Source organism: Trichosurus vulpecula, chromosome 5, assembly GCF_011100635.1.
Source record: "Trichosurus vulpecula isolate mTriVul1 chromosome 5, mTriVul1.pri, whole genome shotgun sequence".
In the NCBI taxonomy this organism is placed as follows: Eukaryota; Metazoa; Chordata; class Mammalia; order Diprotodontia; family Phalangeridae; genus Trichosurus; species Trichosurus vulpecula.
The window spans coordinates 108,432,259-108,720,616 of record NC_050577.1 but is presented as its reverse complement, the minus strand read 5'-3'; the positions used below and the strand labels follow the sequence as shown (position 1 = coordinate 108,720,616).

General features: G+C 39.3%; 3 protein-coding genes across 5 annotated transcripts; 1 reads left to right on the top strand and 2 right to left on the bottom strand.

Moving 5' to 3' along the window:
- Positions 1-18,056: 18,056 nt before the first annotated feature.
- Positions 18,057-83,412, bottom strand: ATP6V0A4 (ATPase H+ transporting V0 subunit a4). Of its 3 annotated transcripts, none has more exons than XM_036760227.1 (21): positions 83,237-83,412; positions 75,535-75,668; positions 69,480-69,558; positions 65,627-65,721; positions 62,770-62,895; positions 60,067-60,161; positions 57,601-57,727; positions 48,619-48,701; positions 47,359-47,452; positions 44,568-44,780; positions 41,508-41,658; positions 40,101-40,240; positions 38,127-38,284; positions 37,250-37,343; positions 31,022-31,140; positions 29,652-29,868; positions 25,140-25,241; positions 23,222-23,338; positions 21,352-21,469; positions 20,236-20,407; positions 18,057-18,734 (listed from the first exon to the last, which is right to left on the bottom strand). In XM_036760227.1, exons 2-21 carry the CDS (start codon positions 75,649-75,651, stop codon positions 18,635-18,637), a joined length of 2,517 nt encoding a protein of 838 aa, XP_036616122.1. In that variant the 5' UTR covers positions 75,652-75,668; positions 83,237-83,412; the 3' UTR covers positions 18,057-18,634. The 3 variants fall into 3 exon arrangements, with proteins under 3 accessions (XP_036616122.1, XP_036616123.1, XP_036616124.1); XM_036760228.1 differs by lacking the exon at positions 83,237-83,412 and adding an exon at positions 77,676-77,731; XM_036760229.1 differs by lacking the exon at positions 83,237-83,412 and adding an exon at positions 76,701-76,739.
- A 10,518-nt stretch (positions 83,413-93,930) lies between these two features.
- On the top strand, positions 93,931-103,581 carry TMEM213 (transmembrane protein 213). Its single transcript, XM_036760226.1, has 3 exons — positions 93,931-94,012; positions 100,880-100,945; positions 103,412-103,581. The coding sequence occupies exons 1-3, from the start codon at positions 93,931-93,933 to the stop codon at positions 103,579-103,581; spliced, it is 318 nt and encodes a 105-aa protein (XP_036616121.1).
- Positions 103,582-122,385: 18,804 nt separating this feature from the next.
- Positions 122,386-279,465, bottom strand: KIAA1549 (KIAA1549 ortholog). Its single transcript, XM_036760330.1, has 20 exons — positions 279,343-279,465; positions 219,997-222,747; positions 210,807-210,895; positions 207,789-207,966; positions 205,970-206,097; positions 200,835-201,018; positions 198,004-198,063; positions 194,567-194,712; positions 188,718-188,895; positions 184,496-184,680; positions 168,725-168,921; positions 166,159-166,274; positions 163,630-163,835; positions 160,839-161,062; positions 159,546-159,690; positions 155,060-155,380; positions 143,946-143,998; positions 135,671-135,828; positions 132,019-132,167; positions 122,386-124,460 (listed from the first exon to the last, which is right to left on the bottom strand). Exons 1-20 carry the CDS (start codon positions 279,380-279,382, stop codon positions 124,203-124,205), a joined length of 5,766 nt encoding a protein of 1,921 aa, XP_036616225.1. The 5' UTR covers positions 279,383-279,465; the 3' UTR covers positions 122,386-124,202.
- Between the last annotated feature and the right edge of the window lie 8,893 nt (positions 279,466-288,358).

Sequence of the window (288,358 nt, the reverse complement as noted above, 5' to 3'; positions counted from 1 at the left end):
CATTGTGTCCCGAAACACCACTAAATGCTATGGGAATCAAGTGAAAAAAGCAATTGGGAAATATTTGACTAAATAAATAAAAAATAAAACACAGATAACATTACATTTTAAAACTGGCTCAATATGCAGTCACAGATCCTTATATACAGATTAGTGGCCCCTGTTTCTGTTAGAATTTGACACTACTTCCTTAGAACCCTTCAGGTCCTCCTCATAGTAACCCAAGGCAACACAAAAGATATTGCCCTGGCCATTCACACAGGAGAAACAAAATGGATGAGGAATACACATTGCCCAGATTATGACATTGAAGACCAGGACAAGCTCTGGTTTTTCAGGTCTAATCTTTCTCCAATCAGTTTCCCAGCCATGCCTCCTTCTCCTCCTCCTGAGTGGCACTCCCTTCCCTCCTACAGGATCTGATAAGAATTCTTCGATTCTAGAAACATCTCCCATGCAACTTCACCAATTTTCCTGTGACATGAGAGGTGGAAAGCCAATCAGACGTGCCTAAGTGAGATCCTGTCCCTCCCTATAAAAATATCTGGCCTTTGTCAGTTTCCTGAGCTTCCCTTAAGTGAGGCATGAAGACAGATCCAGGAGCCCCACCCATAAAATGGATAAGAGCTTGCCATAAACCTGTTCCAGGAGGTAGGAGCAGGTCTTGCAGAACCACCATAGGCTCCATCGTTCTTCCTTAGTCAAGGACCATCATGCCTGGGACTCTTTGGAGGCATCCCAGGCTGGAACCTTTCTCTGTCTTGCTTTGGTGGTGTTGTTTGCTGCTCCAATTCGGGAGTGAATATTGCCCTTTTATCATTCCCTTGTTATGCCTGCCTTCCTCTCTGTGTTCCTTTGGGTGTTCCCAGTTAAGCCAGGTGGCCTTCCTATTAGAACAGCCAAATAAAAAGGCTGGCTGCTTTCAACATCGACAAGTTCACTGAATTCCTCCGAAAAGCCTCTCTGAGTCCCAGCAACAGACCACTTTGAACATGTAATAGGTGGGGAGCAGCAACTTCGTCAGTACCTATGTCCTGACCAGGCACCACAGATGGACCATAAAATGTGCCCAATTGTGAATAAGGGGAAATCAGGCCAGATCACATTTAGGAATTGCAAATAGCATTTTCTCCATCTGTGTCTAATAGGATGACTGGGCAATGGGAACCCTATCCCCAGAGCATTCCAACAGCCTGTGTGAAAGCCAGAGGGCCTGCTTCCTGAAAGGCATAATGGTGTGTGATGGAAGGGCCCCTTTCACATGAAATATGAGAAAGCTAGATTATAAGATTAAGGTCCCATTTAACACTCTCTAGTGAACGTTTTGAGGTTTTTAAAACATCTACGAAGTTTTCACAAGTTTTACGCCTCTCAAAGAAACATATTGAGAAGACTTATATTTCACTAGAAAACATTGACTCTTCTGAAAAATTAATCTCCAAACAAAACTTCATTTTTGTCTAATAGCATATAAACACTTTACCATCAGGAATACTTAAGTGACAATTCCCACATTTTCTATGGGCACCAGAGCAAATCTGACCTTGTCACCTCTCCAACCAGACATTCAAACATTGACTGATTCTTACTTGTGCCCTATGGAGTTCTACTGGTTTGTTTATACAGCAATTGAAAAACCACTGAGCTATTACAGAATGCAGTGGGCCTTTGAACCATCCAAGATCACCACATCCTGGCATGGCTTAGTGGACAAGCACTGAACCTGGCATTAGGAACCCTGCATTTGAACCCTGTTTCAGATCCTTGGTATATGCCTGGGGGGTGGGGGGGGGGAATCACTTAACCTCAGTTTCACCATTTATAAATGATGAGGCAGCCAGGTGGCCCAATGGATAGACTGTTGGAATTAGGAACACCAGCATTCACATCCTTCCTCAAACTCTTACTAGCTGTAAGACGGGGAAAGCACTTCACTTTTTCTGGCCTCAGTTTCCTTATCTATAAAATAAGGATGATACTACCACCTACCTCATCTCACAGGGTTATTGTGAGGCTCAAATGAAATAAAGTGCAAAGGGCTATGTAAATGCTAGCTGAGTACGGCAACTGAGCCTGAGCTGAAGCTTGGGGTGTGGGGAGGTCATAACTGGCCACTAGACTGAATGAGTCCAGGCTGAAGCTGGACTTGAGAAGGAACCTCTCCTGATGAGAGGTTTAAAAGATTCACAGAAAGGGAGAAGGCAAGCTGGGGGAAGGCCAGATGGCAGAGCAGAAGCTGGGGGAGAGACAAAGACAAGAAATGGTCCGGGACTCTGGGATTGAGATTTTATGGGCCAGTTGGACACAAGCAATAGTGTTGGGACAGATTCTGAGTTGCTGAAACCTTTCCTCAATGCAGAGCCCAAGGCTGTAAAGTTATCTCTCCTCTCTCCCCTTGGGCTCCCTTATAAAAGCCTGAAGCACTTCCCTCTGGGCACCCAGAAAGTCTGTTTGCTATGCTTGGTTTTAAACATTTGCTTTGTCTTTATAAACAGTGTCAACCATGGATTGTCCACAGTCTCACAAGCCGCAGTACCGATTGCTCGATTATTAAAAGAAGCCCTCTCAAACCCAAACTCGCAGTAAAAAGTCACGGCAAGCAATGTGCTAATTTTCAGCTGTTCAGCTATATAACATTGATTCCCATTTCATGGTTTGGGGAGGGGATTTGCAAGTATAGGGAGGCAGCTGGCGGCATAATGGAGTCAGAAAGACCCGATTTCAAATCTACCCATCAGACACTTCACTAGCTACATGACCCTGGGCAAGTCATTTAACCTCTGTTGGCCTCAGTTTCCTCAATGGTAAAATGAAAATAGTAATAATACCTATTTATCAGGATTGTAGCGAGGACCAAATGAGATATTTGTAAAAATTGCTTACCACAGTGCCTGGCATATAATAGGCTCCATATGACTGCTTATTTCTTTCCCTTCCCCCTCTGGGTCAAGCAGTTTGTGCTAAAAATTCCTAAAGGTGCCTTAAGCAGTAAATAACTGTACTACATGTAGTATACTAAATCTTACTAGGGGCTCACACATTTTTTTGTTGTTGAAAATTCTTTAATAGTGCCTCAAGCAGTAAATAATTGAGAAGAATTTTTATGTACAGTATATTATCATGCTGGGGACTCAAAATACATTTCTTTTTGTCATTCATGAAAGGGATTCATGGGACAAAAAATGTGGGGAACCATTGAACTAGTCTTCACTGGGTGGGGCGGGGGGAGGCACAAGAAAAAAATGGTCATGGTCACTGGTACGGGAAACAAGATTACTAAAGGAGCCTGCTTGGGAATCTCAATTCTGGACCCAGAGGTTGTAAGAATTTCACTGCAATTTCTTCATCCTTGTAATGACTGCCTCATCACTCTGTACCTCAGTTTCCCTCACTTGTACAATAAGGAAAAGACCCCTGGCTTACCTAATAATTGCAGACACTCACACAGTGCTATAATTTTTACAAAGTGCTTTACGTATATTATCTCTTTCAATCCCTGGTACAGCCCTACATACAGGTAAGGAAATTGAGACAGAGTTAAAGCCATTTTTGCCAAATGTTACACACCTAAGTATCAGAGGCAAGTTTTGAACCCAGATCAGCTCCTAACTACAAGTTCAGCACTTTTGCTCACTACACCCTCCCCCTCCCCCCCATCTGCCTCTCAAAACCAATAACCACACTTCACATTTTAGGTCACACTTTAAAGTTTCATAAAACAACTCTGCCATTTCCATGCGACAGTACTGCAGTGCAAGTATTGTCCTTATTTTGCAAATGAGGACCCACGATTACAGAGAGGGGGTGATTGCCCATGGTCACAAATCTCTCCAGGATGTGGCATACTGATCCAAGGTCCCTGACTCAGTTTCAGACCTTTTCCACTTCACCTTGTGTGGGACGAGTGAAGACCTCTCATAAAAGGGAACAAATTAAATAAATAGAAATAAGTAGGATAGTGAGTCCCATTTCTCTACTTAGATATTTTCCCCTCCACAAGTTTAGCTAGTGACCGTAGGCCCCCGAGATTAAGAACAGGTCCTGTGTATTTACCTAATGGCAAGAGGCCTGGAAGAAAGAAGGGTTGAGGTGAATAAGTCAGCAACCATAAAATTCTCTGAGGATAAGCATAAGACACAGGACACTCACCCCCTGTACATTGACCCCAAGATAAGAGAACCTCTGTTTGGGGAAGAATGGATGGAAAGCCGAAAAGCCAGGTGCAATATAGATGTGCAGGATTAGGTAACTAACAACTAATTCCTGCCTGTCACCGATAACCGAACTGTTTGTTTAATCGTCATTGTCATTTAAGACAGATTTACTACCTTGAAATTGATAGTAGAATGAAGTAAGGATGGTGGGAGGTTTATGACTGTGGCCTGCTTGTAAAAATAACTATACTGTTTGCCCCTGGGTAGATTTATCGCGTCTAGATTGTACCCTCAAGGCTTACGTCTGCAAGCTGAGAGGAAGGAGGTGGGGAGGGGGAATTGCGATTAGGGACCTATATAAACACCCCAATTTTCTGTGTCCAGTGCGCTCTGACACTGAGAGGACCCCCAAGTCCTCTCGATGTCCGGGTGGCCCTTTCCTGCAGGATCGTAATAAATTTTCCTTTCTACTTTCACCTTGAGCCTCTGTTGTTAATTTTTGGATTCGTAAAATCCATCCCACACAGTTGGAGGTCCCACCGAGATTTAGTCCTCGCCTGGGAGAAAGCTGTCCCGCTGCGACCCCTGGGGACAGGGTACCCACTCCGTTTTTCCGGAGGCCCTGGGGTTTCGCTGGGGGAGAGCTCTTCCTGGCAGGACAAAAGATCTCGAAGAGAGGAACTCGGAGAAAGTAGAGACGAAATAGAACGGAGCTCCTGATTGTGCTAGCGAAGATTGCAGAGACTGCAGAGACAGCTGAGGAAGCTGGGTTGCTGATCGGTCCGTAAGTGGTGTGCACACGGCCCAGGGCAATGGGGCCTTGGGTGACCGGGAGGGGACGAGAGAGGGAGAGACTAGACAATTGGTGTCTGTAGAGTTCCCTGTCCCCTGGAGTGGGGTGGAAAAGAGAGGGAGAAACTAGACAGTTGGTGTCTATAGGGTCCCTGTCCCCCCGGATAAGACTTTGGGAAGTCTTGAGAAAGGAACAGTGTAAGACAGCTAATATCCCTGAAGGTAGCTCTCTGGGAGTAGGCTTAGAGATGCTGGGATAGAAAAAGAGAAAAGAAAGGAATCTGGGGATGTCTGGCAATCCCCCCTGAGCTTTTGGATTCTTTCTGTGGATTTCTCTCTGTATCTGTCTGTGTTTCTGTGTGAAGAGAGTGTGTTATCTCTAAGAGTGCAGCCCTTTCTTTCCCCTTCCTCTCTGACTGTGGCAGCAGGCAGCATCAGAGAGCGGGAGGGGGAGAAAGAGAGAGAAAAGTATTTTTAGGTGGAAAAAGGGAAGTTGAAAAGGAAGTAATTAACAAAAGAAAGGTCCCTGGAAGGCTGGGGAGAAAAGGAAACAGGTTGAGAGACTGAACAGTCACTCATTAAAGAGAGTAAGAGAAGTGTCAGGAAGATATAACCTATTTGCATGGACAGTGTGAATAGAGGTTTTGAGAGTAAAAGTTTTGGAAACTTTTGGGAAGTTGTAGGAGAAGTGCTCTTTCTTTTTCCCTCCATTCCAAGTTCTGGCCAAATTTGGGGTGGAGAGAAATAAGAAAGAGAGTGGGAAACTTTTCCCTCAGATTTAAGGGAAATGTGTTATTCCTGATTGGATAAAGAAAGTTTTTAAGGAGTGAACACAGGAGTGAAATTCACCCAGGTGAAAGTTAGTTGTCCTGTCTCTGACCGAGCCAGGGCTGCGATAAAAGTTAGAGCAGCTAAAACCTTTTAGCAGATTCCCATCCTGGATCAGATAAGGGAAGAAAGTAATGGTAAGGAATTTGAGATTATCCTCCTCTGATTGGGAAAATGGGGGAGGCAAGCAGAGGAACCTCTCCTCTCAAGCCCCCAAGTTCTTGCCGCCACACAAAGGGACGTGGCCACACCTCTCTCAAATTCATGGGGCATTTTAATTTGGCTAAAGCTAATATTTAAGGTATTGATGTATTAATGTATGTATTTATATATATTAATGTATTAATATATATAAATACCAGAAGTAATTGGATTAATAATTTCTATATGTGATAATCTGAAAACGTAATTGAAGTCATCTTATTTCTAAATTGTATTTTTATAGTTCTCTTAAGCTGTAAATTTGAGAAACCCTTGTGAGGTCTAAATTTTGTCATGCATATGAATTGGTCTTTAAAAAGGGTATGATAAAAATGTGATAGTTTGAAACTGTTATATCTGGTTATGAGCAAGTAATATTACTTTTAAATCTCCATGTGTTGGTAATGAGATTGATGTTTCTATAATCTGAAATTTGTTAGAATTGTATTAGGTTAAGAAGCTGGACAATTGCTATAACCTAAGAAATCCAAGTTTTGTCTTTATCTAAAAGGAAGTTCAGCTAAAATTGTTTTTGCTATAGATCAAGTATTTATACAGGCCCTGTTTAAACAAGAATCTCCTCTTGCAATTTCAGTCAATTCAGGATAGTATAAACTGTTAAGAAATGTGATTTTATAATCTTTACAATGCTAAGAGTATTGGGCCTTAGAAATTAAAATGTTAACACTAGTGATTATGACTCCAGATTTGATTTGACCTATGTTGTTAGAAAAAAAAACAATTCCTCTTATAATCTGGATGTTGTTATATTAAGAATTGAAATTGAGGTTTAACTGAAACAAAGATAAGGCTAATTTAATTGGGTATGTTCTTAACTTAAGAAACTAAGTGTCCTCCACACTGCAACATCTTTTTAACTAAGGAACTTTATAATATCTAGGAATTCTGTATAAATATTTGAGAATGAGGACATCTTCCACCAACTTAGTTAATGAATTCTAATGTTTAAGGGTTAATTTGCTTTAAGGAAAGAAAAAAAGAGATGTTATCATTTTAAAACTTTCCAAATAATTTTCTTCAGAAAAGTTTAGTGAGTATTCTTTTTAACATCAGGATGAAAAGTATTTTTGTGATCTTAAGCAAGTTAGAGCTTACCAGTGTGTATAAGATTTAATTCCTAAAAGTGTCCCTTTCCTCCAGAATGAGTAAGCAGGGACATAAATCCATCAGCCTGTGAGGTTGGTCATTAACCTCTTTGTTTTGTTTAGGAAGCTGGAATGGGATTCCAGTATAGACAGTTATGTCAGTAAGAAGTACTAATTTATGAGCTATTTTGTCTTATGGTTGAAACATAAAGGAAAGCTGAATAATGGGTTTGAGAGATTTGGAAAAGATAAATAAAGGTTTGATTGGAAATACAAAAGGCATATAAGAAGGTCTGGGGACAAATGGGAGTTACTCAAGCCCTTCCTGTCCCCTACATAGTTGTTATGTTGAGAAAATATGAGGAAGTATTTTAGAAGACAGAAAAGATATGTACATTGATTTGATAATTATTAGCTCAATGAAATTTGGGACAGTACTATCTGAAGGACATTCATTTGCTATTTAAGATTCTATGGGACTTCGATTTACTATTATTTTAAGCTCTGGTTACAGGGATAGGTGCCATAAAGCCAATAGTAGAATGACATGCACTACAGGTTGAGAACTACTCCTAAGCCCTGCTTTCAGCATCTAGTGCCTTCTGTTAAGATATATGACATTGTCCCTCTTTTCTTCCATAGCAAATTTATGTTGTCAAGAAGTTTTGTAAACAATGCTATATCTGTTAGATAATAGATAGATACTGGAATATCTCTGAGTCACTATAATGGGATGCAAGAATGAATAGCTTACAATTTTGACCTATATTTCCCCAAATAAATATCATATAGAGATAACATCCTACAGAAGGAGGAAATGATTAGACAAAGATGTAATGTGATAGATGTCTAATTAAATAGGAAAGCAAAATTTGAGAAAATTAACAGGATCAGATTGATTTCTCTAAGAATTATATACAGATGTATATTATTGGTTTATGCTTTGATAAATAGATTTTAAATTTGGATTTTTGCACAAATTGTATAAGATAATGGTAAAAGCAAGATTATTTCTCCTTTATTAAGGTATTTGTCTGATAGTTTAAAAAGGATAGATGAGCTCATTTTTAAAAGATTCTTATACCAGGTACAAGGTTTAGGTAGGGATAGAAAACAACAGGTGATATATATATATAAACTGAAATTCTCTGAAGTTTCAAAAATGGAAAACCAAATTTGAGTGACTGTACTAAGTTATATTAAGTAAGAATTATCCAGTAATTTCAAATGATTGGGTAAATTGGTGCTCTGGTATAGTCATATGAAAGATAATATTCTTTGAAAATATTAATGGGAATAATTTAGAAGTTTGTAAAATAAAGATACAAATGTAAGGTTGAATCATTATCCCATAGATTAAGGCTGGGATTTAAAGTTACTCTGTATCTATGTGGAGTAAGGCCCTTAAACGTTTTAAGGTCATGTAAGAGCAATTGGGTATTAAGACAAATGGTGTAATTAATTACTGGAATTAAATCAGAGACATTTTCAGTTTGGGAGAAAGAATTTCAATGTGTAAGTCTCTTCAAGAGAGATAAGTTGTAGAATATTTTTGCATTGATGAACAAGTTAAATGTGGTTGTTTGAATTTGAATTCATTCCATGGTCCAAAATGTAAAGATGAAGTTAATATTTGAACCTATCATATTTATATGATTTAGTTCTTGAAGAATATCTCATTCTTTCAGATCAGGCACAGTTAGAGGAGAATAGAAGAGTCTGGGAAACTGATGCAAATGTGTTAGAACAATAACTTATAACCTTAATGGGAAGATTTTAGGAACAAGGGAGAAAATGCATGCAAGCTACTTAAGGCTCACTTTAAAGATGTTCCTTAAGAAACTGATTTTTGAAACTTGCCATTCAGAGACTTAATGGGACTGTTAACTGACTGTTTTTCTGAGTTTAACTCCAGGTGTGAATATCAAGGAAGGCTGTCTGAGCCACTGATCTATGATGCAGCAGCAGCCCTGTGAAGGACAGGCGTGGACTGCAGGTATGATTTCATGGTAAAGTTAAGAGAGCAACTGTTCAGCCTGTGCTGAGGTGGGACCCTCTTGACTTGATCCCTTAGCTGAAGCTTGGCAGACTTTGAGCCTGGCTCAATGCAGCTTGCAGTTTGACATAACTTCTACCTGGAGTTGACAGGAAACTAGACTATAAGTTCCTAATCTCTTGGTGGCAAATTTCTATAATCAGAAAGTTTTGTAAGTACAGTAACAGATTTATTAAAATAATTGATTAAGGAACATCTTAGGTTACTATAGGACTGGGACTAGTGTTCCTGTGTGTGGTCCCATATAAATTAAGGGTAGTTTATAAGGGCCTTGTATAAGGTCTTGTAGAAGTTAGGGTCTTTTAATTCTTGGAAGAAAGAAGGAGTAGATCAAGTGCCTGTGAGAATATTATTTGGTTAACATCAAGCTTGTCTAAAGTTTTGTTACAATTAGTCATGTTAAAGGAATGGTTTGTGGTTTATTTTGTAAATGTCATCAAGGAAACATGGCATGACTAAAAGGTTATAGAAATGATAACTCAAAGTTGTGTTGAGGTAACTTTTGTAGGTGAATGGAAGAAGCTGGTTCCTACAAGAAGACAAGAAGAAGAAGAAGCCTCTGTGCTGGAGATGTCTGGAGCAGATGCCAAGGGCCAGAGGACTTCATTGATGATGCCAGACAGCTGTATAGGAAAAGACTTTTTGAATCTTAAAGGGACAATTGCATCATTATTTTCTTTTGGGTGTCTGTATCTGTATTGATAAAGGGGACTGCCCCTTTGATTTATCAATGTGTCAATCAGTCTTTCCCATACTTACTTAAAGGGGTAATGAGTGAACCCCAGAAAGGATCATTCAAACTTATAGACCAGCTACTTGGGCTCAAGATGGGAGCCGAGGGTGTAGAACCCCAATTTATATCCTCAATAGGCTAATTAGACTCAAGGAGAAAATACATCAAGATTGGCGTGAGAGGTCTTCATTGAGCAAATAAAAGAGGAGGGTCTGTGTGGGACGAGTGAAGACCTCTCATAAAAGGGAACAAATTAAATAAATAGAAATAAGTAGGATAGTGAGTCCCATTTCTCTACTTAGATATTTTCCCCTCCACAAGTTTAGCTAGTGACCGTAGGCCCCCGAGATTAAGAACAGGTCCTGTGTATTTACCTAATGGCAAGAGGCCTGGAAGAAAGAAGGGTTGAGGTGAATAAGTCAGCAACCATAAAATTCTCTGAGGATAAGCATAAGACACAGGACACTCACCCCCTGTACATTGACCCCAAGATAAGAGAACCTCTGTTTGGGGAAGAATGGATGGAAAGCCGAAAAGCCAGGTGCAATATAGATGTGCAGGATTAGGTAACTAACAACTAATTCCTGCCTGTCACCGATAACCGAACTGTTTGTTTAATCGTCATTGTCATTTAAGACAGATTTACTACCTTGAAATTGATAGTAGAATGAAGTAAGGATGGTGGGAGGTTTATGACTGTGGCCTGCTTGTAAAAATAACTATACTGTTTGCCCCTGGGTAGATTTATCGCGTCTAGATTGTACCCTCAAGGCTTACGTCTGCAAGCTGAGAGGAAGGAGGTGGGGAGGGGGAATTGCGATTAGGGACCTATATAAACACCCCAATTTTCTGTGTCCAGTGCGCTCTGACACTGAGAGGACCCCCAAGTCCTCTCGATGTCCGGGTGGCCCTTTCCTGCAGGATCGTAATAAATTTTCCTTTCTACTTTCACCTTGAGCCTCTGTTGTTAATTTTTGGATTCGTAAAATCCATCCCACACAACCTCCCATAGAATCCTTTAGCATCAGGGATGTACAGATAGACAGAGCCTGACAAGTCATGTTGTCCAACCCCCTCCTTTTACAGGTAAGGAAATAGGGACTCAGAGAGAGTTAAGTAATTTGCCCAAGGTTGCACAAGTAAGTAAATGGTGGAACCAGGATTTAAACCCAGGTCATTTGGCTCCAGGGCAGCTAGGTGGTGCCATAGTGCATAGAGTGGTAGGCCATGGAATCAGAGTTCAAGTCTGGCCTCAGACACTTACTAGCTGTGTGACCCTGGGCAAGTCACTTAACCCGATTTGCCTCAGTTTCTTCATCTGTAAAATGAACTGGAGAAGGAAATGGCAAACTGCTCCAGGATCTCTGCCAAGAAAACCCCAAATGGGTCACAAGGAGTCAGACAGGACTGAAGTGACTGAATAACAACCTCTGACCACACTCAGCATATTTTCCACTGAACCACACTGCCTTCCTCGATGAGGGCTGTTATTATAAAATTGCTCTGAAGTTCAAATACACAGCTTATTACCTAAATTTCATTACATGAATTCCAAGCATTTCCCATGCTTTTGTTGGATGGGATTTTTCTACATTTAATTTTATAGAAAATAAATGGTGCACCAACTAGTGAGCCTGGGGATCTTTCAACTAAAGAACCAAGTTTTTTATTGTAATGAGATTTATTGTTGCCACTTTTGATGAATGAGGCATTTAAATGCTTATTATGTGCAAAGTAGTTTTAAGTGTTGGGGATACCAATAGAAAAGTAAGATGGTGCCGGCTCTCAAAAAGCTCGAATTCTAAAGCAGGAGACAGCGCATATGGAAAGTTTGGGCTTGGAGTCATGGAAAGGCTCCATGGACATTAGGCTGTAGCAGCAACATAAACAATAATACCTTTCATACATAGGAAAATACACCTCTGGTAAATAAAGGAAATGGGGCACCCTATTAGTTAAGTCTCTTCTCCTCTCTGAGGAGCTTCGGGTCCTCCATTATTAATGGGGAGTCCACAGAGAAGATTTCTAAGATTCCCCCCCCCAACCTGACATCTTGGAATTCATGGGCCAATTTTCATTATACCTACACTTTCTAATACCCCCAACAGCGACCAGAAAGACAAGCCCAGATACACATCATCTATTTGAAAGAAACCTTCTTACCTTGAGGGTGTCACAAACCTTGGGAAACTCGTGGACTTTTATTTCTTCAGTAGTCTGTTGTTGTTAGTTCACAGCCCTGCAGTGGGTTTTCACTCAGAATTAGGTTGCTCATTTATGGTTTCTCCCCAACCCAAGAACTTATCCCTCCTCTGGAACCCCAAGGCTAAGTAAGGCTTTCTCCTCCTCCTTCTCCTCCTTCTCCTCCTCCTCCCAGCTCAGCTTACGGGATTCTTTAAGGCAAAACCTGACAAGTGGGCTGGGGAATTAGTTACACCTGGGTCACGCCCCCTCCGCAAAACTCCACCTGACCAGGCACTATGGAAATTCTGATTCTATTTCCTACTGAAATGGGGGGCCACGAGAGGGGGGAACTGAGAGAGGAATTCGGTCATAAGAAAAGTTATGGAAGAGATTTCAAGGAGAATAACCAGTGAGCAGAAGGAGGGCAGCCCGGTGTAGTTTCAGTGGCTTTTCTGGCTAGCCTAGTGAGCGCAGCTATCTTGAGTGTGGGGCGTGGGATGAGCAACGGGTAATAAAGGACTACAATTGTTTTAATTGACGGAATTTTGTTTTACCCAAATAGAGACTTCTCATCAAACACTCAGATCTCCCAAACAGTTCAGCAAACTAGCCTAACATAGTGGTTAATATATTGCCATCACTACTATAGTGATTGCATCTATTGTTACATGCTGTTTCACACGTGCAGCTTATCATTGCCCAATGAAAAGACAGATTCTTTAATGATTTAGTACATCGTATTTGACCTGAGTTTTGTTGTCTTCTTTGCATTGTCTGTATCCCTTCAAAAAAGTCTTCCCGTATTTGTCTCTACTCTTCATACCTGTTTTCTCTCATGGTAGGGCTGACATTTGAATATTAAAACACTAATCATTGGCCATAACTACAGCTAGACGAGCAAGGAAGGGGCATAGGTGGGAAAAGTCAGCAAATGGGAATTTGTTGGTTTGAGTTGTTTGTAGTTTGATAAAAGAGAATGGATGGAAGGCAACAGAGGTAGCTGTTACGTAGTACAAACTCTGCCCAGTGGCCAGACAGCCAGAGGGTTTAATGGGGCATTTGCCCTATGAAGCTTGTCCAAAATAAGAAACATGTTTCTTCACTTAAAACAAGCAGGGGATATGGTCTTTAAAAAGAAAAAAAGTATGAGGCCAAATGAGGGGCTGCCCCAAATGAAGGGAATCAAGGGTACATCAGACCAAAGGGAAAACCTTAGGCAAGTAAACCCAACTCACTGCTGGACTTGATATGATGCATACTTAAAAAAAAAAAGCCATACATGATACATGCACAGTTTCATTCCCAATCCTCCCTTTCCATCCTTCTTTATACTCAATCAGTTCACCTAGGGGTGCAGTGGATAAAGTGCTTCACCTAGAGTTAGGAACACCTGAGTTCAAATCTGGTCTCCAACATCACCTAGCTATGTGACCCTAGGCAAGTCATCTGAGGGACCAGAACTTAGGCTCCTACTATTGGCTCTAGTCTTAGCAACTTCCCTTAGGATCCTGATGGCTTCATGCCCGCATAGGCTTAGCACCTAGTATAGGGGTTTGGGCCTGGGGCTTTGCATCTAGTAAGGCTTGATCAAAGACACTTAATTAATTTCTCATTCTAAAACAGTAAAAAAGTCCCAACTTAATTGATATTACACTGACTCAAGATGCAGAATAAGACAAGCCTAATTTATTTTGCCTGATTATGCAGATTTGTCACAAGGGTTTTGTTTCTCTCTTTTTTCTTAATGAGGTGGAGAATGGTTTGGGAGGGAAAGCAAGGGTAGAGAAGGAGTGTCCAAAAAGAAATTTTTTTAAAAAGTAAAAGTGGGTCACTGAAGAATAATTTTTTAAAATGCTCATAAGTGAAATTCAGAAGGAATCACAGACAAGCAAGACCAGTTAAAAGAAAGGTAAGTGGGGCAGCTAGGTGGTACAGTGAGTAGAGCACCTGCCCTGGAGTCAGGAGGATCTGAGTTCAAATCCAGCCTCAGACACTTGACACTTACTAGTTGTGTGACCTTGGGCAAGTCACTTAGCCCCAATTGCCCTGCCTTCCCCCACTCCAAAAAAATTATAAAAAATAAAAGAAAGGTAAGCTGTCCATAATTAGAGTTTGTACCTTTATATACAAGCCTATTTCAGCTGTACTTCTTACTTATAAGAAAGTGATTACTTATCCCATGTTTGTTAAGTTCAGAATTTTTTAAAAAATTCTAAAATAATTTAAAAATCTTGAATATTGTATGAAGACAAGGACCAAAAAGCTTGACAATAGAGAAAAGTTGAGAAAATATAACTTCCTCCTTTCGCTGAAGAGATAGGGGACTGTGGTTTTGATTGTACTGTCAGTCACAGTTAATGTATTGATTGGTTTTGCTGAAAAAATAATTGTTTTGTCATTTGGTTTGGTTTGGAGCTTATCTTTGTTACAAGGGAAGTATCCCCAGATAGGGGCCAGAGGGAGAATGGGAGTGATATATTCAGAAATGAAAGTGATGAAAAACCAAAAGGCATCAGCCCAGTTATAACCCTGGCTTTGAGCACCCTCCTCCTCACCTTCCTCACTTATCTCCAAGTCTTCCCTCTGGAAAGCTGCTGAATAAAGTCAAGACTCAAGTTAACGAGGTCTTCAGATAAGCCAGATTTAACCTGGATGAAGAGTCACACCTGAGACCTGTATCTGATTTGGGACTTATTGCTCATTTTCATTAGGTTTCTACATGAGTTGAGGCACTCAGATCTTTGCCTGAGGACAAAAAATTTAGAGGCTTCTAGCAGCATCATTCTGGTTTCATCCCTTGCCCATTCCCTACCCTTCAATTTCCTGGGTGGCATTACAAATGTCCTCCTCCTGAAGCATGATTCCTCCTGGCTCAGCTCCATTTCTGGTACTTGGGCAATTCATGAGCAAGAGGGTTTGAACAAAGCTAATGTACAGCATAGCCTCTTCCAACACTCTTTTTATCGACCAACCATAAAGGGAGATATACAGAAAAATCCCTTGTTCCAGACCCCGCTAATTTAGACGTTGTGGTAATATGAGTCTGCCTTTCCATCACTATGGAAAAAGGATTTACTAAGCAAAGCAATAGGGTAAATGGATTTATAGGAGGCAGGTTTAGCCTATTTAAGAAAGCTCTTGGTAGCACCAATGTAAATATAATTAATATTCCAATTTCAAAAGAGTTTACTTGGCTCATTAAATCAAATGCAATAAGATCTATGGGGGAAAGAAACATGGTCAGCTCATGGTTTGAGTTACTGTATGAATTCATTTGGAAACAGTAAAACTTCATTTCTTCAAAAAATATTCTATAATGCAGATGTGACCATGTTCAGGGGAAATTTGACAAGCTAGAGTGTGTCCATGAGGGTATAGTCAGGATTGGGGGCAGGGGTATGAACTAGTTGAAAAAATTCAGGTTAGATTAGAGAAGAGATGAGGGAGTGGAGGCCATGAGATTTTTTAAAATATATTTTTATTGTATTAAATATTTTCCAATTATATGTAAAACATTTTAGCAATCATTTTTTAAAATGTTGAATTCCAAATTCTGTCCCACCTTGTGCTTCCCCACTCCTTGAGAAGACAAGCAATTTGATATCAATTATACATGTTAAGTCATGAAAAACATTTCCATATTAGCCATGTTGCAAAAGAAAATATGGAGAAAAAAAACAAGAAAAATAAACTTAAAAAAGGCATGCTTCAATCTGTTTTCAGAGTTCCATCAGTTCTCTTTCTCTGGAAATGGATAGCCTTTTTCATCATGGGTCCTTTGGAATTTCCTTGGGTCATTTTCTTGATCAGAATAGCTAAATCTTTCACAGTTGAACATTGTTATAATATTGATCTTTCTCTGTACAATGATCTCCTGGTTCTGCTCACTTCATTTTGCATCAGTTCATATAAGTCTTCCCAGGTTTAGCACCATAGTATTCCATCACAATCATATGCCACAACTTGTTCAGCCATTCCACAATTGATGGGCCACATGATGACTGTTTTGAAGTGTTTGAAAGGCTGTTTACTGAAAGACTGATTACACTTGTATTGCTTTGCCCCAGAGGAGACAAATAGGAAAAAGGCATAAAAGTTGCAGGGACAGATTTCAGTTTGGTTTAAGGAAAACTTTAGTTAGATCTAAAAGGGGAATGAGCTCTCATAGGAGATAACAGCCTCTTCCTACTGGAGTAGAGGCTAGATTATAACTTAACAGGGATAATCAGATGGGATTCCTGTTCAGATATGGGTTGTATTAGTTGGACTCTAAGGTTCCTTCTGACACTCAGATTCTATACAACTTTGCATCAGGAGATGGGTGTCCTAGGCAAGTTGACAGTGAGTCCAAAACTGGGAACTGTATCTAATAATCTAGTATCCTTCCGAAGACTATGTTTTAAGAGGAATGTCAAGGTAATGGGTGGGCGGTGGGGGGACTGAGAACAATGTCTGAGGCCTCTTTCCACTCAAAGTCTATGATCCCTCTATAGTCAGCCATGAATGGACAGAGAGATCTTATACAATCTAATTCAAACCTATCTTTCCAGTCTTATTACACATTATATGTATTCCCCATGGTCAAATGAGATAATAGTGCTTGGCAAACCTTGGCCAGTGACTTGGTTCAGTCATTTCAGTTGTATCTGACTTTTCATGACCCATTCGGTATTTTCTTGACAAAGATACCGGAGTGGTTTGCCATTTCCTTCTCCAGTTCATTTTACAGATGTGGAAACAGAGGTAAACAGGGTTAAGTGACTTGCCCAGGGTCACAGAGCTGGTAAGTGTCTGAGGCCAGATTTGAACTCAAGAAGATGCTCCACCCAGCTACCCTTTCAAACCTTTGAAGGCTATATTATATTAGCTACTATTATCAGCTATTCCTCTAAACACACACACACATACACACAGACCCTTGATGTGTTTTATGCAAACCAAACCAGCCTCCCAGTTTTTCTTACACAGATTTCATTACTTCACCTTTGTACCCCATGGCTGGGATGCACTCCCTCCTCAACTCCATCTCTTAGAATTCTAATTCCCTCAATACTCAGCTCCAGTGCCACTGTCTCCATGGGGGTCTATCTAATTCTCCCTTTTGTTACTCCCTTCACATACTATTTTGCAAATATTTCATATTTATTTGTCTCTGCACATGTTTTTCATGCATTCCTCTCACGCAGGAGTTGTTTGGTTTTTGTCTCTGTATCAGCCCATAGTAGGCACTTAAAGAGAAGGTTCTAGAGCAGAGATGGGGAACCTGCAGCCCGGAGACCACATGAGGCCCTCTAGGTCCTCAAGTGCAGACCTTTGACTGAACCCAAACTTTAAAAGAACAAATCTCCTTAATAAAAAGATTTATTCTGTAAAACTTAGATTCAGTCAAAAGGCCATACCTGAGGACCTAGATGTGGCCTTGAGGCTGGAGGTTCCCCACCCCTGTTCTAGAGGCAATGGAGATATGGTGGAAAGACCAGGGTTTGAGGGAGGGATTTATCAATCTCACAAAAGCTGAATTCAGGGCCTTCATCTAGTTTGGAGGGTCCTGGGAGGCTGCTGTCTGAAATCTTGCTGAGGGTAACTTGTTCTTTCTCTCTAGAATCCCATTTTCCAAATCTTGAAGCCTGGACCAAATTGGCAACCGTCTTCAGTTACTCCAGCAGAACAAAACAACTGATGATTTCACACTTCATTCCAAAGGATTTAGCAGGCCAGAGACACACAGAGAAAGAGACTGACCAGCCCACCAAAAAGAGAACATTATACCTTCTTCCTCATCTCTGGAGAAGAAATTCGTGAGAAAGCTCCTAATCTTGTAATGTTAAACCCTAGATAAGTGAGAGGAAAAAGTTCTGGGAAGATAATCTGTTAAATAAACATAATCCCTTTATGGGATTAGCCAAGGACCCCTCTACATCCCATAGGTTGGCTATGAAGTCACTACAACTTTTCTTTGGAGCTTTAGAAGAAAAAAAAAACATTTCTGATAAGATGAGTAATTCAATGGTGATTTATCCTCTTTAATATGCCAAAATCACAACCCAAAAGTCCTTCCTTGACAGACCATGAGAAATAGTGTGGTAGAATAGACATAGCCCTGGCTAGGTACTCAGGATATATAGGTTCTATAGTCCTGGCTCCGCCACTAGCAAAAGTATTTTCCCTTTGCTTCTCCTAGTTTCTAAATCTGTAGAATGAGAGGAGAGCAGTGTCAGCCTTAGTGATCCCTAACGCCCCATTTCTGCTCTAAATATTCTATTAAGGAGCTTCTGTTTCCTTGTTTCCCTAGCATCCTGTATATCCGATTTACTATCAGGACCTCAGTTTAGGTCCAAAGACCTTTTTTCTTTTCCTCTCCATTTGGCCCATGAGCAGAAATCTTTTTCTCTAGGGTGTTGGTTAAGTCCTAACATACCTTAAGGCTTAGAATCAAATAAAGCAAGGCTTTATGTGTCAGATTAGTCCAGAACAATAACTCTATTGAGCTCCCTGACCAGGACCGATTTTTAAAGAGACTCTGTTAGTTGAATTGAAAGAGAGACTTGATCCAGGACACTGGGGAACTACCACCAGCATTTTAGTTCTGCTCCTCAGCTGTCCCATCCAGGATCTCTTTAAAAGAGAAGGGAGTAAACTTGTAGCCGCACCCAGCGTAGAATTTGTTCTGGAACTCAACCCTAGTATCAGAGATTAGAAAAGGCAAGTTAGACACATGTTGGCTGAAGGTTAGAAGCTTTAAGACAGTTAAGAACATTTGTAAAAGTTGGGCACATGGTCCTAAAAAATGTACCAGATGTGGGCAACTGATAGCCAAAAACACTGTCCACAATAGGCACCTGAACTAAGTGTTGGTTTTCTGTCTAGCCATTCTACTACTCTGCATCTCTTTCATACCTCCGTCTCCTCTAGCTTTCCTTGATCTCTCCCTCTCTCCCTCTTTTCTCTTTTGCTTTGGTGGTTGCTTCCATAGGTGACATATTTTATGGGAAAGTTTGCTGAAGAAACAAAACATGTCAATACAAAAAAAAAAAAAAATAGAGAGATGGCCATCACTGGTCTCTTGTTGGGGTGGCCAGGAGTTGGCGGAGGTAGGAGAAGGATTTCTAACAACTGAGGACGTTGCTAATTTCTAAGAGGTGTATACATGATTCCTTCTTTAAGGGAGAATGTGGTTGTTCGGGAACTGCCTATAGTTAACAAAAAACAGAAACAATGAGGAAAATTTGAATGGGGGCTGATCCTCAGCTGAAGCAGCAGGCTGTATCCTATAGTCGAATAGCACAGACCCTGATAGGCTAAGAGATTTGTTCTCAGGTAATGGGATAAAGTAACACAGTGGCTAGCTAGAGCTCTGGATTCAAATTTAGAAAATCTGTGTTCAAATCCTGCCTTGGACACTCAGTGGCTTGTGAGACCTTGGACAAGTTACCTTAACCTCTTGATTCACCCATCTGTGAAAAGGGTATGATCATAGCCTCTACTTCACAAGGCTGTTGCTAGGACCCAATGAGATAGCATACGTACAGTGTTTTGTATATAAAGTGACATGAACAGTAGCTATCACAACAATCCCTTCTTCCCTAAGCGCCCCTCCTTGAAACATTTTGTTCCTCTCCCTTTCTCACCCTAGGAATGAGTTGTGCATACTAAGTCAGCGCATTTAGCTTTTTTCTTTTCCTGTTTATCAGAGTTTCATTGGATTCTTTGGCTTGGTGGCCTTCCCTCCTCTGGCCACAGCGCTCATTTTTTAGGATCCCCCAGTCCTATCGCTTCTTTTGATCCACCACTGCATAATCAGGGGAGCAAACGTGGAGAACTTGGCCATACCACCAATGTGGATGATGATCCAGAGTGCAGACATATACTTGCAAGGAAATCTGTAGTGTTATTTATTTTTATAGTCATTATTATTATTATTATTATTATTATTGTGGTAGATGCTCTGAGGTAGGTGCTATTATTATCCCCAATTAACAGATGAGGAAACTGAGGCAGACATAGGTTAAATGAGTTGTCCAGGGTCACTCAGCTGTGTTTGAGACCAGATTATAACTTGGGTCTTCCTGACTCCAGATCAAAAGCTCTATCCATCATGCTACCTAACTGGACCAAAGGGAATTATAGATGCAGATATTAACATGTTACCATAAGAGATTTTAAGGCATGGGTAACACCTACCAGTGAAGTCGAAGTGCGTGCAGGAAGGCTGAGAGACCCTCCATGACCAGAAGGATGGCTACAGTCAGAACTGCAAAGAAGGCAAAAATGATGAAGACTCCAATGAGGCCTGCCCAACTTCTCTGGCGGAGGCCACTGCTCATCACCATGGTCCAGAGCACTTCTGACAATTCTGTGAGGCAAGACAGGGACAAGTTTAACCAAGGAATGTCTCTCCTGATAAACACGTGAGGCCATATGATTGTGCTACCTCCCTTCCCCTACACAGGAGGATAGATGCATGGATGAAAATCAGATAGACTGACTTGAGTCCCTAGGTAAAAGCCTTGAAAATCTTCAAAGGAATTTTACCAGCCCCTATGTTCATCTGATTATGGATGTGTTCAAAGGCACCTGGGCCATTACCCTAGATCGTTTAGGTCTGTTTCTTTGTTCTCCTGGATGTAAAAGAACATGGGCCCAAAGCACCAGGGGCCCATGATTCCTTGTGCCCTTCTGTGTCCTTACACATGTCAGCATATTTAGACTTCCTTCTTTTTCTTTCTTTCTTTCTTTCCTTCTCTCTCTCTCTTTCTCTGTCTCTCTGTCTCTCTCTCTCTCCCCCTCCCTCCATCCCCCCTTTCTGCCTCTCTTCCTCTCTCCTTTCTTCCCTCCCTCTCTCCTCTTTACCCTCTACCAATGCAGATCTAAAATTGTCTTGGAACTTATAGACTAAGACTGTGGCTTGAGGGACAGGGGCATAGGTTAAGTCACTTGCCCAGGGTCACATACTCAGCATGTCAGAACCTTTCAGTTAAGAACCATTCTGTTCATCCTCTTTAGTCCTAGACTTTTCCTTTCCTGTTTTGGGGGCAGTACCAGTCCAGCCCTCCTAAAGCCTGAACTCTTCCCAAACCCCACCCCACGCTCCAGAATCATTGACATCTCCCCTGAAACTTATGAAAAGCGAAAGCCATCTCACTTTAGATGTATGTGATACTTTTATAAAGGACCTTTCCCTCTTGGAGAGTGGGTACGAATGGAACAGAAAAGACAAATTTTACTTTGATATACCAGACAGGCACCCTGACTTAACAATACAGAAGTGATTGAGATGATCAGGCAGTAATCACTCACGTGAATGAGCCAGGCTGAGAGCCCAGAGCCGAAGATAAGATGCCGTGTTGGAAATGCAACCCAGGCAGTATTCAATGGTGTGGATAGCTTGGTGGACAAAGACATCTCCAAAATCGAACTGAAATGAACAAGGAAGTAACTATTCTGGGACCACTTCACTCCTTTCCCCCTTCCTATGTTGATTCCAAGGGAAAATGCATAAGAATATAAGCTGACCAACAAGAAAACCGAAGTGTTGGTTGAGTACATATAAGACACACACAGCGGAGAAGTGTTAGCATGAGAACAAGGATATTCCAGTGAAACCAAGACCAGAGAGAATTTCAAGAAAGAGAGGCTGGTCAGCAAGGTCATGAATGCAGAGGTTAAGTACAGTGAGAACCAGGAAAAGGCCATTGGATTCAGTGACTAGTTACTGGTAACCTTTGAGAATGTAGTTTCACCCAGCTAGAGCTACCATTACTGAGCCTAAATCCTAAAGAAATTAAAGAAAGGGGAAAAGGAGCAATATGTACAAAAATATTCATAGCAGTTCTTTTTGTGATAGCAAAAATTGGAAACTAAAGGGCTGTTCTCTGATTGGGGAACTAAATACATTATGGCATATGAATGTCATAGAATATTGTTATGCCATAAGAAACGATGAAATGGACAATTTTAGAGAAAACCGGGAAGATCTCTGTGGACTAATGCAAAACTAGGAAGATGATCTGTACTACAATGATCAATGCAATGATAATGATAAACCCAAAAGAACGAGGAGAAAATGTGTCACTCTCCTTTCTTTCCGAAAGAAAAATGATGAACTTAAAATGTTGAAAGAGATATATATTTTCAGACGTGACTAATGTGGGATTTTTTTTTCCAACAGACTATGCAGAAGTATTGATGAATGTATATTGAGGGCTGCCTTTTTTTTTTTTTTTTTGCTTTTTAATTTGCCCCATGAGGGGAGGGTAAAGGGAAGGTCAAATTATAGCAAGCACATCTGTAAATAAGTACATACAAGTTTATATAAAGGAAATAAATACAATGTATTTAAAGAGAAAGGACACTAACAGTTGGTGGGGGAAGGAATCAGGAAAGGCTTCATGGACTTGAGTTGCATTTTGAAGGACAAGAAGAGAAGCAAAGAATTTTTCAAGATGGGGAAATCTATACGTGTTTTTGGCAAAAAGGGGAAAGCAAGTACAGAAAGAGACTGAAGATGTTAAAGAGGAAAAAGGCTCGAGAGCACAAGTGGATGAATTCACTTTGGCAGAGAGGACAGATATGAAACAGTGATAATAGAAGATGACAGGAGGAAGATTGCACTCGATGGCCTCGATCTTGGTTTGAAAGAAGATTGTGTTTGTATGTGTGTTAATTAAAAGGTGAATTGGGATTCTTATAAAGCAAAATGGTCTAGAACAGTATTCTTATTCTTTTTGTGTGATGGAGCCCTTTGGCAGGAGGGTGTAGCCCATGGACTCTTTTTGGAATAATGTTTTTATTTTGTAAAAGCATCTTAAATGCATAAATAAATACACAAGAATATAAGGAAACTAATTACATTGAAATATAGCTATCAATTTTTTTAGTTCACATATCCCCAGTTAAGAATCCCTTGTCTAGACCTTGACAATACTGCCAGCCATTAGTTATTTTTCAGTACCTAAAATTAACAAAACTGTACTACTTAAAAGAGCTCATAATTCAATTTTTTTTTACTAATTATGATTGTGGTCTTCCATAAGTTTAATTGGATTTGACATTTTACTGTAAAGGCTATAAAATCACCAGTCAGATGATTTTAAAACTTTCATGATACTTGTTAGATTTTGCTTTCTAGCTTGATCACATATAATACCCTTTCCATTCCCCAAAGTACCTCTCCTTCATGGTTGTCATGTTCCCCATGGGCACCAGCAGAATTCTCCTTGCTGACACTCTTAGGCTGACCGTCCGCCTCGATTTCTATTGTGGCGTCCTGATTGGTAATAAGGGCCTGCAAACATCAGAGAACCAACAAACATGAAAATAGCAACTTAGGTTTTCCTTTCATTAAACTAAATTTACCCTTACAACCTATATAAGAGGAATGTGTCACGCGCATAACTACTACACAATCTAGGTAATTCCCACAAATACTGTAATTCTATCATCAAAAATAGAATGGAGTTCTTTTATCATAACAAATATTTATTCAACATTTCCAAAATGATGTGGTGATACGTTAGGTTTAACCAAACAATATAAAAATTTTATCAATGTAAGGAAGAGGAGTAAAGGGAAGAGGAAAGAGTGAGAGGGGTAAACAAAGGCACACTGGCAGAAATATGGAGGACAATGAATAGAGACAAGTTTGGATGGAAGCTAGAGTCCATGGAGCAAAATAATATGAAATAAGGACAGAGATTGGACCTATGACTTCATCAGCAAAGGGCATGCCCAAGTGAGGAAATTCACTTTACCAACACAGGTCAGCAACTTCTGTGCAATCTACAATTCATTCATATAGCCAGTATATGTTAGAGGCAAGACTTGAATCCTGATAGCCATGGCTCTCTAATCATTAGGCCATGTTTCTGAAATAAAGTTGGCAAACTAGGATCATAGGAGGTCTTGAATGCCAAGCCAAAGGATTTAAACTTTTATTTGGTAGGCAACTGAGAATGACTGAAAAGTTCTGTGTGGAGGAGTGGAATGGAAAAAGTTGTGCCTAAGATTCTTCTGGGAGCAGTGTGAAGAATAAGCTAGACGTGGGAAGACCTCATACAAGATTATTGCAATGGTCCAAGGCTTCTGCTGGTGGCAGTAGAAGAGGGAGGGATACAAGAGATAATACAACGATAGAATCCACAGGACAGTGGAGAGAGGGAGGGACAATGAGAGAAAGTTCTTTATGAAGAGATAAAATAAACATGACAAACTGAATCTAAAAACAATTGCAATAGCCTGGAAAGTATGTTATCCCATTACATGCCACTCAATCATCCATACTTGTAATAGAAAGTACAAGTGGTTTTTATTTGATTTGGGGATACATCATGGGGATTTCTTCTTTTTTTCCTAGAAGGTTAACTTTCCTAATTCAGTTACTAGAGTGAGGCCTCCCCTGAGTACACACATGCAGTTAGCCAAAGGATAGAATAAATAGACAAATGGTTGGAGATACTTGCCTGAAATTAACCTTAGGCCATGGATAATACCCAAGACTAGGAATCAAATGTATTTAACTTTGCTTATGTTAGTTATGTCCCACAGATCTTGTGACATAAGATACCTAAGTAACTTATTTTTCACTTTAGGCTAATAATGAAGAACTCCTTAATATGAATGATATAATATAGCAAAATGCAGCCTTATTACCCCAAATGAATAAAACTGAATGGTATATATTTAAATAAATCATTTAGCACCATTTCTAGATTCCATACACTATCATCAGGTCTAACTTTGAAAAACTGTGCTAATTGGTGCCTCCACTCTTAGACCTCAGGTGGCACGATAGAACCAATCAAAACAGTCCTTATCCTCATGGAACTTACAGGGATTGGAGCAAGAGAAAGTAAAAGTACTATTAATACGAAGCTAAAATGATGAGCTTGTACCATGTCCCTTAATCGGCAGCCTCAGTCATGCCCATTTCTTCAGTATTTATCAATGTAAACCAAAATGTGAATGAAGAAGCTTACAAAAGGTAGGCCAGTCCCCAAGTATTTTCCCTTCAGACCTAAATAGCTACTTCTCTCTGATATGGCCATTCTTGCATCTGAGAAACACAAGATGTATTCAGCGGTCCTTACCTGAGATCTCTGGTGTCTGGCTCTGAGGATAAAAGGCTTAATGAGGAGCATCCAGGGGACAGCAATCAAAGCGAAAATAACCAGGAAGCTCTGGACTTCTTGCTATCACAGACCAAAGAAAGAGATGCTGTTATGTTACTATAGCTACATAGCTATTAATTATGCCACTGTATCATATCAGGTGGCAATGACTATTGTCACATTATCCATCATTCTCCTATTATGCGTACATATAGACACACATATGTATACATATGTATGTGTGTATATTATATCAATACATATATATATATATATATATATATATATATATATATATATATATATATATATATATACACATAAATAAAAATTTTTTAAAAAGAGGCACCAGGCATTTCATGGATACCATTTGTCTCTGCCTCATCTCCGGAATAGGTGGTTCTCCTCCTGTTTCAAGCAGGGAAAGTCCAACTCAATGAGAGAAGAGATCTTAAAAAGCTTGGAGGTAAAGGCAATAGGGAGGTGAAAACTTAAACCTACCTGTCCAAATTTAATATACCCATCAGACTTTGAGAGTGCCATATTTAATTCCCTATCCCCTCCCTTTTGTGTATTACCCTTTCTCTGGGTTTTGTTTTGTTAAAGCAAAAATGTGAGTTCCACCTTACCTTCCACCCCCATCCCATACACACAATTTCTCTCTTGTAAGGTCCTTCTACTGGAAAAAACAACAAGAGGCCTTCTAAAGGCTTAGTCAGAACTGACAAGGAGTGAGTAATACTGTTTTCCACAAGGAACAGAAAGAATCCTTTAGCACTGCTCACACCTCTTCAACTGTTCTCACCAAGCTTTTAGCGGATCAGGCAGGGGAGAATTATTCTCTGGTAGGAGTCTGCAAAGGCCGTCATGTTTGCCAGCAGTGGGAGCCACTTACCCTTATGGTTCCCACCCTCCCCCTAGTTTTAGCTGTAACATACCTGCTCAAAAAAAGGGGTGGGGGCGTGGCGGAGAAGATAAGAGATTACGTGAATGTGTACCTGGGATTTACCGAATCATTACTCAAATCATTCACTTCAGCTCTTCCCTACATGCCCTTTTGTGGAAATGACTTATAGGACAATCATAGTTCAAACTACAGTGGGAAGGACTTAGCTCTCTATTCTAGCTTCATCTATACAAAGTAAAGGATATGGGACATTTCACCAGAACTATACAAAAACCTTTAATCTTATTTATGTTAAGGAGAGGTGACTCTAACTAAGGCCAGCCAATATCTACAGTGGTGGTGGTGGTGGTCGAGAGAACAGAAAATATGCCCATATTGACTAGCCTTCTATGTTCAAGGACTTTTTTGTTTAGTAAAGGCAACTTTGATTAATGCTGTTAGACCTTGAGAGTAGGTGATGAGTTGTGGTTTCTTGATATGAAGCATATGACCTGGGATATCAATCCAATAACAATTCCATTTCTCAAGAGCAAATTTCCTCTCAAAGAGTCTAGAACACGCCTTTCAAATTTCAGGGGCTTAAAAAATGTTTTCTGAATTCCAATTTCATTAATATAAAGCAGTCTCTACAAGCATACCAAAAAGGCACAGGCACTCCCATGGCCAACATACAAGTGAAGAGATATGAAAAGCCAGTGGCAACATCAGTTTCTAATACAAACTCATTTGTGAAAAACTACAGGGAAGAAGAGAGACAAATTACAAGCATTGTTACTTCACAAAACGGTGATAAGCAATGAAAGGGAAACGAACCCCTAGAAAATGTCAGGAAATCAGAACAAGACATTAATAGATTACAGTAGCAGAAAGAACACAACACATAGGCAGAAATGAGACAGATTAGTTAATGATCCATTCTCATCCCCCATGACAGTGGTGCTACCACTTTTAAGTTCATTTCACTATCCAATGTACTAATGAGGACATGGAAATGTAGTTACATAAGAGTGTCTATACCAGAAAACATACAAATACAAGAATATGTTCTCGTTCAGTTTTCAGTTTCTCAGAGTGCAAGACACCAAATGGCTAATTTAAAAAAAAAAGAAAAGCACTGATAGTATCACTACAAAAAAAGAAAAGAAATTGAAAGTACATGGAGAATTGCCTTCTTTCTCATCTCTTTAAAATCGTTATAAGAAACCTAATTTTAACCCCAATACTGCCCTACTGATACTATCTAGCTGCCAACTGAGGTGCCTGTGGGATATTTTTTTTAAATTGGTGCCCGAGAAATCTGTAATGAATTATCTAAACCTTTTTTGAACCCACTTATTTTTTTAACCTGAATCTCCAAAGAACAAAAATTGCCAGTGACCTAAAGGGTAATGGAGAAACTCAGAGCACACCGGATGACAGTTATCAAAGATGACTTGTCCACAAAAACTTGTAGAAGGAAAAGTAGTCAGAAGATGTATGATCAGAAAGGGAGGTGGGCGGTTTTGTGTCAAGATCAAGGGGTAACACAGGGATACCCCAATCTAAGTGCTGCTGCATTGGTACAGCACATACATTGGTCATGAAATGTCAAAAGCCCCTCCCTAAAGTCTTGCTACATGTGAGACCTGCTGTGGAAGATGCATTTAAGAATGGAAACAAGAATCACATAGGGTAAGAGAAATAGGTAGCTTGTGAACAGAACTACTGGAAGGAGAATTCCCACCAGTAAGATTAAATGAACTACTGAAGTATTTAATCAAAATGTAAGTAGTTTAAATAGGAGTGTCTTGTTTGGAAATTTATTCCATATTTGATTTATCAGCATTTGTTATGAATGTTGTTTAGAAAAATAAAAGATCTGTGTCCTGCGGGGGGGAGGGAAAAAGGTATCATGAAAAGGAAAGGTTTTAAAGCTCCACTACAGAAAATCATTTAAACATGTGAAGAAAGTCAACTATTATCTAAAATAGGTCATCATGAAAGTCATATGTTAGACCAAAGATAGAGTGACAACCAAGTGTCCAAGCTTAACTGTGATGTGCACAGGCTGTGGGGTGAGGTCTGACTTTACCCAAAGGAAATAGCAAGATGACTGTGATATATTCCAATTATCAAAAGAATGGAGGAGTATCTTCTACAAATGGAGTTTACAGAGCATCACTGAATCACTTAGTATTGTTTAATCATCCCTGGAACTTGCTCAATGAGAAGGCAGCCTTTGTAAGGGTAACTCTCAATTTAAGAAATCTTGATATACCAAAATCCATTTATAAAAACAGTTCAAATGGTGGGATGAGGGCGAGAAGTATTTCTCATTGGATCGCAGAATGTTGCAGCTGGAAAGGATGGTAAGATCATAGGTTTAGAGTTGAAAGGAACCTTAGAGATCATTTCGAGGCCAGATCTCCCTTGTTTCCAGGTCTAGCACTCTATACATCGGGCCATGTTGCCCCTCTTCCTTAGAGGACATCTAGTCCAGTGATGTCAGACTGAAATCCAAACTCTAGACCACCTAGAAACTCTAGGTCATCATCATCTATGTTGTATTGTGTGCCCCAATTACATTTTAATCTGGTTCTCTGCTTACTAACACATTAAGCCCTGTAGGTGGTGAGTTGTACACTTCTGAGTCTAAACTTGCATTTTAAAGAAGAAACAATTAGTGCCCAGAGATAATGTGACTTGACCAAGGACATGCAGGACAGGATTTTAAAGCCAAGTCTCTCCTAATTCAAAAATGCAAAAAAAAAAAAAAAAAAGTCCATTATTTTTTATTTCCTATAAGCTTCTTTTAGGTATTGACCTCTTCCAGGTCTATTTAAGTACATAATGGATTGTTAACTACTTGATAGAGGTGCTGCGATGGGTACCTCTTATGCAAAGTCTTTCCTGATCCCCCCAATTGCTAGCCTTCTCTCTCTGGAAATTCCTCTGTACAGCCAAGTACTCAAGCACATGTGTTATTGCCCAGTAAACTATAAGGGCACAATGCCTTACACATAGGATGGGCTTAAGGGATGTTTATTGAATTGAGAAACTTGACACTTAAGCATTGGGAGATGGTCCATCAAAAAACAATTAGAGATACAACAGCCTCCATTTGTAGGTGAGGAAACTGAGACCCAGAAGTGAAATGACTTGTCCAAGGTAACATCCAATAAGACATAAACATCTACAGTCATTTCTATTTAATGATCTATGAAACGGATCCCTGGAATGAGTACAGAAGCAATGGAAAATGGAGACTGAACTCAATTCAGTTTCCCTTCTTTGGAGGCAACATTAATACACTGGGCTCGGGAGTCTGAGGAGCTGGATTCAAATCCTATTTGTGATGTTAACTGCCTATGTGTTCTTACATTAACCTCACTGAGAATCCATTAACTCATCTGTAAAATGAAGTGGTTGGACTAGATTGGCCTCTGAGGCCCCTTTCAGTTCTACATCTATGGTCCTATCATCCTAATGCACACAAATACAATTCATATCAACTTTTCAGTAGCCTAGTTGTTTAAATTAAAGAATATTTATCCATAATTTCAAATTAAATTTTCTTTCAAATGTACAAGGACAAAAATGAATACCTGATGGGCATACAAGGGCTTATTGGTTGGGTCACTGTAATTGAACAGGAACATGTTGATGAAATGAATGAGGATGCTTGGCGCACTCCGGGATGTGTAGACATCATACTGGCACCATTTAAAAATGACCATGAAAACAAGGTAGCCAAACAGACAAAGAATAAAGATCATCTCGGGGATGAATTGTAGAACGATATTTATAGTTTTCCTGAAGTATCTGTAAAAAAAAAGAGTAGGGTGGAGAAGAGATTAAAAAAAAAAAAAACCAGAAGAATGTGTTCTCTGTAGGGATCCTGGATGACCTGCTTGGATGAAATCATAAGCAGTTCCTAAGCTAATAAAGTAACTCAGCAGAGACTTGGTATTCAACTCATTTTCCAGACTTCGTATTTCAAATCATGGCAGGTCTCCATGATAACTGTTCTGCTGCCTAGCAAAATCATTCATTATAAGGCTCACCATGGGACTGGAAATCGCTTGAAAGCTTAAAAGAAGTGAAAAAAAAAAGAGCAAAAAGAAAAAAAAAGTGGAGAAGAAAAGGAAAAAGAAAACATAGATGGTGAGATGTGGTAGGGTGGGGAAGAGAAAGTCAATGAGTGGCATTAGTTGCCCTACTACCAATATCTATGTCATAGGTTGGTTACTCTGGCTTCAAAGCAAGGGTTTTTAACCTTTTGCGTGTAATGGTGAAGCCTCAGAATAATGTTTTTCAAATGCATAAAATAAAATTTGTAGGGTTATAAAGGAAACCATGAGGTTATCAAAATCAGGTTCACTGACTCCTGCTTTTAGAAGGGTGACAACCTCAAAAGTAGCTTTGTAAGTTTTCTTCTTTAGGCTCTATGGACCAGGAGTTCAGTATTAACAGAGCAGATATCCTTGAGGCTAGTCAGAAGCCTTCAGACTGGAGCTCCAAGAAGTTTGCCACCTTGGATAATGTGGGCAAGAAAAAGTCTGAGAAAGGTAGTAGAACATCTTATGCCAGTTGTGTTTAGGGGAATTTGCTTAGGATCATAAGGAAGAGAAAGCCTCATGTGAACATCAGCCCCAATCCCCTAAATCCATCATTTACCAGGCCACAGCCTATTCATGGCCTCCTGGACACCCAAATAGTTCAAGCGCTGCCTAGCTAGGAACCACACCTATGATAAGGGGCAAGAGGAAGAACCAATTTAAACTAATTAGTTAATTTTAATTATTAGCTAACATTAAACTAATAACATCCCTATTGCTAGACCAGCCAAGAAACCTGTTTTACTAATCGCTGCCAATTTTTCTTTCACAATGGGCCTCAGTGGGTAAAACATTGACCTGTCAAATAGTTGGATCCAAAAATTCAAATAAACACATGACATAAATGTAGAACTTACATGTGGTTGAAAAGGCTAAGAATAACCCCAAAAACCATGTGGACGATCCCCAAGATGACAGACATCTTCATTTTATACGAGTTCAAAAATGTGAGTTTATTTGAAGCCATATTCCAGACCTAGGTGGGAAAGATAGAAGTAAACATATCAGAAAAGGGCTTAGGAAAGGTTATTTTTTTGTTTTTGTTTTTTAAATTGGGGCAGGGACTAGGCCTTCTATTTCTTCATATTCCCTGGTAAAAAAAAAATCCACTGGGTAACTAATCAAAAATTGTTCTGTTGTATTCAAAATACATTGTAAGGATTCAGAAGAAAAGGAAAGGAAAAACATTCTTTCATATAAGAGTTATATCTTTCCTATTTTCTGGGGTTTTTTTCCCATCTTCTTTTCCATTTTCTAGGTGCTGGCCCTGGAATCAGGAGGACCTGAATTCAAATCTGGCCTTGGATACTTACTAGTTGTATGACCTTGGGAAAGTCACTTAACCCAATTAGCCTCAGTTTCCACATCTGTAAAATAAGCTGGAGAAGGAAATGGCAAACCACTCCAGTATCTTTGCCAGAAAATCCCCCAAAGGGTTTGTGAAGAGGAGGACACAACTACAAAATTTCTGTTAGTAATACCAGTCACTGATTCTTGAAATATGGAACTCATTTTAACCCCTTCCTCTACCACAGGAGCAAAGTAATTCTGTTGTACAGATAATCCAGAAACTCATTTGAAAATGCAACCTCTTTTTCTTCTGAGTACAATTAGCCACAAGTCTTATAATATAAGCTTTGGAAATGCAAAAACGTGAGGAGAATGGATGCCAACCTATTTATTCAGCAAGATTTGGGTGGAGGGAAGGGTCTGCACCTTTGATTTAATTGTCAAAAGGGACTCACAAATATTTTCTCTACCAAAACAGATCAACAGCTACCCCGCAATTCACAGCCTCAGAAATGACTGAGAGGTGTTGTTACATGCTCAGGACGACACATACAGTCAGTTTGTGTCAGAGGCAGGAAGTGAAGCCGGGTCTTCCTGGATGCTCAGGACGTTGGATAGCGGATGACTCCATCCGCTTTATCACTTTGCCTCTCAAGTTTACATGACATGGTAGAAATAAAGCATAGTGTTTAAATGTAGCAGACAATAAATGTCCATCAAATGGATTTTTTTAAAAACCCCTGACAAATGCTTTTTCCCGCTTTACCGAAAGCAGACTCAGAAAAGGCAAATGGCTGGCATTAATTGGAATGGGAGAGAAAAGAGAAGTTGGTTTGGGATTGTTTGAGAGCCTGGTGGCTTTTTTTCCTACTGTAGATAAATAACTGGTCTTACCCTCTTTAAAAACTTGAATTATTATACTACCTAAAGTCCTTATTTATAATGAAAATTATATTTCCTATAGTAATGTAGAGAAAATGGACAAATTAGAGTAGAGAAAATTAGACAAATTAAAATCTTTAAATTAGTATTTTCAAACATCTTTGTTTTCACCATTCGTATGGAATCATAACTGTGAAATGTATTAAAAGGCAGGTAAGGAATCATTCAAAACTCTTAATTATTCAATTTCATTACTTGCTAACAATAAAAATTTCTGGTCACTTTGTATGATTTAATTAATCAGTTTGACTTTTTGTAGCCTTGTATATATCTGCTTAAACTTAAGAAATCTGTTGCTTACCCTATATACCAGAAATAATAAAAGTTTTGTTAGCTAAAAAAATTATTCTAGAGAAGCTTACACCTGCAGGTCAAGGTTATTTAATGACCCCAGGCACGAAAGTATTCATGAATTGTGACACCCAGAAGGAAGTGGAGTAAGACTTCTTTAGCCTAGGGCCAATGCCTTGAAGCAATGGTTTTCTACTCACTTCCAATTGTTATCTCTAACCCCATTCCCTTCTAGGTGCTAGTGCTAGTAAAGAACCCTCTCAGGAGAAACTCACTTTTAATTTCATCACCTGCCTCTAACTCAAGCCTCTGTAGACACCACCTCCTTCAGCCTCCTCTCCCCTGATTGGAGGGCTGGAGGGTAGAGTCTCAAACTCCTCCCCATGCCTTCCTTTACTGGACTACTGGACAACTGGATTCTCAGCTCACTCCACTTTGCTTCTCTGCCTGATTTCAGCTCCCCTGGTATCTCCCTCCCTTTTTTGCTTCTTATGTGTCTTCTTCCCAACCTCCCCCTCCTCCACCTCACCTCTTTAGATTGTAAACTCCTCGAGGGCAGGGATTATCTTTCTTTTTATTAATTGTATCAGCGGCATTTAACATAGACCTTGCACATCTTGTTACCGTTGTTTAGTTATTTGCAGTCCTGTTGACTGTCCATGACGTCATTTGGGATTTTCTTGGCAAAGATACTAGAGTGCTCTGCTATTTCTTTCTCCAGCTCATTTTACAGATGAGGAAACTGAGGCAAAGAACATGAAGTGACTTTCCCAGGGTCATACAACTAGTTAAGTATATGAGGCTGAATTTTAACTCAGATCTTCCTGACTTCAGGCTCTGCCCTCTATCCACTCCACCACCTAGCTGCACCCCTGGCACATTACTAGCCTTTTAATAAAGTATTACCCCTGAAACTACCAGGACAGAAGCTCATCGATAAAAGTCTGGGCTTGGAGACTTGAATTCCTTCCTTCAATAACTATTGGTTGTATCCTAATCTCTTTCAGTCTCCACAACCTCATTTGGAAACTGAGGGTAACAACCACATTGACCTCACAAGGTTGTTGTGAGAATGAAATGAAATAACTTATATAAAGGACTACGAATCTTAAAGCGCTAGCTCTAATTAATTTAAAATTACTACTCTCGCTACTACTCCATTGTCCAACAATGTGACCTCCCCTTCCTGAAGCTGTGAACTCACAAATATGCCGCATGAAAATCAGACAACAGAAATTCTAGTGCACTGGGCAGCAAATAGAGACCACTATTTTGGGGAAGTCTAGGCTCCTTGGACATAGTAGAAAAGATACCTGATTTATAATCAAAGGCCCTTGATTCAAATCCTGGACACAGCTGCTAATCACTCTGCTTCTCTCTGGGCCTTCCACTTCCATGAGGAAGTTAGTGGTTCTTAAGATGTGATCCCAGGATGCCAGGGGCTCCCCAAGACTCTTTCAAGGAGTCCAGGATTAAAAACCATTTTCATGATAATTATAAGATGTTTTAACTTCTAATATTATAAATATCAATAGTTATACTTCTTTGGAAGGGGGATCCCCAAAAAATGTTAAAGAGTTTAAAGGGGTCCTGAGGCCAAAATGTTTGAGATTACTTAAATCTTCTTGAACTTCAAAACCTACCATTTGAAGAACTAGTGAGGGGAAGGGTAGTCTGATTGGAAGGAGACCTGTAGTTAGACATGAAGGCCAGCAGGTCATGGGGCAACAGCTGCAAAAAAGGAGGTGAGACCAGGTTGCCACCTCCAGAGGGTCTCAGGACTAGGCTTCAAGTGACCACAGCCTGAGTAAGCCCTAGATCAGGGAGATATTTAGGGAAAAGATGATCCCAAAGGCTCTGCTCCCATTCAACATTAACACCACTATTGCCAACACACACACACACACACACACACACACACACACACTCACACTCACACACGCCCTAGGATTGGCAAATATATTTTTAGAGGAAATAAGGTCCCACGCTCCCTCCTTCCCCTAACATAGACCAAGCAAGCAAGCAAGCATTTATTAAGTGCCTGCTATGTGTCAGGCACTGTTTTCGGTACTGGAAATACAAATATTAAGAATGAAATTATCTCTTATCCTTAGGATCCAGAACCGTAAGCAACCTAAGAGACCATTTAGTCCAACTCCTGAATCTTACAGACTGCCTGCCCCCCACATCTGCCTGTTGATGCTCAGAATTGCCTTAACAGGAAACAAAGCTTTTTATTTTACAATGAAATGAAAGATTTAAACATAGTTGGGTTGGTGGGAGGGTGTACCCTAAAACTAGAAAGCCTGCAGGGAGAATGGGAAGGCCTGGGGCAAAGGCTTTTTGCCTGTCTCACCTTGCCTGGCTCATCCCATTTACCTCTAAAACTGCAGGACCAAGAGCCATGTTAGGTGAAGGGCAGAATATTTGCTGCCAACATCTCTGGTGATGGCCCCTTAGAAATTATGGAGGTTTTTTTGGAAAGCAAGGCTGCCACCTTGTGGTTGATGCATCGAATAACTATATGGCTTTTGATGGATGGTCTCTCACCAATCCATTTTGATTTAAAGGTAGGGTCAGGAAAAACAAAACAAAACAAAACAGTGTTTCACTAAAATCTAAACATTAACATATATGTCCCATCGTTTCCCAGAAAGTTTTATAAATATACTTTCTACAAGTCACTAAGTCACTCTAGATGAGCCCCAGCCACGGCTAGGGGATCTCAGAAACAAATAGTAAAAACTACCCCTATGCCTGGTTCATTTCCACATATTATCTCTTTCAACAAGGGTAGAAATATTAATTCACCGAAGAGTGCAAGCCCCTTCTCCTTCTTCCTCTTTCAACGCGACTTAAAAGAATACAGTGTGGGTTTCTAATACTAATAAATGATATCTAGAGCTCTTGAGGTTTGCAAGCAAGTGTGCTTTATGACAACCCTTCAATGCAGATGTTAGTAGGCAGCTAGGTGGTACAGTGAATAGAGAGCACTGGCCCTGGAGGCAGGAAGGCCTGAGTTCAAATCTGACCTCAGATACTTACTGGCTGTGTGACCCTGGGCAATTCATTTATCTTCTGTCTGCCTCAGTTTCCTTATCAGTAAAATGGAGATGATAATAATAGCACCTATTTCTCAGGGTTGTCATGAAAATCACTTAGCACAGTGCCTGGCTTATGGTAAATGCTAAATAAATGTTAACCATTACCATTAATTAAAATGAGAGAATATTTGTAAAACACTTTGCAAACCTTAAAGTGCTATGTACATGCTAGCGATTACAGGTCCCATTTTACAGATGACTAAACTGAGATTCAAAAGCCAAGTCACATGATATTTTAATCCACATCTTGCTGATTTACTCCTGAGGCTATCACCGGTTTATCTATAACAGTGATCAACCACATTGGTATAACACTTGAAGGTTTTTAAAGCACATTCCTCACCGCCACCCTATGAGAAAGAATAGAGTACAAGGGTAAATGTTTTATCATTGAGGGTGGTGAGGTGGAGGTAAAGTGACTTGCCTCCGATTTATGAGTCTTGATTCAACCCACTTCTCCAATAGACTACTGGCCTCTCCCTGGCTCGTCTTTCTCCACTCCAATTCATCCTCCATTCAGCCGCCAAAGTGATCTTCCTTAAACACAGGTCTGACCGTGTCACCTCAACTCTAGTGGCTCCCTATTACACCCAGGATCAAATATGAAACCCTGTTTGGCTTTTAAAGCTCTTCACAACCCAGCCCCTTCCTACCTTTCTGGCCATCTTACACATGACTTCCTTCTGCATGCTCTATGATCCAGGGCCACTGGACTTCTTGCTGTTCCTCAGCTACAACACCCCATCTCTCCACTTCCTTCTGTTTCATCGTCCTCCGTGCCTGGAAGGTTCTCTCTCCTCATTTCAGACTCCTACCTTCCCTCAGGACTCAGTTCAAGGTCCACCTTGGGCAGGATGCTTGTCCTGGACTGTCCGTCCTCCTCATCTGCTCACAGTCCCTGAAGGCCCTCTGAAATGCTCTCCCACTGTGCATAGCTTCTTTGTCCATAGTCGCCTACGTGTTGCCTCACAAAAATGTGAGCTCCTTGAGGGCAGGAGCTGTTTTGCTTTTTCTTTGTATCCTCAGCAATTGGCACAGAGTCTGACACAGAATAGGCACTTAATAAATGCTTGTTGATAAGAGTGGATTAGCTCCAGCCAATTCATTGTTACTTTAGTCTGCATGTAAGCATATTTATGAGTGTGTATATAGTAAAATAGATGAATATAAACATTACATTTCTATATATACAATGCATTTGTATAACATTCTAATAATGTGCATATGATAAATATAATGTATATATTCAGTCCATGTTACAGTATGTATACATCACTGCACTGTTCATATTTCACAGACACCTATGTATGTGCCCCACAACTGGCATATTAAGGGTAGGATCAATCTGTCTTCTGGTTTTAGCGTCTTCTGGAAAAACGAAGGACACTCAGCAAACACTCAGTGACCAACCCCAGAGGAACTGCTGCCAGAATTTGGGACCCAAATAGACATCCTTACCGGGTCAATCCCAAACGGGTATGGATTTCCAGAGAATACTCCTGGGACAGCCGGATCCAGCTGCAAAATTGGATTGGTTTCCACCAAGTGACTACTGCAAAGAAACAGAAGGAACAATTATGTGACAGGAAAGGTATCTTCTGGCTAGCAAATACCAAGACAAGCCTGTCTCTGAAGAGATCTAGGTACCCTTACCAGAGAGGTGGACTTAAAAAGTTATGAAGTAATGGAATTTCTGTAGATTCAATAGTATTTGTCTCCTTCTTTCAGAGAAGATTTAGGTTCCCTTTCGATTGACTGGTACTCCTAGACTCTAGATCAAAGGAAGTCAGGGGTGGACCCTATTGTAAGTGAAGACTAATCCAGTCACTTCTAAATTCAAACAGTGGTTTATAATGGCTTCTTCCCATGGAGAGAGGATCTTATAGGAGTCTCTATATTACCAGGAGTTCTTAATCCGGGGTCAGTGAAATTGTTTTCTTGACTAATATATTTCAATATAATTGAGTTCTTTTGTAATACTATATATTTTATTTTATACATTTAAAAAACGTTCTGAGCATGGGTCCATACCAGACCACCAAAGAGAGCCATGTCTAAGTGGCTTGCTTCTCCTACTATAATGCAAGCTCCTTTGTACATAGGAGCTTAATAAATATGTGTTAATTGTTGATTGGTTTGTATTCTAAAATATATCAACACATGCCTTTGTAGATTGATTGAATGAACAGATAACAAACATCTGTTAGTTCTAAGAGGAACTACATTGGCTAATCAAAGCCTCTGGACCTGGATTTCCCCCCTAAAAAACTGAAGATATGCCATAAAGTTGTTTCCAGTGATCAGAGAGCGACCTCAGTAAATTTCAATCACTTACTTCCATGTGCCATTTGTAAACATGGGCCGGACACTCCAGGAGGAGCCAAAGATGTTGAGAGCCTTAGAGAAACAGTCGTTGTATATGAAGCCAGTGTAGATAGAGAAGAAACCCATTAGCAGGATCAAATATCGTCCATTGAAGAAGGTATTCCAGATCTGCTCAAAGAGAAACGGAGGGTTAGAAGGTTATCCTTGGATACCAATCCCTTGGCCTCAATGATGGATCTTTTACACCAAGGCCACCTCCCACCCTATGTATACATGGTACGATGGTTGCCATTGTAGGCCAATGGTCGTTGCTTTTTTAAAATTTCATTTTTCAAAACAAAGGGTAAGAACAAGCTATTGCTGCTTAATTGTTTAATTACCACTAATTATTCAAATCACAAAATAATTCAGTGTAGCTTCTTTAAAAAAGAGCATCACTGCTAGAAGGGATTATTTGCAGAACAATTAACACTAAAAGGACCAGAATTTAGGAATACCTTGAAGGATCAGGCTGTGCCAATTGATTCAGATCATTTATTTTTTATCCATGAGACAAAAAAAATAGAGGTAGTAGATGAAAATGTTTATATCAACGTCTAATTATAATCCTTTTGCATCAACTGATGCATGTGGTCTTTCTAGCATCAACTACACAAAGTCAAGTTCATTTGTATTAGTATATTTCTCAGTATTCCTAAAACATTGGTCAGTTTAGGGCTCTCCACACAGCTTAAAGGGCTTAGAGAGGCCTGGAGAACAATAGAAAATGCTAATGTATCACCAACTAAAGAACCCTCTTTTTATCAGGAACCAGGGATTCATGAAGTGGGGGGGGGGGGGGGCAGGGCCAGAAATGGTGAAGAACATTAATAGGCTACCCACAAGTAAAACATAACCTTTAATTTTGCTTTTTTTAAAAAAACTATAACAAGTACATAAACTTTTCCTCTTTAAAATAAATCTCGAGTGAACAAGCATTTATCTGTTATTGTTGTTCAGTCAGTTCAGTTGTGCTCAACTCTTCATGACCCTCATTTGAGGTTTTCTCGGCAAAGATACTGGAGCAGTTTGCCATTTCCTTCCCCAGCTCAATTTACAGATGACGAAACTGAGGCAAACAGGGTTAAGTGACTTGCCCAGGGTTGCACAGCTAGTAAGTGTCTGAGACCCAGATGTGAACTCAGAAAGATGAGTCTTCCTGACTTGAGGCCAGCATTCTATCCACTGTGCCACCTAGCTGCCCAAGCATTTGTTAAGCACCTACTATATGCCGAGCACTGTGCTAAGCCCCCTGCAAATATTATTTCCTTTGTTCTTCACAACATCCTTGGGAGACAGGTTCTATTACCATCCCCATTACAGTTGAGGAACCTGGAGCAACAGAGGTTAAGTGACTGGCCCAGGGTCACATAGCTAGTAAGTGTCTGATGTCACATTTGAACCCCAGAGCCAGAGTTCTATCTACTGTGTCATCTGGCTTCCTCTTTCTCTGGGAGAGAACAAAATGCTGTTCATGAAAACAGAATTTTAGATCTAACAGGAGTAATCAGTAACCTATAGCTCCATCACTCATTTTAAAATTGAATTTATAGAAGTCCAGAGGAGTTCAGTGACTTAGCAGGCTGCATGGAATAATAGAGTGCTGGACTCAGAATCTGGACAACCCAGGTTCAAATCTTGCTTCAGATACTTCCTAGCTGCGTGATATTGGACAAGTCTCTTAACCTCTCTGAACCTCAATGTCCTCATCTGTAAAAGGAGCGGTTGGGGTGGGCCAAATGACCTCTGAGGTCCCTAGGATAAGCTCTAGGATAATTTAGGATCACATATTCTTCTTTTCCAAGGTCACACAGCTTGTGGGAAAGTATAGATAAAACTTAGATCTCCTAACTGTCCCCCTAGTGTTCATTCCTCTATATAAAACTCCTCTTTGAGCTGACAATTCGGAGAAAATCAGGTCAGATGTTTGGTGTTACATGCTCACCTCATTGGTGTTCTTCTTGGCAAGCAAACTTTTTTCATTCATGACCATCCAAAGGGCCAAAACCAGCATGATCGCTCCATGGCCACAGTCTCCAAACATCACAGCAAACAGGAAGGGGAAAGTAATAATAGTGTAGGGGGCTGTTGGAGAAGAGGCAGAGCAAGCATGGGTTCAATTCAATTAAAACCTAAACGGCTAATGCAAGAGAAACTTCTCAAGTCCCTGAGATAGATTTCTATTTCTATAACTGGTAAGTTATCTAGGGCCGAGTTCCAGAGATTCCAGCCAATTTTAGAACCACAGAGCTAGAAATGGAAGAGACTTTGAATCAATCCATCCATCAGTCAACAAGCATTTATTAAGCTGTCTCAGTGACAGCTGGCAGCAGTTGTGGGCTACTTTAGACAGCCAGCTTTGATGGGGATGATGATCCTTGGGCTGTGCTCTTCTCCATTGCTGGGTGTCCAAGACAGTAAGATGTCATGATGGGAAGGAAGTTATGTTGATGATGAGACCCAGTGCAAGAGAGACATCCTGATTCTGGAGTAATCCAATGAACACGGTTATTGTTACCAACCAGGATGACACAGAGAAAATTTGGCATCCAACCATCTACAATGAGCTGTGGGGAGCCCCTGTTGAATACCCTGTCCTACTTACAGAATCCCTCTTAAACCCCAAAGCCATCAGAGAAAAGATGACACGTCATGTTTGAGACCTTCAGCCCCTCCTCCACATTAAGTAAAAAAAAAAAAAAAAACGCATTTTTTAAACGTTATGTGCCAGGCATTATGCTAAGTGCTGTATCATGCTTTTCAGATTGTGCTTGTCTCTATGCCTCTGGTCCTACCATTGGCATCACATGGACTCTGGTGATGGTTACCACCCAAACCAGGTCTATCTAGACTTGGCTGGGTGTGATCTGACAGGTTATTTCCTGAAGATAATGATGGAAGGGAGGCATAACTTCCCTACCACAGTCTAAAGAGAAGTTGTTTGTGATATCAAGAAGCCATATTGCTCTGGAATCTGAGCATCAAGCTTCAGTGATCACCATTGGTAATGAGAGTTTCAGGTGTCCAGAGGTCCTTTTCCAAGCTTCCTGGGCATGGAATCCCATGACATTCATGAAACTATTCAAGAAAATTAGGTATGACCTTCATTGGATTTAAAGAGACGTTCTGGCACTGTGGTGAAGGGAGCAAAATGTGGATTTGCCTGCCTGAACAAGATGTAAGTTTAAAGTTACAAACAGGGATAACTTCTTACTCAAGGGCACCCTGAACTTCAACACCATCCTATGAACAACATGGTGTCATTGATTTGAGTCTCCATCGATTGAATGCCTGATCTATTCTTTGATGTTGTCATTGACTAAATCTTTAAAAAACACTGAGATCCACTTACTGGGATTCATCTCACGGTAATTCCCCACTCCATAAGCATCCACGATGTTCTGGAAGCCAGCAGTGAATTTATTGCTTCTATTAAAGGTAGGAGGAGTTGATTTAATCTCCATTGCTGTCATAATGGGTGCAATGGGTGAGCCACTTCTGTCCTGAAAAGGGAAAAGAAGTCAATTTTAATTCAGTTAAATTCAAAAAGCATTCTTTAAGCACCATCTATATTTAAAGTCTTTTGCTAGGCACTGAAGATACAAAGAGAAAAAAGTGAAAGAGCCTGCCCTCAAGAAGCTTACATTCTACTGGGAGATACAACACCAAAACGGACCATTTGAAGAGGAAGAGAGAGCGAACAAGTGGATGATCAGAAAAAGCTTCATAATAGAAGTGGCATTTGAGCTGAGCCTGGAAGAAACCTAAGAATTCTAAGGAATGGAGGCTGAGGAAGTCAGGCATCTTGGACGTTGGGTACAGAGGCAGGGATAGAATGCCAATTTCAAGGAACAGCAGTAGGCCAATTTGGATGGAATGAAGAGCGCATGAAAAAGAATAATGTGAAATATTTAGGTAGGCTTTAAATGTCAAAGCGAGGAACTTATATTTTAACCCAAGGGCAGTAATAGGAATTCAACAGAGATGAGGAGAATACAGTGATCTCAAGGGGAAAGTTGTCAGAAGGGAATTCTATTATCACTCACTTGCTGTGAATTGATGGTAAATAACTGCCTCAGATTTCTATAAAACAGTGATAGTAATTCCCTGGCCATACTAGCTCTCAGGGTTGTTGTATGAAGAGAATTAGGAATAAGTCCACTTGTTCTTTTGCTTCTCCAGCACTGTACAGCCCAGATTTTCCTCCCAATTCTCTTGGGCACTTCAGTTTCATTCAATGACCTCACTATCCAACGGCCTTCTCCTTCAATGAGAACATTAGTCTACAATTCTGGTTTTATTTTCTATATTGGATTTTAGATCATCCATCTTTTGGTGGGGGGGGCGGGGTGAGAAGAGGCAATTGGGGTTGAGTGATTTGCCCAGGGTCACATAGCTAGTATGTGCCTGAGGCCAAATTTGAACTCAGATCCTTCTGACTTCGGGGCCAGTGCTCTATCCACTTGGCCACCTACCTGCCCCTAGATCATAGATCTTAACTGTGACTCAAGCCAACTCAAGTCCTTCATCTTTTGCTCCAACCCAAAGTGCTTTTACCCTCCCAGGAGCTGCTGATGTGCCTAGCTGTCATTTACCTTACGTTACCTGGTATTATAACTTATCTTTTAAAGGAAATATCTTCTTAACGAAACTGAACTTCAATCCAGGGGTTTTGTGCTCTTCCTATAACACTCAGCATACCATAGGCACTCAGTGCTCATGAGTGCTGTCACCAGTACTCTTGCTTTCAACTTAACTCCTCACTGGAGAAAATGCTATCTTGACATAAAGGACAAAGGAAATTGCAGAAGTGGTCCAAGAGGTTAAGTACAGACAATAGAATGCCTGGCTCTTCAAAGATTCCGGTAGAACCTTGAGGATAGAGATTCTTCAGTTTGTGTGTGTATGTGTATTTATGTACATAGCTATATACGTATCTATATCTATGTCTAGATACAGAGAGATACAGAGAGATATGTATGTTTGTATATCTTTGTATACTCAGAGCCTAGCACTATCAAACTTTTTGCAGCTTAGCAATCTGCTGCTTCTACCTGAACACATGCAAAAAGATTCATATCACCACAAACAGTTAAGACCTGAGTTTTGAATTTTAATTTCAACAAGGGCATAAATGTGCCCAGAGGTTATTTGCGCAGGATAGCTACCCACAAATTCTCCCAATTGCCACGGTAATATCAATCACAAAGAAAGGAAAGGGAAAATTAAAATTTCCAGTAAAGGCAAACCCAGTTACTGTAACCCCTGGAGGGAGTGGCACCATTTCATGGCTGATCACTAGATAAATTCTTAGGCCCAAAGGTTACTGGAAGTCCACTTAGATGTTTATAAAAGTCAATATTACCCCATAGGCTGCCCCCCACACACATACACACACCTCTCACACCTCACACTGTAAACTCAACCTCCAATGTGCATTCTAGGCAGGTCTCTCCATGTGTAGCAGCTTTTCTGTGTATGCTTCCTCAACACCCATTCAAATTTGAAGTCTAAGTCCTTAGATGATAGCTCTTAACTATTCTCAGGGTTAACCCCAAAGTAACCTTCAGGAGCAATCCTGAAGGACTACGTTTCTACTATATAATCATACACAAAGTCGATCATACACAAAGGCATTTGAAATGCTTTCCAATGATCTGTCAAGATTAATTAGTTTTACAAAATATATTTACTGTGAATGTATAGGGAGGTGGGGAGATAAACCCAAAGACCCCATTAACTTGAGGAAAAACTCACTATTTAATAAAAACTCCTAGGAAAACCAGAAGGCAGTCTGGCAGAAACTAGATTTAAACCAAAACCTCCTACCATCAAGCAAGATAAGCTAGGTGGTAAGATAAGCTAGTGGTTAGAGCTCTAGGATAGAGCATGAGGCCTGAAGTCAGGAAGACCTAAGTTCAAAACCAGCTTCAGACGCTTATTAACTGGGTGACCCTGAGTACAATCTCAGTTTGCCTCAGTTTCCTCATCCATAAAATGGAGATGATAGCATGTATCTCCCAATGTTGTTTCAAGGATCAAATGAAATAATTGCAGAGCACTTTGTACAGTTCCTGGCACATCGTAAGTGCAATGTAAACATTAGCTATCATTAAGAGGCATCTAATTCATGCTTATCAGATTGGAAAATGCAAGAAGATACAATTTTGCTCACCAAATCCAGCATGACTCAAAGGCCCACCATCCCCAAGTGTTCTCCAGTGATCCCATGTAAAGAGCAGAGCCCTGGAGCCATTACTCAGAAAATGGCAGCTTTTCCATTAACACTTTGTGATCTTGGCACCTTGGCCAAAGAGTTGTGGTCAAAGAAGCAAAGGTACTTTATAGGTCAGCAAAAGTCCCCAGACATCTTCAAAACTCCCTTTGTCTGTTGCTCCCTCTAGCTACTTACAACTCCTTGCTGTAATGCCGTTTTGATGGCTACAGTGTCTGCCACCGGGAACCAGATCTCGGCAATGATACATTGCTGGGTGACATCAATGTTGCAGAAATTTAGAACATGGTAGATGGCCTTCATTTTCTGTACTTTGATGCTCCATGAGTACCAGTTGGCAGCCGCTTCCTGTAGCAGTCGCTGACGGTGTGACTCGGTTTGGGTAATGACCTACAAGACCCAAATAAACAGAAAAAGAGAGAATGATTATATACCAGCCAAAAAAGGGAACCAGGAACATGGAAGTGATCTTGACTTCCATTGAGCTCCTAGAGTGAATATGTCAATAGATAGGACCATCCCACTAAAGGATAACCTGGCAGACCCTTTCTGTCTAGTAGATATCCCTGGGGCTCCATGACTCCACCAAGGAATGTCAGTAAGATTATCCCGCTTAATGATAACCTATCAGAATCTTTTGATCAGTCAGGACCTTTTGTTCCTGTTCCCCCCATCCTGTGACCTGGCCTGTAGGTTCCAGGAGATAATTAACCTCTGTACCCCGTATGTCCTATAAAAGCCACACCTTCACCCCAACACAGGGCCATTGATTTGGGTAGCAACCCCAATGGCCGCCGGCTAATAAATTCTCCATTCAAAACTTATACTCTGTGGCGTGTCTCACTCGCTTCTGGTACAACAAATATTGTTTATGTGATTCAGAGGGCATTTATCATATATAGTCAGTCATAATCTGCGTCTATGTCTTAGTCTATCTCCAACCCCAGGATCAGAGAATTGAAAGGAACTTTTGAAGTCATTTAGTCCAAACCCTTCATGGATTCAGATATAAACCTGGAATGGACTCCAAGAGGTCATCTAGCTCAAGCCCCTGATATTGGAAAAGAAACTTGGGGGCAGCTAGGACCTGAGTTCAAATCCAGCCTCAGACACTTGACACACTTACTAGCTGTGGGACCTTGGGTAAGTCACTTAAACTTAACCCCAATTGCCCCGCTTCCCCCTCCCCCCCCCAAAAAAAGAAATGAAGAAACTCAGGGAAGCTAATGATTTGTCCAGTCACACTGGGAGTAAGCATCAGATGGGATTTGGACCCAGGTCCCAGATGAAGAAAACTAAAGCCCAGAGAGATTATGGGACTTGTCCATGACTACATTGCTAGCAGATAGATGCTTCAGTGGATAGAGCATCAGATCTGGAGTGAGGAAGACTCATTTTTATGAGTTCAAATCCAGCCTAGCTGTGTGACCCTGGGCAAGTCACTTAACCCTGTTTGCCTCAGTTTCCTTATCTGTAAAAAGAGCTAGAGAAGGAAATGGCAAAACCACTCCAGTATCTTTGCCAAGAAAATCCCAAATGGGGTCACAAAGAGTCAGATATTGATTGCCGGAGAGCGTATAAGTATTTAATAAGGGAAGTTGATGGCTACCTTTTGAGAGAACTTCAATTCCCAAATGCTATCTGAGCAAATAAGCCAGAGAAGAAATGCCCAAAGTTACCCAGAACCTCTGAATCAGGAGGGAGCCTCAGACACAAAGATTTCACTAGATTTCATCCTCATTATGAGTGGAAAGATGACTGGCCAATGCTTCAGAAAACCTAGGATTCAGTCCCGGGTCTACCCACCACTAACTAGCTGTGCAATATTGGGTGAGTTATTTTACCTCTTGGCCAGTTTACTTTCAATGAAGAAGGAAAATGAACACAGGAAGTCTAACGTATTTCCCGGCCTTCAGATTCTAAAATTCTGAGATCGGCTGTTTTGTTTGAGCTGGAATTTAAGAGGATTAAAGAGTTTCTGTCTTTGGGCTGATATATAGGCCCTCAAATCACTAAGTGATGATGGAATAAATTCCAAGTATGGGCACATGATTGTCCTTTGGTTATATAAGATCCTTGAACACCTCAGCTGAATTTCCAGTGAGGCCCTAAAAATAATCGCTGACATGTTAATAGAGTACTTTACAATTTACAAAGCATGTTCACATACCTTACCTCATCTGCTCCTTATCACTACCCCATGGGCTAAATATTGCCAATCGTAGGGGTGCTAGGTGGCACGGTGAATAGAGCACTGGCCCTGGAGGACCTGAGTTCAAATCTGGCCTCAGATGTTTACTAGCTGTGTGACTTTGGCCAAGTCACTTAACCCCAATTGCCTTGCCTTCTTCCCCCTTCCAAAGACAAAAATTGCAAATCTTATTATTCTCGTTTTAGAGATAGGGAAAATGAGGTTCAGAGTTGTTAACTCAGCCACTAGAAAGAGTCAAGGACTTCAACCCAGGTCTTAAGACTCCAAATAGAACGTGATTTCTAATATACCACAGTGCCTCCCTTTGGATGCTACATACCATCTGGCAATAATAAAAGTGAAACACAGAACCTCAGGACCATGGATTTAGAGCTGGAAGGGACAGTCGAGTCCAACTCTATGACTTTACAGACGAGGAAAATGAGGCATAGAGAGGTTGAGTGTCTTAGCCAGGGTCACACAGCTAATGATAATAGCTCTTTACACTGCATTTTAACATTTGCCAAGTGCTTTACAAATATCTTATCTGAATTTCACAACAGCCCTTGGGCGGAGGGTGACCTGGGTCTTCCTGACTCCCCAGTCCAGTGGTCAATCCCCTGTACCACTGAGCTGCCCAAGGAGTATCTGAAGCAGGATTGGGCTCAGCACTCTGCCCACTATCCCACACTGCCTCTGCTGTGAACCTCACTCAAAAGAGGTTCCTGGGGATCAGCACAATCATTCCCCTTAAGAAAGAAAATAATTCTTACTTACAGTATTTAAATCCTCCAGCCTCACATTGACATTGGCCAACATTTCTCTTCGCTCAGCAGCCGCTTCAGGGCAAGGATAAACAGAGGCCCTAAACCTGTGTGCCAAAAGACATTCCATGTAGCATTACTGAAGATATCCTAGAGAACTTCTACTATATTTTCAAAGTTATCCATTTGTTTTTCAGTCATGTTCCACTCTTTATGACCCCCTCTTAGCAGAGATACTGGAGTGGTTTGCCATTTCCTTATCCAGTTCATTTTAAAGATGAGGAAACTGAGGCAAATAGGGTTAAGTGACTTGACCAAGGTCACATAGCTAGTAAGTGTCTGAGGCCAGATTTCAACTCAGAAAGATGACTCTTCCTGACTCCAGGCCCGGCACTCCATTTACTGAGTCACCATATTTCAAAGCAATTCTTAAGTGGCTACAGAGTTGGGGTATGAATGATTTCCTAGAGCAAAATCAATTCCTTGGTAACTGGGAAACAAGTCCTAGGCCAAGGATTTCCCATTTCACTCATTATAACTGGGAATCACCACTGGAATTCTAGCTCATAAATGGCCTGCTTTCAAACCACAAAACCTCTGAGCAAATTAAGCAGTGAGGCTGTGGGGGAAACTTGCCCCATGTTGGGGTCAGAATTTCATAAACGATCCTTCTAGGTGTTACTTTGTATGACCAGGAATTGAATAGAACCTACTTCTGTAGAGACAGAATCAAAGAGAAAATGCAAATTAGTCCATTTTCCTTCCATTTGGCACAGGGGTTATCAATAGAACTCTTTACCAAGGGATCTATAGGATCTATGATTTCAAGGAGGCCTATGAACTTGGATGGAAAAATAATTGCATCTTTATTTCAATATATCTGAGTTTTCTTTAAAATCACATGAATTCTACACATTTAAAAACATTTTTTCTGAGAAGGGATCTATAGGGCCCAGCAGATGCAAAGGGGATCCTCGACAAAACAGTGGCTTAGCAGCCGGTGATACATTTGGAAGGAGGAAGAAACTGTTTTGAACTCCGTGTGGATTTTATCTGGACCCTCCCTCAGACTGATTTCCACAATTTAATTAAGTAATTAAGAACTGGTTGTATTTTCGGGTGTGCCCTAAGAAGTGGGGTTGCATGGTCACCAGAAAACTCTAGTAGTCCTTAAAATCTCAGCCCCATAAAACATACGCTTTGCCTCCAAATCTCTCCAATTAATGCTGACATAGACTCAGGGTGGAAATAGCCAAGCCCATGCTGTTCTTACCCCTCACAAATCTTGTTGACCTTCTTTTTCAGTTGGTCCCCTTGATAAAATATGACAAATATGTTCTTTTTCAGCTCTTCTTTCTGAAAGATCAGCACAAAATTTTTATCAGTTTTTGTTTTATTTTTATTGAAATCTTTTGTTCTAGCAAACATTGCAATATCTCCCCTCCCAGAGGACTATCCCTTATAAGAGAGGAAAAATAGTTCAGCAAAACTAACCAACAACCAGGTCTAAAACATATGTAGAGAGATACTTTTGCCATTGAAATGTGGTGTTTTACATGAAACTAAGGAAAAAGGAGAAATCCTTTGAGACATCTCTTTGAGGCTAAAATTTGTAATCATAAGTATAATTTATTATAACCTTAATACCATCAAAAAATAAGTCTTCAAATATAAAAACCACACTGGTAGTCTCTGACTCAGTCTTGCAAAAGAGAGACAGCTTGGAATTTTAAAAATCATCTATTCTAATGACGGCAAATGTAAACATATCCAAAATGTTTTCTTCACTGCCCATAAATCACCAACTCTTGCTTGAGTTACATGATACAGTGGATAATAGTAATACATTAATAAGTAAAACATTAATAACCAGCAGTGGGGTAGTTGCAGGAATTGTGCGGATCAGCCTTCGTTATTACTGATTTAGAAGTTGCTGATGATAATTCATGACAGAGGAGAATTTGCTGAATTTGAAAAGGAGAAAATGAATGCAAAATGGGAGACAGGTGAAAATCCAATTTACAAGAGTGCAGTGACAGCTGTGATCAACCCTAATTAGTATATGAAGTCAAATGCACACCCTTATCCAAGTCCACAACATTGTCTGCTGGGGTAGTTTTTATAGTCACAGTAAGATAGCTTTAGGGCACTACTGCAGTAGTTTTACTAAGTCATAACATGTATGTGTTTCCAGCGCAGGTTTGGAAAATGTACAGTATGTATAATTTTTTTTACAAATACAATTATAACCAGCACCAGGGACTGACAAAAAACTTGAGATAGGATCTGGATCCTAGTCAGCTGAGGTCACATTGTACCTTTTTGACCTTTTCCCTCCTGAGCTATGGATATCTAGGTCTTCAGGGAATAGAAAATACTGCTAAGAATACTTTGAGATGGAAATGGTATATCAGTAATTAAGGTGGGACTTTTGGCAGTTCTTCTCTTAAATGCCTTTAATGATTCAGGCCTTTGTTTGAATGGGGCAGAATAAGTGGGATCTGGCCTTGGAATGTTTCTCAGCACTAAGGTAATCAGGAGTCATTGACTTGTAAGTGGTGGTACTAGGGATTAACTTTCCCTCAAGCTAAATGGGATTTTTCTCAGCACTGAGGTAATCAAGTGCCCCAGGGCCCTGAGAGGGGTATATAAGATCCAAGGTTTGGGTTTGACTTCTAGGGTTCTCACTCACTGGAAAAGTGTTGGTATAGAAACTCTGGGTAGCCATTAAGGAGCCCACTGGCTTTGAAGAAACACAGATGTTTGGTTTGGGGGCTCTCATTCACTGGAAGAGTGGAGTGTAACTTGAAGAGACTCTGGGCAGCCCCGGGGCTTGTAACCCAGTTGTTGGTTTGTATTTGGTCTGTTTATAATGTATGTTTGTAATTCGTTTGTGTTTGCTCTGAAGTTCAGGTGGCTGGCTTTTCCTCCTGAACTAAGTGAGTTTATATATGTATGTTTGATTAAAGTGAGATTTTTAACCCTTAAAGTTACTTTCCTTAGTAAAACAGATCAAAAAAACTTGTGTTAGTGGCCTTCTGTATGCTGGTTGCTGTTGGTCTTACACAGCCACAGTAGCTGCTAGCCAAATTATTGTTACAAATGGTTAAAGTAAACAGCATGATGAGGTCTATCCATTAAGTATTAAATGAAATTTTTGCCTTACAAAAATATCAGAGCTTGAGTTTGCAAATACATTGAATCCAAAATAATTGCTTAGCTATTAGCTTAGTTAGAAATATTGCTTTTAAGCTTATCTTACTGGGATTTGTCTGTGAGGCTCTTCTGATTGATTACATTACTGTAACTTAAACAAGTTGAGAATTAAACGCATAAAAAGTTTTTAAAATATTTGATTAGTATTTTGCCATTGTCTACAAGAGGACTAAAAAATGTGGAATTAATTGAAAGTATTAGGCTTGCCCAGGGCGCACAAGTACTAAGTAGCATTGAGTCAAATCCTTTTGTGTTCCACAGGCTGCCTTTCTGGTCCATTTTTGGGGGTGACCAAAGTTGAATGACCAAACAGAGAAAAGAAAGCCTAACTTCTAAGATCAAGATAGTTCTCTATCCCCACTAACTTAATTATATAGGTCCTCACAAAATAGCAAATCTTAGGTTCAGATTTACCCTCTATTCCAAGGCCCAACTCTTTCTAATACGTTCCACAGAGGCAAAGATAGAATCCCATTGTTGAGTTCAACCCACCCATTTGAGCCCCCAGCAGTTAAGGGAGGGGAGAGAGGGAAAGTGGCATAGGAGAGATCTCTTTGTCATTGAAATGTAGCGTGTTTTACATGGATCTAAGGAAAAAAGAGTAAGTCCTTGACACTAAAAATTTTTTGTTATTATAATTTATTACAACCTTGAATACCATCAACAAATAAAATCTTCAAATATAAAAACCACAACTAAAGGCTCATAAATGAAATCATTACCTTCTGTATATTTATATAGTCTGTAGCAGAAAGAGCCCAAGAATTGGAGTTAGAAGAGCTTGGCTTCCTGACTGTGCTATTTACTACGAATGGAACTTTGGTTGAGTCATTTTGTTTCTCTGGGTCTATTTGCTCATCTACAAAATGAGAAGGTTGGGCTAGTTGATTTCTAGGGTCCCTTCCAAATAAAAATCTATGATTCTATATTTAACATAAATACATAATTTATTGACTTTACATAGAACGTTCTATTTATTTTAGGTTCCCACTTTGAATATATCTAGAATATGTTCCAAATTGGGTTAGTCGACATTTAAGTAGTTTCCAGAACCTTCACAGTGTGTCACTTCATAGGTCTTTTCCCATTTCTTTGTTGTCTTCACATTTGTCATTTCCTATGTCACCGTAACATCCCATTACATTATAGACACTTTGACCTTAACCCAACTGTTGGACAGTGGTGTTGTTTTCATATTTTTTTTGTGTCTACTATAAAGGTGCTAAAAATACTTTAAACAAACAGATGTATCTGTTCTCCATTACAGGACTTGGGGCTAAAAGGGACATTAGAGGCAGCTAGGTGACACAGCAGTTAGAGTGCTGGCCCTGGAGCCAACAAGACTTGAGTTCAAATGTAGCCTCAAATACTAGCTGTTGGACCCCAGGCAAGTCATTTAACTTCTTTCTGCCTCAGTTTCTTCACCTGTAAGATGGGGGTAATAATAACACCTACTTCACAGAGTTGTTGTGAAGAACAAATGAGAACCTTTGAAAGCCCTAAAGTGTGACATAAATGCTTGCTATTATCATTAGAGATCACCTGGTCCAACTCCTTCATTTTACATGAGAGGAAACAGAAGCTTCTAAAGTAACACATGCAATAAGTGACTATCAAAAGCATGTTCTGGATCGTCTATTGGAAGACATTTTGTAACTCGTATAATTCCATATTGCTTTGTCAAATTACCATAAAAATTCACAACTGCACCAGCTGTGTAGTATATTTCTTGCTTTTTTTTTTTTTGGAGGGGGAAGAAGGGCAATTGGGGTTAAGTGACTTGCCCAAGGTCACACAGCTAGTAAGTGTGTCAAGTGTCTGAGGCTGGATTTGAACTCGGGCCCTTCTGACTCCAGGGCCAGTGAGCTACTCACTGTGCTATCTAGCCGCCCCTAGAATAGTATATTTCATTGCTGCAGGTAATCTATTTGCTTGTTATGTTCTTATACCCCTGACATAAAAACCAGTCCATATTGCTTTAAAAATCGTGATTTAAGATTTTCTGTTCTGGTAGAGGATAAAAGCTTTTTTCAAAAACCAGCCACTTTCCTCGCTCTTAAATCTCTTGTGAGGGAGTGGCAAAGGCAGATCAAGAAACTAAGGTAACAAATTCCTCCCTCACCCAAGGGAGTTATGAGTAGGATTTCCCCCTCCCTAGGCTCCCTGGACAATTCAACAAACATTAAATAGAAATTAACTTATTACCTACCAATTAAGAGGAGTTTAAAGTTTGTTCAACAGAACTGTTGAATTAATTGGGGCAAAGCACAATGCTTGCAATAAGCAGGTAGGGAGTCTCCAGATTCTCCTGATTGGACTAAGAGTCTCCAGGAGAGGATTACTCTCCCCCCACCCACTCACTAAAATTTTGCTAATTCAATGGCTTTTGCCTTTTCTATTCTCACTCCAAGGCTTGCTATAAGAATGCAAATGATTCCCAAATGTATCTCTAGGTGCTAAAGAACAGTATATCTAGTGGCCTATTGAATTACAATAAGCTTGCAGTAAAATCCTAGATCTTTTTTTTTTCAGATGGCCAAGTATCTCCCCACAATTCTCCATTTCGTAATTTGATTTTTAAATTGATTTTAAAACTTATTTACTTCTCCTGGGACCAGATCTCTGACCCCTATGCTATCCTGCTCTTCAAGTTTATGTTTAGCCATATTAAATTTCTTCTTATAAGATTCTATCTGAAGAACTTTTTGGATCCTGAAACCCAATATACCAAACATTTCTCTTAGTTTTCTGTCATTTGTATTGTTAGAGCAATAACTTATGATCTTAATGGAAAGATTTTACAAACAAGGGAGGAAATGCATGCAAGCTATTTAAAGCTAGCTTTAAGGATGTTCCTTAAGCAATGTGAGAACACAGTGCTATGCTAAACCAATTATTGGAACTTGCTATTCAAAGACTTAATGGGACTGTTAACTGACTGTTTTTCTGAGTCTAACTCCAGGTGTGAATATCAAGGAAGGCTGAACCCAAGATGCCAACAGCCCTGTGGGAGGGCAGGCATGAACTGCAGGTATGAGTTCATGGTAAAGTTGAGAGGGCAACTGTTTTGCATGTGCTAAGGTGGGACCCTCTTGACTTGATCCCCTTAACTGAAACCTGGCAGACTAGGCCTGGCTTAATGCAGCTTCCAGTTTGACACAACTTTTGCCTGGAGTTGATAGGAAGCTGGGGAAAATATGGTCCCCCTACTCTAAGTCCCTACTCTCTTGGTGGCAAATTTCTATAATCAGAAGGGTTTGTAAGTACAGTAACAAATCTATTAAAATAACTGATTATGGAACATCTTAGATTACTATAGGACTGGGACTAGTGTTCCTGTGTGTGGCCCTGTATAAGTGAGGCTAGTTTATATTCTTGGAAATGGTATGGAGACAATTAGCTCAAGGACTTGTAAGAATATTATTTTGTTATTTGGTTAATATCATGCTTGTCTAAAGTTTTGTTACAATTAGTAATGTTAAAAGAAGAATGGCTTGTGTATTATCCTGTAAATGCCATCAAAGAAACATGGCATGACTAAAAGTTTGTGATGTTATATGTACTGTGTTAAGAATTGGTTATCTAATGTGTTTATGTATGTGCTGGAGTCTGCTGTTAATTCCGTAGTGAAATATCATTCTCCTGGTGAGTTAATGTAAAGTATAAGAAACTGGGTTCTGATGTGAATTTCTTAAACATGACAGTTGGCCAAGATTCCAATTCTGAATTTGTAAAAATGATCAGGGTATAAGGATTAGAAATGGTAACTTAAAATTGTGCTAAGGTAACTTTTGTAGGAGAATGGAAAGAAAGCTGTTTCCTACAAGAAGGCAAGAAGAAGATGCTGGAGATGGCTGGAACAAATATCAAGGATCAGAAGACTTCACCAATGTTGTTCCCTGCCAGATAGCCTTATGGGAAGAGACTTTTGAATCTTAAAGGGACAACTGCATTATCAGTTTCTTTTGAGTCTCTGTATTTACAAAGGGGACTGCCCCCTTTGATTTGTCAATGCATCGATCAGTCCTTCCCATATTTACTTAAAGGGGTGATGGTTAAGGGGAAAAATTCAGGTGAAAAAGAGAGTAAGGGAGTATTAAAAATGTGGAAACAAAAATTTGAATAAGAGGGGGGAAATTGTAAGAAACGGGAGGAGTTTTGTTTCCACATAATTGAAGGTGTACTCCCCCCCCCCCCCCAGCTTTAGCAGAAACCAGGCCTCAGGTCACTCGGGTGAAAGGTCAGAGGTTTGTATGCATGCTTAAATGAGCCATTTGAGGAGAGCAGTCAGGGGGTTGTATCTGGCCAATGAAGAGCCTGGCGGGAGATTCGAGGTGAGGGTCTATTAAAGGACTGGCGTCCATCTGAGTCCTTTCTACTTTCTCCTGTACTCTGTTCAGGGGAGGTACCTATTTATTCAGGGGGAATAAATATAAATTATAATTAAAACGTTCCTGACTTCCCAACGAGTCTTGCTTATTCCTAGACAATGTGAGTATATTTCTAACAGTATCCACTGCACTACATGGCACAGTGGATAGGTACTGGACCTGGAAACAGGAAGACCTGAGTGCAAATCCAGCCTCAGACACTTACTAGCTGTGTGACCCTGGGCAAGTCACTTAACTCTTGTTTGCTTCAGTTTCCCTCAAACTATAAAATGGGGGTGATAATGGAGTTGTTGTGAGGATCAAATGAGGTATTTCTAAAGCATTTTGCAAACTTCAAAGTACTACATAAATGCTAGGTATTACTACTAAGTATGCCATCTGTGCCTTTGTCTAAGATGTGGATAAAATGTTAAACAGCATAGAGCCAACATAAATGAAGAGCCAGCATTTATGGTACTTTAAGATTTGCAAAACACTTTTACATCTATAATCAAATTTGATCCTCACGACAACTCTGAGGGGTAAAAACTACAGTTTTTATTAGTATCTTACTTTACACATAATAAAAGTGAAGCCTAGTAGAGTTAATAGTATCGGAGGCAGTATTTGGTCCCAGATTTTACACTTCACATCCAGCCCTCTATTCTCTATGCCTTCACAGATCCAGAGATCTCCTTCCATTGTATGACCATAGAATGAAATCCAACACCCTCATTTTACAGATTAATCAATCAATAAACATTTATTAAGCATGTGCCAGGCACTGTGCTAAGTGCTGGGGATACAAAAAGAGGCAAAAGACCGACCATCCCTGCACTCAAGAATACAATTACAATCTTATGGGGGAGACAACGTGCAAACAAATATATGTAAAGTGAGCAGTCCCAAAATCGTATAAATGGTCAAGTCGGCACTCTTTCCTTACACCCTAACTACCAAGGGATATCCCCATCACTTCGCAATGACCCATCCTCCCCTTGCTGTCTGTCCTACAGCTCTCCATCTTGTCTACAGGAATGACACCCAACTTTGTCAAATGCTTCACCTCAAAGCCAGGTAAACCAAAACTACAGTATTCTCTTGTTAACAGAGTTTAACAATAACAGCACGATAGTGATAGCTGGTATTTATTCATGTAGCACTTTAAGATTTGCAGTGCATTTCACAAATATTCTGTCATTTTTATCCTCAACCCTGGGAGGTAATTGTCATTATTATCCCCATTTTACCAATGAGGAAACTGAGGCAGGCAGATATGCTCAAGACTACATAGCTAGTAAGTGCCCAAAGCCAGATTTGAATTCAGGTCTTCCTAACTCTAGGTCCAGTACTCTACTCACTGAAAAAATTAGTTATAAAGAAATGAGGGGAAGAACTATAATGGGAAATGGGATATAAACAAAAGATACCAATAAAAAAAGTTTAATAGTCACTTTGGGGAAGATAGGAAATCAGTGAGGAAAGAAGAAAACGTAAAATTGTCCAACAGCAGCAAAGACCCATCTGAAGCTATGCACCATAAATTTGTAATGGGTAAAATCCACTTCCTTTCCTCACTGGCTCCAGGAGTGCTAAGCAGTCCTGGAGCAGGAATGGCGAAATCAGATGGTGCAGGTTGCCCAACCATGAGGATTTCAGACTGGGTACAGCACAAAGGTCAGGAAACAAGGAATTTCACGTTGATAAGTGGTGTAACATTTTGGGTTTGGTCTATCAAATCTCGGTAGTGGCTGGTACAATAATCCAGGGGTGGCTACAGGGTCAAGGCTGGGTATGTAATCAAATGTGAGGGGGGGAAATTGAGAATAGGGATGGGTCAAGTAACCAGTTATTATTGCAAAGACGAAGAGTGAATTTAGCATAAGTGAAAGAGAAAATAGGATAGGAGGCCATGCTGAGATGATGGAATTTTCAAAGTTGTCAATCTTGGTAGTGGTCTAACTCTAAAAGATAATTTAGTCTAAGGGGTGGCCGTGGCACTGTGATTGACATAAAAAAAAATAGCAAACACCTAATAATAACAATATTAATTAACACTTATATAGCATTTTAAGGCTTGCAAAGCTTCATGAGTATCTCATTTTCTCCACACAACAGGCCTGGGAGTTAGGTGCTATTTTTACCATCTCCATTTTACAGAGGAGAAGTTACTGAAGTAATTTGTCCAGGCTTGCACCTGTGTCTTATTTCCTATTTATTCTATATAGCGCTTGCTTTGTATATATTCGTTTGCATGTTGTTTCCCTCATTTAATTCCCTTGTGGGCAGGAGCTGTCTTTTGCTTCTCTTTATATCTGCAGTGCTTGGCACAGTGTCTGGCACATAGTAGGTAATTAATAAATGCTCATTGAAGGTTGGATTTGAACTCGAGTCTTCCTGACTCACTAAAACTCATAGATATCATCTCTGCCACCTGATAACAGTTTGTTCAAGTTTTAGGTTTAATATTTATTTTTTAGAAACTTGAGTAAATTTCTTGTAAAGATTGAAGAGATGGTGAATTCACAAGAACAGCATTTACTTTTAGAAAAAAAAATGTTATTAAAGCAAATATTGACTCCCTCGACATATAAACCCAGTGTTTTAGAAAGATAACCCTTCAGTAGAGGAGAGTGAGATGATGGGCCGAAACAGCCCAAGATACCCACCGTGACAGGATCCTCAAGGAGAATGTCCAGTTCAGTGTACTTCAGATAGATGTTTCCTCGGCAAACCCGCCACAGAAGACGCTCAAAGGAAGCCATTCTCTCCCTGTTTATGACACCAGCTGTGAACCTGAGAAATGAGTTAAGAACAAAACTTTCCTAAGTCACTTAAGCTAAGCAAGTATGGGGGAGCCATAGAGAGATGTAATATCTACATGCAGGAAATAGTCTATGAGATGAGAATGTGCATAAAGTTGGGTATGACATCAGGAAAACACTGACACCTAGCTCCCATTTCCTAGCTGTGACCTTCGGCAAAACATTTAGCCTCTCTGAGGCTCAGTTTCCTCATCTATAAAATGGAGACATTTCCACCACCTGCTAAGAGTCTTAATACAGTGGGTTGTTTTGAAAGAAAATATTTTTTAAATTAAAAAGTTCTATATAATGGAAATATTTTACATGATTGCACATATATAACCAATATCTCATCGCTTACTGTCTCAAAGTGGGGAGGGGGAGGGAAGGGAAGGACAGAATTTGGAGCTCAAAACTTTAAAAAAAATGTTAAAAAATAGTTTTAGCATGTAATTGGGGGAGGGAATAAAATATATATTTTAGAAAGTTCTATGCAAGCATTAATTATTATGACATATACATATAAATTTATGTACCTATGTATGTGCATGTGTATATGCACATGTGTGTATATATTCCTGGGTTATTTTGTGACCCAAGGAAGTAAATGAGACTTTAGTAACCCATCTATAAAATGGGAGGTCAATTTTGCAAAATTTCCAGGGAAACATATTCTTGAGATGTTGTCCCATTCTCCAAAACCCAGGCTAATTCTAGTTCCATTCTATTTCTTAGGATTCTTCTCATATTCTGAGAAGATTGGTAAAAAATATATTTACCAGCTTTAGCAACCAAATACTTACTTATAGTAAAAATTATGATCATGGGTCATTATAGTATATGTTTTTGAGACTAATTCACACCTAAAATGACTCCAGTGAGCATGTGTCTATGTCCTACCCTTTGTCTACCTAAACATACCAAATGATCTCCGTTACAAACCTCCACAAAATTTCACTTCACGTTGAAATGATTACACGTGTTCATGGGTCAGTTCTGAATTTGTGCTACTGGTCCTCAATAACTTTTTCCATTTGGCATATGAAAAGTCTATTGTTACCAAAAGTTGAGACACAATGGACCTTTGGAATAATGTTTTTCCACCCTTAAATGCATTGCAAAAAGTGTAATGACACATTTGGCCCCCACAATACCTAGCACATAGTAGGCTCTAAATAAATGCTGACTGACCGATGCCAACAAGTATTCTTGCTGGACAAGCATATAAATGATCACCTGCATCCACAAATCAGCATTCAAAACTGGATGTGCCTTATATGGAAACATTCTATATTTTAGAGACATGGAAAAATAAAGAGTAGAAGCGGGGTCAGATTAAGGTCCTTACAGGCCCTCTGCCTTCCTGTTCTAGAGTCAGCCCTTGGGTATTGGTCTGATCAGCCACAGCTGGACACATCAAAACATGACTCTAGCATGGTGTTATCATTTTGGTCTTCTTCAAGAACGAAGGACAACAACCCACCAATATCCACCACCATTATAACTCATAGAAAAGTTGTCCCCAAAGTCTTAATGAGTTTTTCTCTTATTAAAAGCTTAAAACAATCATAGTTAGCATTTACATATTGCAAAGCAACTTATAAATATTAAATCATTTTATCTTCACAACCCTCATCCACAGATGAGGAAACCGAGGCTGTCGGAAGATAAGCATCTTGTTAGTCAGCTAGTTAGTATCTGAGGTCACACTTAAACTCAAATCTTCATGACTTGAGATGTGCTGCTCTCTAGCCACTGGGCCACCTACCGGCCTTAGTACTAGGACTTTTAGTATATCCGTAAATATACAAGGTCTGGCCTGTGATTTCGATCAGTGCAAAAAATCTCCCTCCCCAGATACAGATCAGCAGCTCTTCGCCCAGGGTACCAAGAAGTTAGCTAAGTGAGTTGTCTGTTGCCAAGCTAGGATGGGTCGGAAGTGGGAGCTGGTTCCAGGCCATCCCAACTCTACAACCAGCCCTCTCTCCAACACTCCAGGCTGCTTCTTATTCTCGCTACACAACTGTGTTGAAGAAGTGACGCGGTCCAGGTTGCACAAGGTGGTAAATAAGCACTGAAACTAAGATTGAGGCCCAGGGCTCCCGACTTCCAAATCCAGCATTTTTACCCCCTCCCTCAACCCGGGAACAGCGTCTTCTGTCACTCATTTCTTCGCTATACGATGGCTTTGTATTGCCCTATCTGATTCTCCCTCTGAGAACACAACATTAAGAACGTGGACATAGAAAGAGAATTTAGTAACCCCGGTTCATACAGCAAAATTAAAGGAGGTGTTGAGGACATGAACATGGGCAGAGGCAATGTACCGACCCCAATTTCCCAGCCACTGCTGAAGGGACGCTCCTGAGCTCCAAGAGGCCAGAGGTGTCTTCAGTGAAGAAATCATCAGTTAAGCTGCTTTCGGTCTGAAAGTCAAAACACAATCTGTTGAATTTACGTATTTTAAAATGACCTTAAAGGCAGCATCTCTTAACTGTTTTAAAGGTAGTGAGACTTAAAGCGTCTGACTGCTCTGTTGTTTGCTGTCTTCCCAATTCTTTCCTAACGAAAACCCTGCTGGGGGGTGGGACTCCAAACCTGGCACCCTTTTACACATGTTGCTTTAACCTGAACATTGTTTTTTTTTCTGCTCCCTCAGATGCCAACACGTTTCAGCTGGGCTAGTTTGACAGCGATAATGTTTTAGTCTCGTAACAACATAAATAATAATAGCTAACACTTATGTAGCACCTACTATGTGCTAGGCACTGTGCTAAGCCTTTCACAATAACCCTGGGAGGCAGGTGCTATTCTTATCCCCATCTTACAGATGAGGAAACTGGAGCAAACAGGTTAAGTATCTTTCCTAGGGTTACATAGCTAGTAAAGTGCCTGAGGTCTGATTTGAACTCGGGTCATCCTAACTCCAGGCCTGGCCCTCTGTCCGCTGCACCTGCTTGCATGAGCCTGCCTCATATAATACGCAGTGCTAGAATTCGGAGTCAGAATAATAGTTAGAACTGCAACATGGTAGATAGATTTGGAGTCAAAGGACATGAATTCAAGTTCAGATCTGCGTGGTCTCGGGCAAATGACTAAAGCTCTCTGGGCCTTGGTTTCCTCATTTGTAAAATGAGGGGGTTGGGCTCTAAAATCTAAGATTTTGTCCTCTACTTGCCATTATGCAAAATCATGTAACCTGAAGTGGGAATAGTCCTCTTTGTCCTACCCAAATCATGGAGATGGATAAAATGAGAGAATATCTACTAGGGGACGCTAAGCTTCTGGAAGGAAAGAGTAAGAATATTGGCTCTAGCTCTAGGTTCAAATCCCACCTAGGATGCCTACTGTTCTGTTAATTGGGCAAGTCACTTAACCCCCTTGGCCTCAGTTCCTTAAAACGAGGGGGTTGGGCTGGGTGGCCTCTGAGCTCCCTTCTTGCTCTAGTATCTAAGATGCTGTAACTAGTTTTTTTTTTTAATTTAATTTTTTTCCCAAACAATACCTTGTATATATTAGCTACTTAATAAACATTTGTCTAACTAAATTTATTGCATCATGTTAGCTTTTTTTTTGTAATGCGAAAGCAACACAAAATGTTAACATTTATCTGTGGTATTTGTTAAGTAATTAAAAAAGTAATTTAAAAGGTGGTCATTTTAAGTCAGGGCAGCTAGATGGCACCATATTGCATAGAGTGCTGGACCAGGAGTCAGAAAGACTCATCTTACTGAGCTCAGATCTCGCCTCAGGCACTTACTTGTTACTTGTGTGACCTTGGGCAAGTCACTTAACCCTGTTTGCCTCAGTTTCCTCATCTGTAAAAGGAGCTGGAGAAGGAAATGACAAACTACTCCAGTATCTTTGTCAAGAAAACCCCAAATGGGATCATGGAGAATCTGAAATGACTTAACAATAACAACAATTTTAAGTCAATTAAAGCATTCATTCCACTTAAAATGAAAGTTTCCCATAGGTAATCCCATATCTATGACAGAAAGTACAAGCAAGTGAAGGGCATAGGATGAGAGCCAGAGGGTCTCTTACAATCCAATCCCTTTGTTTTACAGATGAGGAAAATGAGGTTTCACAGAGTAGTGACTTGCCTGAAGTCACATAGGAAGTAACAAAGGCAGGATTTGAACACAGGTCTTTGGACATCATATATCCAGTGCTTATCCTCACTGTACCATCCAAAATGAATAGAAAGAGATTTAGAAGTGAAATAGAAGGCAGAAGTTTTATGCTGTATTTCTCAGCAATGTCTAGCCTTGCTCGTCCCTTCGTTCCTATCCTCAAATCTATTTTAGTGATTTTTTTTTTCTATTTCTCCCTGGGCTTTATAATCTTGCCATTTCTTCCAGTAAAACATAGATATAAATTCTTGGCCAGCAGGGGGAAATGTAGGTACCACAAATTTTCTCTCTGTGATGTTATTCCATGCTTGGTTTCTTTGTTTTTGGTTTCGTGAGTTGTTTTTGGTTTTGTGGGGGTTTTTTTGAGGAAAATAAAACAACATACCATTCTCTTGTTTTCTTGTCCCCCTGGGTTTTTTCTTCTATTTTTCTCTCTCCTCTCTAGTTTTATTTTCTTTTTAAATTTTATGTTTGACTCTACTATATGTAATTTAAAAAACTGCTTCTTTTGTTACTCCTTTCCACACACACACACACAAAAGACTTTCCACTCTAAGAAATGAGTCCAAGCTTGCGGTCCCAGGGGACCTACCTTGCCCCCAAGGTGTGTTTGTGTGTGTCTAGCACACACAGAGTTCCACTCCATTCAGGCTATCACCTGATAGACTCTCTTCCTTCTACCCCGTTTTCTGGGACACATTCCATCAGGCCAAGAAATGGTAATCCTATCACCATTCAATGCTGCTTCCCCTTTTCCTAATCAACTACCCCTCTCCCTCCTTTGCCCCAGCAATCTGGAGTATAAAAACAGGGAGTGATTTATTCCCCTTCTAAAGCAAATTGACCAGTGTGCCAAATAGACTCTTATCCCTCTGATCACTCCTGCCCAAATCTTCACCTCAAAGAAGTCTTGAGTTTTCTTCAGGAGATATTTGAGTTCTGTTAGTTGCAAGAAGTTGGTTCTCAGAGCCTGCTGGTTCTGGTTGGCTTCCTGAAGCTCCCCCTCCAGCTTTTCCAGAATGATCTTGGGAAGAAAAAGAAAGGGGGAACCACTTTACAAGTGCTCTGGACAATCTTGGTAGAAATAAGTTAAGAACCACAGAGAACTAAAGGACAAAGCCACCTCCCTCAAGCTACTTTCAGTCCATCTTTTTTCAGTTGTGTCCAACTCTTTGTGACCCTGTTTGGGATTTTCTTGGCAAGGATACGGAAGTGGTTTGCCATTTCTTTTCCAAGTCATTTTACAGATGAGGAAACCGAGGCAAAAAGAGTTAAGTGACTTGCCCAAGGTCACAAAGCTAGTATCTGAGGCCAGATATGATTTCAGGAAGAGGAGTCTTCCTGACTCCGGACCTGGTACTCTATCCACTGTGCCACCTAGCTACCCTTAGGGAGGGGCAAATGGCTTTATTTCAAGATTTGAAAAGCAAAGAACAATTTACTCTAGATTTGATTACAACATTTCAAACTGCACTAAGACTTTTAGGAGTGAGTGTGTGTGCATGTGTGAGAGAGAAAGAGAGTGTGTAAGCAAGCAGTTTTTACAAACATTGTAAAAACAGACATGTTTTTATTGGACCTATGATTTCAACAGTGTAGGGTACTATTGAGAAATTCCCTCTTCCTAGGCAGATGGACCCATTCTTCACAATTTATAATCATGACAGTTGTTTGGGGCAGTGAGAGGTTAAGTGACTTGCCAAGGGTCACACCTCCAGCATGTATCAGATTCAGTACTTGACCCCTGCTCTTCCTTTGGAGGAGTTGCTTTCTTGCTCTCTATTCACTAAATTACACTTTTTGATATAAAACTAAAACTAAGGTTTGGGAATAACTCAACATAAAATTGACCAACAATAGAGGTGGAGATTCAAACGTAGAAACACCATGTGCATTTGCATACATGCTGAATTACCCAGAGTAAATTCCATGGAATACTCTTCCACCATTCACGGACCTCATCCTACCCTCACTCCAGTTACGAACCCAAAGATCCATAATAACAGTTCACTATGACACTAGATATAATAGCTCATTTGATTTAAGCATTATCTTCATTTTAAGGAGGAGGAAAGAGAGTTGTGAATCTAGGGTAAGAATTTGATTCTAATTCCTCCTAGCTTTAGGTTCAGAATTCTGACCCCTACCTTACACCACCCAAATTCATTCTCAGAAAACTAGGGGTTGCCTCCTCTGGTACAGCACAGCTAGTGAGTCTATCGATATTTATTAAGGGGCTACTATGACCAGACACTGGGCTAAGTGCTGAGGATACCGCCCCCCCCCCCCAAAAAGGCAAATGATCCTCTCTGCCATCAAGGAGCTCACAATCTAACAGGGAGGAAAACATGTAAACAAATATATACAAACAAGCTATATACAAGATAAATAGGAAATAATTAAAAGGAAGAAGGTGAAATAATTAAAAGAAAGAAGGCACTAGAATTTAGAAGGGTTAGGAAAGGCTTCCTGTAGAAAGTAGGATTTTAGCTGGGATTTAAAGCCAGGGAAACCAATAGGCAGAGGAGGGGGAGTGTTCAGACCTGGGAGACAGCCAGAGAAAATGGCCAGAGTTGAGAGATGGAGCGTCTTATTCATGGAACAGCCTGGAGGCCAACGTCATTGCATAGATGAGTAAGTGTAGGGAAGTAAGATATAAAAAGACTGGAAAGGTAGGAAGGGACTAAGTTATGAAGGGCTTTCATAACACCGACTGAACAGAGGGTTTTGTATTTGATCCTGGAGGCAACAGGAAGAAAGTAGAGTTGATTGAGTGGGATGGGGGCAGGGGACACTAAGGCAACATGATCAGACTTAGGTGTCTGAATGAAGGATGGATTGGAGTAAGGAGACACTTGGCAGGCAGACCCACCACAAGCTTTTGCGATAGTCAAGCTAGATGGCTGAATCTTATTTGGCGTCCTAAGGGGCAATATTTTTACCTAGGGCAAATATTGAGGAGTGTGCCCTGGGAATACAGATTGAGGAAGTACCCTCCAGGAAGGTATGACAACACCAGGGGAGAAAGACCCAGGATCAAACACTGAGGGGACGGTCAGATCTATTATTTGTCCTATTGCCACGTAGTCTTGTCTTAAGCTCACTGTGCATGGAAACTCCACTCTCTTGAATCTAGTCCACTCCATCTCAGTTGGAGCCAAGATTCTTCCTTCCCATTCCCTAGTTCTCTTCCTGATGCCAAGGCCACCAGCTTTGGCAGCAGAAGTCAGAACAATCTCTGGCACACAGCAAAGGGTCTCTACCTCCTGCCTTGAAGCTCTCCCATCCTTCTTAAGAAACAGACTCAGAACTCTCTAGCGGGACACTGTCAAAGGCCACAAGGTCTCCCTTCCCCACCCCTCCCTTACATTGTTTCTCCAACTCATTGCCCTTGTCCTGAACCATACATCAAGTAAATTAATCTGATTTCCTTTCCCATGCTGGGGGGAAGTGAAGGAGAGTTCATCTAATATGGATACAGTCAATATGCGAAATCATACACTGGCTCTAGGGGCAGAGAAGCTGGGTTCAAATCCTACCTTTGATATTTACTACTGACATAGTCTTGGGCAAGTCACAACCTATTTAAGCCTCAGTTTCTTTATCTGCAAAAGGACTAGGTGGCTTCTAAGTTCACTCTACTTTATAGAAGACTGCCAATTTTCCTCGGCTTATTCAGTAAATGAGGCAGTATCAGCCCAGATATCAATGCCCAAGGGGACAGAAGTCTTTTACCTAGAATAGCCTTAATATACCTCAAGGTCAATCATTTCCCTAGGCAGAGGTGTCTGTGGGGATTTCTCAGGTATCTGGATCACAATCTCCTCTTTCATCTCATCTTCTAGAAAACCTAATAAGGAAAAAAAACACATTGCAGAAGTTAGGCTAAATGACCATTTCCGTGGTCCAGAAACCTATCTAGTTTTTTTATACCTGGGAAACTGGTTTAGGGACCTTTCCAAAATGAAAGGTGTCCTCCAGAAATCCCCAGCCTCTTCCATTTCTACCACCACCACCTCCAGGCCATGAAAGTTGTCTGGGCCAGCTGGCCTGGCCTGCTTAGCCCATCACTGCTTCTGAGAAACTTGCCCCTCTCCCCACCACATGCACATAATTCCCCACTTTTCCCGTCCCTAGACCAAGTAGTCTAAGGATGTTGCCAATGAGAACATCTTTGCGGGTTGAGTCCTCATAAACAGCATATTTCATCTCTTTCTGTGGTTCCTGACCTCAAGACTGGCCAACCATAATAGAGAAGATGGTTCAATTAACATTTATTGTTATAGTGCTTACTATGTGCTAGGAACTGTGCTAAGAGAGGAGGATACAGTGAAAGGCAAAAAGCAGTCCCTGACCTCAAGGAGATTACATTCTAACAGAGGAGCCAACATATAAGACATATACAGAGTAAATGGAAGGTAACCTAAGGGGGAAGGCATTAATGACCAAGGAAACTGGAAAAGGTGAACTAAGTTTCAGAGGAAGCCACAGAAACTGTGATCAGACCAATTAAAAACATGTAATTTGCTAAAAAGAAGAATCATCTTAGGAGCATACGAGGTTTCTATTTTATTTCAAGACACCTAGGTGGCACAGTGGATAGAGAACCAGACCTGGAATTAGGAGTTCAAATCTGGCCCTCGACAACAGTTGTGTGACACTGGACAAGCCACTTAACCTTTGTTTGCCTCAGTTTCTTCATCTATAAAATGCAGATAATAATAGCAACTATCTCCCCCCACCCCGAACTATGGTGAGGATCAAATGAGATAATATTTGTAAAGTTACGTAAACTGCTAGTTGTATTATTGTATAGCTAGCTATGTTATTGTTTTATAGTTGGTTGCCATGTGACACAAACAGATGCCAGATGAAGGGTTTCACATCTGTGGTCATGGGTCTCAGATGGGTGGGGGGTTCCTTCATTCTTATTCCCAACCTCTTCTCTATCACCCTCCATTGACTAAGCAAGGTCTTTCACTCCATCATAACAGCCAGGGAAATGCTCCAAAATGGAAATGAAGCCAGAGCTACATCATATTGTTTTAATTAACCAAAGAAATTTAAGATGTCAAATAGTCAACTAGCATTTATCAAGCACCCACTATGTACGAAGCAATTCAAAAAAAGGCAAAAAATAAAATAATCCCCAATTTTGTTGTCTCCCCTATTAGATTGTGAGCTCCTCGAGCTGTCTTTTGCATCTTTTCATATACCCAGAGTTCAGCTTAGCTCCTGGCACATTGTAAGTGCTTAATAGATGTTTATTGATAGATTGAATTTCAGGCCCACAAACTCTTCCTAAGTTTAAAGAAAGAAATAAGATGTCAGGTCAGCTAAGTGGCGAAGTGAGTAGAGCAGGAGCCCTGGAGTCAAGAGGACTTGAGTTAAGGCCTCAGACACTTGACACACTTACTAGCTGTGTGACCTTGGGCAAGTCACTTAACCCCAATTGCCCTGCCTTCCCCCCTCCAAAAAAAAAAACAAAAAACAGACAACAAACAAAAAAAAACAAACAAAAGAAATAAGATGCCCCTGGAGGATAGAACAGAAACTAGTTAGAATTCACTTCTTACTCTCAACTTAAGGATTGAAAGGTGCAAACATTCAATTCAACATACATTTATTGAATATTTATAATGTTCCAGACACTAGATTTAGTACTGGGAACAAAACATTAAAAAATTAAACACTTCCTGCCCTCAAGGAACTTACATTTTTGGTGGAGGGAAAGGTAATATATACATAGGAAATTAAATATAGAACTATATAAAGTAATTTCCAGGATGGGCAATCAGAAGGGATTAATCTACAATAAGGGTTCTTAACCTTTTTTGTTTCATAAGCTGCTTTGGCAACCTGGTTAAACCTATGGACTCCATAATAATATTTGCTATATTTTTTAAAATTTATAATTAAAGGAAATACTAATCTTCTGTTAGACGTTAGTGAAAATAAAGATGTAATTTTGTTCCTATCCAAGGTCACAGACCCCTCCCCCCAAATCTAAGAGGTCCATGCATCCCAGGTTAAGAAACCCCTAAGAAGCAGCACTTGAGTAAGCCTTAAAGGAAGCTAGGGATTCTATGAGGTATGTCCATTGCTGTGGTTTGGTGGGTATTGAACCTTGAAATCTTTTGTCCAATTTTGGTGACTGCATTGCAAAGAAGACATTTTTTAAAAGCTGGAAAATATAGGGTTGTTGTTGTGGAGTTGCTTCACTCATATCTGACTCACCATGACCCTATTTGGGGTTTAAAGACCTAAAATGATGAAAACAATAAAAAGAACTAGGAAAGATGGAGGCTAAGATGGAATAAGATAGAAGGAAGAGTGTAGATTTAAGTAAAACACTGATTTGCTCACCAAAACATATAACCCCCTTTATAACACAACTAATAGTGTCCATTTTTAGAAAAGTGCTTTAAAATACTCTGAGGTGTGTGATGCTATTTCCATTTTACAGATGAAGAAACTGAGCTTGATAGAGGTTAAATTATTTGCTCAGGGCCACTCAAGTTGAACCTAGAACCCTTTACTCCAAAATCCAGTGATTTTCCTTCCTCATACCACCTGTAATCTCATTTGGAAAAGGTGACAATGGCTAAAATTGGAAACAAGTCCAAGAATGATTTTGATAAATTCAGACAAAAATTGATTCAAAATGGGTTCCTTGAGGCAAGTTTGGGTGTTTGTGATTGATCCAGAAACTTGAGAGTAGGGAAGTGCATAATCAGGGTGGGGCTTTTTGCTGTTCTTCCTTCTCTTTAGTGCCTTTAAGGATTCTGGCCTTTGTTTGAATGGGGCAGGTAAAATGGGATCTTTTTGTCTTGGAATGTTTCTCAGCACTAAGACAACTAAGACTAAGTAATGGTAATCAGGACAGGACTTTTTGTAGATTTCTCCTTTGGAATGCAAAGGTAATTAAGTACCTTTGATGAGTCTTGCCTTTCAAATGTAATGGTCAGCAAAATGGGATTTTTCACTGTTCTTTGTTTGAGTGCTTCTTAGCACTGAGGTAATCAAATGCCCCAGGGCCCTGAGAGTGGTATATAAGATCTGAGCTTAGAGTCTGACTTTCGGGGCTCACTCAGGGAAGGAGTGCTGTGACTCTGGGCAAGCCTTTGCACCCCACCCCACCCCACCCCGCTTTGATAACCCAGATATTGGTGCTTCTCTGGTAACTATGAATTGTGATTTGAATCAGACAAGGTCTGTCTGTTGATGTAAATGTTTGCAATTGCCTTGAAGTTCAGGGGGCTGATCTTTTCTCCCTGAACTAAGTGAATGATATATGTATGTTTGATTAAACTTAGATTGTTAACCCCTTAAAGTTGCTTTCCTTTGAAAAACAGATCAAAGAACCTGTGTTGACAGCCCTCTGTGTGCTGATTGTTGTTGGTTTTACACAGCCCCAGTAGCTGCTAGCAAGATTGTTGCTACAAGAAGCTTTACTTATTCTATAAACCGAACAGAGTTAGAGGGCAGCCTGACCACGGGCAACAATTGTGTTGTTTTGTAGTTAGAATTGTCTGAGCTCCCTTTTGTCCCTGTTTCTTGACCACTGACCAAAGAACTCCCTCAGACATTAATAGGACCCTGACTTACGAAGGATTCTCTCCAAAGACTCACACCTTCGGACTTCATTCACAAATTTTCGTTGGAAGCTGTTCACGTTTGCATTTAGCTAGAAGAAGAAAAAAAAAACAAAAGAACACATCAGTAATATCTGCTGAAGTCTAATGCTCTTTTGCTCCTTCTTTTTCTTCCTTTTAAAAAACTCTGAGAAAATTACACAGGACAGGTATGTGGCTGGCACACCCTGACACCTTCCACACTCCTCAAAAGGACTTCTACCTACCCCAAACCCAACAAAGAGGTTTCACTTCCCAGGGTTCTTGATGTGTGGCTCCATTTGCTGACCAACTGAGCCCCTACCATGCTCAGTAAAATGAAAAACTAAGACTCAAATGACCCCTGGTGTGACCTTGATCATAGTGAGAGCGGGGGAAGAGGAAGGAGATTTAATAAACCTACTAAGGGATGACTTAAAATTCCATTACAATGAGTACATGAAGGCCAATAAGTGGCAAGAATACATATTTATAATAGCATACAATAATATGAAGATTTAAGGTTTGCAAAGTGCTTTACATTTATTACCACATTTGAGTCTAACAACAATCCTGTCAGTCAATAAGCATTTATTAAGTACCTACTATGGTACTATCCTAGGCACTGGGGATACAAAGAAAGGCAAAAGAACAGTCACTGTCCTTGGGGAGCTCAGTCTAATGGGGGAGACAACATGAAAAATAACTATGTACAAATAAGCTATACACAGGATAAATAGGAAGTAATCATAGGTACTCTGAAACCCCGTTGTTTCAACTGTAAGAAAAGATAGTATGGTATCTGGTTTTGCTCCCACAGAAGCTATCCATATAGATGAGTTAACACTTATTTGTCAAGTCAATGGCCATCCTGGTGTCAGGGAAACTAGAGGCCAAACTGGTTAAACCAGTTCAAGCTTATCATGTCAGTTCAAGGGTCTAGTCTTGGTCAAGGGTCCAGGCCTACTGATTTCCATAATTTGCATATGTTAAAGAGGGAAGGTAGGGGAAATAAAGTATGTAGTTTAATCCTAACTCAGACAAGGAAGATCTAATTAACTTCACTTCTGCTTCTGTATCCTTATTATCCTACCTATATAAACTGTATAACCTAGGAAAACTATGTAAAAAGCAAAGAATGTAAACTAACCATAACTCAAACTGGAGTAGAGGTGATGGTTACCCCCACCCCTGCTGCTGTATTGGTGTGAGTGTTCCCAGTGAGCACTGCACCCACTCTCTCAAGGAGTGTAATAAATGCCTTCCTCTACCCACTCTGGTCCTGAGTTCTTTGGGTAAGAATGGGCAAATCACATGGATCTTCCTAAGGTTATGCTACCAGGAAAGCAATGAGCTGCGGAAGCACATCTCAGACTAACTTTCTGACCCTGCCTTGGGGAGTCCTGTGATCCCCACTGTGGTGTTAAGAGGGCTACCACTTGGGGTTTCTCTGGGGAACCCTGTGGTCTGCACAGCCTTCTTAAGGGGCCATCACTATGGGTGTTCCAGCCCTGTCTCGGGAGCCTTGTGATCTTACCGCCATTCTAAGGAGCCATCACTTGGGTCCTCCTTAGAGTCTGACCCTAGGAAGCCCTGTGATCCCCACAGATAAAGGGGGGCTACCACTTGGTCTTCCTCTGGGAGTCCTATGGTCTGCACGGCCTTCCTTAGGGATTATCATGGGGTTCTTGCTCAGGACTTTGGCCCTGCCTAGGAAGTCCAGTGATCCCCAAAACTGCGTTTCTCACACAACTGAATCCCAAATATCATCTCCACTTCCGAAAAAGCCTTATTCCTCAATCCTCAGTCTGGATTTCAGTCTTGGGCTTTATCATTGTTGTTGGCTGATATGGAAGTAGTGTGGCATGGTGAATAAAGAAGCTGGTCTACAAGCTAGGATAAACTAGTTTGGAGTACATCCTCTGACACACATCCAATTTGTAGCCATGGGCAGTTCATTTAAACTCTCCTTGCCCCAGTCTGACCATAGTAATATAATGTTTGATAAACCCAAAGATCCAAGCTTTCAGGGCAAGAACTCACTATTTGACAAAAATTGCTGGGGAAACTGAAAAGCAATTTTGACAGAAACTAGGCATAGACTAGTACAGACCACTGTATACCAAAATAAGGTCAAAAAAAAGGGCATATCAAATCAGGGGAGTGTGGAAAGAATTACCTGTCAGATCTATAGATAAAGGAAGAATTTGTGACTGAAAAAAGAGATGAAGATCACAGGAGGTAAGATTGATAATTTTGATACGTTAAATTAAAAGGTTTCTGCACAAACAAAACCAAATGCAATCAAAATTAGAAAGAAAGCACTCTAGCCATACCAGATATTAAACTGTGCTATAGAGCAGCAGTCATCAAAACTACCTGGTACTGGCTAAGAAACAGAGTCATGGATCAATGGAATAGGATAGGTACACAAGATGGAGAAGTCAACAACTATAGCAATCTACTCTTTGATAAACCCAAAGAGGCCAGCTTCTGGGCTAAGAATTCATTATTTCACAAAAACTGCTGGGAAAATTGGAAAATGGTAGGGCAGAAACTGGGCATAGACCAATATCTTACACCATATACCAAAATGAAGTCAAAATGCGTTCATGATTTAGGAATCTGATACTGTAAGCAATTTGGGAGAACAAGGAATAGTTTAGCTATCAGATTTATGGAAAAGAAAAGAATTCATGACCCAACAAGAGATAGAGAGCATTACAAAATGCAAAATGGATAATTTTGATTATGTTAAATTGAAATGTTTTTATACAAAAAAAGCCAATACAGCAAGATAGGAGGGAAGCAGAAAATTGGGATAAAATGTTTACTAGTGTCTCTGATAAAGGACTCATTTCAAAAATATACAGGGAACTGAGCCAAATATATAGGAATACAAGTCATTCCCCAATTGAGAAATGGTCAAAGGATATGAACAGGCAGTTTTCAGAGGAAGAAATTAAAGATATCTATAGGCATATGAAAAAATGTTCTGGATCACTACTGATTAGAGAAATGCAAATCAAAACAACTCTTAGGTACCACATCTCTCTTGTCAGATTGGCTAACATGACAAAACAGGAAAATGATAAATGCTGGAGAGGATGTGGGAAAATTGGAACATTGTTACATTGCTGGTGGAGTTGTGAACTGATCCAGCCATTCTGGAGAGCACTTTGGAACTATGCCCAAAGGGCTATAAAATTGTTCACACCCTTTGACCCAGCAATACTACTTCTAGGGTTGTATCCCAAAGAGATCACACAAGTGGGAAAAGGACCCATATGTACAAAAATATTTATAGCGAATTTTTTTGTAGTAGCTAAGAATTGGAAATCAAGGTGATGCCCATCAATTGGGGAATGGCTGAACAAGCTGTGGTATATGAAGGTAATGGAATATTATTGTTCTGTAAGAAATGGGGATGATATGGACTTTATGACAACCTGGAAAAACCTACATGACATAATGCTGAGTGAGCAGAGCAGAGCCAGGAGAACATTACACACAACCACAGATATATGGATTCCGTGAGGACTAACCCTGACAGACTTCGCTCTTCTCAGCAACACAAGGTGCAAGGACAACTCCAAAGGACTCAACAATGGAGAATACTATCTACATCCAAAGAAAGAACTATGAAGTATGAATGCAGATTGAGGTACATTTTATGCCCACCTTCCCCCCCCCCCTTTTTTTTCCTTCTCTTTTGTTTTTGTTTTGGGGGGGGTTGGTCCTGTTTCTTCTTTCTCATAATTCATTCCATTGGTCATAATTCTTCTCCACAACTTGACTAGTGCGTAAATTAGTTCAATGTGAAGTTATACGTGGAAGATATATCGGATTCCATGCTGTCTTGGGGAGGGAGGGAAGAAAATCTGGAACTCAAAATTATGTAGAACTGAGTGTTGTAAACTAAAAATTAAAATTAAAAAATGGAGACAATAAAAAAATTTTTTAAAAAAAGAAAGCAGGAAGCTGGGGGGAAATTTGTAAAAAAAAAAATTCTCTTATAAAGGCCTCATTTCTCAAGCATATAGGGAACCGAGCCAAAATTACAAAAACTCAAGCCATTTCCCAATAGATAAATGGTCAAATTGATAAATGGAGATATTTATCTCCATTCTACAGATGAGGAATATAAGGCCACTGAACCCAGATGGCTCTGGAGGAGAATGTGAGGCTGGTGACCTTGCACAACCCTCCCTCACTCAAATCAAAGTCAACTGCAAGTCCCTGATGTCATGGTCCCCTTAGAGGACAAACACAACAACAACCTGGGGAAACTGAGGATTGGGAATGTTAAGTGACTTCCTTTGTTCACACAACCAGCAAGAGCTAGCATTTATATGTTTTAAGGTTTGCAAAGCACTTTTACCAATATTATCTCATTTGATCCTCATAGCAACCCTGGGAGGTAGATACTATTATTATCCCCATTTTACAGACGAAGAAACTGAGGCAGCCAGGGATTAAATGACTTGCCCAGGTCACCCAGTTAGTAAAGTGTCAGAGGCAGGATTTGAATTAATGGCCTCCCGATTCCAAGATCAGGTTCAGTGAACCATTACACTATGTATCACATCTAGAGATCAAATTTTAACTGTGTAGGTAAGTAATTAAGATTCAGTGACCTATTATACTAATTATACCTATAGAGATCAAATTATCAAACTGATTCAAAGTTTCCCAAAAATGCAAGTCAAGAAAAAAGAGGATATTGTAACACGGTAACATTGTAGCACTTTTACTTCTGGAGGTATTTCATAAAGGGCTGGACTTGGGTTTAAGACACCAGGGTTTGAACCCTGCTAGCTGTGTGGCTGTGGGCAAGCATTTAGGGTTTTTCCTCATCAATAAAATGGGTTAATAAATATGTGTATACCAGTTGAAAACCTTAAAGTGTGACACAAGTGTGAGTAACTCTTGTTACCTATTATTAGCTCTTAACCTCATTCCTGTGAGAGGAAAAATTCTAGAAGGCCGGAAAATGAGGGTCTGGAAAATAATTTTCAAAATTCCAAATTGTTAGCACTCATAACCAGAACTAGAAACCAAGACCTCTGATTCCCAACTCACTGTTCATTCTACTATATTTCATTTTGCCTTCCCATGCAAGCTATATTGACTGTTTACTTTCAAGAAATTGTCATACAGCCAGGAAACCTAGCTTTCGATCCTAGCTCCATCACATAGGTTTCCTTGTCTCTAAAATGAGGCAGGCAAATATTGGATTTGGTGTCAGCAGTGACCTGGGTTCAAAGTCTGAATAAAACCTACAGTGGGGAAATCACTTACCATTTGTGGGACTCATAAAATGGGAATGAAAATAACTGCATTACAAATCTCATAGGGACTTTTATAAGAATAAAATGAAATAATAAATGTGAAATGATTTGTTGATAAACATTGCTGTCCATGATACTTATCAGAGAGATATCTTAAAACCAGATTAATTACATACTCAGCATCTTAATTAAGTCTAAGTAAAGGACAGAGATTTCCTAAAGCTTACATAATCCCTACTTACAGAGAGGAAAAGAAACAATTTCAGGTTTATAACAGCCAGGGAGGAATTTATAACTGCCAAAAGGAGACAAAGTAAAGATTTACTTTTCAAAGATACACTTGTAAGATTTACAGTAGACTGAGAGGAAGGAGAGTTAGATTTCAAAAGATAATGGAAGAAAAATCACATCAGATTAAGTTGTAAAATTAATAAATATGGGTGGAGTAGTCTGGGATTTATAACCACCAGGTGGCTCTAGCAAAAATTCTTTTACTTCCAACCAGTTTCTTATCTCAATAGAAATCGGAGTCTCAGCTGATTTAGCACACCAAAAGAAAAGCCTCAACCAATTAAAAACAAAAATGGCTGTGCTTGAAGAACCCAAATTTAAAAAAAACAAACAACTTTTACAATATAATTCACAGAATGGCAGGAGGAAACTACTTTGTAAACCTTAAGATACTATAAAGAAACCAAAATGATTAACAGAGAGTAACTGTAATTCTCTGGTGTACCTATATAATAATAGTGTACCTACATCTTTAAATTGAACCAATCCCAGTTCACCAAGTTCTGCTACACAACAGTATGCTGCTTCTGCCTGCAGGAACAGTTGGGACAAGCACATCTCCTCGCTCCGAAATATAGAAGCCATGCTGGCTCAGACTTGATCTGAAAGAGGAGGAGGGAAAGGCATTATTAAAGTGGTGGATGTGTTACCATAAAATCTTTGAAGAGGGCACTGGGATTTCAGATAAATTCAAGCAATAGAAAAAATGTAGATGATATATACAGTCAGAGGCATAAAACTGTCAAATATTAGAGCTAGAAAGGACCCTACAATCTCAGCTTTATGGATGAGAAAAATGAGGCTCCATAGAGATGGCAAAGCTTTCTGCCTTAACTTATGCTGCCTCTTAAAAGGACTTTCTGCCTTAGCTTCTATCTACTCCAAACGTATCCTATGTTGTGTCCCCAACTAGAACATAAGCTCCTTGAGGACTGGCACTGTTTTTGCTCTTCTTTACATCTCCAGCACTTAACCCAGTGCCCAGCACATTTAAAATGCATAATAAATTCCTGTTGCTTGCTTATTTGCTTGCTGGCTGGCTGGCAGGCACTGGACTAGGAGTCACCACCTAGTATGTGACAAGATCAACAAAGTTAATACTTCACTCCGACTCTCTTCCACAAAAATGCTGCTTGAAAGCCATTTGGGGAGGGTAGGTATCTTCTCTGCTCTTAAAAGAAATCCTGAAAAGGAAATTTCACAAGCATCCTTTAATAATACAGTCTCTAATAAAATAATATCTAATAGCACAATCTGTCAACAAACATTTATTAGACACTTAAAATAGATACATTCAAGATCCATGTAGAGTAGATGGAATGGAATGTTAGTGAAGAAGGCTATAGGTAAGCCCTCTAACTGAAGATGATCTTTGAGTAGAATTTGGAATGGAAGTCAAGGAAACAGAGGTGGAGGTGAGGAGGGAAAACATAAAAAAGGAAACAGAGGTGTTTTTGCTTCTTGGGCAGATAAGGCAAGGAATGCTGGGAGGGTACAGGGATGGGATGCCACCTAAATATTTTCACTTTGAAACAAAACCCTTCCTATAGCTCTGCCCTTGTTGTCGCTCTAAGTGAAAGATTCCTAGCAGACAAGGAGAGACTTGTACATTCCTCATTCCCAGAATAGAAAACCTTTGGGAAGCCTTGATCCCCCAGCCTTCGGCCGCTCCCACACCCAGCTGTCCCTAGGTTCCAACATACAAGTCAAATCAACAAGCACTGATTAATCATTTACTTTGCTAAGCTCTGGGAGTATAATAATGACAATGATTCAATAAATGAATGACTGAATAAATAAATAACATTTACATAGAGCTTACTATATATATGCCAGGCACTGTACTAAGGGCTTTACAATCATTATCTAGTTTGATACCCTGGCAGGCAGCTGTTATTATTATCCCCATTTTACCGACAAGGAGACTGAGGCAAACAGAGGTTAAGTGAGTTGTCCAGGATCACACAGCTAGTAAGTGTCTAAAGCCAGACCTGAACTCAGGTCTTTCTGACTCCAGGCCCCTCTGTTCTACCCACCGTGCCACCCAGCTTTAAAAGCAGTCCCTACCCTCAAGGAGCTCACACTCTAATGAGGGAAGCAAGATGCAAACAATTCTGTGCAAACAATCTGTATGTACACAGGATACATTGGAAATAACCTCAAAGGAAAGGTAGCAGCTCTAACGGAAGAAGGGAAAGGTGTCTCGCAGAAGGTGCAATTTCAGCTCCCACTTGAAGGAAGCCGGGGAATCCAGAAGATTGAGATGAGAGAGAACATTGGAGGGCCAGCCAGTGGAAAATATACAGAGTCCTGAGACAGAGAGCAAGGAGATGAATGTCCCTGGAAAGTACAATACGTGAAGAAGAAGAAAGTGTGATAAGTGTAGAATATGGAGTACAAAAGGTAAGGAAGGGGCCAAGTTAGGGAGGGCTTTAAAAACCAAACGTGATTTGTTTTTATTTGATTCTGGAGTGAGTAAGGAGCCACTGTAGTTTGCTGAATGGGGGGTAAGGGTCATATTACCAGACCGGTGCTTTAGAAATAACGTATTAATAGCAGAGTGGAGGATGGGATTGGAGTGGGGAGAAAGTTGAGGCAGGGAGACCAACCAGTCGGCTATGGAAATAGTCAAGGCTTGAGGTGATGATGGTAGGGTGCCAGTTCCTAAAAAGCAAGAAAGTTAAGTTAAAGTTGAGGCTTTCAGCACATCTCATTATCCCAAACTTCTTCTTCACTAGAGGTTTTCCTTTTTCTGCTCAAATTCATCATTTTTTGGGCTGCTATTATCCTCTCTCTCTTCCCATTATCTTGTATATCTTCATCTGTGTTAAGTTCAGATACCGTCTTCTTAAGGATAGGAAACTGTTTTGATTTCTGTTTTCTTATACCATTAGATCAGAAGCTCTTTAAAGGTAGGAACTGTTTTTTGTTCTTTTTGTATCCTCAGGGCTTAGGCAGGTGCCTGAAAAATAGTAAGTGCTTAATAAATGCTTATTGACTGGACTTAGATGTTGGAACTGAAGGACAGGTGGGTATAGGAGTGGCCAAAGGCACTTAATAAATGTTTATTTTTGATTATTAATTGTCCCTAGCACATGGTATACAATGCCTTACAGGTAGCAGACATGAATTCGTATTTTCACCAGAAAAATCTTCCTTATTCATAAATCTAAGTCATTCTACTAAAAACTCCAGTACCTTACATCCTTATTGCTTACAAAGTACATTGCATATAAAGTACAAGCCATTTTGCCTGACCTTCAAAGTCCTCCATAATCTGGCAATGCCAAATTTCCTATTTTCTTTCTTCTCCGTCACACACACACAAGTTTCAATCAAACTGCTCTCTATCTCCTAAACATATCTGGTGGCTTTCTCCCTCAGTGGCTTTTGGCTCACATTATTCCCTTTACAAATGCTCTTCCCTCCTCTTCCCTCTGATAAATTCCTACCCAAGGGGAGTGGGTAAGGGGAGGAAGGATGTTATATTTAGGCATTTTTTGTTATTCAGTCATTTCAAGTGTGTCCACCTCTTAGGACCCCATTTGGGGTTTTCTTGGCAAAGATGCTGGAGTGGTTTGCCATTTCCTTCTCCAGCTTACTTTACAGATGAAGAAATTGAGGCAAACAGTTAAAGTGACTTGCCCAGAGTCACACAACTAGTAAGTGACTGATGCCAGATTTGAGCTCAGGTCTTCCTGACTCCACGCCCTATACACTGCAGACTACTCCAGTATCTTGGCCAAGAAAACTCCACATAGGGTCAGGAAGAGTCAGACATGCCTGAAAGGACTGAACAACAACAGCAAGATTTTAGCATCTATGTCTAAATCCCAAGTCTTTCAGGGAAATCAAAAGCCCCCTTCCTTCTCCCTTTCCCCAAGATTGTGACTAGGGGATCTGTCCCTAATCTCCTGCCCCTTGGTCTTTTTCCCTTGGCAATGTGTGTGTCAAACATAGCTGCCTCTCCCTGGAGGTATTTTGGTATTCCAAACCTTGCTAAACCTGTCTCCGAATGAACTGGGGACAGGAACAGGATACCAGACAGTAGCCAAGCTTGCTCTCAAGGGACTGCTTAGATGAGATTATGAAGAGGTACTCATAGTGGGCTTTGTAAAGGCTGGCCTAGTGACTCTGTATGCTTGGGAAAATATGGTGCAACCAGGATTAAAACCAAGACACACAACTGGGCTGTTTCTGTGTCTGAATTAGGATGGGAACAGCCCCTTACCAGGCACACCACACACCCCCACCTCCACCCCACCAGCCAGAATGGAGTTACCTAGTGGATGGATCAGAAATCCCTTTAATGGCAGGGATTTCCTTTGCCTCTTTTTGTATTCCCAGAGTTGAGCACAGCACAAGGCACACAGTGATCTACTAATAAATGTTTATTGATTAATCTTTCTGCAATTCCTGATTCTGGGAAGGGAAGGGCTATTAATTATCTCTATTTACAGATAAGGAAATTGAGGTAAATGGAGATTGAGTGACTTGCCTAGGCTGAGGTCAAATTTGAACTCATCTTACTGACTCTAGACCCCCTCTCTGTCTATCCACTGTACCATCTAGCTGCCCCTAGCAAAAACTATTAGTTTATCAGTGGGACTTCAGGTCGTGTGCATCCTGCTGTCTCCATTGCACTTCTGTTCACTTGTGGCATAGTAAGTGTCTAAGGTTTCTGGTGTAAAAAGCATTCCTAGACACTGACCATTACGCCCTGCTCAAATAGGATCCCTGCTTTGCCTTCTTAGAAACTGAAAAAATCATGGGGGCAGAAGTGGCCAAGCTCCATACAGAAATCCCCCAACCCTAGAGAGGCTCAAGGACCTTGGGTCTCTGATCAGGTGAAAGCTGGGTCTGGAGGAAGGGCTATAATTGAACCCAGGATATCTCCATATCACTGGAGCTGGTCACCTTCCCAATCCTTCTGCATGAACCCTTGGCAGCAGAGGAGGCTGCCTCCAGCCTTGGCTAGGGAGTCCATTGCACATAATAGAGCCAGGTTTTCCCAACCTATTTTCAGGTCACTTACTTCTAAGCCCAGATCAGCTCAGCAAGTGAGCTTATAGTAATTGTCAAGGCCTCCTGAGAGCCTGAGGAAAAGGACAGAGTTCACATTTTCACTGACTCAGGGTGATGACAAGGTGTTTGAGATTTGAAGCTTTGAAGTTTCCTTTAACACCCAGAGTTAACATCTCAGGTGACAGGGCTTACTTCTAAAGAGAAATTTTTTTAGGAAGGTGCTGGAGGCTGAAGATGAAATTTGATGTTTTTTCTTTTTTAAAAATAAGTGTTTTATCTATGTCTTTTGGGGTTTTTACATTACCAGTAACTCTACCAAAATTCCCTCCCCAGTACCTAGGGAGTCAGCCTAGATAACATGTATGTATATGTATATGTATATGTATGTATATGTGTATTTGTATGTTTATGTGTGTATATACATACACATATATACAGGTATGAAGACACACGCATGTATTTATATATCTGTGTGTAAATATATATGATGAAAAAGGGGGAGAAATCAGCAAAACTGATCCATGCACACTTATGATCCTCCCACTTCTGCAAAGGGGTGGGACAGGGGTATCGCCTCATAACATATTTTGAACTAATATTCTTTGTAATTTTATATCATCCCCTTTTATGATTGTTCTATTCTTTTACATTGTTGCAATCATCATGTGCATTTTTTTCTTGCTTCTGCTCATTTTACTTGGCATCAGTTCATGTATATCTTCCCATGTTTCTGTATACTCAACCTATTTAATATATGACAGCACAGTCAGGCTCTTCCATTACAATCAATACTACAATTCGTTTAGCATTTTTGTTTCCTTCCCCTTGGCCCGCCACTGGGATCCTGCCAAGGGGAGGCAGCTAAATGGGTCAGTGGATAGAGCCCAGGGCCTGCGGTCAGGAAGATCTGAGTTCAAGTACGACATGTACTAGCCGTGACCCAGCAAGTCACTTAACACCATTTACTTTGATCCACCAGAGAAGGAAATGGCAAACCACTGCAGTATCTTTGCCAAGAAAACCCCATGGACAGTATGGTCCACCAGGTCACGAAGAGTTAGACACAAATGAATGATCCTGCCAATCTGTCAGAGTCCTGAGAAGAGTGGGCGATGGGCTTCTAGCAAGCCCTCCATGTACAAAGGTCCATAAGAAGCTAGCTTATGATTGAATTCTCACCCCTAAGCTCAGCCACCTGACCTCCAATTCACTCCCTGATCTGCTAATCTTCCGGCTCCCAAGCAAGGGGCAGGGATGAAGCCTCCCAGAGCTTTCTTTAGGGACTACTACTCCCAACTGCCTTGATAACAAAGCTGACTTAGGAGACAATGAGGTCATGGAGATTTGATCTGTCCTCATAACCAGTGCTATGGGCTGGGGGGGTGGGGAAGGAAGGAAGGGAAGGAGATTTTTTAGTTGTCTTGGGAAAGAAGTTTGCTCACACCAACACAGCTTACTGTAAAAAATGACCAAGAGATATGCCATTGTGCCATTAGCAGGCACACAGTCTTCCAGAAGAATAAGCCAGCCCTCCCCCCACCCCATTAGTGCAACCACCCCAGATATTAGGGAATTCGGCACTGGGGAAAGGAGTAGAGAATTTATTCTCCTGGGTGAGCTCGTAGCCCTTTTAGGTGGGTAGCTCTTTGTAAAAGTGGACTCTTGGATTTTACACCAGCTGCAGGCTTCTCTGGACAAGATCTGGGGGGTCAAGTTTTGTTAGCATGTGAGGATTGTAAAGACCCCAGTAGCCTCCCCACCCAGCTAAATAAAGGAATCCCAAGGAAGCTCAAAAATCTCAAACAGCAACACTGAGTTACCTGGTCCAAATAAGAACCACTACTGTCCCAAATCCCCTTTTCCAGGGTTGGGGAGTTTGAAATTCAACTAGCCACTCATTTGCAAGGTGACTTGCCTCCTGCCATCCTCCCCAGCAGATTCAATATCCTCGCTCTTCCCATAAAGCCAGATCCAGTAGGATCTAGTAAGATCCTCCAAGAGACTCAGAGAAGAACCTTATAAAACAACAACAACCCACCTGACTTTACTGATTTGGGAGAGGGTCTCATTCTCTACAGGGTCCCAATGCAGTGCCAAATGGAGGGGGGACCGGCCAACTTTACTGTGGATTCTCATGAGCTCCTTGTTTCATTGTAAATAGCCTTTGACATTCTGAAGCTTCTCAAGTCTATGCTAAGGCTCGAGGCTCCTGTAAGAATTACATAATAGCTAGCATTTGCTTACATAGTGCTTTAACAGTTTGCAGAGCACCTTACAAGTCTTATATTCCATTTTGTGCTCACAACTGGAGACAGGGTTACCCCCATTTTTCAGATGAGCAAACTAAGACATTCAGAGATTCGCTGATTTACCCAGGCTAGTGAGGTGTTCCTTTCTCCCCCAACACCACCAGGAAAAGTGATTATGCATCAAATGGACAGCAGTAACACCTTCCATCAGGCATTCGGTTAGACTACCCGATGGATCAAGCACCATCTAGGTTAAAGACACTGCACTAGGCTGCCTACTCACAGAACTGAGTTCACTGCCAAGGCATAGTTTCATCTTTTCTCGTGTGTATTTTTAGCACTTGGCTCAGAGACAGGAAAGCTTAGCTAAGCTGACTTTCTAATTCCCGGGTCTCCCTGGTTATCCTGAGTGCCGACATTGCTATGTCAGGGAAGACTTAGCTCCCCTTCTAAAGAATTGTTTTTCTCTTCGTCCTTTCCACGCTTAGACGGGGAGATCCTTGACGGAGTTATGGACTTTTGTTGTGAAGTTATAACCAGCTCTTAGCACTATGCCTGGCACATAGTAGGTACTTAATAAATGCTTGTTAACTGTGTTCCCCAGTGCCTAAAAAAAGATTTCTTTGTTCTTACAGGGGAAAGGGACAGGAATGTTCAATCAATCAACATTTATTAAACACCTACTATGTGCCAGGCACTGTGCTGGGCCCTGGAGAGGCAAAAAGAAGTAAAAAACAGTCCCTGCCTTCATGGAGCTTATAGGGGAGAAAGTACACAAATAAATATACATAAAGTATGTTATGTTTCAAGGAAAGTCAAGTGAAAGAGAAAAAAAGCAAAGAAGGAAAGATATAACCCTATTGGGGATTTCCAGACAGTAGAAGTCTTTCTCTTACCTTGACTTCATCCAATTCTTGAAATTAACTGGGATTTGGAGCAGGGGCCCGGAACCTGGCTGCCTCAGTCAATTTTTCTTTCAGCGGCAAACACAAGCCCCAAGCAGAAAGCTTAATGACCTTTCTTCCAGGTGCTCTTTAGCCTATGGCAAAGGGTAGGAGGGTAGAAGGAAGGAATTTTCTTTTCTTTTCCCCTGCCCTCCCCCTCCCCACCCTCCACCCAGCCTGGGGTGAGCTGGCCACATCTGGCTCATTCTCATTCCTGCATGTCTAAAGTCTAACTAGAGCCAGCTCTATTGTGTCAACACCAGGACTGTTGTGAGTGGTGACAAAGTGGCCGTGCCTGGCCTAGCCACACAGCTCTGACTGCTCATACCAGGGGGACTTTTACCCTTGTCATGCCCTCCACTTTGTCATGGTTTCTCAAGCAGGAGAAATATTTCCCAGGGAATTATAGTCTTAGAAATATAGTAGATAAATGTATCATTTGCCTCGGGAAAAAATTGGGGAAATGCTTCTTGAGGAATTAGAAAGCAGATTTTAAGTTAACCACAATGCTGTGGAAGTGATATGCCTAAGACACAGGTTTATCTGTGTCATTCCTCTGCTCAGAAAGTTCCAATGGCTCCTTACCATCTGACGAAATAAAAATTCTTCTGCTTGGCATTTAATGCATTTTACTGTCTAGCTCCAGTCTGCCTTTCCAAATGGAGGGATGAAGAGGGGCCCCGTGTAGGATCCAGTCCTCCTATCAGCCTAAATGATATCTGACATCCCTTCCAAAGACAAGGCTTGAGATAGAAGAAAGACAGGTACTGAAACGGCTCCCCTCAACAAACATGGACTTTGAGGTTGGATAGCAAGGGAAAGCAACAATTTGGGAATTAAAAATTCACTAAAAATGATTCACAGACAAGGTAAATTCTATGTGAATAATCCAGTGAAGCTGGGCTCTGGTCTCTAAACATTGCTGAGAGCTAGGAAGAAAACAAGCATTTATTAAGCACCTACTATGTTCCAGAGACTATGCTAAGTGCTACACGTATTATCCCATTTGATTCCCACGACCATCCTGGGAGATAGGGGCTATTATGATCCTCATTTTATAGTTGAAGAAAATGAGACAGACAAGTTTAATGATTTACCCAGGCCCACTCAGCTAGAAAGTATCTGGGGCTGGATTTGAACTCAGGTCTTCCTCTCTTCGGGCCCAGCATTCTATCCACTGAGCCACCTAATTGCTTCACTTTTACTTCCAATTCTGAAATCCAATAATTGTTTTGTTGGTGGTGGTCAATCACTTCAGTCCCATCTGACTCTTTGTGACCCCATTTGGGGTTTTCTTGGCAGAGATACTGGAGTGGTTTACCATTTCCTACTCCAGATCCTTTTTTTTTTTAACAGATGTGGAAATTGAGGTGAACAGGTTTAAGTGACTTACCCAGGGTCACATGGCTAAGTAAGTATCTGAGACCAGATTTGAACTCGGGTCTTCCTGACTCTAGGCTCAGGCATGATTCTACTCTCCTGGAATTTATACATGGGAGAACCATTGTGTTAAGTCTCTCCTAACCTGGACCCCTCTCACCTTTCCAATCTTCTCATACTTTTTATTCTCCTAAGTACTCTGCAATCTAGTGACAAGGACTCTCCATCTGACAGTTCCCTATGCCTGGAATTATCTCCCTCTTCATATCCAACTCCTGGCTTTCTTCAAGTCCAAGCTAAAATGCCATCTTTTTTTTTTTGGAGGGGGAAAGGCTGGATAATTGGGGTTAAATGACTTGCCCAAGGTCACACAGCTAGTAAGCCTGTCAAGTGTCTGAGGGTGGATTTGAACTCAGGTCCTCCTGACTCCAGGGCTGGTGCTCTACTCACTGTGCCACCTAGCTGCCCCAAAAATGCCACCTTCTACAAGAAGCCCTTCCCAATCTCCTTTAGTTCTAGTGCCTTCCTTCTGATGACTAATTACAATTTATCCTGTGTGTGACTTATTTGTTCAGTATTTTCTGTATGCTCTCTCTCCCATTAGTCAGACTGAGCTTCTGGAGAATGGGGAATGGGTTTTTTTTACTTTCTTTGCCCCACTCCCCATTGCTTAGCATTGCTCCTGGCAGTTAGTAGATGCTTAAAAAATACTTATTGACTCGAGTTATTTGGGCCATAAATTCTAAATTCACCTAAACATCCTTTTTCACCTCATAACTGTTGTCTCTAAGCACCATCTTTATTGCTTTAATCGTTTTCATCACTGGAACATTGCTATAGCCTCCTAATTTGCCTCCCTACCTCCAGTCTTTCCCCTCTCTATTCTCCACCCAGCAGCCAAATGGATGGTCCTGAAATACCCATCAGAGTATTATCACTATCGTACTCAAAAATTTTGGAGTGTCTTCCTCTTAAAATATAGAACCCACAGCCTGGTATTATTTAAATTTCCACAGGATGGCTCCCTACCTTTCCAGTCATTGTTACTTGGCTCTCCCCTTCACAGACACCATTCCAAGTCAAACTAGCCTTCCAGCTCTTTCTCATTCAAGACATTCCGCCTCCATGGTCCACATGTCATACAGGAACTTGGGTTCACTCTCCCTACCCAAACTGGTAGGTCTGGTCCCAAGAGAATAGCTGCCTATTTCTCTCCCTCAGGATTCTAGGGAGTTACTCTGAGGAGCTGGAGGGAGTTTTCTTATTCCAGTAGTCTTTCATGTCTAGAATGTACTTCTTCCTTACTTCTATTCTCGTAATCCTTAAATTCCTTCACAACACAATTCAGATGGCCCCTCCTACATATGACCTTTTCTAATTAGTTGTTAGTTCTTTCTCCATCTTGAAATTATGAAGTATACACAAAGTGATTAAAGTATTAATGGATAGTACACCAGTCTAGGAATCAGGAATAACTAGTCTTAAGTCTGGCTTCTGGCACATACTAGCTGTGTGACCCTGGACTAGTCACTTGAACCTCTTAGTAGCTCCAGGCAACATGGAGATGTAAGATTGCAAAATCTGCATTTGTAGAGAGTTTCCTCACCTGGAATACCCTACTCCAATGAAATTGCTTGTGTAATCCAAAAATAATACAAAACATTTACTGTACACATGTTGTAGAGCATGGAATAGGGCACTGGGCCTGGAGTCAGGAAGATCTGAGGTCAAATCTGGCCTCAGACACTTAGTAGCTGTGGGACCCTGGGCAAGTGACTTAGCCCTGTTTGCCTCAGTTTCTTCATCTGTCAAATGAGCTGGAGAATGGCAAACCACTCCAGTATCTCTGCCAAGAAAACACCAAATGGGGTCACGAAGAGGCAGACGGGACTGAAATGACTAAATAACAACAACATATGTTGTATCCCTTCAGTCAATCAATAAATATTATTGAGTGCCTCTTAGGAGCCAGGAAAATAGGAATTCCTTGAGGGTGAAGACTGCTTCATTTTTGTCTTTGTATGCCCAGTACCCATCACAGTGCCTCTGCTGCACATAGAAGACCTTTAACAAATTCTAGTTGAATTGTGTAGAACCATTAGCCAGCTCTGCGGCTAACTATCCACCTGCCACCATTTTGGAAACTGGCTTTGTTGATTTGATCAGAGAGTTGTGGGGTTTGACTAGTTCCCACAAACATTGAGAGAACTGAGTGAAAACAACCAAAGCAATGCTTTTTTTTTAAGCAAAGGAGCACTTTATTTGAAACTGAAGTGAATGTTCACAGCCCTTTCATTTGTTCCAGAGCCAAACCAATGTCCACACCAATGGACCATATTTAGTTTAATACTATATATACTGCCACTGATGAAAAAAAAAATAGCTTATTTGATGTCTCATTGGAGTACCTTGGGATAAAAAAAATATTTAAAAGCTACAATTAGGTATGAAATATGGTATTTTGCTATAGATGAGAAATATAATGAAGGCAATTAGAATAGAAGGTATAATTGAAAGAGGACTGGGTTCGGATCCTAGTTCAGCTATTTATTACTTGTGTGCCTTTGGGCAATTCATTTAACTTCCCTAGAACTCAGTTTCTTCATCTGTAAAATAGGAGGGTGGAACAAAATGATCTCGAAGTTCCTTTATACGTCTGAAATTCCTTGATTTATAATAATAAATTAACAGGTAGCATTTACGTGGCCCTTTGAGGTTTGCAAAGTGACAATCAAATGAACTATTTGTTAAAGGCACTTAGCACCTAGTACTTTGTAGGAACTATATAAATGCTTATTCCCAGTAAACAAGATTTTATTAAGCACCTACTAATTTACCAGGCACTGGATTTAGCACTAGAAATACAAAGAAATGCAAAAGACTTCTGCTCAAGGAAGTGCAAGTCTATTGGGGGAGACAAAATGCAAACAACTATGAACAAACAAGCTATGTACAGGATAAATTGTAGTTTATCAACAGAGGGAAGTCACTAGCATGGGGGGTAGGGAGGAGGAGATTAGGAAGGGCTTCTTGTAGAAGGTGGGGATTTAGCTGGGACTCCAGAGAAATCAAGGAACTTAGGATAAGGCGGGAAAGAATTCCTTACTACCACCATCGAATTCCTTAGTACTATATCTCTTTTTCTAAGAGAGAATTGATTTCCAATTCCATGGAGAAATCTAAGGCAAACTGCCAATTGTGGTTAATTAAGCGCTTGTCTTATTAAGAATTTTAGTGTGCCAGGGAATTTCTCCAGACTGGCACTTATTTTCGTGGAAGGATGAGAGTTGTAGTTATCTCCTGGCTCTTGGAAAATGGAAATTAACTAAAAACGGAGAGCTTCCTTTGTACGCTGTCCTTGTACCTGGGATTAGGAAGAGATTTTGCATAAGCACATGCCTCAGCTGTGCTGGATCATTTTACAGAATGTCATCAGAAGCACATGCCCCTTCAAAAAATAAAGCTTGTAGGGAATAAAATAGAGTCTGTTTCTCCCTGAAAACGTTTGCAAGGAGTTTAGTCAAAAGTAATAACATAAATGTAATGAAAAATCAAAACCTAACCTTAAACTAAGCTACTGACCTTAGAAGTGAAACAGTGAAGGAAAAAGCTGGGATGGAAAGGGATTCCAACTTCAAGTGCAGGAGGCTGGACTGGAAAGCCCCGGAGCTCTTAATTCAAGGAGTTAGGAGAGGGGGGTTGGAAAAGTTAATATATGCACACTCCCACCCTACTCCTGGGCAGAGAAGGGAGATCCAGGGTGTGGCACATCGCACACAGTTTAAGACTTTTTCTTATCAATTGATCCGTTTTGTTAATTTGTCTTTTTTTCCTTAAAAAAACCCAACACAATTATTCGGCATAGACTCTCAAGAAGGGGATGGGGTGGGCTGCTGGGAGATATTTGGGTCATGTAAAAATACAAAAGGAACAATAAAATTATTTTTAAAAAAAGACAATTGCTAAGACTTGGCATTTTTGCATGAGAATGCAAATTTAAAAATTTTAATGATTTAGAAAATGTATTCATTCAACAAACCCTTATTGAGAACCTCTCTGTTGCCTGAGGTACAGTGTAGATAAAGAAGGAAAAAGAGCACATGGTCCCTTAACTCTGCCTTCATAAGCAGTTTGTAATCTAATTGAGGGGTGAACAATTGTAGATAGACTTGAATAATCAATCTTGATTCCAACTGGTCCAATGCATAGCAGTGGGGGATAAATTCTACATTGAGAAAACATTACTAGGAAGTGAACAAAATGGGCTTAATCAGGAAAGGCTTCTTGGAGAAGGGGAATCTTAAGATCTTTTTAGAAGAAAAATTTCATCTAGATAAGGGGAGAGGGCATAAAAGACAAACATGAGCAAAAGTACTGAAGGAGTAATGAGCCCAGTACAGATGACTCTAATGGCAATGTGAAAGGAGAGTTTGTTGGAAGGGACAATGGCCCTCCATGATATCTACCTCAAAAACTTAGGGGTGTCACCTACATATTCTTAAATATCTTAATTTTCAGATTTTTAAAAAATATGGCTGATCTTACAACTGATAGATTATTATTAATAGAAACCTACTATACCCCTTCTTGCTTAATGAATCTTTGGCATTCACTACCCATTTTCACAGACTCAGGAATTTAGAAGGATCTTGTAGATCTCAACCTCTTTATCTAACAGATGAGAAAGCTGAGGCTCCAAAGAGTTTAAGTCAATCTTCTTATTGTTCAGTCCTATCCAACTCTTCTGACTCCACTTGGGGTTTTCTTGGTAAAGATGTTGGAGTGGTTGGCTACCTCCCCCTTCAGCTCATTTTACAGATGAAGAAACTGAGGCCAAACGACTTTGACCCAAAACAACTCCTTGGCCACACTGACTTTCCTTTCCAAGTATGTGGACCAAATTGAAAAACAAAAATAGCTAATTGGTTTTCTAGAATGTATTGGTTTTTGCCATAACACCTTATCTTAAAATTACTTTCTGGGAACTCAAAGTTGTGCTTACTAAACAGACCAATCTGACCACAAACATGACGGTGCCAATAGAAATATCTCCCACAAGGGATAAAACAGAAATATGTGTAGTTCTGGGGTGTGGGAATTTAACCATCATAGTCACGGGCCCAGAGGGGGCTTCCACTCTCATTGTTTACTTGTTTTTGAGTCACCTCTTTCGACTCTCATGACCCCGTTTGAATTTTCTTGGCAAAAATACGGGAGTGGTTTGCCATTTCCTTCTCCAGTACATTAAGGCAAACAGGGGTTAAGCAACTTGCCCAGGGTCACACAGCTAGTAAGTGTCTGAGGAAAGATTTGAACTCAGGAAGAGTGGTCTTTCTGACCCCAGGCCTGTCACTTTATCCATTGAGCCATACAGAGGACATTTTAGGGTCAGAGTAAGGATACAATGGAGGCAGTGAGATGGCTCAGTAAATAGAGCACAGGACCTCTAGTCAGGAAGATCTGAGTTAAAATTTGGCCTCAGATACTGATTAGCTGTGTGACCCTGGACAAGTCACTTAACCCTGTTTGCCTCAGTTTTCTCATCTGACAAATGAGCTGGAGAAAGAAATGGCAAACTGCTCCAGTATCTTTGCCAAGAAAACCTCCAATGGGGTCACAAAGTGTTGGATAACTCAAGTTAATAACTCAGGAATATTGACCAGCATAAGAACAAAGAGCAGCCAAAAGACTCATGATGGAAAAAGCTATCCACATCCAGAGAAAGAATTATGGAGTCTGAATGCAGATTGAGGCAAATTATTTGCTCTCTCCCGTTTTGTTTCTTCTTTCTCATGGTTCATTCCATTGGTTATAATTCTTCTTTACAACTTGACTATTGTGAAAATAAGTTTAATGTGAAACCTATCTCAGATTATATGCTGTCTTGGGGGGTTGAGGGGAAAGGAAAGGGAAGGGGAGAAAATTTGGAATTCAAAAACTTGTGAAACTGAGTGATGTAAACTAAAAATAAAAAATAAATTTAAAAAAAGAACAAAGAACAGGAAAGAGCCTTCTAGGACAGCTAATCAAACCTCTTCATTTCACTGAGAAGGGAATTGAGGCCCATAGAGATTAAACGACAAGCCTGTGGTCACACAACCAGTAAACAGCAGGGCTAGCATTTGAATAAAAATCCTCCCAATTCAGTATTTCTGCTTTCTGATGACCAGATTAGCTGAATTCAGAAAGGTTCAGCACCAGGATAAATAAGCCAGCCCAAAACAACTCCTAAGAACAATCTCTGGAATCTAGAGGCTAGTGATCTTTGTCAGCGGAGGGAGTGCCCACATTGTTGAGATCTCAGCTCACTGCAGGGTTCTTATCTCACTCCGTGAGTTTCCCCTCTCAGTCCCCTCCTCCCTGCTACTAAGGGCATTTTCCCCTTCTTTTATCAGTGTTTAACTTAGTGTCATTTGCTATTTTAGACACTGAATGCTTAAAGATGGTGTTGAAAATTCCAAAAGATTGAGGTAACCTCTCCAGATAATCAGACAGGTACCTCAACCAGGGGGATTGTGGGACCAGCTGGTACCAGCTCTAAAGCTGCTTGTTAAATTTTCAGCATGAGCATTTATACCTCAGAAAATGGCAAATGCTACAAATCAGGGCCTAATTTACTATCTTATTGATCTTAAAATCAATCTAGATCTTAAAAAGTGATTGGGGGGTGGGGGGAGAGGGAAGCAGCTAGGTGGCACAGTGGATAAAGCATCAGCCCTAGAGTTAGGAGGACCTGAGTTCAAATCCAATCTCAGACACTTGCTAGCTATGTGACCCTGGGCAAGTCATTTAACCATATTGCCTAAAAGCAAAACAAAAAGTGATGAGGAAATATGTTAATAATGTAAATTAGATTTAAAAGGCTATCATGCATTCCTTTCTCCACCCCGGGTGGGGAAAGATCTTAAGTACAACCCTGCCTCAAACCTTGGCCTCTTTGGGTCAAAACTGAACTATGGGTCCACATTGTGATAATAAAATATTGTTGTGTCATGCTTGACAGTTACAAAGCACTTTCACATACATGGTCTCACTGGACCTTTACAGCAATTTCTTGAAGTAGGGAAGGAAAGTGCTATTGAAGTAGTAGAGGTCCAGAAGGAAAGATGCTTTTTGGCATCGCAGAACCCAGGTCTTCCTACATCATATCTACAACTCTTCTCAGGACATCATGCAGCTTTTTGGGGAAATTTGTTTATGAGAGGAGGTAAGGCAATATGGTATGGCAGAAAAGGTCCTGTATTTGGACCAGAAATTCCTGAGTTTAAATCCTAGTTCAGCTACTTACTATCTTCCCCCCTCTTTACAATGAGGAGGGGGAGGTAAAGCATACGATCTCTCAAGTCACGGCCAAGCTCTCAGTTCTTTGTTTCTGTTCATTAGAAAGATTATTGCCACAATGTGGATCAGTTGAAAAAACTCAGGATTATTGGATTGGAGAAGAAAGCACTTAGGGGATATGTGATAGCTGCTCAAATAGAGCTGTCTAAGAGTGGAATGAGCTTTCTTAGGACAGAGTCAGAGGTTGAATGGTCCCTTGTTGGTGTGCGTTGGACTAGGTGACCTCTGAGGTCCTATCCTATTCTACTTATATGAAATTGATGAGGACTATGGACTGTTGGGACAATGTGGGCCTTAGGCATGTCTAACAAAGGGATATAAACACATAGCCAAAACAAAGTGTTCTAGAGAGGCACAAAACAAAAAGATGGTGAAGTCCAAGAGAGAACAAATTTCTGAGTATGGGGTGAGAGGGAGGGTATCTCGTTATTAGCTTATTCCTTTGTTGTCTTCAGTTCCAACTCCTTCCAGCCTTCACAAAAACAAGGGCCATTGTCACAAGGGGACTCAAATGAAAATATGATGAAATCAGAGCACAGCAGTCCCCCAGTCTTAGAAAAAAAACATTCAGTGTACAAGTTCTACTGATGCTATGAGAAGTCAACACCACTTTTATCACCCTAAACTCATACCGAGGGACAAAGGATCTTCATCTCTATTTTATAACTGTCCACACTCATCCTAGGGTCATAGACTTAAGAGCTGGAAAGAACCTTAGAGATCATTAGGTCCTAACTTCTAATTTTTATAGATAAGGAAAGTAGCGCTCATGGGAGTTAGGGAAGTTTCCTAAGGCCCCGTGGCTTGTAAGTAGTTTGAATTAAGAATCTCCAAGTCCTGCACTCTTTCCAAGAAAGAATGGAAATTTACCAATTACCATAATGGCTCACATTGTGTTTATAATTGGAAACCTGCTGCTGAAAATTTTTGCAACCTCTTGTACGTAGTGCTGGATTTGGAATCAGAGACTTGGGTTCAAAACCTGGCTCTGAAACTGTATGACCTTGGAAAAATTATTCAACATCTTTAGGTCTCACTTTCCCTCACTTCTTAATTGAGAGGGTTGGGCTAGATAATTTCTTAGGTCCCTTTCAGCTCTAAAGTTCTATTATTGAATAGAACAGGTTTGTGGCTAAGTAAACAATAGTTTCTTGCAGTACCAAGCCATCTAACCCTAGACTATTAATACTGTGAGAGATCTTAGAGATCACCATGCCCCACCCACTTCTTTTATAGATGAGGAAACTGAGGACCAGAGAGGGTAAGGGATTTGTGTAGGAAGTTAAAGGTAGAGGTTAGGGCTGGAACTCTTTGTCTCCTGAGTTATCACACTCTCTTCCTCTTGAAACTACTCGGCATGCTTTTTGTATTTCCTTACTATGCATATTTTGTTTCTTCCCCCTCCCCAGAAGTAATAAGTTAACATTTATATAGTGATTTTTCTGTTATATCACTTGATCCTCATAACAACCCTGGGAATCAGGTGGCATTATGATCCCCATTTTACAGCTAAGGAAACTGAGACAGAGAGATTAAGTGATTTACCTAGGACCACACAGCTAGAAAGTATCTGAAAATTAAGCTGACATGGCCAACTCATCTGTTCTTCTGTCCCCTATTCAACAAATTGGTTTTAAAAAAAAATCTCCTCCCCTCCCTTTTTTTTTAAATAGGGACTTTAGAAATTGTCCCCAGTTCTCCTCAAACTCCAGAGTTTGAAGGTGGGAGGAGGGAATTCTTTCTCTTTTCCAGAAGCAAGAGCAACGCAAAGGTGTGACAGATGCAAGTTCACTTTGCTCCACCCCTTCTCTTTTCTCCTAAACAAGAGAGCAGAGGTTTCCCCGTGGTCTGCCAGAGTCATTTTCAAGGTTTCCAGAGGACAAGCAGTACGAGGGCAGTCTGGACAGGTGCCTCCCATCTCCACCATGAAGCAGCTTTCCTCTGTAATCTATGTTCCCATCAGCCTCGTCCTCCTGTCTGCGTCCTTCTACACAACTTGTTTAGCAGGTAGAATTGTGGAATTTATTCTCCAGAAAGGAGGGAGGGAGAGGGAAGAAGTGGAAAAAAGAAGAGAGAAAAGGGGGGAAGCTATTTGGCCCAAGGAAAAAGGAAACAGGACTTTCTGGTCAAGATGGAGCTAGGAACTGGGGAGGGGAATTTTTTTTTTTTTGGTTTAATTGTTGACAAAGATCAAATTCTTAGATTTCACCTGGAGCATACTGATAGATGTACTGACATTTCTCTTCTGAAATGTATTGAGCTTTTGTTTGCCATTGCTAAGAGCAAAACATAAAAAAAAGTTTCCCCAAGTCTAACAATTTAATTAACCCAAAAGGATTTTTATTTTCTTACTTACCAGTAGTTTCTCTTTCCTTCCTCTGGGGGAGAGGGGGGTCAGTGAAATCCCTCTTTTTGTCAGCCCCTACCTCCAATGTGTCACTGACCCTGAGTCTTCCAGAGACTGTGCCAGTAGAGGGCTGGGAAGGCTTCTTTCTGCTCTGTTTGGAATGGATTGTGTCTGTCATCTGAGGGGCAGTTCAGTTTAATTCTGAGAGGCTTATTATCTCTGGGCTGGCCACCAGGTAATGAGTTTGTTGGTTTTTGGGTTTTGTTTTTTTTTTGCTGCAACAACTGGCCAATAGTAGACTGACTATTATATTGTCTACTAAGGCATGGAGGGTTTGGGATCTGGATCTTAGTTGGAGGGAGCACTCTCACCAATGAAATTATGGATCTTTTGAAAGTATATTTATTTAATCACCTCTCCCCCTTCCTCGCTACTTGAAGTGCTTCCTTCTTACAATATTCTAAGCTTCCTTTTATTTCTCCTTTTCCTTCAAAATTAATAATCCTTTGAATAGTACATAGCTCCAAGTACTTTCTCTATTAGACTATCTGATTTATTCTCTATCTCTCTAAGACAGATAAAGTGAGATAATAACCTCATTTGACAAGTGGAAAAAACTAACGTACACAGAGGTTAAGAAATTTGTCTAGGATTGATTACATTGGTCATAACATCAGAGGAAGATAAGGGGAAGGAATGAACATTTGTATCCTGCTTTCTGGGCGCCATGCACTTTTTAGAATATAGGTCTCAGAGGTGAAAGGGAACTTAGAGATTATTTATACTCATTTTACAGATGAAGAAACTGAGGCATCCAATTTCCTTGTTTTCCAGGATAGTATTCCACACCAGCTACTGTTACAGTATAGTTTGAGGAATCTTGGGAGTGAGAGGTTCTAACCTATTTTCATAATAATAATGACATTACCATTTCTAACACGGTAAATATCCACAGATATAACGCACATAAGACAAAACCTCTTTGGAGGGGGCGGTCTTCAATGATTGAGAGTGTAAAGGGGACCTGAGCCCCAACTGTTTGAGAACCACTCTCTACACTGCTGTTTCCCAATTGCCAGTCTGGACCAGCATTAGCAGCGATTTTTGATGGTCCACAAAACTATTACTAATAAAAATCCTTACTTCTTCCTTATAAATTAATTAATACATTATGCGCAGAACTTCAAACAACAATTAAACTGAAATTTCACTACTTCCATTTTGAAAATCAATTCCAAAATAGAAAATGCTTATTACAGCCTATCAGCTACTCCCTCTGTCTTCCCTTTCATTCTGTCTATTCACCCCTGTACATGTATTTGTGTATATACTTTTCCATATATATAGTCATTACTGTTTTGATGGCTTTTTTATTTACTTTTCAATATTTCATCTTTTTTATTCTATAACACTCACAGCGTGTCAGATCATTCTCCAAAAAAAATTGTGCTATTACAAAGAACTTATCCAGGCCTTTTCTACTGAATCAGGAATAGGAAAGCACTTGGTTCCCAAACTGTTCTTGGGAAAGCAGGATGTAGTTGCACTTGTTCAGGCAAATGTGATCATACTATCTCCTTTTACTTACAATTTTTGACCATTCTGTTTAAAAGTTTTACTGTTAATGTAAAAGATGTTTGATTATGCACCCCAGTAGTAAAAAAAATTTCAAGTATTTAGCACCTAATGTGTACTATTTACTCATATTACATACATCTACTACTGGGTTTTTGCTAGGTTCAGTCATGTCTGGTCCCTTTTGAAGTTTTCTTGGCAAAGGTGCTGGAGTGGTTTGCCATTTCCTTCTCCAGCTCCTTTTACATATGAGGAACTAAAGAAAATAGGGCTAAGTGACTTGTCCAGGGTCATGCAGCTAGCAAGTGTCTGAGGCTGTATTGGAACTCAAAAAATGAGTCTTTCTGATTCCAAGCTCAGCATTCTATCCATTATGTATTTTGTAAAAGAATCACAAAAATATAAATTTTAAAAATATGATACAGTTGAAAGAAAAGATTCCACTCCTTTTAATTCAGTCAGCAGCGGACCTAACTCCTTGTTTCTCCCAGACTCTTTCAGGATTGACTTTTCACTTTTACTTATTTTTGCCAATTTAATAGGAGTGAAGCGGTATCTCAAAATTTTTTAAATGGCATTTCTTTATGAAAAAGGTTTAACGATGATTTGCTATACATTTTTCCACCCTTCTAAATTTTCTGTTCACATTTGTTGACCATGCCTTAATCAATGGGAAATGGATGTTTCTTTCCCCTGATTTAGAGCAAATTCCTTATAAATTTCAGGTCAAATGTAGATATGTATATGTGTGTATATATACATACACACACACATATATATTTTTAAGGGAAACCTTCCTGTGTCTTTTGACCCCTGACTTTCTCCAGGTCCTCTCCTACTAGTCTTCCCGCCTCAGCTGCTGGGGTTGGGGGTGGGTTACCACACTCAATCTAGAGAGGACAACTGGTCCACAGTGTAGTTTTGCTGGGAAATACACTGCACTTTTCATTATTCTTCCTCCAAACATTGCATCTTTGCCTCTTGCTCTTTTCTCGCTACCTGTCCTCCCTTGTGCTGCCTTTTCTCTTTCTGTGAGTCGCTGCAAATCCAGGGGTTCCCAGATTTCTTCAAGTAGAGGAAAGCATAGTCAGAAAGGTGAGGATTAGTTTGGCTTCATTACAAAGTAGACAGGAAATAACTGCCAGGAATGTTTATTGTGGCAAGTGGTTGAGAGAGCCATGACGTATGATTCAAAAGGTAACATGACTGATTTGTAACAAACATGCCAGAATCTTAATGTGTTTTGTCCTGAAAAGCAATCATTGCGGAAGACGACTTACTAGTGCTAATGATGCCACTCATGCTTAAAACTGTTTTTGAAATTTCCCCATTGGAATTGCCTTTACAATTTGTGACACATTTCTTTTAAAAATAAGCCCCGGTGGTGGCAAATCTTAACAGTAATTGTAATGACAAAATAATAGCAATAATCCTAATATTTGACCTCATGCTTAAGGTTTGCCAAGTGCTTTACATGCATCATTTCACATCTGTTCAAGATGGAATTGATTTTTGAAAACAACAAACAAACATTTGCAATTAATCATGAATAAGGGGGGTGAACAAGCTAGGTCCTTGGTTCAGAACCGGGTCTCACTATAAAGCAATGAGATACTTCATTTTACGGTTTGTAAAATGACTCTCAGGCCATTCTAAGACAGAAGTCCTAAAATGTTTAGATCATCAGAGATGAATGAAACTATGTAAGGGAAGCATTTTGTAACCATAAAGCAGCCCAATTGCCACCAGTAAACATATAGATACCTGGAGAAGGAAATGGCAAACCACTCCAGTATCTGCCAAGAAAACCCCACATGGGGTCATAAAGAGTTGGACACAACTGAAACAACTGAACAACAAATGTACAGGTACACAAGGTGACTTTGAAATGGACAACGCCTATTTGGATGTAGAAATTTTGTTGTCTTTTAATCAGCCAATTTACTTGATAACTGTTTCCAGTGTCAGAGTGGTTGGTCGTTGCGTTGATCATAGCTTTTAAGGCTTTCAAAGTTGTTTTATCTTTATAATTTTATTAATGCATAAATTGTTCTCCCGACTCTGCCCCTTTCATTCTGTATCAATTCATAAGTCTTCTTAGGTTTCTCTAAAACCATCCCTGAGTTTTTTTATGGCACAATAATATTCTATCACATTCATATATCATAATTTGTTTACTTTTCTCCTAATTGATGGACATCCATTTAGGGTCCAGTTTTTTACCAGCACAAAAAGAGCTGCTATAAAATTTTTTATACATATGGGTCATTTTACTCTCATTGATTTCTCTAAGGTAAATGAATAGCAGTGGTGGGCAGCTAGGGTGGCACAGTGGATAGAGTGACAGGCCTGAAGTCAGAAAGACTCATCTTCCTGACCTCAAACCTTGCCTCAGACACTTACTAGCTGTGTGACCCTGGGCAAGTTGCTTAACCCCGTTTGCCTCAGTTTCCTCATCTGTAAAATGAGAAAGAAATTGCAAACCATTCCAGTATCTTTGCCAAGAAATCCCCAAATGGGTTATGAAGAGTCAGACACAACTGAAACAACAACAACCACCACAAAATGATAGTGGTATCAAACCCATATCACTGGAGCAGAGAATCTGGGTTCAAACTCCTGTTCTGACACATATCAGTGACTTCAGCCACGTCAACTGGGTCTCAGTTTCTTATCTGTAAAATAAGAAGGTTAAACTAGATGGCTTTTAAGGTTCCTTCCAGTTCTAAATCTAGGACCCTATAAAACCACCACCACCTCCCCTCTTTAGCTGACCCCTCCCCTTCTAACCGACCCATCCCTGCCCTTTTCTAGGATCTATTTCCCTGGAATCCTTTGCCTGAGAAACTATAGTGAGTGCAGCTAGGCCCCCTAGCAGCTACCATGCTATCCCAGACCTGCCCCTAAGGATGGAGCATCTGAGGATCAACAGTGTTACAGCCTTAACTTTTTTTTTTTTTTGGAGAAGGGGAAGGCACGACAATTGGGGTTAAGTGACTTGCCCAAGGTCAAATGTCTGAGGCTGGATTTAAACTCCCGTCCTCCTGACTCCAGGGCCAGTGCTCTACTCACTGCGCCACCTAGCTGCCCCAGATCCTTAACTCTTATACTGGGAATGCAAGGTTTCTTTTGCTTCGTAGTGCTTAGCAAGTTCCCAAATTCCATTCGTAATTCTGGAATAATCAGGGTTTGCCTTTCTGTAGGAAACATAATATCACCAACTGGCTTTGGCTTCACATAGGTAGGAAACTTATTTTCACTTTCCTTGGCAAAGGAGACAGGACCAGTCAAGAAAACAATATTTATTATATAGGTGAAAAGAGTTGGGAAATCAATTTCTCCTACCCAAATATTCCCCCATCCTCATGCCTTTCAGGTGTAAAAAATGTATGTCAGATTACATCAACTAATTACAGTACTTGAGTTAGACATTTGAAAGGCTTGGGGTGGAGTAGCTTGCCTTTGGCTAAATAACAGGTCCCTTTTCAAACTAGTATTCCACTGCTTACAAAAACCAATGTCCCTGAAGGACACAGTGTCCTAAGATGGGAACTTGGGAGCTTTCTACAGCTTTCAGCCATGCCAAGAAAACAGGATGAAGAGCATTAGAATGTCCTGGAAGGGATACCTTCAGAATTTATTCCTAGGACTAAATCTACTGGGAGAAAACCAAATAATATATTTATCTTCTTCCCATCATGTATGCAAAAAGCTTAAATTGGTAAGGTGGGACATGTCCTCCTTTCTCTAAAGCTGCTTAAGGGTTTCTACCCTTAAGTGCCTGCACTAACCCTGAGAAAATGTTAGGGATTCCTTAATAAATAGGTACATTCCATTAAAATCCATTTAATAGTGACTCTAATTTGTATAGTGAGTTCTAGTCACAAAAAACTTTCATCTACTTTATATCAATGTCCTGAAGTCACTGACTACAAGCAAAGGGCCTATAATCTCAGACCCCAGGGCATGTCCTACAGGATAAGGAACAGCCTAAAAGATAATGTCTGGATGAAGGACTAGTCTGATAACCTAAAGTCCTCATTGTTCAGCCTTGGATAAATCGAGTCTAAAACTTTAAGCAGTTTGTAATACAGGCTGACTTGAAAACAAGTGGCAAAGCTGATGAAAACACTCCGGGCTGTTGTTTTAGTTTTAGTATCAATCTGTGAGAGGCAATATTGAGTAGGGAATAGATAGCTGGAGATGGAGTATGGAAGATCTGGGTTCAAATGCCATTTGAATCCATAAGATATTTGCTAGGTGCACAATCCTGGCCAAGTCATCTAATTTCTATGTATCTTGGGTACATAGAGTATATATTATTGGGTACATTGCATACATGTTATGTATTCATAAACTAAGTTATAGACATTGATTTGCATTGTTGGAGAAACTTTCTGCACCTGGAGTGCCTCCAGCTAATGAAAATCTCAAATGCTCATTAATCTGCAACAGCTGTTTAATAATCTGCAAAACATTGGGGAAGGACTGAATGACCTCTAGGGTTCCTCCCAATTCTAGGATTAGAGTTAATAGGATTAGATTGGATTAGAATATAGGTACTACAAATATTCTACCCACTTTACAATGAAGAAACAAGCCCTGGAGGTTGATTTGCTTCTGGTGCTGGAACTAGCAAGGGGCAGAGCTAGGTGGTGAAACCAAGTCTACAGGCTCCAAGTCCAAGGCTCTTTCCTCTACCTGACTGACAGGTCTGAAACGGGCTTTGAATGAAGCCAAAAGGAACTTGACATTGGCTGTTGAGCCCAAGAATTCAATTTCCTTACAACTGGCACGCCTTTTACAAAGTCAACGCAAACCTGGAATAGTAACAACTGTGATCCACCCCACCTTGAGTCTAATAGTCTCTGATTTCCAGGAAGGATTAGCAAACCTTCATCTGAGTGCAATTCGTTGTACTGATTCTGCATCTTTTGTTCTTATTCTTTCAGAAACATACAACTCCTCATCAGTTCCTTCTCCTGTGTCAGACCCGGCATTCATAGAACAGTGCTCTAGTAAGCTTTCTACAACTGCTGGAACTCCATGGACTGGTGTTTAAACCCCTCTATTGTTTAAGTCTCTTTTATTGATTGAGATGATTAGTAGGTGTCCCCACTCCTGGGTGGGAACAACTTAGTATCTTGTGGCCCTTTCTGCTCTTCTTGTGCATGAATCTAATTTCTCACTGTTTTCCAAAAGAAGCCTAATGGATTGCTGAGTCTTTCTTCTAATCTATCTTCAGGGTCCTTGAGTATAAGAATCCATGGAGAACCTAATAATCCAGTCATCTCATGTAATTTGGGACAAAATGGAGGGTGGTTAAAATGCACCTTAGAGAGGATTTCTGAATGCTAGAATCTCAGGGCTGAAAGGCCTGGTAGCCCAATCTACCCAATGCAAGAGCTTCATTTCTACTATTTTTGACATGGTCATTAAGCCTCTATTTAAAGAATTTCAGTGGAAGGAAATTTACTACCTCACAAGGCTGCTAGGAACCTATAGCATCATAGAACTGGAAGGGACCATAGATGTCATCTAAAGTCATTTTACAGATAGGGAAAATGAGGCAAAGCAGAGTTAAATAGCTTGCCTAAGTTCACTAAAGTCATGAGTGACAGAGCCAGGACTCCAGCTCCATTGTTCTTTCTACTATAGCATGTGGCTATTCCCTCTATGTTGGCCCAAAATCTGTCTCCCTTACACTTCTACCCATTGGATGCTAAAATATTGCTACCTTAGACACTCATATAGGTGATCGTGTATCTGAAAAGTAAGCTTTCTCATAAACATTGCTTGTAATTTGCTGGAATCTAGAGGCTTAAAATTTTTTTAAAATTTATTTAGTATTTTATTTTGCCCTAGCTACATGTAAAACAATTTTTAACATTCATTTTTAAAACTTCGAGTTCCAAATTCTCTCCCTTCTTTTCTCTCCCCCCACCCCCATTAAGAAGGCAAGTAATTTGATATAGGTTACATATGTGTAGTTATGCAAAACATTTCCATAATAGCCACATTGTGAAAGAAAAATAAAGTAAAAAAGTATGCTTCAATCTGTATTCAAACACCATCAATTCTCTCTCTGGGGATGGATAGCATTTTTCATCATAAGTCCTTCAGAGTTGTTTTGGATCATTGTCTTACTGAGAATAGCTAAGTCATTCATAGCTGGTCATCTTAGAACATTGCTGTTACTTTGTACACGATACATTTCACTTTGCATCAGCTCATGGAAGTCTTTCCAGTCTTTTCTGAGAGCAGCCTGCTCATCATTTCTTATAGCACAATAGTATTCCATTATAATTAAAAACCACAATTTGTTCAGCCATTCTCCAATTGATGAGCATCCCCTCAATTTCCTATTTTTTATTTTTTTTGGGATACAGACTTAGTAGTGGTATTGCTAGGTCAAAGGGTATGGATGGTTTTATAGCCCTTTGGGTATGGTTCCAAATTGCTTTATAGAATAACTGAATCTGGAATCTAGAGGCTTTTACTGAATATGTAATATCATACCTGTCATGGCATTGGGGAGGGGAAAGAGATGGCATGGAGCTGGACACACTAAATATGGAGTACTAGAAAGAACCATAGAGTTGGAATAAGAGGAACTACTTTGAATTCTAGCTTTATAATTTAAAACTTACGTGACCTTGTGTAAGTCACTTAAATTCTTTGAGACTGGGGTTCCTCCTCTATAGACAAGGGAATTGGACATCTAAGATACCCTCTAGATCCATCTCCATGCTCCTGTAATTAAAACATTAGAACTTTATTAGTAGTCAGTTATAAAGTAGTATATTTATTCCTGTTCTGACAATTTTTTCTTCAACCTTATGTTTAACTTATTTTGTTATTTTTTTAGGAGATAGTCTCACCCTAAAATGATATTTAAAAACCTAATTAGCCTTAGGAACAAGGGAAACAAACATACTTTATTATTTACAGATATTTAAAAACAAACTTGGGAACATCTCCCAAGGAACCCAGAAACTACTATATAATTAAATTACTAGATGGAAAATAGAAGTGTTAATTTATACACATTCTACTGTGCTGCTATAATTGATGGGTCTTACCTTAGTGATGGAGTTGAATAAGATGTGTTATTGTGGGCTCAAATAGCAATTTTTTGCCTATTTATAAATAGGTGGAAGATGAGAGAAGAGAATAATACAATTTTCAATAGTTCAATCATAATCTGGTTTTTGGGTTCAGATTAGATACACACAGACATTTATTGTTTTCTATAATGCACAGCAAAATGAAGAACTTGTTCCAGGGATCAGGCAAATTCACCCCCAACTCTTAGGATAACCCATAGTCCACATGCTTCTAATCCTTGTTCAGTAATAGCACTTCGGTTCATAAAGGGAAACTCTCCATCTCCCATGGATAGTGACCATTGAAATTAAATGATATTTAGGCAGGGAGGAGGAAAAGGAAGGAGGATCATGAAATGTGTCTCTCTTCTTCAATAGATGTAGATTTCTGCTCTAAGGCTGCCCAGTGCTGTAAGCATGGAATGGATGAAGATGGTTGGATTGCAGCAGCTATTGGCTGGAGTCTCTGGTTTCTGACACTCATTTTGCTCTGTGTGGGTAAACTGAGAAAGATCACACCTGATGAATCCAAGTACACACAAGCATGAGGTTTGGGACTCCATAGACAAGACTATCAAACTCCACCAGTTTCCTAAATGGAGGGACGTGAACAGTCTTGAAATAAGATTCAACTTCCAATTTCAGCAAGGAAAATAGTACTTTCACATCTAGCTTCAAAGGGTCAATATTTGGCCCTGATAGTTTTCCTCTCTCTATAGTTTAATATCAGAATTATTTTCATAAACATTTGCTGAATTGAATCAACAGGAAGAATTTATGAAATATCAGTAATGTTTCCAGCACTATCTTGACACTCAAGGACACAAAAAAGGAATAACCAAGAGCCATTCCTCAAAGATAAGCGGTCAAAAGATAGGAACAGTTTTTGAGAGAACTGCAAGTTATAAATTACATTAATTGCCATTTGGAAACTTGCTCCAAATCAATAATAATAAGAGAAATGCAAATTAAAACAACTCTGAGTCTTCACCTGTCACCCTGAAAATTGACCAAGAAAAAAAAAATGAGGACAGTCAGTGCTGGAGAAGTTCTGGGAAGAAAGGAATACTCATACACTGTTGGTAGAGCTGAATGATCCATCCATCCATTTTGGCTGTCCATTTGGAATTATACAAATATGTGACATCACTGTTTATACCTTTTGACCCAATAAATCCCTCTACTAGATGTATACCCCAGGAAGTTCAAAGATGAAAACAAAATCTTTTCAGCAGGACTCTTTGTAGTAAAGTAATAATTCCTGTTATGATAGAAAGGAGAAAAATTGCAAGAAGGAACCTGAGCTCTGAGGCACTGAGAAAACAAAAAAGAAATGGTGCTAGAGAACAGATAAGGGAACATAGTAGTTTCTCTTTGTCAGAAGTGAGGGGGAGATGTACAAAAGGAGAATGTCAGAGCGATTATCAGGTAGTTCTGTTCACTCGTTTTTTTTGTTACAAAAAATAGTTCAGTAGGGGAGAGGGCGGGACAGTGGTGTAGACCTAGAAATAACTGTGATGTAAAAATAAAAGGCACCAATAAAACACTCTTTTAAAAGTACAAGACTTAACTGGGTACACTATAAGCATCCCAAGTTATTATTTTCCTTCCCAATTCAACTTTTCCTTCTAGGATAATACTTTTTGTTGATCATATTATCACTCTTCTAGTCATTCAAGCTTGAAATTTGAGAGGTACCTTTGACCCCTGCCCTTCCCCCCCACAATTTCTAAGTCCAATTGTCAAGTCCTGTCCATATCTTCCTGCAAAGTTGACTCTGCTATCTCTACATTGTCTTCTCATTATCACTATCCCTCTTGGTCAATGAATTCCCTGTTATCTACTGATTGAATTCAGTAGCCTCTCCTGGATCCTTTTCTACAATCTGCCCCACCCCAAACTCATCCTACTCACTAACACAAAATTAATCTTAACTGAAAGAACTTTGTCTCCCAGGAGTGGGTGTGGGATAGTTAGACAAGGCAGAGGGTCTGCTGAGCAGCTCACCTGTGGCACTTGATAGCTGTGCGACTTTGGGCAAGTCACACAAATCTCTATGAACCCCAGTTTCCTCATCTGTAAAAAGAGGGAGTACTACTAAAGATTCCTCCTAGTAAGTCTATGATCCTATGGTCCTCATTGCCTATTTAGTCATTTTCAGTCATGTCTGAGTCTTTGTGACTCCATTTGGGGTTTTTCTTGTCAAAGATAATGGAATGGTTTGTCGTTTCCTTCTCCAGCTCAATTTACGGATGAAGAAAGTGAGGCAAACAGGGTTACATGACTTGCCCAAAGTCACATCGCTAGTAAATGTCTAAGGCCAGATTTGAACTTCAGAAAATAAGTTTTTCTGACTCCAGGCCTGGCACTCATATCCGCTGTGCCACCTAGCTGCCCTACTGAAAGAATTAACATTCCCCATTCAAGACATTTCCTAATCTGGCTCCAAACTCATTTCCGATCTTATCTTTTACTCCTCTACATGTAGTTGGACTATGCCATAGTATCATTCCCTAAACATATTTTGTTTTCAAATATCTATGCCTTTCTTCAGCTGTTTCCTCTCCTACCTCTCTGCCTATCTCAATATACTGCTAAAGCTCAGCTCAAATACCACCCCCAGGAAGTTTTTCCTGATTCTCACATCTTTAGTGATCTCCCTCTGAAATCTAATGTCTCTGCACAGTTTGAATTGAACATGTCATGGGCCTCTTGAACCCAACATATCCCAAACAACTCATTATCCTTTCTACCAAACTCACTCCTCTTCTAAACTATCTATTACTGTTGATGGCCCCACCATTCTTCCAATCACCTAGCTTCACCACCTGGGTGTCATCCTCAATTCCTCCCTCTCACCCCACAGATCTAACCAATGGTCAATACTTGTCATTTCTATCACCATGACATCTCTCCCACCTGTCACCTCTTCACTTACACAGCTAACACCCTGGCTTAAGCTCTTATCACCCCTCACCTGGACTACTATTTGTTGTTGAGTTGCTTTCAGCCATGTCTGACTCTTTGTGACTCCATTTGGGGTTTTCTTGGCAAAGATACTAGAGGTTTGCCATTTCCCTCTCCAGCAGGGACTATTATAATAGCCTTCTAATAATTGATCTTCCTGTCTCAAATCTCTCCCCAATCTATCCTTCCCACAAGCATCAAAGTAATTTTCCTAAAGTGTACATCTGACAATGTTCCCAGTCATTGAACCCCTCTACCTCAGTTTCCCCTTGTGTAAAATGCAAAAGTTGAATCAGGTCCCTTCCAGCTCTAAATCTATGACCCTCTGAACTCCAGTGGCTCCCTCTAGGATCAAATATGAACTGTTTTGCCTTTAAAGCTCTTCACAAGATGGTCCTTTCTCACCTTCCCATTGCTTTCTTTCACTCACTCTGTGATCCAGACACACTGGCTATTCCTCACACAGGGTACTTCAGCTCTTTTCTTGGTTCCTTCACATTGGCCATCCTTCATGCTTCCTCTTAGAAGCCTCAGTTTTCTTTATCATTCAACTCAAGCATCACCTTCTGCAAAAGGCCTTTCCTAGTTACTGGCGCCTTTCCTCTAGGCTGACATCGTATCTACTTTGGATGTATTTTGGATACACCAAGAACATTTGTCAAGCATTTACCATGAGCTAAAACACTGGAGACACAAAGACAAGATCCCTGCTCTTTGTTCATTGACATAAACTTTTTCAGAAAAGCACTTGCTACAGATTTGGGGGGGGAAGGATTGTTTGTTGGGAAGTGAGAAGAGTTTTTAACCTTATCTCCTCCTGAACCAGGTTACCATGCCACTTTCTGTTCACCTCCAAACCATGCTTTGACCACAACCCTATCGCTTTCCTTCTGGCTCCTATTCCCATATTCCCCCATTATAATGTGAGTTCCATGAGGGCAGGGACTTTTTTGCTTATTTGTATTTCTATCCCCTGCACTTAGCAAAGTTCCAGGTATACAATAAGCATTTTATAAATGTTCTTTTATTCATTCATCCAGGTTTTCTTCCCTAATAAAATGTATCAATTATTTTCAACAATGAAGAAACACTAGATTAAATAGTTTTTTTTTAAAGTTCACAAAGTTAAAACTCAAGTTTGTATGGGTGCACGGAGCAAGGATGGAAGCCTGAGGTACATAAATTTTGGCCTAGATTCATTCAGCGAGTGGGAAAGGAGTTCCAATAAATAACCACCAATTTTTTTTTAACTTCCTTTTGGGAAAAGACAGTAACTGCCAGAAGGCAGAACACAGAAATTATACTTTGGATATGCTGAAACCAAATGTCCCTTTGAAAATTGATATCCAAACAGGTAGGAGAGTCTTAATAATCCTAAGAAGGCTGACATTTTAAGTTCCAAAGGAAATCCTTCAGGGTTTTCAGACTTCAACAATGGGAGTATTTAGAAAGACAGAAAGGGAGTTCATGTCTCTACATCTGTGGCAAATACTAATAATAATGACCGTCCCCAACTAAAATACTAAATTCTTTCATCCTGCTTACAATTAGTCACTGAACACCTCCCTATTGCTAGTGGGCAAAGTTTACTCTAAAGATTATTAATTTACCCTGGAAAAATATGATATATCCCCTCAAAGCCTTGACTGATGCCTTAATGTGGCACAAAGGTGATGCTGGATTCTGGAAGGTGATATAAGTGGTAAGCACACTCTGACAGGTGCTACGAAGCTGGAAAGGCTTTGAGGACAGACTTGGAGACAGACAGTGCATCTGTCATCTGAGGACTAGCTTAGGTAACATGTGGAGGGGTCATCACCAGAAAGCTGGCTGGCCTCTAGGGGATGGATATCTTTGGTGATAACAACACATAAAGACTAGTGAGAGGGGTGGATTGGGTAAAGAGTGGATCAAAAGAGAAAATAACATCAGGAAAATTAGGGATCTGAAAATATTGAATAATGATAAAATAGTATTCGATAATAATCAACCTTATAGTAACAATGGTCATCAAAAGCTTGAAATGCCAAAAAAAGGAGTTTGCATTTTATTTTAGGGGCAAGAGAAAGTCACTGAAGTTTCTTGAGGAGAGAAGCAGCATGGTCTTACCTGTACTTTAGGAAGATCACTTCGGCAGCTTCATGGAGGGTGAATTAGGAAGGGGACAGACTTGAAGCAGGTAGACCAGTTAGCTATTGTCAAGGTCCAGGGGAGAGATGAGGACTCATATTAGACATGGCAACGATTCAAGAAGTGTTGTAGAAGGTGTTGACGAGTCTTGGCAACTGACTGCACATGTGGGGTCAGAGAGAGTGAAGAAAAAAAGATGACTCTAAAATTGTGAACCTGGGCTACTGGAAAGTTGGTGGGTTGCCCTAGATAGAAATAGGGAAGTTAGGAAGAAGAGAGAGTTGGGGTGGGAAAAAGAGATGAGTTCTGTTTTGTAAATGTTGAGCTTGAGGTGTCTCTGGGACATCCCGTCAGCAATGTCCAGTTTGTGATGTGGGACTGGAATTCAGGAGAGAGACCACCTAGGGCTGGACATATCATAGAGAAGACAATCAAACCCCAGGGAGCTGATAAGATTGTTTAGAGAAAGAATTTTGGGGAGAGCGATTGTTTGTTGGAAAGTGGGAAGATGAGTTTTTACCTTATCTCGTCCTGAACCAGGTCACAGAGGGAGAAGAGGCCAAGGTCTGAGTTTGGGGCAATATTGGAAAAGCTAACGACTTATTCCACTGGTTACATAATCATTTATTTCTTTATCCAGGGAAGTTTTTTTTTTTTAAGGTATAATGTTGTTTACATAACTACAGTTTTCTTCTTTGTCTTTTGAGTTAAATAAAATAAACTTTTGGAAGTCATCTAGTCCAATTATGTTACGTTACAAATGAGAAACATGAGACTCAAAGGAATCATGTAACTGGTTTAATGTCATAAAACTACTAAGTGCCAGGACTGGAACCCAAGTTTCCTAAGCCCACTCAAGATGCTCTTTCCTGAACACTACACTGTGGTCAGTCATGACATCATATGATTTGTCCAGAGTCCCAACCTGAGCAGTTCAAACAGGATGAAAAATCCAGGGCTCTCTTGATTTGACCACCTCTGCTGTAAAGTTTCACCAGCATAATCTCTGCAAGCTCAGGGAAAATGAGGCATAAGGTTGTCTGGGGGTAATGAAGAGTAGGACTATCACAGATAAATGAATCTGCAGATACATAATACACATCCCCCTTCAAAAAAAATGCAAAAGTCATCGTTAAAGCCCAAATACTCAGCTGCTTCTCCCAAACTTTTGCTTCGCCTAATTTTAACATTTAATACTTAATAAACATAAACTTTATCATAAACTTAGCAAACTTGATTCTGAATTTTAATTGTGAAATTACTTGAATTGTAAAAATCAAATAATCAGACAAAAAAAGGGACAAATTTATATTTAAAACCTCCAACATATTCTACAGTTTGACAAAGTAGAACCGAAAGAATCAATAGATGAAAAACAAAACATATTTGCTCCACGTCTCTCTTTTGAATTACTCTGTAGGTCTATCACTGGTGGCTTTGTCAAGTACTTTCTAAACTACCAGCAGAGAAGATTTTTATTTTTGTTCTCTCTGCCAGGGAGAATGAGTTCTTTTGTGGGAAAGGATGGACCAAAAATCACTCATGAGGGTTGATGGCCAAAACAAAATAGGAAGACAAGAACAAGGCAGCTAGGTGGCTCAATGGATAGAGTGCTGGGCTTGGAGTCGGGAAGACTCATCTTCCTGAGTTCAAATCTGGCCTCAGACACTTACTAGTCCTGCTAATGGTCAACAGGGCCACAAAGGGTCGGGTCGGACAAGATCAAACAATAACAAAGAAAGGCAGCACTTAGCTGTCATTGCTGAATTCAAGTAGGCAGACCCAGATGATAGACTTTCTAGGACATAGGTCCCTAGAAGGAACCACAAAAGTCAATCCCTTCATTTTATGGATCAGGAAAATTAGTCTCAGGGAAGTGAAGTGACCTTCCCAAGGTCACACAATCAACAAGCAGCAGAGCCAGGATCTGAATGCAGGTCCTTGGTAAGGTCAAAAGGTCATACATAGGACCATAGATCTAGAAGAGGCCATCTAATCTAACTGATGAGGTTTAGGGGTGCTCAAGACCCCAAAATACTGATGCACTGTGTCCTGCTCAAATGAATTCCAGCCAAGCCTTCTCACAGCCATAGAGAAAAATAAAGTTTATTAAAGATTCACCATATTGGGTCACCATTTGTGAAAACAGGCGGGCCAGATTCAATTGAATCTATTGAGCTAGATTGAATGGGAGCACCTTCACGGAGGCAAGATGACACTTATACACAGAAAGATTGTGGGAAGGATCTAGGATGGCCCTGGGGTGATGGGAGGAGTCTAAGGAGGATCTTAATGGGATTGGGGTGAGGTCAGACTCCTGGAACCAAGAGAATGGGATTAAGGTTAAGGGTGGGAAGTAGCTGAAGGCTACCTGGAGATAACAGATGGTTGGGCTAGGCTAGTTTAAGGGCAACAGATTTGGGCCTAGACATTTTGATAGGATCAAGGGTGGGAAGTAGCTAGACCAGAAAGGGCTAGGCTAGGTTAAGGGTAACCTAGAGATTTGGGCCTAGCCATAATGAAAGGCTTATAGTCTCAGGCAAACACCTCATCAAGTGGGAAGATTCAAGGAGAGTTCAAGGGGACTCCCACAGTCTAAACCCCATCACAACCACCTCATTTTACCAGAAAGGCTCCTCATAGCTGCAAAGCTGCCATCAATAGTCTGGAGAGAGTTATTTCCAGACTAAAGAAAAGCAAATGATAAGAGAATGGAGTCTGCAAACTATAGTCATTCAACCAATAAGCATTTATTAAGCATTTGCTGTGCGCCAGGCACTGAGTTAAGTGCTAGGGATATAAAAAGAAGCAAAACCAGTTACTGCCCTCAGTGAGCTAATATTCTAATGCTAGAAGTAATCATGCAATTAATGGGCACATATAAGAAATATCTAGAGTGGATAGAATGTAATCTGAGAGCAGTAGGCACTGGTATCTGGGATACTGGGAAAGGCATCCTGAAGGAGGTAAAATTTTAACTGGGTCTTGAAGGAAGCTAAGGAAAGAATAGGCATAGGTGAATGAAGCTTTCTAGACATGGAAATGGTCAGTGCAAAGGAACACAGACCAGAGTCAGAATGTTGTAGGCTGGTGTAGTTGGAGTGAAGAGTGAATGGAGAGGAATCAAGAATAAGAAGATGGGGTGAAAATATGTTTAATAGGAATGTATAAATAGAGCCTATATCAGATTGCATGCCATCTTGGGGAGGGGGGAGAAAGTGGAGGGGGAGAAAATTTAAAACTCAAAATCTTATAGAAATGAATGTTCAAAACTAAAAATAAATTATTTTTTAAAAAAAGAATAAGAAGATGGGAAAGGTAGAAAGGGGCCAGGTTATGAAGAGTTTATTTGCTGAATAGAGTATTTGTATTTGAGTTTGGAGTAATAAGGTACCACTGGAGCTCATTAAACAGAGGGGTGATATGGTCAGACTTAGGCATTAGAAAAAATTGCCTTGGCAGATGAGTAGAAAATGGATTGGAGTGAGAATGGACTGGAAGGAGGAAGATTGGTTAAAATACTACAATGGTAGCCAATCAAGAGGAGGTAAGAGTCTATACTAGGGTACTAGCCATAAGGGCGAAGAAAAGGTGACATATTCAATAGAGGTTTGGATGCTTGCAATGACAAGATTTGACCATAGATTAGATATACATGGGGTGAATGAGAGGGAAGAGTCCAAGATAACACTGCATTGTCTAGGAAAATGATGGTATCCTTGATAGTAACAAGAAAGTTGGGAAAGAGGAACAGTTTATGAGGAAGAGAATAAATTCTGTTTTCAACATTTTGAGTTTAAGATGCTATCCAATTTAAGATGTCCTGAAGGTGATCCAGGACTGAAATTCAGGAAAGAAACTAGGGTTAGATATATAAATTTGGGAATCATCTGCATAGAGATGACAAGTGTCAGTCATTTATTTTGAACTTAATAAATACTAAATAAAATGGGCATTTCCATATAACTAGTAAAAGACACAAAGAAGATTGTCCATGCAACTGCAGACCTCTAATGTGAATAGCTTGCTTTTCTTTTTAAGCATTTCATACGTTCAGCCTGTAGCTTTCAAAGCTGTCCTGCTTGACTTTTGTTCTGTTCTCTTTTCAGCATTGTTTTATTTTTCTTCTCAGCATTAAAAAAAAAAATGTCTCAATGACTCTTCCTTTCTCAACTTTTTCAAACTTTAGTTGTAACATGGATTTGATTTTGCATCCTATCCAAGATCTCCATGACTTGACAACTTTGTTTATAATCTGTCTCACCCTTCTTTCCAGAGCAAAGTACTAATTTTTAAAATCTGCCCCAAACCCTTGATTATTTTGGTTACTCTTTTTGGATGTTCAAAATTTGTCCCATATTTCTTGAGGTGAAGGAAAATGCCTTGTGTTTTGTCTCAAATGTTCTTCTAATGATGCCTATAATTTTGCTGGTCTGTTTTGGCTCTGCCTGTATTGGGCTGATGTCTTCAGAAAATAGCCTTTGGTGATTCTCATGATATTTTCCTAGGGTGTTAACAGGTTTCCACCCCATTAGTGTAGTTTATAATCCTCTTCCCTTATATTTGCCCACAATGAAACTTGCCAACTTTTCTGCTTACTCACCCAGCCTCATGAGATCTTTTTGCACTTTTCTCCCAATGGCTTGGCCTCTTGTGACTCCCAAAGAGTATCATGTCACCTGAAAATTTAGAGATGACTTTGCACATGCCCTCTTCAAGATAATTTATTAAAATGTTGACAAAGATGGGAGTGTGAAATGCTCCCTTTTCTAAGAGTATAAAGGGCTTTGTTTGCCTAGAGAAGAAATAAATTAATCAGTCTCCTCTCAACATAATTGGGAGTTGACTGTATAATAATAATAATGATGGGTTTTGAGCCCAGAGAAGTTGGGGCACTTACCCTCTCCTTCTCCACTAAGTACCTGTCTCAGCTCTGGACCAGTAATATCACATTTGGACATGAACTTGGTGAGACCAGTGCTAGGAAGAAACTTTGTTAAGTCTGAGCTCACTCTTCCCAGGAACTAGCATAGGGAGGAGCGTACTCCAAGGTATTGAGGGAAAATGTTTATACTTCTGTTTTTGCTGTATCTTTGGGGGTTACTTTATTTTTATGTTCAATTCCAAATTCTTTCCCTCCCTCTATCCCCTCCTCTACTCATTAAGGCAAAAGATATAATATTCATTATACATATGAAGTCACGTAAAACATCTTCCCATATTTTTACTATATCTTTGTAGTAAATATCTTTTTGTAAAAGCTAATTGATAGTAATTAGTTAAATGGAACTAGAGTGCTTTTCATTGGCAGCTGACAGTGACAAAGAACCACACCAGATCTGTTAACTTTAGAGAAGTGATTTTTTAGAACCTCAAGGGGGAGATATATCCTCTGTTGCTCTGAAAGTGAGGTTAGAGTATTCACTATGCTGTTAATTAAGCTGTCCAAATGAGAAAGGGGTACTAACTTGTGTGTATATTATTCTTCTGGTTTTGCTTACAGAATGAAATTGCATTTCATTCTGCATCAGTTCATACAAGTCTTCTCATCTTTCTCTGAATTCTTTGTATTCATCATTAATTTCTATACAATCTTATTTCATTACGTTCATATTGGTGCTAATCTGCACTTATTGGAGGAGTTTGCTCACTGCAAGTTAACCTATTATGATAAAATCACAAGTCTGGACAAACAAGCTCCATTGATTCTCAAGTCAGTTTGTTCAGTCATTCCCTATTTGATGGGCACCCATTTGGTATCTATGGTTTTTTAGTCTAGAGATAGATACTAGACTTATGATATCATTGGTGTAGAGAACTCCAACAGAAGGAAGTTCCTTCAATCTACGCAGGTTGGTACCTTCTCTGCAAGTTACAGTCTTAGAGAATTGTCTAGAACACTGAGATGTTAAGTGATTTGTCCAGGATCACAGTCAATATGTCAAAGGTGGTACTTGAACTCAGGTCTTCCTGGCTTTGTGGCTGCCTCTCTATATCCATTATACCACAATATTTCTCATTCTAGTTCTTGATTGACACAAGAAGTGCTGCAATGAATATTTTGTTATATTCTGGTTTTTACCTCCTTGGAGTATATGACCAGGGAGTCAGAAGAAATAAGTAATAAAAATAGCTAACATATGTACATGGCACCTACTATGTGCCAGTCACTGTATTAAGTGCTTTATAATTATGATGTCACTTGCTCCTCACAAGAATGCTGGGAAGTAGGTGCTATTATTAACCCTACTTTACAGATATAGAGACTGAGGCAAATGGTGGTTAAGTGACTTGTGCAGGGTCACACAACTAGTAAGTGTTGGAGGCCATATTTGAACTCAGATCTTCCTGATTTCAGGCCAGGTGCTGTATCCACTGTGCCATAGAACTGCCTCAATTACAAGTACATACAATTCCTATTTATTCAGCTTACTAGAACAAATGCTTAGCATGGAATGGACAGGAAATACTTTGCAAGAGAAAGGGTGGCATTTAATAAAGACAATAACTGTGAAAATAAGCACTGGAATGTGAACTCTAATAGTCAAAACTGTACCTGATGGGGGGAAAGAGAGAATTCCATCACAAGATAGTTCCGTCACAGGAAAGTTACAGGTTTACCACCACTTTCTTTACTCAATTCAGTCATTCTTTCATCCAACTGACATTTATTAAGTATTTATTACGTGAAGTCACAACAATAGCTAAGAAATTATTCCTGCCCTCAAGGTGCTTATAGTCTAAAATAAATTATAAGATGTTCTAAGATAAATATAAAACAAAGTAAATATGCTAAGTCCATGAGAGGAGTATGAAGTTCTATGAGATCAGATAAGCAAGAAGTCACTTCCAAATGATGTAATCAAGGAAGGTTTTCATGGCGGTATTTGGGTTGGAACTTGAAGGATGGGTAGGGTAGGATACAAATAGGTGGAGATGGGGATTGAAGCATTCCAGGCATAGAATGTAACAAGCAAAATTGAAAGGTAAGAGAGATATATTTAGGGGAATGATTTCATCACTTTGACTGGAGAACAGATGTAAGAGGGAGTATAGAATATGGGAAATTAGGATGGCAAACCAGGTTAGAGGCTGATTGTGTAGTGCCTTAAATACTAGGCTATTTGTCTTTATTCATTAGGCCAAAGAGTGCCATTAAGTTAGTGACATGATGTGATCCTACCTGGGCACTAGGAAAAACAATTTAGCAGCGGTATACAAATATTGGATTGGAGGCGGAATGTAATATCTCCCCAAGTCTAACAATGATCTAGGCAAAAGCTTGTGAGAATCTCAACAAGGATATTAATAGTGGAAGTGGAAAAAAGGGGATGAATGCAAGGTAATATGAATAGGGATAGTGATTGACTGGATAGATATGTTAGATGAAAGAGTCCCATGTGAATATTCTGAAGTTATATGCATGGAGGACAGAGGACAGATGGTGGTGCTCTTGACAGATAAAGCAAGAAGAACATAATTTAGGGGAAAATATTCAGTTCTGGACTTACTGAGCTTGAGGTATCAGTAAAAAATTAATAAATTAATGAGTTGCCTAAACCTTTTAAAATTATTTCTTAGAGAATCAAGATTATGATTGATATAAAGAGAATGTAGTGGACAAAAGTAGGCCATAGATGTTTCCAAAGAGGACTTGTGCCTAAGAAATGATCTAGAAGATATTGTAAAGGAAATCTATAATTTGAAAAGAGAGTGGGCCAATCACTGAGAGAAAACATATGGTCAGCCTACATGCTACATTGGTACCCATGTAATGGACTTGCTGCAACTCCTAAAGAGTCTCTGGATAAATTTCAAATAGATTTGTGAATTTGGATGGTATAAAAAAATCACAACTTTATTTTTACTAATCTCTAACTGAAATTCAGAATTTCCTTCAATTTTTAAAAAAATTTTAATATTTTTTTTCAATTACATGTAAAAAAGTTTTAACCTTCATTTTTCACAATTTTGAGTTCCCACCTTCAATTATTAAAAAATGAAAACAAAACACTGTTCTGAGAAAGGATTCAAAGGCTTTACCATGCCAAAGGGTTCATGACACAAATGTTAAGGCACTCTGGCCTAGCGGAATGTAAATCAGATTGACTCACTAAACATGGTTTACGGGAGGTCATGGACAGGAGTCACACAAGAAGTATGGATGGACTGTCTTATACACCACTGAGAAGAGAACCTACAGAGATGAGATCTCAGATCCACTAAAGAAATAAAGTATGTATCGAGAAAAATAAAATCCAAAAGTTTGGTATCCAGTATTTATAACATCTCCTTCTACAGCTTTCACAATTTAGAAGGACATACTCTAACCCTCCCACTCTTGCCCACAGTTCTAGTATTTTCGGACTTAGCAAATAAATCTAGCTTTATCTTATCCAACCATTACTCTTTATGGATTTAGAGATTTTGATATCCCAGTTGTCTTTCCAAAATGAAGAATCCTTTCTTTAAATTATCAACCAACTAGGCTCATGATAGATTCCATTTGGCTACCTTTGTCCTGTGGAAGGTACAGAGGTTCACAGAACTAGAAGGGACCTTATTTCTACCTCATTTTTGTTGAAGATAAAATGAGATATTTGTAAAGTGTGGTGCAAACCTTAAGTTCCTATGGAAACATTAGATAGCCATTGGACTGTGACAACTCCTTGAGATCAGGGGCTTTTCTCTTTTCTTTTGGCTTTTCTTCCCCTTTTATTTTATCCCCAGTGCTTAGCACAATGTCTCGCACATAGTTGGCAGATAATAAATGCCAGGTGACTGACAGCTGACTAATCACCACCATACTTAACAAAAAAAGGAAAATTAACCCAGTGTAAAGAAAATCAAGAAAAAAATATAAATTTGACACCAATTCTTAGTATTTATTGACATTTCCATTTAAACTGCTAGGAAAGCTGTATAAATTGTAAACATGGAAACCAAACACTTGCATAAATTATTTCAAAAAAACCTACAGCAATGAGAAAATTGCAGCTACGCAAGGATAAAAACATAAATGACTAACAGGAGGGGAAAGTTCAATTTCTCAACCATGTATGCATAACTGAGACTTAAAAGCCCCTTCCCTAGAAAAGGCAGGAAAATCATGGTGTCTAGTTCAAGTTGCAGTGTGGATTTTAGGCTTTCCGTGCATTTACACACACACAAACATATATATACATAAACAGTTATAACCTAGGGGTGGGGGAATAGGAAAAATCAGGAGAAAGGTCCTTGAATATCCAGGGAGAGAAATGACAGAACCCAAAACAGCTTAACTAAAAGCACTGAAAGTAGAACCATCCTTCCCATAATCTGTGCTCCATACATGCTTGAGCTCACCTCCACATCGGAAAGGAAAATCAGAGGGACCTTTTATCACCTAAAGCAAGTCCCCAGTGGTCTGAAGCGTTCGTTTTAGTTGACCTTTAGCTTCTCCTGTGTTCCACAAGCCTTTAGCTAGCCACACCTGTAAGACCAAAGTGCTATCCTAGAAGCCAGACTTGAATTTGACATTTCAGTTTTCCTGCCTCTTAGAGATATAAGGCAAATCCCAGTAATGCATACCAGCTGTTTGGTGGCCATGAGAAAAGACTGTTCTCATTGTTCTAAACTGTCCGAAAAAATGAACAAACAGTTCCATGTGGTGATGTTGACTAATACGAGACTCCAAAATGAAGGTATTCAACTGTCATCCCTTTTCCTTCCACTTGCTCATGCTTGGGTAAAGGTGCCAAAAATTGATGGAAAGACTCCAAAACCAGGCAAACCAGGAGAGATGGAAAAGCAAAAAGTCCGAGTAGTTGCCAAGTTGGATCATCCTCCTCCTGAAAAATTCTTGAGCTGGTTGAATGTGCATCACATTAAGACATTTGGTTTTTCCACTGTTCGTACCAAGACATGCTCATTCCCAAGGCTGCTGCATTTAGGTTTTAATTGCCATTTTCTGCAGTGTAGTATTGTCATGTGAACTTGTGATATGGTACACATTAGCAGATGTAAACACAGATTCAGGATTTTCCTCTAGGATTTAGCAAGGAGCGTGAGTCCTTGTTTATACATCACCTTCCCCACCGCAACCCCTCAGATCCCCCCCAAAATGATCACTTTCAGAACCATAAAGGAGAAAATAAACAGTATATTCACCTTGAATTAATAATGTTTTAAGTACTGATTGGACAGCTCTTTATCAATTCCAGGTGTAGGTACTGGACAACTTTGCACATGGAACTTTCTCACCTTTACAACTATTCCCTACTTAACATTGGTTGAAATTTTAAAAGCACACTTCAATTCACCATTTTGAGTTTAAAATTACAAAATTCAGTGGTTTTTTTTTCGATTAGGAAATATTTGTCCACATTGAAAGTCTACAGGAAAAGATGACCTCTGAAGTCCTTCCTCATTCTAAATCTATGTTTCAATATGATACCTGATTTGTCTTTCTTTGGAAATGTGAACAAAAGAATGGTCTTTGAGAACTGCCCTGGAGGTAGCAATGAAAAGGGTAAACTTTTAAGAAAACTAATGTCAATGCTACAGTCAAGCCTGAGTATCCTTAAACAAATCCCAATGAAGCTTCTAACAAGCTAGGACACCCCAACTTGAGCTAGCAGGGCTGCTGGGAGAAAAGAGCTCCCATGAGGTGAGGTTAATTTCTTTGCTCTTTGACATTTAATGAGTAACTTGTAAATTTGCAAATGCAAATTGGCATGAAAGTTAATAGCGTGACGATCCCTGGAGCAATCACTCAAGTGGCTCTGCAACTGATCTGTAAACGGGAAACTAGAAAGCTTTTAAAAAAAAAAGAGACAGAATTAACTTTACTCAAACTGGTCTCAAGTAGGAGGCTCCATCATCTGTGCTTTGCACCATTTGTCTCACACAGATGGACAGATATGGGTGGGCAGGGAAGCCTCCCCCTCTGCTTTTCAGTACCACATGCACTAAAATCAAAACACACAGTGAGTTTCAATATAAATTGAACAGAACAAAACAAAGAAGGCTTTAGGTATTTGTACCATAGATGAACATTCAGAAAGCACATTGCCTTCTCTTTGCGGCCCCCATAGTCATTCATGCACTCAATTTACATGCTATTTTTTCCCCCTTCATGACTGAATTCTTAGGTAACTTATTGACTGTAGAAAGCAGGGGTTGTTATTTTCCTTCTGCAACATTTATCCTGTTTTTGCTTTTCCATCACCTTGGATCAACCCACCACATCACTTCTAAACAATAAACCTGAGTTATATTCATCTTATCATCTTCATGCCTTACATGTACCCCGTTGTCAATTCCTGTTGCTTTTGCCTTCAAACCATTTCAAGGATCTGACTCTTTTCTTTATGGACCTGCAGTCACCTTGGTTGCATCTGTGATTATTTCTTGGGTGGAATACTACAACTTTCTTCTAAAAAAAGATTCCCATCTCCAGGGTCTCCTCTCTTCTATTGATCCTTAATATTGTTGTGCACCTTATCTTTTTCTATCACTCTGAACGATGTCACCTTCCTCCTCAGAGATCTTTCATGTTTTCCCCCACTCTATTTTGGGACCAAGTTACTCAACCTGTATCAAAGCCCAGTCTTGCTTCATCTCATTTCTGGCAATCTCATCATCTCCTTTATCCACTCCCTGCATTAGTTTGCTAACCCATTCCCACCATCTTGTAAACTGCTTATGAAATCTCTCTTCTATGATAGTTTCTGTTTCTAACTGGAGAGATACATAGCCATCTCCCCATGGACCCAACTAGAAATGTCAATATCTTAGATTTCTCATTAATGATTGCCTAACAATGTACACTTCCTGCTTGTAAATTATTTTGATATGCCACTTAATGCTTATGTTTTAACAAGGCTTATTTAGTTGTTTTCCCCATCTTTTGATCTGCAATGTCAGCATGGTCTGTATCACATGCAGAGAGACACTTAATATGGAAGAGGGGCAAACGAAGTGATATTAAAGCATATTAAGAGAAAATGATCGAATATACTTGAACCTACAATCAAGTGGCTTCATTCACATATAGGTCAACGTTCATCTGATTATCCATTCCTGTACAATACTCCCTATTTGAATAACACTTCATACTTTTCCAGAGCCTTTTAAAATACTTTATAAGCCCTATTTGACTAATGGAAATATTGAGGTTCAGAGACTAGAAGTGACTTGCCCAGGGCACACACTTTGAGCTGACACAGCCAGGACCAGAATCAGATGTCTTGACTCCTGTCGCAATGTTGAGTATCTGGGGAGACGGAGATGCAATCATTTCCCCAAAAGAAATTCCTCTCAAATTTTCCTCTAAATTGACAATTTGGATCACCAGGTAACTGATAATACAATTTGATATTTTAAAATATCAAATGGGAATTGGAGTATCCTGTTGACTTCAATTTTAGAGCCAGCAAAGGGAAAAATAGGATCTCAAAGTCCCAAATTAACTACTATCAACATGAATTGCCTTCCATGAAAGCCACAATTGAGTAAGAGGAGAGCACCGTTGATGCTTCCTGACAGTTTGTTTAGTCAATGACAGATCTGCGCCTACTGACGTCTTTGCTTTAATTTTGGTGACCCACAAGAGGCTCTGTTGCTGGAGGGTTTTTATTGGAAATGAATGCAAGCAGGTTCCATATTATAATAACCAGGAAACTACAAAAGGTAACTGTTTATCTGGCTGGCTTATTGTATCAGATCACAAACAGACACATATTTTCTTTGGTCTTGAATTTAAAAAAAAGTTTCAAGAATGGATGCAGAGAGAATATTATTTTGACAAGAATGAAGGTCATTCAAATTGCTAAGCTGCATTTCTTTAAAATGGAAGCCGTGTACAGGACAGACATATGTCTGGAGGGCAAGGAGCAAGGTGAAGAACTTCAGGGTTATGACATTTGAGGGGCAGCTGAAGGAATGAAGGATGTTTAGGGCTGTTCTCAAGGACGTGAAGAGCTGTCATGGAAAAGAAGGTTTAGACTTGTGTTATTTGGCCCCAAAGAGTAGAACTAGAAGCAATAAGTGAAGTTGCAAATAGGTTAACTTTGGCTTCATGTAATGAAAACTTCCTAACAATTGGTGCTATCCACAAGGAAAATGGGTTGCTTTGGGAGGCGGTGGGTTCCCCCTTCACTGAAGGTCTTTGAGTGGAAGCTGGATATAGAAGAGACTCTTGAACAGGTGTGAACTGGACCAACTGTCACTGAAATTCTAAGTCTGATTGATTTTTCTATTGTTTGTTCAAATGAGCAAATGCACACACTAAAGAGGTAAGCCCACATGTATCCCTTCTGCTGTCACACCGCAATACTCTTAACGAAACTCAACAATAAATTCTACAAAACAAACTCTCCTGCTAATGAATTTTCTTTTCTTTTCCAGGAAGCAGTTGTTTCTAAGCTGTTTACACCTCTGGGTTGCCATCAAGTACCTATTAGCCTTCGACTCCACATAATGCTTCAACCAAACCACCTTAATTTCTAACAGCATTTTGAAATGATTACTAGATCATTTAGAATTCTCACCTAGAAATTCCTGAAGGCCTAGGGTAACAGGTATACTTTGTTTTAAGGGACAACCCCCCCCATCCCCGACCCCCGCTAGCTAAAAACCTCACCTTCTAAGGACAAGGTTAAGCAAGACATAGTAAGCAGAGAAACCTCTTTCCCATCTTTCTCATAGTAAGTGGGAATAAGCTGGGAAGAATCATATAATTGGGAGATGTAAGGAATCTTTAAGATCACCTAGTCCAGGATTTCTTAATCTTTTTTGTGACACAGACCTCTGGCAAAGTTTATGGGTAATATCTCAGAATGATGTTTGTAAATAATTGAAGGAAATGCTAAATTTTATGTAGTGAAAATAAAGATGTAATTTTTTTTCCCCATCCAGATTCACAGACCCTCTGAAATCTAGCTACAGGCCCTTGGGAATAAGGGAAGGAGGAGGGAATAAGCATTTATTAAGCACCTACTATGTGCTAGGCACTGTGCTAAGCATTTTACAAATATTATGTCATTTGCTTCTCACAACAACCCTGGGAGGTAGGTGCTTTTATGATCCCCGTTTTACAAATGAGGGAACTGAGGCAAACATAGTTTAAATGACTTGTCCAGGGTTTCATATCTAGTATATGTCTGAGACTAGATTTGAACTCAGGTCTTCCTGACTCAAGGCACTGTGTTACCTAAGTGGGAACCCATGAATCCTACATTAAGAACTCCTGATCTAGTCTGACCCCTTTATTTTATAGTTAAGAAAAATGAAATGTGATCAATTCACAAAAGAAGTAAACTTCTAATGAGAACTTATTTTTATCATTTTTGGTGTTCTTAGAAACTGACCTGAATTATTAATCTCCAAAATCTGCTTTACACATAGTAGGTACTTTAATAAAACCTTGTTGAATTTAATCTGTAACTTTGTTCCTTTGTCTGTGTGGTCAAACATCTAAGTAGGCCATAGACGCTACCTTTTGTTTTTCAAATATGCTCAACTGGAAGAATCTCTGCTATCACAGCAAGCTGCCTGATGGTCCTAACAGGGATGCTTGGGCCATAAATTCCTTGTCCTTAGGTTCAAGTATCAGCCCCAAGCTGTATAGGAAATTTCTCAATTTTTCCCTGACCAGAACAACACACATCAAGAAGCCAGGAGATAGGTCAAATTTTCTGGGTCCCAAGGAGCTCTTCTCCTTGTCCAATTTAGTACAGAGAAGCCGGGCTGACTTTGGGTCATTTTCCTAGCCCTGTCATGCTGTGAACATGATTTTTAGCAATGTACGCATTTCAACAAAATTATATTTAAAAAAAAAAACCCAACCACAACAATTTGGGATGTCTTGGGTTTCACTGTCTCTCAAACAAAACACAACTTTACTTAGGTGGAATCATAGGATTTAGATCTAGAAAGAACATCAGAGATCACAAACGGTCCAAGCCCTTATTATAAAGAGGAAGAAAATGACACAGTGACTTGCTCTAGTTCACAAAAAGAGTAATCTCTAACAAAGTAGGGATTCAAACCCAGGGCCTCTGACTCCCAAGCTTAAGAATCTGTGAATTCTAAATCAACAGTGAGATGGAGGACGACAGTGAGGTACCAACTGAGTTAAACTGCTTCACTGTATAGAAATTGATTTTGCAATGAATGGAATTAACATGGGATTCTATTGATAACTGAAAACACCTGATTCAGAAAAAAAATGAAGTATACGTAAATATGAATTTAAAACTAGTCCATGACAGATTTTCACTAACCAAATAAATATTAAGCCTTTTTTTTAAGAGGTTTTCATTTCCTGAAGAGAATGAGTCTTTTAATATGTCCTTGCAATAAATGGCCATGATTTCATTTCACAGAAAGGTCAAGGAACGCTTAGAGCAGCAGCACCAAAAGACAAAGTGGAGGCATGCAGAGGACAGTTTTGTTTGGAATCATCGGGCACTTAGAGCTTCCGTGTTTTGGTTTCTTACTAGTCAGTCACTTCTTTCCTCTCTTCTCTGGACAATATTATTATTCTTGCTGTTAGTACTACTATTACAATGAGTTTCTATGGAGGAGGGGAAAAAAAATCAAGCTTTTAACAAAATGTCCTTGAATTCTTTTTTCCCCTGAAAAAACAAAGCAGCAACATGAATCATACTTATCTGAACTACAAAGCCTTATAATGAAAAATGCTTGATTCCTTTACTCCCTTAATCCATCTACAAATTTTATCTTTTTTCCTTAAATAGTCTAATTTGGGAATTTGATCATCTCGGTTTGTTGTTGTTTTTTGATGGAGTGTTGCTTTTGACCTAAAACGTAGCAGTTGGCTGAGTCCAAGCAGTCATGAAATGGCCAACAGATTAAACAGGTTTACAAACTGTAAAGTGGTAACTTGTGGCATCTTCCATCTTTAAAACTTGCCGTTTTTCCCTCCCTCCCCCCACACAGACACACGCATTGGTATCTTGTACAGTACAGGTTCACCCCTATTATAAAACAACAACTCGGTTGGCTTCCTTTCAGTCTTACTTCCATAGGAAGCAGATACTTGGCAAATTTGCAAGGGAAGGATGGATCAGCTATGGAAGTTCTGCACTGTGGCCTGTTTCTGGGAGAGTCGAAGGAGCTCCTCTCGAATGGCTTTGATGAGAGAAGCAGAAGAATGCCCTGGCTGGAGGTCTTCTGTAGAACTGGTGTTGTTGTAGCACAGCCCTGGTCCTTGGAGGCTCCTGTGGGGGAGGTGAGTAGGTGGTGCGGAGGGCTCTCTACCCGAAGTCCTTGGCACCTGAAACAATGGTGAAGAAGAATACTCTTGGTGTCCAAGCCCATGAGTCTGAAAAAACATAGCAAGAATTACTGTACTTCTTGAAGAACAATGATTAGAAAACAAAATAAAACAGCTAAAGGTAGTAACAAACTTTCTTTCCGTAACGTTCCCCCCATTCCCCAATCTCCAACTTGGATTCGGCCAGGTCAAATTTCATTCCTATCTCCCCTCACCCCTTTACCTGAAGCTGGAGGGAGTGGGCATGGCAGCAATGGTAGCCTTCCCACCAGGGAAAGCATGAATGTGTCAATGTGGGGTGATAGGAAGGCAGGATCCTTTGGGGTAGGGATGAACATGCCTAGAGATGAACTGAGGAAGCAGGAAAAGTTACTTTCACAAACAACTTTGAAAGAGTCAAGATCTCTAATCACTGTAATGACCAATCATGATTCCAGAGGAATGATGACGAAGTATGCACCTACCCACTCTGACAGAGAGGTGATGGATTCAAGATAAAGGATGATACCTACATTTTTGGACATAGACAATATGGAATGTTTTGTTTGACTATACATAATTGTTATAAGAACTCTGGTTTTCATTTTTTTTTCCAATGGGGGTGGGATGGGAGGAAGAGAAAAGAAATATCTATTAATTTTAAAATAAATTAAATATTTAAAGTTACTCTCCCTGGTGTCCCTCCATGTGTGCATGTATGTATAAATTATTAAGTACTACTTTAAAAAATGTTTAACTTGGACCAGTAATTTTATCAGTGTAGGGAACTTCCAGTGAGGAACTTCCCTTACCAGTGTAGGTCAGTATCCCTTCTGCAAATAGTCAGAAAGTTAGTTGCTTGGGTCATTGAGAAGTGACGTGACTTGTCCAAAGTCACACAGCCGGTATATGTCAGATGGGACCTGAACTCCCCAATGTACTATTAACAAAACAGCTTCTAGTTAAAGCTGATAGGAGTCAAGTACATGCTCATGCAAATGACTTAGGAGTTAGCAGAACGGCACAAGGGTTGCAGGGGGTTTCTCACTTCTTTTAGGAGTTGATAGGGGACAAACAAACACGGAGTGGCAGAAGGGGTGGCAATGATTGCACTTGAGGTTAGAAAAGAGGCAGGATGTGGGTGTGAGAAAAATACTGGAAACAAGGGAAAAAACCCAAAGACATATATAGAAAGTTTTAAAAAATCTAGTTGCTCTTTGTATGTCACCTGTGAAAAAGAGCAAGATGAGCTAAAAACAAAAATAAAACACCACAATACATTTGTTAACATTTGTACGGTTTAACAAGAACTGGCACCACCATTTAGGCATTTGTATCTAATTAAAATAGTTTCTTCTAGATGTGTATGTATTCAAGAAGGCCAAACAACGGTTTCAATGGTTCTGTGACAAATTATGGATCTAGTATTTCAGAGGACAATAAATCTTGCCCCTGGGCTAAGAAAAAGGATGCCCATAAAAGAAAAATGCAATACATAGGTCAAGTCTACTTACGATCCACTGAGGAGACATTAAAATTTCTTTCTATTATAATTAGAATATAGAGTTTGGAAAACTTTGAGTTTATGTGTCAAAGGATTAGAATTCCAGGCAATATAACTCTCTCTACCAGTGTTAGTCAACATTTTCTCTAGAATTCATAGTTTCAGAGTTGCTCAGAACACCTAGAGGCTAAATGATATGCCCAGGGTCACACATAGTCTGTATATGTCACATGTGGGACTGGAGTTCAGGTCTTCCAGCCTCCCAGGCCAGCCCTAGAGGACTTGTTGCCCTAAGGCCCTGCTCAATGGTTGACTGCCTCTCCCTGAATAATATTTCAGGAAAGTTTCAGCCATGGTTCACTTCACTCCCTCCTCCTCATAGCCAGTCATCTTTGCCAAAATCTTTGACATCCATTCACCCTTTCTTCCCCTCTCACAACTCGAGCCCATTCTTCTAGAACCATGATTGGATGAACTCTGCCATTATTCCAGGATGATGTATGCCAATCTACTCTCTTATGACCCTACTCCTCACTATCTCATTAACTTTCAGGTCAGAACTATTCCCTCCCTAGATACCATTTCAGAATAGTTGTTTCCCCCATCCGAATATAAATTATTTAGGGGCAGTGACTGTCCTTGCTTTTGTATTTTTATGCCCAGTATTTGGCACATGGTAGGCCCTTAATAAATTCTTTTTCATTCATTCACAAGATATTAGATTTGGAGTTGGAAAGGATCTCTAAGGCCATTTGGTCCAGATGAGGAAGCTAAATGACCTTTTAAAGGAAACACAGTTACTAAGGGGCAGAGATCAAATCTGAATTTGAATCTGGGTCTTGAAATAAATTGTTCTTTCCACTGTGATATTTTTCAATCATCCATACAGGAACAGATATCTTGTTGTATCCCTCATAAATGCTTTTTGGATTTTAAACCGAGTCTCCTCAATACTTTTGATGTTAGATGCCTAATTAAGAGTTAATTAATCAAGACAAAAAGTATGCCTAAAGAATTGGGGCCTAAGTTGTAGATGGAGTTAAGTATCCTCTAACACTGATTAGTAGAAACTTGTCTCTAGTCCATCAAAGGATGATGATCAGATACATTAAAGTGATGATTTTTCGGAATTAGAGAAATAAGTTGGTTGCTGACTGAGGCTTTTTATTGTTCAGTCATTTCAGTAGTGTCCGACTCTTCATCACCCCATTTGGGGTTTTCTTGGGAAAGATACTGGAATGGTTTGCCATTTTAGAGATGAGGAATTGAGGCAAACAGGGCTAAGTGATTTGCCCAGGGTTACACGGCTAGGAAGTGTCTGTGGTGGGACTTGAACTCATGAAGATGAATCTTCCCGATTCCAAGCCCATTGTTCTCTATCTACTTGTACCACCTAGTTGGCCCTAAAAATCAATCAACCCTCCTCCCCTTCCACATTGTTGTCATGTAGTCTCTTCGGTCATGTCTAACTCTTTATCACATCATTTGGGGTTTTTTTGGGCAAAGACGCTGGAATGGTTTGCCAGTTCCTTTTTTTTTTCTTTACAGATGAGGAAACTGAGGCATACAGGGTTAAGTGACTTCCCTGGGGTCACGCAGCTAATAAATATCTGAGGCCAGATCTGAATTCAGGCCTTCCTGACTTCAGGCCCAGGGCTCTATCCACTTCACCACCTACCTGCCTTCCATAGGACAAAATTATGTCATTTATGTAATGATGTTCCTTTAATGGAATTTCACAAATGCAAAATATTTTTTTTTAAAAAAGGCAAAGTACCAAAACCCATGTAGCTGATGTCTACTTGAAGACGTTCTATCGGAGAAAAACATTCTAAAGGTAACTTTCCTATCCCTGAATAAGATTTGGGATACGATAAAAAAAAAACAAAACAAAAAAAACCCAGATTTCAAGTCAAGGAACTTCAATAATGATAAAAAAATTGCAGAGAAAAACAACTCTGAAAGACTTTAACACTCTGATCCACACAGTGATAAGCTACAAGTCCAAAAGAAAAAAGATGAGTCACAGCCTTCAACTCCTGACCTAGAGATTAGGAGAAAGAACTTAAAATGCAGAGATAAGCGTTTTTCAAACATGGTTAATGTGGGAATTTGTTTTTTCCAGACTACATAGGTATGTAGTGAAGAGTTGGTTTTTTAAAAATTTGCTCAATGTGGAGTGGGGAAGGAGTGAAAGTGACAGAGCTATTTATAAAAATACTTCTTATTTGGGAAAACAATTATGAATCATTAAAAAAAAACAAAGCTAAAGAACCTTAATTCAAACTCTAGCTCAGCTATTCACTACCAAGGCAAACTTCAACAAGTTGATTAATAGCTCTGGACCTCTTTTTCCTCATCCATAAAATAAGAGGAATACATTATGTTAATCATAATAACCCTTCCAGTTCTAAATCCTTTCACTGATGAGATGGGGAACTATGGATATAGAATGTTGCTGATGCTGGCACCTAGAATATTTTCATTGGTTTTCCCTAAGTGTTATTTTTTTTCTTTGCTATAAGGAAAAGCTTACTATTGGGGGAGAGGGCATATCCAGAAATGACTATAATATACAAAAAAAGGCATCAATAAAGTTTTTTTTTAAAGAATCCCTTTGTTCCAAACATCTGAAGCATTATTTTGTCTGCTCAAGTGTAGAATTATAGCCCATGAAATCTAATCCCTTCATGTTACAAATGAGAAAACTAAAGTCTAGAAAACTTATGTGATATGATCAAGGTCATACACAAGGTACATTCATTGGATAGTCATTTAACTGAAGTTTTGGCCTAGTGTCAAAGACAAATGCAAAAGATTAAAAAAATGGTTTTTTCCACTTAAAATTTTTTCTTATACTCAGGCAGCCCCCTCAGAGACAGAAGAGACTATTCCTTAGAAAAACAGATGAGGGCATTTGCAAAAAGTACTTGTGCCAACATAATATAAGGTCTGCATTCACTTATTAGCTAAATTTTCTCTCAAGGATGAGAAACTACCTTCTTATGGAACCAGTGAAGAGGGTAAATATCTCAAAATTAGTTTGCTATTTGAAGTGCTTCAAATGTCACTTAGTGAGGCATCACTAGAGAGAATGTTTAAAAAGAACCCACCACAAATTACATGAAGCTATTAAGGAAGGCATATAAGATATCATTATTTAAATAGTTATGATTTCAAAGATGAACTCCAGACATTTATCATACAAATGTCCACTTTGACTGATTCTGAAGGTCTACTTTGACTAATTCTGGTCACATCTTCTGAGTGTACCCCAAAACTATGTCCTGGGCCTTCTTTTCTGTGCAGAGTTTTTTTTTTTTTTTTGAGGTGGGGTGGCAAGGCAATTGGAGTTAAATGAATTGCCCAAGGTCACACAGCTAGTTAAATGTCTGAGGATGGATTTGAACTCAGGTCCTCCTGACTCCAGGGGTGGTGCTCTACTCACTGCACCACCTAGCTGCCCTTCTTTTTTGTTCTCCTGACACTTTCACTAGTAACCTTCATCTGCTCCCAAAGGTTCTGTGCAGATGACTCTCATATTTCCATATCTAACACTAGTCTCTGGCCTGAGCTCCAGGCCCACCTCATCAATTGTCTGTTGGACATTTCTAACCAGATAGCCCTACAGGCATCTCAAACATGGCAAATCCAAAGCAGAAATCATTATCTTTCTTCCCAAAGCCATCTGCTTTCGCTATTTCCCTATTTCTGTTGAGGGCACCACCAACTTTCTAGCCTCCTAGGTTTGAAACCTTGGTACCAAATCTCAACTCTTCACACTCCATTACCCCACGTATCTAAGTCAGTTGCCAACTATTTTCATTTGTACCTTCACATCTCTAAGTTCAAGAGACATAGTTTCTGGGTAATTAAGCATTTTATTAAGTATGTTAATGAATAATTTTTAAAAGAATGGTCATTTGGCTCTCTCTCCTTAACCAAAGACCACTTCTGGAACCCACTCAATGCTTATATGCCTTTGGAAGACAGGATGTTCCCAACAGGTATCAATCAACTCTGACTAAGCAATGAATGAGAGAATGAATATTATAATGAGAGGTGGGCTTCTTCTTCTGAACTTTTTTTTTTGAGGTATACTCCTTCTAATGAGGGATTAGAGGATGTGACTGATCACTGAGTCTTGGTCAAAGAGACTTATCTATACCCATACCACCCAATCTAGGGTAATCTAGACAAAAAGGGGAATCCAATTCCACCCAGACTTGTCTGACTAAAACACAATGGGCTGGAATCTAACCAATTCACCTAACCTACAGGGTGTTCCTAAAATCTGGACACACAGACAAAAATGCATATTTTCAAGGAATGAGATGACTGAAATTTTCAACAACATTTTATTTAATTGGAATATTAACAAATAACATCTTCAATATGATTTCCACCATTTGTGATGCAAAGGTTGATTGCAAGATTCATGTGAACCCAATGAAATAACTCAATAACTCCACATTGCCGTCAATTTTAGCACATTCACTCTTGGAATACTAATATGAAATCATATGATGTTGTTTGAAGTCGAAGATGTTATTTGTTAATATTCCAATTAAATAAAATGTTGTTGAAAATTTTAATCATTTCATTTCTTGAAAGTATGCATTTTTGTCTATGTGTCCAGACTTTAGGAACACACCTGTAGAATTTCTTTACCTTTTGATCAGATCTAAGTTTCCATCTTATTATCAGCCCTTCATTCCAAAGGCTGCCTGAATGTCCTACAGGGGCTGATTTCTGAATGAGGAAATAGAAAAGGGGAAAACCCTTAGTCCTCATTCAATAATTGGTTATTAATATAAGACAGAAATAATAATTTCTCTCATTTCCTAAAGAACAGATCTGATTATGTCACCTTCCTATTCAATAAAGTATAGCTGCTACTTACTACTTGTAGGATAAAATATATTCTCACAACCTGTCCCTTCATACATTTCTAGACTTCTTACACATTACTCTCCTCCATTCCCTCTATCATCTAGCCACATTGGCCCATTTGATGCTCCTCAAACAGGATACTCCATCTCCTTTCTCTGGGGCTTTGCAATGGCTGTCCCTCATACCTGGAAGGTCTACCCTCTTCACCTCCACCTCTCAGAGCTCTCAAGTCTCAGCTCAAGGGCCATCTTCTGCAGGAGGTACCTCCTGATCCCATCCCTCACCCCTGGCTGCTACTATCTCCCCATCCAAGGTTACATAATATTATACTATGTTTGCACGTATCCTGTATAGAAAACTCTATATGTATGTGTTGTCTTCCCCGTTAATATTGACTATTAATAATAATAGCTGGCATTTACACAGCACTGTAAGGTTTTCAAAGAACTTTATAAGTTTCTCATTTGACCATCACAATAACCCTGTGCCATAGTCACACATAGTCACATAGTTAAGTGTCTCAGGCTGGATTTGAACTCAGGTCTTGCTAACTCCAAGTCCAGCTCTATCTACCATGGCATTAGAAGTAAGTTCCTTGAGGGCTGGAATGATTTTGTCTTTGTATCCCTAGCTTAATATGTGTAAAGTGCTTACTAAATGACTGTTGACTTATTAATTGATTGTGGTCTAACATCTGTTTCAAAGAAAATAGCACATTCTGTCAAAGGGAATAGAAATTAAAAATAACTTCCCTCCCACTCTTGACTTTATGATTTTATAATTAAAACCCATAATTTGAACATGGTGTAATGGGACACAAAACAAATAGACTGCTATCATTATTATTACTTTATTAACAATTATGTCATGCTAATAATATTACTTTAAAAATTTTCCTCACTTTTTAATTTATGACTTTTGCTGATTACTTTTATATTATTAATGGCATTACCTTTTCATCAAAATGTAAATGGTTTAGATTTTATAGTTTTATTAGGAGGGGTTCAATTCTGCATTTGTTTAGTTGTTGAAAAGACTATTTGTAACAGAAAATGACTGTAAGGTTGGTTTGTTCATTTTTTTTTTAAAGAACATGGATGAAAACACTGAAGAGAAGGAGAAAACAAAAGCAAGACAACAAAGTGGCTGAAGAAGAGTGGAAAGGAGAATCCCAAAGATATCTAAACTGTATCAGAGGTTTTAATAATGATTCAAACGCAAACTACTCACAGCATCTCTCCTCCCGGATTCGTCTTCCCCATGATAGGAGGGCCATCCTGGCCCACTATACTGGCCTGTTCTGCTGGATGGAATCTCTACAGGCTGTGCCCCGATTCTGTTGGCAATGCCCACCTGTGTGAGATGCTGCATCTGTGAACCTTAAGAATAAACACCTTTGTCAATATTTATTATCATGGCAACTCAGCATGTCAAAAGGACTTTACAAGATGTATAATACTTTCAGCAATCACTTGCTAGTTAGACTTGGAAACACCCAGGCTAAGCAGGCAGACAATGAGAACTGATATTTCTGTCCTATAAAAAATGAATTTCTATTCAATAAACTCCTGCTCCAGTGTCTCTTCCCTGCGGCAGAGGTGACCCTGAACCTCCAAAGCCTATGCTTGCAGATAGCGTATTCTTGGAAGACCCTACCAATCTGAGAATGCTTCAATGAAATACAGGCCTGGTGACAGACTGCATGTGTATTGTCAGAGGACACTCCCTCTCCAATTAAATTTGGATGTTCAGCACCAGAGGGCTGGCCATAGCAACTCCAAAAGATTTGCTACTAAGTCATAGAAGAGGTGCAATCTGCATTGGTGAAGAGTGTAACCACATCAAAGAGACCACTTATTGGTGAAGTGGTGAAACCAGTCACTCAAACTATCTGACTATTGAAGGATAGATAGGTTTGAATCTCTTGTAAGTGGGCCAGAGGACCCACCTGGAGGAAGTTACAGATCTCTGAAGTATGGCACAAGCACCAAAAAGAGAAATCAGGGTACTAAAAAGAAAGAAAGTTGTCCAAAACAGTCACAACAGTTGAAGGCACAGGTATAGTATACAGAACCTGTGAGATTCTGACCAATTCTCATGGGTGCATGCTAGACCATGATTTCTTCAAAGTTTTACAGTTAGCACATTTTCAGAGTAATTAGTACATTTCAAGTAATAAAGCAGTAATAAAATAATAAAGCAATAATAACAATTTCAAGTAATAAAGTTTTTCTAAAATGCCAATTTATCCATCTGTGATAGCATTTAGACTGGGACAGAAATAGTCTCTGAGCTTTTTGTGTATGTGTGTGTGTGTGTGTGTTGTTGCTGAATCAGTAATTACTCACTAACCTTGAATGTTGCTTGGGAAGAGGAGTATTTGGGGTGGGGTGGCAGACTGTGGGGAATATTCATAAGAGAGGAAAAGCTATTATCAATTAAAAAAAAACAATACCTGGAAATGTTCTCACAAAAAATCAAGAAACAAACTGACAGATAAAAGAGAAGAGAAAACACTTCTAAATCAAGGCAAAGTGTCAGTTTTCAGATAGCCAGAAGGCCATTAAAAACAAAGCATTAGAAGGCACAGAAACTATAGACAGTAACGGCCCAGAACATGAGAGACTGCTGGGTAGTCCACACTAGTGGAAGGGGTGCTCTTCTTTTTTGTCCCAGCTCCTTTTCTGAAAACAAGTGTTCTCTGTATTGGCTTGAGGGGGACACCAAGTCCAGAAAAGAACTGACCACCACATGAATTATTTCTTTGTCAAATTTTTCCTCCACTTCTCAAAAACTGACATAAAACTAGATTATGGAATCTAAATTCCTTAAAGTTGAGTGAGATGTTTGTAAGAAACATTTAGAAGTGAGTTGAATTAGTAAGTCCGTAATTATAGGTGACCCTGAGTTTTCAAAGGCTATGCCAACACAGCACAACCTCTAGCAGGTCCCATCTTGATAGAAAGCTTTTGAGTATAGGTCTGGAGATGAACTATGGGTTTATTGTCTAATGACCAATCTAGCTAAATTCAGAAAACCAACCCAGGTAAGAATCATGGAATCAGAGATTGGCCACAAGTCATTAAGGCAGTCTACTAAGCCTCAGTAGACCCCATATGGGTTTGAGACCCACAGTTTAAGAAGAGTTGAAGGGGTCAAGAGTGGAAAAAGTTTAAGAAGCCCTGTACTAAGGAATAGTAGAATTATGTTCTGTGTCACCAGAGAGAGTGCCCACCCTGATGAAACCACAGACTTTCTTGAAGTTTCAAAGTAAACAAAACCTACGTGAATGACCAGATATAACATTTGTGAACAAACCAAACTATATACAACATATTTTTATGTTTCTAAGGTAATAGGATTATTCTGGATTCATAAAGAGTGTTAGTATTTCATTTGAAACTGCATCTATTTTTATTTTTTCCCGAAATATCTAGTTTTTCCCTTTGATGGCTTCGATATGTTCTGAAATTTTATATTTCTAACTATATTTGAGGCATATTCTTTTAAAATATGTACCGCAATTTTGACTTTTCTTTTTTTCCAAATATTTCTTCCAAGTGCAAGGAAATAATTTTCAGAAATAAAAGAAAGGTAAGAATGGAGGGGAAAAAAGAAAGAAAAGTTAGGTGTAAAGATTTAAGTGGATTGATAGGCTACAAAATATTAGTAAGACTATACATGCTAATTTTTCAGACCCAAGTTTTGGAGCACATGGTTTTACTGGCTATTTAGGAATGGCCTGAGAAGTGCATTAAATATACTTATTACTAGGATTTGGGGGGGGAGGAAAAAGGAACCAGAATTAAATTTCTCTCCTTAACAATGGCCATTCCTTATCCCTACCACATATAATTCACATGCCACATCTCCTGCCTTGGCCTTACAAGAGAGCTAGAATGAGCAAAAAAGAGAAGAGAAAAATGGGAAGAAGAAGAAAGGAGGAAAGGAGGAGAAGAGATGAACAGCAAGAGAAAAGAGGGATGACATAAATAAACATCAGGAAAGGTGCCCTGGTGAGATTAATACCTTCTGAGAAAATGGAAGAGTCTCATCAAAGACACCAAATGACCGTCACTCCCCTCCTTTCTTCTCTTCTCATCTCCCCCAACCCATACCTTAAAAACTGTTTTTCATAAACCTTAAAAAAAAAATCTAACTCAAATCTAAAAAAAAAAACCAATCCCTTCCTACCTTCTTCTTAAACAAAGAAATGAGTTATGAATTGGTCCAGGCATTCTAGAAAGCAATTTGGACCCATGTCACATATGTCACTAAATTATACTTACCCTTTGACTTAGCTATACCACTACTAAGTCTAGACTTCAAAGAGATTAAAGAAAAAAAGGACCTATGTGTATGAAAAAAAATTTTTATAGCAACTCTTGTCATAAAAGTCCAAAATGAGAAACTAAGGAAATGTCCATCAATTGGGGAATAGCTAAACAAATTTTGGAATTTGAATGTAATGGAATAGTGCTGTGCTATAACAAATGACAGAATGTACAGTTTCAGAGGAAACTGGGAAGATTTCTATGAACTGATGCAGAGTAAAGTGAGCAAAATTAGGAGAACATGTCAACAACAACACAGAGAAAAACAAGTCTGAAAGACTTTAGAACTCTAAGCAATGCTACAATAGACCAGGAGTCCACAGGAATGAATGTGAACCCATAGCACTCTTCTCCTGCCAGGGACATGTTGAACTTAAAGGCAGAACAACACAAACACTTTTTGGATATGGTCAATGTGAAATTAGGACAGCCATTTCTGTATAAAACTGGGTAATTATAGGAGACTTTTTCTCAGAGAGAAAAAGTTTATCTTATGGCCCAGAAAATTGAAGACAGGTGCTCTGAGCAAAAACTATTCACACATGTACCTGAAGTGCCTCCAACAGGCCGGGGCCGAGCCACTGATGGTATCTCTTCCGGATAGATTCCTCGAGTGGCAAATGCAGCTTCAGCTGATGACTGGGTATGCTGTGACTCAGGTGGTATCAGTTCTGAAGACTGGAGCAAACCAGGACCAAAACCTGGTCTGAGGGAAAAAAAAAAAACAGTCTGATGTCAAATGGTTCATTTTCATCCTGGCACTGCTAATTTCATTATATCTCTCCCTTTCCCCTAAATAAGAAGTCTCATTCTTCTATACTGGAAAAATAAAACAAAATTAATCACCACAGGACTTTACAGCAAAAGGCTGTCTGATATACATGGAAAGTACTTCTGCTTTTGGAGACCCTAATTGCTAGGAAGTTTTTCCTTTACATCAAGGTGCAATCTACCTCTCACAAACATCCACTCACTGCTCTGGTGCAACCTTTTGTAGTCAAACAGAACAAAGCTAAGGCCTCTAAGCCCTCTTCCACACAACAATCTTTTCACTACTTGGAGTCAGCTACTGTCACCCCCTGAATCTTCTTTTCTTCACGCTAACCATGGTTGGCTTGTTAATAATTATGTACATGGTAAGACTTACACAGGAATAGAAAATTTAAAAGAACGAGATAAAGATATAATAATGGTTGGTTCTAGAGCTAGTAGAGTTTATTGGATAGGGAAATGTCATGGTTAGACCTGTTCTTTAGGAAAAGCACTTTGGTACATGGAATTGGAATGGGGTAAAGCTCTGAGATAGTTGGGAGGCTAATCGATTAGGGGAGGGGTAATGGCATAAACCAACAAGGCCTTGGCTTGACCCCAAGATATAAGTGATCAGCCAACTTAAGGGTAGGAAGATGGGTTACATTCCAACCTACTCTCCAACTCCATGACCACCCTCTCAAAACAAGACAAGACATCTCAAGACAAGAGATAAAAGAGTAAAGAAAAATGCTTCTAGATCAGTTTTCAAATATACACGAATGTCATAAAAACAAAGCATTAGAAGGAAAAGAAATTACAGAATTTAATGGCTGCTTAGAAAATGAGACTGATGGGTGTTCCACACGAGCGTGGGAGGGGTCCCCTCCTTTTTTCTCAGTTTCCTACGTAACTATAATCACTCCTTTCAACATGCCTTTACTCAATAAACTCCCACACTCTCCTTCCCTGATTTTGGGCTTTTCAGGTGGGAAAGATACAATCTAACCTGACCCAGCCCACCCAGCAACTGTGCAGGCCAATTCACCTCCACCCTCAGTATCTCTACACTCTTGTCCCATCAGAACAAAGAGTTCTTTGCTCTAGGCCAGCGATGGCTGGTGACTTAGGCACTCCTTCCACTCCCCTGTCCCACCACACACATATACTTCACATTTTCACTTCATATTCCAAGTCTCTCAGATTCTCCTTATCCCTGACTCCTCATTCAACTGAAACTGCTCTCTTCAAAGTCATCATTGTTCTCTTAATTGCCAAATCTGATCATCTTTTCTCAATTTCCATCCTTCTTTACCTCTCTGCAGCATGTGAAGTTGTTGACCACCGTCTCATTCTGGATAGTTACTTTCTCCCCATGAGTTGTTGTGACACTCACTGCTCTGCAGGTTTTCCTCCTACATCCTCTCTGAACACTCTCTCACCTGGTTACTTCATCAGGTCCCACAGAGATTTCATTACTATCTCTTTAAAGATATCTCCCAGATCTATAAACTCAGCCCTAGTCTTTCTCCTGAGCTCCACCTCCATGTAACAAACTGCCTATTAGATATTTCAGACTGTATGAGCTGTAGACATCTCAAACTCAATGTCTAAAATAGAACTTTTTACCTTCCCCACCAAATTCACCCCAATTCCAAATTTCCCTATTTCTGTTGAGCACACACTTGTTTACTCTTGAGAGTTACCCAGGTTTGTAACCTTGGCATGGTCTTTAAGCCCTTCCTCCACATATCTAATTAGTTATATATACTCACTTCTGCCTCCACACTGGCACATACATCCCCTTTGCTCTATTCACACAGCAACTAAGGCCTCATTATGTTTTGCCCGGACTATTTCAATAGTCTCCTAACAGATTTCACTACCTCAAAGCTTTACCCCATTCCAATTCCATCCTCCATAGAGCTGGCAAAGTGCTTTTCCTAAAGAACAGGTCTAACCATGACTTCCCCATAACTCCACTGGCTTCCTATTAATTATGACCACATATCATTAAATCTTTCTCATACTTTTAAAATTTCTATTCCTGTATTTTATAAGGTACATAATTATTAACACAATAGCATATATAATAAATAAATATAATTTATTATTATATAATTATGTTATAATTACAATTGATATAATTAATAAGTAAATATTTAAGTAATAAAGTAAGTAAATCGTGGGAGTATGTTCCAAAGTTGGGTTTGTTTGTTTTTTTTTACTGATATGGGTCAAAAAAATTTGTCAATTACTGCCCTGGAGTACCTCCAACCAATCAAAGAACTTTTTAAACTGTGGTGCCCAGAACTGAACATAATAGTTCCAGTGCAAGGGTTGATCTCAGCAGAGGACAGGGAGATTATCATTGCCCCAATTCTATACAGCACATCACTTAATGCAGTCTAAGATCACATTTGCTATTTGGATGCTTTATGACTCAGTTGACTCAGACTGAGCTTATAAAACCCCCCAGATCTTTTTCAGATGAACTGCTACATAGTCGTGCCTCACTCATCTTGTGTTCGTGATTATTTTTTAATTCAAATGTAAGTCTTTCTATTTATTCCTATTCAGTTTCACTTTGTTGGGTGAGGCTCAATGTTTATGCTAACGTTAAGCGGGCTCTGACTGATGCTAAAGAATCTTACGTTTGATACAGTGGAAACACTGCTGGATCTGCATTCAAATTCTGCCACTTAAGCACCTGTGTGATGTTGGGTGAGTGGTTTAACCTTTCAATGCCTCCATTTTCTCAAATGTAAAATAAAGGGATAAACAAGATGATCTCTAAGGCCCTTTCTGTCTCTCAGTATAAGCTGTGATCCTTCACTCATCTCCCCAAACATCTGTTTATCTTCCAATTCTATGTATACTTCCTGCACTTTTTTTTTGGAGGGGAGAAGGCAAGACAATTGGGGTTAAGTGACTTGCCCAAGGCCACACAGCTAGTAAGTGTGTCAAGTATCTGAGGCTGGATTTGAACTCAGGTCTTCCAGACTCCAGGGCCAGTGCTCTACTCACTGCGCCACCAAGCTGCCCCACTTTCAGTGGATGGCCTCCTTCCCAACACATGAGATTGTGACCATAACCTCACTTATCTTCCTTCCACTCTACTTCTGCCGTTACATTCATTCTTCATTCTTTCTTTTTTTGCCAGAGAGGTGTCCTTTCTCCTTTATCATCTTCTAGACACTGAAGCCTCAATCAACTCTAATCTCGTTAGCATCTTTAATCACTCCCACTCTTGTTCCTCCCCTTGTGTCTCCCAACACACAAGGGTCTCCTCTACCTCGAAAAGTTTCTTGCCAACTTTGTGGCATCTTCTTCATACCAATAACTACGATCTTATTTCTATCCTTTTTTTTTCCCACTGCTAAATTTCTTGAATAAATTACCTGTATCTGCTCCTTCCACTTCTACATCTGGCAAAATTTCAGACATATCCCTCACCCTCACTGATCCATCCCCCAGAAAGCCTACGTTCTTGCTTTCTTCTTATCCAAATTCTACCTATCCTTGCATGCCTAGATTTACTTCCACTTCCTTTATGAAACTCTCCCAGACAACCCTCATTGGAAATTATCTTTCTCTACTCAAAACTCCTAGAGCACTTGCAGACTATATGATCTGTAAGATTATATAACTTTTTGAGCTGTTGGAAGAGCTTATATAAATCATCTAATTTGAGGATCTATTTACAGAAGAGAGAAGGAAGGCCCAAGAAATAATGGTAGAGCCCAGACTAGAATTAAACTCTGCTAACTCCTAATCTAATTCATCATTCCTTCAGCCATCTCATCTGAGGTTTGAAGATGATGAGACTTGAGACGGACTGAAAAAATCGTTCTTAGTCACTGGAGAAGAAAAAAAAAGGCCAAATTTGATTACCCAGTCAGGCTGCATTTTTACAATTATATATAATACTAGGGCAGTTACATAAATACTAATTTCAGATAATGAAACTTCATGCTGTCAGATCTGTCAATGTTTATTCATTACGTCTTTCAAGAAGCATTCATCTATCTAGCCACAATGTGGTATAGTAGAAGCAATGCAGTATAATATCTTGTAAATTTTGTGAAGTTGGGCAAGTCTCAGTTTCTTTATCCATAAAATGGGCATCATGATAATTTTACTATCTACCTTTCAGAGCTGCTATGGGCAAAATGAAAATACATTTTAAAGTGCTATAGAAATGTGAATTATTTGTCCATCTCCATCTGTCACATGATTTGTCACTTGATTATATACTGTTTTTTTCCTCTAATTGCTTCATATGCCACACACTATGAGCGATACAAAGAGATAGTGAAGTGAATTCAGATTCTACGGCCATACATACTTAGATGCTTCAACGAATCCATAATCTCACCAACAGTGAATGAAAATGCCAACTCGTCAATGACGTCTCAACCTGGGTCATTCATAGAGTTCCCATCAAGGATTTCCTCCACATGCTGGAGGGCTTTCTCTGTTTTAATACTTCATGGATACTAGCGCCACACTGGGGACATCTGTATCTATTATCCATCACTCTCGTTATATAACTGTCACCTCTTTTTCCAGTTATACATATCTTTGACAATGACTCATGCCACTTCTGCCACTTCTGGTGCACAGGTCACTTATAATAATATGTTGCAGGCTACTTACAACCACCATATGTCAGTCCATTGCCTGCACTTTAGATTCTTCTGAGATTGTGGTGTTTCATGATGCATGGCAATGTAACATCTCTAGAATACCAATGCAAAAAAGATGGTCTTTGGCAGCAGCATGGAACATGAGGAAACAGGGCACTGAACAATTTCCCAATGTTTTCCAATCTATTTCTTCAATTCAAGTCTGGGCCAGTTCATTGCTCCTCTGTAGCGTTTATCCAAAATGCATGGATTAATAGATTAACCCCATGGTCTGCCCATCCAGCTTTATGTCAGAATTTGGACACTGAATTCTTTATCTACTTTATTCATACGATCATAATATTAGAAGTGGAAGCTCTTAGAATTTAGAGTTCCTTCACTTTGGGTCCAACCCCTCAATTCTGAAGATGAAGAAGCAAAAGGCCAAGAAAGATCAAATAACTTGCCCAGGGTCATAGAGCTAGGAAGGGTCTGAGGCAGGATTTGAACCTGAGTCTTCCTGACTCCAGGTCCAGTGTCTCATTTTTTATCTGTGTGGATTGCTAGCTGGCCATGGATGCCACTGAAGAGGTCCTGTAGTGTTCAGGGGAGTGATGTATTCCACACAAGGTTATACACATATAGTAACTTCTGCACAAACTTGTCATCTAAAAGGAATCATTTTTCCATTTGGACACAGCACAAGACATCCTCCATGTACTAACAAATGCCTCTCACAAGCATGTCTCTACCTATTTAATGCTTCGATTGATCATGATAATAGAATTATCACTGAGCAAAGTTTTCTCTTGTTGTTGCCTGTATCAAGAAATCTTGCAGGCTCTTAACACATGACATGGGAAAAATAGGAATATGAGACAATAACTCTAAAGCTGGAAGGGGCCTCAGAGGTTATCTTGATCAACTCTCTCAGAAAAGTTAGCAGACTTGCCAAAAGTCCTACAGGTATTAAGTGGCAGAGGTGGGGGATTTAACCCCGGGTCCTGTGACTCCACATTCAATGCTCTTTCTATTGCATCATGTCCTGTGGAAGGAGCAGTTTCAAGGCTACAATGGTTTTGCTCTTCTGAGTCAAATGTTCTGTCATTTACAAACAAGAGACACATGATGTTGTACTCTTCACACTTCTCAGACATCTGTGTGATTGTGAAGATATGGTTCTCTACAAAAAATTCACTTCTGAAAACGTGCTCATTCTCTTCTCACATTTCATCCAGGACGTTCTCACTGTATAATGCAGACTATTATGACAAAGAGTTTTATAGAGGTTAGAAAGGAGGTACCTGGGTCAGTAGGCACTGATTTCTTCTCATCTGCCTCTTTTGGGTAATAACACAATGCTGTCATTTCTATCCTTCTTGACTCTTCCCCTATTGAAGATATCTTAAAAATTTCATCCCTGAGCACCTTTAAAATTTCTTCTGTGTTTATTTGGTCAGGTTAAGCTGCCCTTCTTGACTTCATTTTCTTTTTAGGTGCCTTCCTCAGAGTACATTGAGTACTTAAGCATTAAGAGTTCAAATGTGGCAATACCACTGGACGCCATGAGTTGAACAGATGGCCACAGAAACAATGGCAGAAGCCTTCATCCTGTATACCCCATGTTTATCTTCCGTGGGAAAACTTAGCTAGAATTACTTTAACCTTATTTCTGACATCCACTTAAGCCTCATCATGACTGCCATTTACCATTCTGATTTTCCTAATCTTCATATATTTGTTGCCTTTCTCCCTCTTTAAGACACCTCTTGAGGGTTACTTTGTGAATTTTTTGTTTCCCAAAAGAACTTATTCAAGCCTATAACTAAGCAGTTAAAGTTTAAGGAAAATGCTGCCCATTCTCTTAGGTGATCTAACCTGTTTTATGTTTAGTCTGCGTGACCAAGGTAGTTAAGCTCACGAAGGACATAAATTGTACCTTTGAAAGTGATGCAATCTGCTTTTCCAATTAGTGTTTGAACTACAAACTCCATGGATATTAACCACAGGCCATAGTTGCCCTTGTTATGACTGGTCTGTGCTGTGCTGCCCTGAAGTTAATACCCCTTGTGATGACTACAGCATCGGGTTTCTCCTCACTAAAGGCATAATTAAATGAATGCAGATCTATTTTCAGAAACCTCTTAGAATCTATATCACCATTCTCACATCCCGAAGGGCAGAGGTAGCTACAGAGGGCCCCAATACCATGATGAAGAAGGGACACAGAAGGGCACAGTCACAACAGCAGCAACACTAGCAAACTTGGCATCAGAAGAAGGTTCACTAGGTTTTCCCCTTGTCTACATAGTCCTCTCCTGCACATTCCTGAGGGAGGAGGTTGGAATGAAATAGTTAAGATGGTGGCACTTCCAAGGACTCTGTGATAGGAAGTTAATGTTGAGTATCCCCATGTTGAGTATCTTCTCATTGTGATATCTCCCTACCAATGGATTCTCTACTTTACCATTAAGCAAAGATTGGATGACTATTTGTTGGGTAAGTGTTAGAGGAGATTCAGAAATGAACTGAACTAGATAAACTCCTTCAAACTCTAAGACTCTATGACACTATATGCTGGTGTAAATCCTGAGCTCTGACCTAGTATGTGACTCATAGTCCGGGAGAAAATAAAGAGGAAGAGGAAATGGGAAAATGGAGCTAGTGGAAGTTGTGAGAACTAGAGGATACATACAGAGTGTGTGTGTGTGTATTTGTATTTTTCTACCTCCCTTCCAGCAGCCTTCTCACCTTGAAGATGCCTCCAACCTGCAGCCCTCTCTTTTGATTGGTGACTCCCTGACTTGGACCACCATTTGTTGAGATGCCCAGTCCACAGGCACCTCACTCCCAGCTCCACTCCTCTCTCTAAAGACCTCTGCACCTCCCTGCCAACAGTCTTGCTTCCGTGCAGGTTATCTGTCCCCCTCGCCTCACAGCTTTCTAGGTTCCATTTCTGTGTTATCTTCCCTTAGAATATCAGATTCTTTAGGGTAAGGATTGCCGTGCTTTTTTGTTTGTATTTGTACCTCTGACGTCTAGTGCAAAGCCTGGTAGAGACCAAGAGCTTAATAAATGTTATATCTGTCCGTGAGAGAGTGAGGATATGAGACATGCTGTGTGAGTGTGTGCTTATGCATGGAAGAAAAAGTGGAACAAAAAGTAAGGAGGAAGTACGTAAGAAAATCCAATTCCTTCCATTTTTTGAAAGTTACCAGGCATTGTTATGAATACAATTCCGGCATATTCCTCTATTATCCTGGACAGATAAAAAGACAAAGCTAAGACAGGGTTTTCTCTCATGTGTCTACATACTTAAAAAGGAAAAACTATAGGAAATGTAATGTTTGGTACACAGTACAGTACAAATTTCTCATACTTGTTATAGAAACAAAAGGTATTTCATGAGACTAATACAAAATACTGTTCCTTCTGAAAATATTACCTTGACAGCGGACCTGGTGCTGATGGAGGAGTCATTCCATAGTCTTCATATCGCTGGGTTGGGGGGAGGGGAAGAAGAAGATAAGACAAATATTTATACTTAATATAAAGTGGTAAGAGTAAACATACCAGTTTAGCTTTGCAGATTTTTACTTTCAGGAGCTTTTCGATCCCTCAAAATTTTATCTTGCAATTTCTGGATAGTGCTGCCAGAGAGTGCTAAGTTCTTTAGTCTATGCAGGTCAAAGTACCAGACTCCAATGACAAATGTAGCTAATCATAACAGAGATTGGAAATAAACATTTTTAAACCTTTTCTTTTTTTTATCACAAATCTAACTTTACAGTAACAACTAAACATTAAAGAACACCCTATTTAAAGACAATAAATGGAACAAGGACTAAATCAGTAAACTCACAGGCATGATTTAGTGCTTCCTACTGTCCTTATCAACTTACCCTAACCCATATAGATAGAATCTGATTAGGATATCATTCTATGTAAGTCACCCCAAGTCATAAAGGTAACTCAGAAGGTAGCTTAGAGTCAGATATCTTCCAAGACAAGTAGGTGCCTAGTGCTGGGATTTCAGAGACTTCAGGCCAAATTACTGTCAGACATTCTTGTAGTTTCTCACAGTGCTTGGCTATGTGTTCCCTGATAAGTATCCTCTTACTTCCATGAGCTTTTTTACTTATCCACTGTTAAGATCTCAAGGTTTGGACACCTACTCCATCTCATTGCCAATGAGAGAAGTGACACCTGATGAACCCGGACCCTCTACACTGAGGCTAATACAACCATGTCTCTAAGACAAATCAGAAAAATTCTAAGTTTTTCTTTAAGACCCAGAAGGCTTCCTATGGATGCAGACACAACTTAGTAGCTCTGAGCTGCCTCTGACCATAAATAAGAGCATATATTTATAGGTGGAAGGGACTTTAGAGATTGAATCCAAGATCCCCACCCCCTTTATCACAAATGTAACTAATTATGACAGAGAAGACCCAGGGAGATTAAATGGTTTGTCCAAGGTCATTTACAGTGTGTGTGTGTGTGTGTGTGTGTGTGTGTGTGTGTGTGTGTGACAGAGAGACAGAGACAGGGAGAGATAGAGACAGGGAGAAACAGAGAAAGAGACAGAGATTTGAATCCAGGTACTTCAACAACAAATCCAGTGTTCTTTCCACTGTACAAAAGGTCTCAATCTACAAAGCTTCCTCATTAAAGCACATCCTAAACTGAACCTAGCTCACATCACCCTGTCCCGCTGGATTAAAACAACTACATCAGTGCCAGATTGATTTTCAAAGCATCTAGCACTACTGACAGAGAACAGCTATATATCAGCACTCTTAGAGCAGCTAGGTGGCACAGTGGATAGTACCCTGGGCTTGCAATCAAGAAGACTTATTTTCACTAGTTCAAATCTGGCCTCAGACACTTAGTAGGTGTGGGACCCTGGGCAAGTCACTTAACCCTGTTTGTCTCAGTTTCCTCATTTGTAAAAAAAAAAAAAAAAAAAAAAAGGACCTGGAGAAGGAAATGGCAAAACCACTCCAGTATCTTCGCCAAAAAAACCCCAAATGGGATCAGGAAGAGTTAGACATAACTCAAACAACTGAACAACAACATATCAGTACTCTTACTCTCTTCCTACTCTCTTCTTCATTCAGTTAACAAGGGGAAGAAAATACCAATAGAAAAGTGAAAGAAAACCTTTTCTTCAGGCCCTTCTAAACATTCCTGACCTTCTAAACCACATGTCACAAGGGTAAATAAATTAAAATTACAAAGAGCATCATTATACCAAAAGCATAAAAACAAAAACTCATGACTAATCTTTTTCCCTATCCCAGATTTTCCTGCCAATATATCTTTCTGGACAGGAAGTAAAATGGTTATTCTATTTAAAAAATGATTTTTTAAATCATTTTTGAATGATTATGTCCTAAAATTTATGTATGCCTTTTATAAATTTATATATACATTTTATAAATTTATATGTACATTATATACAAATTTATTAAATGTATATATACATTATATATAAATTTATTAAATGTATATATAAATTTTATAAAATTTATCAATAAAATTTATAAATAAAGATGTAGCCCACATCTCTCTAGAAGCTAGAACTTTTATTGCATACTGTGGACACAGACAGAACTGATTTCTAAAAGGGCTTGTATCTCTTCTACAGAACACTGTTTTGAACTGTTTTGAACATGTTCGTTTAAAAGTAAGTACAGATTCATCATTTACACTAATTGGGACTTTGCTGTAATGTAAAAGGGCTTTTAAAAAGAGACTTAAAGTGTTCTTATCCCTTTCAGTATGGCAAGATGATAGGATTTGAAGTCAAAGAACCTAGTTTTGAATACTGACTCCACTTTTTATTACTAGTGTAACTATGGGAAAGTCGTTTAACCTCTCTAGAATTCAGGTAAATTGAGAGACTTGGACTATATTGTCACTAAAGAATCAGCCTGGTACAGTGGAAAGAACACTGGCTGTGGAGTCAGAGGAAATGGGTTCAAATTCTGCCTCTGCCATTTACTGTCTATGTGACTTTGGGCAAAGTCATGTTTCCTCAACTGTGAAATAAGAGAGTTGAATCAGATGGTCTCTGAAGTCTCTTTCAACTCTAGATCTATGGTCCTTTGGTTCCAAAACTACGATCCTAAAAGATGAGAAAAATACATGGCACACAATTAAAACAACTCTAAATTGACCTATTTAAACAAAATATCAATAAAAAATGGGAATTGATGAAAGATAGGATATTGTCACTGATTATAATAATCATTAATAATTATGATAATTTAACACATAAGTTTAACCCATGGAGATGAATTGCCGTACTGAACAAAAATGCCTAAGGTGGAGAGAGAGGGTGGCCAAGGATGATACCAGTTTAAAATATAAATCACTTGTAAAATCTTAAGAAGGATGGTAGATTATACCGCAGTGAAAAATAGTTTAAAGAAAGCTTGACAACAGATCCACATATGCAAAGCCATCATGTGGGCATTTAAGGAGGCAACTTGAAGAACGGATAGACAAAGGATAAAAAAGATGCACAAAGACATTTATAACAATCTACTGCATTTTGACTCTATTATCATAGTCCTGGATGTGTTTATAGACAAAGGAGAAAAACAACAAAGAAAGCAAAGATGGGAAAAGCAGTTGGAATAGAAGAAGTATACACAAAGAAGGTTTAGGCTGGAGACAACAATTGAGGGCACTGTGGGATCGATTCTCTAGTGATCTGAAGAAAAGAAAGACACCAAAGGTGTGTAAAAAATAACAGATCTTATTGCTAAATAAAATGTAGCCAAGAGAATATAACTTCTGATCCACATATATACATTCCCATCTATATGAAATCTTTATAAGACTAGTCTACATACATATTGAAGGCAGATTTACTTAACCAATCAACAGACAAGTATTAAATGCCTACTATTTGCCAAGCAGTGTGTGTTAGGTGCTGTGAATATGAATATAAAGAATGAAGCAATCTCTTCTTTCAAGGAGCGTACATTCTAACAGGGAAGATAACAAGTACATATTTATGTATATACACATTAAATATAAGTATTATCAGGAGAGAATGGGCAGACTTTCCCAAGAAATACATAGCAGACCACATCTCTATGATCATACAACTGACTAAAAGAGGTCAAGAATGCAGATTCCACTGTGCCTACCTATTATTTTTTCTATTTAAAAAAAAGCATTTGATTTGATGGAGTAAAACCTTACCTTAAAGGCTCTCCACAACAAAACGTGTAGTGTCAAAATTGCACAAAAGATGTAACAAAAGAGGTAGCACAACCCTCTTATCATTAATACATCAATAAGGCATAGAACAGAGATGTATAGTCACTAAATGCAGAGTCTAAGTCGAACAGAGATTTCTTGCAGATGGTGAGGTCTTCCAGATGCATCTGACTGATCTGATTGGATCAAGCTCTGTAACCTTATAAAGTCTCTTCAATGATATCTATAATCACTTGAAAGAATTGTGTCTCATTCTGTAACACAAGAAAAACCAAGTGGATGAAGAAAGCCTATTGGCTAGACCAGTGGTGTCAAGCTCAAATAGAAATGGATCACTGCAGCCATATGTTGACTCAGAAAAACACAAATTAACATTATCTATGTTTTACTATATTTTTATTTATTTTGTTAGACATTTCCCAATTACATTTTAATCTGATTCTGGCTGTACTTGGGACTTTAGCTGAAGATAACCCAACATGCAATGAGGACTTGTATGATAGGAATAAGACAGTTGTGACATAACAAATGAGGACTTTAAAAGAAGTGGTGAAAAGGATGTCTTCCAAAAAAAAAAAAAGATAGAACCATCCCATGGCAAGAGTGAAAGATGCTTTAGCCTGTATGCTTCGTTAGTATCCTCACAACATCAGGAGAACCCCAATATGTTGGTTGGACTCTCTCTCAAATCATGGAAGAACAGGAGTCAAAAAAGAAGAGTCAACGTGGATGTGATGTGATTCGTAGCACAGGAGGGAATAATCTCATCAATGAAAGCAACAGATTCATTGGAACACTGGAGCATACTTTACCTGATGAGGGATATGTCAATGACAAGATATGAAGTTCTCAGTCATAATTCTCCAGTGTTGCTTGTGGTAAAGCCTGGGTTCATAGGATTTTGGGACCATAGATTAGAGCTGGAAAGGATTCATAGTGTACTGCCCCAGGAGCAATCTCCTCCAACTCACACTTGAAGGTTGGGTGGTCCAGAGGGTGATGACCTCTGGATTCAAGATACTTTGTGGGTTCACACTCCTAAAACCACAGCTCACAAGTCTTCACCACTGTATATAGTTTTCAACAGTATGCCAGAGTACACAATTAGCTCAAAGCAAAGACGTTTTTTGAAAGTTAATTATTTTTTTTGGTTTACAACACTCAGTTCCACTAGTTTTTGAGTTCCAAATTTTCTTTCCTTTCTTTCCCCCCGCAAAGATGGCATGTGATATGATATAGATTTCTACATATACCTTCTCATTAAACTTATTTTCCCAATAAGCAAGTTGTAAAGAAGAATTATAACCCATGAAATGAACCATGAGAAAGATGAAACAAAACCAAAAATCAAATCAAATCAAATAAAAAAAAGAGAGCAAATGGTTTGCTTCAATCTGCATTCAGATTCCATAATTCCTTCTCTGGATGTGGATAGCCTTTTCCATCATGAGTATTTTGGAGTTGTCTTAGAACTGTGCATTGTTGAGAAGAGACAAATCTATCAAAGTTAGTCATCACAGAAGCAATGTGCCTGTGGTTGTGTACAATGTTCTCCTGGTTCTGCTCCCTTCACCCATCATCAGATCATATAAGTTTCTCCAGATTCTTATGAAGTCCAACTGCTCCTCATTTCTTATAGCAAAATAGTATTCCATTACATTCATATACTACAATTTGTTTAGCCATTCCCCAGTTGATGGGCATCCCTTTGATATCCAGTTCTTTGCTGCCACAAAAAGAGCTACTATCAATATTTTTGTACCTACAGGTCCTTTTCCCCCTTGTATGATCTCTTTGGGATATAGCCCTAGAAGTGGTATTAAAGCAAAGACATCGACTGAAGTGGCACAGTAAGAAACATAACAACAAAACATCTGCTCCATAAATCTGGGACATACTATCCCACAAAAACATCAGTGGTGAAAGTGGTCATACATAGAAGTCACACAAAGGCACATACTTAAGGAACATCTGTAGCCAGGATTCATGTGCAGAGGGTACACATATGAGTCCAAGGCATGACTGAGATGACTAATTAAGCACTACCATCATAGAAAACTAGGGGGTTGCTCTTTGTGCTATGGTCTCCAGAAAATGTGCCATCCTTCTCGGTTTCAGATGTAAATAACCACACTCAGAACTCCTTACCAGTACTAATATCAATTTCCAGAATCAAACAGTTTTGTGGCAGAATGAATCAGTTTCACCAAGCACCATTTATCATCTCTTCCTTTGTAGTCCAGATATCCATCAATCGTAGGTAGAGCTAACCCTTTGTTAGAGGAATATTATGAGGCGTAGAAAACAGATGAGAGACCTCACATGGGATGGCCTCAAGCTCAAATATTTCTTTGTAATTCACCTTTCATTATTAGCTTGAACTCAGATTCTCTAACATAATTTTGCTATTTCAGGCCACGATGGCATCAGAAACCTTGTACTAACATCACAAAATTTCTGGCTGTGATTTCCTTAATAAGAGTTGTGAAACTGCCATGAGCAGGTACTCAACCAGGAATTGCTCACTATCTTCCCTGTCTTTCTCTGACTCAGCTAGTTGGAAGAAGAACAAATACTGGATCACAAATAAATATGTTGCTTTCTTAGCTAGTTACTTGTTTCTAACTTCTATCCATGTGGTAGGTGAAAGAAAAAAAAAGAGAGAGAGATTATAGTGACTTGGATATCACTGGACTGCAAGTACAAAAGTTCCTGTGACTAATCTTTTCTTAGTCACAGGTTTTCCTTCCATCTTGCCTTTTTATAAGAAGAATTAACCCTTTCCACCTTCAGCTTCCTGGTTTCCTTAAACAAATTTACTTTGCAACTTCAAAGCCAGGACCATTATTTAACTTATTAACAACCTACAACTTTTACAACATCTTGGATAGATATTTGGTTTCATTATCAACACCAGAAGAAATCAAAGTAGAACATCAGAGAATTATCAGAACTGTTTTCTAAAGGTGCTTATATTCTTAAATACGGAACTTAACAACACCAAACATTTTTTAAAAGACATAACAAGAACTTAAGATGGTTTAATCACACTATACAAGGAGAGCACTGAAATCCAAACCAAAGTTACTGACGGTGAATGATATTTCCTCCACAACAATGGGAAGCATACACTATACTTAGCAGGATATGATTCAATGAATTCAGTATTTAAATCATCATTTTTTTGGAGCTGTAAAACATAATTCATCTACTCTAATCCTATAAAATAACTACATATATATATATGTATATATATACATATATATATATATATATCTAGAGAGAGAGAGAGAGAGAGAGAGAGAGAGAGAGAGAGAGAAAGAGAGAGAGCGAGCGCGAGAGAGAGCCAGGAAAAGATGAGCTTTCAGATAAATTAATCTATGAAACAGTTTTTTTAAAAAAACCTTGAAATTTAAACACAGTGATTTTGGGAATTTTTGATACGGGGTAAAACTAAGTGAAATAAAATTTTTTTAAATTATCCTTTATTTCATTGTTTTAACGCAACAGCCACCATTGCCTTTTCTTAAGGGTATTAATGGAAAAGTGACTGTTTCCTTCTACAAACTGTTTATGTAAATCCCTTCTAATGATACAAGAAGCTAATAAGGAACTAAAAAAGCATAACTGTACTCTCAGTGAGTGAGATGATAAAATGTAAAGAATGAATGCAAGTCATTTAATCCTATTTGATTCACTTTTCTCATTTGTAAAAAGAATTAGAGAAGTAAATGGCAAATCACTCCAACATCTTTGCCAAGAAAACCCCTAATGGGGTCACAAAGAGTTGGAGAAGACTGAACAATAAAAATTTAGCATCATTTCCAGAGATTTGGAGGAGTGGCCTGAGCATGACATGATGGACAGAATATAGGATTTAGTGTCAGAAAGACCTGGGTTCAAATCCTACCTCAGAGATTTGTTAGTTGTGTGACTTTGGGCAAGTCATTTAACTTCTTTCAGTTTCAATATCTTTATCTATAAAATGGGACTAATAATAACAATAATAAACCTACCACACAGGGTTGTTATAAAAATCCAATGTGGCAATGTACATAAAACTTTGCAGACCTAGAAACCCTATAAAAATGTCGGTTAGTAATCCAGTGATCTCAATTACACATTAAAAAAAAAAATCCCATCTCAACACACCTAGAATAGAAGAACACTGGACCTGGAGTCAGGAAGACCTGAATTCAAATCTAGCCTCAGACACTTTCTAAGCTGTATGACCCTGAGCAAAGCATTTAACTGCTACCTGCCTCAGTTTCCTTATCTGTAAAATGGGGATGAGAACACCTAGGTTGTGAAAATACTGGTAAAGCATTTGGCAAACTTAAGGTGCTATTTAAGTGTTGTTGTTATTGCCTAATCCTTTCTTCACAACAAAAGGGGCAGATGGGAGTGGAAGATGGGAGAACAAATTTTTAACATCCCCTCAATGAGATGGACTTCGGTGAAAATGGCTGAAAAGAAGATTTCCTCACAAAGCACTCTGAGGATTCTCACAAGTTCCTTGCCTGACACTAACATAAAATCTTTCTAGAGGTCAAATTCATTTTACTCACAGGAATGGAAAGACGATCTGTCAAACGGAATGACTCAGTATTTGCACAACTGACAGCTCGGGCTAACAGCAATGATGTGTGAAAGTAGACAAACAATAACCAAAGTTCATGTGGGAAAAGAAGACACCTTGAAATCCTAATTTCCGTGACTTTATTGTATTCACAGAGAACAAAGGTTGGGTTCCCCCCTCCCCCCTGCCCCCGAGTAGCAAACACAAACTTTTACAACAATTCTTTTAGGGCAAACAGATACACCCAATGTTTCTATTTTCCTGGTGATCAAACTAACAAGATAAAAATTCCTTTGACCCGGCAATACCACTTCTAGGGCTGTATCCCAATGAGATGATGCAACTGGGAAAGAGACCTGTAGGTATAGAAATATTGATAGCAGCTCTTTTTGTGGTGGCAAAGAATTGGAAATTGAAGGGATGCTCATCAATTTGGGAATGGCTAAACAAGTCATGGTATATGAATGTAATGGAATACTATTGTGCTAAAAGAAATGAGGAGCAGACAGAGTTCATAATAACCTGGAAAGACTTACGTTATCTGATGCTAAGTGAGAGGAGCAGAATCAGGAGACCGTCATACACGATTACAGACAACATATCTGTGATGACTAACTTTGATAGACTTGGCTCTTCTCAGCAATACAAGGTTCAAAGACAGCTCCAAAAGACTCATGATAGAAAAAAGCTATCCACATTCAGAGAAAGAATTACGGAGTGTGAATGCAGATTGAGGCAAACTATTTGCTCTCTCTCTTTGTCTTCCTTTCTTTTTGGTTCTGTTTCTTCTTTCTCATGATTCATTCCATTGGTCATAATTCTTCTTTACAACTTGACTATTGTGTAAATAAGTTTAATGTGAAGGTATATGTAGAGCCTATATTGGATTACATGCTTTCTTGGGTGGGGAGGGGGGAGAAAATTTGGAACTCAAAAACCCTTGTGGAACTAAGTGTTGAAAACTAAAAATAAAAAAATAAATTTTAAAAAAATTAATAAAAAGAAAATCACACCTGGATACAAGTTTGATACCTCTGCTGTACACCAGGGATAGCAGTGAACACACACCAGTAAACTCTGAATAAGCCTCAAATGTTAGAACTGAAAGCAAATGGAAGGTTTTCCTTTGTGCAGAGCAGTTAAGCAAAGATCAAGCTGAATACCAATTGATTATTATAAATCTTAGTATAGAACACTACCAGTTAAAATTCAACGTTCTATATCTTTTAATCTTGTGCTACAGCATTCTTTCTTTCCAGCTCTGCAACAGGGGTAGTCATTATGTAATAATTCAATATTTATATTCCTTAAAGTTTTTTGTTGGTTTATGCGAAAAATAGTATTGACTTCATCAAGTATTTTGTCTACCATGTGGCTCAATTGCAGGAATCATGTCTAGGAGGAAATAGTCATGTTTAGAGAGCGTGACCCACAAACACAAGTCTATTTTTGTGCCTAAACATCGCAGCCAGATTGTTTAGGTTCACGCAGCTTTCCCAGAATATGTATCAAAATTAGAAGAACCTAATACAATTACTAAATTGGGGTGCAAATTAGAATTACTACCATATAGCTGCTCTTCTGAGTCATACCTCTTAACTAAATCATTTCATCTCAAATTAGTAGAAAACAATGCAAACATCACTTCCTTACTATGTCTCCTCCTGAGCTAAAAGTGAAGAGTAGTGAGGTGTGGTAGAGAGAGCACTGGATTTGGAGTCAGGGGATCTGGTTTTGAATCATGGCTCAGCTACTTATTGTCTTTGCAACCACAGGCAAGACACTTAGCCACTCTGGCTTTCAGTTTCCTCATGGGGAAGAGGAAAGGTTTGACTAGATGGCAAGGTCTCTTCCTGCTCTAAATGTATAACCCCACAAACAGGCTGAATATATATTTTTTTAAATTATAATGATTAGTGGTAAAATACCAAAGCATCACATACTAAAAAGCTAAGACACAGTTCTAGGGCTGGATTCAAAGTATTCAATGCTCCTTTTTCTAGACCAAGCTGCCAATCCTTGCATTTAGTTGTTACAACAAGGAAGAACACAGAACTACCTTATACAATGCTCTTGACTGGGCAGATTCTAAATTTGCTAGTCGATATCCATTCTTGGAGACTTTAACCATTTGAGAGCAAAAAACCCCCAAACAAACAGTAAAACCCCAAGAAGTCAACAGAAGCACCTGAAGCTAAAATGGGGATTCTTCCATTCAACCCATAGGATTGATGTTAGGGAATGTGAGCAAAGATGTTCATTTACCCTACACACTGGACATTATCACCACAGGTGAGTCAGAGATAGTTGAATTTTGCTGGCTCTAAACTGCCTAGGCTTCTGGGGCTACTTGGTAGTGGCCTAAATAAGAGACAGGAATAATTTTGAGCAAACCCTTCAGACTGCATTTTTTTCCTATATACAAAGAATATCACTTGACACCTATCCTATCTTCATTTCAGCATCGTTGGGAGAACCCAAGATGATGTCCTTATTAATACAGTAATAAAAATAACCTGAAAAAAACCTTAGGACCAAGGAGGGACTGCCTCTAGCCTTGAGAGACTCTTTCACACGAACAAAGAAAAATATAGTGAATAAAGGGACACCTTGCAGCCTTTGGTTATTGCCAAATGCCACCAGAGATCTGATCTACAGATCCTGAAAATAAAAAGAAAAACATTCGCCATTGTCTCAACCCAACCAACTTGCCCGAAAGAGAATTCCAAAAGATTGCCACTCACACTACATGGATTGCTGGTTGTCTGAGTTGGGCCATAAAAGGAACCCCACTGGGTAGTTCGCCGCTCTTCTTGGGCAGCAGTACTGTTGACTTGTAGGCCTGATGTGACCCCAGGTGCAGTAACAGAAGAAGGCTGAATTGCTTGGCTACTGGGAGCTACCAGAGCAAAGGCATCATCCAAGAGGGAGTGCATTGTCTGTCTTGCTTCTTCAATAGATGGCTTGGGCGGGATGTACTGGGAAGCAGGGAAGGGTAAGCCTGGATATTTCCCCAGGTCAGCAGAGGAAGGTGACTGAGGCTCTGCAGGCAAGTCAGGATCTGACTACACAGAAAGAAAAAAAAGCAAAGATACAATCAGACATGAGTTTTTACCATATTGACTCTAAAAATGCAAGGTCCAAATCTAATTGTCAAATGAGAAGTTTTTTGTTTTTCAAACACTGGAAAGAGCTTTTTACTATGAACATAAGAACTAACAATGGCAGACTATCCTGGGAGAGATTATATTTCATTAGAAGAAAGACTGAAAAAAAAAATACACTGCCACTTCAATAATCTGAGAGTTCACTTATCTAAGAAACTTAGCTATCTGAAATATAGCCAAGGCAGGTTATAAAAAACAGAAAAATAAGCCTCTGATTAGTCAAAATAATTTCACAAAGTCCATGCATGAAAACTTGACTCAGAGTCACAATAAAAAAATGGTAATAATCATAATAACAATAAAAGCATTTATACAGCACCTGCTATGTGCCAAGCGCTGTGCTAAGTGATTTACAAATACTACCTCATCTGATCTTCTCAACAACCCTCAGAAGTATGGGCTATTATTACACTAGTTTTACAGTTAAGGAAACTAGAGTCCCTTAAGTCTTCACTCAGAGCATATTTACTCCTATTTTAGGTACAATTTTAATAAGCTTAGTTATCTGGCTGTGGATCAGAAGCTGCTAATTAGAAAGGATCTAAGGTGCTATTAAAGACAAGCATACTAACAGCACATGATGGTTAACAGTGAGGGACAAAACAGAATAAGTATAAAACAAAGATTTTAAAAATAGCAGCCCTTTTAGAGTAGGAACAAACTTGCCTATATATCTCAATAAAAATCCTGAGAGTATCATTGTATAGAACACAATGTAAAACTGAAGTCCACAATGATGGCTTTTAGTGACTAGGGATTAATTCACAGTCGGCACATTTGTCTAAAAAAGAAGAGAGATCTGCATCTTTAAATTGCTTAATTTTTTTTTAAGTTTTGGTGGAATGAGCTTTAGTTGCTTAGAAAATTCAGTCATATGGACTACTTCATTCTCCACTGATATTAAAGAAATGAGGTGTTACCATACTATGTTCTTGGTCAACTGTTCAATGTGCTGACCACAGGAAAAAATAAAGAAGCTTCCTTTGAGCAGACATCCTGGGTTGCCAGACTCCACTATAGGTGAATTATCTACATTTTAGCCCAATAAACCAAAATTCAATGTCACTGCAATTGATGCATGTCAAACGGTAGTATGTTCTACAAAGGAGCTTGGTAACTCCATTTTCTGTAAGTAGGGGAGGGAGGGCATTCTGTTAGCCTAGGATGGTTCATCAGACCTAGCATTCTGACATTCAGTTCATAATAGTTATAAGGCAAAAATTTAAAAAAAAATTTAAATCACTCTCTATATAGATGTGCTAGGTTTGCACAAAGTAAAATTCTCACTATATACAGAGATCTTCACCTTTGATATCAGTCTTACATGCATGTTACAACATGAGTGGCCCAGGGCATACCATCCCTATTATTAGGTTAACAATTTAAAGCAAGAAGCCTATTGATGATACAGTAGTGTTATCTTCATACACTTAAGGGCAGTGCATTTATTTTAATTATAGTTTAGAAAGGCATGGAAATTATAGTGGTTAATTCCACTCAGAAGGAAAATGCCCCTTACTTACCAGGAAGATTATTTCTCAAAGATATTTATCATAATGGTAGCTATTATAATGGAAAGTGGTGATCTTAGAATTTTTAGAAAGCTGCTGGAGAGGGGGAGAAGGGAGATCCTGCTAAGGCTTCCTTAGTACAAAAGCTGTTATGGCAAGTACATACAGCTAATGAAGTGACTATCAGATATCCAGTGGGATCTTCTCCAGTTCTAAGTCCCATTCGAAGATCAAACAAAAAAAAGCAAATGTAAGGATGGGTTATCCATTCCTAGCCCAATTAATCAGAGAAGGTCAAGACCAAACAATCAATCAGACATAAACTACAGATGAGTCCTTAATAAATCCTTGTGAAAATCAGAGGCTTCGGGTCATTGGACAGAGAGATGATATAATACAGGAAACCTTGTGACTAGTTGAAGAATACCCACTGGAGGGGGAGAGAGGAGGACAGGAATGTGTAATAGCTGCTTGAATAATATACTTTTCAAGAAACAAGCTGACACAAGTAACTGGGATGACTCTAAAGACAGTAGATGACTTGGTAGGAGGACCATGAAAAGTAAGGAATAAAGTTCAACTACAGGACAAAATCGAGTTCTTGGTGGGAAGCTAGTACTAGTGTTTTCTGAAAGTGTGGTGAAATGAACCTTCCTTATAGGTTCATACAAGGAAACATCTCTAACTGCTGTCACCACAGCTGACTTGATGATGGGCTGTCACTTAAGAGAACAAAGTGCAGCTTCCTCATAGCAGAGGAGAAGAATTTGGGGGTCAAATGAAAGAATTCCTTCCTTTGGATACTTGTACAGTGAATTATAATAGGAGCAAAGAGACGCTGCTCCTAGAAACAAATGTCTTTCTATTTCTCCTCAATGAAAATAGAAAGGAACCTTACCTCTAGGGTACAGGTGATCTTTTGAGGGAGAAAAAGGAGGAAAGGGAGGGAAAGGTTTATATAAAGATCAGAGACCACCCAGGAGACGAATTCAGGATGAGTTCTAAGAAAAGCTTTGTCTCTCACAGAGGGAAGGTCCCATATAAGTCCTGTCAGGTGGAGTGTTCTAACTTGGGAGCTCAAAAGCACAAGGAAATTGAGTGTGAGTAATCAAAGTGTCTCCATTCCCAGGGAAGTGAGAAACGTTAATGATGGACACCTTGATAGCTTAATTTGAAACCAAATTGGTTCAGACATAGAATAATTGCAATTATGTGGGAAAGTACAATTTTGATTATGACTCTTCTAGGCCAGAATTGAATGGGTTCAAAAATGGATCTTATATTCTCTATACTAGAAGGCATGTCAAAGGAGAAGCTGTATTCCATCTTTCCATCAGAGTACTTCACTGGAAATCGAGAGCCAAAAAAAAACTTTCAAAAATTAAAAGATATTATGAGAAGTAATAGTTGCTAGGGATGAGGTTTTTTTCCCATCTTCAGAGAATATAGTTCAGAATCTGCTGTAGTTAATTCTATCTAGAGAGAAAAAAACAATCTAATTTGTAAGCCCTCCAACTGTTAGAGTTGGACTCAGCCCTCACAGGAAAGTAACATCGTCAGTAGGTGTGTCAAACATATGTTAAGATAGAATAAAATGAATAATGAATTAAATTTAGCAACTTTTGAGGGAGGAAGGTGGGAGGGAAGCTGGCATTCTTAAGTGTCCATGATTTAATTAAATTTGAGGCCAGTATCAATAAGGTTCTTAACATTTTTAAGTAAAGAGTATAATCTATATGCTTCCTTTATACCTAATGGCTCCTAAGGGTCTGAGTGATTTTTTTTGGGGGGGGGGGGCAACAATCAGGATTAAATGACTTGCCCAGAGTCACACAGCTAGTAAGTGTTTGAAGCCACATTTGAACTCAGGTCCTCTGGACTCCGGGGCCAGTGCTCTATCCACTGAGCCACCTGGCTGCTGTCTGAGTGACTTTTTGATTATGACTGAGTGATTCTCAGTTTTTAAAAAAAGGAGGAAAGGACAGGGATAAGGACTAGATCTATCATTTCAGGGAAATTCCAGGTGAGGAGACTCTCTCTACCAATGCAGTTCAGTAAGTTCTCTGAAATTTACAGTCTTAGGGAGGCTGCCTTTTGAGCACTAAGAGGTTAAGTAATTTGCCCAGGGCCACAGAGCCAGTACAGAGATAAGTTTTAAACTCAGGGTTTTTAAAAAAGGAATTCAAATTCTAACATTTCTTATTTGATGATGTCCAGGAATTCCTATCTCTCCATAAAAACAATAATACTAGTAATAATAACTAAAAATTCCCAACTCTGAAGAACATGGAGAAAGTATACGAAGGGGGAGAAAAACAAGAAAGTCAAAAATAGAGCAGAGTACTTCGGAAGATGAAATCCATTGTTATGCAGCTGTGCCTAAACAGAGACTACCCCACCAAAAGAGGGGACTTTGTCTACTAAAGACAGGCACTGCACTATCTTTAATTCTCTTTTCCCTCTGTAGAACTTCAGTGCATTTTCCCTAGTGTCCCAAGAAGACACCCCCAAACAATACATCTTTAAAAGACAAAATTACACACTGAACATACAATATAGGCAGAATTGTTGACTCCTGGTGGCCTTTTGTAGGTGCCATCACTGTCCGTCGTGATCAGTCTATCCTTCTCAGCATCAGTCGGGCTTCCATTGATTTGGTGCTTCCGACGCTGCTTTGGAGAACGTTTTGCACGGGAACTATCAGAGGGAAAAAAAGGAGTTAGACTTGGATGGATGGGGTGATGATGAGAGTTTGAATGAGGACAGTGAAATAGGAAGAGAGAGAGAGAGATCACAGGTCTTAGTGATGGAAGAGATTAATCTGAGGAACATTTCAAAAGAATGCTAGCATGTGGTCGCTGTTGGACACAAGGAAAGAGATACCTCAAAGAGGACTTCAAGGTTTTTGACTGTTGGTGACTTATCAAATGATTGTTATAAACACCTAGAGGCAAGGAAGTAGGGAAGAGTGAGAGCTGATTTTGGCAAGATGAGGAAGATGAGGTCTAGAGTTTTGGATAGTTGTTAGATTTTTTCTTAAAGTTGTTGTTCAGTCATTTCTCAGTCATGTTCAACTCTTCATGACCCCGTTTGGGGTTTTCTTGGCAAAGAAAACTGCCTTCTCCAGCTCATTTTACAGATAAGAAACTTGAGAAAACAGGGTTAAGTGACTTGTCCAGGGTCACATAGCTAAGAAGTATCTGAGGCCAGATTTGAACTCAGAAAGATAAGCCTTCCTGATGACAGGCTAGGCACTCTATCTACTGCACCACTTAGGTGTCCGTCGTCCCCCCCCACTCCTTTTTAAAAGTAATATTCTTTTATTGCTATTTTCATAATGTTTTATATTCAACAGTTCCAGTGTGAAAAATAAAATATTGCCAAATAATTTTTAAGTTAATAGTAGCTATAGCTGAGAATCCATGAGGATTTTTTGCAGCAGACTAGATTACTGTTTGAAGGCATTTCTCTGTGAAGATCTCAATTCCTATATCACTTTATTTAAATTCAAGGCATACACATTTCTGTTAGAATTACAAAAAGAGTTTGCTGGTATAAAAACATCTAAAAGTAGAATTTCTAAATAAGGCATCATCTAGGATAATAGCATTATGATCCAACTCTGGACTTTTTAAAGCAAATTAAAAGGTGGAAAAAAGTACTATAGTTACAGGAAGATTTAAGATGGACAGAGTACGAGCAATGACAAGACCAGACATTCAAGAAGACTGAGTTCTAGCTCTGGTTCTGGCTTTGTGAAACATTGCTAGGAACCCAGAAGGATCTTGTCTCAGTCCTCACTATTGGTTTTTCTGAGTTACCTCCTGGATCTTCCCCAATCATACCTCTTTCTTGGCTCTATGAACACAGTAGGCACACTGGCAGCAGGGTCCAAGATCTTATCAATCTGCATCTGAGCCCTTCGATACACCCGATGACGTTCTTTCGTGTCACCTGCTGACAGTTCATCAACCACAGGGAAATCATAATGTCCTCTACGCTTGGCCCGGAGACGAATCTTGTTTCGGTGGTGTTCGATCTCTGATTTGTGCCGAAGGGCTGTCTGAATCTTTTTTTAAAAAAAGCAAAGCAGGGAGGAAATACAAGAGAATTAATGTCTCTAATGAGCTTTCTGTAAACTGCTCAGGAGGAATACAATTGCCAACAATTTGATCTATCTTTTTGCCATCTCTGCAAAATCCTGCAGTAGAAGGGGATGAGTGAAGAACTAGGCACCAAGAGGCAAGAGTCCTAATCCTAGATCTGCTAATATCTTCTCCTACATTATCAGACCTCTATGGGCCTCAGTTTCTAACCTATAAAATGAAGAGGCTGGGCTTTTAAAACTCTAAGCTCCAAAATACAATGGCTCCTACTTCCCCCTTGTACCTAAAAATTGCTACTCGTACTTAATCTACTATTTGATCTCGCTATATCTATTCACTGGAAAAGCAAAGCTCTAACAGGGACAAAATAGTCAGAAGTTCAATGTTAAATATCTCTTTTGCAAGAGCTGTATCATCATATTTAAGAATAACACATTTTTAATAATAGTTAAATCAAGGAAAAAGTACCCAAACCATAAAAAAATGACTAGGAACTTTTTTTGAAGTGTAGATTTATCTACTCTCCAAGAAATGAAACAATACCAAAGGAAAATATGTCAACCAGAAAAATTATTTTAAGTGAGCAAAAAACATATTTTCCACCCAAGTAAATTTTATGTAATTGCACAACTAAAAATTAAAGTAGAATAGATTTTTTTAAAAAGTTAAGTTTGTCCATTTATTAATCATTTCTATCAAAATATGTTTCAGAAGGCCACCATCCCCCAGCCATTACACCCACTGCTTCTTATTTCACTTTTGGATAGCTTCAAAGGATAAAAAGTGTTTTTGTTTGTCTGTTTCTTACATTTGAACATCAGAAAAGCAGCAGAACCTGGTAGATAGGGAGTCTCAGGGCCAGAAAGACCTGGACTCAAGTCCTACCTTTGACACATATGTACTGAGTACGTGATCCTAGGCAACCTTTCAGTGCCCCAAAGCAACTCTTGACGACAACAACAACAACAACAACAAAAAAAAAAAAGGAAGAAAAAAAGAAAGAAAAAAAGAAAAGCACCAAGCTTCACTGGGATAAGAAGCTCCCTCATCTCTACAATAGTGAAATCACAGCTTGAATCCTCTCTCTCTGTCCTGAGGGCTCATGCCTCTCCACGTAACCTAAGATGGCCCTAGTTTCTGTTGGCTGCCGTAGCACATTGCTTACATCCAGCCATCCCGGTGGCCTTTTCAACCCAGAGTGTCCCTCTGAATGCAGGCCTTCAGTTCTCTCCTGGCCCTGCTCCTGACTTCTGGACTTTACTTTCATCCAAACAGTTCATGGATGAAAGAGGATTTGTTACAAAGGGAGCAATTTAACAGGAACTGAGGAGAAAGAGGATCAACAGTGATAGAAATAAGAATCTGGGAAGAGGTAGCAGGGAAAAGGATCTCTGTATAGTCAGAAGGTAGTTCTAAATGACACAGATTAGGGGAACTGGGGACTAGGAGTAAAGCTGGAGGGATTTGCTAGTCATGGATCAGGAGAATACAAAATAGGTAGAAGCTCATGGAATAAATCAGCTCCTAGGTTCCAACTCTCCATAGGATACATGATGAACAGTTTTATAGAACTGGTTTTGTACCCGGCAATGCCACATTTAGGCAGAGTAAATCCTTCCTGGAAGCTATCAAATTTGGCTTATGAGTCCAACTGCTATGTTTAACAGTTCCTAGGGGCGAGAGTGGGGGAGGAGGAACTTCTATAAAATAATGGGATAATTAAAGCTCAGAATGGTTAGTCAGTAGAGCATGTTTTGTATTGCTAGCTTCCTAATACTCCTTTGTTTTTGAGAAATGACGTAACTACATGTAATATATGAATATGCAAATAATAACAACACATGGACAAATGAAATAACACGAAATCAACCATAAAGGCAGCCAGGTGGCACAGTAGAGAAAGTGCCCAACCTGGAATCAGCAAGCTGTCCTTATTATTGTTGAGTCATTTTTGAGTTGCGTCGGACTCTTCATGACACCATTTGGAGTTTTCTTGGCAGAGACGCTGGAGTGGTTTACTATTTCCTTCTCCAGCTCATTTTACAGATGAGGAAACTGAGGCAAAAGGGTTAAGTTACTTGCCTAAGTTCACACAGCTAGTTAGTGACTGAGGCCAGATTGAACTCAAGGAGATTGGTACTCTTGTCTTTGGGAACACTCCTGGCACTCTATCCACGGAGCTACCTAGGTGCCCTCTGTACCAGCAAGATCCGAGTTAAATCTAGCCTCAGAAGTTTACTAGTTATGTGACTCAGGGCAAGTCATTTAACTGCCATCTGCCTCAGTTTCCCTCTCTACACAATTATGATAATAATAACAGCCTCTACCTCCCATGGTTGTTGTGAGGATAAAATGAGATATTTGTAAAGAGCGTTGCAAATTTTAAAGTGCTATAAAATGCTAGCCAACTATAACTAGAACATAAAGGAGATATTTCCATAACATATATATATATGCGTATATATATATATATATATACGCATATATACATATATATACATAAACATACATTTTTAAAGAATATAAGTACCTCTTTGTTGATTTTGTTGGTTTCTGCCACTCGGTCAGCTAGTACTGGGTGCTGAACTGGAGGTGTTGTGATGGGCTGCATGGCAATTAGCTGGATCTTACTGGAGACCCGTCTGCTGGCTTCTGAAGTGCGGGATAACCTATCCACATGTTCAAAGATCGATGCTGACGAAGGTTGTTCATTTCCAGTACTGGTGAGTGGTGGTCCTAAAATCAAGAACTACAACGTTAACAAAAACCCACAAGCAAAAGACAGTTATCTTAACAAAATAGGAAACAGAAATATGAGTGGCTCAATGTCTATCATGGTGCCTGATGAGATTAATCAAATCTTTTGTTAGAGCACTCAAGTCCCAGGATGTGTAGGTAAAGCTGGCATAGGATTTGAGGGCCTTCAAGAAGGCTGTCTCTATTCCTCCAATTCCTCCCTCTTCCAGTTGTCACAGTGCTTGATATATAATGTACCAATGAGGAAACTAGTCAAGATCACACAACTAGTCAGTGAGTAGTGGGGCTGAGATTCAAACCCAGGTCTTCTGAATCCCAAGTCATATGCTCTTTTCATGGCACTATCCTGTTGTTTCCACATTAAAATTTTTAAAAATTGCATTTAAAAAAAATTTATTTCATTAGATATTTCCCAATTACAGGAAAAAACTTTCAATAATCATTTTAAAAAATTTTGAGTTCCATATTCTCTCCTCCCCTTCCTCCTCTCCCCCATTCTTGAGAAGGCAAGCAACTTGATATTGGTTATACATTCTATAGTTTTTTAAAGACTGAACTTAGGATTTCACTAGTGTGGGGAGGTTTTAGTGAGGAACTTTCTCTACCAATGTAGTTTGGCATTTTCTTTTCAACTTCTAGTCCTAGAAAATGGCCTTCATCACTAATAACTGATTTTCCTAAGATTCCCACAGTCAGTATGTATCAGAGGGGACTCAAATCCACAAACCTTCTGACTCCAAGCCTCTCTGTTCACTACCTCACACATTGCTTTTCTTTATTAAGCCACTATTCCCGCATCACCCTGTCTCTTCTACCAGGAAATAAAGTTCACAGTCAGACATTAATTCTTCTAGGCTAAGCATTGCCTTTTCTAGGAAAAATCTTTAAAATGAAAATATCCCTAGGAAAGAAACAGGAAAACCTATGGATAAATTTTTGTTTCATTTTTAAAGCTGTCTTTTTTTTTTTGGTTGTTTTTTTTTCTTAAACTACAGGTGTTCAGAAGAAAAAGTTATCCCACTGGAGAGTCTTGAAACAACTTCTGAGTTTCCAGCTTATTTACTGGGTAATCTGGAGCAATTTGATACAACATAACTTCTACAGTAGCTATTAGCTTTGAGGATCATCTAGAGAGAATTAAGGTGGAATGACAAACTTGACCGCCCAAGACACAGTCTCTTAAATGAAAAGACAGTTGGGAGGTTGCATATGAGCATATAGATATGTCTCAGCTTTAATCTTTCTTACTTTTTTTTTCCCCTTCTTACTTTTCTGTTTTGACTCATGCAGGAGGAAAAGGCAACAGAAGATCACTTTCCCCCTAGAAAAAGAACTTCATAGATTCAAAGAAATATTCCAGGGTTAATCAGGAGCACCAAAAAGAAAATTAACATCTTTTCACAGATAGCTAAAAGTTTCTGACACTGTTCTCAAGTGTCTAAGTGAAGAAGCAGCTAATAGAGCACACTGAAGCAGCTAGAAGTAAGAAGAGCCAGCAGAAAACGCATATAAGCATAAGGTACAAGGCCATAATGCTTGAAAGATAAGGAAAGTTTGTTTTTTTTTTAAAGAAGTCAGATTTTTATGTGTAATATATAGTTATCTGCTATTAAGCACATACAAATTAAACAAAAAATTTTCTTTCACTAATGTTTTAGCTATCAGAGAAAAAGTGTTAATTTGCCTTTTTAAGTGACTAAGTCAAAGAAAACAGTGAGTGTTTGTTTTTAAACCTTCCTGCCATGATTGTTGTTAAACACTTGCATAGGTACCTGAGGCAAATTAATGCACCCTGGAGGTCTTTAAGAATAAAGACAATGCTTTTCTCTGAATGGAGCTTCAGATAGAGTCTTACTTTAGTTCTGGAATATGGCCATTCCATCTCTATGATTCTATTACATTAGACATTTCAACTTCATGATGGAATGAAAGATAGTGGGTTAATCTCCAAAAAACAACTGAATTTTTAAATATTTCCAATGGCTAGGAGAGTACCTTACATAGGAAACACTTAATAAATATTTATTATGATGATAGTAATTCAGTGTGGAGAAATTAAGCAAATAATGGAAATCTTATTTCACAGGTCAAATAATATTTAAGTTCCAGAACTTGAAATGATTTGAAATACTTTCTTGTTGAAATCCTAATATTATTACTAATAATTCTCTAATACCACTATCAAGGATCAAATGAAATTATATTTGTAAAGCACTCTGCAAACCAAGTGGAATATAAATATTAGCTATCATCATCATTATTATAAATAATTATTGATTCTAAGACCAAAATAGGAACAGACCACTTGGGGGTGCTCTTCGTGCTTTGCCCTCATTGATAACTACTGATGGCTTTTCCCCAGCTTCTCTCTCACTGGACTCTTCGCTTACTGTAGAGTCACCATCTGAGGGAGAAATTCTGCAAAAACAAGGCAAATCATTAAAAAAAATGGTTACACATTGTTTGATATGTGCAAAACAGACTCAAAAAAATAGCACGTTTAGGCAGAGCCACAATTATTCTAAGAAAATACTGTATGAATGCATTAATGACCACTTTAACAACTATATAGACATAACTCACCATTTTGAAATTACTCAGTAGCATACATCTGCCTGGTTAAACTGACAGTTTGGACTGATACAGCACACCACACCGCCCAGCTAATTGCACCCTGGCAAATCCTGGAACGCAAACTGCCAGACTAGAAGCTAAGACATGGGACTACCTGGCGTACAACCAGTTACTGAGCCCAAGCTCTGGATATGGGTCAGGTCAAAGTAGACCTAGAGATTCTTATCTGGTGTTGAATTACTGTTGTTTGAAAGGCCAGATTAATCCTAGAGTCATTCTAAAGATCTAGATCTGTTGGAAGAGGAACTCAGTTTCGGACCACTCAGAACAAACTCAGCCTCCTATGGCTCTTTCGGACCACTGGAGTTAGGATGAGTTTACCCTGGACTATCTCCTTACCCAATATCTGCACCACTACAGCAGTGCTGGTTGCCAAAAGAAAATTTAGATTCTTTGTGTGCAAAGCTGAAGGAGCCGAATTCTCAACATATAACAAACTAGACGAAAATCGGAGTTAATCATTACCTCTAGAACCTTGAGTTCCCTGGTGTTTGCTGCAATGAAAAGTGCTAGGACATTTTGATATCTCCAAGGGATTCTGGAATGCTACATGAACTAATTTTTTTTAATGCTGATTTTGTTTATTCTTCTAAATTCAATTTTATATTCAGGTCCAAATTCTTTCCCAATCCTTCCTGCCACCCCCCCCCATTACCCCTCCCAATCATTGAAAAGGCAAGAAAAATAAAACCCATTACAAATATGTATAGTTATTCAAAACAAAATTGCACATTAGCCATGTTCCCCCCCCCCACCAAAAAAAAATCCAAGAAAATGAAAGAAAGAGAAGAAAATATGCCTCAATCTGCATTTTTGATTTCGTCAGTTCTCTGTCTGGATGTGGAAAGCATGTTTCATCATGAGCCCTTTGGAATTTGTGGTTGGTCATTGTGTTGATCAGAATTACTAAGTCTTTCAGAGTTGATTATCTTTACAATGTGGTAGTCATTATGTAAATTGTTGTTTCTTGTCACTTCACTTTGTATCAGTTCATGAGTCTTCCCATGTTTCTCTCAAATCATCCCCCTTCATAATTTCTTAAGCACATTCAGATATCATAACTTGTTACATAAACTATTGAGCATATGTGAGTAGGTGCTTAGGATGATAACTATCGGGGAGGAACATGCTTTGCATTTGAAATTTAAAATTCCATCAGCTTATTAAATAATTCTTAATTAATTTATTCTTAGGTTGACAAATACGCAAGCAACTAATGCCTTGTCATTTAATCCTTTTTAAGGTCACATCCTGACTTTGATCAAAATCTTGAAATTAGACCTGAATCTTAGAAAACCTGAAGGTTTTCTGTCAACTTAGAACTAAAAATGCATCATTTTATCATCCTAGGTTAATTCCAAATTCTCTATCTCTGCCAACATAAACAGAGCAGTGAATATAAGTCCTACGTTTGAGTCGATGAGACTATACTATCCAAAGTCCAAAGTGTTATGATTCACTTGCAGCAAAAAAAGACAAAAAGTGTATGCTAAGGGTTGTATGTAAATGTCAATTATTATTATTGTTATTTTTATTATCATTATTATTAAGCCACAGCTAAATATAAATAGAACCTCTCACCTTCCAATTTAAAAATTACCTCTAGCAAACCAACCAGTGCTCCTTTCCATAGAAGCCAACTGGAAAGAAGGGACTTTCAGGGATGAGTTAATTAGCCAGCAACATTCTCATGGTGTTATCCATTGATGGAGGGAGGGAAAGGTGGTTTTTAGGGGAAGTAGGGAATCTCCATGACAAAACATTGACAAAAGGGAAGCAAAAGCATTTTGGGAAAAGAAGAGAAATGAGGAAACATGGTAGTTGTAACGTACAGGCAGGATGGCAAAGCCCAAGTGAGCAGCTGATGTAATATGTCACTTTCTGGCATGCTTACCGGGACTGGTCAACCCTTGATCTAGTTCAAATCCCTGCCACTATGTATCCAAATTGTTCCAGATATTTGACATATTCTTAAACACTTTCACTAAAAAAGGCTACATAACTTCTTTTGGCAGCCTGTTACAATAATAAAATTTTTTTTAACAATATCTTAACATTGTAGTAAGGCATTGGGTAACATACATAAGTCAATTAATTGCCTCATTTTGACTTCCTTCATGTATATATTCAGGGAGGTAAGTGTCATTGGCTCACCAGGTATTGAACGTTAACAAATTTAAGAGTAAAATACTCTGCAGCATATAAAGCAGTACACAGAAATGTCCAATAATAACCTTCCTCTGTGACGGATGTTCTTTGAAGAGATCTTTGACTTGGGGCTTGGCACATCTCCATTTTCAGAAGGAGTAGTGTTATCCTTCACTGGTCCTGGCAGCGGTGCTGGCTCATGAATAATCAATATGTCATCTTTATTGTGTTGACCCAGATGCTGCTTAGCAAAATCGAAACCCTTCACACTGGGGATCTGAAGCTGTTAACAAAGGAAGAACACAGGTAAAAGAAAATAGTCAATCTGTAATACAAAAAGTTGAGTACAAAACAGAAGTTATATCTACTGGAAAGAGTACCAACCAGCAAACCAAATGTTAGTTCCAGTCCTAATAAAAAAAAAATTAAGCATCTATTCACACACATGACATTGTGTTAAGTACTACAGCGGATACAAAAATCCAAAGTTTCAAAGAATTCACAATCTTGTAAAAAATAACAATAAACAGGGCAATAGATTTAGAGCACGAAAGGGGACTTTGGAGGTTGGGTCCAACTCCCTCATTTTACAGATGAAGAAACAAGGATAGAGAGGTTAAATGATGTTCCCAGAATCACACAGTTACTGAGTTTCTAAGGTAGTATTTTAATGCAGCTCTTCCTGTCTTGGGAGAAATAAACATGGAAAGCTAAGTCTCAATACCAGAGTTAAGTAATATTTTAAGTTTGGGGTTTTTTGGGAGGGAATCACGGTTAAGTGACTTGTCCAGACACAGCTAGCATGTGTCTGAGGTCAGATTTGAACTCAGGTCCTCATATGTTTTTATAATAATACAAACAAAAATAACATTTATGTCATGCTTAAGGTTTATAAAGTCCTTTACATATGTCATCTCATTTGATCCTCATAGCAACCCTGAGAGTAGCTGCCATTATTATCTCCATTTCACAGAAATGAAAGGAAACTGAGGCAAAGAGAGGTTTTAGTGACTTGCCCAGGGTCACATAGCTAGTGTCTGAGGACAGATCTGAAATCAGGTTTTCCTCATTCCAGGCATAGCAATCTATCCATTGAGCTACATAGCTGCCTTGATTTTATTTCCAATTCTGAAATCCAATGATTCTACTCACCTGGAGTTTACACATGGGAAAATCATTCTGAGCCCCTCCTAACCTGGTCCTCTCTGACCTTTTCAATCACATATGGGAGCCAGTGTGAGAGATGGAAATAAAGCTTGCAAAAAGCAGTTGAGACTGGAAATACAGATTGGGAGTCATCTGCAGAGAGGTGACAGTTGCAGCATTTTTAGAGGGAGATGAACAGAGGGATACGACTGAAATTTGGAGAACACACACAACGATGGGCAGGAAGATGGGAGACAGAGAAGTGTCCAAAGAGCAAGAAGAGTTTTGTGTCACACAAACAAAGAAGTGGAGATTTTTGAAGAGGAATTGGTCTAAAACATCCAGTTTATTTAGCAGGGCCTGTTCAAGTACCTTTGACCCATTTCCAACAACAAAAAGCTCACTAGTGGGACTTTCCCACTCAATATCATAGTTCTATGTGATCTTGAGCAAGCTGCTTAACAGCTAACTGCATAGCCTATCACAAAGAGTTGTTTAAAGGTACAAATCAAATAGAATGAAATCACTGCTTTTCTTTTCTAACAACAAAGTGTTACTTTGGGTTGCAAAGGATTTTAGATGATCTAATTGGATTATCCAACTCCCACATCTTACACACAAGGATACTGAAGCCCAGAACTGATATTGCTTCTAGGAAAAATTATTTAGTGACTGAGACCAGAATTCAGATATAATGGCGACTGGTCTAGTGCTTGTTCTACTTCAACTCACAAATAATTCAACCTCCCCAATTTCTCCTTTTCAACTCCAAACTTGACTTTTTACACAACGTTCAAGAGGCTCCAAGTGAATGATTTTTTAATTACAGAACAATTTTTAAAATTCAGCTTCAACATCCATACAAGATGTTCACAGAGCCACAGATTAATCACAACCAGAAGGAACCTAAGAGTTCATCTAGTCCAATCTCTACTGGAAGCCCAAATCATCCCGAAAACATTAGAGTCAAGGGATATATGGATCTACTTTTTCCCGCTAGGTTTCCAAAAAGTTTTTTTTATAGAAGGCTTACGTTTCAAGTTTCTTTATTTCCATCCATTTCCCCCCTTAATGTCCGCTTTTTTCATCATTCTCTTTTCTAAAACTGAATTAGTCAGACGTGTGTGTGCATGTGTTTGTGTGTGTGTGTGTGTATGGTATATACAAAAACTTTAGGTTTTTCCTCTGCCAAAAGAAGTCTCAGTCATGCTTCCTCTCTCTACTCTTGGTCATCTCCTCCACAGTCCTACCAATGACCACAACAGAGATCCCTTTTCCTCTCACACACTCCCCCAGGTCTGGAAACAATGCCAAATGGCTTCTGTCATGGTTCCTGGGATGCGTTGGGTCCATTTATCCCATTACCCATAACTGTAACTTTCCAGACACATGTCCCAGTCCCTGGTCATTGCTCCCCATTAGAAAGCAAACTCCTTGAAGGCAGGGACTGCCTCTGCAGCTCTTACAGCATAGTGCCTGACACACAGCAGGTGCTTAATAAATGCTTTTTCTTTGTTCATTCACTGAGAAGGCTCACTTTAACTGGTCTGTGATGACCATTACAAAGTGGTTCACCCATAGATGACAGTCCTTTGTTTACTAGTTCCTATAAACTAACCAGAACCTGTCAAAACCTACATTTGCTGTGGGAAGTCAGTCATCCTTCTCTCCATATCTTACGCCAAATATTTTGCTAGTCTCTTAGTGGATTTTGGTCCCTCACCCCATTTCATTTAACATTTCCAGCTCAATTTCATCCTGGTTATTTGGTCTATAATGTAATCTGTATTATTCAATTATTGAAATTATTAATTAATTAAAAATAATTCAATAATTTCCACTGTCAGTGAAACTAAAGTTACATTATTCACTTTGATTTTAAATATTAATGCTTACATCAATGTTAACTCATTAATATTTATATCAATATTAATAGTAATTATATGATTTACATTAATCTTCATAACAGAATATAAACTACTTGAGGACAGGGAAAGTCTTGTTTTGGGCTCTGTATCTACAGGACTCAGTACAATGCCTAGCACAAAACAGGCACATAATAATTGCTTGATGACTGACTGTTGCCTCTCATAGTAAGCACTACACTGCTTATTCCCCACCATTTGCCTAACCAGTCTCTTCTTATACTGTTTATTGTCAGGCATCACCTATGGCACTAAAAAACTCCTTCTACCAAGTGGATGTTAATTAGCTCAATCAATCGATCAACAGTCATTTACTAAGTACCTACTAGGTGTCAGGCTCAGTGTTAAGTGCTGGGGATAAAAAGACAAAAGCAAAGAGTCTCTGTCCTCAGAGAATTCAAGGTCCTCACTTGTTGGGAAACCTTTTTCATGCTTTGATGTGTGTTTTTTCTCCCACTTTTCAATCTTATCTATTGTTTGATTTGGAGAATCCCACTAGTCTGTCATCCCACTTTTATTTCAGCACCAAATAAAATTTCCATGTGATTAACTATGCCAATAGCATGGGGCTTTGGCCAATTTAAGATGAGTTTTCTCCATATGTTTTCTACTGATGGTGGCCCTGTAGGTATTCCACAGATCTCTGACTCCAGGGCCAAAGTCCTGTTTCATGTTTTTTTCTTTTCAAATAAAAATAATTATTATTGATAAATTTTTTTTCAGTATCTTTCCCCTTCTCTCCTTCCAGAAAGCCATCTCATGTAACAATATTTTGTAAAGAAATAAAAAGATGAAGAGAAAAAAATCAGCCAAACACATCAAAACATTGAAAGAGTTTAAAAAATATATGATGTCCCACACCTATGGACCCACCCATGCTCTCTGTAACTCTATTTTTGTATAGGCTCTTGACAGGTCAATGAAAGTCAAGCATTTACTGCATCCAATAGTTTTCAAGTGATGCCCTATATACAGGATTAACTATTTTCAGTATGGTCTCACCATCTAGGAAAGGCAATCAGTACAAATAATTGTCCCATCTTTGAGGAGGAACAAGGAAGTAAGTATATGTATGTCATTAATCTCATGTATGCCTGTGACACCTGAGAAATACTGATAATCCACTTCCTGGTTTTGGCTAGTAGCTTAAAAAAAATCAGTCTGACTCTTTCCACACCATACTGAGCCGGTTCTTTACGATAACAAAAAAGCTGCCAACACAAGAATCTACACTTAAGAAAAATCATCTTTCTAAAGATGAGAAAGAAATAAAAAGGGAATATTACTCCTCTCTTAAGAAAAGAGTCCACTATTTTTTCACTCTCTCTTCCATGCACCATTTACAGGCTCACCATTTCATTAAAAATATATTGAAAAGCTACCCTGAGCCACCATATAGATTCTATACTAGAGATTCCATACACAGAATGAGCTTTGTTCTGAAAGTTATACATGACAAGCTAGAATTAAATCATTAGGATGAGAGAGGTAGCATGGCTTCTTAGATATAGTGCCCATAGTGAATTTGGAAAGACCTAAATCCTGCCTTTGACACATTTTAGCTGTGTGACTGTAGGCTTAACCTCTCTGAGCCTCAGTTTCCTCATCTGTAAAACATGAATAATAATACCTGTGGTGTCTGCCTTACAAAACTGTGGTGAGGACTCCATGTGACATATCCACATACAGCGCTCAGTAAGCTTTCAAGCACTGCTATTATTTTTGGAGCCAAGTTACAGGAAATGCAGCTCTGTCACTTTAAATGTTGGTAATGTGCTGAAGGTGGGTGATGTTATAAGACTGGGAATCACATAATACTAGAATCTTGGAAGACTGAAAATTGCAGGTGACCCAAAGAAGAATTGGAAGGACACACGGTGAAGGTAACCAGACAGAAGACGATGCCAAAGACGACATGCATGACTTGAAAAAGGAAGTGATATTGAGAATGTAATGAGGATGAGATGGAACTGATGGGAAGCCTGCATGCTATGCCAGTAACCTTAAAATATATTTAAAAAAAAAACAGAAGAAAGTCTCCCGAATGTTGAGTAGACCCTTTATGGAGGATTTTATAGAAGGACCAGGATGAGAAAAGCACAGAATAGGGAGGTATGGAAGGTCTGAGGATCTATGTCAGTGAAGGGAATATCACCAAACATCAATTAATCAAGCATTTATTAAGCGCCTTCTATGTGGCAGGCATTGTGCTATGTACTGGGGGAAAAAGATAATCTCGACACTCAATCCCAATTACAAAGAAGCCATCTTGCCTGAATCTTCCTTTGATGGCTTCTTGGCCTCCCTGAACAGTCATTCCATCATGCTCCTGGCACTCTCTCTGCCCACCTACAACTCCACAGAAGTCACCTTGCCCCCACCTGGGCACCCTCTCTAACACCACTACCTTGATTTACAGTTGTACTTTGATTTTGGCCTAGGTCTGACACCCTTGGACAATTCCACTCCCCAGGTGGAACCCCTATGGACAATGATAACCTATCTAATCTCATTCTTCAATGATTAATATACTCCTACCCCTTCATTCTCTCCTCATACCAATGATTCTGAACCCCTGGAGATCACTATTTGAACACCTTTCTCAGTCCCCCACTAACTACTCCCTTGTTCTTATCCCCCTCAACTCAATTCCGCCAATATCCCACCAATGCCACCCAACCCTTCCACTTGTATTCCACCATGCCTCCTTCATAGATAAAGATTGGCTTTCCTCTTAAACCTTTTCTTTTCTTGCTCCCTTCATCTTCTTACACTCAGTGAAAACTGGCTCTTTCTTGATAACATCACTTCCCTGGGCAACCTTTCCAGCATGAGTTGCATTTTCATTCATACTCCTAACTCCCTGGTAATGGTGAGCGAACTGGATTACTTCTTGTTCCCTAATACCACTGTCCCTTTCTCATCATCATTTAGTTACTACTCCTCCTTTGATGTTCATTCAATCCATATTCATCACATAGTGAAGACTTTGGTAGTTGTTTTCTATAAACCTCCAGGATACTCTTCTTTCCTCACTGAGCTCAATGCCTAACTCACGGTCTTTCTCTCCTCCCTAACTCCTGCTCTTATACTAGAGAAATTCAACAGACATATTAATAGTTGTTCAAACACTCTAACCTCCCAGTTCCTCAACTTACTCATTTTCCATGGCTTACTCGCCTATCCCTACACAAAGAAGGTGGTCCTACCTTTGATCTCGCCATCACCCACAAACACACCACTCCCTTGTTCAAGAACTCATGAAATTCCTTTGTATGACCACAACCTATTGTTATTCTACCTCTCCCTCTCCCTCCAAAACCTGTTCTTTATCCTCTCTACGACCTCTAATACCTGTACCCTTCGGTTATTTCCCAGGCCATCACCCCTGCCCTGGCTACATTCCTTTTTCCATCTTGACCCTTCAGTGAACCAGTTCAGCCCTACATTGTCCTCTTCTCTTTGTCCCTTCCTCCCTTATTTTATTGAAAATCTTGCCCTGCTAAGCCTTCACCTTGTATTACTGCCACCATTAGCTGCCTTTGCTTCTGCTCACACGAGGCTGAATCAAGCTGAAGAAAATCATGAAGTCATGCCGACTGATACTATATTATCCCCCATGGGCCCTTACTGTGGCAAGGCAATGGTTTTACACCTTCCTGACTGACTACCCTACTCACCACAGCGGCTTCCCCAAACCTTCCGTGCGCGGCTCCCCTCCCTCATCTTGGCTGAGATTCTTCCCTTGCATTTCACTGAAAATATTGAAGCCACCTGACAAGAACTCCCTCCTCACCTTATACCACCCAGATGCTTTTGTCCCACTCTCCTTTTTATCTCTGTCTTTCTATCTGGCCAAGGCAAACTCCTACTTGCACAAATGATCTCATTCCATCCTGTCTTCTCCAGCAGACCGTTCCAACTCTCTCACTAATCTTCAGTCTGTCTCCTGGTTGCTTCCCTCCTGCCTATAAGCACGCCCATGCCTCCCCAATCCTTAAAAAACCGTCCTTGATCCATCCACTCCTACTAGCCACTGTCCCAAATCTGCCTAATTCACCAAATCTATTGGCTTTCCCCCAGTCCTCATCCTTCTTGAACTTCTCTGTATCTTCAAACATTATTGATTACCTTCTCTTAAATATTCTCTCCTCTCTAGGTTTTCATGACACTGAATAGGTGACACATTCACTGAGTGCTTGTTATATGCAAAGCATTGTGCTAAGGGCTGGGTACATGAACAGAAAAGTAAGACAGTCTCTGATCTCAAGGAACTCACAACACATACGGAAGGTTTAAACAAGTTAGATCCGAAGGTCCTATAGTCCTCTGGATGTAGCGGCAAAGTAGAAGTAAATGTTTTTTCTTTGATGTCATTTCCATTAATAAAATAATATTTTGATGTTGAATCACTTGACAGTGCAAAGAGCTTTGGTAGCAAGAATTTTCTTTTCCGAGTCTTCAGTAGCCATGCCCCTTAGGAGCAATTGCCAGGCTGCATCTCCACATAGGTTGCTCCGCCTGAGTGTCCCCCAAAGTTATGTCCTAGGCCCTCATCTCCCTCTATACTATTTCACTTGGTAATTCCATCAGCATCCATGGATTCAACTATCATTTCTATGCAGATGATTCTCATATCTATTTGTTTAGTCCTAATCTCTCTCCCCAACTCTAGTCTCACATCTCCAACTGCCTTTTGGACATGTCAAGCTGGGTTTGCCATGGACATCTTAAACTAACATGTCCAAAATCGAACTCATGATCTTTCCCCCTAAACTCTTCTCCCTTCTATGCTTCCCCTTTACTTTCAAAGTTGCCACCATCCCTCCAGTCATCCATGCTGGTAACCCAAGTGCCAATCTCAACTCTTCATTCTCCCACCCCACCCCCCATATCCAAGGTGTTGGAAATCCTGTCCATTTTAACCTTCTTAACATTGCTTCTATATGACACTGCCACCAACCCGGTCCAGTCTTTTATCACTTCATATGTGGACTCACATTTAGCCTACTGCAATAGTCTAATTGGTCTCTCTGCCTCAAGTCTCTCCCAAACCGGTTCATCCTCCGCTCAACCAGCAAACCCATTTTCCTAAACCTCAAATCCACCTCTATTCAATCAACCCCAGTCACTCCCTATTACCTCTAAGAACAAATATAGCATCCTGTTTGGCTTTTAAGGCCGTCATAACCTGGCCCTTTCCTACCTTTTGAGTCTTCTTACAACTTACTTCCCACCAAATACTCTGTGATTCAGTGACATTGGCCTGCTTGTTCTTCAAACGTGATCCTCCATTTCCTAACTCCGGACATTTTTATTGACTGAACCCCATGCCTAGAGCTCTCATCCTCCTCATCTCTACCCCTTGGCTTCCCCAGATTCCTTCAGGTCTCAGCTATTAGTCCCACCTTCCATAAGAAATCTTTCCCAATCCTCCTTAATATTAGTGCCTTCCCTCTCAGACTGCCTCAATTTATTCTGTATATATCTTTTTCTGTACATAGCTATCTGCAGGCTATCTCCCACATTAGGCTGTGAGGTCCTCAAGAGCCAGGACTATTTTCTGCCTTTCCTTGCCTCTCCAGTACTTAACTCAGTGCCTGACTCATAGCAGGCACTTAATAAATGCTTGCTGACTGACCCTTAAAGATCATACATTTCATACATAAAAACATGTTTCACAGATAATACACAGGAGGCACTGGAGGTTTCAGATTCCAGCCTCTAACGGGTTCACTCTTGATCTGCTCAGACAGGAAGACAGCTTCGGACAGATTAACAATCTTACTTTATTCCAGTCTAGTCTTCTCACAAGGTTGCTGATAACAGGAGAACCAGCTCCTATAACATTTCCCAATCCCCCTTCTCACAGGGGCCAGCGAGAAGGAGGGACAACTACACCTATGTCTCAACAGGGTCAATCGAGACAAGCACCGCTTGTGCACTCCCTTAAACCCCCTCAAGGCGTGATGGGGGCTGGTCAAGGCACACATAGATTCCCCTATGGGTTCCCAGTGGATTCCCCACTTACTGACCAATGCCCACTTGCTTTAAAGGGCAACAGACAAAGAAGGCATCTTGCCAACATTAAGCTCACAGGTTAACTTTAGCAATATCGTCATCCTGCGCAAGCGTAGTGAATATCAATTGTCACCCCTTGTCTCACGGCCAAGTCTCAGTAGGACTGTCTGTCACTATGATTCTAGGAATTACTATCTAGAATCCTTGGGGCTATTCTCAGAGTTATGATCTAACACCTGGAAACTAGACATTGTCATGGCTGTGGATCCTGAGAAACTGAACTCTAAAAGAAAAACAAAATTCTTCTTATATACAACACACATACATGCATACATGCACATACATATACATTCCTAAACGTGTATGCATATATACACATTATAGTTTTACACACACACACACGTATATAGTGTATGTATAGCTATATCTATCTCTATCTATATGGAGAAAGAGAGAGAAGGTAGATGTTTATTTGAAAAAAATTTAATTTAAAAAGAAAGAAAATGTTAACAACTCATAAGTATGATAAGAGTCAAAAGTGAACATGTCTACATCACACACCAGGTACCAAGATGTGACAACCCTTTGGAAAGGGAAAATTACAGTGAGACATGTTAAAAAAAATCCCTAAGGAAAGTGTTTTTTTTTTAAATGTTCTGTAGTTATGAGAGGATTGCCATTGTTAGCAGTTACAATAAAACTAAAATAATTTCTAACAAGGAAGTATGATTTCTAAGCTGTTACATTCAAATAGAAGTTGAAAGTGAACAAAATTCATTGTGGTCTTCTGTTGGCATCCCAGTTAGCAGTTTATGATCATTCTCAATAGTGAGGTGTGGATTTTTTGCCCTTACATCTCCTCCATGGAAGACAATGGGCAGTATTTGGCGGACTGAGGATGAACTGGAACAAAGCAGAACTATCTAGATGCTGTATATCCCAGGTGATTCTTGGGCAGCACCAAAGAGCCACATCAAAGGCTAATAAGCCCAATCTGTTGAGGATTTAGTAAGAGATTTTGCTCACCCCAATCTGTACAGCCAAGAAGAATGGAACAGCCATGCCTGATTATCTATGATGCTGGCCTTGTAAACACTAAAGGGTTTCCAATCAGAATAAGTCTGATCAAGAAAAGCAGGTTTCCACTGCTCAACAAGGCCCCCAAAGCCCATTTGTACTTTTAAAAAAAGACTTTCTTGGTTAGTTGAAGCTGCAAATTGGATTCCTTCCCTCCATGTTAAGCGATCAATTTCAAACTACTGATTAAAGAGAATATAAACAAAATGTTTGTTTACCAATGTGAAACATAAGTAAGCCTATTCGAAAACATACCTCAATGGCAGGGCTCCCTCCCCTCCCTTCCCCATTTCCCTTTCCATATTTCAAAAGCAATCTGCTCCCAGACAATTTGGACAAGAAGGCTTTCTGTTTAGCCTAAGAGGGAAAGCGACATGCACTGTGTACTTCAGATTTATTGTTTCCAGATATGTTTTGCTATAGGATTTGCTGGAGGATTTCAGAGTGTGGAGGTGAGATAGCATTTAGGGAGCAACAGGGACAAGAGAGAAAAATACACAGTAAGAAAAGGGAACTCTTCTTCATATCAATCGAACTACCAAAAAATTATTTTACACAGCTGGATGAAAGAATAACAAAATTCATCTGGAAGAATAAGAGGTCTAGAATATCTAGGGAATTGATGAAAAGAAATGCTAGGGAAGGTGGACTAGCCATACCAGATATTAAACTGTACTATAAAGCAGCAGTCATCAAAACTCCTTGGTACTGGCTAAGAAAGAGAGCGGTGGATCAGTGGAATAGGATAGGTACACATGACGCAGTAGTCAATGACTCCAGAAATCTACTCTTTGATAAACCCAAAGAATCCAGCTTCTGGGCTAAGAATTCACTATTTCACAAAAACTGCTGGGAAAATTGGAAAATGGTAGGGCAGAAAAGACCAATATCTTAAACCATATACCAAAATAAAGTCAAAATGGGTTCATGATTTAGGAATAAAGGCTGATAGTTTACCTATCAGATTTATGGGAAAGCAAAGAATTTGTGGCCCAACAAGAGATAGAGAGTATCACAAAATGCAAAATGGATAATTTTGATTATGTTAAATAGAAAAGTTTTTGTATAAACGAAGCCAGTGCAACAAAGATTAGGAGGGAAGCAGAAAATTGGGAAAGAATCTTTACAACCAGTGTCTCTGATAAAGGCCTCATCTCTAAAATATACAGGGAATGGAGCCAAATGTATAGGAATATAAGTCATTCCCCAATTGAGAAATGGTCAAAGGATATGAACAGGCAGTTTTCAGAGGAAGAAATTAAAGATATCTATAGGCATATAAAAAAATGCTTGAAATCACTACTGATTAGAGAAATGCAAATCAAAACAACTCTTAGGTACCACATCTCTCCTGCCAGATTGGCTAAAATAACAAAACAGGAAAATGATAAATGCTGGAGAGGATGTGGGAAAATTGGAACACTGTTACATTGCTGGTGGAGTTGTGAACTGATCCAGTCATTCTGGAGAGCAATTTGGAACTATGCCCAAAGGGCTATAAAAATATTCATACCCTTTGACCCAGCAATACCACTTCTAGGGCTGTATCCCAAAGAGATCACACAAGTGGGAAAGGGACCCATATGTACAAAAATATTTATGGCGGCTCTTTCTGTAGTAGCAAACAATTGGAAATCAAGGTGATGCCCACCAATTGGGCAATGGCTGAACAAGTTGTGGCATATGGAGGTAATGGAATACTATTGTGCTATAAGAAATGGGGAATATACAGACTTCATAATAACCTAGAAAAACCTACACGATACAATGCTGAGTGAGCGGAGCACAACCAGGAGAACATTGTACACAACCACAGATATGTTGATTCTGTAATGACTAACCCTGATAGACTTGGCTCTTCTCAGCAATAAAAGGTTCAAAGACAACTCCAAAAGACCCATGATGGATAGAGCTATCTATGTCCAGAGAAAGAACTATGGAATCTGAATACAGATTGAGGCACACTGTTTGCTCTCCTTTTCTTTTTTGTTTTTTTTTGGGGGGGGGGGTTGTTTTATTTCTTCTTTCTCATGATTCATTCCATTGGTCATAATTCTTTTTTACAACTTGACTATTGTGTAAATAAGTTTAATGCGAAGTCATATGTAGAAGATATATCGGATTCCATGCCGTCTGGGGGAGGAGGTGGGGAGGGGAAGGAAGAAAATCTGGAACTCAAAATCATGCGGAACTGAGTGTTGTAAACTAAAAATAAAAAATCTTAATTTAATACAAAAAAGAATGCTTAAATAAAAAAAAAGAAAAGGGAACTCTTGTAGTTGTAATGTTGCTTAGCATTTTTTTTTTAATCCCAACAAAGAAGGTAGAGGACCTTTGCTATTTTGCTCTCTGAGTCAGAGATATTTCCCTTTTCCATTAAAACTGGGGGTGGGGGTGGAACAGGACAGTCTCTATTCTAAGAACATGACAAGTTTAATATTGGAAGCAAATTCTGCTTGTGAGCTGAGCTCTATTTTGATATTTAACCAGCCTTACTTACTGACTGTATATTAATCCACTATCCTGAACACTATCTCCCTTAATTATATATGTATAAATCCACCCACCCCCCCAATCCCTGTAGCACTCAAAGAATAAGGGGGACTCCATGGACTGGCAGTTCTATTTAAAATCCTTTGCATGTGAATTACGATGCCATCTGCAGCCATAAAAGGATTTGGGGAGTGAAAGGGAAGGAGAAAACCAGGGGAATATCCTGCTTTACAAATGAGAGAGAACCATGTGGTACTTCCCATAAGAGTCTATTAAAACAATGGGCACGGATGAGTTTTCATCAGGAGTGTTTAAAAGAAGAAATATGGGGCACTCAAAATGAAATGGGAAAATGTGAGGTATCCTCTATATTGGCTATATGTTGCTGTAACAATGCCATTCCACTAGAATATGAACATAGCCCACTGTTATTTTTTTAAACAATGATATGCATGATTATAATTCATTCAATATTGCAAATACTTTTTTTCTTATCTTTTCCCCAGGTACTGAGCTGTCTATAATCAAAAAATCTAACCCCAGATGGTATAAATAATAAATGAAGATGAAGAACAAATGCAGTATTAATTTGTAATATGCCTCTAGTATCCTCGATCAGCATAATAATGCACTATGATTTAAGATATCATTTCCATGTGTGGCAACATTAAAAAATAATAAAACATCCACAAATTGATATGGATTCCGCTTCAATCAAGAAACTATTTTTTATTCTAACATGTGAGTGTGATGTAGTGGAAGCACCACTGGATTTCGATGTTGAAAGACATGGGTGTGAGTCCTGATTCTATGACTGTATGTCCTTGGGTGAATCTCTTAATCTATCTGGGTCTCAGATTGATGCTATGATGCTTAGCTGATGGGTGATATACAACATGCTGGTGATTAGTATAACAGAGGACTGGGCAAAGAGAGTCAAGTTTTTAGGAACACAATTGGCATGAACTGACAATCTGGGAGGAAGCTTGGGTAACGGTCCAAAATTCCTCCAATTCCCAGCCTGTCCAGGTAATCTGTGTTTCCTGTTGGTTTATTATAGTGGTGATAAAAAACTTTTTGACTGGCTGCTGAGACGGAACTCAGCATTCATTCACAGAGGATGAATGGACTAAAGTTCTCTTTCTTCCCTGGTGAAGAGAGGGACGAGAACTACTATGAGGCAACCAATGAGGAGAGAGTTAGCAGGTGCTGTTACCAGCTGCCATATCTCCCTAACCAGGCGTGGCTACCTCCATTTCTTCTGTTTCTGTTGTGTTTCTTCTTTCCTGATCTCAGATAAATGAGCAGCAGAGACGAATGGACCCAAGGACAATCTTGTGAGCCTCAAAAGTTCAGAAGGTCCAGCCAATCAAAGTCCACAGTAGAGACTGCTGGTACCTGCCGCAGCCAAACCAGATCTGAAGGGTAACCTGCTGGAGTCCATTCTCCCTAGGGATCAACATGGTAGAGGAGTGTGGGCTCCAGATTTCAGTTCTTGCTATATTGTGTCAGTAAATATCCCTTTGTAAATGCCAACTGAAATTAATTGGCTAACTGATAATAAGGGGGATACCAATTGGCCAACTGATATTGGGAAGGTACTAATTGGAATTGATATTAAAGAGATGTTAATTGTTCAACTGATACAGGGTGGGGGAAATACACAGGATGGGGAAGTAATAGTAAAGAAAGATACCCTATAATCTCAGGGTTGAGGGGAGGGGGAATGATGGCTGAGCTTTGGGGACCCAACCTGCCCATGTTAATTTGGGTCATTATAGTAAGCACAGAGCCAATCTCTGTGCTACATCAGAATCCTTAGATCTACTTTTTACCAAGCTACTTTGGAAACATATCCATAAAATAAAAATTATTAAAAACAGCATAATTTAATTTTTGTCCTTCACTTTTCTCACTTCCCCCTTTCTCTTATCAGATTCTTAGATCTCCAAATCCTACAAAGTTGAAATCATGCTAAACGGGAGACAGAAGAGGGAAAAGGAATGTTGTTGAGAGGCTTGCACATGATCCTTTGGCTTCCATTTTTAAAAAAATACATCCCTGAGGATTAGCTTCAGAGGTCATGTTTGGAGTTGAAACACTTTAGTTGGTTTATTTTTTAAGTTTTATTGATATTTTTTGGTTTTCATATAACATGCTCATTTTCTGATAAATCACCATTCTCATAGAACCTTCCCTGGTCAAGTCAAATCCACTGCCTATGCCTGACAGCATAAGAAACATTGAGTTGATCATTTCTCTACCGAAAGGAAGGAATTATATTTCTCTCTATATTCACTTTATTTGATATGAGTTCACTTGACCTACTCTCCTAACTCTTCCCACCCCACCCCCGCCATATAGATCTTCATCTCAAAAATAAGAGAGTTAGACTAGATCAGTGGTGTTAAACTCAAAAAGAAATAGATTTATGTGGACTATATATTGACTTAGAAAATCACAAATTAACACAAGCCATATAGTATTATATTTTGATTTTGCTAAACTTTTCTCAATTACATTTTAATTTGGCTAGGGCTCCACTCCAGAGTTTTATAGGCCACAAGCGGGCATCAAGTTTGACATCTCTGGACCAGATGACCACTAAAATGCCTCCTAGACTCATGTTCACAATGAGTAAGCCTGAGACTCCCTAAATTTCATTACTGTTTGATGCAACTGGAAGATATTTCACATTAAACCATACTAAGGACTTTCAGAAAAACACAGAACTAGAAGGATTTCAATCCCTCTTTCTTCCTCCTCCCCTTTTTAGTGAGGCCTAGAAAGGCAGAAGTACCCTTCCAAAGTCATATAATGCAGCAAGTAAATGGAAAAATGTGACTCCCCATTCTGTGCTTTCTTTACACACACATTGTGTCTGCTTTCATATACACTTACCTCTCCTAACAAGCCTGTGTGCTGTGTAAGATATCATTAGGTGAGTATAATTGCAAAATGAATAAAAGCTCCTCCATTATAGCAAAAAAAAGGAATTTCTATAGAAGATAATCAATAATTTTTCAGGAAATATTTTCCTTTTTTGCTTCTGATTACAAGTTATTTCTACCATGACATCGAAACTCATCTTTGTATCAGGAATGGCCCAACTTTGTAACATGCCCTGTCTATATATGTATACACATATACACACACGAGTGTAATACTGAGTGTATCAAGAGAGACCATTTTTACCTTCTGACGCTGCTGAATGTTGCTCACAGCATCAGGCTGGAAGTCCAGTTTGTCTGTGCGGCAGAGTTTCCAATAGAGAATGATGATGATGGTCATTACCACAATCACTGGAATCACCACGCCAACAATGATCCACAGGTTGCTGCTTTGGGATCCAGAAGGTGACCTTTTCACCCGATCTACAGCTGTGAATAGGAAGAGTAAAAGGGGAAGGAGGGATTTGTTGAAAGACCCATCAAGCAGTATCCTGGCAGAGTAGAACATTGGACTTGGAACCACTAGATACCTAGCTTCTCATTTCAGCTCTAACACTAATAAAACAATAACAGTAGTAGTAATATAGCTAATACTTATATCAACTACTCTATGTGCAAGACGCTGTGCTAAGTGCTTTACAAATATTATCTCACTTGTCACAAAAATCCTGGAAGGAAGATGCTATGATGATTCCCATTTTAGGAAACTGAGGCAAACAGGGAGTGTCTGAAGCCCCATTTGAACTCAGGTCTTCCCGACTCAAGGCCCAGCGCTCTATTCACCGCGCCACCTAGCTGCCAAAACACTAAACAACTCTGATCTTGGACAAGTCACTTAACCTTCCTAACCCTCTATCTTCTCATCTGCAAAATGCACATAATAATATTTCTAATAATCACAATAATTGACATTTACAAAAACACTTTAAGGTTTACAAAATGCTTTACTTGCACTACCTCCCTGGAGTTTCGCAGCCACCTTGTGAGGTGTGTATTACAGGTATTGTCAACCTCATTTTACTGATGAAGAAATGGAGGCTCAGAGAAGCTACACGATTTACCCAAGGTCACAAAGCTAAATAAATTTCAGAGGCCCTGATCGGCCTGATTCCAAAGCTAGTGCTTCATTGGACTGTAAGCTCCTTGAGGGCGGAGACTGTCTTTTACTTCCTTTTGTACTCCTAGCACTTAGCACAGTGTTTGGCACATAGTAGGTGCTTAATAAATGTCCGTGGCTTGGCTTCATCTATTTCGACATGTTACCTGACCACCCACCTCCTAGGGCCATTTTGAGGAAAAATTGTACCTCAAAGTACAAATTATATCCTAGTATATATCAAGATATAAAGTATCATACAAACATGAACGATTATTACCTGAAAAAAAGTTTAATCTCTCACTATACATTGTAACAATAAACTATAGAAAATAGATATAGAATTATAGAATATGAAGATAGAAAGGACTTTAAGAAACCATCTAGTCCCATATCCCTCATTTTACATAAAGAAACTGGGGCACAGAGAGTTCAAATGCCTTGATCATGGTTACGGGGTTAATAAATAGCAGCACCTAGACAAAAGACAAGTTTTTATTCTCATTCCCATATTGTGCTAGCAGACCACCTGGCCTACTAAATTTTCACAGAATGACCCATGCCCAATAAGCAAGTATAACATATCTAACAGTGAATTGAAAATTGGTTATTTGTTCACAACTGAGTTTCATCCTTTGAGATCAGAGGAATAACCACAGTAGTAGTAGTAACACATAGTAGTAACAACCACAATAGGCATTACAGAAGAGATACAAGACAGGTTTGAAATGGAACATGGCTGACTCCATGATATCAAACTCTAAAAGATAAGGACAAACCAAAAACCATCTATGGTTTCCCTTAACAGCCTGAGACCTATTTCAATATATTAATTTTTAAAATGGAGAGACTTCTCAAACATGCCTTTTATACTCATTGTCTTCATTTACCCAATCAGATTCTTCTTAAGCTCTTAACATCAGGTTTAGTTCCTATCTAATATTGCTTTCTCAAAATATCAATGGTAACCTTCTTTTAAACAAATCCAATCCTATCCTTTCTCAAAATTCTCTCCTAGTCTAATCTTAAACTATCCCGGCTTTCCTCCCAGCTCTTAGACAACTCCTTTATTTTTCTTACATCTCTTCTATCCTTTTCCCCCCACCTCCAAAAGTTGAACCCTTAGCTCTCTGTTCTTCCCTCTCTATACTCCCTCAGAGAAATCATTCTCTCTCATGGCTTCAACTATCACCTCTCTTTGGTAATGACCCTCAAAGCTGTATTTTTCACTCCAGCTTTCTCCACCTAAAATGTCCTTCTCCCCAATTATCTATCTCCTACCCAGCATACAAGGCCCAGCTCAAGTCTTTCTTTGTACTTTGACAATACCAGCCTGTGTATCTCTTAATTTCTATTTGTCTCTAATTCGTGAGTATACTGTTATGAAATGTTCAGATCTCACTTGTAACTGTCATACAATTTAACATAATATTATATATCAGCATATCATGACATACATTGCTACCTTATTTGCTAACTATTTCATGTGTGTCCACTTTGTTTGCCCACACATAACCTAAATCCTTTTTGGGAAGGGAGATCTTAACACTTCTTGAGCACCTCACAGTGGTTACCCTAGTGCTAGTCACAAAGTAGGTACTCCAAAAATACGAGGTGATACCAGGCAAAATGTATTGTAAAAGGGAGTAGAGACCCAGGGGGCAGGGAAAGCTAGAAGCATGAAATACTTGAATTTTTCTTTTCAAACCTTAGCCCTATTATCATCTGCATATGTGGTTTCTTCTGCATAAAAAAAGCAGATGTATAAAAGCTGTAACAACATTAAACTCAGGTCAAAGGAAGTGGATTCTAGTCCTACTGGCAACTTTAAGAAGAAAAACCAGAAGAACAAAAAGCTCTTAACCCAGCCTGCATCCTACTGTCCCTGAGCTGCCACCTAGCCTAGCCCTAAAGGCTGAGCTTCTCCATCTCTCTCTCTCTCCCTCTCCCCCTCTCGCTCTCTCTCTCTCTCTCTTTCCTTCTCTCTCTTCCTCTACTTCTCTTCTCTCTCCCAACTTTAAAGTAAGACCCTTGTCATGGCAATGGTACTACTGTTCTGTAGTTTCAAGAGGAAACCAGAAGATGGGTATAAAAGACGGTGGACTATATGTTTAAAAGTTGCTCGTGTCCTCTCAAAATCAGTCTTCTGATAATCACGGAGCTTGGGTAGCCAATAAAAGTTGAAGCAATCGCCATTCTCAGGATTTTTGCAATTAAGATAAACTAATTTTAAAAAATCTATTTCATGAGTCACTAGGAAGTATTCAAATCAAAACATGTTATTGTACTATATAGTAAAGAATAGCCTTTTAAAATGATGATGTCTTATGATATCTTACAGTTTTATCATGCTTTACGATTCATAAAGCATTTTATATACCTTACCTCATTTGTTCATTTCTACCCCTCCCCCACTGTGGAAATAGGCTATACCTGTGTTTCAAAGAGACATTTAGAGCTAATTCATAGTTCACAAATATGTCAACTTCTAAAACTGTTTTGCCTTCTTAGTATTATTTGCTAGAGTTTTTTTAAACTTCTATTTATTATATTTCCTTAAATCTCTGTTATGTATATAATCCCTATATGGTAAGCATCTAATTTCTTTTACTGTTAAAGTTTCACTCTTCTTTTGTAATATCTGTATTCTGTACTTCGTCCCAACTATTTTTAAAAAAACAGTCTGACCTTATTAAAGTATATATATAGATACGTGTATATATTTATATGTATTTCTATTCAAATCATTTCCTGGATCATTCCTCTTCATCCCCAAATACTTAAACTCTGAAAGAAGAAGAGAAACAGAGGGCAGTTTTCACAAGAGGGGAGAAAAAGTTATCCTTACAAAAATAAACATCAAACTGGCTTTTGGAAAATAAAAGAAGCTCTCTGAGGTTTTTTTTCCTGGACTTAGAGGAAAGAAACCAAGCATATTCTGCTACCCACATATTTCACTCTTTCATATACAAAAAAATTGAAATAGAAGATTTTGGCAAAAACAAATAGCAAAATACGTTCATTTAAACAAAAAGACAAACTAATAGTAGATATGGAGAAATGTATACTTTAAAAATGTAAACACTAATTTTAAATATGTACCTTGTAACTACTACTTAAAAAAAAAAAACCTGGGTTCCTGGTCAGAAATTTTCAAAATAAGCAATGACAACCTGAACTATATGCAAATGTAGGCACACGCAACAGAAATTTGGGGAAATACAGTATGTTTATAATATTACTTAAAAATGTATAGTCACTCTTCAAAAACAAAAACACAAAAGCAAACAGACACAGCTACAGGATTTTGTGCACACCTAAATACAGACCTCTGCCTCCCTTTTAGTACTGAGGTAACAAACAGACTTACGCTGGGCAATCATGCCCTTGATGCGGTAGCCCATGATGATAGCGGCTCTCTGGATATCTATCCTGTTGATCATATCTGAAGATTTCACTGCACTGAGCCTTTCTCCATCTTGATCCTCCACAAAATAGATGAGCTGGACCGGATAGTCATCACCTTCTAACCGTGAGACATTAACAACCTGAAAGACAGCAGATCATTATTGACATTTTTAAAACTCCAATTTCAGGGTGCCCCTTTTCTATCATTTAATACTCTGGTGAATAGTCCGTGTCTTCCAGGATTTACTTTTGTACACTTTAAATTTGTTTTTGCCACCTAAGTGTCAAAATCACACTGCCATTCTTTATGGCAGGGGCAGAGTAGAACAAATGGGAAGTAACCTACGAATGTAGGGCAGAAGAATACGGGAATTGTACCCAAGGTCCATCTAATCCATTCTGTTGCCAATAGATGTCCCAAAGGGATGGTCCTTGGGAGCACATGGCTATCAGACTCACAGAATATTACAGCTGGGAGAAGCCTTCAAGATCCTCTTTTCCTCTGGTTGAGGAAACTGAGTCCCAGAGAGTCACTTGCCTGCATTCACCCAGCCTGCAGAGGGCAGATTCTAGATTCTAACCCACATCCTCTGATTCCAAGTCTGGTGCCCTTCCAACTACACCATGATGCCTTCCTTCATTCTTACATGTATGTGCTTTAATGAACAAGTGCATGCTCACCCCTTCCATTCTATTCAAGCATTGCATAGATTCTAACAATGTTCCCCTCTCAGCCTTTGTCTTTCTTAATCTTTCATTTTCTTTTATTTTTCAATTAATAAGCATTTATTTCTCTCCCTCCCATCTTAACTCCGCCTCCCAATTTTAAAGAAGAACAAAACTTTTGCAACAAATATGCATAGTCAAGCAAATTCTCCCACTGGCTATATCCAAAAATGTATGTCTCATTTTGCATACTGAATCCATCATTTCTCTGTCAAGAGGTGCATAGCATAGAACGTCATTAGCCTTTGCCTTTCTAAAGAGAAGGCTCTTATTCTCTTAGGCTATCCTCATATGACAGTGGCTTCGCCCTTCTGATCATACTAGTTACCTTTCTTTCTCTGTAACAGCTTTCATATCTTTTTTGGAGGTTCAATGACCTTCCTGTCCACAAGAAGAGGCATACCATAGGAGAAGTGTGTGTGTGTGTGTGTGTGTGTCTATATATACACATATATATACATATATAGACACACACACACATGCCTAAATAGCTAGACCATATGTAAGGGTCATTGTCTTATTTTCTTTTTTTAATTCTCTTATTTATTTTTTATTGTCTTATTATCTTTTATTTCTCCCATCCTTCTTCATAATGATCAACATTAACCTTTCAGGCTAGAGCATCTTATTGGGAACAATCTACAATTGTTCTTGGGTCTTTCTTCTGGGTTATGACCTTTGTACATAATTTGGAATCTTAACCGTAGATATACGGGCTCTCACTAAAATTCATCTGTCACTCTTTTGGTCACACACACAGGTTCATTAGAAGGCAACCTCTCTACAATATCTTGGTTCTTCCTTTGTTGCCTTAAAGAGTTTATTTAGTGTCACCAAACTTGGAATTTTCATTGTGGACTCACTTCTCCAGATCACTTAAAAAGCTACCTACTGCAGCTAGGTGGTGCAGCAAATAGAGTTCCAGGCCTGGAGCCAGAAAGACTCATCTTCCTGAATTCAATCCTGGCTTCAAACACTTAATAGCTGTGTGACCCTGGGCAAGTCACTTTACCCTGTTTGCCTCAGTTTCCTCATCTGTAAAATGAGCTGGAAAAGGAAATGGCAAACCACTCCCATATGGGAGGATTGCCAAGAAAACCCCAAATAGGGTCATGACGAGTTGGACACAACTGAAAAATGACTGAAGAACAATCCTGTTACCAATATCTGGAGAGTTCTATTCTTTACATGTTTCTACCTAAAGAATGTCCATTTACTCCTGTCCCATATTTCCTGTCCTTACTTAAACCAATACTCCATCCACATTTTTAAAAAATTCCCATTTTTTTCCAATGGAGGAGAAAGGAAGATAAAGATAGGGTAGCAAAAAAAGAAGAGAGGGTCATTGAAGCAAGGGGTTTTTTTTTGGTGTGTTTGTTTTTTGAATAAATTTTCAAAATATATTTTAATGGACAAAAAAATCTATTTTCTTCTTCACTTCACTTCCCACCATGGGGGTGGGGAGCAGAAAAGAACATAACCCTTGCAGGAATTTTTTTTTTAATGTAGAAAAGAAAACCAAAGGAAGGTCAGAAAGAAGGAAAAAGAAGCAGGACAACTTTGAAGTTGTAAGCTAAATTTATTATATACTTAGAAATAAAAGCAAGCTATACTTAATAGAGATTTGCAATTACATGTACAACTTTCTTTTTCTGTCCTACATCTAGGGAAAGGTCCACCTTATTTAATGATTAGGTTCACAATTAAACATCTTTTTTTTTCAATTTAAGAGAAGGTCCTTTAATCCAATTATAACCCAGTTTTGATAACATCCTTTTTCTAAAAACATGTCAAAGATTTTCTAAAAATCAAAGTCAAAGACATACTTGCTCCCTTTGATCACAAACTTGTAACTATTCCTCTCTCCTTCTGCCTCCACCCCTACCCCCAAAGAACTGGCTAATAAATTAGCCAGGTATGATTTCCGATTATAGAAACTATGTTGACTTTTTTCTAATGAGGTCTTTTGCTCCAAATATTCAGCAAGTCTATCCTTTATTATAGACTACACCAGTGTAGACTCACTAACTGTAATTCTCTGAATCCCTTCTGAAACCATTCTTTTATACAAGGATAATATTTGCAATCTAACAGTCCTCCAATATGTTGGTTATTTGCAATGGTCAGTTACACATTTCAGCTAAAGGTCTTACCACCCCACCACCACCCCGATTTCATTTCCAAACTACTTTAAATTTTGGGGTGGATGCCATCCAGTCCTGGTAATTTATCTATCTGGCTTACCACATCATAAGAATTGATTGTTATTTGATCAGGTTGTCCATTTTCAAGTGATAATTTATACTCCCTAATAGATTCCTCAGTGATGACCCAAGCAGAGAATTCATTTATCTCTTTTTCATTATTGAATACTTTCTTTGTTCCATCCAACAAAATTTCAAAATTTTCTAAGTATCCTTTTCTTATTATTTAAAAAGTCCCTTTTTGTGGGATTTTGTGGTCCCTTACAAGGTCCTCATAGAAGCTTTTAAATTTAAATTTATACTTAACCTGACATATTTTCCCCCCACTGATATAGTCTTTCAATACTTGGAAAAAAATACTCTTTTCCCCCTGAAGTAATCTCATTGACTCTGATGCTTAGCCATGCAGACGATAATTAAGAGTGCCTAATATTCTTATCCTTAGCATATATCTTTCCTGGATTTCTAATGATGTATTTTGAAATAATTTCCATTATTCTTATGGGTGATTTTTATAAATTCTTCCTTTCAATTTTTCCTACCTAATGTCTCAATTTTAGGATCCTAGTCTATTAAATGTTCTCAGTGTGAAATTGCTGGGTTTCCAAAATCCAAAGAGTATTATACGACCATTCATTCTTCAAAAGAAATGGACAGAAATGGCTTAAAAATGGACAGTCTGGAAGCACCATAGGAGGTGAATACAGGGAATCAAAAAGTCATTCCATGGCTGTATTTTCAAAGCTAGGGAAATGCTACATTTATCCTTGAAAGGATAAATGAAGGGGAAAAAAGATCTTTTTTTTCCTTTGCCTTTCAAAAATTCAGGACTGCAGCACGGCCACTGAGTTCAAACTATACCATAATTCACATGGCTTGGGAACACAACTTCAGGAGAGCCCATATATGCAATCCATTCGTTATAAAGTGAACACAAGTGAAAGACAAGAATGTGGGATAATACTATGGTAATAGCTGAAGGAACAGAATTTAGGAAGTGGGATCTAATTTTTGCCTTGTTCATACTACATCAACATTCTCTTCTGTATATAGGCAAGCAACCCACACATACCTCCCTGTGTTCCTGAAGGCATCATCCTATTAAACCATTATAAATCATCTAAAATTTAGTGATGATTCTGAACTAGCAATAAAGGGTTAAGTAATCAGTTTGTGAAGGGAGGAAATTGTATAATACATTTTAGAAAAACTTCTATTTAAGATGCTTAAGGTGATTAAAAAAAGGTTTTGGCACAAAGAGAAAAGCTTCAGTTATCTGAGAAATTCATTCCTTATATCTGTGGACATTATTCAAAGGATGGTTCTTACTCCATCAGTCTTCTCTGAATTTTATCCTTTGATGAACTAAGCCTGCCTCAGAGCTTCAATCTAACTGACCACTCTAGCCTTGACCTCTTCCAGAGTTTCAGCTCCATCACTTCACATGGCTACAAAAGCATATTCTTTGGGATGAGCTATAATCCCCTTAAACTCAATAGGCCCTAAGTTCTGTAACTTCCTTGATCTTTGATTTTGAGTAATACTTTTCAGGAGCATCACTGAAGTCTCCCAACCGCAACACTAAGCTACTCCATTCCCAAAATCCACCACAAGTATGACCCTCCTTTTGGAGCTATACTTTCCCAAACTCACCAGGGACCCTCCACTCTCATTTTGTCATCCCAGTAACTCACAGTGGTGTAGCATCCCACCTCCAAAACTCTTCTTTCTTTCTCTCTCAGCTCCATTCTACCACTTTCTTGTGTCACACTGCCGTTCAGTCATTTTTCAGTCTTGTCTGACTCCTCGTGACCCCTTTCGGGATTTTCTTAGCAAAGATACTGAAGGGGTTTGCCATTTCCTTCTCCAGCTCATTTTACAGATCAAGAAACTGAGGCAAAGAAGGTTAAGTGACTTGCCCAAAGTCATACAGCTGGTAAGTGTCTGAGGCCAGGTTTGAACTCAGGAAGATGAGTCTTTCTGATGCCAGGCCAGGCACTCTATCCACTGTGCCACTTAGTGGCACTTTATGTCAGATAGTTACAAATTAAAAAGTAATCTGTAAGATATGGGTGTTTTATTAATAGTACCAACTATCCAAGAGTATGGCATTTAAAAAGAAGTTGCATGTGTCCAAATTAAGTTCTTTTAGAAATTATTTTAAATTTTTTTGAGGGGGAAGGCAAGACAATTGGGGATAAGTGACTTGCCCAAGGTCACACAGCCAGTTAAGTGTCAAGTGTCCGAGGCTGGATTTGAACTCAGGTCCTCCTGACTCCAGGGCCGGTGCTCTATTCACTGCACCACCTAGCTGCCCCTAGAAATTATTTTTATAAATTTTATAAATTCTGAACTTAAATACAAAATCAATCAATTTATAACTGGTAAAACTGTAATGAAGACAAAATTTCAAAATCAGGCACTTTTTGAGAGGGATGAGCAGGAGTTTTAGTTTTTCTAATTTTTTCTTTCCAGGTCTATGACTATCACAGAAGTAACACTAATCCATAATATTTTGTATTACACAGGTTAAAGTATATTTTTATAATTTTTAAAAAGGTTCTTTGAAAAGTAAGGTTGTTTTAAATTCAAAGTTATCTCAAATTAAAGTTAATACAAAACTTTTTTGGCATTTCCTTAAAAGGGCTAATATCATACATGGCACAAAAATCAATCTCAATAAACAGCTGTCAAGATAAACTGAAACAGTGACATTCTTAATTGCTATAATTTTATCCCAAACAGCGACCACCTTAAATAAAAAACTTCTCATGACATCCCCTACTTGCAACACAGCACCATATCACAAAGCAAAATTTATTTTCTAGATTGTGTCATTTCACTTCTGTCCCCTTTCCGCCCCCACCCCCACTTTAAGTACCTGCACCACATTGTTTCCTGCAAAGGTGGCTCGTCTCCATACCCGCCTTCTGGTTAAAGATTCACTGAGCAACCGGGCCAACTTCCGTTCCATTTCGGCTTGAAACACTTCATTCTGTAGCTGCCTCTCGAAGACACCCAGGAGAACTAAGGTTAAAACAAAATGCAAAGGAATCCTGTGTGTTAACCCAGAAAAAGTTAAAGTAGCAGAACATCAGAAGGGAAGGGGGTGGGTAGGGCAGTCTGTGCCAGCTAACAGCCAGGAGATTTAAGCGGGAACTACATGCAATCTTCTGCTGATACACATGAATCTGGCCTTTTGTGATACAGAAGACACTAAGCAACACAAGAAAGAGAAAGGGAAGGACCCAGGTAGCATGCTTCGCCCAGCTAAGGCTGGCCTTGCAGTGTTTTTCCTCTCCTTTGCTGATGGGTCAACCTCTTTGGGGAAGGCAGCCAGGGTAGCCTCTGTTGTGTATCTGCTTTCCCATTGGGCAGTTCACATTCTGGGTCGTGCCCATCTGCAGAACTAGAGTCAGGGCACAGCCACACGGCAAAAAAGAGTCTATGGTGAAGCTGTAATTTTGATTCAGGGACGGGTACCATATCTAAGTAGTCTGAGATTCCTCCCTTTTTTCTTAAGTCCATGTCTGATAGGGCTACAGACGTGACACCAACATAAATTAGAAAAGAAAGAGGAAAAACAACAAGAGAACTTAATACCACTAATTAAGTGCCTATGCACTGACAGAGAGAAACTAGATCATATTCCTATAAATCCAAAAGAAATGCATGATGGGCAGCGGGTAGCAAGAACCAGTTTAACATAGAGTTTGTGGGCTTTCCGAATCATAAAGGCAAGAGAATAGTGACGGAGGGAAGAAAATTAAATGAAACTCTATGAGTATTTTTCTATTGGGCAAAAACAAACAAGAGTTTCCAGTCCTTCCCCATGAATGGGACATCATCTCAATTTCATGGCTATTTAAGGTAGATGGGATGATAACAAATGGATGATGGAGAAAATGCAGAACCACTCAATTCTTATTTTTTTCCCTTTTTCCCTAACAAGGAGAATAATTTTCAGGCTATAAAGCATAGAAAGAAAATGGTTAATAGGAGTGTTAATATCTATATTAACCTTCTCACTCAAAAAAAGGTGAAGAGATGTTAAGAGAGAACCTAGCTGCTGCCCTCAAAGTACTAGGTCCAGAAAAGCTACTATTTAATACTCAGGCTACAGGAAAAAAAAACCTGTCCAATATGATTTCTGAGCTGCTACCTGTTACTTCTGAAAAACAGTGGAAAAAAGAAATAGGGCCACAGGACAAGCAAAGGCTGTGCCTTTTTTTAAGAGGAAGAGAAGAGAGTCTTTAATCATGACCGGTAAGCTTGACTTCACTTCTCAGCAAAATCTTCAAAGGTATTATTAAAGGGGTCATTTGTGAGTATTTATAATTTTTTAGTGTTAAATTTTGCTTTTATACAGCATATGAGTTCCAACAAACTCATGATTAAACCCTCCACCAAGTACAATCCCAAAAGAGAGTTAAGCAAAAGAATATAGAATAGTAAAGATTGGAAAATCCTTAAGGGAGGATATGGTATACCTAGATTTTAGTAAAGCATTCAACAAAATCTCTCATGCTGTCTTTGAGGACAAGATAGAGATATAAACTAGCTACAATACAGCTAGATGGATTCAAAGGAGGTTCAAACACCAAATACAAAAAATAAATATGAATAGATCACTATGAGGTCTTTAATGGAATGGTCCTAAAATTTGTCTTTGGTTCTGTGCTGTTCAACCTTTTAAAATATCACATGGATAAAGTCATAGGTGACATGTTTATCAAGTCTATCAATAACATAAAATGGGCAAAATAGAGAGCATACATGTTGGATGACAAATGTATATATATATATATATATATATATATATATATATATATTCCACTGAGATAAATATAATATCCCATACTAGCAAAAAAAAAAAAAACAACAACAACCAAAAACCAAGTACAAGATAGAGGAGACATGGCAAGACAATAGTCTTTGGGGAAAAAAAGATATGGGACTTTTAGTGGATTGAACGTTCAGATTAGTCAACAGTGTGGTGTATCAAATAAAAGCACTATTTGAATTTTAGGCTACTGTACAAGAGGCACAGTGTCCACAATGAGAGAGACAACAGTCCTACTACATTCTGCTCAGGCCATAGCTAAACACTGAGTTTGATTCTGGGTACTGTATTTTAGGAAGAACAAAGGAGAAGGTGACCTGGATGGTGAGGTATGAAGAACATGCCAGATAAAGACTGGCAGAAAGAACTTAGGATGTTTAGCCAAGACAAGGAAAGACTAAAAGACACAGGAGAGCTGACAAAAATGTCAGGTGGAAGAGGGATCAGACCGCTTCTGCTTGGTTCCAGAAAGCAAAACTCGAAGCAATAGCTGGATTTGGCAGGGACACAAATTTTAGACCAATGTAAGATTAAAATTTTTTTTTGTTACAATAAGAACTATCCAAAAGTATAATGGATTGTTGGAGGAGTTCCCCATCCCTGGTGTCCTTCAAGCTGAGATGGGATGACCACTCATCAGCAATGCTAGAAAGGAGATTCCTATTTAGGTACAGTTTAGAGCAAATATCTTCTCAGGATTTAGTGGTTCTTTGTTAACTAAGTTCATTCAGACTCTTGCAAACCAATCTGAGAAGCAAGTAGTCATCTTCAATTCATTGCTTTTAGAGGAGGTTCTATTTAACAAGACAAACAGACTGCCCATCTTTTCCCCACAACTATTTACTGTGATGTCTACTTGATCTACTGCCAGTTGGCATAGAACTGCAGGTTAACTTTTATTAAAGTATCTTATCTCTTTGTTCATTGTCTGACTCAAGCCAGGAAGCCTCTTATCTACTGTTTACACTGACTGCTGGAGTCCTTAGGACTGGAGAGAAATATGTAACTGTAGGGCAATAAATCTACATGTATACTACAAGAACCACTCTAAATGCATCTTATGGAGACAACAGCATCATGCCCCACCCCCTTTTTCTGGACTAGATCTGTTAATCCACTGATGTGACATAAAGAACTCCCATCAAGGAGATTCCCTCAACCAATGCACGTCCACATTGATCAGCATCGTTCCACAATCACTCAGAGGGGGTGAAGAAATTCATGCAGCAGCACCCAGTTTGTATGTATCTGAGGAAGTTTTTTCCATCTCAGAGGCTAGCTCTTTGTTTATTATGCCACACGGTTTCTAAATAATTCTTCCCAAGAAAAGAAAAAGTAGAGAAAACCAGTTCATAGGCATCTTTATCTTCAACTGATTTGGGCCACAAAATTAACATCTCCCCATAAATCCTGCCCCTGATTTTAGTAAATGAATAATGTTAGAGTCCTCAAAGTATCACGAAGGTTATACATACCTGTTCTTACCCAAGATGACTTCATTAGCTGAGATAAATTGAGCTGTGGATATTGGAAGGCTGTAAAAAAAAAAGAGAGAGAGAGAGTTGGAAGGGAAGAATGTGTGTGTGTGTGTGTGTGTGTGTGTGTGTGTGTGTGTGTGTGTGTGTATTTACAGCAGCCAGCAAGGATAAAATACTGCTTAAAAGTCACAACATATCTCAACTACATGTTTTCCTTATTTTCAAAATGCTAGGACAAAAGAATGTCGTCATGTACTCATAGGTTGTAAACAAATTCAAAGCACAATAGCTTCGAGGAGAAAGTATGTCTTCTATGATTGAGGGGGAAGGGGAGCAGTGAAGTAGAAGGAGATTCAAAGGATCAGAGATTTAAAGGCAAAAGGGACTTTGGAGGCCATCATCTGACTCTCTCTCATTTCACAGGCAAGGAAACCAAGCTCACCAGAGGCTAAGTGGCTTCTCTAAGGTCACAGGGGTAGTAACTGTCAGAGGCGGGATTTGAATCTACTTCCTATGACTCCAAAGCCAGGGCTCCTTCCATTGCACCATACTGCCTCTCAATTCAGATGTGCCAAGAAATGTCCCTGCTAACAATTTTCCTTTTTTTTAATTATTTTTTATTTTTAGTTTACAACACTTAGTTTTACATGGTCTTGAGTTTCAAATTTTCTTCCCTTCCCTCCCCTCTCCCCTTCCCCCAAGAGGGCATGCAGTCTGACATAGATCCTACATAAACCTTCCCATTAAACTTATTTACATAATAGGATGACAATTTTTCGTCTAAGAAAGTAAGGCAAGCAGGACAATGAATGGACTCCGAACCATGCCATATAAAGAATGTTTGAAATAACTGGGGATATTTAGATAGGAGAAAAAGAAAACTTAAGGAAAACATAACTGCTCTCCACACATTTTAAAGGCTCTTTAGCTTGGCCCCGGAAGGCAAAACTAGGAACAACGGACAGAAAATACAAGGAGGATCAATAGTTTGATGGAATGGACTACCTCAGGGAATAATAAAAAGCTCAAATTTCCACAGCACTTTGGTTTACAATGGGCTGTACGCACATATCTCATCTTAGCTGAATTTCACAGCCATCCTGTAAAGTAAGCAGTACAAATACAATCCCTGTTTTACAGATGAGTGTGCTGAAGCTCCAAAGGATTTGCCCAAAGTAATACGGCTAAGTAAGCATCAAAGCTGGGATTCATACTTAAGTCTCCTGAGTTCAAGCCCAAGGCACTTTACACGAGAGCATGTAATAGAATCTAAGTCCCTGCCACTAGAGGTCCCCAAGTAGAGGCAGGAGGAACACTTTGGTGAGATACAATTTGAATTGGAGCATCTCTGAGATCTCAGGCAATTTTGTAGTTCTAATTCTATAAACTCCCTTTTGCATATCTCCAAATACAAATCAGGATAAGATTTGCTAAGCTCACACTATTCTTAAAGATTAGAAATTTTTTATATGTTAAAATTCATTTGTTTGGATTTTGTTTTGTTTTGTTTTGTTTTACTCCTGGCAGGATTACGAATATATGAAGTTTAACTTGAGGAAAAATGAGAAGCAAAAATTTCCAAAATTTCCAAAAATTTCCAGTTCACTTCCAAGGACAACTTATATGTACAAACCCTCTACCTTTACCACTAAGTCAGAAAGATAAACCAAATTCCCTCCCTCCCAGAAAATCTATCATCCTTCAGAAGAGGGTTCTCAAACTTTTTATGACCATGGAACCTTTCTTTCTTGTTTTTATGACATGGAATTCCAGTCCTTATTCCAGCATGGAATAAGCATGGAGGTGATGAAACATGGAGGTGATGGACAGCTAGGTGGTACAGTGGATAGAACACAGGGCTCAGAGTCTAGGAGACCCTAATTCACATCTGGCTTCAGACACTTAACTAGCTGGGTGACTCTGGGCCAGTGACTTAACCCTGTTTATCTCAGTTTCTTCATCATCCACCATCTGTTAAAAAAAAAAAGCTGGAGAAGGAAATGGCACACCACTCCAGTATCTTTGCCAAGAAAACCCCAAATGGGGTCATGAAGAGTCAGACACAACTGAAAAAAGATTAAACAAAAACAATGAAACAAACCCAAACTAAACACAGTCACCAGCAGCTATGGTGCCAGAGAACTAGCACAGATCTTAGAGTCAAAAAACTAGAGTTCCCTGTCCTTGCTCTGACCCTTGCTAAGTGGGAGACCTTGGGCAAATGACCTCAGTCTGAGTTTCAGTTTCCTATCTGCAAAATAGGAGTGATAATGTTTGAAGGTCCTTCTTCGCAGGGCTATGAGAAACATGCTTTGTAAACAATAAAGTACTCTGTAAATGTGAAGTATTATTATTAGTTCATCTTCTCCTAGGAATCATAGTACTGACAGTGGACATTAAGGATCGATTATCTAGCCTAAAGGTTCTTAACCCAGCATCCATAAACTGTTTGGGCTTTTTTTAATAACTAGGTTTTTTTTAAACTTAGGTATTTCATTTTATACATTTAAAAACATAATCTGGAGAAAGGGATTCATGACATACACAAAAGATTAAGAATATCTATTCTAGTCCAATCCTTTTGTTCTACTGATGAAGAAAACATCTTAGAGGAGTACAAATGTTACACAGCTACTTAGAAATCTAGGAAAAGAGCACAGATTTTCTGATTCCCAGAGTCCAGGCTTTTTTCTACTGATATATTGCCCACCTCTCTGCTCAACATCTCTCTCAGTGGAAGAATTCTTAATGGATAGAACAACCCTACGTTCTAGGAAACAAAGTTTAAAAGTCAATGTTCTGAACCTCGAAGGGCATATCATACTCACGTTCAGCAATCTGTAGCACAGGATATCCCAGATAGAAACTGAATTCCACCATACTCAAGTTTCTGAGAATCTCACTGACTTCTGAGCCATTCAAGAACCCTTTCTTGCTTTTAACAGCAAAGATAATATTCACTGGTCCCTGGCGAGGAGCTGTCCATGATGTCCCCAGAGTAATATTCAATATCTGAAAGAGGCAAGCAAAAATCAAATTTTTTGTAGTTATTGGTTTAAATTATTATTTGTTATTGGGGAAAGTAGAGTTTAATAAGAGATTTAATAAGACAGCAACTGACTTTATTAAATAGCCATCTACTTTGTTAGTAATAATAGCTAGCATTTACATATTGCTTTAAGGTTTGCAAAGCACTTTGAATAAGTTGTCTCTTTTGGTCGGGGGAGGAGGGAGGGTGGGGTGGTGGGACAGGAACCACAGGAACCACAATCATTTCACTACATCTTGATGGACTAACAAGGCAGAAATTCCTTAACCACCTCCTGGCCTCATAGTGGAAAGTAAGGAGAAATAAAACATAACAAACTATGTTAAGTGAATAGACTCATTCACAGATGGAACAGCTATTTGTTGTCCTTGGATAAGGGACACCTGCAGCCTTCCCTAAATGGTTATCTCAACCCTGCAGTTTTGTCTAAAAGGATTTCTTTCACAATTGTCAAAGTCTTTAGTCACCTCCCCTAGAACAGGGAATGTCTTCTAATTCAGATAACAAACCATGCCATCTGAATGGCAAATATTCCCCCAGGACTCCCATCTCCTTTCTCCTTTGAATGATTTCCCCTTTTCTCTATTCCTCCCCCTACCGTGAAAGTATTACTTATCTATCCTAAGCTGCCTCAGGATGCTACTAACTGGCTACATATACTCCAGGCAGGTGTTATTCTCTGAAAAATTATAAAAACTGTATAAATCTGTACTCTAGGAAGTTGAAGCTGCTATTAAGCAGTTCCTGAGCATGCTGATATATTTCTTTGCTTTCATTTTGACCTCCTATCTTTGACCCAGGGCATCTGGGTGCACAGTGAATAGAGAACTGGGTTTGGAGTCAGAAAGGATCATCTTCCTGAGTTTGAATTTGGCCTCAGGCACTTCCTAGCTGTGTGACCCTGGGCAAGTCACTTAACCCTGTTTGTCTCTGTTTCCCCATCTGTAAAATGAGCTGGAGAAGGAAACAGCAAACCACTCCAGCGTCTCTGTCAAGAAAACTTCAAAATGGGGTCACAAGGAGTTAGACACAACTGAAAAATGACTCGATAACAAATCTTTGCCCTCCAGCGATCAGTGCCCTGCAGATAGGCATGACTAGCCCAGAGGTCCCATTCCTCTTACTGAAAAGGATTTCTTGACAAGCCCTTTCTAGAACACTGTAGCTCTTCTGCCGTTTGGTTTTTTTTTTCAGTTGTATCCTACTGTTTATGATTCCATTTGGGGGTTTTCTTGGCAAAGATACTGGAGAGGTTTGCCATTTCCTTTTCCAGCTCCTTTTACAGATGAGGACACTGAGACAAACAAGGTCAAGTGGCTTGCCCTGGGTCACACAGCTAGTACGTGTCTGAGGCCACATTTGAACTTAGGTCTTCCTGACTCCAAGCCCAATGCTCTATCTACTGCACCACCTAGCTGTCCGCACCCCAATAAGTAGGTGTTATTATTATCACCCCCATTTTACAGATGAGGAAACTGAGGCTGAGAGAAGTTGTAACTTGCCCAGAGTTACACAGATATTAAGTATGCAAGGCAGGATTTGAACTCAGGTCTTCCAGACTCCAAGTCTAGCAATCTATCCCCCTGAGCCACCTAGTTGTCAATGTATCTTTGAGCTTTCAATATGAGTTATCAATATCATATTGAGAATGTATCATCACCCTCTCCTCTCCTCTCTCTCTGTCTGTCTCTCTCCCTCTCTCTCCCCTCCTCCCCCCACCCCAACCTCCCAAAGCAGGGGGAAGCCCAGAAGCATCAGTCATTTCCTTGCTTTGTGGCTACAGTGGTTGTTTTTTCGGAAACCTTGCCACTGACTCAGACTCATGGGCAGTTCATAGCTTTAACTCCAGACCGGCTGCCCCAACCCTGACTTCTACACATCAGACTGGTCTTCTGCAGCACTTCACAGATCTGTCGCACTGTTAGAAGGTGCTTTTGAGAACCATTCTGAAACGTTTTCTCTGCCCTCTCCTCTCATGGGTATCCCATTTCATCTCCCCACAAAAGAACTTGTGAGCATCCATTCGATTCCATTCAACAAGCAGCTACTCTATGCCAGGCTGGGGATGGTGGTGACTGGAGATACAAAGACAAAAATGAAACTAATCACTGCAGTCAAGGAATTTATATTCTATTTCTGTAATCCTTTCTCTTCTTTTAAACATCACTATGACTTCCCAATAATTAAGAATGAATAATCATAATCGCTAGCACTTACATAGCACCTTAAGGTTTGCAAAGGGCTACATGTGTTATCTTCTGAGATCCTCACAACAACCCTGGGAAGTAGATGCTAATATTATTATTATCATTCCTATTTTACAGATCAGGAAACTGAGGCAGGCAGCAATTAAGTGACTTGCCCGGGGTCACACAGCTAGTAAGCATCTAAAGCCAGATTTGAACTCAGGTCTTCCTGGCTTCAGAACCAATGCTGCTCCCCACTGTGCCACCGTGCGTCCTCTATGAAATGAATGAAAAAGAATTTAATAAACACATTTTGTGTTAAGCATACAGGCTTTTAAGGTGGAAGGGACCTCAAAGGTCAGTCATCTAGTGCAATATCTTCATTTTACAGATGAGGAAACTGAGGTCCAGGAAAGTTAAGTGACTCGCTCAAAATAACACAGCTAGTAAATAGCCGAGGCAGGATTTGAACCCACCTCTTGGCACATGTATGCATGGGAGCCATCTTTCTGGAGGGGAGCTTTTTAAAGCTACATTTTGCTCTACAGAATCAAACATTTCCGGGGTTTTGGTTTTTATTTATCTGGAGGGGAGAAGGCAAGGCAATCAGTGTTAAGTGAATTGTCCAAGGCCACAGAGCTTGTAAGTATCAAGTGTCTAAGGCCGAATTTGAACTTGGGTCCTCCTGACTCCAGGGCCAGTGCTCTATTCACTGCACCACCTAGCTGCCCCCAGTTTTTATTTTTTTCCCCCCGGGCAGGGCAATTGGGATTAAGTGACTTGCCCAAGGTCACACAGCTAGTACATGTGACAAGTGTCTGATGCCGGATTTGAACTCAGGTCCTCCTGACTCCAGGGCTGGTGTTCTACTGACTGCGCCACCTAGCTGCCCCTAGTTTTTATTTTTAAACAACAAAAAGTAGAATCTTTATTTTATCATTCATCCTTCCCACCTGCCCAGGACACTGGGTTTCTGACATAATAATCATTGTTTCAATGCCGACAGAAGCGAATCCAAGTTAGGACCCAGTTGCTAGTGATCCTCTCTAGGCAGTTTTCAGGAGGGCTCCATGAAGACAACTCAAAAACCTAGATGTAGCGTCAGCAAAAAGTTCACTTCTCATCGACCACAGAGGAGTCTGGATATTACCACTAATTTATCACTTCCTCTGACCTGAACCCTCCCTGCCATCCTTCCCCAGAAGAAAAGCTGTTCCTGAATCATCATCTCCTTGGTCGATCAGTGCAGAAATAGAATTTGGTGAGTGCTTGGCAGCCCCACCCTACAGATACGATGGCTGTGGGCAGAGCTTCCCTGACAATGAACTGATACACTGCTTTGTCTTCCTCGGGTTTACTGCCAGGTCTCAGCACTCCATTGATTCTGCAAAGTGGCCCACAATCAAATACATGCCTTCTTTTGTGTGCACTTCAAGGGGTTCTGTCATCAGCAAAAAGCAGCTTCTGGATGAATGACTCTCTTGGTGGCTCAGTTACATTAAGTTTACTTGTAGGGTAACGTCAGGGAAGATTAGAACAACCCATGATCATTTTCTCTACATGATTTTATTCACCCGTTAGACTTATCAATGTTTCTAGTAAATAACCACTCAGTTATTAGAAGCCTGTGTGACTACTAGCTAATGGAGTTTCCTTAGTCTTTCTAAAAGCCACAAGTAGATAACATCAGAGCAGTCCACAAAAGAGGCATGAACCAGAGCCCCTTTGTGACTTCCACTCCCTTTTGAGATAGGGAACATTTATATGCCAAACAGGACCACAAGGGTGGAGTTACATACTCAACATTTCCACTTTGGGTTTATAGCAGCACATAAAGAAAGAGAGCACAGAACATTGGCCTCAGAGTCAATCACTTACAAGCTAAGTGAGCAAGTCACTTAACCTCTTAACCCACTTAACCTACAACTTCAGCTTCAATTTTCCCAAGTGCAAAATGAGGACGATAACAGTACCTTATCTCACAAGGCTATTGTGAGAATTAAATAAGCAATCTATGTAAAACATCTTGCAAAACCTTAAAGTGCTATACAAATACTAGCTATTAGTATACAGTCAAGGATGAAGGGGGAACGGAACCTCTTTACCCTCGTGTGTAAACTTGCTTCCCTATATAGGTTTGTGCTAACCTGACCTCCAATCTACAGGTCATTTTTTCACTCGTCATAGGTATAAGAAAACTGTGACAGTTAACATTTGATAGCCCAGATATATAAATTTGTATTGATTAGGTTTCCTAGCAACATTTGTTTTAATAGATTCATGATTCCTAAGGATTCTGAGGTTCCAGAATAAAAAAAGAAAAAAATTACCCTTCATCCCCACTATCTATATAGATCTATATAGATAAATACTATAGATGACCAGGAGGAGCTTGACCCCATCACCCACTTGAGCCAAGACCTCGGGCTCCAATTCCTTTGACCTGGCACTCCACTTGACCTGCAGAGGTCATACAGAGTTAATGCAGTACCCCTGAGAGCGGAAGCCATAGTCTTGACTTAGCTAAGTGGAATACTGGTTGAGCACTCAGCCTGAGTCAGGGTCAGCCCACTTGAAGGGTTAGAAGTCCTTGCCCAGGGGACAGGATCAAACCACGACCCAGCTGGGAGATGATTTCATAAGAGTCCGTTAAGTGCCTCCTGACCAAAACCTTCAGAAGCTCAGACAAGGGGCTGAAATATTGCTTTTCCTGAGTCTAAGGACTCACCTGCACTGTGAAGTTGTATGTCCCTTGGTGTTTTCTCACTTCAGTGAATGCTGTCATGAGGCCTTTCTCAAGGCGCTGGGTGAAATTGCAGAAGCCAGTGTCCACACTCTGAGGCACAAACTGAAGCACTGGAAAGAAGAAAGGTCGTTCTTCATGGGAATCGTGGCTTACATGCAGACAGGGATGAAGAAAGGCTCTTGAAAACAGGATTCTGTTTTCTGTGTCCTCCTTGCATTGAACATAGGACCTGGACACATCACCTCATACTAGCTTTTCTGCTTCACCTCACGTTACTCCCCTCCACAAACTGCTTCAGCCAAACTTAACCCAAAATGCACAGTGCATTTCCTTCAAAGCCTCTGCTCATACATCTACAATGTCCTCCCTCCCCTTCCTCTGAGTCCTAGCCATCCTTTAAAAGCCCAATTCAAATGCCACCCCCTCAATGAAGCTGTCCCAGACATCCCCCAAAGGAGAACTACCTTCACCCTCAGCCTGTCACTAAGTCCTTTTTTTGGGGAGTGGTGTTCAGTTGTGTCCAACTCCTTTTGCCCCCATTTGGTATTTTCTTGGCAGAGACACTGGAGAGGTTTGCTATTTCCTTCTCCAGTTCATTTTATAGATGAGGAAACTGAGGCAAACAGCATTAAGTGACTTGCTCAGGATCACACAGCTAGTAAGTGTCTGAGGCCAGATTTGAACTCAGGAAGATGAGTCTTTCTGACTCCAGGCCAGGCATCCTACCTGACTGTCTAAAATTTTAAACTTATGCTAACACTTAGCAACTATTTGAATGTCAAAATAAAAACATACCTAAGAGGCAAGTTTCACACACAATTAAAAAAAATTAAATTATCCTATCTCTCACTGTTCTATTTTACTAGTTGAACAAGGACCATGGCATTCTTTAGCTAAAGTAAGAACTCACCTCAGAATTTACTAAGTGGAGAACCCTTGCTTCAGGTTTTAAGTGTCTCTTTTGCTCTGTCCGAAGCCATGTACAAGTGTTTTTATTTAGGTAATTTTCTCAATTGCCTCATGTCCTACACCTGCAGATCTATGGCACTGCATCACACTTGTGATGAAGACTGAGAGTTTGGAAGAGGTTCTGGAATGTAGAATTTGCCATTCTATCTACTGTTATAGTAATTAAGACACTCTACAGCTATATTTATTATTAACCTATTTCTTCTATATATAACTTTATTTTGATGGTAAGAAATCTGAGCAGCCACACATCCATCAAATCTTTGTTTTGTACCTATCCTACATTATAGTGTACTTTTAGACATCTATAAATGTGTCTCATCCTCCCACTAGCCTGGAAGCTCCATGAAGGCAGGGCCATGTCTTACACAAAGTGGGATATCTCTCCCAGTACCTAGCACTTGTGGTTTGTATATCATAGGCACTTGATTATATGCTGAATGAATGACTAGTGGAACAGTCTGTATCTGCATGTACATATGATTGTTGAACAGAACTCAAATCTGACCTCTCAGGTATAATTTTTCCCCACCAGGATGGCCGGAAATTATGCTTATAAGAGACACCCAATCTAAAATATGCTTCCACGTGTAAAATCAAAATTGCTTCAAATAATTGTAAGCTCCCCCACTGGACTCTAAGTTCCTTGAGGAACTGTCTTTTGCCTCTTTTTGAATACCCAGCACTTAGCACAGTGCTTGGCACATAGGAGGCACTTAATAAATATTGATTGATTGATTGACCAAGGGAGGTTTACCCATATTATTTTACAACATAAAAAAGTCCAGAAGTCCCTTTAGAAATCAAGATAAATGTTGTTTGGAAAACCCACCTGTCTGAACTTGGAATCTGGAATCTGGCACAGTGAAGGAAGGCTGCAGTGATAGAATTAAAGGAGCCTGATCCCGGACAAGGTTGCTATTTATAAGAACGTTTATGACCGCAATTGCTGTGTAAATGAAAGGACCAGAAGTAACCAGGAAAGAGAAATCTGGGAAAATTTCATAAACCTGTAAGAATGAAAAAAATAATAAAAGAAAGCAATTCTCAAACATGAGGCAGCTATTAGCTAACATCAGGAGGCAAACCTAAAAGGAGATTAATTAGGGTTTTTTTTTTAAATTACTTCCTATTGGAGGCAAAATGAATTCTAGATAATTCCAATTTCACTTCAATCATTGGTTTCATACATTTGTCAACCTATCATTTACAAAAGTTACTAAAAAGCACCTTTCCTCCCCCAAATTATACAAAGTGACCTAAGCATGGCCATCAAGAAGGGAGGAAAGCAGAGGATTTTGTATATGTACTTATTATATCGCTCAAGCTAGAATCTTGGCGAGTTGCACATTACTGCAAAGTGCTGGTTGGGGAAATAATTTTCTTCCAGCAACTCATTTAGACCACTCCAGAAGGTAGCATTAATTCTGCAGGAAATTGCTCACCTGGGTTAATAAATGCAGGTGATGTACTGGGATGATGGCCAGTAGAAAAGGCATGACAAGAGGACAACCAAATGGAAGAATGTGCATGTATGGATCTGCATAAAATGTTAAACCATTTAATCAAATGAATGATTCCTCAGGATTCTAAGCTTCAACAATAAGCTGGGTAAAAAAGCAAAGGTAATTACAGAGTTGCTGAGGTCATCCTACTCCCTTTACTGCCAAATTACATCCTTTCACTATTAGAACCCTTAAGTTAGATTTGCATGGATTCTGCAAGAAATCCCCCTTTAATTGCCACAAACCATGGACTTAGTGTGTTCATCTCTACCCCTTAACCTCTCTTCCTTGTCCCCTTTCTCAAATTCCACACTCAGTCCCCAGACCTGTACTTTATTTAGCCCTTCACATAAATGCTATGTCTGCTTGTGTGTACAATAAATTTGTCCCTTAGAGTATGATCAAAGGATTTTTATAGACACAGCAAATCTTGATTTTAGCAAAGCATCAAAGGCTTACAAAAGATCTTTGTAGATAAGAGGACAAAATGTGGACCGGATAATAATGCTGTTACATGAGCTTTAAAATGTTTGAACAACTTTTATCCCTGGTGTGTCAATTTATTATTCAGTACATTACTCAAAATGTTACACCAGTTTAATTTGGTACACGTTTCTATTGGGTTACAACATACATGGCCTTGTTCTCTTTAACACTTCTGCTGAAGAAGGCACAGAAAGATTATGGAGCTGGGTGAAAACCAGGAAGATTAAGTTCAAAGGGGATAAAAATGTAAAGTCTGGCATTTAGGATTTTTTAAAAGTGAACAGGAATGGGATGCTCTGGTTTGGCAATATGTATGAGAAAGGTCTGGGAGTTTAACTGACCACAAGCTTCATAGACAACAATGTGAGACAGAAAAAAAGGGTATAATAGAACCTCAGCTGCATTGACAGAAAATCAATGCATAGATCATATGTAGCAATAGTCTTGCTGGATTCTGCTAATCAGTCCACAGGGCTGTAGAATCATGCTCAGTTTTAAGTGCCACACTTTTGGGGGAAGGCAACTGGGGGCTAAGTGACTTGTCCAGGGTCACATGGCTAGTATCTGAGGCCCGCATTTGAACTCAGGTCCTCAGGACTCCAGGGCCAATCTGGACCCCACTGTGCCACCTAGCTGCTTCTAGGTGCCACATTCTAAAAGAAACATTAAAACTACACTGTGTCAAAAAGAAAACTATGAGAAAGGTGAGAAAGCCAGAAACCAAACCATACCAGTCACAGAATGACTTAAGGAAACAAGTGTATCTAGCCTGAAGAAGAAAACAAGAAACATAGGACATGATCGATGCCTTCAAAGTAGATGGTTGGTTCTGTGTTGGTCCAGAAGGCAAAACCAAGCCTAAGAAAAGGATTATGTTTCTTTTCAACAGGTATGTTTCTTCTCAACAGAAAAGACCAACAATGGACCAGGCTGCCTTAGCTAGGAGCTATCGCTGAAGGTATTTAAACAGAGGTTGAATTACCATCTCTCAATGATATCATGAAGGGATCTCTTCACAGTCTAGGAGGCTGGACTGATTTATCTTTGAGGTCCCCTTCAATTCTGAATTCACTAATTGTCTGCCTTGTCCCTCACCTTTAGATAGCAACTTTCCTGGTTTTAATAATTAGATTATCTTCTTAATCTCTCTCTCTCTGTTTTGTCCTCCAAGAACAGCTGACTACTACTCTGGAACTGTTGTCCTTTTTCTTACACTAAATTTCTGATGTCCCTGGTAATGCAGCATCTTGTTCAAACCACTAAGGTGAGGGAATGATAGCAGCCTGAATAGCAATTACTCTTAATTTAGGGAAGCTGACAGGTCATTGTCCGGGCTGAACCCTCAACAGAAGCAAGTTCCACATTTCTGCCTACCAAAGCAACAAGTAGAGAGGGAGAGCAAGAAAATGGGATTAATGCCCCACTGATTTATATACCCATTCTTGTCATGCTTTTTCTACTGACCAGAATTAAGGCGCTCAAATGCCCAGCTAGGGTGAAGGCCACCAGGAGCCTGTCTTCTTGGCATATCTCTGGTCCCCTACAAGGGAGAATCAGAGTTGTCTCAGGAAAGATCCAACTCCACATAGCCCTCCCCACCCTATTAAGTCCTATTAAGTTTGGGTAAAAATAATTTTTAATTTTGAAATGATTACTCCATATATTACCATATATAAAGAATTTTTTTATACAGGAATAAGAAATGCACCAAAAATGTATGAAAATTCACAGAAGAAAAAGAAAAATGTGGCTAGAGCAAATGTAATCGTTTTCATTTGCAACAGATCAACTTCTTTTCATTCAGATGTGGATCCATTCTAACATTCCAATGTGAGATGCCTATGTGTAAGGCTGCTTACCTCCAGTTCTACTGCCCGGCTGAAGTGAACTCTCAGCACTTCCTTGATCGCTGTAATGATGTATTCCTGCACAGCTCTTCGGGCCAGCACTAGAAATGAAGCCAATCAAGAAATACCTTAGTTTCATAGAAATACACTATAGATAACTAACTGCTTCTATGACTCTGGACCTCCATCTATCAATATCTCCAAAAAGCATTAAGATGTTTAAAGTAAAAACATCAACTAGGAAAGCAGCAGAAGTTAATGCCTGTTTTCCCAAAATAAATTCAATTTTACCAGGTAATTACACTGCTCAAATGATTAGCTCAACATATTTAAAACAACCTAATAGGGTCTTTTCACCAGGTGGGAAATATTTCAGGTGTCATATAGGTACATGAGGACTTGTTCAGGCAACCTACCAAAAGAAGTCACTTATTCAGGGTTGGGAATCTCTGGCTCATAAATTGGATCTGACCTTGATAGCAAATGCTAAGGTCTAAATTTTATGCCAAGAGCTGCAAAAATCAAGCATCACATGTATACACTTCAGTAGCAATGATTTAAAGGCCCTACAGATTACACTGACATAAGACACTATTTTTTCACTGCATAATGGAACTATATACACCGCTTACTAAACCTGAGACTTAAAACATTTCATCATTAAAAATGAGGGTGGGAAAAGTGAATTTAAGGATAGTTGTGCTTTCATACTTGAATAGTAATTAAAACACTTAGAATCATTTATTCTTAGAGGTATTAGGGTCTTAAAATTTCACATAATTTAATCCCTTCATTCTACAATGAAAAGAACTAATGTCCCAAGAGTTTATATAATTTACCCAAGATCATACAGTCAGTGAAAGACATATTCTGGCAATGAACATGCCTTTAGAAAATTACAGAGTGGTTTTTTTTCCCTCAAAAAAAATAATGGGACTAGGAAATGTTTCTCTCTTAGGACTCCAATAAACTTTAAAAAAAAAACTTTCTCCTTTTTCCTTTCCTAATTTTTTTCTTCCTTTCTCTTTTCGGTCTCTTTCCTTTAACCTGCCACAATACAGAACAAAACTATTTTTCAAGTCATTTATGTAATAGAAGATTCTGTTCATGGTTCTTAAATTAAGAGAGAAATGAAATATTCTCTTTTTTCTCTCTTTCCTCCCCTCCATTAAAATAAGTTGCTTGTTATTTATGTGATCCTCAACTTACTTTGTTTTTGTGGTCCTAAAAAATGAGGTTTTCCACCTCTGCTAGTCACTTATGGAAGTTATCAATCTATAGAGAGATCTAGCCAAAGTAACAATATCCCTATGTAACTTATGAGATGAGCCCAGGGAAAGATTTCAGGCATCTCAGAGTGCTGAACTTGGAGTCAGGAGATATAGGATTGACTCCTAATTAAGAACTACAATTTATATAATAACTACAACATTAAAAAGAAAAACAACGATCAATGCAATAACTAATCATTTTTTTCTGATGATCAATGATGAAGCATGTTACCCACCATGACAAAGAAGTCTAGGAGGACTCAAAGAACAAAATGAGATATACATTTTTGGGCATAGTCTATGCATTGATTTGTTTTGCTTGACTATACTTACTATTACAGAAGATGAGAGTTGAGGAATTTGGGAGGGAGAGGGAAATAACAGGGAAGATGCCAAGAAACAAACAAACAAAAAGAAATGAGATCATTGTTATCATTTGTTAAATGAAAAGAAGAGAACAGAGGTTCAGAAAAAGACACAGAAAAGCAGGATACTTTTGAAACTAACATGCTTAATTATGTTCATTTTTAAAAAATGCAAACTGAACAGAATAGAAATTTATAGTTACATGTACTAGGCTTTTTCTGTTCTGTGTACAAGGAAATGACTATTTGTATGATGTTTGTCAAATATAGAACAAATCCTACCTAAGACACTTACTAGCTGTGTGATCATGGACAAGTTACAACCTCTTAGAGCTTCAGTTTCCTTATCTGCATAATGAGCATTAAAAAAAAAAAACCTTAAAATTCCCTCCTCACAGCGATAGTCAATATCGTCAGCACACAGATAATACTATAGTACAAAATGACTCATGGTTTCACCAAACGCTCTTATATACATCTCCCAAAAAAAAGAATGTGGCAGAGTCTTACAGAAGCCCATTTTTTTTTAAAAAAGCACTTTCTAAGTAAATGATCAAAATCTTAAACCTGACATGCGGTCATAACTGCCACAAAGTAAATCAGTTTAATTCTCAAAGCACTTTGCAACCTTTAATGCATATAAATGAGTTATTATTATTTCCATTACATATTATATATTACATTAGTAATATATTGTTTATATTTATATTATTATAAAGCATATGAACGAATTGTTATCATTACTCCCTTATTCGGCCACAGATTTTTAACCTTGTATTTAAATGCGAATGGACTGGAAATGGTCTATAACTTGTAGACTACCAAAATGTGTGTGTGTCTGTAGAGATTGAACACAAGTGAAAGACAAAAAAAGGAATAGGAAAAAAAGGGAAACCTAAGGAGAGGGGGACAGCAAAGAAAGGAAAAGAGAGAGGAATCAAAAAGAAAGAGATGAGGCTAGTGAGCCGTGATAGAATGACAAAAGCTGCTTATGATCTCTTTTACCTTGAGAAAAATTGCATTGCCTTAATTTATTATTTTTTATTTATTTTTATCATTATTTATTTATAAATATATTAAATCATACCATTAGGTGGTAGAAGTACTAGATGTTTCTCCTTTTATATCAATATGACATCTGTCTTTTCTAACCAATTAGATTTCCTTCAAGTCTCTCTCTAAATTAGTACTATAAAGACATAAAATTGTATAATTTGGGATTAAGTTACTTGGTTACATACAAAAAAGTATAATCGGCATCCAGATGGCACTGTAATACAAAATGCCTTATGGTTTCTCCAAATGCTCTTATATACATCTCCTAAAAAATACAAGATTGTAGCAGAGTCCTACCCCATTAAAAAAAAAAACAGTCCTCTCAATGAGTGACCAAAACCTCAAACCCCACTTGTGGTCATAATTACCACAAAGTAAATCAATTTAACTCTCAAAGTTGTTCATTTCCCTTAGTTTTGTTCTTTGTGGAATGTTAGCAACTAGTCAATATTCTCCTTTCATATGCTTGAGAATGGTTATTAAGTTGTTACTCAGGCATTTTTGTCTCCAGGTTAAAGTCATTCATTCATACTGTACATAGAATGTTCTGCAAACCTAAAAGTGCTACATAGATGCAAGCTAGATAGTATTTATTCAATTCTATCTCTGCTGCTGGTTCCTCTTTCTAAATGTGGACAAACCCTGAAGTTCTGCTCTAACCTTTCTTCTCTATATGGTCTGTCCCTCAATCCTCTTACCAGTGTGCGAAGTGGATTAATACAAGATGAAGACATCCATACCTTTCCCTGAACCATGCTTTTGTAGCAGCTAAGTGGAGTAGTGGTCAGAGCATGGCACCTTGAAGTCAGGAGCACCAGAGTTCAAATATAGCCTTAAATACTAATTATTTATATAAACCTGAAGAAGTTACTTAACCTTCCTCTGCTTCAGTTTCTTTATCTATAGAACAGGGACAACAGTGGTATCTACACCTCCCAAGGCTGATGTAAGGCTAAGATAAGATAATATTTATAAAGTGCTATATAAACGTTAGTTATCCTCACGAATCACCATCATCCTTTGGTGGTATCATATTCTTCCACAGCTTGACAGAACATCCTCTACTGAGGATGATTCTTTAATCTCTATCTCTAGCCCTGACTTTGTGACTTGAGGTCTCTATCCACAGATACACAGTACTTTTTCTGCACCTGCCTGCTAATATTTCCCCCCCCCAGCTATACCAGTGACATCACAATATATATGAAACCCTCAAACTTGAAATCATCTTTGATTTTTCCTTCAAATCCACCAGTATCCAGCATCATCAATGCCTATTGATTGTTTCCTTAACAACATCTCTCCCTCCCATTCAAATGAGATCATATTTGCAAAGTGCTTAACTTTGGCAAAGCCCATAGTGGCTAGCACATGGTAGACAACATTATATGGATGCTTACTGCCTTTCCTTCTCTTATTCTCTATTCCTTCTTTTTTATTCCTGATGCCAGGACCTTTCTTTGAGCCCATATTGCTTATCAATCCCTATTTCTTCACTCACAGGTCTATTAATTCTCTGGATTGCTTGACCCCCTCACCAGCTGCCTTGACCACCTAGGGATGGTGGTCATACCACACTGAGGCCTGCTTCTTCTGACTGGTGAGTCTCTGGATGGGATCTCCATTTCTTGAGGGGCCCTGGCCACGCTGCTCACTTCACCCCTAGTTTAACTCACTCTCTGGACTGATCCACTTCTCCATCAACTTTCTTGCTTCTGTGTAAGCACCCTCCTATTCCCTTCCCCCAGCTTTCAAGATCTCCATTATGTTTTGTCTTTCTCTATTAAAAGTTTCTTGAGAGCAGAGACAGTCTTGTTTTATTTGTATTCTCAATGCTTAGCACAAGTGCCTGGCACATAAATATGTGCTTAATATCTAGCTATACACAAAATAAATCTAGAATACTATAAAGACCTAAGCAGTCATGCAGCCTCTAGTCTCTTCTCCCTTCCAGCCCATCCTATACAATGTCATTATGTTTAGAAATAATATTTCTAAAGTATAATTCTGATGTCACTGTCCTATGTAAATGTCCCACCCTAAGTGCAAACACCCCAGCTTGTCATTCAAGGCTTGTCTAATATTTATTAAGCCCCTTGAGGGTAAAGAATGATCTTTGTTTTCCTTTCCCAGAATCTCATGTAGTATCTTGCACATAGTTTTATTAGGTATTAAGTATTCTATTCACAATTAGATCCCATGGATCAGCAAGTGAGGTATTCAGGCAAGACTGGGGCTCTAATAAGTCATAAGAGAATGGAAAAAAAAACCAACAACAAAGTGTGGATCTGATTTTTAAAATTCCTTTTAGGGTAGGTGATGGGCACAATCAGTTTAAGGAGGAGTTTATACAAGACGGAAGATCCGAAGGCTGGGGATACAAGTCTATGTTGTAAGTAAGACTGTGTCTACATGCAGAGTAGGAATAAGATAAAGGGCTAGCTTTCACTAGTGGAATAAAAGTTTGTTGAACTGAAAGAAAGCAGACAGCCTTGGTCAGAAAACAACATCATAGACGAATTCAAGAATGAATTAAATTGCCCACTGTCTAACTAGGACAAAAGAGCTCTTTTTAACTGAAAGCTGCCTGAGATTAAGAGACTAACTAATATCCCCAAGGCAAAGTCCTTAACAGTCCAAAACTCTTACTTTCAAAGGGAATTCCCTAACTCCAGAAACAGAATCATCCTTTTGCCTAAGACCGCTTCACTGTTAAGAGTCAGTGAGCAAAATAATATCCTCCAGGAAAGGACGGATTTCTGTTGGGACGGTCAAGGTCTCCCTCATTTTACTAGAAGGGGCCTCTACTAGGTCAAGTACCTTCCTCCGGGGTTCTATATTTCCCTGGAGCTGTAACGATGGCTCTGATGGACAGATCCGTGGCTCAGGCATTGATCAATGGTACTTAATAGATTTCTCTAAAATGAACGAATGATTACTCACATGCGATCAAAGGCTACAGAGCCTGCAGCTGAGTATGATCGTGCCATGGCTACGGAATCACCTCACAGGCTTGTTTTCGAGGCACAAGTGAGATAATGTAAAGATCTTACAAAACCTTTAAAAACAAAAAAACAAAGCCAGTAGCTTTCTAGGCAGTGCGATGGATAGAGTCCTAAACCTAAGCTCAAATCTGGCCTCCTAAGCTTAGTTGTGTGAGCTGAGGCAAGTCGCTTAGCTGCTGTCTGCCTCACTTTCCTCATCTACGAAATGGAGATAATTCTGGCTTCTCAGGATCAAATGAGATTATGTTTGTAAAGCATTTTGTAAACCTTAATGAATGCTAGCTATTATTATCAGCTTTCAACTATTTTTTATTGAATGAATATGTATCTTGTCTCCCCAACCAGACTGTAAATGCCTGTGGTCAGGGACTGTGTGTCACATTTTCATAGGATCATAGATTTGAGGCTACGGTGAATGTTAGAGGTCAGCTAGTCCAAGACCTATAATTCACAGATGAGGAGGCAGAATCCTTGAGAGGCTGAACGATTTGCCCAAGGTCACACTGGTGGTAGGTGGTAGAGTCAGATTTTGAACCTCCATCATCTTACTCCAAATCTATTGTGCCTTCCACCAAACCGTGCTTTAGACCTTGCCGTACTGCCAGCACAGGGCTAGGGACGTACGAAGTTCGCTATAAATATCTCTTGATTAAAGATGCGGTGATGATGTTTTACTTGGTGATTGGGGTAGGGTTAAATTTAGAGTAATTATCAAGTACCTCTGACTTAATCACAATGAGACCAGGGTACCACCCATCTCCTAAAAAAGCTCAGATTTGCCTTTCTTCCTGTACACTTCCCCTCAGATCCAATATCCCGCTTGATTCAAGGAAGTGTTGTCTGGAAGAGGAAAGAGCTCAAGTACTCAAAAAAGTAAGCTAGTAGAAAGGAATTAGGAATTAAAAGATATAGGTTGAGGTCTTTTGGTAGCCGTGTCACCTCGGTTTCCTCATCTGTAAAATGAAGACTTGGTGAAATGCAGAGCCCCTTAATGGCTCTGAATCCACAGATTACAGGAGTATAGGGTTTCATACACCCACCTACCAACTAAAGTACAACATCGGCTAAATTAAATTCCCAAATTATTTTTTAAAAATTAAGAATGACACGGACTCTTTAGCTCCAAACAATTGAGACGATCCCTTCTCAGCAACTAACCCTGAAATGCTCAGCTGAGGATCTCTATAGTTTAAGTTTAAGGCTCTACCTGTTTTTTAAAAGATGACCCATTCCCATCCACACTGAGATAACAGTTGGCATTTAGATCTGAATGTGAATGAAGGATCTAAGAATAGCTGTTGTCTAATTGTTTTTTTAATTTCAGGGATGGGATGGATTAAGGGTTAAGAAGAAAGCCTAGGGATAGATTACACTTCAGTGGAGGTGGTAAGTAATTAAAATGATAAAATAATAATAACAACTCATTTCTATAGTTTTATTATGTACAAGGTACTTTTCTCACCACAGCTCTGGGACAACCAATGTGTGAATTTGTTTTATTATTTTTATTTTTTATAAGGGAAGACTTCTATTTGTTTGGTGGAGACTTGGGAGGTAGTATGAAAGGGAGAGAGATACAGAAAGAGAGAATGTGTGAGAGACAAAGAGAGTGAGACTCTCATGAACTCCAGGGGCTGCATGAAAAACATTAGAACTGAGGAACAGTACAAGTGTTCAGCATACATGTACCCATGTCTGCCTCTCCTGGTCTTTCCCCCTGCCATTCTTGCATTGTCCACTATGGGCTATGTAGGACAATCAGCTGCACATGCTCCTTCCTAGACAGGCAAAAGCAGTGCCTCTTATGTCTCCACATTCAAGATTCTCTTTCTGCCTGCCTAGGCTCTTCTCCTTTATTCCCTCCCCAAACATTAAGGATAATAACTGGAGGATGGAATTGCATCCATCCTTTGCATAACTGGAGGACAGAACTTAAAAATGAAAAATCACAATTCAAGGACAACTAATAATGTGCTTCTTTCATTTGGATCTATGTATCTTTGTGAGTTATCTGTTTCAGCTACGGCAGCTATTAAAATCAAGTACCGAAATAAACTGGCCTCGAAACCAAAACATCCCATTGATACATCACAAAGTATTAAGCCATGATTTTTTAAAATAAGATGAATATTCAAATGCTTTTAATGAAAAATGTCATATTTTCAGTGAGCAAAAAAGGTTTTGCACTGTTAATAAATAGGATAAAATTATTTTAAATGATTTTGAGAGGCAGGAACAGGGTAGGGAGAGTAAGGAGCTTATACTATATTGGAGGTGGGAAGCAAAGGAAATGGCCAGCAATTTTATCCCAATTTCTCTTGCCTCTACTTGTATTTCCATTTTCCTCTACCATCCTGTTTTTCAATTGCTTTTGTCCTCCTCCATCTCAAAATTTCTTTCCTCTCTTCTGCTCCAATTATTTTGCCCTTTTCCTTGTTCTCCCTATTCCTATTAACTGAAACTTACCAAATAATAGATGAAACAAATATAGATGAAAGTCTTCCATTAACTGTTATTCACTTATGCATTTTTAATTGAACCTATATTGGTATATAAGTTTCAGGGACATCAAAAGTTACTTATCAGGAAAAAGTTAGGAGCTGCTGATTTATACTAAGTGACCTAAATTCCTTTAGCATAATCCTTATCATCTTCTGCTCCATTAGATGCACTTTGAATTATGATAGCCAGAGAGCATTAACATCTAACAAGAGAAAATCTTAATAATCTGAACATTTAATCAATTAACCCATACCAAGGTAGGAACCAGGTTGGAAATATTAATGGAATAACAGGATGGCTAATTTCTCCATTTTTTCCCTTAGATTTCCAGTGGCAACCAAAGGGAATAACCAAAGAATGCTAGATCAAAGGTACCCCTTCTTTCAAGGAAGCATGTCTATGTTTATGAGAATACAAACATATTGTTGCCCTTAACTTCTCACTCAGGGTACCTAGCAGTTTACCCTAGATATGTAACAATTTTATTTATTTGATCATAGTATCCATGAATATGAGAATCATTGTGGCAGAGTGATTACAAGACCAACTCTAAAGCCAGAAACACCTGAGTTTAAATCCCGCTTCTGTGCAACCCTGGGCAAATCACTTAACCTCTTGCCAATGAAATAACAGATCTAGTTCCTGTCTCTATCCATAACATGAATTTAAAGTTAGCAAGGAATAGTTGATAGATTTTGGAGCCAGGAAGACTTTGATTCAAATTGCCAAAGAGCTTAACATTTATGTGTTTTAGGGAGTTCCCTCAAACCTCCCCTCACTGGTAATTCACGACTTAGGAAATCAAAGATTTCACCATATTTCCATAACCATGAATTTATAGGCAAGAAGGGCAAAACCAAGGAGGGCATTCAAAGACTGCTAAAATATCTGTGGGCTAATTCACATGGTGTAGCCGCTATGACTTGGCACCATGACTTTTTCTTCTAATATGAACTAGAAAAGATCATTTTAACCAAAAATATGACTCCACAAAGACACTTACCAGCTGTGATCAAGTAGGGATCAGGAACTGTGATATCACACACATATGGCTGTTTGGTAGTTATCAAAGCTGGAGTTTCAACCAGAGCTTCAGTGGTAGTCACAGGATGAATGATGGGGTCCACAGAATGAATGACGGGGTGCACAGGATGAGTAGATGATAGGGCAGGAGATGTGCTGCTCTCATTTGGATTCTGATTCATTGTTTTGTGGCTGAGAGTAGTATCAACAGTAGCAGCACTCATATTAGCTATACTAAACACAGTGTTTAAAGGCTTGGGTGATTCTGTGGGTACAAATGATGAGCCCACAAACATTGGCTCCGTAGATAAAGGTGAGAGGATAAACTCAGGTATAGATGAGGACATTGGAGAGAGAGATGATGGTGATAAGGACATTTCAATTATAGATAATAATACAGTACTAGGAATGGCCTGGGAAAATGAGGAGAGAAATTTGTAATCATCTGTAGCACTGGTATGCTCATCTAAAGGGTTAGGTGTTGAGAATATTACTGAAGATTCAGCTAAAAAGGGTGTCATCTGAAGACTAGTCAACTGTGATGGCAAGTGGGTTCCAATGACTGAAATACTGGGAGCGGACTCAAAACTGGAGGCAAATAGTGTGGTAACTACAGGTTCATGGGAAATGAGTGAAAACTCAAGGTAGGAGGTAGTTTCTGTAAAAACTGAGGTATTATAAACTTCAAAATCTGGCTGTAAAATTGATGATGCTTCAGAGAACCTAAAGGGATGAGATGAAAAACTTGATGATGGTGCTATTTCAGAATAATTTATGGATAGAACAGGGTGTGTATTTAAATGATGATCTGAATTTTGCCACAGTTGCGAAAACTCAAGGTCTGTAGTACTGCTGGCCAAAAACTGAGGTGAATGCAAACTAACAGTGTCAGATGGTATAAATGCCTCAACTATGGCTGACAAGGCCTGAGAAAAAGATGTTGACAAATCATTTGGCATCACAGAATTCAAGGTTATGACATCAGAAGATGAAGGTACCAGGCCAGTGAAATTCAAAAGAGGAGTTGAGAAAATATTGGATGCAAAATCCAAAGTACTTCTAGATTCATCTTCTGAAAAGCTGGCAGACTTCTGGTCAGAGAAAAATAATGGCTCTATTGAAGGGACTAAACCATGAGACTCAAACAGATTTTCATTTCTAAGGGCAACTGATGACATAGTTGTATTTGAAATGATGGAGAAAGATGAGTCAAGGAGAACACTGGTAATGTCAGATGCTGCTGTTGCACCAGAAGGTAACACTTCAGTTTCAGGAACAGAGAGGAAGCTGTAGGAAGCAGAGTCAAATAACAAACCTACAGAGGGTTTCTCATGGGATTGATATGCTGATGAAGACATAGCACTACTTGGGAGCACATCCATTAAAGCTGAAATGCTAAAGTTCACATCAGAGCCTTCCATGAATCTGGAAGACAGTGACACCATCGGTCTTGAGGGGAAAGAGGTATCAAACTCTTGAAATGTTTCCTCAAATTCAGAGAAATCATCAATTACGCTACTCAGCGGCATGCTGCTACTCATTCGCAAGATGGAAAAGGACAATGTCTCGGCATCATCTCCTGAACCCATATCTTTCTCTATGAGACCTGTTGAGAAAACTTGCTGGGATGGAACCAAACTGCAGTGAGTGCATTGTATAGAGGGTATGAAAGAGGGCAGAGGACTTATGAACTCAGTGTAGTCACCGTGACCTGGTCCTATTGAACTCCTAGGGAATTCTGATGTTTCACTGAAATTGCTAGGAAGAAAAGGGTTAGTTGTAACATCATCTGGTTGTGTGGAAAAAGATATAAATGGAAGACTAGATGAAAACAAAGCAGAGTTTATGCTGCTTATGAAAGCTAGTTCTGCCTGTGAAACACTTGTAATCAGGGAGGTCCTTGGAGCCAAGGTCTCTTCTCGGCTTTGATTCATATCAGGGTACATTTCAGGGTATTTTTCTGTACTTGTTACCATAACAAGTGGTGTTGTCTCACTCGTGGGAATGCTGGAAAAGGTTAGCTGCTCCATAATATTACCACTCAGCGGCTGCGGTAACGAAGACTGAGGGGTGAACAGCATGCTTTCAACATCTCCTCTCACTGAAGCCACAGCCTCTACCACTGCAACACTTGGTAAATAAACAGAAAAGTCAGTGGAATAAAGCAACAGATTGCTGCTTGGGGTCAGAACTATTCCATCTGAAGAGAAATGATCCGTCTCAGTGGCAACACTAATGGGGCCAAACACATCAGTGAACGACGTCATCTGTGGCTGCATTGTGCTTTGCCAAGTTGTTATAATATCTTTAGTGTGTAAAGAGGTAATTGGGAATGAAGGTGTTAGCACAGTTTCTAATGCTTCTTTTGATGGCTCTAATAGACTCACTGTGGCATGCACCACTGGAGAAGATGTAGCAGTCCAGTGTGTTTCTGGAAATGAACTAACCAATCCATCATCATGTAGGAATGCCTCATTACTTGTCATTGAGAAATAATCTACAACTGAGATATTTAGTTCTGCTGTGTTCCGGCTCATTTTTTCTTGGTTAAAAAAGGTTGTGCCAAAAGAAGTAGCAGACGAAGATACTACCACATGGAGAAAACTGTTTTCCTGGGATTCTGGTGCAATCTCTGCTAAGGCCGCGTGCGTAGTGGTTTGCACCGTATTCTTCTTCAACATGAGCTCCACAGAGTATAAAGAAAGATTTCGCTGCTCCAGTGACAGCTCATCTGATGGAAGACAAAAAAAGTAAAGTCAGTCATAAAAATCAAGCTGAGGCAATAAATACTACTGTTTCACTGAAATGATACAAATAACAGTATTCATGAAATCGGAGAATCTCAAAGTTGGAAGGTACCTCAAAGGTTACATAGTTCAAATCCCCATTATAGTATGGAAACGTATCCAACCTAAAACATCCCCAAGTAAGGCGGCATGGAATGGTAGATAGAGTCATGGGTTTGGAATCAAGCAGATCTGAGTTAGATCCCACCTCTGAAATAACTAGCAGTGTGACCACAAGCAAGTCATTTAACCTCATCCAAAAAAATGGGGGAATGATGGGTGCATTATTGGGATTGTTGTGAGACTCGAATAATAGCTAGTACAATTAATTAATAAAGCTAGTGCTTTAAAATTTTTACAACGCACTGTACAAATATTCTCACTTTATCCTTACAAAAACCCTGGGAGGTAAGTGCCATTATTATTATTCCTGTTCTACAGATGAAGAAACCCAGACAGACAAAGCAGAAGTGACTCTGCCAGTGTCATACAGCTAGAAAGTATCTGAGGCAGTATCTGAACTCAGGTCTTTCTGACTCCAGGTCTAGCATTTTAACTACTACAATACCTAGTTGCCAAATGAGAAAACATATTTAAAGCACATACTTAAAGCACAGGTATTATATGGCAGGTATTTTGGGCCTCAGTCTTTTTTTGTTGTTCTTGCTTTTCCCTTGAATGGTAAGATTCAAAGAACCCTGGTGAAGGGTGAAGGAAATTCACTGTTTCAGTTCAACATGGCTTTGGTGGACTTTCTTTGGCATTTTTGGTAGAATACCATGCCAAAACAGGTTTTAGAGTGCACAGGACCCCTGTAAGGGTTAAGCAGGATTATGTAAGATAGAGGTATGGGAAAAAGACAATGGCTCAGTCCAAAGAATAGATTAATTTTAGCCTGGAGTCCTCTGCCTGACTTTTGTTCACCAGCTGGGTACAGTGACTGATTGTCTCAGCTGTGATAAAAAAAAAAGCTATCAGCCTGCTCTTCTTGGGAAGACGATCTCTAGCCACTATATCCCAGCTGACCAGAGCAGGCTAGCAGGTGGCCCAGAGAAAGTAGTGCTTCTGGTGCAGACCTTCAGCTGAATTACAACAAAGTGGTTACAGTAAAAACAGTTCAGCTAGGAAATAGAGGGGCAGGGAGCAGCCCCAGATGATAGACTCACTTACATAGTCCTTTAAGCTTTACAAAATGCAATTTTTTCACCATGATCCTGTGACCTAGGAAATACAAACCTATTATCTCCATTTTACAGATAAGTGAACTCAGGCTCAGAAAAGTTAAGTGATTTATCCAGGAACACATAGCTAGTCTTAGACTTAGACTCAAACCTAGCTCTTCTAACTTTAAACCTACTACAATATGCTACTTTCCATATGACTGTTTAAATATATATCTATAAGTATGAACAATAAGTGTACTGTGCAGCTCACTGAAGGCTACTAATAGCTAGAGAAAGCTCTAAGGGAAAGGAATCTCCAATAAACAAGACTTCTTTGTTTTGTTTGTAGATAACTTTTTTGTTTGGTTTTAAAAACAATTTATTATGAATGTATATTTGAGCAACATAACCAATTTTATAAAAATTCACAACATTTAGAAAAAACCTTCAACTTAGTAACTCATATCTATGGCACTTCAAAGTTATCTTTTACATTTATTTTTTATTCTGCCATCAGCACTCTCCCCACTAAATTCTCCTCACATTAAAAAAAGGAAAAATAAAACTCTTATAATAAATATGCAAAGTTAAGCAAAATAAATCCTTACATTGGCCATGCTCAAAAATTTTCCAATTTGACTCATTCAGCATAGTGATTAAGAGGCAACATGATATAACGGATATAGACCTAACCTCAGAGTCCAGAAAACCTGGGTTCAAGTCTTTGGAAATACGCTGGTTTTATGCCCCTGGGCAAGTAATTTAACCTCTCAGTGCTCTAGGAAATTCTCTAAAACTATAAATTTCAGAGGAGGTGCCAACCTGCATTTGTTGAGGGAGTTTTCTTATCCAAGAATTCTCTGCACCAATGAAATCACAAGTCCAGTCCCTATTTCTAGCCCCTAACATAAGTGATTGTGCAGGTGCCCTTGTTAGTCTTAGACGTTGTCCAATCTTGTCTGATTTTTTGTGACCCCATTTGGGGTTTTCTTGGCAAAGAGATTGCAGTGGTTTGACACTTCCTTCTCCAGCTCTTTTTACTAAGGCAAACAGGACTAAGTGACTCACCCAGGGTCACACAGCTAGTAAGAAGCTGAAGCCAGACTGGAACTCAGGAAGATGAGTCTTCTTTGTCCAGACTCAGCACTTTATTCGCTGCGCTCCCTAGCTGCCCAGTATCAGTTCCAGTATTTGGGGCCAGCTGCTTCCTCACTAGCCTTCTGAACAAGTTTCAGCAATGGACAGCTCCTAGACACTATCAGTGTTTCCTTTATGAGAAACAACTGGGCAGGAGTAGACAGGAAGAAATCAGAAGGCCATCCAAGTGGGCATGTCCAAAAGGAAATCAAGCATGCACAACCAGAGAAGTGAGGAGAGCAAGGAGCCGGAGACAAGAGAAAACAAGACAAATCCTTGAGGTGGAATGCGGAACAGTATGATTAAGATCTGACAAAGGAGAACTGGAAAAGACTGCTCCTTTAGAAGCTAAGGTAAGAACACTTATTAAGAAGAAGTTATTATCCCTATCTCTTTCCCCATAATGTCTACATTAATCCTTTTCATTTCTTCTCTTTTCACTTCTCAATTCCTAGCAAACTGGCTCCTGTACTTCACCATTCAACAAACTGATCTCCCCAAAATCATTAGTGAGCTATTAAACTGCCAAATTCAGTGGACTTTTTCCTGCTTTCAAACTTGGTCTTTCTGCAACCATTAACAATGTTGACCATCCTCTCCTCTCTGCATTTTCATGATACTGCTCTCTATTGATTCTCCTACATAGTCTCCTTCTTAGTCAGCCTGCTCCTTCTCAGGCATCTTTGCTGGAATATTATCAATATCCTTCCCTGTAGAAAGAAGAGGGAGGAAGAAAAAAAAAATAAAAGGCAGGGGGATGATGGAGTGGAGGGCAGATGGGGGTGGAGGTAATCAAAACAAACACTTTGGAAAGGGGACAGGGTCAAGGAAGAAAATTCAATAAAGCGGGATGGGTTGGGAAGGAGCAAAATGTAGCCTTTCACAACATGAATATTGTGGAAGGGTTATACATAATAATACATGTGTGGCCTAGGTTGAATTGCTCAACTTCTTAGGGAGGGTGGGTGGGAAGGGAAGAGGGAAGGGAATTTGGAACTCAAAGTTTTAAAATCAGATGTTCAAAAACAAAAAAACTTTTTGTATGCAACTAAAAAATAAGATACACAGGCAATGGGGCGTAGAAATTTATCTTGCCCTACAAGAAAGGAAGGGAAAAGGGGATGAGAGGGGAGGGGGGTGATAGAGGGGAGGGCTGACTGGGGAACAGGGCAACCAGAATATACGCCATCTTGGAGTGGGGGGGGAGGGCAGAAATGGGGAGAAAATTTGTAATCCAAACTGTTGTGAAAATCAATGCTGAAAACCAAATATGTTAAATAAATAAATTGCATTAAAAAAAAATATCCTTCCCTGTAAATGTGGGTACACCCCAAGGCTCCCCTCTAAGAGGCCGTCTTTTCTTTTCTCTCTATTCACTCAGCCTCTGGGTAATCTTACAAGATCCCATGGGTTCAGGTATCATCTCTATATAAAGATGATGATCATATGACTACATACGGGTATGTATATGCACACATATGTGTATATTAGATATATATGTATATAGTCTCTCCCCTGATTTTTATTCTCATATCACCAATTGCCTATTAGATATTTACTTTTTGTTGTTGTTGTTCAGTTGTTTCAGTCGTGTCTGACTCTTCATGACCCCATTTGGGGTTTTCTTGGCGAACATACTAAAATGGTTTGCCACTTCCTCCTCCAGCTCTTTTTACAGATGAGGAAACTGGGGCAAACAGGGTTAAATGACTTGCCCAGGGTCACACAGCTAGTGAGTATATGAGGCCAGATTTGAACTCAGATCTTCTGGACTCTAGGCCGGGTGCTCTCTATCCACTGTACCACCTAGCTGCCCTACAGTAGATTTACTATTGGATTCCAACAGATATCTCAACATGTCCAAAACAGAACTCATTATTCTCCCCCCCCAATCCATCTCTCCCAGGTTTGCAACTTTAGAATCATCTTTAACTTTTCACTTATTTTTACCCACCATATTCAATCAGACAAACTGGCCTACTCCTTCTTTGAGGGGGTTGTGTGCCATATTCGTCCTTCCATAACTGTCTTGATAGATTGTCCCTCATTTCTGGAATGTACTCACTCCCTCCTCACCTCTCTCTCTTTGAATCATTAGCGCCTTTCAAAGTTCAATTCAAGTGCTACCTCCTGACCTCCCCCAAGCTGCTGGTATCCCCCAAATGACTTTGTCTTTACTTTGAGTACAAGTATATAGATATAGACATATATGTGCACATCTATATATACATATGCATATGTATGTATACACACATGTTGCTCACATATCTTATTTTACTCATAATTTCTCTCCTAATTAAATACTGTTTTGTTTTGTCTTTGTATCCTCCAAAGCCTAGCAAAGTACTTGGCACATAGTAAGTCTTTAATAAATGCTTATTGACAGAATGATTGAAGAATGGTTAATGTCAAATGCTACAAAAAATAACATAATAATAATGATAACTAACATTTATATAGTGCTTACTATGTGCCAAGAACTCTGCTAAGTGTTTTATGATTATTATTTGATCCTCACAACAACTTTCTTTTTTTTTCTTTTTTTTTTTGGAAAGGATACAGAGTTATAATTTCATCCACCATGTAAGAAACTCACTCTGGGTGAGGAAACTCCCTCTGTATCAGTTCACATCAGCAAATGTTCTACAACTTATAATCTTAGAGAATTGCCTGAGAGGTTAACATTAGAACACCTGGAATTTAAAAATATCTCAAAGGTGCAGGGTATATGTATACATATATATACGAATATATGTATGTATGTGTATATATATATGTGTGTGTGTGTGTGTGTATATATATATATATATATATATACACACACACATACATACATACACATACACACACACATTCTCCTTATGGCAAAGAAAATAGAGATAGTAGGATGAAATTTTTATTTCAAAGCCAAATTATAATTTTTTTGCATCAACTCATGTTCCTGGTCCTTATACTCGATGACTTGCCATTATTCACTCCTACATGTAGTTGTATTTTAAGGTTCAGTCTCTTTTCTTCTCTCTCTATACTCTCTCCCATGGTAAAGCCACAAGAGCACTGGAAGATACAGTGTCTAGACAGGTGGTCCAGTGAATAGAGAGCTAGGTTGTCCAGTGAATAGAGAGCCAGGTCCGGAGTCAGGAAGACCTGAGTTCAAATTTGGCTTCAGACACTAGATGTGTGACCCTGGGCAAGTCACCTAACCTTGTTTGCCTCAGTTTCCTCATCTGTAAAATGAGCTGAAGAAGGAAATGGCAAACCACTTCAGTATCTCTGCCAAGAAAACCCCAAATGGGGTCACGAAGAGTCAGACATGACTGAACAACAACAACAGACCCTACTGTGTCACTACAAAGCTGCAACCTTGGGCAAGTCATTTAAACTTTTGGGCCGTGGTTCCCTCATCTTTAAAATGGGGAGACAGGCCTTACATAATCTCTAAGATACCTTCTAACTCTAACAGTTATGAGGAAGACAAATGAAAAGAGGTCACTGAATTTGGCAAATAGAAGGAAGCAATGTGGAAAAGATATTTTCTTTTTTAAAAAATTTATCATTTTTATTTAATATTTTAGTTTGTAACACTGATTTCCACAAGATTTTGAGTTACAAATTTTCTCCCCATTTCTACCCTCCCCCCATTCCAAGATGGCATATACTATTGCCTTGTTCCCCAGTCAGCCCTCCCTTCTGTCACGCCACTCCCTCCCATCCCCTTCCCCCTTACTTTCTTGTAGGGCAAGATAGATTTGTATGCCCCATTCCCTATATATCTTATTTCCCAGCTGCATGCAAAAGCAACAGGGTTTTTTTTGAGCATCTGCTTTTAAAACTTTGAGTTCCAAATTCTCTCCCCTCTTCCCTTCCCACCCACCCTCCCTAGGAAAGCAAGCAATTAAACATAGCTCACACATGTATCATTATGTAAAACACTTCCACAATACTTATGTTGTGAATATTTCCTTCCATCCTATCCTATCTCCCTTTATTCAATTTTCTCCCTTGACCCTGTCCCTTTTCAAAAGTGTTTGCTTTTGATTACCTCCTCCCCCTATCTGCCCTCCCTTCTATCATCCCCCCACTTTTTTTTTATCTTCTTCCTCCTTCTTTCCTGTGGGGTAAGATACCCAACTGAGTGTGTATGTTATTCCCTCCTCAGGTCAAATCCAATGAGAGCAAGATTCACTCATTCCCCCTCACCTGCCCCCTCTTCCCTCCCAACAGAACTGCTTTTTCTTGCCACTTTTATGTGAGACAATTTACCCCATTCTATCTCTCCCTTTTTCCCTCTCTCAATATATTCCTCTCTCACCCCTTAATTTTATTTTTTTAGATATCATCCCTTCATATTCAACATATATATGTATATACATATACATATATATATTCCCTTCAACTACCCTAATACTGAGAAAGATCTCATGAATTACACACATCATCTTGGAAAAGATATTTTCAATAGGGTGATGGAGATTGACACCAGACTACAGTGGAGTAAGAAGTGAATGAGTGGTGAGGAAGTAAAAGCTGAAAGTACAGATGAATAGTTCTAGTAGACTTCTCTAATAAGTCTATCCTTCCTAATTATTCCAACTGTTCTTCTCTTGCTTCTTTCCCCAAGAACAGTAAAAGCCAAGAGAACAAGATTACAGTTAGGAAGTACTGTGGGCTAAGCTAATTCAGTGTCCACACTAAGTTTGGAATTAATACAGTGAGCTCCCAGGAAAGAACTGGGTAACACCTGGTTGCCTAACGAAGGGCAAACCTATCCAGGTCAGAAATGGAGCAGATCAAAGCCTTTCTGCAGATTATAGTGGAGTCACTCCATGAGTGGCCCATGTGCTTCCAGTCTGGGTTGGAGAGGAGGAGGAGTAATCTAGTTAGGGGGACAAGGTGTAAATATACCAAAATGTAAATCACAAGACAATATAAACAATGTCACAAGGCAATACATACTTAGTTTCCCAATTACCTGCACAGGACAGAGAAAGCATTAGGGACCTTGAGATCTTGGAAAATTTCAGGGAGGAAATGGAACTGGGGCTGGGCCTTGAAAAAAGATAGGACCTAGATAAATGAAGAGTAGGAGAGAGGGAATTGGTGGTGATGGTGAGGGTGACAATGAATAGCAGAAATAGAAGCACAGATATGGGAATGGTATGTGTGAGGAATGGCAAGTAGTCCAGTCCTGCTGGAATATTAAGTATGCAGAGGGGAGTTAAGAGGATAAAGCTAGAAAGGTGCCAGGTCACTCAGGACTTTACGTGTCAGGATAAGGTGTCTGGTGTTTTTGTTGTTGTTTTTTACTTTATCTAGCACCTACTGTACAGTAAGTGAGAAAGTTTAACAGGAAGAAATATATACAAAGTAGCATTTGGGGGAAATTAATTTAACAGAGACACTTAGAATGGGCTGAAAGGGAAAAAGGTCCAGGTAAACCTAAGAGAGGGCTGTTGTAATAGTCGAGGTAGGAGGTGGTAAAAGGGAATGAATTAGAATGATGTCAGATGGAGTGGAAAGGAAAAAAAAATAAAGAGTTGAAGAGAAATTGCTAAGAAGGAATCCACAGGACAAGGACCTAGAGACTGGCTGGATGAGGTACAAGAGGAAGAATCAGTCAAAGATGATTCCAAGGTTTTATATAACATGTTCTAGAAATTGAAATTTACATGCAACATGAGGGTTAACAGATTAAACCATTCGCAGTTAGTTTCCTTAGCAGTAACTCTAACTCAAAAATTTGGTATACCAAAAGATACCAAAGAGATTAAAAAAAATGTTGGTCACAAGGACCATATCCCTTTCAATAGAATATCACTGTTTAAAATAGATGAAATGTAAACAGAGAATGTTTTTAAACAGAAATATTAAATGCTTTTGTAATTTTGCTGAACTACATACATTCTACCAATATGGCCATGCGTTTAGGATTTCTTGCACTAGGACTTTAATTATTTATCTGTCCTATAACAAGCATAACTAAAGATGAACATGATACTTTTTACTGCTTCTGCAAATCAACAGCCGTCCTTTAACAGCTGTTCTTTTCCAGTTCAAAGGTCAATGAAAGAAATAACTTCTCAGCGGCCCCAAGCAACTAGGACTAAGAAGACTTACAGATTTGTACTGGTGGAGGTTTGCTGGGAGTTTCTCATACCAATGAAATCAAAGATCTAGACAAAAAAAATACACAACAAAAACACAGATACTTTTTCATTATCTATTTCAGGGCTGTCCAAAATGTGGCCGCAGTACGATTTATGCGGCCCGCCTATAGCACAGAAATTCACATAAACGCTTTAGTAAATGAAGCCAAGCTACCGCAGAGCTCTCACTAAAATGGCAAATCAAAATATATCGTCTATTGTTTCGATAAAAACCTAAAGTTGGACAGCCCTGATCTATTTCATCAGTTGGTCTAGTGAGGAAGTTACTTTTTAAACCTTAAAGTGCTATGTAACTATGAGTCATTACTGTTTTTATTTATATTTCTATCATGGGAACAGGAAGCCCCACCATTGCAGTAGGGTTACCTCCCTCTACACAGAGACCACCCCCCCTCCCCCACACACACCTGATGAATCAATCAATAAACATTTATTAACCACCTATCATATGCCAGGCAATATGCTAAGCATTGTAACACACAAAATTGTGAGTTACATTAGTTGCTATACTGAAAAGCCAGGAGCCCAGCTTCTGTCCCGGTGCCTCCCATGGAAGTGCTACCCCTTCTCCACTTTGTTTCTGGTACTTTCCAGAGGCAGCTATAGGCTAATTTGCATGTCCTGGAGCAACTGCCAAGGATAAAAAATGTAATGGGAAGACAAGTGGGAGAGCGGAAGCCAAAGGAGTTCCCGGGAACCCCAAGACTCAGTGAGACACTGAGAAAGTAGAGAGAATCTTGCCAGAAAGTGACACACAGAGGGGACAAGTCGGAGGCGTTGTCCTAACTTAAGAGGAGTGAAAATTGGAGACTAGAAGGAACAGATGGCAAGAAAAGTCACCTGAGGAGAGTCTTTGAATGGAGAGAAGGGATGCAGGCATCCAAGTCAAAGAGAAGAAAGTTTCAAATAGCACAAGGACGTTGAATTCCTGTGCTTGAATGACGTGGAAAGCTTCAAGTGGCCCAGAGTCTGCCTTATTTCTGAAGGTATAATAGGGATTAACTACTAGTGGGATCATTCCACAGAGAAGACATTCAAGATGCAGCCCCACCTCTTGAAGGTGGGGTGGAGAGGGGGGCAGGAGAGAGTGGGAAGCAACTACACCACCTGCAGAGTGGGAGAGAACACTGATCAAAGAGCCGGAAGCCAACAAGGCAGGGAGCTGGAGCAACAGAAGCCACACTGCAGATACGGGCAAGAAAGCAATGGAGCAAAATTGAAGGGGCCTGCCAAAATGCCAAAAGGCACAGAAGTCCCCAGCATCAAGAAGCAAGCCCAAACTTTGCGTCATTCATAGAATAAACTGGTCCAGGTCCCAAGAGAAAGTTAGCCTTTAGGAAAGAGGCAGGTTGCTTTGAATATCCACTGAACCCAATGTTCCCTTCCTTTCTTGGGGCACCAACCAGGGTAGTACTCTAAGTCCCCAAAATTGTATAGATCCTAGGGAAACAGCCACCAAAAAAAGAAAGAGGATTTTTTGCCTGCCTATGGGCTTGGGTGCAAGTCCTTTCTATTTTCTTTACTGTATAAATATGCCCCATTTTGATTCCTTATAAGCCTAAGAGCTTACAAAAGCTGGTGATAGACTCTCCTTAACCATTCATTCAATAAACACTTATTAAGCACCTACTACATACCAGGCACTCTGCTAAGTGATGGAGATAGAAATAGAGGCAAAAACCAGTCCCTGTCCTCACACTGACATTCCTAGGTTTCTCCTGGATGGGTCAGACCAGCCAGAGAAACAAATTGGGAGCTATCCATAGCGTACCAGAGTCCTCATGTTAGCTAGAAGCCTTGGGCAAAAGGTTACATTCACAGGCCTCCACTCCCATGCATAGGACAGTATCTTCAATAAATACTGGTGAAATTATGGAGTATATACTTTGAAAGTATCATTATGGAGAAGTCACTTTGTGTCTTTATTTTCAAATGATATTATATTCTGATAAAATGTGTCTTAAAAAGTAGCACTGACTCTGGTGGTTCAAATCCAGCCTCTGATGTGTACTCTTCGTCTGACCTGCAAAATGAGGAAGCTGGACTAGACCACCTCTGAGGGCCTTTCCAGCTCTAGGGCTATGATACTATGTGTGGCCCTAAAACCTGAGCCCCAGATTAATAGGGACTAGATTCAATCTTCAGGGCTTCTAAAAAATTGGTCTCTTTATACTACCAGGGATTCTTACCCTGGAGTCTGTGAACTTCTTTTAAAAATTTTTGATAAATGCATTTCAATATAATTTTTAATAACTCTAGGTGGTTTATTTTGTGCATTTAAGAACATCATTCTGAGAACAGGTCCGCAGGCTTCACCAGACTGCCAAAGGTATCTATGACACTAAAAAGTTTAGAAACACCCTGCACCAAAGGGAAGCCAAATTCTCTGCAATTATAAGGACCAATCTTGTCTCTGGAAAAAGAGATGTGGTTATACAACCTTCTTTTCACATGAGAGATAAGGGACTACAGGTAGTTGCTCCTATTGTCAGACATGACGGTTCCTATAGTTTTGTTCAACTTCTTTTTTGGTTTTCTTCAGTTTGGTTTGGTTACAAGGGAAGGCAAACTGGCTAAGGGGTGAGGGCAGGGAAGAGAATTACTGTGATGTAAAACAATAGGCACCAGGACAGCTAGGTGGTACAGTGAGTAGAGCACTGGCCCTGGAATCAGGAGGACCGGAGTTCAAATCCAGCTTCAGACATTTGACACTTACTAGCTGCATGACCTTTGGGCAAGTTACTTAACCCCAATTGCCCTGCCTTCCCCCCTCCAAAAAACAGCTAAAAGAGAGACAAAAGGTACCAATAAAACTTTAAAATATTAAATATAATTAAAAAATAAAGTCCCTTTCTTTGACTCATGATCCATTTCACCTGGAATTTCCACTTGAAAACTCAGAATTTGGCTTATTTGCCTGTTGCCAACCCCAGGCTTAACTAGGACATATAACTCATGTCTAGGTCCCCAAAGATAGGTACAGATGTCCCCAGAACCCATGAAAGTACTGCAGCTAATAATAATAAATGTAACAGAGACTTGATTTTAGCCCACGGAAAGAACACACACACACACACCCCAAGACCAGGTCTGTTCTCACTTTTTTTAGCTCTGGTTACACATCAGTACCCAGATATCTCAAGTTCTCTCTCAATTCTATTCCTTTTTTTTGTCTCAGAGGAAACGTGTAACTCAAATGTATAAGAGCCTAACCCAATCATTAATCCATGAATACTGAGACTTAAGCTTTCATTTTCAAGGAGGTATGCATGAATTGGCCAACACTATGTAGGCTTAGGGTACATCATGGAGATGTCAATAGTAACTTCAATTCAGTGCTAATGTGTTTGTCCACATCTTCAAAGCACAGGGAAGTATAATCAAAAACTCAACCAAAAGTGTTATTCTTTACTTTCATTAAGCTGCCCAGATGTGTACCTGATCATATTCTCTCTCAAAAGATACACATAAGTTAGGAAGATTGGAGTAGAGAAAAATAATGAGTTCTGTTTTGGTCATGTTGAGTTTGAGATGACCATAAGATACCCACCTGGAGATTTATAACAGTTTTTTTTAATATGGGACAAGTGTCTAAAAGTGAGAGAAGACTGAATCTGGAGTCATATGAACCAAGAAAATGCATCAACCCTTGGAAGCTGATAAGATAGATCACCATGATAAACTATAGCATATATGGTATATAAAAAGAACTGGTATATAGTAAGAAGAAAAAATGGCCCAGGATAGAACTCTGGGTTACATCCATGCATGGGGGATGAGACAAGGATTATAATCTTGCAAAGGAGACTGAGGAAGGGTGGCCAAACAGATAGGAGAACCAGGAGAAAGGAGTACCTTGAATGTACAGGGAGAGGAAACTGCCTAAGAGGAACAGGTGGTCAACAGTCTTAAATACTGCAAGAGAAGTCAAAAAGAATTAGCACTGAGAAAAGATCATTAGACTTGTAAATTAATAAATCACAGGACATTGGGAAATGTTGGTCAAGTAAAAAAAAATGTCAATAAAATTTATTTTTTTTAAAAATAAGCAAAAAGACATCACTGGTAACATTGGAGAGAGCAGCTTCCACTGACTGATGATATCAGAAGCCAAGACTATAAGGGGTAAAGAGGTATAAGGTGATAAAATAGAAATAATGCATGTAACTGGCTTTTTCTAGGATTTTAACTGTAAAAGAGTAGAGACACAAAATAGTATGGACAACATAATAAGTGGCCCACAAATACCAGCTTCTGCTTTTTCCCCTCTTTGTGTTTGTTCTTTCCTGATGTTAAATAAAGGAGTACTGGACACAGTTATGACCTTGTAAGCTTTGAAAGGTCAGAAGGGTGAGTCACCAGAGGTCCAAGAGCTAGAGAGCTGGAGCCCATGCTAGGATTTTCCAGGAGTCAGACTGTAAAGGAGCAAAGTTCAAAATAACCCATTTGACCTAGCATTGCTAGGAAGGTGTCAAAGAGGAAGCTATAGCAATTTATCCTTCATCTATGGCAAATTTGGGAGTGAACTTGGTAGAGTTAATGTTATGTGAAAACTGCCTTAAGTTTGAACCCATTCTTCCAATGGAACAAGGGTACAGGAAAAGAGTATGCCCCGCCCCAGGCATTGAGAAAGAAATGTCTTGTTATACTTCACAGAAAATATCCTTTCGTAAAAGCTAATTGGCTTTAATGGGTTCATGAATCTGGGGACACTAACCACTGGGGGGAAGGCAGCCAGAATAGGGGCTTGGGCCAAAAGCACTAAGAAAAATGCTCTCAACCCCTCCTTGGAGTCAACAAACAGACACTTGTTAAGCACTTAGACAAATGAAAAGCTCTGGAATAGGTACCGGAGGTACAAAGACATATGATAAAGACCTATTTATCTTTTCTAGGAGTTTAACAGTCATTATGGAATGATTATATACATATATATATATATATATATAGAGAGAGAGAGAGAGAGAGAGAGAGAGAGAGAGAAATGTATATGTATATATAAATGCATGTAGGTATGTGTACTTACAAGCAGCTAGGTGGCACAGTGAATAGAGTCAGAAAGATTCATCTCCCTGAGTTCAAATCTGGTCTCAGATACTTACTAGCAGTGTGACCCTGGACAAGTCACTTAACTCTGACTCAAGTTTTCTCATCTGTAAAATGATCTGAAGAAGAAATGATAAACCATTCTAGTATTTTTTGCTAAGAAAACCCCCAGTGGGGTCATGAAGAGGCAGACACAGATAAAACAACTGATCAACAAAAATGTATATTTGCATATTAATTTGAGCTGCCAAGATGATATGACCTTAATTTCTCCTCAAAGCTATACTTTAATTATAAAAGAACCATTTCTTAATTATTCTTGTAAGAGAAGATGATCTGTCCTTTCTTTGTCTCATTCAGCCATTTCATCCAACAAATATTTATTGTATGTGCTCTGAAAAAACACAGGCATATGAAGACAGAAAATGCATTATGAATTATTCTGCATTATCAGTACAGCTATAAAAAGAAATAAGACTAAAAAATTAAGGTCATTTTCTTTCATACACTAAGGAAACAAATAATAGTAAGCTAAGGTTTCTAATGGTAATACAGAACTGTAAATGTTCATTGAATTCTACTACCCACAGAGTACACAGTTCTACAATGTCATAAAAGACAAAAATATAAGGGTGTGTGTGTGTGTGTGTGTGTGTGTGTGTGTGTGTGTGTGTGTTTCCAGTTAGAATGTTCTTCAAGAGACTGGTATAGATAGAAGTGTAGCATGGGATCACACTAAAGGTCTATAAAGCAATAGTGATATAGAACTGTGTATAGTCCTGTGAGAAAAATGAGAAATGGACCTTCAAAATAAAATAGCTGATATTTATACAGCACTTTAAGCCTTGTAAATTGCTTTCCTCACCATAGCCATATGAGTTAGATTGCGAAAATATTAGTGTGCCCCTTTGACAGATGAGAAAATTGAGAAAGGTTAAGTTGCTTGCCACATGTCATATAATTACATTCATACACAGATCTCACAGAATCACAGAATTTATTTTATTTTTTACAGGGATGTGCCTGTACCAGAGAGTCAACTGTTAAATTTTCAGTGGGGTGTATTTACACCTCGAAAATTGGCAAATGCTACAAATCAGGGCTTGGTTTATCATTTTGTTGACTGTCTAGACTTAAGAAAGCGATAGAGTAAAAATAAATAATGCAGATGAAATTTTAAAATGTGTTATGCACCCATTCTATCACCATCCTTAGCTCATGGTTAAACACTTACCAGCACACCTGCATATAAGTATTCAAAATGCATATTAAGTAACTACAAGGTAATTTTGGTGGTGAGGGAGCCATTAAAGCTGAGGGAATCAGGAAAGCCTTCATGTAGGGGGAGACAACTGAGCTAAAGGTGTTAGGAATTCAAACAGGCACAAGTGAGGAGGAAATATATTCCAGGGATGGAAAACAGGCTGTTCAAGGACACAGAGAAAGGAGGTGGCAATGCCCTATATAAATGACAGCATGAAGGCTGGGATGCACATGGGGGAAAAAATTCCAACAGCACCAACTTCTTCCCCAATTAGTCTCTGTTTTGGGGTTGTTGGGTTTTTTTTCTAAAATATACTAAGAGATAATGACTCTTCTCCAAATGGAGTGTGATGAACCACACATAGTCTAGCAATATCACTTCCAGTTCTATATTTCCAAGGAGATCAAGGAAGGAAGAAAAGTTCATATATGAATGAAAATATTTATAGCAGTTCTTTTTGTGGCGGCAAAGAACTGGAAACTGAAAGGGGGTTCTAACTGGGGAATGGCTGAACAAGTTATGGTATATGAATGTAACTGAATAGTACTGTGCAATAAGAAATGAAGAAAACAATCTGAGAGAAACCTAGGAAGATTTGTATGAACTGATACAGGATAAAGTGAGTAGAACTAGGAAAATAATTTATGTGATGACAACATTAAAAAGACAAACAACTTGAAAGACTAAGAATGTAATAGCCAATTCCAGAGGACTCAAGATGAAACATGCTACCCATCTCCTGATAGAGGGGTGATGGACTCAGAGTGCAGCCTGAGGCAGATTTGGGGAGGACATGACCAATGCAGGAATTTGTTTTGTTTGACTATAACTATTTGGGGGGGTCTTTTTTGTTTGTTTTTGTTTTCTCAATGGGATAGCAGAGGAGGAGGGAGTGCAAAGAAGAGAAGGAATATTTTTATGAAAACAAAATGAAATATAATTTAAAAAAGAAAAAATGGAATAATGTGTGATGAAATGCAATTTGGTACCATTTACATTTGGTACACATTCCAGACAAACTGAGGGAAAGTGGGGAAGGAACAGTATTTATCAAAGCCCTGTTCTGCCCCTGGAACTGTGCTAAGCACTTGCCAAGTAATATCTCATTTGATCCTTACAACAAAACTAGGAGATAGGTGCTGTTATTATCCTCATTTTACAATTGAGTAAACTGAGGCAGACGGGTTAGTGACTTGCCCAGGGTATCTGAGGCTGGATTTGAACTCAGGGCTTCTTGACTCCAGTCCCAGAACTCTAATTATTGCACTACCTTCCTGCTTCTAGACTGGTCTTCTTGCAGTTCCTTTCACAAGACATTCCACCTCTTGCTTCCAATGTCTGCAATGTACCACCTCCTCATCTCAGCTTCCCTCAAAGGTCTGTTCAAGGGCCATTTCTAAGTGAGGCCTTTCCTGACGCCCTTTCTCCACAAATGATTCCCCCTCCCTGAATCCTGAGATTACATTATGTTTGCCCTGGATATATTTTCCACATACTAATATTGGTTTATGTTGCTTCCCCTGATAGAATGTCAGCTCCTTGAAGGCAGGGATTGTTTCATTTTTGCCTCTATATCCCTAGTACCTAGACCAGCAAGAGGAACATAGTGGGCACGTAATAAATGCTTATAGATCAACTGCTTTTGTCTCTATATCCTCAGTAAAGGAAAATGTTTTGCATATTCAGTTTGTTGAATCCAATTTAATGTTAGAGCTGAAAAGATCCTTAGACTTCATCTCACCTACTCTATCTAACTATTTTTACAGTTGAATCAGTACGTCCAAAACAGATGAAGTAGCTTGCTCAGTCACAAGGCAGGGACATCTCTGCCTTCTGTTTCCATAATCCAAAACTCCACCATGGCAAGCTGTTTCTCATACAGATGTCAAATCCAATTTATTGAGCAATATCACTGTCACCCACAAGCCACATTTAATAGCACATGCCAAGACGAGATGACAAACAAGGTTCTGAAATTTATTTATTCAACAAGCACTTATTGTGTTCATACAATGTGCAAAGAAAGCACTGTATTGGACATTAGGAGGGGTGCGAAGCTCATCAATTCTGCTGGACTGGACACACAGAAGCAAAAATAGATAATCTTATTATTCAGCAGTTGTTGTGCGAGTGGAGTGGCTCCAAACAAGATAAGTGGAAAAAATCATTTAAGGTCACTTTAAAGTATCACTTCAGACAGTGCAGCATGAATGGGAAATGATAATAAACTGCAGAAGCAGACAGAGCATCTGAGCAAACTCTGATGAAGATGACCCTTCATACCAGACCAGCTGCAAAGCAAGCATCACAAATGGTATTCTATGTGTACACACAGTGCCAACATAATGTATAAATCTTTCCAGCTAATCTTGAACTCAGGGATTAAACACAAAGGGCCATGAGAAGTATAAACATAAATATACACACACATGCACGCATGCACACACAGCAAATTACTACCTTTTCCATCAGAAAAACAAAGCAGGTGAGGAAGGGATTAAGTACATATTATTACTCATTTAGGGGCAGCTTGGGGACTCAGTGGATAGAGTGCCAGAGTGAGAAAGGTACATCTTCATGAGTTCAAATCTGGTCTCAATCACTTACTAGGTGAGTGACCCTGGGTAAGTCACTTAACTCTGTTTGCCTCATTTACCTCATCTGTAAAATGAGATAGAGAAGGAAATGGCAAACCCTCCAGTATCTTTGCCAAGAAAACCCAAAGGGGATCACGAAGAGTCAGACATGACTGAAAAATGACTGAAATTACTCATTAAAGACCACCTAAATAAATGGAAAAGATACTACATTTGGAGACAAAGGACTTGGATTCAAATCCCAGATCCATTCTGTCACTTATTAGCTTGGTCACCTTGGATAAGTCTCAATTTCTTTCCCTATAAAGAGTGAATAATAATCCTTATGTCATTCCCTATCTCACAGAGTTGTTTTAGTAAAATGTTTATAAGTATTAAAAGCATAGTACAAATGTTAGTTATCACAGAGAGAAAATAACCAATTAAAACTTCCTTTCCTTTAGTTCCTGATCTTCACTCCCTTGTTTTCTGGCTTTATTTTTGTTTAAGGAGGTAGCAGGGGTCCAGACCTGTGACTTCATTCCATGTATGAAGTTCCATATGTGGAAGGAAACTCACTCCATTAGTGAAGATCAGCTCTTCTGTTAATTTAGTCTTAGAAAGTTATCTGGAGGTACTGGCTTAGTGACTTGCCTACTGTCCCCTGCTAGTATTTGTCAGAGGCAAATTTTACTGATTCCAAAACTAGTCACTTAGACATTATATCACACTTCGTCTTTCCCTTGCATGACTTCCATAATGCTCATCATAAAAAAGTTCATTTCCATATATCTTCCCTAACTACAGCATTTAATAATCATGAAAGGTCACTTTGGTATAGTGAAAATTCTCATGCTGCCAATGCCCTCCCCCTCAAACTATGCTGGAGTTAACTATTTTTTCTATTTGTTTGCATTTTATCTCTTTTATCTATATACTTGTTTGTGATTTGTGTACTATCTTCTCCAATAGAATGTAAGCTCATTTGTGAGTAGGGATTGTTTAATTCATTTTATTTATAACCCCTAGTACCACTTAGAGATGTGCATGGCACATAGTAGGTGCTTCATAATTACTTGCTGACTGATTGATTCTTGTTCTGGTCCTCTCATTAACCAGTGAGGTGACCCTGGTAAAGTCATATTACCTCTCTGGGCCTCAGTTTCTTCATCTGTAAAATAGAAATACTACTATTTACAATACATACTATACAATGTTAGTTGTGAGAACTAAATGAGAAAACGAATGTGAAAACACTTTGAATTCATCAGTCCTTTATTATAAAAAGATAAAATGTTATTACTGAGCTTGAGAATTAATTCAACACCTTTAAAACACAAAATATAATGCAAAAATAACTGGTTACATATTTCCAAATAAAAAAAGAAAATGATGCTGTGATATATCAAACTTTAGCTCAAAAGATTTCCTTCGCTTTGGGGAGATTCCCCATCCCAGGATGTTGTTTTAGTAGTTGGGGTGGTGAGGCTGCACTGGCTCTGTTGGTTTAAACTGACCATGGTGCACAATGAAGGATTTATTAGGAAGTATTCTATTTTGCTGCTTCCAAATAAAACACAATCTGATTTTACCAACCAAGTGAGAAAGTTAGTCTATCAGCATGTTAGGCAGTAAAAAATAAACTATGCCTAAAACTTGATTCACCAAGAACAAAGGAGAAAAAAATCCTCAGTTGGCCATCTGTTTCCAAAATAATTTAATTCAAAACAAGGTCCTATAACAACGGGGAAAAGGATACCATCAGCTTCAAGATAATCCACTATATCAAATTACACATAGCTAGCATCACACACACACACACACACACACACACACACACACTCTGTATCTCATGACTAAGCATGAAGAAGTACTTTTCATTACCAAATATTATCTAGTGGCAATTAATCTTATGACCAAAATAAGAATTTAGGCCATGGAGACAAAGATTCCAAGGCAATAGTGAACACTTAGGATGGTCCCACCTCCAAAGTGAATGGCCAGTTAGGAGAGTGGTGAACTCGTAGCCCACGACTTTAGGAGTTCCTTAATCAAGGTCAATATTATGTTTCTATTTTTGTCTCTAGAAATACATGCAGAAAGTAGGCTCAAAAAGCTAATTTTAAAAGCCACCAAAATGCAAGGTGGAATTTTTGAAACTACGTGACGGTGGATATGCAATGTATTCAAACAGTCATGACAGTATGGGTTCATCACTCCAGATCTCTCGACCTCAGTTTCTTCATTTTTATAGTAAAGGGGTAGGGCCAACAACATAAAATTCCTTTAAAGCTCTAAATCCCTTAATCCTAAAAATCCAAAATAGTTCAGGGGAATAAACCCAGGTTGTGTCTATGCAACTGCAAACAATCTGGTGAAGACTGAAAAATTAAGCGGTATCAGGCAAATGTGGGGTCTTTTTTTAACAATCACAATAAATTATAGAAAAAATAAAATCCTTTCAAAATAACTACAGAAAGTATAAAATATCTGCCACCTACTGAGACAAACATAGGAATTATGTGAATACAACTAAAAACAGTCTTAAAAGAAATTAAGACAAACCCAAATAACGGGAAATTGATCCTTCAGGGTTGAGTCATACCAATATAATAAAAATTATGATACCACCTAAATGATTTTACAGATTTATTGTCATACCAATTAAACTAAGAGAGAGTTTCTTTATAGAATTTAAAAAATAGTTGGAAAATTCTTCTGGAAAACCCAAAGGTCAAGAATCTCAATGGAAATACTCCTTAAACAAGGAGATGAGCATTTATCTAGCGCCTCATTTCTCACCTTGTTGCATTACACTGGGACTTCTCTGATTTCTCCAGTAAGACTCAGGAAGCTCATTATAAGGAAAACATCATCACCCTACAAGATCCCATCAGCCTTAGTACTCTCTCTACTTCATTATCACACTCCATCACTCGGATTGAATGGTGGAGCCATGAACTCTAAAACCTCCATTTAAAGGGAGAGCTCAGCTCAGAACCTCTCATTTCTTACTTAGCTGCTCTACTTTGGGGCTTCTCTGATTTCTCCACCATGGCCCCTACCCTGAGAACCTTCCCTGGCAATCTGCCCAACCCCCTACTTTTCTGCTCCCTTTTGTGTGTTGTCTTTCCCTAGATTGTAAGGTCCTTCAGGAATTTTCTTTATTCCGTATTTGGATCTTAGCACAATGCCTGGGATTTGAGCTCAGTCCTGAAGGAGACCCAAGAAGCTAACAAGCTACCAACAGGGAGAGTATTCCAGGAATGGGGTTCTGCTGGTGCAAAGCCATAGAACTGGTTGGAGTATCAAGCTCTAGGAACAACAATTAGGCCCATAACAGAGTATGTGTTGGGGGCAATATGTAAAAAGAATGGAAAGAAAAATGAGAAATAAGGAGGCCTAGCAGTACTAAATCTCAAACTATACTACGTAGCACTACTCATTACAACTATTTGGTACCGGTTAAAAAATAGAAACTTTGATCAATGGAATTGATTAGGTGCACAACACAGAGAAGCAATGACACATAGTGCCACAGGATTGGTTCAACCCAAGGACTGTAACTAGTGGGACAGGAACTCACTATTGACAAGATAAAGGCCAATTACAAAATGGAGTTGGTTTGGCATGAAAATCAAGAGAACCAATTGCATTCTATCTCATGAGTACTGACTCCATCTTGTGCTGCCACATATATTATCTTCCATCATGTTTCTCTGAAAATCATCCATGGGAAATTATATGGTATAAGCCCCTCGGTTGTTTCATAAATGCAGACAGATGCAATTAATCAGCATCTCTCAATTCTAGGAAAAGAAAGACCTCAAAATCCACTCATCACCCTCCCAATTTCACTACAACTCACTCAACTTGGAAAAATCACCCTCTCAACTTGGAAAGTCCCCAATCTTTCCTCCAAGTAGAAATCAGATTACCTAATTTTGTATCCTGGTTTATATCCTGTTGATTCTTTTCTTTAAATTGATTGATCTTATTTGATTAATTGTTTTAAATACATAAAAATCTGTCTCACCCTGTATTCAGGGTCTTTGGACTAACTGAGGAGTCCACTGATCCATTAAATCCTATACCTTGTATTTTATTTCCTTAGTTATTATAAATTATCTGCCATACTGTTTAACACAAATTGCTGAGAAAACTAAGAAAAAGTCTGAGAGAAATTAGGTTTAGACCAGTACTTCATACCAGATACATAATAAAACCCCAAATGAATATATGACCCTAGACATAAATGGTAACTTTATAAAAAAAATAAGAACTAAGGAGAAAAAGATTATACTACAATGAAGGGGGGAAGAATATTTGAACAAACAAGAGATAGGAAGGATTATAGGAGAAAATGGACAATTTAAATTGCATAATATTGAAAGATTTTACATAACAAAACCAATATTGTTAGAGTTATAAGAAAAATAGCTCATTAAAAATAATTATAGAAATTTCTTTAGTAAAGAGTTGATATCCAGAATACATAGGGAATTGATTCAACTATATAAGAACAAGAGACATGACCAAAAAGAGAAAGCTTCAGAGAAGGGAAATAGCCAGCTCTCAAAAGAAAAAAAAAGCAAGCTATCCATAGTCATATAAAAAAATTACCAAATTGCTAATAATAAAATGGGTCCAAATTAAAATAAATCTGAGGTTCCACCTCACACCCATCAGATTGTCAAAGATGACAAAAATGGAAAATGATGAGAGAGGGGATGTGGGAGGACAGGCACATTAATGCAGTGTTGATGAACCTATAAATTGGTCCAACCATTCTCTAGACAGCAATTTGGTACCAAATCCCTAAAGTCATTAAGTTGTGCATGTTTGTTGACCCAGTAATATCATTATTAGGTATATACTTCAAAGAGATCAAAGAAAGAGAACTCATATGCACAAAAAATATTTATAGCAGCCCCTTTTGTTACAAGAAAAAAAAGGAAAATAAAGTGGGTATCCATCAATTGGAGAATGGCTAGACAAATTATGGCATATGAATGTAATGGAATATTATTGTATCACAAGAAATAATGAAAAGAATAGGTTAATGGGCAGCTGGGTGGTGCAATAAGTAGAGCCCTGGCCCTGATGTCAGGAAGACCTGAGTTCAAATCCAGCCTCAGACACTTGACACACCTACTAGCTGTGTGACCTTGGGCAAGTCACTTAACCCCAATTGCCCTGCCTTCCCCATTGCAAGAAAAAACAATAGGTTAAGAAAAACCTTAGATACCTTACACATCCCTAACTCATTTTATTGTGCTTCAATTTACTGCAATTTGTAAATAATGTACTTCTTAATTGAAGGTTTGTGGCAACCCTGTGTCAAACTAGTCTATCACTGCCATTTTTCCAACAGCATGTGCTCACATCATGTCTCTGTGTCACATTTTGGTAATTCTCCCAATATTTCAAACGTTTTCATTATTATTATATCTGTTATGGTGATCTGTGATCAGTAATCTTTGATGTTACTGTTGTAATTGTTTGGGGGTACCATGAACCACACCCATATACAACAGCAAACTTAATCAGTATATGTTGTGTGTGTTCTGACTGCTCTACCAACCAGCAGTTCCCTGTTTCCTTCTCTCTCTCCCCTTGGGCCTCCCTATTCCCTGAGATGCAACAATTTTGAAATTAGGCCAATTAATAACCCCTACAGTGGCCTCTAAGTGTTCAAATGACAAGAAGATTCAATTAATGAAACAAATTTCATTGTCGTCTTATTTTAAGAAATTGCTCCAGTCACCCAAATCTTCAGCAACCACCATCCTGATCAGTCAGCAGCCATCAACAACTGGCAAGACCGTCCACGAGTTAAAAGATTATGACTTGCTGAAGGCTCAGATTATGGTTAATATTTTTTAGCAATAAAGTATTTTAAAACTGATACATGTACATTTTTAGATATAATGTTATTCTACATTTCATAGACTACAGTATAGTGTAAATATAACTTTTATATACAGTAGGAAACCAAAAAAATTGTGGGACTCACTTTATCGTGATATTCACTTTACTGTGGTGGTCTAGAATGGAACCTGCGATACCTCAAAGGTAAGCCTGTATTGGGTTGTATAGGACTTAATCGAAGATTTATATGGCAGCTGGGCAGTATACCTAGATAGAGCACTGGACCTGGAGGCAGAAAGCCCTCAATTCAAATCTGGCCTCAGACACTTCCTAGCTGTGCTATCCTAGGCAAGTCTCTTAACCTCTCTCTGGCTCAGTTTTATAACCTATAAGATGGAATTTATAATAGTACCTACTTCATACTTTGTTGTGAGGCTCAAATGAGATAAGATTTGTACAGTACTTAGCAAACCTTAAAGTGTTACATAAATGCCATTATGTGTGTAAAAATATTATATTATCATCATTATTATTATGTGGTACAGAATGAAACCAGTAGAACCAGGAGGCAGAATTATGCAATGACTAAGATAACAAAAGGAAAACAACTATGAAAGACTTAAGAACTCTAATGAACGCAATGATTAATCACCACTCCGAAAGAGTAATAATGGATGACACATGCTGCCCACCTCTAGACAGAGAGATGACGGATTAGAGGTACAGAATGAGACATACATTCGCAAAAATGGTTGATGTGTACACTTGTTTTGCTCAGCTGGACTTTAAAAAAACACAATTTGAGGGGTTTTTTTGGGGCAGCGGGGACAAGAGGTAAGTGATAGTGATACCAAAAAAGAAAAGAAAGAAAAGAAAATCAATGAAGTATTTAAAACATATGGGGGGGGCGGGGGAGGGGGAGAGGGAGAAAGAGGAGGGCAGAAGGAAGTTCAGAAGGGAATATAGCAAAAAGAAACACAAGACATGTTAAATTTAATCTAGAGATACACACACGTATATTTTAAAGCTGTCATGTAATAGAGTTTCACCATGCTGCAGAAGATCCTCCTTTTCTGTTGTTTGTATAATGGAGTGAGAGGGAGATACTTGGCAAATGAGCCTAGGCTTAATGAGTATGTGCTAACAGTAAACACATTCAGGAAGTATTAACTGGCCAAAGCCTTTCCCCTACAGATATGCTTCAAGCCTAGGAATAAGAAAGGCCTAGGGCTTTCCCTTCCTGAGGCCAATGTATGGCCTGTGAATAGGGTAGGTCCCCACCCTTTGCTTCTTGGAGTTTGTTCTTCCCTGATTTTAGAGGGAGAACTGGAGAGGGCAACTACCATGTGACTTTGAAAGGTCAGGGGAATGAATTGCCACAGTGAATTGATGGTTCAGGCAGACCTAAGGGATAGGAGCCCAGCCAAGTGGTTGCTGAGATGATGATTCATTCACCAGTTACACCAAATTTAGAAGTCAACTTGTGGGGTAAATCCTTTGTAGAACCTGATTTAAGTTTGAACCCACCCTCCCCTGGGCCCAAAGCAATGTAGGAGACAGTCTACCTCCAGGAATTATAGGGAAATGTTTATAATTTTATTTTTTCTATATCTTCTCAGTAAATATACTTTGGGTTCTTTTTCCATTAAATTAATTTTTTTCATTGTGAAACATTTATCTTTTTTTCTCAGAGATGCATCTGGGAGATAGAGTGCTGAACCTGAAGTCAGAAAGAGCTGAGTTCACATATGGCTTCAGACACTTCCTAGGTTTTGCGACCCTGGGCAAGTCACTTAACCTCTGTCTGCTTCAATTTCCTCATATGTAATTTAGATTTGAATTTAGGTCTTCCTGACTTCAGGCCTGGAACTCTCTCTACTATACCATCCAGCTGGCCCCAGGCCTACATTCCATCTTCCATTGTGCCCTTTGGGTTACCATAATTTTGATTCTTCAGAGATGGTGGGTGGCATTTTGTGATTCATGGCCAAGTAGTTTCACTGGAGAAATATTGTTGTTAAAATTAAAATATGTGTATTGTATTTTGGGAAGCAATTCAGTAAATCTCCTGTGGCCATTTATTTATTTATCTATTTATTTGCCAAACTTGTGATAATCCTCTCTAGCTTTAGCTTAGATGGGTCCTCAAGTGGCAAACATACAGTATACCAAAAGCTACACAAAAAGCTTTTCTAGCTTAGTAGGACCTGTCATAGTTTGTAACACTCTGGGTAACTTCCATATCCCAAAGAAGCCTCAGAACAGAACTACAGGGGAGGTTGTTGTTAGTCTTTATGAATGCACATACCTTTGTCATCAGAAAATTCTGCTCTCCATAGCATTTGGATATCTATTTTGTACTGTCACAAAGTTTCTGTTTTGATGGGCCAAAGGGTTCAAAGAGTAGGAGCACTGTGGAGATGGGGGATCAGAGAGAATATCAAAAGGGGAGCCTCAGGACACAGAAAATAGACTTTGCTCATGTCACATAAAAAGGAATAAGGAATAACTTTCAGTGATTCCAGGACAAGAGAGGCTATCCACAGAAATATTTGTGTCCTGGAAGTCTCTGTACAGCTCAGTTTTGTGCATGTGGGGTTTACTAGGAATTTTACCAGTGGCAAGTGACAATACTACTTTTAATTTTTTACTTTTTACACAACCGATTTTGTTATAAAGGAGATCTATTCTCAAAGGATTACTTAAAGCATTACTTTGATTAGTATCACATAAATCTTTGACCTCTAAATAATGGGCTTAATACATAAAGAAGATATGTTATGCAGGCCACACTGCAGCAATACTTAAGAATACTGTGTAGTGTAGTCTTTCCTTCAACACATCTTAGATGAGAGACCATGGACAAGTCACTTAACATCTCAAGCAATCCAGGCAACTGTTTAGGACCATAATTACAGAACAGTTACTCATCTGTTTCAGTGGAGCGCATTTACACACAAAACTATTCGATGTTAGATTTTTAAAAATGGAAAAAGTAAATCAGTGGAACAGGACAGATAAGCAAGAAACAGAAGCAATAAAAAATGATAGCCCAGGGTTCAAAATAAACTCCAAACCATAAATTGTTGGGAGGATAAAAACTTCTGGGTAAACTGAAAAACATTTTGGCAGAAATAAGGTTTAGACCAACATCTTACATCATATAATATAATAAGCTCAAAATGGATACAGGACTAAAAATATAAAAAGTCACACCGTAAAACCATCTGAAGAAGACAATATCAGGTTCCTTTCACAATAAAAGCTAGAGGGAAAGTTCTTAACCAAACATGCAACAAAGAATATTACAAAAGTTAAAACTGGTAATTTTGGCTAAATAAAATTTTAAAGCTTTTTGTATAAATCACATCAATGATAGAATAAGAGAAATAACATAATGGGAAAAATATTTACATCAAATATCACTGATAAAAGTCTGATATCGGAGATATATAGCGAAATTATAAAAGCATTTAACACCTGGAGCCATTACCCAATAGGTATGTGGTCAGAGGGCTATTGAAAGCTTTCAAATAAAGAATGGCAAACTATAAATGACTACAGGAAAACAGGCTCCAAGTCACTAGCAGTAAGAGAAATTCAAATAAAACTCTGAGGTTTCACTATTCACCAAAAACAGGCACAATCAGGAGTGGAAGGGCAGTGTAAAAAGCAGCACTTTAAGCTGACATTGGCGGAGTTCTAAATTGATCCAACTATTCCAGATATCAGTTTAGAATTATGCAAGAAATGTGACTAAACTATCGATACCCTTTGACCCAGCAATTTCACTATTGTACATAGATCCCAGGGAAGTCAAGAACAGAATCAAAGGTCTAATGTAGGCCGAGCACTAATAGCCATGCTCTTTGTGGAAACAAAGTGGTTTTCCTTCAACTGGGAATGATTAAAAAAAACAAAAACAAAATGAACCTACAAGGGCATGAATATAATGAAATTTTATTATGCAACTGGAAATGACAGATTTGAGGAATTCAAAGAGACATTAAAGATTTTTATGAAATGATGCAAAGCATGATGAGTAGAACCTAAAAAACCATCTACATGGTGACTATAACAATGTAAACAAAAAGATCACTAAATGGAAATTGAACTCTAAATAACAGAAAAAATTTTGAAGGCCCAGGAAAACTACAGGACAAAATATTCTATACTTTGCCAGGTATGGTCTCTGTATTGGATGTTTTTGCTTAATTGTTTTCCCTTTGTCACAAGGGAGGGTTCAATATTATTGAACTATTATTTGGCTGGATCTATGTCTAACAAGAAGAAATCAAAAAAGTTTATGAATCTCTCGTATACTAGCCAATGGGGGAGAATATAAAACAGTCCCTGATTCCTTGGAGTGTACAATCTAAGTAGAAGAAATGGCATATATTCCCAACAGATGTAACACAAGACAATTTGTGATATGTGTCATTAGAGGGGTATAAATAAAGTGTTTGTAGGGGTGGAGGGTGAAAAATAGAAAGGAAATTGGAGTTGAGATAGATCCCATCCAATTGGGGGGCCAAGGAAAGGCTTCATGGAGGTTGTGACATTTGAGCTCCCCAACTTCAAATTCTCCAAGCAGCTAAAGGGAATTAAATAACTTTCTAACATCCCTTCCAGGTCTAAAGTCCAACAACCCTAAGAAGCTGACTGTAAAAGAAAAAAGACTAAAGAAGGCACCATTTTTCCCCACCCTTATAGTTGACAGCTGCTTTCGAAGCGTTCAGGATTGTCTAGAGATCTATATAAAAGACTCACATGATGAACTCAGCACAGTGCCTGGCATATAGTGGGTGCTTACCAAATGTTTACTGACTGAACTGCTTCTAAACATTTATTATGTGTTAAGTATAACATTTAAATTTTGATAGGCTGAGTCAGATCATACATATTGACATAATAAATAAGGGCCCAGAGTTTGAAAATGATTTTTTGTTGTTCGGTTGTATCCGACCCTTTGTGACCTCATTTGGGGTTTTCTTGGCCAAGATAAGGGAGTGGTTTGCCAGTTCCTTCTCCAATTCATCTTACAGGTGAGGAAACTGAGGTAAACAGGGTTAAGTGACTTGCCCAGAGTCACACAGCTAGTAATTGTCTGAGGCTGGATTTGAACTCAGGTATTCCTGACTCCAGGCCCAGTCCTCTATCTATTGGGCCATCGAGCTGCACCCTGGCTCCACCTAGTTACCTCTATTGAAAATGATTATGTTTCACCTCTAAGAAACTGGCCTAAGCCAAGTGAGAATGTTTACAGCAAAAGAAAGAATTTGATATGTTGGAGAGGGCACTGGACTTGGGAAAAGAAAGAACTGGGTTCAAATCCCACCCCAGTCACTTACTGTGATCCTTGGCAAATTATTAAACTTCTCTGTGCCTTCATTTCCTAATCTATAAAATGAAGGAGTTGTATTCAATGGTCTCCAAGGATCCTTTCAGTTCTAACTGATCTATGACCCATGCAATGATAAATTCATTTGCACTTTCCAGCTTGGTCAGCAAGTAAATAAAAATATGGTTCCTGGGAAAAAGTTGAGAACTTTTCTGTCAAATGAGATTCCTGAAAGTCACTTCACTGTTCATTCTTCTGGAACTTTGAATTTTCAGTGAGAACTTCCAGCACCTAAAGCCCTAGCCAGCAGCTAAGATGATAATGGGTTAATGAGCACTTTGAGTAAAAGCTTAAACAGCAGGTCTTACAAATGTTTCTTCACGCATGTGGAAATGTGCACATGATACTTCAGGCACTAAGGCTTAATGATAACACTGTATTGGAAGCACCATAAGGAGTTGTTCAGACCCAGAACAAAGGCATACAGGGGTAGATTTGGGTGTGTATAAAGGGGAGGGAAGGAAGGGGAAGGGGGAATAAAGAGGGGACAGACAAGAGGAGAGGTTTTTCCCTCATCTGAAAAATTCAGGGTGATGCCTCCATCCCATCCCACTGTGAAACACTGTTGTGAAGCAACAGAATGACTTGGTAAAGTGCACAAAGGAAAAAAAAAGAAAGCACAATCAAGAAAACAATATACGTAGCGCCTGTAAAAATATAAACAAAAAGAACATTGAAATACAGCCAAGTTCAGGTAATATGCAATAACCAATGTCACTCTAGAAAACAAAGGATGAAATACCTCCCTCCTCTAGGTAGAAAGATGCAGAATGTTACATACGCTGTCAGACCCAAGGGCTCGGCTTTTTCTGTTGGGTTTTGCTCAATTATTTTTCAGTGTTACAAGGGAGGCTGGGTAGAAGTAGAAGTGGAAAGGATATACAGTATATTGGGAAGTGGCTGTAGTGCAAAAAAAAAAAAAGGCCTCAAGCTTACTTTTTTACTCTTATAAAAGAAAATGAAAGTACTGAGGAGAAAAAAATCAAACAAGAAAAATCAGACACAGACTTAAGAAAGCAGTGCCCATGGTTGAGTTTGATAAGTTAAAAAAGGAAAGTTCTTTAGATAAGTTATTCACACTTCCATATGAAGTGTCAACACTCATTTGAATAGGAATTTCAAGAAGGGGTGAGATGAATTTTTAAGACATTCTTGTTGCTGAACAGAAGGCAAAGCAAAAAAAAAAAAAAAAACAACTCCCACCAATAATTTATTATGTGCCTAATCTGTTCAAGGAATTTTGGAGAAAAAAGGGAAACCACTTCCCCTGCCCTTGAAGGCAGACAGGACATGAGTGCGATATAGTGCAAAGAGCATTGAATTTGGAGTCAAAAGACCTAGGCTGGAACTGCTGTTCTTTAGCTTTATCTGTGTTATCCTCGGTAACTCATTTTAACCCCTCTGGGTGTCACTTTTCTCATCAGTAAAATGAAGTGATTAATCCCTGAGATCTCTCTCAACTCTAAATGTATCATGCTATAAATAGATGAATGGTAAAGACAATGGGGTTCAAGAGGAAAAGGTCGCTGTCATTCCACTGCTAGTGAAACTACACTGAAAGGGTAGGATTGGACCCAATCTTTGACAGTAATTAAGCTTCATGTAAGTGGAGAGGAGAGGAAAAGGCAAACAAGTCTGGGCAAAGGAGGCAGTCTGAACAAAATTGTGGGAAAGAGAATGACCTGTCTAGCCAAAGCAGATAGTTTATAGTGGTAAATGTCAGATCTTCAATATATACTTAAATCAAAGAATAGAAGTAATGGGAAGCTGGGTTAGAGGGGTGGTTTAGACCATGGTGCCTTGCATATAGGTGTTTAATAAAGGTTTGCTGTAATACTAGATAGTTTTAGATATATAGATATATATATATATATTACATAGTATTAGATAATAATAATATTAACTCATATATACAGAGAGAAAGAGAGGGAGGAGAGGGAGAGGAAAAGGGAAAGGAAGAAGGAGAGGGAGAGAGACACAGAGAGAGAGACAAAGACAGAGAAAGAGTGAGAAGGGAGGGAGAGAGGGGGAGAGAAAGAGAGAGACACAGAGAGAGAACACCATAAGATATGCCAAGTGATTTTCTCCCAACAATACTAAAAATAGATAGTGTCAATATTATCCGTATTTTAGAGATGAGGAAACTGAGGTTCTAGAAGGCTGCCAATGGTCACAGAGTATCTTGTACAGGATTCAAAGCCAAATCTCCTGACTTCAAGTGCAGCATTCTATTTATTCCTTTCAGGTTAAGAAATTTGGCGAGTCAAACAAGGATTTTTGAGTAGGTAATGACACCGTAAAAAGATTTTTAGAAAAATTTATCTAGCTGCGTTGTGCAGGAAGTTTTAGAGTCTAGCAGGCAGGGCAGCAGTCAAATTAACTGTAGCCCAGACATAATATGATAAGGACTAAGGCACAGAGAATAGAAAGGAAGAGATGGACATGAGAGCTATTATAAAAGAAAGCATTAATAACACTTGATGATTGACTGGATATTGGAGGCAAGGAACAGAAGGATAAATTAACAATGACTTTAAATAATTTGGAGAATTATGTTGCTACTAAAAGAAACAGAATCTGAAGGAGAATAGGATTTGGTGAAAATATGAGTTCAGTTTTTAGCAATGCTGAGGCATTGCTCTTATAAATAAGTTAAAAACTACAAGGAATACTTAAATATGTAGGGCTGGGGATATAGATTGGGATTCATTCACATAAAGATGGTTCAAGCTATGACAATGCACGAGATTTCACAAATTCATAGACTGAGTTGGAAGGGACCAGTCTAATGCCTCCATTTTACAGATAAGGAAATTGAGGATCCAGAGAACTGAAATGGTTTTCCTGGGGTCACAATGGAAATGTCAGAGTCACAAACTATAATCCAAGTCTACTGAGCCACCGCCCCTTTCCCTTACCTCAAAACCATGAGAAAGAATGGAGAGTATGAAAAGAAACTGAGCCGCAGAGCACAACTAACATTTAAAGGGTAGGAGGAAAGAGCAGCATCAAAGAAGTAGAGGGGAAAGAATATCAAGAGAGGTATGATCATAGACAGAAATTAAGAAAGTGTTTGGGTTTTTTTTAAGGGGTAGTCAAGTACTGAAAGATTGTACAAGTTTAGGAAAAAGAGGATTGAGAGAATCCTAACCTCTAATTGTGCTACTAATCCCCTACCAAACCTAAACTATGAATGAGATCAAAGACTAGGGTTTTATCAATCTTGGTATCTTCTCCTTTCACTTCCCAGCACAATGTTCTTCACACAGTAGGTGCTCAAAATGTCTGTTGTATTGTAGCATATTAAATGATACCATGGCAGATTTCATCATTCACCCATCTAAACATTTCTTGAGTATTTACTATATGCAAAGGTTATGGTGCTCTGATCAAATTAACTAAGAAGGAAAGGGGGAAGGGAGCAATCATTTTTTAAGTATCTACTATGTGCCAGGCACTGGGTTAAGATATTATCTCATCTTATTCTAACAACAACCCTGTGAGGTTGAAGTGAAAAGTTGACTAGAAATAGAAACATTATTAAAAACCACAAATCAATGATTATAAAACAAACACAAGGACCCAAAATAATAAAAATAATAATAATAATAATAATAATAATATCTATAATAACAGCTGGCATGTATATAATGTTTTCAGGATTGCAAAGCACTTTACAAATATCTCATTTTACCCTTAAAACAACCCTGGGAGATAGGCGCTATCATTAGCCCACCTTACAGATGAGCAACCAGAGCCAGACGTAGGTTAAATGATTTGGCTAAGGTCATGCAGCTAATGTTTGAGGCAGAATTCTATCCACTCTACCATCCAGCTGCCTAGTAGTAAAAACTAAATTACAGGTCTTTGTCTCAATTCCTTTAGTAAAAGCAAATACTATTAGTATTCTGTGGTCATTTTAAGGATATAATCCAATCCAACAAACACTTATTAGCCACCTGTTATGCATGATACACTGTGCTAGGTGCTGGACATACAAAAGCAAAACAAAAAAAAGTACCTGCCCTCAAGAAGCTTATACTCTGCTGATCCCCTTCTTCTATACATCAATCTCTCAAGTATTTTCTCCCACAGAGCTCTTACCTATCTTTTCATTCTTCCTTCCATTCACTAGCCATTAATAAACGCTTGTGAATTTAATCACATATATACATACGTATGTGGGAACACCTTTCCAAGCTCTTGTGTATACCACCTGCATATGTTTGTATATTTGTATATAAAGGTATCTCATATACTCATATATGTGCGTACATAAATGTGTGCATGTGTAGGTACATATGTGTATATGTGTATAAAATCTGTGTGAACGTATGCATCTCTGTATTTGTGAATCTGCATATGTCTTTTTTTTTCTGCATGAAAATCTGTTAGGATGAGAATTCTGCATTTAAATAAGTTACTCTATAATTGTGTTACCCTGTTTATCCTAGCTCCTTCAAGTGGAAACCTAATGACCACTTTTGGGAGATGTTCTAGAAGGAATTCTTGTACAGGTTCAGGTTGGACTAGAGGCCCTCTGAGTCCCTCCCAAACCTATGATTCTGTGAATTATGTCATATTCTGTGATTATCTCTGTGTATAATGAATGTTTCACAGGTTCTTCTCTAGGTCCATGGTTCTGAAACTGAGATGGCAGGACCAACTCAACCTACACTTGCTTCCCAGCCCACAAGGCTATACCAGCCTGCCATGTTGAATACTCTCCTCTTTTTCCCCCCATTCAGTTCCACAGTTCCCCTGCCCAAAGTCATTCCCCACGGTCTACCTTACCACCAGGAACTGCTGAGTCTCCCCAACAGTTTTCAGATATGAACTAAAATCAGGAGTCATCACAACCAGTAAAACATTCTGACAGGCGGTGATGCACGGGGAAAAAGAACTGGATTTTAAGTCAGAAGACCTAAACTCAATCTCAAGCTTGGCCATCCCATAAGCTGTGGGATCCTAAATCACTTCACTCTTGAATGTCTCCTCCTTTATAAAATTACATTGCCTCCCTTGCAAGGCTGTTATGAGGATCAAATGAGATAACAGATGTAAAATACTTTGTAACCATAAAACACTACATAAATGTCAGCTATTATTATCTTGAACCAATGAAAATCAAGCCAGCTGGTTAGACTGAGCCTCTTCCCCCTCTCCCACCCACCCCCACACCCGTCCCCTGCCCTGAGGGAGGAGGGGCAACAGGTAGACAGATACAACAAGGATGATGGATTAGTCCACAAGTGCAGCCCCTGACACTAAGCACTTCTAGGAACCCCTGTGTGTACCCTTATCAGGCTACTAATGATTGGAACATTCAGGGTGCCTGGAGTCTGTTTACTCTAGATTGGTACATTTGTAAAAGGCTCCAGCTCTCATACACATCATATAAAACCCAAGAGACTGCCTTGGCTCACTCTGAAACAGCCTCTATTTCTGGACGGAGCAGATTTCTTGGATTGCAATTATGACTGTAGGTTCATTTCCCAGATTCTAGCAAAAGAAGTCTGGGACCCAAGGATAGCAGTTAAGTGGCATATGTCTCCTCGAAACCTTTTCTCTGTGGTTTATGTCCCTCTAGGGAATGGCATCCTATTAATAAACCCTACAGTGAGATTAGATGTGAGTTGGCTACAGCTGTGTTTCTTTTCCTGGAAGTAGAAAACTGGACCCGGCGTCACAGATGGACAAATTATCTTTTTAAAGAAACACAGATTTCTATAGAATACCAAGGGTTCAAATGTACTTCTTAAAATTATTTTTATTGAATTACCTTTATAAATATTATAGTGCATTTTATCAAACAGTTTTATTAAGGTATCACTAATATAGGTTCATTCATTCATTCATGCATCCATTTAGCCTAGGCTATTTAAACTAATCAATATGACCACCATGAATCATGAACATAAATAACAATCAGAAAGAGTAAAAAGCATCATCCATTTAACAAACAATTTTGGAAGATCTACTTGCACGACACTGTGCTAGAGGCTGCAAAAGATACTAAGATGAAGAAGATACGGTTCCCTATATTTTTAATTTTTTAAAAAACACCACCTTCCTTCACCATAACTATCACTCAAAACTATCTTCTTATTTCTCTTCTTCCTTTTTACTGCCAGATTCCTAGCATATGTATGGTCTCTGAGGAAGGACCCAGTAGAGAAGAGGTATTAATGATGCACATGAGATTGTACAATGGCATATAAACGTAATGTGTCATGAGAAACAAACAATAAGAGGAAATATGAACTGATGCAGAACAAAGAAAGTAGAACTAAGAAAAAAATATACATGATGACTTCAGCAATGTAAATGAAGACCACACTTAAAGGCAAAAAATGAAATTCATGTACTTCCTCTCAGTACAGAGGTAAGGAACTATCCATGACAAATGTGTACACTGTCAGACATCACTGCTTTATCAGGTGGTTTTGGTCAGCTGTTTTTCTTTGTTTTAAGGGAGGGATCAACCTTTTTAGCCAGTCCAACTCCTTATGATCCCATTGGGGTTTTCTTGGCAAAAATAATGGAATGGTTTCCTCTAGATCATTATACAGATGAGGAATTGAGGCCAACAGGGTAAAGTGACTTACCCAGGGTCACACAGCTAGTAAGTGTCTGAGGCTAGATCTGAACTCAGAAAGATGAGTCCTCCTGATTCCAGGTCCAGCACTCTATCCACTGCACTACCTAGCTGCCTCAAGGGATTAACAGGGCTACACAATAGGAAACAACTGGTTTTAAAACAAAATGAATCAATTTTTAAAAAAAGAAACGTGTGTATCTATACATATATTTTTTAAATATATAGTCTCTGTCCTCCTGGAGCATGCCACCTAGCATTATAAAAAGGGAAAAGAGACCCAAAAAGTACATGATGCAAACTAATCTCTTTTGATATTCTACATCACGAATTCAATCACTGCTATGAAAGTCTTCCTCCCTCAGTGCTATATTAGAAGAGTGGGGGAGGGGGCAGTACCCAAGAGTTCTCTGAGGAAAAAAGACAACTTAGTCTAGCCTAGACCCAGCTTTCATCAGCAATATGATATAATCCCTTTATCACTGGCTCAGACTAGGTCCTGGCTGGTTGTTGTCTTTTGTGCTTAAAGAGAACCAAAAGGACACCACTAGGTCGAGGTCAAGGTACAGCATGTCCGACAGTGGCTGATAAGACCAACAGGACCTCAGAAGGCTCTACCACAGGTCAGACACAAATAGTCCATATGAACATTTGGAGTGGATGTGTCTAAGTTTGTGCATCTCGTGTTTCTTTCGAACTACTGCAAATTTGCTTTGCTCACAGAGCATAGCGCCTTCTCTGATGAAGACACACCATACTGGGCAGTCCTGTGCCAGTGTCTCCCATGTCTCACAATCAATCCCAAAGTTCTTCAGAGAGTACATACCAAGAGATCCCTTCAGATTATCTTTGTATGGCTTCTTCTGACCTTCGTGTGAGGACTTGCCTTGTGTGAGTTCTCCATAGTCTTTTAGGTACATTTGGTACTCGAACAACATGGCCAGACCATCAGAGTTGTGCTCTCTGCAGTTGAATTTGAATGCCTGGCAGCTTAGATAGAGAAAGGACCTCAGTGTCCAGTACTTTATCTTGCCAACAGATCTTCAGAATCTTCCTAAGACGATTCAAAAGGAAGCAATTCAGTTTTCTGGCATGGTGCTGGCATACTGTCCAGGTTTCACAGGCATAGAACAAGAAGGTCAGCACAATGCTCTGTAGACCTTCAGTTTGGCAAGCAGTCTCATACCTCTTCTCTCCCACACTTTCCTTCAGAGCCTCCCAAACACTGAGCTAGCTCTGGCAATGTGTGCATCATCAATCTCATCATCTATGTGTACATCCCTGGAAAGTACATTGCCAAGGTAAGTTAACTTTTCCAAAGCATTCAAAACTTGTCCATATGCCCTAACTAATGGTTCCATGTATGGATGGTGGGTGCTGGATGGTAGATAACCTCTGTTTTCTTGGTGTTGTCAGGCCAAAATTAGCACAAATGGCAGAGGACTGATCCATACTCTCTTGTATCTTAGCCTCAGAGGCTGAACTGAGAGCACAATCATCATCAAACAAAAAATCACGCACCAACTCTCCATCCACTTTAGTCTTGGCTTGTAGCCTTTTCGAGTTAAATAATTTACCATCAGTTCAGTAGCTGACCTTGATGCCATTTTAATCCTCATTGAAGGCATAGGACAACACTGCTAAAAACATCATGCATGGAGGCAAGTACATAGCCCTGCTTCATTCCATTGGTGACTAGGAAAGCTTGAGAGCATTATCCATTATCCAGAACCTGTGCAAGAATGCAGTCATGAAACTGGCATACAATTCTGATGAACTTCTCTGGGCAACCAAATTTCACCATTATCTTTATCACTAGCTCAGACTAGCACCTAATATCCAAAGAAAAATACATACCAACAGATGCCTTACAAAGTTCTATTCTCCCAGGAAAAACAGCAAAGAAAAAAAAAAACCACTCTTGAGACCCAAACACAAATGGGCAGGAATCACACCAACTCATGCATCCAGACAACAGTGGAAAAAAGAACTGCAAAAGTTTGGGAAAGGTGCTACCGGATCCTGTGATAATAATCATAATAGCTGAAGTTTACATAGTGCTTTAAGATTTGCAAAGTACTTTTTATATATACTATCTCACATATTCTTCACAATAACCCTATGAGGCTGTATATACTATATCATATACAGTATATATAGTATATATTATACACTATGGAAATTATTACAAGACATATTTTGCAGGTGAAGAAATTGAGGTTCAAAAAGGTTAAGCAATTTGTCCAAAATCACACAAGTAAGTAAATATCAAAGTCAAGGCTTGACTCAGGGCCCTTCTGACTCTTAAATCCAGGGTTCCTTCCACTACTATACTATGATGTCTCTGCAGAGCACATTGCCACAGAACAGTAACCTTCCTGTCAAAGCGGGGGCCAGTATCAAAGCAGATCATTCCTGCCTCTGATTCTTCAGGCTAGGTACTTTATAGGGAGGGGAGGGAGGAAAGCACGAGAGCAAAATGGATGATGGACACAGAGGGAAGGACAACTAAACATTAGAAGCCAGAAGAAGGATCCAAAGAGATGGACAGGTTGGAACAAATGGCTAAAGCTAACAAACTGAAATATAATAAAAAGTTTCAAAAGTCCAGCCCTTAGGTCCAAAAAATCAAATTCATAAACACAGGATAAAGTAGATAGGCTAGATGAGAATATCTGATATGAGTCAACAGCATGACACAATAGCCCCTAAAGGTCATGCAAGTTTTTGCTCCACTAATAAAAGAATCATGTTCAGAATAAAGAAAGCAATAGGATCAGAGAAGGTGGAAGTGAGGGAAGGGGAGTGTTGGAGGGCCCATAAGGTGGCCCTGAGTTTGATACCTCTGCCTCAGAAATCATTTTATCTGTACCCTTCATTGCACACAGAAGGAAACTTGAGGTTCAAAAAAGTTGTGACTTAAATGCTCAAAGTCACACAAGGTAGTAAAGAGCAAATCTGGGTCCTCTGACTCTTAGACCCTTGATAGACCACATCTAGAATACTATGTTTGGTTTTAATAATAACAAGGATAATAGATAGCTTTTATATAACACCATAAAGTTTGCAAAGCACTTTATAAATATTATCTCATTTGATCCTCACAACAATCTTGAAGTAGGTCCTATTATTATGCCCATTTTTACAGATGAGGAAACTGAGGTAAACTGAAGTTAAGTGACTTATTCAGAGTTTCACAGCTACTGCCTGAGGCAGGATTTGAACTCTAGGTCCAGCATTCTACTCACTGTACCACGTAGCTGCCCCTTAGTTCTAATTGCTACATACTAGGAAAGATCTTTACAAGCCAAAACATGTTGTTCAGAAGGGGGTTAACAGGATGATAAGGTGATTTGACAATATAGCAATAGAAGGATAAGTTGAAAGATGGTTAGCCTGAAGAGGATTTAAGGGGAATACAACAGCTGTTTTCCAGTTTCTGAAGGGCAGTCATGTATAAGAGAGATTAGAGGGATTCTGGGCAGCTCCAGAGAACAGAGCTAGGACCAACTGGTGAAAGGTATATGTAGGAAAAAACCACAGACCTAACATCAGCATGCTGAATCGATTTTCCTGCCATAATGATGGATTTATGACAACCTATCCACTTTCTTGCCCATGCTCCCTTGTAGGGAGAAAAAAAAATTTTTTGCAAGCACCTAGGCAGCTTCAAGAGTGTAGACTGCAGCTGATAAACTGGATAAAGTCACTTAGCCTATAAAGGGATTCATTACATATCATGGAATCTTAAAATTGGAAGAGATCATCCAGTTCTAATCCAACCGTTGATTAAAATGCAACTATATGGCAGGAATATTCATCATGCTGCAGCCAACTAGGTGATGAGCCTCTGTGAACTTAGCAAAACCAGCCTTGAGATAAAAAGCATGCAGTATATTCCCAGACTCCTACCTGAACCCTTCCAGCTTGGCAGAACCTGCCAGGGCTTGCTCTCTGCTCATAGAGCTTCCCAGAACCCAATGAGGTATAAAGACTAGCATGTCAGCAGAGATTTATACATTTTAGCTGAAGACAGCAAGTAACTGAAGTAGTTAGGCTCTATTTCTTTTTTAAAATTCTATATTCAGATTTCTCACTAACTTATATTAATCTTTCTCCTAATTAGAATAACTAATAAGAATTCAGTAGTATACTTACAGAGAGGGTGGGAATCTATCAGCGTTTTAAAAATTGATTTTTACTCGGACTTTATCCAACATCAAATACGATGGGCATCACATAAAAAGAGTTATATTTGAAATTGCAGGTCTCTATTATATAAAGCCTGATGTTCTTTTCTAAGTACACAATAAAATCAAATGATAGTTTTTGAAGTTGTTCTGCTTGCTTGGCCTTCTTTATAACCTGGTCTTTTCTCCCCATTAAAAAAAAAAAAGATGCTCTAATGAGCCTCTTTTCTTCCTTCCTTCTGTTCTTTTTTCTTCCTTTCTTCCTCTCTCCCTTCTTTTCTTCCTTCCTTTCTCTGTTTTGTTTTTGTTTCACTACTTCATCTTTATCCATGCCCTCTCATCCACCCCCACTGGAAGAAAAACAAAGCCCTTGTAACAAATGCACGTAGTCAAACAAAACAATTTCCCATATTGTCTATTCCTGAGAATGTACTCTGTCTTATTCTGTATCTTGAGACTATCACTTCTCTGATAAAAGATGGGTAGCAAGCTTTATCATCAATCTTCTGGGATCATGCTTGGTCACTGTATTAACTAAGAGGGTTCTTAAAAGATCTAGAAACATTTTTAAACATGTAAATAACTTTAAAACTAAGTATTATAAAGTATTTATATATCCTTGAGAATCTGATAGAGAAATTTTTCACGTAATTTTGCTTTCTTCAAGTGTACAGAGTCTACTGGATTATAGAGAACATGTTCTAACACACAGTCAGAAATTTTACCAGTAAAGATAGGAAAAATAAAGTTCACAGAATGTCATCTAGCCCTATCTCCAATCCCCCATTTTAAAGATGAGAAAACTGAAGCCCAGTAAGGTAAAATGATCTGGCTAAAACCACACAGCCAAAAGTCACATTTCAGACATACAAATATATATCCACATTAAAATTTAAAGGGTAGGGAGGGGAAATAAATAGAAGAGAAATTAAAGTCTAATTTTCCTTTATGTAAAAAAAGCTTTCACATGAAGATTCTTAATAGGAAAGGACATTTTTAAACAAGATACTGCTATGTTATTTGTTTTAAATACTCTCCAAACCAAAACAAAAGGAAAGGATTTTTAAAGTGTTATTAGACATGGAAATCAAGAGCCAGTACTCAAACTTTTATTTCCTTTTTTAGTGGAAAAAAACAGGTATTGCTATAATAATAGCTAGCATTTCTACAATGTATTAAGGTTTGCAAAGTGCTTTTCATGTTGTATCTTTTGATGCTCACAACAACCCTGAGAAAGAGATGCTATTAATATCCCCGTCTTCAGAAGAAGAAACTGAGGCTTGGTGATACACCCAGGGTCACACAGAGGAAACACATTTAAGCCAAATCAGAAGTTTTACAGGTAGCATTTTACACTCCATCTTTTTTATGTTATGTGGTGTTGTTGTTCAGTCGTTTCAGTTGTGTCCAACTCTTCAAGAACCTATTTGGGGTTTTCTTGGCAAAGATACTGGAGTGGTTTGTCATTTCCTTCTTCAGCTCATTTTACAGATGGGGAAGCTGAGGCAAACAAGGTTAGGTCACTTGCCCAAGGTCACACAGCCAATGAGTGTCTGAGGCCAGATTTGAAGTCAGGAAGAGTCTTCTTTGCACCAGCCTTTCTTGGTATTGTATTACCATCTAAATTTCAGATACAGTTACCCTACCCCCCACCCAACCTACTCTTCTTCCCAATTTCCCTATAATAGTCAAAGGTATCATTAGTCTCTCAGTCAACTAGGTTCTCACAACCTTGGTGTAGTAAGCGTAATAACCTAACCTCCACCTCCATGCAAATTAGGCAAATTTTTCCGTAAAAGTTATTGAAAGATGGTGCAGAGCACTAAAGGTTCAAGCAGCTGACATCACTGCCTGGTCTCCTGGTTGCAAAGCAGCCCCCAGGGGCTTCAGGGGCACTCCAATACTCAGCTAGTGGAACTTGATGGGCAACTCAAGTGAAGCAGCTTCCCTCAGCTAAATTAACTCAAAGAGTCCTTAATGCCTATCCCTGTTTAATATCTTTCTCTTGATCTAAGTAAATTTCCTTTTGTTAACTGTTGAATGACTTACAAGCATCTCATTGAGTTCTAATATGGAATCTGAATGGCCAAGGGACTGGCCTGAGAGAGGCCCAGCCAAGACCACTTGGTGTCTCCCTCACCCTACATCCACCTATTCAATCAGCTGACAAAACTTACTGGTTCTACCTCCACCTCTCTCACATCTATTCCCTTCTCTCTATAGACACAGATGCCAAACGAGGGCAGGTCTTCATCACCTCTTGTCTGAGCCTCCTAATTGATCTCCCTACCTCATCTCTCACCCTTCTCTGATCCTTCCATCACAGCAGTCAAAGAAAGTTTCCTAACGGTCAGGTCTGACCAACTCATTCCCTGACTCAATGAACTCCAGTGGCTAGGACCAAATATCATTTCATCTTTATCTCATCCTTTTAAATTTCTACTTCATGTAAGTTTTTAAATATATATAATGATTAGTATGTGCATAGGTATATGATTTATTTTAAATAAAATATACACATATGGAGGCCTACTCAAACATCTTTTACTGGTAGGGGTATGTTACCAAAAAAGTTTGGAGGTCACTGCTCAAGAGTACTGGTAACACTGGGAAGTAGGTGGGAAGTGTTTATCACAGTGAGTTACACAAAGGGACACTTCATAAGTGTAAAATGAATGAATGAAAAGATATGGCTGGAAGAGATCTGGAGGTAGTACATCACGTTCCGATGTGTGTCAAATTAGGTTACCCAAGATTCTCTGAATCCATGGGATAGAACCCAGGAAGCCAGCCAGATTGATTAATTTCAGGGGCAAGGGTTGTAAGAAAAGGATTATTGAGGTGGGAGATGTTAGGTGATGGCACAAGAGGAACTGAGGTTGTAGAAGTAGTGCAGGGAATCTAAACCATTTTTAGGTCATATTTTTTGTTGGTGGTATACGTTTGTTTAGATTTGTCAGCTTTGTCAAAACAAAACGTCTCAATATTTTAAAGTGAGTTGGACATTTTCCCAAACATAAAACTGAAACTATAGTAAGTTGCTTTTTCTTTATGGTCCTCAACTGTTTCTCCTCTTGCCCCCCAACACAGAGCCTCAGTAGAAAAAAGGTCCCTCTTCCCCTGGTTTATATGATGTCTTTAACTGCTCATACCATAAAATCCATGTTTCAGTAACAACTCATCTTATGTTCATCAATATGGTGAGAAACCAAAGAACAACTTGGACTGACCACTAGACACTCCTGGACACTCCCTATATTGGTGGGAAGCCACCAAGCCTCCTCTGCTGGCATCTCTCCGGCATGCTCTTCCTGATTCCCGGGGAAGCTAGCTCACCTGTCTTTGTTTAGGAGATTTGAGGTTTTTCCTCTGAAAGCTCCTCAAGAGCACTGACATTTTCTTTCAAATCACCACCTGGTTTCAAAGCCAGTCCAAGCATCCAAAAAAGAGAACAGATTAAGGATTTCATGTGGTGGTCCAAGAGCTGACCAAAACCAAACAGATAGTAACTCAGAAAGAAGCAATGAAGAAACATCTATCCACAGGCTATCAACTCCCTGTCATTTAATAGGGGCCAGGAGCCCATCAGATTACATACACTACTGAACAGAGCCAAGACAAATAGAATAAGGAGTCTTTAGGAAGCCAGAATCAAAGGGTTGAGATGAAAACATTAACTCCATTTAGCTAACACCACTTGGGAAAGGTTAACTTAGTGAGGTGTTAAATTAATCCATGCTAACTAGTCCAACCTACTTTTCCAGGACCCCTTCTGTCGGTTGGCATCCTATAGACCAACTGATCTTAAAATGCGGTCCAGAGAAGGGGAAGTGAGCAAGGGTGTCCAGAGACCCTTTTAAAGGGGGTGGTCCTTGAGGTCAAAACTATTTTCTTAGTAATAAAATTTTAATTTCTAATACAGTAAAAAATGAAAGATATAATCATGGAAATAAAAACTCTTGGGGTGGCTCAATAATTTTTAAGAATATAAAGAGACATGAGACCAAAATATTGAAAACTACTGCTGTAGATAAAACCTCTAAGGCAAGGAAAGAAAAATAAGACAGGAAAAGCACAGTTATTTTACACACCGATCATGCATTGTTAATAATATTATATACTGGCATTAATTCCAACACCTTCCTACACAAGCTCTCCAATTATTTATAGATTGATATATAGATATAGATATTGGCTTATTAGTATTCACTTCCTTTTGAGGCAATCTATAGTCATAGAATCTTGGGACTTACAGAGAAATGTTACAGATAACCTAATTCAACCCCCATATTTTATAGATTAGGAAACTTAGCCCCAAAAAGATAAAATCATTTGTCCAAAATCCCCTAACTCAGGGGTGGGAACCTGCGGACCTCAAGGACACATGTGGCCTTCTAGGTCCTTGGGTGCAGCCTTTTGACTGAATCCAAGTTTTGCAGAACAAATCCTTTTATTAAGCATTTATTATGCATTAAGTTCTGTCAGGTTTGGATTCAGTCAAAAGCTGCACTTGAGGACCTAGAGAGCCACATGTGGCCATAAGGCTGCAGGTTCCCCACCCATGGACTACACTGCCTCTTTCTGTCACCTCAATTGCTTGACTGTGCATCATAAGGACTAGTCCCTCAATTTATATATTATTATTGCATTACCAGAGACTGAATAATTAATTTCATTTCATGACTTAGAATTTGATAGTCACTTACGTGACACACTGTGCTATTTCAGCATTCCAACAGATAATCATTTCTTCAGATCCATGGTCTAAACCAGCAGCTGTCATCTGAAGCTTGGTCTGTATTGTGTCTCAATGCTAAGCTTCAGTCAATTAATTAATCAATAAATTAAATCAATCAACAGGTATTTATTACGTACTTTACTCTGTGCCAGGCTAGTTTTTCACCAAAGTCTATACCATACAAGTGAGTCTTTTTTTTCTTTCTTCTTTTTTTTTTTTTAGCAAATACAAAATTATCTATCACTAAAGATCTTTGGGTCTTCAAGTAGAGTCTGAATGTCTATCAAGGTTTTAGTAGGAAAAAAATGCTACTCAGGCAAGGTTTTCTGCTGAGGTACAGTCTAACTCTGAAGTCATACATAAGTTTTCATTAAGGAAGAAGCTGGGCTGCAATGAAATGCTTTATTGACAAAAACTTTGTTACCACAGGTAGAAATAGACACAAAAATTTTTATTTTAGGAAATGTCAGAACAAAACCCAGTGAGCCACAGGACATGCAGGTCACTCCTACCCATGAATTCTTTAAGGCTACCACCCTCAAGTCTTGATCAATTTCAAGAGTACTAACATGGCACTCTCCTTCACATACTGCTCAGCCTTCTCTCTCCTACTTGCGTGCATCCACCTGTGGTATGAATCCTTGGCCCACAATGGAATCCCCCCCAACCACCCCACTTCTTCTACTGACGTTTGAGGGGTCTCAATCTGATGCCCTCCTCAACCTGGCCACCATGATCATCAGTCACTTCAATGGCTGCCCTCATCACTCTCATGCCTCTTTGACCTTCTGCTGAATCCTCAGTGTCATTTGTGTTCTCTGCTTGTCCTTATTACCTTCAGATTTCTAGAGAAATAAGCAAAACCATAAAAAACCTGGCTCCCTACAAACTCAGTTTCAGTTGGACTCTGGCCAATGACTGGCAATGCTTTCATTTCATAGCAGTATCACATCAGCTCTTCCAGACCTTCTCTTACCTCACCCACATCACTGAGATCAAAGTCCTATTTCCTGAATTCCAAGATTTATTCTTATCCCTTCTTTCCACCTATCTTTTCATCTTTATTTTAGTCTAAAATGAAAAAGTGTTCTTCTTTGCCTCTAAAACTAACTTCTGTACCTGTGTCCTTGCTCCCATCTCTTCTGGACCCTTGAGAAACCTATTTATCTGCCCTCTTTCCAGTATCTCTGATCCCTTTCTCTTAACAGGCCCCACCCCGTGCTTTCAAATCCCCACCCCACCCCCATCTTGAAAAAACTTTTGCTTGACCCTGTAGCCTTCCTCCTTCTCTCCCCAGGCCATTTCTCTCCTTTCTCTTACTGTAAAGTTTCCCAAACAAGAGCAGCATTCCATAACCAACAGCATGGGGAAAGGCTTCTGACAACTTGTTATTTAGTCGGCTTGATTAAGTGACAATATTAATACTTTGGGGTGGGGGGTGAGGAATAGAAATAACCAAATGACCACATTGTAACTAACTACTTTGGACAAGCCACGTTACTCTCTGGGTCTCAGTTTCTCTATCTGCAAAAAGAGGACTTGATTAGATGATCTCTGAAGTCCTTTAGAGCATTAGCTTTATTTTGTGGCTGGTCTGTGTCTCCTCACTTCATTTCTCATTACATGGTATTTCTTGACCCACTGGGATCAGAATGCTCTAAGTGATCACTGCCAAATTTAAAGGCTACTCCTGTCTCCATTTCCCTTGACTTATCAACTGCATTTCATGGTGATGGCCACCTTTTCCCAAAATGTTCTTCACCTCTTGACTTCTATGACAAAATATCATGCTAGGGTATGTACAGCAACAGAGCAGAGATTTTTGAAGGGAAGGAAAAAGAACAAATATATAAGCCAAAGGTTGGGGAGCACAAAATTATTTTTTAAAAAAGTCCAAAATGACTGGCATCAGAGACATCAGGCATCAGAGAAATGAGCCTGAGTCTCAGCTGCCAGATATCCAATTAGGCAATAGGCCAGGTGTCCCCACTGATTGCCTAAGGGGTGTCTGGTCAAAAAAAGGAACCAGAACCAGAAAAATCCAAATGATGGCTAATGCTGCAAAACAAATACTGAAAAACAAACAACAGGAAAAGCACAGCTTTGAGGAATAGGTTCAGGGTCAGTGGTATAATGGGCAACAATGTGTCAGTAAGTTTTTTTTTTAATATCTTGAAAAAGGAAACACACAGGTATACTTTGACCAGTGAAACTGTCACTTCACCCATTCTGAGCACTTAAAACCATTTCTTGCATCTGCTTCTGCCCTTTTCTGAGTTTCCATGTGTTTTTGGAAGGTGTTGTAAAATAAATGGACAGAAGCTATAAAATCTGTAGGAATTGAAAGTACAGGGACAAGAAAAAGAAGAAAACAGAATCATGTGCTTATATCAAGACTTAATCATACACTCTTGAAATTGGAAAGAATTCCGGGAGTCTTGTCCAAACTGTGGCTGAATAGGAATCCCCTTTCCAACATTTATTTGCTCATATTTATAGTGCACTTAAAGGCTTGCAAAACACTGTACATGTGTTATGTCACTTGATTCCCCTACAATAACCCAGTAAGGTAGGTACTATTATTATCCCCATTTTACAGTTGAGGGAACTGAGGCAGAGGTTAAGTAACTTGACCAGGATCACACAGCTAACATCTGAAGCTGGATTTGAACTCAGGTCTTTCTGACTCCAAGCCTAGTTCTCTTACCCACTGTATCATCTAACTGCCCCAACAAGAAGTTATGTAGTCTCCATTTGAAGACCTCCAATTATGGGGGACTCACTAACTTATAAGGACCATTCTACTTTTAGATAGAACTATTTTTTTTCTTATATCAGACTGAAGTTTTTCCTTATATTAAGTAGAAAACAACTTTACCCACTGCTCCTAGTACTTCCCTCTGGGGCAAAGCAGCATCAATTCCCCCCTTTCTCTCCCCAAATGACAACCATTCCAATATTTGAAGAAAACTATCACATTGCCCCCATAAACTTTTTCTTTTCAAAGTTACCCAAGTCCAGTTCCTTCAAATGAGCCATGTGGACTTTGCTTTTCCAAGCCCTTCCCCTGGCTTGGAACACTCCAGCTTGTTGATGTCTTGCCTCAACTGTGGTGTTCAAATCCTCCAGATATAGTTTGAGCAGCGAGACTATCCCTTCCCCCATTCTGGTCACTAAAACTGTTTCTTGCATCTGCTTCTGCACTTTTCTGAGCCTTCTGAGCCCGACCCCAAGCAGCTTACCTGCAATCTTCAAGAGGGAACAGATCACTGCTCAACCTAGTTGAACAGAAGGCACAGCAGCTTCTAATAAGCAAATTCTGATACCAAGAGTCCACATAAAAAGTCTGGAACAAAGACTCAGCAATGAGGTAAAAAAATGCTAAGCCAGAGCACAGGGACCAAGAAGGACTTTGATACTGAGCCTCAGGCTGTCTCAGCAAGAAATTCTGTATGTACCTACCTCTAAGGGCAAGAACTGGGTGTACAGATAGGCCTGAATCCAAAAATACAATGGAGAAATAGATGTAGCTGGGGTAGAGAGCTATAGATGTATGCTGGTTCTTTCCGATAGCAACCCTGTCTTCCATCTACTTTTCATCTTTCTCAGCTTCCTTTACTAATTATTCTTCCTCTTCTTGCTCCTGTGGCCATTCCCCAAGTTTTATTCATCCACTTATCCATTCATTCAGCCAATATTTATTATGTTCCTACTATGTGCTACTATGTTCTGGAGGTGGTACAAAGTTTAGATAAGACATAATCCCTGCCCTCACAGAGCTTATATTCAAGTGGGGGAGGGGGAAGGGCACAAAACATTTCATGATAACATTAGAGGAGTGATAAAAAGAAAGCATGTGAGAAGGAAGGAATCAGAGAAAGCTTCATGGAGAAGATGGCATTTGAATTGGGTTTTAAAAAAAGATGAAGAGACAGAAAGTAAGCAGAAGGATGTGGGGTGTACTCAAGGGACAAAGGTATAGGACAGTTAAGAGTCTAAAGTCACCTCCAAAAGACTAAACATGAAAGACTGAGTGAATGACAGTGCCATGGACAGAAAGAATGGAGGAGCAAATTTGGAGGATAAAGTTCAGTTTTGAACCGAGGGAGTTTTAAATGTCTTCTAAGAGTTGATGTAGGATATAGAGCTCAGAAGTCAGAATTAAACTAGTAGACCTAGGAGTCATCTGTATAGATTTGGTAGTGAAAGCCATGGGAGTAGATGGGATTGCCAAAGGAAAAGAGGCTGAAGAGGAAAGGGATAAAGACAGGCCCTTGGGGAACATCAAGAGGAAGAAACAGGTATACACAATACAACAATGTATCTGGAAAGAACAACCACCACAAAACAATAGAAAATAAATGCTGTACAATTATAAAGAAAATATTGGCTCCATAAGAAAACATCTCCCCCTTCCAACTCCCTGACATTGGGGGGGAACCCACAAGTGTAGACAAAATTAATATCAGATTTTTTTTGACATGTTGATTGGTTTCACTGATTTTTTTTCTCTTCCTCTTTTTCTTTTCTTCTTTCTAATTCTTTGTTATGAGATGGCTCTAGTGGTAGCAAGAGGGGATGAAGGGCGAAACATAGGTGATAAGAAAACAAAAGATGTCAATAAAAAATTTCAAAGAGAAGAAGGGAAGAGGACAAGGAGCCAGTTGAGCCAAAAGAACCATTTAGAAAGGTAGGAGAAAAACTGGTTGTGAGGCCTCTGAAGCAAAGGTAAAAGAAATAGTGTCCAGGGAATGGTCAACAATATCAGAACAGTATCAAGACCTGAAAAAAGGCCTGTAGGTTTTACAATTAGCAGTCACCGGTGACGTTTGAAAAAACAGTTTCAGTATGGTGGTGAAGGCAGAGGCTGAACTGGAAAGACCTAAGGATCAAGTGGGTAGTGATGAACTGAATATCTGAGTTCTGACAACTTTTTCAAGAGGTTTAGCAATGAAGAGGAGGGAGACTTACTAGCTAGATGAAGGACAAGAAACAAGAGAAGGCTATTAAAGAATTAGAACATATTTGTAGGTGGATGGGAAAGTGCCACAGAAGAGGCAGGAGGGAAGGATGCTTCAGCATAGCAACGGAGTAATGGGATCAAGGCTACAGGCAGTGGGATAATCAACCTGAGTGAAGGAGAAGGACATCTCTGTGATCACAGGAAAGGAAGAAAGAATATTAAGAAGATGCAGAGAAGTATTGAGGAATGGAGGACTCTTAGATGTTCCTCTCTTCTCTATATTTTCTTCCTTGAAGAAATTCTTCTAGTCTTTATTATCTCTATTCTAATGATTTCCTAATCTCTATCACTACTCCTGCCTTTTCCAATTCATTTCTTTCTTTCTTTCTACCATACCTTCATTTTCCAGTTCATTTCTTTCTTTTTGGACAAGCAACTGGGTGACTTGCCCAAGGTCACACAGCTAGTTAAGTGTCAAGTGTCTGAGGCTGGATTTGAAGTCAGGTCCTCCTGACTCCAGGGCCAGTTCATTTCAGAAAATACTGATGGTTATTTCCACTTGGATGTCTTGCTATCAAGTCAAACTAAACATGTCCAAAAACAAAATCACTTTTCCTACCTAAACTCACTCCTCCTAATTTCTCAGTTTCTGTTGATGGCACCACCATTTTGCCAATGCCTAGATGAAAAACTTGGGAGTCATCTTTGACTTTACCTCCAACATCTTATTAGCCTTCAAAATTTCTCTTGTGTTGGGGCAGCTAGGTGGTGCAGTGAGTAGAGCACAGGCCCTGGAGTCAGGAGGACCTGAGTTCAAATACAGCCTCAGACACTTGACACATTTACTAGCTGTGTGACCTTGGGGAAGCCACTTTACCCCAATTGCCCTGCCTTCCGTCCTCAAAAAAATGTAAAAAAAAAAATTCTCTTGTGTCTATCCCTTGCTCATTGTCACCACCTCTAAGTGGTCTTACTGGTCCCTTCCCTTTAATTTATTCTGCACCACACTATCCAGAGGCTCTGCCTTAACTACTATGCTCCTTATCTTGTCATTTCCCTACTCAAGAACCTTTGACTCCCTGCTTCTTGCCATATCGCATCTAAATTTTTCTGGTTTTCAAAGCTATGCTAACATCAACTGTGCCTTACCTATCCAATTCTATTTCTATTAGTACTTGATATTCAACTGTCCTACGAGATCAGAATTTTTTTTTGAGGCAATGGGGTTAAGTGACTTGTCCAGGATCACATAGCTAGTAAGAGTCTGAGGCTGGATTTGAACTCAGGTCCTCCTAATTCTAGGGCTGGTGCTCTATCCACTTTGCAACCTAACTGCCCCTTAGAACAGGAATTCTTAATTTTTGGTGTGCCATGGACTCCCTTGGCCGTCTGGTGACGCCTGTGGACTTGAAGAAAATACTACATTTCAATTATAGGCTAATGAAAATAAAGATGAAATTTTTTCCCACCCAAATTTCTAGCTCCCTTGGGGGGTTTGTGAAGTCTAGGTCAAGAATCCCTATAAGAGACCAGCAAATTGCACTCTTCCATGAACACAGTATGGTCATTCCCACCTCTATGATTCTATTCATTTTATTGTTTTTGTTCAGCAAAGTTGCATAGTAGCAATAGAACTGGATTTGGAGGCAAGATAGCTGGGCTTGAATTTCAGCTCTTTTACTACCTGTATGACCTTTGGAATGGAAGAGAACAAGCATTTAAAAGTGCCTACTATGTTCCAGTTACTATGCTAAGCTCTTTACAAATATCTCATCTGATAAGTAAATCACTTAGCCTATGTGAATCTTGGCTTCCTTATTTGTCACAGGGAAGGATTGGATCAAATGTTCTCTAAGGTCCTTTCCAGTACTTTATTCCAGGTCCCTATTACTTTTTTCAGAAAAAGGAAGGAAATGTGGAGAGTAAAGTACAGATAGGGAGGGTGTGGATACTGAGATATTATCCCTAACAATAGCAGATGCCATAGGATACTTAACTTTAGCCCAGAATGTGCCAGTGGCAGAATTCTGCATTAAATGTACTCCCTGTGAGGCACCAGAATGTCAGGTGACCAAACTTCACATCTGTCCAAGAGCAAATCCAGGAGGCCCTATTATAAGATCATTCTTTATTTTAAAAAAAAAAAAGATGTCAATGAGAACCCTAAGGTGGATGGTCATGACTTAAATACAAATATACAAATTAGATCAACCTGAACTGCATCTCTCCCTATCTGGGAAAATCAACCTGGAGTAATGATAATTAGAGTAATTATCTGCCTCTATCACCCAGGGCAGTGATACAAAACCTGTGGCTCTCCAGTCTCTGGAGACAGTTAACAATTCCCTACTCAGGTTCTCTTCTTGGGATTAAGTGAGGCATTTCCTGACACTCACTGCAACAGCTGCTCCCCCGAGAACCGGAGTGGCAATTCAAAATAAAATCCTCCACACCAGTTACACAACCCTCTCCCACCCTCCAAAAAAACCAAACAAGCAAAATTTAACACAAAAGACTAATGAGGGCTCAGAAAATCATCTTCAATAACTCCATTACAGCTTTAACAAAATCAGTCTGTCATGGAGGACGAGTTGCTAGGTGGCAGATACAATTCTCTAAAATTAGTTTTAAGTAACTGAGCTTATGCTGTCTGTGGCTTTACTTATACAAAATTGCACCTGCTACTAAAACACAAACATCCACCTAAATTTATTCATCACAAAGAAAGGTCAGATTAAATAGAAGTAAAAATATGACATCTCTACATAGGTTGGGGAAGTAAAAAAAAAAATATGGTCTTTAAATTGCTGATTTTATATTTCCTCAAAGTACCTCTCGCAGCCAAATGCAATCCTAATATAAAAACAATATTGTAATTAATATCTGCATTTTACTCTGATACCTTTCCAGAGTATATAAGTGGCCCTGGGCTATGTCCAATGGAACATAAGCCCTGGCAGTTCCTACTGAGCTGGAAAGGCTTTGAGTACAAAGCCCAGTGATGAATAATTGCCCAAGAACCAACTTGGCTAAGTTCAGAGAGACCCATCCCCAGATGACTGCAGGTGATTTTTTTTCCTTTGGCTCACAATTCATGACAACTAGAGGGGCAGCACTAAGCGTCAGTAAATGGAGTGCTCATACCAATGAACTCAAAAATTAATATACACACGTACATGTTTATATGCCCAAGGTTGGAAAATAGCAGTGGGCTGGAATTTCAACCCAGGTCCTCAGATTGCAAATCCACTACATTGTATGTTACCAGCGTACCAAAATTTCCACAATGTTTTCTAGAATAATTTCCTAACCTTAATCCTAAAATAATTATTATGCTGATGTTAAAAATTTTTCAAATGATACTCATACAGATTATAGGGAGAATGACTTCCTTTTAAAATGAAAAAGGGTTTCCCAATGCCCCTCAGGAAGCATTAGAATTCTTTCATCTAGGACTCAAGAATACTGTTTCAAATACACACACACACACACACACACACACACACACACACACACACACACAAAACAACCCACTACAAAACATTAGTTTAAAGCGAAGAAGTAAATTACCATTCTGTGGCTGACTCACTAACCATTCCCCTTTTCCACTATTTATCCTTATGTACTGTTTCTCCATCTTACCTACCTCTATCCCTCCCCACCCCACCCCCCATCTCATTCAGAGAACCTTAGGGCTGAGAGGGACTACAATAATCACCTACCCACATCCCTCCATTTTACAAATAAGGGCACCTTACCAAACCGCAAACCCTCTCACCTATCTGTCCACTGCTCTTTGGGTTTTGTGTGTGGGTTGAGTCTAATGGTTATCAACTAACTAATAGCCACTAATGATCAGCAAACTAGCTGATCATGCCCAAGGCAATACTTCCATTCTTAAATAACTGTTCTGTTTAGTCAACTGGTGGTTGCTACAGTATCTGCATTGAAGGCCATTAAGTTTCTAAAAAGAGATTGTTGAGCCTTCAAAATGATCCACTGTACTTGTTTTTACACTTATTTCTCTAAGGTTAACGATTGACTTTTTAAACGTTTCTGATTTGTTATTAGCTTCTAATAAAGTCACTTAAAGAACAAACTACTAGTCTAAAAGTATCAAGACTAATATAATTCTGATCTGTTGGTCAACAAATTGGCCAATAATGGGCACTGACAACAGGGACGTTAGCAACTTCTCTCTGTGTTTATGGTGAAACAAGAAACAAGACACCAGTATTGTAATGTATCTGGTGAGTGTTTCTACCAGAGAAGGAGCAATAAGAAAATTAAGCAGACTACTTACAGTCTTTAAAGTCTACAAGGTATTATCAAATCATACATTATCATACATTATCTCACGAGTCTCACAGCAACCCTGGGAAGTACTATAGGTATTAGCTGTATTTTATAAATTAGAAAACTGAAACACAGAAAGGTTTAGTGACTAGACCATGGTCACAGCTAGTATGTGTCGGAAGCAGAATTTGAACCCAGATCTTCCTGACTTCAAGTTGAACATTCTATCCCAGGGGTTCTTAATCTGTGAATTTGCATATGTATGTATGTGTATATGTGTATATATGTATACACACATACACACATATACATATATATGTATATAAAGGTAATTGGTTTCTTTCGTAATGCTATTTTATCTTGTGCATTTTAAAAACATTATCCTAAGAAGGCTTCCATAGGCTTCACTAGACTGTTGAAAGGGTTCATGATACAAAAAAGGATAAGAACTCCTGTTCTATGCCATGCTAACTCCCTAAGTTTCTACTGACCCACGATCCACATTCCTATATTTATCTTTGTGGATAAGTTATGAAGGGAAGGAGGAAAGTATAAGAGGGGATATGAGTGTATATCCATGTTAATTCACTCCTTTATTCAATTAGTGAGCATTTACTAAGCACATAAGTACCCAACATTGTGTTACCTGAAGGGGGAAAAAAGGGTATGAAATGGTTCATGGTCTAAAGGAACTTAGAACCAATTTGGGGGATCACAAAAAAATAAGAAACATTAAGTAACATATAACTACTAAATATTATGGTACTGACTACAAGTTCAATAGAGTCCCATATGTGGGTTTTTATATGGAAGTACTTTCTTGAAAATATATGTATATATACATACATACATATAAACACATATATAGTGGAGGAAATAAGAAGGATTAGATATTAGATATCTATTTGCTCCTTCTCATAAAACTCTTAATATGAATAAGTAATTTTTTCCATTCCTCTCAATAACAGAGTATTATCATGGTGGCATTAAGAGATAAATTAAAATACTCCAAAATATCAGACTAGATCAGCACCAGGCTGTACTCCTTTGTTGGCAAGAGATGAGAGGAATTCTCTCTTCTGCCCTTAGGTGTCTTTTTAAAGCATAAACAAAGTCATCTTTCTTAGCGATCTCTTCTTCAGAGCAGTCACCTCCTCAGTAAGAAGACCACTGGAACAACTTTGCCTATGTTATCATACCAGATTTCCAGACCTGAGCAATGGCTACCTTCCGGCTGGTCTGTCCCTTCCTAACAACTTTAAGTTTCCCTTCTTATTTCGCAAGAAGGGTTGCTCTGATGAAACACTCAAACTGCTTTAAAATAAATTCCACTGTTACAGGTTATAGCCCTATTGATTTAAATCATCTATGTGGGACTAAACACTTTGGCTAACATATATAAATATAATGGACTATAATTTGGTCTAAGAAAGGATATGAAGAATTCAGAGAAACGTGGAAAAATCTTATCTGAACTGATGCAAAGTAGTAGAACCAGAAAAACAATATGCACAATGACAGCAATGGAAATGGAAAGAATAAAAAAAAAAAATCCTGACGGTGTAATTATAGTGGCCAAATTTTGGTCCCAGAGAAAAATCTAGGAAATTGAACCTCCTCCCTACCTTCATTGCCCAGGCCAGGAGACTATGGATAGGGAGTTTTGGACATAGTGTCAGACACAGTTATGTACATTGGTTAGTTTTGCTTTAATGTTTCTTGAATCTTTTAAAAATCTTCTTAGAAGGGATGGCTCTCTAGGCAGGGGGAGGGGAGGGACATAATCTAAAACAAGTGTGATTTAAAAACAAAAGAAACTGATAGAAAAATTAAAAGTTTATTATGTTTAGGTGTATGAAAGGGGCAATGAGAAAACCTGTAGAACATTAGCAGTCACTTCGCTTGTCTGGGCCTGAGCTGCTTCATCCATAAAATAAAAAGGGTGAACTTGAACAATATAATCTTCAAAGTCCCTACATTGTGTGCATCATTATATTCTGTCCTTGGGTCTCAAACTGAAGTGTGATAGCTACTTTAAATCTATTCTCTTAAGTTTCCCCTCCAAAGCCACCTGGAAGTTCTTTGGCTTTGGTCCCATGAAAGGTGTAGTTTTATTGCTCTTTTTGTCCTCTTCTAGGAAACTGTAGCTTCCTACCTTCAGTCAGTTACTTCCATCTTTCCAATCCCAAAATACCCCCAGGACTGACATTAGAAAAAGGGAACTGTGGCAATCAATTACCCTAGAAATAGCTCTAAACTGTCAGCTTAGAGACCAATAGGTTCCCTGAGTCCAGAAGGGCCAAAGGAATACATGAGAGAAATAAAATAAATGCGTTTCCCTCTCAAACAAAAACCCACCCACATGCTTCTTTATAAAGTATGCCTTTCAATTCTATGCCGATGAAGTTACTAAATTGCTTCTATTATAAAAACAATGCTTATTCCTTTCATGCCCTGACACTTAAGAATCACAATATTTCCACACTCCATTGTACTAATAACGCCTCTTCAAAATAAAAGATTTGCGATTTCTTTCTCAGAAAGAAAAGAAAAGAGCCATAACCAGAGAGCTTTCTAAGAAGGCTTCTTCGGTAGGCTGTTCTTTGTGTGTACTGTGGCACAGAGAATACAGCTACTCTGTATCTAAGGGCTGCAAGAAATTCAATGTAATTATCTTGAAATATACATATTGAACTAGCCCTTTCCCGGCAAAGTAGCATGAAATATTACCTATGCCACCATTCATGTGGTCAAGCAATAAATTCCCTAGTTCGTTGTGCCTGTACATTGGCAGGATAGGCTAGGCATATTCTGCAGTGAAGCCACGAGACCAGAGGACCTGCCCCTTACCCTATGGGTAACAAGGGTGGGTGGCTTTGCAGACCTTTGGCAGGACTGCTCAGTATCCGGTTGCTTAGCCGTTTTATTTATTTTTTCACTGCCTTTATTCGTTGGGCCCAGGGAGAAGGGTTTGGCTGGGGAGCGCATCCCAGGAAAGGCAACGGGTGGCTTGCCGAATAAAGGAGGAGGGGCGGGGAGGGAAGCCGAATGCTAAAGCCCACGGTGATAAAACAAGGCCTGCTGGCAGCCGTACCCAGGAGGGTCTCCCGCCCTGCTTCGGGGTCCTTACCTGCGGCGCAGGAGGCCGGCAGGGTCAGCAGCAGCACCATGAGCCCCGCTAACCACAGCACGGGGCGGCGGGCGAGGCGCAGGGAAGGCCCGTGGCCCCCAAGCACCGGCACCCAGGCGATGCAGCCTCGGGTCTTCCCGTCCATGGCAAAGCCCTCGGAAGTTAGCGCCGCGCCCCCGGCATAGCCCACCGCGGGCTCCTGGGCCGGCCTCGCTCGCGGCACACCGAGGCGCGCCGGGCGCGCGCGGAGAGATGCCGGCGGGGAGCCGAAACGCTAGGAAGGGGGCTGAGAGCCCAGCGCCCGCTCGCCCGGCCAGCGGCCGCTCCTCCCCCTCCGGGAGGCGCAGCGCAGCTGTCCGGGCAACGCGCGGAGGAGCCTGGCAGCGGCCGAGGCGGGCCAGCGAGCACCACCTCCAGGCCGGCCTGCGCTCCTGCCTCCGGACAGCCGCCCGCCGGCGGGGAGAGATGCCCGAGCCTGGAAGGAAGGGAGGGAGGAAAGAGAGAGGGACGGGGCTGTGGCTGCGGCCGCGGCTGTGGCTGAGGCTGTGGCGGCGGCCGGCCCGGCTGCCCCTTCTCAGCTCTCCATCAGCCCGCGCCTCCCGCTTCTCCCCGCGCCCTGGCTAGGGAGCGGCGGGGGCTGCTTCCCCGCCCCTGTCTGGTCCCGCTCCCCAGGAGACCGGCCCCCGCGGGGACTGCCCGCCTTTCCCAAAGGGGGAGGGAGTGGGTATCCCTGAGCGCGCGCGAGCGCGTGCTCGGAGAAGAAGAGGGGGAGGAAAGGAAGGGGCGGCTGCTGAGGGGACCCCCGATCTTTCACTCGGCGCTCCTGGGCCCCGCCCCCGAAGTCTCCTCCTCCAACTGCTCCCGGGAGGCCCCCGGGCGAGCGGACCCACCGCTACAGGGAGGGGCGCGCTGGGAGCCGGGCTGGCGTGGGAGAGAAAAAGGAGGTGGGGGGTGGGGGGAGCTGGCCGAGAAGTCGGCGGAGGAGGGGGAATCTGGCCAAGGGGGATTTGCGCTGCGGAAAACCCGGCAAGTGAGCACTCCTTGGCTGGAGCGGGAGTCTCAGGCTAAGTGGAAGCCGTCTTTCTTGCTTGTCTCTCTTTTCAGAGAAGGTTGATCTTACTTGTTCCGGGGATCCCATCACTGCAGGTCCCTGGGAAGAGAGGATGGGCCTCTGGAACCCAGGAAAGGGAAAGTCGGCAGAGGGAGAAGCTAGGCCCTTTATGGAAGGGATAGCCATTTTGGGGGGTAAAGGGGAGGCATGAATACCGAGCTTCAGGATTGCCCAGGGGAATGAAGGGATTTTTTTAAAGGTGACCAAATAACGTTTAGGTCCCAATATTGGGGGCGGTAGAATTGTTAGATTAATATTTGTAATCTAACCTAAAAATCTAGTTTTAAACCCCGCTCCCGGCCCTTCCTAGCCCCCTGATATTTTAGAGCTGGCCTGGAAGTGAGTTGATGAACTAGGGCAGGGATCCAAGAAGGTGAACGTGGTACCCACTGTTTTCAGATAGCCTGTATGCGACAGTGAACCAGCATTCCCAATGAGAACCTAACCTGCAGCTTTTGAAGCTGTCCCTGATCTTTTTCCATACCGTGATCACCTTTTTTTTTTTTTTGCCATAATCCGCCCCCCAGCAAATTATACAGCGTACCATACTACTTGGGCAATCATAAGAATCTGGGTAAATAACGAAAGGAATAGGGCACCCGACTGTAGTTGTAAAAAAAAAAAAAAACAAAACTGGTGAGATGACTAAAGGTTGAATAGGGGTACCTTTAATGCTCCAACATTTTTACATTTTAGTACCCCCTTTTTTGCATAAAACCTGAGTGAGCTCCATAATCTCGTATATACCTATCAGAATAATAACTTTTTCTGGATCAGATTAACATAATTTTCATTTGAGGTGATGTCGGTTCAGCAGACCTGAGTTTTTGGTCTATCACTTAGTAGCTGTGTGACCTTTGGCAAGTCCCTTTACCTCTTTGAATTGTTTCCTCATGTGTAAAATGGTTGCATTGAATATAATTATCTCTGGGGTCCGTTCCAGATCCAGTGTCCTGGGATTCTTATACCCATAGCAAGCATGCATTGCTTGCTACAGGAAACCACTTCTTTTTCTTCTGTGACTTTTATTTTTACTTCTTTCATTTAATGAGCATTTATTTTCTTTCCCACCTTCCCCCACGGAAAAGAAAAAAGAAGGGGGGGGGAACCCTTGTTAACAATTACACATAGTCAAGAAAAATAAATGGCTTATCCTGTATCTTGAGTCCATCATCTCTTTGTCAGGGGATGGGGTAGCATGCTTTATCATCAGCCCTCTGGAGTTGTCATTTGATCAGAGTTCTTAAGTCTTTCATTACCTTTACAATGTCTTTATTGTATAATTATTTTTGTTCTGGTTCTGCTTACCTCTTATGCATCAATGCATTTCTCCGGCTTCTCAACAATATGACCTCTAATGTTCCCTCCCTCCTTGGAACTCTTTGCCATTCACTGGATAGTTAATCAGGTACTGCCTCCTACTATTGCTTGCCTTGAGGTCTTGGATTGTTATTTCACTTTTTATATTTATGACTCATTTCCCTAATTAGATTTAAAAATTTCAATGCCAAGAATCATATTATGTACCTTTGTATAGCCAAGTGTCACTTAGCTTAAAACAAACCTCTGATCCCAATATGTGGCATACCTCAGATGTATGGTATACTCCCAATTTGAGAGCTCTCTGGAAAGAAAAAAAAATCAGTATAATATGATGTGAAGATTATAGGACTTACTCGGGTTTTGTAAGCCAGACTTAAGGGAATATATAGCCTACATTTGGATCAAAACAGGATTGATTTGGGATGAAAATATATAGGCCCAAATGGTCTTCTTTTTCTCACCTCTCTCAACAAAATGAAGCATTTACTTTACCAAAGAAAGGAGAGGCTCAGGCAGAATTCAATATCACAACTTCCCAGTCTCCAAGTCTTCAACTAATACAATTCTGTTTGGCTGGATCCCATAGACTGTGTGTCATGAACCCCTTTGTCAACCTGGTGAAGCTTTCTCAAAATAATCTTTTTTAAATACAAAAAAATTAAATAATAGGATTAGATAAGAAACCTATTATATAGAAATAATCATGGGAACATTTTTTAAAAACAAAAAAGAAGTTCCCAGTCCTTTGTTCTAGATGTGTAAGGATGAATAATACCCTATGATGAGGGAGAAAGCCCAGCTGGTATCACTACTAAGAGGAAACAAAATTATTGCTTTTTGCAATAATTAGATTACCTAAAAGAACTCCAGAGAGCCAGCTTAAAATTAATTCAAACAATAATTTCAGCAAAGTTGTGAGATATAAAATAAATCTATATAAATCATCATCATTTCTGTATATTACAACAAAAAGTATTTCAGCTGTCTGTACTTAGAGCACTTTGCCCCGGTGGCTTGGCATTGCACTGAGATATTTCAGACAAGGGGTTTTATAGGGGCAGGGGAGGCCGATGAGCACCTTCAGGGAGGATAGCATACTTCCACAGATGTAGGAGAATGAATGGAGATGGAACCTGGTTCTCCTGACTTTTTCAGTGCTCTTTCAACCACACTAAACTATCCTGCCTCTAAAATTAAGATTAAAGCTACTGACAACCCTGCAAACATTCTAGAGAGAGAGAGAGCAGTTTCTCAGGCCAAGATCCTACAAACCACTGAGGAAACTACTTTGAAGGGACCAAAAGTCAGTCACCTCATAAACTTGCTGGCATAGAAGTCAATTTAAAAATTGCTTAACCTGAATAAAGTCCATACACGCATGGACTCAAAGAGCCAGTGTCATAACAGGGCAGAGCTCCTGTTGCCCGCTAGGAAATGAGCACAGCTCCAGGTCTGCAGAAACCAGTGCTGGAGATCTAGACAAAAATCTGTTCACAAGGACATATTTTCTTGAAGTCTCTGACTCTTAGGCAGCTAGATGGTGTGTCAGATAGGAGTAAGTGCTCTTAATTTTCACAGTATATCATACCTATTTTTTTTTCTTTTCAGAGAGATCTCATACTGGAGGTATGCCAAGTTAACAGGCCATAAAGAACATTCAATCTTATTTAATAAGCCTGGAGGGAAACTAGGGGTCAAACAGCTTGGTGTGGTAGAGCCCTGGACCTGAAGTCAAGTGACCTATGGTCAAATCCACCAGTGTGGGACCATTGGCAAGCCACCAAACCTCTCCAAGTATATTGCCTCTTCTCTAATGTGGGAATAATACTTAACACTATTGGGTGAGTGGGTGGGAGAGCTATGAATAGAAAAGGTAAGTACATTCCTCATAGCAGAGTTCTCTGCCTCCAGCCCCAATTATTGAATATGTTTGGTGAATTTTAAAAATGGCTGAATTTGGAGTCAGAAAGCCCAGGTTTAGTTCCCAACTTGGCTATTTACTACCTGTGTGATCTTGGGTAAGGTATTTAACCTTTCTGGTCCTCAGTTTCTTCATCTGTAAAATGAGGAATAAGCCTGGATGAAGTCTAAGGTCCCTTCCAGCTCTAAAACTATGATCCCAAGATTTTGTCCCTACATCACATAAGTAACATCCCTGCTATACAGCTAATTTGACTCACCGGATCTGGGAACATGGGAGCTTAGGGCAAATAACTCTATAGGATGTATTCAGGTCAAAGAAAATCTTGTTAGAAATGGGCAACAATAGGAGTGGTTATATTGTATAAATGATGTTACTAAAAAAAACCCGAGTCCAAAACTAGTTGGGCAGCACTCCTAAGGCATTGAAAGATTCTCATTAGGAGAACTCAGAGTCAGTAGTAATTATTCTTGGTAGCATCCTAGTGCCTGACATAAAAACTCAAACATGCACATGATCAAGTTTTAAAATCTAGAGTCTCTGACTCTTAGGCAGCTAAGTGGTACAGTGGATAGTGCTGGTCCCAGAGTCAGAAAGACTGGGGTTAAAATCCAGCCTCAGACTGTTATTAGTTGTATAACCCTGGCCAAGTCACTTAATCTTTGTCTGCCTCAGTTTCCCCAACTTTCTTGTCTACTACCTTCCCATTTCAGCATTTTAAATACACGTGGCCCATGAAAAGTATATTCCTTACTGCCTCGTTCTTTTAGCCATGGCCTTTTTCTTCCAGTACCTTGGCATGAGATGCTGAGACTAGGAAAGTATCTTTTTAAGAAGGAAATGTACTCTTGATACAAATGTACATTTGTATCTTCTGCCATTTTGTGGGAGAGATGACCTCTAGCCAAGAATGCTTTCACTACATTCCCCTAAAGGCAAAAGGAATTGACTTTTGATGTCTTAATGGGGGGGGGCGGGGAGTGGAATTGAAGATTGTGTGAACTAAGATAACAACTTATCCACCATAAGAAGTGACAGCACAAGTATCAGTTCTTCAATGTATGGCCATAAATGTTCCCCAGCACTGCTCCACCTCAGGAAGAACATGTCCAAGAATATGACAGAAGGCCATCTTGGGGACAACATTACCATAGTCAAGAGATTAGTAAATGCTAATCATTGAACAAGGAAATAAATGTATTAAGTTTATTGAACCAAGGCACTTTACAGACAATAAAGAAGATAGAGGCCTTGAGTTTACAAACTTCAGATCTTAAGGAACATGTTACACAGGTTGACTTTGTAAATGTTTTTATTGATGTCTGGTTTTTTTTTAACATCATATTTATTTATTCCCACTATCCCTCCCCCTCCCTTCTTTGCTCCCCTTCCTAGAGAGACATCCCACCTAACAAATGGTACTTTTTTTAAAGAAAAAAAAGACAAGGAAAAAAATCAGCACAGGTTGACTTGTATACTTTATGATTGTTGTGAGAAGTTAGGTCACATTATTCTCTATGGTTTATATCATGGATTTAATAATAACTAAGATTGATATAGCACTTTAAGGTTTGCAAAGCACTTTATGCTTGCTGTCTTGTTTGATCCACACAACAACCCTATGAGGTAGGTGCCTCATCATTAGCCCCATTTTACAGATAGAGAAACCGAGGCTGAGAGAGTTGCTGTGACTTGCCTAGGATCCCACAGCTACTAAGTGTCTGAGGTAGGATTCCACATCAGGAATCCACATCCACTGACTTGTCCAGTGCCTGGGATAACTGGAGGAGACCTCAACCGTCATTTAGCTAATGCAACCCTCTCATTTTAGGGATGAGGCCAAAAGACTTCAATGACTTGCCTATGATCATAGAAGTAAATGACAGAAGCTGACCCCTATCCATGCTTTTTTCCATGCTGACTCCCCTCATTGGCCAAACTTAAAGTAAAAAGAGTGGATCTAAATTGTGGGCATATCCCTTGATTTATATCACTACACAGCAAATTCTTTTTTTCTTTTCCTGTGGCTGGAAATTTTACACTAAATAAAGGTCAATTATTGCAGCCTCTGAGCTAGCACAAGTCACATCAGCTTGCCTGGCAATGCAGAACATCAAACTTCTGGTTAATTGACCTTAAGTTTAGAAATGGGGCTGTGGCTATGCCAAGTCATCACCACACAAAACCCCATTCCCAGGTAACTGGGCTATTCTGATGATTCCAGATGCACAGCAAATATTTGGAAATGTGCATTGCATAACAGCTACTCCCTACCAATTGATTAACAACAGGGAGCAAAGAAAAAACACATTACACAATTTAAAGCCATGAAAATATGACTTTGAGGGACCTCAAGTAGGTACTCCATGTGTTTACTTACCATGTCAAGGCAGCAATTTAAATACAAAACCAGGTAAATGTATTCTTTTCCTTCCATCCCAGTTGAGTCTATTTTCTAGACATATTTGGTGTTTACTTTTTACAACATACTTGGTGTTTATCTGTTTCTTTGTACCTTTAGGAGGTACCATCCCCTACCTCCTAACAACAAAGGTAAAAGGAAACTTTGCTAAGTAGGTTTTTACTTTTTACAACATACTTGGTGTTTATCTGTCTCTTTGTACCTTTAGGAGGTACCATCCCCTACCTCCTAACAACAAAGGTAAAAGGAAACTTTGCTAAGTATGATAGAGCAGAGAGGAAATCTGAATTCATGCCAAAAAAGATGTGGCTTTAAAATTAGATTATAGCAGATCTGTTCAATTGTTCAACATTAGAAATAGATAAGGTTTTTAACAATGGAAATGACACCAAAGATGATGGATTATCATCTGCTTTGTGGCTGAAAACTAAGGGCCACTGGGCCCTTCCATGTGACTCGCACTTGAAACATTCTGTGCTGTCTTCTCCAATTAGAATGTAAGCTTTTTGAGAACAGGAATTGTTTTGCTTTTCTAATTGTATCCCCAGAGTTTAGACAGTACTTTGCACGAAGTAAGCACTTAATAAATGTGTTTTAATTCATTCATTTGCATCATTCATGTTAACTATTGATATATCGTGTTGCACAACAAATTTATTTTTCAAAATGACTTCAAGACATAGTTTAAATACAAATAAAGATTTAAAATATGTTAAAAGGATCGGAATGATATCACTGGAGAACAAACAGTATTATCATTCTGTTTAGTCTTCTCCTGAATAATAGTTTAATTCAATAAAGTCTTCAACTTTGATTGGGACTATTTCTTAGACATGAAAGAACTGTAATTTTATATTTCACATCAGAATGCCAGACTCAGAAAACATATACTCATGTGGCAAAAGTGCCAATCAAGGCAGAATAGATTACTTCAAAACAATTAGCCACATGCATATAAGGTGAAATAAAAGTACTAATTCATCGTTACACAATATGCCCACGAATAACATTGACAACCATCAACAAACTACTACAAAGTCCTACTTGAGCACCTTATTCTAGTGTGAAAGTAACCCTGGGTTTGCAAAAACTATACTGGAGGAGAAAATCAAAGCAGCTTCAAATATGGTCAGGAACTTAGTCTGCTGTCCAAGAAACAAGAACTCTGCTAAGCTCAAGGAGGCTCATCACCAGTAGGTTGGCAACTAGGTAATGACATTCTTTGGCTATGAAATTATGTCCCCATGAAATAAAGGAAAATTCTAAAAGGCACTTGGTTCTACATAGCCCTCCCCATCTGCTGCCCCAAATACAGTGGCAGAAAGTGGCTGAAGAATCATAGTTTTTAGACTTTTTAAAGATTAATTTAATAGTATTCTAAATGTAGAATTTTTGCCCAGTGACATCTGTCATATTACTGCAAGAATCAAACCACATCAATATTGACCCTCTCTCTATAAATCCAGAAAACACGAAAGTTGCAGATGAATGGAAGGATGTCTCACAGGCAAACAAAGGAGCTGATCAAGTTGCCTACACCACATGTACAAAAGTAACAGGAGACATAATTTTATGGAAAACTTGCCTTTCGGTGCTCATGATTGGCAATAGCCAAAAGACCACCATGAAGGCAATTGCAGCTTATATGCAACTTAGATACTATTATCTTTTGTAGAGGATAGACCTTGAAAAGATCCTCCCAACAAAGTCAGCATATATGCTTTGATCTTCAATGTTTCAATGTGAATGGAATGATGGAAAGTATATCGGAAAATATATTTAAGGATATAAATTGTAGAAAGCAAAAGTAGGAGAATAACTTCGATGACAAGAGTTGTCAGAGAACTCTGCCTGCTATTTGTTGGCAGAGAGGTGGTGAACTATGGGTGTAGAACAAGGCATACATTTTCAGATGGCCAATTTGTTGATTCATTTTGTTTGACTACACTTATTTGTTCCAAGAGGGTAGTACTGGGGGATGGGACTATCACAGGCAAGAGATATTGATGTAACAACAACAAAAAAGACCATAGATAAAAAATTCAAAAAGTTAAAAAATGGTTCGTTAAAGAAGCAAAAGAGACCAAAAGCTTATACATTACTCAGAAGTTTCAGGTCAATTTATCATGAAAACTTTCTTACTGGACTTCTTCCAACAAGGAAGAGAGGTAGGCAGCATAGTACAGCAGAGAGAGTTGGATTTAGAGATAGAGGACAGGGATTAAAATCCTAGTTCTGA

What these genes read in the sequence shown, in the direction of transcription:
- ATP6V0A4 (XM_036760227.1), bottom strand. Translation starts at nt 75,651, where the DNA reads ATGGCTTCTATATTTCGGAGCGAGGAGATGTGCTTGTCCCAACTGTTC. An exon ending in GTCAACAAGATTTGTGAGGG is followed by an intron (nt 47,453 to 48,618) that starts GTAAGAACAGCA and finishes TTTGGCACACAG; the next exon opens with GTTTAGGGCCTCTGTTTATC. An exon ending in ATGACAACCATGAAGGAGAG is followed by an intron (nt 21,470 to 23,221) that starts GTACTTTGGGGA and finishes TGTTCATTTCAG; the next exon opens with TTCGATTTTGGAGATGTCTT.
- TMEM213 (XM_036760226.1), top strand. Translation starts at nt 93,931, where the DNA reads ATGAAGCAGCTTTCCTCTGTAATCTATGTTCCCATCAGCCTCGTCCTC. An exon ending in CTACACAACTTGTTTAGCAG is followed by an intron (nt 94,013 to 100,879) that starts GTAGAATTGTGG and finishes TTATTCTTTCAG; the next exon opens with AAACATACAACTCCTCATCA. An exon ending in ATTCATAGAACAGTGCTCTA is followed by an intron (nt 100,946 to 103,411) that starts GTAAGCTTTCTA and finishes CTTCTTCAATAG; the next exon opens with ATGTAGATTTCTGCTCTAAG.
- KIAA1549 (XM_036760330.1), bottom strand. Translation starts at nt 279,382, where the DNA reads ATGGTGCTGCTGCTGACCCTGCCGGCCTCCTGCGCCGCAG. An exon ending in GCCGGGCAGTAGAACTGGAG is followed by an intron (nt 207,967 to 210,806) that starts GTAAGCAGCCTT and finishes TCATTCTTACAG; the next exon opens with GTTTATGAAATTTTCCCAGA. An exon ending in ACATTCAGCAGCGTCAGAAG is followed by an intron (nt 168,922 to 184,495) that starts GTAAAAATGGTC and finishes CTTTGTTAACAG; the next exon opens with CTTCAGATCCCCAGTGTGAA.